The following is a 251,742-nucleotide window of genomic DNA, read 5'->3' as shown; positions in this document are numbered from 1 at the left end:
TGTCGTTGAAGTGATGGAGGCGAAAAGAAAGAGAAGATTAAGGTGGCATTTGTTAAGAGGTTTTCGAAATGGAGAATTGAAATAAATTTCATAATTGTTGTTTAGATTACTAGTATCAAAATTAGGATTTTGGAATCATACTTAAAAATTTGAAATTCTCCAATTCTCTAGCAATTTGGAGGGTTTTGAACAAAGTCTGATTCCGACCTAATTTATCGAAAACTAGGAATGGCAATTAGGACACCCATCACGTGGGGGGCTAATGCGGCGGAGTGGGGGGTGGCGAATTTTTTTTCCCCTGTTTAGAAATAGGGACCTCCCCGCCACCCATTAAAAAAATTAGTATGTAATTATATATAATATACATATTATAATTATAATTATATATTTTATTATAATATTAATAATATTATATAATATATTTATATTTATAATTACTATATACATTAATTAAATATAATTATAATTATATAAACTATATTATAAATATCTTAATATTATACTAATAATTATTATATATTATATAATTATTATTATTATAATTATGGTACATGTGTATGTAATAATATATTATAATTATAATTATAATATATTTATAATTATATTTAATATATAATATATATTATAATTATATAATATATATTATATAATTATAATTATTTATATTTATATTTATATTTATATTATAATATTAGTATAATTATATATGTAATATTTAATTTTATAAGTTGCAAACTTATAATAATGATATTATTGGTTTTATGTATTATATAATGTATATTAGTATATATAATATAATTGATATTATCTATTATACTAATAATTATACATATTTACTAATAAAATAATTAATTAGTTGTACTAAATTTACTAATACATTTAATTAGTGAAAATTTCTTATATCCCATTTCGAAAGAACCAACGAATCAAACATCAATTATAGTAATGATACACATTTCTAATACTGAACCAAACAAATGTATTGGAATGACTGATTTATTTCAAACCCATAATGAATAATTTCAAATCCGAATTTGATTCCACGATGCAAATCAAACGCCACCTAAGGAGGACTGAATTTTTGGTGGTTGTGGAAGGGCTGGGTAGGGTAACCGGAGCTTTGCCGGCTGGGCCTGAGAGGAGATAGGGTGGCGAATAACTTGGGAAGAATTTGGTTCATGTGGAGATCACATTTAGAAGTCAGAATGAGGTACGGTAAGGTGCTGCCACATCACATGATTCGAATGTGTCAGAGATCGGTTGTCAGGATATGAAATTGTTGAATTGAGATTAATTGGGTATATTTCAATGAAAGGTCAAAACGATGTCGTTTGGGTTAGTAGTTAGTTAAAGTAGTTACTTAGCAATTGCAGGTTGTTAAGTTTGTTATAAGTAGGGGGCCCACGCATGAGAGATACAGACTTTGTTTTTGGGTAATCAGATGTATTTCAATTTCTCTTCCTAAATTCTGTTTCTTCCCCATTCTCTCTGATTCTCTTCCTCTCTGCAATCTTCAGCTCATTTCCCAACTTAATTCCCAATCGTAGCTCAGATATAAACAATTACACTTAAGTTCCTGACAAATTGGTATCAGAGCAAGAGATCCTTGGAAATTACCATTAGCAATGGCAGAAGGCACTAGATTCCGGTCATGGAGGAGCAAGTTAAGAAATAAGAAATCAAGCTGCAGGAATTGGTAGAATCTCTCCATACATCACAGTCGGAGCAGCAGCAAATTAAAAAGGAATTGAAACAGGAACTGGAGGAGAGTAGCAAACGGATGGAAGGCCTATTATCAGGTATGGAGCAAAATTTTCTCAAAATTTTGGAGCAAAAGCTGAACAATCTTTTGCTAAGGACTCCTATGAAGGAGAAGACTACTGAAGGGGATGGAAGATTGCCAGTAGATCAGACGCCACTGTTACCAACTCCACCAGCTCACTGCAGGATACAACCTGAAGGCGAAGCTCAGAAACTCTTCAAGAGGGACTGGAGTAAGTTTCAGATTCCAAATCCTCCTAAAATTGATTTACAGCTATTTTCTGGAGAACATCCTAGGGATTGGCTGAGGAAATGTAATAAATACTTTTTGAATTATCAAGTTTCACACGAGCATAAAATTGAAATCATTGAAATGTATCTGGATGGCAAGGCTGACAAATGGTTCCAAGGTGTAAAAATTGAAAAGCCTAGATTAGGATGGGAGGAATTTGAAGATCTGTTATGTAGGAGGTTTAATGATAGATCGTGTAAGGATATAGTGGAAGAATTCAATAAACTGCAACAAGTAGGCAGTATCGAGGACTATCAGGAGAGATTTGAGGAGCTGAAGCCTTTGATGATGATCAAAAATAGAAACCTGGATGAAAACTACTTTATTTCCAGTTTCATAAGTGGACTTAAGAAAGAAATTAAGCCTGTGGTCAGGATGCTGAAACCTGCCACACTATTTGAAGCCTTCGAGCTATCTCAATGGCAAGAGCAAGTCATAAGAATCCAGAATAAAAGCTCCAAGGAAAACACCAGGCCAATGGGAGAAAACAAATTTGGCATAACCAGAAGTGCTAACACTTCTGTTGGAACAAATTCTTACAAGGTCCCTGCCACTAGCAATTTTAAGCACACTAAGTTTAGGAGTTCACCAGGGGATACTAAGGAACCAGCAAAGTTGTCTGCTCAGGAGTTGCAGTATAGGAGGAGTAATGGATTGTGTTTCAGGTGCGGAGAGAAGTATGGAATGGGACATCAGTGTAGAGTGGGTCACTCAAATTGTATGACACTGGAAGAGGAGGAGGATTCTGCATTTGAGGATGCCCTTGGAGAACAAGATGAACAGACTGGGAATCCTGGACAGGCCATGGAAGTGTCACTGCATGCTTTATCTGAGGCTCTTAAGAGAAAAACTATTACACTCTCTGGAATCTTGGATGGGGAGGAAGTACTGATATTGGTGGACACTGGGAGCTCAGACAGCTACATTAGCAGTGAGCTTGTAATTGGGATGGACATAGGCTATCAGTGGGTGGATCAACCATTCTCTGTCATAATGGGGAATGGATCATGTGTCACCAGCAATGCAATATGCAATGGGGTGCAGTGGAGGATTAATCAACACAACTTCAGGTATAACCTCAAGGTAATGGAACTGGGGGGTTGGGACATCATCCTTGGAATGGACTGGATGACACACTTCAGTCCCATCACATTCGACTTCCAACAACTCAGGATATCCCTGCACCATGAAGGAGATGAAATCCATCTACATGACCAAGCCGATAACTGTGACATGGATTTGATCAGGGGCAAGGACTTAAGAACATTTATAGAATACAAGAAACAGATGTGTATGGCTATGTGTGGCCAACAGGAAAAAGACAGACAAGGGAAGTCAGAATCCACACCTCAAGAGGTAGAGGCCCTGCTACAGGACTATAAGGATGTCTTCCAGACTCCTAGCTCATTACCCCCAAGTAGGAGCGTGGACCATGAGATTCCTCTCAAACAGGAGGCTCAGCCATTCAAACTTAAACCTTACAGATATCCTCACTGTCACAAGGAGGAGATAGAGAGACAGGTTACTGAAATGCTGCAGAAAGGTATTGTGAAACACAGTAACAGCCCCTTTGCCTCCCCTGTACTACTAGTCAAGAAGAAGGAAGGCACCTGGAGGTTTTGTGTGGACTACAGGAAGCTGAATGAGATCACTATTAAAGACAGATTTTCAATACCCAATGTAGATGAACTGTTGGATGAGTTATCAGGAGCTGTGTTCAAAACCAAGTTAGATTTGACTGCAGGCTATCACCAAATCAGAGTGAAACCACAGGACACCTTTAAAACAGCCTTCCAAACTCACTGTGGCTATTTTGAATTCTTGGTAATGCCTTTTGGGCTCACAAATGCCCCTGCAACCTTTCAGTCACTCATGAATCAGGTATTTCAACCTTACCTGAGGAAATTTATTTTAGTCTTCTTTGATGATATTTTGATATATAGCCACACACTGGAAGATCATGTTCAACATCTAAGGATTGTACTGGACCTGCTGAGAGAGCATCAACTCTATGTGAAGAAATCCAAGTGTGCGTTTGCTCAGAAACAAGTGGACTACCTGGGGCACACTATCACTGATCAGGGGGTTAGTATGGATGACTCCAAGGTCCATAGCATTTCACAATGGCCAATACCAAGATCTGTCAAGGAACTGAGAGGCTTTTTGGGACTTACTGGCTATTATAGGAGGTTCATTAAACAATATGGACTTGTATGCAAGCCACTGACTGAGTTTCTTAGAAAGGACAATTTTAAGTGGAACACACAGGCACAGGCTGCATTTGATCTCTTGAAGCAACTCATGTGTTCAGCTCCTGTTCTTAAATTACCAGATTTTAAGCAGGCTTTTGTGATAGAGACAGATGCCAGTGGAGGGGGCATTGGAGCAGTTCTGATGCAGGAAAGACATCCCATAGCCTTCCTGAGCAAGGCACTATCCACAAGGAACCTGGGCCTATCAGTTTATGAGAAAGAATTGCTTGCTCTGGTGATGGCAGTTACCAAATGGATGCACTACTTGGTTGGAAATCATTTCATCATCCGCACGGATCATCAGTCATTGAAGTACCTGCTGGATCAGAAGCTGAACACTGTCCTTCAACACAAATGGATGACCAAGCTAATGGGATTGGACTATGAGATACAATACAAGAAGGGTGCTGAGAATCAAGTAGCAGATGCACTATCCAGGCGACCTGATGATGTTCACCACCTTCCACTTAGTTCCTGTCTAGCCATCACTACTGTTAGTCCTGGGTGGATTGAGGAACTGCAGAGGAGCTATGAGGGTGACACTCAGTGCCAAGATATCATAGCTCAGTTACTGTTGGATTCCACCTCACATTCTGACTACACTTGGGTTGATGGAGTACTTAGACATCAAGGTAAGATTTTTGTTGGTAGTGCCAATGAGACCAGGAACAAGGTCATTAGGGTCCTACATGCCTCAGCATTAGAGGGCCACTCTGGTCAAAGGAATTGTTGGCAGAAGGTAAAGAGCCTGTTTTACTGGCCAGGAATGAAGGAAGAAATAGTGTCATTCATAAGGAACTGTGAAGTCTGCCAGAGAAATAAGTCTGAGCATGTTCCTTACCCTGGACTACTGCAACCAATTACCATTCCTAAACAAGCTTGGTCTCACATATCCATGGATTTTATTGAAAAACTGCCAAAATCTCAGGGTTTTGATACCATATTGGTAGTCATTGACAGATTCACCAAGTTTGGCCACTTCATTCTGCTCACTCATCCTTTCACAGCCAAGACAGTAGCTCAAGCCTTCCTAGACAACATCTACAGGATGCATGGTCTGCCAGAATCCATTATTACTGACAGGGATAGGATTTTCACTAGTGGGTTCTGGAGAGAGCTGTTCAAGGTAATGGGAACTGAACTGCATTATACTTCATCCTACCATCCCCAGTCTGATGGACAAAGCGAGCGACTCAACCAGTGCGTGGAAAATTATCTCAGATGCATGACTGGGGAAATGCCTTTCCAGTGGAGTAAGTGGGTGGCAATGGCTGAGTGGTGGTACAACTCTACTTACCATTCCAGTCTTGAAATGACTCCCTTTGAGGCCCTGTTTGGATACAAACCAGTACCCCTGTCCCTGGGTCCTTACTTAGAGTCAGTAGTGCCAGCAGCTGCTGACATGATCCAGGAAAGGACCAGAATTGCCAACTGCATTAAGGATAACTTAGTCAAAGCTCAACAGAGAATGAAGTATTTTGCTGATCAACACAGAACTGAAAGGGAATTTGCTGTGGGAGACTGGGTGTTTCTGAAGTTGCAGCCATACAGACAACAAACTATTGCGGTCAGGAAATGTCTCAAGTTATCTGCTAAATTTTTTGGTCCCTTTCAAGTGGAAGAGAAGATTGGGTCTGTGGCCTATAAACTTAAACTACCTGCAGGCACTAAACTGTACCCTGTGTTTCATGTGTCATTACTCAAAAAGAAGTTGGGGCCATTGCAGAACAGCTCCACCAAACTTCCAGAGTTTGACACTCAGGATCAATGCCCTCTACAACCAGAAGTCATCCTGAAGAGGAGGGCCATTATGCGGGGAGACCAACCTGTTATACAGTTGTTGATCAAATGGGATCAACTGGATTATGAGGAAGCATCATGGGAGGACAAGTCCTTCATTGAGCACCAGTTTCCCACGTTCCAGACTTGAGGACAAGTCTGATCTTAAGAGGCGGAAATTGTCAGGATATGAAATTGTTGAATTGAGATTAATTGGGTATATTTCAATGAAAGGCCAAAACGATGTCGTTTGGGTTAGTAGTTAGTTAAAGTAGTTACTTAGCAATTGCAGGTTGTTAAGTTTGTTATAAGTAGGGGGCCCACGCATGAGAGATACAGACTTTGTTTTTTGGTAATAAGATGTATTTCAATTTCTCTTCCTAAATTCTGTTTCTTCCCCATTCTCTCTGATTCTCTTCCTCTCTGCAATCTTCAGCTCATTTCCCAACTTAATTCCCAATCGTAGCTCAGATATAAACAATTACACTTAAGTTCCTGACATCGGTTTTGTGTATTGACCTTCGCAAAAGTGCACCCTTCAAAGTTCAAATGGCTTCCTCTAAGATTGGAAAACAGTGTTTGGATAACAAAAATATCTCAAATAATATTTCGTTTACATCATAAACACATTTTTTAACTCATATATTTATATTTTCAATTATCTTTTTATCTCACATACATCACATCACAAAAAGTATTACAGTAATTATTTCAAATAATATTCTATCTAAACAACTTATTGGATTAATACAAAAGCTAATACAAAAAGATTAATACGAAATTGGATTAATACAAAAAGTTTGGTGACTTCTACGAAATTGGATTAATACAAAAGCTAATACTTATTTTTTATAACTTAACTCTCGAACGAGATTAATTCCTCCTTAAGAAAACTCTCAAACCTTGCAAAATCTCAAATTTATTTTTGCTCCCTCTTGAGAACAAGATTCAAACTTATTCAAAAATGATTTAAGGAGTGATACAAGTAAAAGCGATCATTTCAGTGACAGCACGAGCAGTGACGGATAACATATTGGATCCTTGATGGTGTTGAGATTCTAATGGAACACAAGGACCACTGATTTTTTTTTTTTTTTGGCAGCTTGGCTCCCTAGCGGAAAAGGTATACATAGGTTTTTTTTTCAGACACAATAAATGTTATTCTACACCTACTTCTACTCTATACTAAAAAGAATGAGTGAATTCAATGGGGTGAATGGGAAGTTAGAGTGGACTGAACCGTCACCAGACCAGACGAATGTAAAATATACATAGGTTTTTTTTCTGGACACAATAAATGTTATTCTATACTAAAGGGAATAGATGGACTCAAAGGAGTGAATGGAGAACCGGAGAGAACTAAATCGTCACCAAATCAGACGAGTGCCTTTGCACCCATTGATAAAATTTTTAAAAAATCCTAGATTAAAATGCAAGCCAAATGAATTCGATCCTTGACTTGTACCAAAGAGAGTTTAAAAACCCTCCTGATGACCAACTATCTATATCTATATGTATTGAGGAAGGGGTTTTTATCAGAGACCCTCTCAATGGCTTCTAAACTTCTCATTCTTTTTTCTAGATTTTTGTATTTATTTTAATACATAAAAAGTAGTGGGTTATAACTAACCCTATCACCAATCAAATTTAAAATTAAAACATTTCCACTATTTACTTCATAAACTGTTTATACTTTCTTATTTATACTTTAAATCTTTTTTACTCCTTAATTAAAGACAAATGCTTATTCGTATGCTATTTTAATACAATGTTACACTTTTATAATTAAAAAATATTTATCCCCAAACTAACCCTATAACCACCCCTACAAATGAGTTTTGCAAATTACAATCACGTTTCAAAAAAATCACAAATGTGCAACTAAATGTAAAGTTGAAGGGTAAAGTGCAGCTAAATATAAAGTTAAGGGGGTGTTGAACTTCAACCCATCGCGTTTCCGATTGCCTTGTGTTATTTATAATTTTACAACAATTAAAACTTCCATAAAACCATAAGAAAAGATAACAAATATAACATCCATTCATGCTTTCTTATTAATTTAAATAAGTAAGATTATTTACACTCCAATTTTGTTATTCACACTCCAATAATCATTTTGATCATATAAGTTTCAATAATTAGACTATATGATAAAACAAATGATGGAATTGCAAATAATAAAAAATTGAGTGCAAATAACATTTTCTTAAGTAAGAAGTGGCTCCAGTGCCTTTCTAATTTAAAAAAGTTGTAGCTCCGCTTATATAAGAATTTGGTTTGAAGTTTATTAGTGGGAGGGTAAATAAAAAGAAAATATTGCCAAATTTAGTAAAAGTAAAAAAGTAAATGATAATATTTTATCTTTAAACTTAGCATTCCTAAGTAAAAGGGCAAAATTAAATAGAAAACAAAAAGGAAATAACGTCGTGGATTTAAAAAATCAAGAATGGTACCATTCATGAAATCTAAATTATGAAATTACTAAATAAAAAACAAAGTACCACTAGCCTTTTAACGTGAAATTTTTTTTAAAATATTCATTTTTGATAAAAAAATAATGATAATAACAACACCAATTCTACCAAAATTTTTTTTAAAAAAGTAATATTTTAATTTAAGAGAAAGATATAGAACATTCAACTCTAAAATACTACTTAATTTGTATATATCTGGCCCAAATTTGACAATAGATTTGAATAAAAGTGCAAAATCCAAACACTAAGGATAACTTGTGGTATCATTAATTATTTTATGTATTCTTATTGCTTTCTTCATATGTAAATATGAATTTGCTATGTTAATATATATATATATATTGATTGTAGTACTTTAGGATATTATAGATATTATCAGTTTTTCATTTCCATTTTTAGATACTAATAATTGCAACCATTGTAATTGATGTTCAATTTTATATTTTCATTATAATAGGTAAAGTTAAATATATTGGGTCGCAGGAATATGAATTTAGCGGTTAGATATAGGGGGAGGAGCGAGGGAAGAAAATTGTGAGATGTTGAAAAGTAGCATGAAAAGTTGAAGAAGAAATATGGGTTACAAGGATGGGCAGAGAAGGGAGAGAAGAAGAAAGGGGACTGTAGGGATACGACAAAGATGACAAAAAATAATAATAATAATAGAGAGGGTGGTAACATGATAGAAAATATGAAAATCGTAGGAGACATTTGATGACTAGCTGGCGTATAAGAGAAGAGAAAAATGATGGTGATTTTTAATAATTTTGATAACGCTAAAAACACATATTATGGAGAATTTGTTTAAAAATATACATTAAAATTTATGAAAAATGCTAATCTAAATGCAGTCAACAATTTTAGGGGCACAAGATAGGAGAAAGATATTTTTTCTAAAAATGGAAGAAAATAAATTGGTTATAATTTATTTTTTTATATTATAAGTTTTGATATATGAGTATAACATAATATGTTTTGTCGGATATTGATAAATTGACTTTTTTTTTTAGAAAACTCTTCTCACCTTACCACCCAACTTAACCCTCTCCTTAAATGCGTTAACAATTCTTTTATCATGTAAATCATTATATATTAAATTTTTTTTCAAGATATTAAGTATATTCTTTAAAATTTTTAGTCTATATATATATTTATTATTTTGTACCACAATATATAAATATATAAAATATTATTTTTATTTGAAATATAACCCCGTGCATAGCACGGGTCAAAATACTAGCGTTATCATATTTGAACTTCAACCCATCACGTTTCCGATTGTCTTGCGTTATTTATGATTCTACAATAATTAAAACTTCTATAAGACCATAAGAAAATATAACAAATATAACATCCATTCATGCTTTCTTATTAATTTAAATAAGTAAGATTATTTACACTCCATTTTTGTTATTCACACTTCAATAATCATTTTGATCATATAATTTTTATTAATTAGACTATATGATAAAACAAATGGTAGAATTGCAAATAATAAAAAAATTGAGTGCAAATAACATTTTCTTAAGAAAGAAGTGGCTCTCATGTCTTTCTAATTTAAAAAAGTAGTGGCTCCGCTTATATAAGAATTTGGTTTGAAGTTTATTACTGGAAGGGTAAATAAAAAAAAATATTGCCAAACTTAGTAAAAGTAAAAAAGTAAATGATAACATTTTATCATTAAACTTAGTAATCCTAAGTAAAAAGACAAAATTAAATAGAAAACAAAAAGGAAATAATGTCATGAATTTAAAAAATCAAGAATGGTGCCATTCATGAAATCCAATTTATGAAATCACTAAATAAAAAACAAAGTACTACTAGCCTTTTAATGTGAAATTTTTTTTTGAAATATTCATTTTTGATAAAAAAAAATAATGATAATAACAACACCAGTTCTACCAAAAAATTTTTAAAAAAAGTAATATTATAGTTTAAGAGAAAGATGTAGAACATTCAACCTTAAAATACTACTTAATTTGTAATTTAACATTAGATTTGAATAAGAGTGTAAAACCCAAACACTAATGATAACTTTTGATATCATTAATTATTTTATGTATTCTTATTGCTGTCTTCATATATAAATATGTATTTGCTATGTTAATATATATATATATATATAATAAGATTGTAAAACCCAAACACTAATGATAACTTTTGATATCATTAATTATTTTATGTTTTCTTATTGCTGTCTTCATATATAAATATGTATTTGCTATGTTAAAACATATATATATATATATATATATATATATATATATATATATATATATATATATATATATATGAATTGATTGTAGTACTTGAGGATATTATAGATATTGTCAGTTTTTCATTTCCATTTTTAGATACTAATAATTGCAACCATTGTAATTAATTTTCAATTTTATATTTTTATTATGATGGGTTAAGTTAAATATATTGGATCGTAGGGATATAAATTTATATGTTAAGTATAGGGGGAGGAGCGAGGGAAGAAAATGGTGAGGTGTTAAAAAGTAGCAGGAAAGGTTGAAGAAAAAATATGGATTACAATGATGGGCGGAGAAGGGAGAGAAGAAGAAAGGGGATTGCAGGAATATGGCAGAGATGACAAAAAAAATAATAATAAAAAGGGTGGTACCATGATAAAAGGTATGAAAGTCGTAGGAGACATTTGATGACTAACTGGCGTATAAGAAAAGAGAGAAATGATAGTGATTTTTAATAATTTTAAGAACACTAAAAACACATAGTACGGAGAATTTTCTTTAAAATATACGTTAAAGGTTATGAAAAATGCTAATCGAAATACATTCAACAAATTTAGGGGCACAGGATAGGAGTAAGATCTTCTTTTTTTTTTCTAAAAATGGAAGAAAATAAATTGGTTATAATTTATTTTTTTGTATTATAAGTTTTGATATATGGGTATAACATAGTAATATATTTTGTTGGATATTGATAAATTGACTTTTTTAGAAAACTCTTTTCACCTTACCACCCGACCTAACTCTCTCCTTAAATGCGTTAACAATTCTTTTATTATGTAAATAATTATAGATTACAATTTTTTTTCAAGATATTAAGCATACACTTCTTTAAAATTTTTATTCTATATATATTTATTATGTTGTAACACAATATATAAATATATAAAATATTATTTTGATTTGAAATATAACCCGTGCATAGCACGGGTGAAGACACTAGTTCCTGAAGTATTGAGGTGGGTAGTCTAGGCGAAAAGTTGGGATCCGCTTTGATAGCGATGGACAGCGAGCCCTCTCTCAGTCTCAAGAGTTACCTCCTCTTTCCACGTGGCTAATAGACACCATCAGGTCTACTAGTTGGATTTTGCACCGGCTTCATCCAAGTTTTTGCCATACGGAAATTAGTTGAAAGCTGCAATTCTTTAATCGGCAGAACGAGCTCTTTTTTAATGAAAAGACGAAATTATCCTTGAGTAAGGAGATCTGTAGGTGCTCAAATTTCTTTGTTCTCCCCCCCGCGTTAGTAGGATGTTCATCGGCCGCTCAACGGTTCGGTTTTTTTTTTTTTTTTTTTTAAAAGATCAATATTCAATCACCGTCTAAAGTCTAAACTTTTTATTTGGATAATTGGATATTGGTAGTTGGATTTCGCCCGAAGAATCGGTATTTCGGTAAAATATGCGAAGGTTTAGATTGGTTTTCTAATAGAGATTAGTTAAGTATATTTGATATGTAATTAACAATATAAAAGTTATTAACATGTTAATTAAAAAGGTCACATATTTGTTTATAAGTATAAATTATAACTTATAACATTTTGACTAATAGATTAATATATTAATATGTAATATTATATATCAGTAGGCATGAAATATCTAAAATATTTAATTAAAATACAAAATTAGATAATTTGGTCACTAATTGAGAATTCGAGAATCGAATTTCAATATCCATTTCCAATTTTTTTTTTTTTACCAAATTTTAATTTTTTTTATCAAAATTTAAGGTTGGATATTATTCAATTTTCTCGAATTCCATTTTACCGACATCCGATCGCCGATCTAAATTAGATCCGCCGGTTATTCTATTTTTTTCCGAAGTGTGAACATCTATCCCTCAGTTAATCACTTATCCATGGTTTGAGGGTTTGGGGATGGGGCGGATGAACGAAATTGGAGCACTATTCATGACACGGCGTCGTCCGTCCAAATTTCTCCCTGATGCCAATTATCTTTTTCATGCACTGGGGTTGGATTTCATTAAAGCAAACAAGATAATATTTTGTCTCGTCCAATGAAGTGCTATAAATAATGGGATAGGAATTTACTTTAGCAATATCAACGGTCGGTCCTATTTATATTCAGGCTGGAAATATTTCTGATGAACTTGAGATCAGATTCATCAAAAGTTTTCAAACCTATTGAATAGCACTTGTGATCTTTGTTACGTGGTTTAGAGAAGAATAAATTATGTTTAATCTTCTTGGCCTCCTGACCTGTATATGTATTGTCTTCCCAATGAGATTTTGCATGCCACTGTAATTTTAGGTTCATATACTAGCATACAGCTTTGAGTAAAATGGCCAGTATGTGTGTGTGTGTGTGTGTGTTTTTTTTTTAAGGTACTATACGTGTTGTTATTAATTAACATGTTCCGAGTTACAACGCAGTTAAACAATGATCACCATACGACTGAATCCATCATTGTGAGTCTTACTAATTCACTCGCAGAATGTTTGAAAACATAAAGACACTGACCATCCAGAAAGATTGGTCAGATTTTTTGGCCTTTACCAAATTTTATTGACAATAAGAAGGCATCATCAATCATGCCAACTGAACACCCAAAGCTCAGAGGTACAATTCTTTGACTTGTGACGTTTCGTGTCCATCCTTGCCCACTGAATATACTAATACACTCGAGAGATTTCTTCTGTATGCTTGAGTCATCTCGTGCAGGGCGGAGTTAAAAATACGGTTTCGCAATTTTTTATATAACTTCCCGTAATTTTAAAATATATACGTAATTTCTCATAGTTTGGACTAACGTATGAAAGTGACGGAAAAAATTCTTCGTAACGGAATCCAAGGAAATATCGAGAATATCTTTGTTTCAAAACTAAGGGCCTATCTCGCAAATAAATTTTTGGCAAAGTTTGTCTGCTACAAGTTTTTTAACAACTTTAATTACAGTAAACTATATATTTCAAAATATCCAAAAATTTACATTCAAAAAACTCATTTGCCACACGAGGCCTAAAATAGTTGAAGTGACCAAAATATATAAACGTAATATGTATGACATTTTAGTGCCTTATGATTTTGTATTTTACTATATAATCCCTTTATCGTTTAGTGCTTTACCACATAACTTCTTATGATTTTTAAAATATATACATAACCCCTTATAATTAATTAATAATTTTCAACTTTAAAGATGAGCACTTTTGACATTTTAGTTGATTCCATTATGAAATGCAAATTCCGTCACTTTAACGCTTTAGTTCAAATTATGAAAAGGTTATATATAGTTTTTCAAATCACAAAAGGATTATGCAAAAAAGTGCTAACCACAGGGGAATAAAGTATATTTTATCCAAAAATAAATTTTAGTGAAGGTGAACTTAACATGTTAAATTATATAGATCACAAAACTATCAAAACGATATAGCATAACCATAAATATGCAAACACTGTACCATTGTTCTTGAAGTGTCTTCATATTCAAATATTCTAATACTATTTTATAACTTTGTAATTTTCAAAATTTTGAAATAATTGCCTAAAAAAACCTTTTGAAATAACTAATCTAGAATTTTTTTAAAATTTTAGTGGAGGAAAAATATATTATCAAGAATTTCTAAATTGGTTTAAAAATAAAGTTGAATCTTTATTGCTTGATTTTGATCGAGTGTGAGAGATTAAATAATTTATTTATTTGTTTTCAAGTGGGTTGACTTGTAGGGAAAAAAAAGTAACAAATAAAGAAGCACATCGGATAAATATTTTGTTAGGAAATAATGCAGAATATTCTAAAAGAGTGGGGGCAAAGTTTAAATTTACATATGTAATTAATAGATTTTAGTTCCCCTTCCCCCCCCCCCCCCCCCAACTGTAGCTCCATCTCTCGGGTCCTATTTTAAATGCCTCCTACGTGGTTGGTCCAAGATGAATCAATTAAGAAAGTTGGTGCAAGTTTAATACATTTGATACATGTAAGTATGCAACTCCTCCTTTCCTTCTTGTAAATTGCTATCGTTTGGTCCTGTAACTCTGCTTGGGCGTGGAAAGAGCCACATCCAGCTTCAGCTTCCCTTTTAAACTATTTTGTTAACTTCTGTGAAACTCCTGTGGCTGTGACTGCGTTCTTATTCTAGTTTGTCTGCTAGAAATAACCCATATTATCGATGCAGATAGCTGCCAAGAGAGAAGCATAAACCAGAAGACACAATATATGCTCTTATGCCCTCGCCGAAAAGCTCATACGACTGTAAACTAAAAAGGTACGTACCTAGACCCGAAACTGACAAAGGTGGGCAAGTAGAGAATACGTAAGAATAAAATATACGAAAGGAATCGATACAAAATTTCATAAATTTGAATAAAAATGTTTCCACGGTTAAGATCAATTTGGTGTCTTTTTTTTTTTTTTTTTTAAACAAATGTGCACTTCCAAAAGCTTTTCGTGTATAAAGGAGCTGGAATGATGTCAAAGTTGATGATTTTAACTTTTACGGCGGAAGACAGTTGGTATGAAATAGTTGTCGTTTCCAATTAAAGCTCTAGAGGTTAAACCTGTCTGTAACTCAATATTTCAGTGAAAATGTTACCTTCCACTGGAAGGAACTTTTCTCAGGTTGGAGACTGCCGTTCAGTTTTTCTGGAATAAAGATATCAATGAGAATTTCTTTCATACAGCCCTTAACATCTACACAGCTCCTCCGAAACAAAGTTGTTGGTCATCTAGTGCAGACTGCAGAGTAATCCACATTACTGATTAACATGATTCAAGTGATCTATTATATGAGAAAAAAGTTGATCCACACAATTTATAAACAAACAACCCCATGGCGAGAAAGTAGTTCAAGTTTAGGGATATTGATGCATAAACTTCGCACTTGAATGGAAGCTAACCAAAGATATGATTTCAAATTTAGTCTGCTTCTGAATGATATCGAAGCAACACCTAAGAATTCTGCAAAGCATAGGGACAACCCTTCATCAGGGACTTGCCTACATCATGACAAAATATGCAAGAAAACTGATATAGCCTTCATGCTAAAATTGAGCTACGTACACAACATGGAAACGTGAGAAGTCCAATGGTACTTCTGCAAATTGATTTCAAGGGCTAATGGTGGAAGTAGCAGCTGGAGGAGGTGGGAAAACTGGACTTGGAAAGTATGGAACAGTTGGATTTCCGGGTTGGATCACCGGGCTTGGGAAGTACGGAATGATTGGATTTCCAGGTTGGATTACTGGGCTTGGAAAGTATGGAATAATTGGATTTCCTGGTGCAGGAATAACTGGACTTGGAAGGTATGGAATAGGGGGAATTCCGGGTGGGATCACTGGACTTGGAAAGTATGGAACAATTGGATTTCCCGGTGAAGTCACTGGATTTGGAAAGTCTGGAAGTATTGGATTTCCGGGCTGGGAAGTGACGGTTCTGGCATGGGACGGACCATGTTCTGTCAAACCCCCTCCCATTAATTTTGGAAAGGGAAATTTTGATCTTCGGGGTGAATCTGAACCTGGAGATGGTGATAACAGAAGGTGACGGTGTGTCAAAGCTTGGCCGCTGCCAGCAACAGATCCAACAACGATAAGGAAGATCACCAACAACTTGTGGTAAGAAGCCATTCTTGGTTAAGAAATTGATGATCAACGAGTTTTCAAATTCAAATTTGTGCTATTGGAAGTAGTATCAGTTGCGACTAACACTACAACTTGGATGGTATTTTGAAGACCTGGTAGTCTATGCTGCATTTATATGGGTAGGGTAGCAAGGCATGTGGAAGTGGAACCATATGATATGAGGCAAAAAGCCAGAGCAGCGGGGTTTGAAAATCAAAGCTGTGCTATTAAAAGTTGCAGTGGGGACTGCGGGACGGATCTACCTTGCATTGGTTATGGTGTTGGGAGGGAACTATGCAAGAAAATGCCTCTTGGCATGAACGGCGACTGTATGGCCACAGTAGCAACTTGTAAAGCGTACCACCCTTAAGAGGTCTGCATGGGTTGGCCTGCTAATCGGGTCAATTACGTAACTAGGTCAAAAACAGAGAGTGAATCAGTAGTTGCAGTTATAATGCCTAAAGGGGTCATGTGTTGTAGTCTCAACTGCTAGCTACTTTGAAGGTTGAGAGCTCAAGACAGCAAATGACTCCCAAAAGGATAGGATCTAAACATCGCAAAGGCATTAGCACACAAGACTGCGAATAAAATTCATCGACAGTGAAAATGTCTCAATTCCGATGAGCAATCCCAACTTCTGCAGTAGTTTAAGAATCCCCTCAATTCTCATTGACTGAGTAATATACTCAAGAAATTTCGTACTTCGAATTAAGTGATGCGAAATGTGGGCTCTGCTGCCGTTGTGGACATTTATAACCTGTTGTCTCCTTTAGAAATAATTCTCTTTTTTATTTTTTCGTTAAATAGTCTTCTGCTTTCTTCATATTTATGGAATGTGAACATTGCGTGTTCTAGTGGGCTCAATGCCGAAATCATTTGATACCAATCATCTTAAAGTTGTTGTTTCCTTCCACTGGTCATCCAGTTTTTGTTTGCTATGTAGCAAGGCACAGAAAATTTCTTATTGCCTATACGCTCAGGCATGTTGCTGTCGATTAGCACATTTTAAGTGACAATGCACTGTCGTTAAATCTTGAATTCGTGAATTCCACAAGCCAAACAACCAGAAAATGGGAATAATATAGGATTCAGAATCCTTTATTACTAAAACTTACACCCTTATGCAAAGGTAATCCATTCAGCAACTGAAACCATAATAAACACTAGAAACATCCAATAAACAACAGTCTACTTATTGTTATTGAAGCACATACAGTCCAGGACTCGCTTCATCATTCTGAAACGTGTGCCAGGCAAATTGGCTTAGTTCTCCTGCTACAAGCTGAGCAAGCAACAGGCACGCAAGATAACATTAAAATGCGACTTTCAAGGGCTGGTACTGCTGCTGGTGGTAGTAGCTGCAGGTGGTAGCAATGGACTTGGAAAGAATGGAGCAATTGGAATTCCGGGGAAGGGAGGGGTAGGGAGCGGAAAAGTTGGTGGTGGTGGGACAGTTGGTGTTGGGAGGAGTGGCGAAACCGGGTAAGTTGGAATTTTTGGAGAACCTGGTGCATTTGGAACTGGTAGTAATAGAAGGCGACGGGATGAAAATGCTTCATTGTAGCCGGGGAACCAGACGACAATGAGAAACATGAACACGAACAACTTGCAAGATGCCATTGCTGGTTGAAAAATGGTGGTATTCTTTTGCTAATCTAAAGTGGTAGTGAATATGTTAGCAACTTGGATTGGGTGATGGCATTGCCTTTGCCCTGTGATGTCCTTATATAGGCATAGTTGCCAGGAAATGATCGAACCAGATATGCTTCACAAATAGAATTCTTCCTCGTGCTTTGATGAAATGCCGTCAATGTGGTTGTTTGCTGAACTATGAATGAAGAAGTAACATGGTATTCGATTTAATATAGGGAAGCATAAAAATGTGTTCAGATACAAAAAAGATAGCAACGGGGAAGCCAAGAAAGAGATCTTCATGAAGACGACTCCATCTGCAATTAGTTGTCCTGCTGCCTCACGGGTTAACGTTTATTTCATCTCTGTCCTGAGATCCATCATGCACAACCATCACATGAAGTTCTTGGGAGTGAAGGGTATGACACTATCTACTGATTCTAGGTGTACATTCATTAATATATATATATATATATATATATATATATATATATATATATATATATAAACCTTCATTCTATATTGTCATGCAACTAAACAACACGGCTTGATTTTGGTCAAAATTTATGTGATAGACCGGATTGTGCCTTCAATTGGCCTCTAAAGTTGAAGGTTCAACCGCACAGTATGTCCTCCCAAGCCCGTAAACTCAATAACATCTTGAATCACGTACAAAAACAATTGAGTAACTTACTTATTTTACATGAGTTGCCAGCCACTAAACAAAGCCCTTTTGTTCAAAATTTTGGGAGTTGGATGGAGGTTCAAACTTTTTTTTTTTTAATTAGACGACAACAGTTAGTTTAACCTATTTCTACTCTACTCTAACCTACAATTGGGAAAGGCCCAACAGATCTTAGAGAAATCAATAGGATTTGAACCACCATCGAACCAGATGAATTTAAACTTATTTGAGTATGTGCATTAGTGCAGCTGTTTAGTTTAGATGTCGGTATAGCACTAAAAGTTACATGAAAATATTGACTGAAATCAAGAAAAAGAAAAGATTGATGTTAGGGGCGGTTCCGTCTTGTGAAGTATTTTAAAGCTACAAAATGAATTTAATGCATTAAAGTACAATTTAAATGCTGCTCTACCCCAATTAAATGTAAGGGACTAATTTCACTTTGTAACACCCAACTTATTCTATTTTTTCACTTTGCATCACAAACTTTAATTTTAGACACTTTGCATCCTAAAATTTTAAATTTCTCTCAACTGATTTCAATTACTGCTACTATTAACAAGATAAAAGACGGTGTAATGCATCATTTTATTTTAATTGCAATCTCTTTACTCCTTTTGAACATTTTTAGTATATTATCATTGATTTGTATGGTTGTATATTTCGTTAATTTTGCTCACAATATTATTGATTGACTCAAATAAAATAAAATAAAAAACTTAAGAGTTGAGGGTGTGAACTGTAAGGTGTTTAAAATATTATAAAAAATAAAAAAGTGATATAAATTTAAGAGTTGCAAAGTAGAATTAGCTTGGTGCATTGAAATCGTTCGGCCGTCACCGACAATAATTAAATCGGGCCCAATTTAACAACGTTTGTCGCACACGACACACACAGTCTCAAGTCTCAACAACCGAAATGGAATGTATGCAGGCAGTCATAACAGATTGGAATCTTTGCAGGAAGTAATTGAACGCAAGCAAGCAATCGAATGCAAACAGGTTTTGGCTTGAAATTTGATCATTAATTAAGAAGCAAGATTTTACATATATTAACTAGTATTTTTACCCCATCTGTACAGATTTTTTTTTTTTAATAGTAGCGAATTTGTCCAAGAATGAATAATTCAAGAAAAAATATCAATAAATTAAAAAATTAATATATTCTAAGTGTTCAATTATCGCATGAATTTTTAAGAAGTTGCATATATTCTGTCATAATATTCATCAAATAAGACAGAGATCGAAAAAATTGACAAATATTCTTTTGGATGATCATAAAAAATAATTTTACAAAAATTATATGCCTAGAAGTACATGGTTGTATTCCGTTACTATATTATAATAGATGCAACAATCTATTTTCACATGAACAAATATTTAGTTTTCAACAACTTTAATAAATTTACCATTGTAACAATTAAAATTACATTAAGTAAGTTACTACATATGAATAAAAAAAGAATAATTGAAATTTATTAAGGAATATAAAAGTTGTTAGAAGAGAGGAAAACTGAAAACATCATTAATTAGAGAAGAGTTGGATACAAAAATAGATAAAACCCAAGTATCCAAAGGTCAATTATGCATGCTGCATAGGAGATAGAAAATGTTTAATTGATTCATGTATACATAGATTTCCATAATCTCAATTTCAAAATGATATTGCTAATTATAGGTTTTCTTTTTTTTTTTTTTTAACTACCATACAGTCGATTCAAATACTAGGTTCATAGCTCAACATTCATGGAGGCCATGATTTTCTGCCCCTTTTTTGGGTAGATTTAGAAAGGAGCGGAGAATGGGCAATGTTCCAAGAAGAGGTTTGAGACCATGGTTCAAAGATGCTGTCGCGATCATGCCTCGGATCGTTCCACACCGGTCTCAATATATTGGTCATCATTTCGGCAAAACGTAATTTTTGAAATATTTAATATTTTAAAAATTGTAAAAAAAATATGATAAACAAAAATAATAATAATTCAAATTGATTCGAGGCGGCTCGATCGTTTCTATCTGTCTTCGAAACATCTCGACCGAGTTCTCTGTGATTCGACTGAGTTCTGGACAATCCATTATCTCGGAATAATTTCGTCTTGATATCGGAATGGAACCATGTAACTGAGAAAGTATTCTGAAAGGAAAATGCCACATAAAAGGCTAAATATGGAGGTTAAGAATTCAAGTCGAGATGGATAATAATCACGTAGACAGAGTACAACCAGGATCATAACAGTCCAATTGCGATGATCACTAGAGAGATAATCAGGGAACATTTAACTAAGGGAATTTTTTTTGTAAAAAAAAAGGTAGCATTACAACCAACATTAAAAATACAGCATGTCTTGGAAGCAGTAGAGACGATGACGACAAGGGTAGCTAGTATATATGTAATCCAAGAAAAGGTAGTTTCAGTTTGGCGGACATGAGGTTGAGTCGTAGTTGATGTGGCTGAGATAGATAGTTAAGGCGAGTTAGGCAGAAAAGGCAAGGTTGGGAGGGTGGCGGGGAATGTGGGAATTGGAAGCGGATTAGTAGGGAACTGAGGCAGTGGAATTGTTGGAATCTGGGGGACTGAGAAAACTATAGGTGTTGATGGTGTCTCAGGATCGGTATCATCGCTATCAGGGGCGCTAGGCGCTTCATCAACTGGAACACCTGGTGCTGTTGCCTCCAAAAGATGGCGTGCATCGGCTAGGATTGATGCCATGTTACTACTTAATGCCAGGGTGATCAGCAGGAAAGAAAATGCTAACAATGGAGATCTGATCACTTGGGCTTCCATCTTTCCTGGCGAATTATGGTTACTGTTTTTTTTGTCTGAGAGTTGAATGTTGGAGCAAGAAGCTAAGAGGTGGATTTTTATAGATAGGAATGCGGGAAATTGGAGGTGTAATTGGCGGAGTCGGTAGGAAGATTGTCTCTTGTTTGTTCAACCCCTCTTCTCATCTGTCTTTACTCGCTCTTTACTACTAAGATGGGCATTAAAGTAGTACCATTTAATGGATTTCCGTTTCCCTTCTTAACATATGTCGTTTAAATCGACTAAGTGCTTGATATATATCTTCTTTCTTTCACTCTTTTAAGTTTATAGCCTGCTTGATTCATCACTTAATGCATTTATCTCTGTGATTCTAATGCTTAGTTTGTGACTAATTAATTAAAGTTAGTAGCAGTAGAGCGCAGACTAGCCTTCAGTTTGTCTCTCAGCTTGTGGAGTCAATTCTAGATCAGTTTTTGAATGCTAATAAACGACGAGCCTAATTTACTGTTCTCGAATTCTCTACCCAAATCATAATACCCGTACAACATAACCAAAAATCAAAGTGAGATTGGCCACAGCATAAAAGAGGAACCTCAGGCCCGAAACTTAAGTCCATTGTCGGCTGATAAATTGAGACTGGTTCTGTATTTCCCAAAAGAAACTAACTTTGTTTTAGTATCAGATATGATATGATATGATGCACATAAACTTTTCTGACATTTGACCTACTGGGCACGCAGCGTTATAAACTTCAATGATGACTTCAAAGGAGTCTGATACTTCCCCATATTATCGGCAATAAGGTCGGAATTTTGGTAAGTTGAATGGTATGGCTTTGCATTCCACAGGATTATCATTCTTTGCCTGGAATTGATCAACAGCCATGACAGGTTGATGTGAGAACTGAGTTTTGGTTTGTGTGGTGAGGAGTTATTCGACTTCTTTAACATTGACTGCATCTTCATTCATAATATATATATATATATATATATATATATATATATCGTTCTTTGTTTGTTTGACGATCTTGAGTCATCTTCAATTTATGTTTTAATGCTATTATTCTTCTGGTTCTTGGAAGTACTGCTTCATTCTATGGTCAATAATTAGGCACAATGGAGTTATGAGACACTATTTTTAACTGAGAAGTACGTAAGAAAGTACAAATATGTAATTCCACTGGAAACAAGAAGTGACACTCCGAAATAACAACAGCTACAGATGAATGAACCGTGACATCACGGTATACACCATGACTGGACTCCAACACACATCAAACGCAATGGAAATATCAATTCAGAAGAAAAGTGCTAATGAATAATAATAATAACTAGTGTATCCAGCTGGGCTACAACAGACTTCATGGAGTGGTGATCTCAGGCTTTTTAGGCACCTCTGGCTTGGGCAAAGTTGGTAGCTCGGGTTTAGGCAATGCTGGAATCTCTGGCTTCGGCACATTTGGCAGCTCAGGTTTTGGCAATTCTGGAATCTCATGCTTTGGAACGGTTGGCAGCTCAGGTTTCGGCAATTCTGGAACCTCAGGCTTTGGCACGGTTGGCAGCTCGGGTTTCGGCAGCGTGGGAATCTCTGGCTTTGGCACGGTTGGCAGCTCAGGTTTAGGCAGTGTTGGTATCTCAGGCATTGGCAAGGTAGGAATCTCAGGCAACCCTGTATCGAGAAGGCGACGCGCTTCAGCTTGGAAACAGTTGCTGCTCATGGATGATACAGCAACAAGCATGGCGAACACAAGAGATGCACGGTGGAAACCAGCCATCCTTGGAAGGGATTAAGCAAATATTATTGATGATTTGGAAGGTAGATCGAACACACAGGTTGAAGAAAGTGCTTTAGGCTTTTTTGTTTTGTTTGCGAGTGCATGGAAGAATCTATCTGTATTGTGCTTTATATAGATGCGAGAAGTGGTTAATCATTTCGCTTTGGTTGGTGGGGAAGTTGTCTCGTTGTCAGTTAGCTCAACTTCTCAACCATAGATACATCTCTAAAAAAGTGTCTTGACGCCTCCAAAGAAAAAACGGATATAGTGGTTCAACCCACAATGTCTAATTGCTCGCTCATAGGCTGGATGGCTGATTAACTACGTACGTGTATTCCAAGTACACCAAAATGTCTTTGACGTATCGTTTGATGACGACTCAGCTCCCCCTCAAATTTAATAATCGATATGGTTCATGCAGGTTGGTGAACCTCACAGAAATGCAGCGCGATCGGTGTGTAGCATGCACCTGGAGATAATTTTTTGTCAAACGTATTTCCCCTCATGAATATGGTTTTCTAATTGAAGGATTTCTCCATTCCTTTGTTAAAAAAAAATATGGATATACATATATATATATATATATATATATATATATACACACACACACACAGACCATCCTTCTTCGACATCTTTATGAATACAAAAATAGGAGCGGTTTTGAGGGAGGAATGGGTTGAGTTGTTCGAATAATTAAATCAAGCAATATTCAGAAGTTTTAAAAATATATATTTTTTTAAATTTGATAATTGGAGTAGAATTGGTGTCATAGTTTGTTTAGGAAATCTAGTTGAATTGTGTTTAGGAATTAGAATTAGAATAGGTCTTATTATTTGGTTTCTCCATCTGAAGTTGTAGATTTGTAGTTGAGGAAAATCAATGGCAGTTTGGTCTCGTCTTCATATTTGTTCAAAGGGAGCCTAGCCTTGCCGTTTTGTCTATTCCTTGTTTAATTACTATGGAAAGTTTCATTTGGGTATCATTGATAAGTTGAGACTTTAATTTTACTTCCACTGCTGCATAATTTTTTGTGCTAAGATGGATGGTATGCGGGAGGAATCATAAGTCTCGGATTCGAAACCTCCCATCTAAAAATAAAATAAAATAAAGATGGTGCTTCATTGCTTAGATACGATACCGAATCGGCGCCAATCATTCATGTTTAAATGATTTGCAATACATACACTCCTAACATTCTAGTTACCATGCATATTGTTGCCGGTTTGTGAGTTCATTTGTGAGTTAGATTCAAGTTGACAGTCACCGATGCGAAAATCTTCATAAATGGGATAAACAAATTGTCACCTTAATGATGTGAAATCTCAACGATTACAGTTGACATTTTCACAATGTTTGGCTCAAGAAAATCTTCTTTGATAGGAAAATGACGCTCAAAACTTCAAGAGATGTCATCACATTTTATTACATCATTCATCATCAACAACAACAACTACAGCTTGCCACATACGAGGAGGAAAAGAAAATACAAAAATTGGACACGTACTACAAGATTGGGCTTAGCACCAAAATTCCCGATCCTTAATGGAATACTCGCCCTCTTCTTTTGACTCGCTACCCTTGTAATTAAGGCTCCATTTCTCAAATGTACAGTCAACGAAATCATAGTAGCCCCCATGAACTGAAAGCTTACCGTTTGCCACCTTTTCTTCTATCCACGGATAAGTGAGCAGGTTCAACAAAGATTGGTTGATAGATACCTAAAATTGGAATACTGATTTCTTTAATATTCAATGACTAAAGTAAATTCATACAACCTAAGAACAAGTAGTTGTTGCAGCCATTTATGCTCAAGGAGGATAACTACACTTGCTGTCCAGAAAACTTGGCAACAAGAGGTTGAATATGCCATATTCATCTTGATGAGGTTAAATACTTCTCCACACTGAGATTTCATGAGAATAAAACTTGAATTGGCACGTAGAAACATACTTGAAGGTAATTCCAAAGTACGTATTTTCTCATCCTTTCGAGAAGTAACTTGCCAAACTTTCAGTAACGTTTGATGAATAGACAAGTATTGATTACCATTAAACTAAACGTGGAAGCAAAAATCTAGAAGATAAAACCATGAAAAAGCTTGATGGTTAAAAGCAAAGGAACAAAGCCAATCAGAAAGGTTGTCTTTTCTCTATAGTTTGGAGTAAAGCTTTGTAGGTATTCATATTCTCCATAGAAATGCATATTTCAGTTATGTGAAATGCAAACATGGATTTGCTTGAACAAGGTGACACACTGAAAAGTGAAAATATATGTGAATAAGAAGTAGCACCTTCTCACAGTGTCTGCACTGCTGATCGAAGTTGAGGTCGGAAGCAGTAGCAGTAGCCTTAGTGCTTATTAATTTTGCAGGCTTTCCAATTCGTACCCAATTTTCTATGAAGCTACTGAAAGAAAAATATGAAATGAATGAGGAGCTTCTGTCATCTACTGCAAACTAGACATATTGACACAACAAAGAGTACCTAGAATTTTTGTTATCCTCCATGCTCATCAAGGCTCGAATGCCTCCACAGCAGCTGTGACCAACAACTAATATATTCTCAACCTGCAGAATTTTATAGAGATTTTAGATTAGTAGACAGAGGAAATAGTATAATTGCACGACTACCTTCTGAGAGATGAAATCTTTAGCTTACTTCAAGAGAATTAACAGAAAATTCAAGGGCAGCATTGGTTTCTGAAGGTCCATTCTGCAGAAGAACAGTTAACACATTGAGAATCTCATGGTATGCAAGGCTCATCCTCATTTCAATTTAGTCATGCTTCTCAGGCAGAAAGTGCAAGGGGCCCAAAAAAGAAGCAAATGTATCATTTATAAGACCTCATACGGAGGAACCAGATTGGCTACATTTCGGACGATAAATGCTTCTCCTGGTTGAAAACCAAGGATGCTTGAAGGACACACTCGTGAATCTGCACAGGCAATCACCATGAACTATTTCCAAATTTGTCAGTTCATAAGAACCTACTCACTGCTCCTGTAACTAAGCAAATTGTGACAAAATATCATATGAATAAGTACCTTAGGTTTTTGAACCTTGGCAAGATTCTGAAAATGTTCCAAGTTCTCCCTGTCCCACAAAAATATAAAGAAATCCTTATCAAGAGTGCAAAACTTTAATCTGCTAAACAGAGTAGGCAGTAATTATAAAGCTTACAGGTATTTATCCTTTTTGAAAGTTAGAAATCGATGCTTCATCTCTTTGAAAAGTTCAGATTCATTGTCCATTATTTGAACACACTTCTGCTCGTTATTAATGATCTCCTGAGTCAGGCCCTGAGATTCCCTCAAGGCCTTCACTTGCAAAGCTGAATTGCCCCTGTAGATGTAGAAGGAGGACGAAAAAGAAGCCTTTCTCAATCACTACCAACCAATTTACAGCTGGTAATGCAGATAATTCAAGGCAAAAAAAAGACATGCTTATCTCTTGGGACCAATTGTCGAATGTGGCATGTCTTTAATCTTAAAGTGTAGGAATTTCCTATATATGAGAGACCAAGCAAGAAACATTAGAAACTTCTTGGGCTGATTTGGACATGATAGATTCATGAATTTAAGCCCTGAGGTTGAAAATCAGATAGCTTTGCAAAGGGAAAGAAGGATACAAGCAATAAATACCGTATCAATAATCAAAACTGATCTTCATGGAAGAAAAATCTTAGAAATAAGATTTTGTCAATAATGGAAAACAAGTTAAGGATCAGTTTCCAAATAAGAAAAAAACAAGGGTGGTAAAAACGAAAGTCCTTCTCTTTGCTTTCTTTTGCCACATATTGACAAAGCCAATTAAACGCTAAAACGGAACAAGATCACGATTGCAAATGGCCCACAATCTAATGGCCTAACCTTTACGAAGTTGTTAAATATTCTAAATTTTATGTCCATTTACGAGTTAGATCATGAACCTCTAACAGTCAAAATTAGAAATCACCAACAAGCCACTCGTCAAATGACACTTGCTACAACCTAATTTGGACTAGGATAGGATCTGAGACGCAGAGCTCACAAAAATTAGCATCTTGATCGGTTAGTAGCAAGTAGCAACTACAATAAAAAAGAACTAAAAAAACAAGAAAAAGAAAAAACTCATTTAGTCTTAAGCAATTCAAGAGAATAAAAATTGGAACTTTGAAGAGACTTACTTGAAAGCATCCATTAATCTCAGATGGGCCTGCTTAGTTTCCGAGAATCTCAACTGGGAACAAGAAATCTGCTTCACAGATTAGAACAAGACAGCAATCAAAGGAAACGAATGAGGACCATATACTGAACAAATAAAAGATACTCATTTACAAATACTAAATCATTTATGCATTAAATCTCAATATACAGAGGAGAGATAGTGATCTACTTTAATTTTTCTTGGAGAAGTGCTGGGGAAGTTGCTGGAGGAGGAAGTAGCAGTAGTCACAGAGGTGGATTGTGGGACGGGTAGAGCCATTAGATCTAGCTCTTTCAGGGGGCTCAAGGGTCTTCTGGCTCTAGTTCTATATTGGGAAATGAAGGAAATGATCAAGGGAATTCTTTCTTGGTCGCTACAATTTTAGCAAATGGGCAGAAGAATGGGTTTAGATGCGTATTTATGGAGGCACTCATACGTTGTGCAGACATGAGAGTCAGTTTGTACTTTGTGTAAAGTTGTCTGGCGGATCGAAGGACACTTGTTCTCTCCAAGAAAGACGGAGAAATCTATGTTGTTTCTTTTCATAGTGACTGCTACAGGCCTGCGTAACTTGGGTTTTTATCTGTCTCTTCATCTTACATGTTTGTGGCAAACCGGACTCTGCTAGACAAGGTACAAGCTCAGAGGCGTACTGTACACGTTGTATCTTTCTTACTAATTATAGAAGCCTCTCCTTAGTCAAAGGGTACCCCTTTTTCTTTTTCTTTTCTTTTTTTTTAAACAGATTGATTTGTTTAAATTGCTAGTATTTTATGTTAGGGATAATTTCAGAAACCTCCCTTGAGGTTTCTTATTATTTCACTTGGTTCCCTTGACGTTTTAAAAATTACACTTACCTCCCTTGATTTGATACTTTGATAACCAAACTTTAGAATAGAGTAAAAAATTTAATGAATATCCTAAAATGCACTTATTTTACAAAGTCCAATTTGTTCTTCAAAACAAAAAGAGTGTCAATTTTTCATGGCAATATTTGTTATTTAATAATCAACTATTGCAATAAATCTTTTGCTAAAATAGGATATTTTTCATAGTGCTTTATTGGGAATATAAATTCTTTTTGAGATAGAAAAAAAGTGCTAATTTGTTTCTTTTAAAGTTTATGGACTATTTTTTTAACAAAAGTTTATGGACTAGTTTATTGATAGAACTATCATAATTTAGTAGTGATTTTGGGTTATTTGTTTTTAATCATTGTTGACTTTTCCTTGATTTTGATACCAAAAAAAAAAAGAGTTACAAAAAAATTGAATGATATTAAAAATGATCAAAAACATATTACTAGTTTAATGTTTAATTTGAATAGATATTATGGACAACATTGCATTGATATTTCTTCTATACTTTTAATGAAATATAAAAGAAATGAAAAAGAAGTAAAAATGTAAAAAAAAATTATGAAATCTGTCCTTTGCATAAATATGGTAGCAAGAGAGTTTTATTAAAAATACTAAGGTTAGTATTGTCATTTTAAATGTATAAAGGAGGTAAGTGTAATTTTTAAAACTTTAGGGAAGCCAAGTGAAATTATTAAAAACCTCAGGGTAGGTTTCCGCAATTATCCGTTATGTTAATCATAAGAATCATGATAGGGGAGTACCTTTACAGGCGGGAATGGATTTTCCGTTGATTGCTGCCAGCTTCCGTGGATAAGTCCAGGAACGACAGAGAGAACAAATTTGTGGGGCACAGTCCATTCCATCTTATGTGGATATCCCTTGCTTCCGAACGATGTTTCTCTTGGGCTTTACCTCCTCTTATTGAAATGGAAATACATGTTTCTGAAAATCAACTTATAATATAATTAACCAAATTGCTCGGTAGAAAATGAATTTCCTATGCTAAATGAAAAGAAGAAATACGTTTTATAATCTCAACAAAAGGCAAGGAGAAAAAACTAGTCTTACGTCCGTGCAGCCTCACAAGTCAGGAGGCAAAAAATATTTTGTCTTGTTTGGACGAGTACCTGGCGCAAAGACGAATTTTTTAATGAATGAAGCAGTGAAAAACAGTACTCTGCAATCATCTCGATATCCCTGAGATAATTATTTTTTCCAGGCTCTGAAGGTCCCAAAATTCATCTCATTTTCTTGGTTCAACCTCTTGTTAGGAGTACCTCACCCCAATTGCTTGAATGTGCCCTTTCACCTCCAACTCAACCATGAACAAAGTAGGCACATCACCATAAATAAAGTCACATTTATGGCGCAAAGATGAAGTTTTGAATGAGTGAGAAGTCTAAACTATTCTGAAGATAATTATAATTTCTAGGTTCCGAAGGTCCTCATTATCAGCTCATTTTCTTAAATGAGCTTAAATGTTCCCTTTCATCTCCAACATCACTCTAGTTGCTTAATTGTTTCCCCTTCATCTCCAACTAAACCATGAATAACATAGGCACATCACCATGCTTAGAAATACAAAACCCTCCTTGGCTGCTTTTGTCTCCGGCAATCAACATGGTTCATGATTTTGCATCCTTCTGCAACAGTTTGGGAATAAATGTTTACCACTTTCTGACTTCGGAATATGCTCCTTCAGCATGAAACACTGATTGACGTATCAAAAGTTTCAACTTTGTCCCCGATTCTTGAGAACGGATAAAACCTAAGTCGTGGAAAATGCCAACGAGAAGATAGCTGTAACCTCTACAGATGGTAGAGTATAAACGAGAGAGAAATTTAGGATCAAAATACTCAAGCACAAGGAAAAGGCAAGGACCGTCTGAGAAGTTGTACTTGCTAATAAGATCACTGACAAATAATTTACTCCATAAATTGTTGTCAAACAGCAGTAGCAAGCTTGTCACCATGCAGTATTAATCCTAAATGGTTCAACAAGTATGCTCCAACCTCCAGATTCCAAATGTGCAGTGTTTCCATAAGAACGAAAGATAGCGGCACGTAAGACATGCTATGTAGTTTGCAGCTCAGCAGTACGAAAATGACAGATTCAACAACAGCTAATAAGAACTCATTTCAATACATGAGAGAAGCAAAAGTAACCATCGAGTTAGCAGATTTCAGATGGCCTATGTCAGGTTTACGATCCAATGCCTTCATGACTATAGCTAGGTGCAGTGGGGGGCTGACAAATTTCACTCTTTGTTTGCCAAAATATGGTTCTCAAATGCAGCAGGGCAAAACATGATGAAAATCAAGCAAAAGAGAGTGGGCTAAGAAAAAGAGGAGAGGAACTCCATTTCCCTTCTCAAATTGGTTTGGTTCTCGCTGCTTCGCTGATAGCTACTGTTTCACAATTTCCTCTACTAAGTTGATTCATGAAAGCAAGAAGAAAATGAAAGTGCAGTTGCAAGAGTAAATCAATCACTGGCATTCATATGAACAGCACGATCAAGTGAAAGAAACTATCTTGTATATGCAAAAATAATTGATATTATACCGCAAAGAAGGTGAAATACCATCTCCATCATACACAAGACCAACAGATCCCTGCAAGAAAACACTCAGAGACAACTACAACAATGATAATATAGTGCCATGCCTTTATCATTCAAATAAACAGAAAAAAGACTAGAGAAGTGCATACCAGCAATAGGCAGACATCTAGACATTTGCAGATAGCAAACCACAGGTTAAAAAGCCCCCCATAAATCCCTTTGGGCTCTGAAGAATGCGTAAAGCAATCTGTTGACCACAAGCCAAATGTAAAGATAGAAAAGAATAAGATTCAGGAAAGCACGTAGTGGAGGAACTTCACCTTATTGCAACATCAACTGCAGAAAAGAGTTTTCATTACAGACAAGGACATTTATCTTCAGCAAAAGAGTGTGTTCGGATAGAGTATTATTTGAAAAGGCCAATTTGCAGGATGGGAAGACATTGTCAAGTCTATAATAATTTCAGTGATGCATACACGAGAATTTCATAGCTAGGTAGACGAGAATAGAACAAACTACCTTTATCTTTTATCATTACATCCTCTCGTTGTTGTGTAGTCCTACGTGACATGCGTCAACCAGAGACCGGAAGCCCTTTGACTGCAAGGTTGAGAATTTTATTCTCTCAAAGGTTTAGGAGATAATATGGGGTCATCTGAAACAAAGAGAGAGTAGGTGCAATATCCATGACAAAAATGAGTTAAGGGGCTTGAGAAATGATTCGCAGATCCTTCCATTCCATTTTCACATCTTAATATCAGAATTCAAGGTGCAAAAGAAAATCAATTAGAACATTTGAAGAACATAACATATTAATATTGCATTTTTGCATATCGAAAACCAAGCACGTAAAATGGCAACTTGCCGAGGCAAAATTTTAAAACTAAGTAAAAACGAAAATAGTTCTTAAACATTAAACAGCTCGATTCTGAAGCTGTAAACCGTACCATAAAAAGCATCCTGCTGCTGAATGTACATTCAATTAGACTACACAAGAAAAATAAAGGAAAATGCCCAAGTTGCTCTACATCATTAAGTTCTACAGGCATTAAAAAAACAAAAAAGTAGCTAAAACTACAACAGGATAGATCCAAATTTCACTAAGCAGCCTTGACCTTATCATCACCTACAACGTTGAGTATTGGAAGAGTGCTTAGGAACTCATCCAGACCCTCAAAAAAACCACTCCCCTCAATGATATCCTCCTCCCCACGGCCTGTTCCATTTCCTTGGACCACCCTTGGTGCAGGCTCTTCAACCTCATTATTAAATTCCACATTCAAGTCTAACTTCCCAAAGTCCTTTGCAACTCTCGCAGAATGCCTCCTTCCACAAGTAGCAGCCACTTTCTTACTTGACTCTGCAGAGGGTGCATTAGGCACTTCAACACCCTCTTGAACAACCAAGCCTTCTCGCACATTCTCACTCTCCCCTTTAGGATTCTTCCCCTTGTCAACCTTTGGTGGTCTGCCTCTGCGACCAGGTGTTCCTGTTCCTTTATTTTTCACAACCTTCATTTTCTTCTCGCCTTTTGCTTTCTTCTTCCTCATTTCAGTTCGCCAATCATCATCAGATTCCTCACTTGGATCCGAATATTCCAAAAACACATCCTCATCATCTACATAAACTCTTGGACCTGAACTCTTCTTTTTACTACCCACATTCCCACTCCTCGGTCCCGCAGCATTATTTTTCCCATTATTCACATTCCAATTCCCAGCATTCCCATTGCTTCCCATCCCTTTTGGACAAGTAAACATAGGCGAAAATGGAGTCCATTTTCCACCCTTCCCCCTGTTCCTCTCCAAAATCTCCATGGAAACCCCCAATGGCATTAATCCCCAACAACAAAAGTATGCATCCTGGCCATCAACAATGGGGGGTGGTGATGGAAGCTCCACCCCTTGAAACGCCTTCCTACAATTCTGACATTTCAAGGTACAATCCGCATAAACACTAGGATACTCGTACATATAATAACAATAAGGACATGCTGTCCAGAAACTCAATGCCCCACCATCTGATGATCCATCCTTTCCCCTCTCCTCGTCTCTTCGATTAACGTCACTATTATTACCAACGTCAACATCATCATCATGAACATTATTGTTATCATTAGTATTACTAGCGTTGCCAATACTACTAGAAAAATCATGGGTTGCATTGTTACCCATCAAATTATCTTTCCTCTGCTGCTGCTGGGGTTGGGGCTGGGGCTGGGGCTGGGGCTGGGGCTGAGGTGGAAGCTGGGCCTGGGGTTGAGGCGGGGGCTGGGGTTGCCTCCCTTGCTCTCTACTCAGATTCTGCTGCGGCAAATTTTGACTGATGGGTTGACGAGTCAGATTTTGCGGGGGTAAAATCTGACTCCGGGTTGGTTCTCTAACCGTCCCATGTTGGGGCTGGGTGGGCTGCATCACTTGTTCTCGATTGCTCATTGCATGCTGAGGCATCACCTGAAAATTTATCTCAAATGGCTGATAGTTAACATGTTCCCTAGGGCTAGCCGGATTAAACCCAGGAGGGACAGGACTCATCGGGTTGACTCTGAGGTGAGCCATCAGCTCGCTATCGTACATGTTCTTTCTAGAGGGGTTAGATAATACTTGCCAGGCATTAACCACAAGTGTGAAGGCTTGATCGGCAAAGGGGAGCTTATTCTTCTGCGGGTTTAAAAGAAGTGCGAGCTTCCGGTACTGACCGGCGATGAGCTCGGCGTCGCGGGACTGCTGAGGGGTGAGCTGCAGCACAGAATACCAGTCGTGGAGGTTGTTGATCCGCTTATCTCCGGAGAGGAGGGTGTCGGCAACGGCGATTATTTGGTCCGCGTACAAAAGGGTCGGGTCGGATTCTCTTGCCCGGGCCGCGAATGATTTGCTACCCACGAGGTCACGTCCAGCTAAAAGCTTCTCGGCTATAGATAACCACCGTAGAGCTTCCGCTCTGGTGGTGGCGCTGCTGCTGCTGCTGGTGGCGGCCGTGGTGGTGAAAAATGGAAGCTCCATTTTTATTGTATTTTATTTTTATTTTTGTTTTGTTTTGTTCTGGGGAAGTGAAGAGCACTACTGATAGACTTCTGCCGAGCATAAAGTGGGTAGTGTGATTTTTCGGGTGGACAAGAAGGTACACGTGTTTTGTAAGGGAAGGATTTTAAAATAATTTTCTTGGGTAGGGATAAAGGGGGAGTTTTGTAATTTGATGAGGGTGTTCAAATGCGTGTAAAATGTGCTTTAATTGCACTTGGGGTGTAGATTCTGACAACGGTAACCGGTACACCCGACATTCAGAGTTATTTTTTGAAGTTTTTTTTTTGTAGAAAATAGATTCAATTGTCGTTTCTCTAACCTCCATGTAACCAAAACATATTGTAATACTTTAATATATACGAGATAAATAATTTTTCTAGTATTTTTGTAGCAAAAAATATATTATAATAATTTGATGTATATAAAATAATCAAAAAATATGTTCATAAAAAAAAATTTTAAGAAAAATTGCGATCTAAACAAACTTAAAGCTCCGAGTCAAAAGTCGAAGGAGGTTTCCAGGTTGATTTTGCCACCCACACTTCAGCCTTGTTTGGCTGTTTATCAACAGGGATGCAGAGAAATTTTTTTCGTTTTTCTTTTGGTAATGGATCGCTTAAAAACTAGTTTCATACTTCCATTGACGAAGAGAAAAGGGATTAATCATGTCATGTCAATTGGCCGACGAGATCAAATTGGCTGTATGTTTGATGATATGACAAGTTAGAACTTACGAATTGAGTATCTATTTTTTGCCAAGGTAGAATTGATGTTGCACCAATTGTTTTGGACTCATTTGTAGTTGTCGAAGGCAAGTTCACAACATATGGTGTCTGTTAAGTGTAGTTTAACTACGTAATTTGCTGGATAACCATTTTTAAACCCCAAGAAAGAATATAAGTATTCTTTTTTCAAGATGAGCTCTTGGATATTTGTGAGTTCGAGGCATGAGAAATTAGCAATAATGTATTTGCACTTTGCTTTGCCCGTCTCGTTACGAGTAAAGTTGATGGTATATTTTCTAGTTTCCTTTGAGTTCAAATAGAGAACTTTTTGGTGATAATATTTTCCTCTTATACCCAATTGTTTCATTATAAGAGGGGAAAAAAACCAACATTTTGTTACTAGATGAATCCTTCTTTATATTGAAAGTTTATAAACTCGGAAATTTAGATATATAACACATGTGTAAATTTTGAATTTTAATTCTAAATTTTGCACATATGACATAACTTTAGATTCATCGGGTATACATTGTCAATGTATAAAAGTTTATCTTTTGCTAATTCCATTTCCATTTTTTTCATCCTCCAATGATAAACTCCCAAATGAAGCTTGCCACCACCCGTTTGGTTGGTACTTCGTAATGGTAATGGCAATGAGTATTAAGAGAGCCTTCAATCGCAATGGGTTTTGGCCAAACCTTTTGTCGGTGCAATGAAAATCTAATGAATTTTTTGTTATTATTTTTAATATGTAAAATCAATTTTTTTACTTCACCATAATTCTTGTTTTTACTTCCTAATGGATCTACAACAGTCAGCCGCCACCAACAGCTACTAACATATCATCAATTTATTCTTTGCCTAGTTCGAAATATTTTCAATCTCCAATTCATCTCCACCTATTAGTTTTCAATGAAAGCATAAAATCTTTTAAAATTTTCATAATCTAAAAAACTACTGCGATCAACATCAACTTCTACCAACAAATTTGATTTTCCATGAATAGTTAATTTTTTTCTACCATCAATTGAAGGTTTTAAAATCAATCACTCCCAACACCAGCAGAAAAATATACCCCAACCATCTTTCTACCTCTTGTTGTTTCATATGAGAGAGAAGGTGGGTTAGCGCGTAATGTAAAACTACAAGAGTTGAGAATCTGGTAGACAAAATTGAATGAAGTTCGCAGAGGGAATGGGGAGAGAAATAGATGAGAAAGAGAGAGACATTATTGAGTCAAATGAGATGACGATGAAGAAAGAGAGAAATCCTTTTTTTGTGGAATAATCGGTACTTTTTTTTTCAGAGATGGTAAATCTAATCTATTCTACATTAAGGGGAAGAGGTTCAGGAATAATCCGGAAGGAACTGAATCACCACTGCACCACCAGACGGGTGCACTGTGCACAGCCCCGGATTTTTTTTAGAAACCAGCCACTTAAATGTGGAACAATCGGTAATCGGGAATGGTTTTTTTTTATTTTATTTTGTTGGTACCAAAAGTGTCCCATTTACTCAGAAATGGGGTGATAGAAAAGTTTTACTAGGTTTTTCACTGTCATTGATTCATCGCCATAGTAGGGTACCAAATGCCATCAATAAGTATCATTAATGGTTATTCCCATTGGGTACCCTCATAACCAATGAACCAAACGGCTTGTCGGTATTCATATTGGATCACGAATGAGATTGCTGCAATCGGTTGGTTACTGCTCTCAAAGTCTCCTAGGTATTGAAGCCTCGCGGGGAGTTGGGGGACTAACTGAGTGGGCAGGTCCCCTGCCTCACATACCTTTGCAGAAACTAGCCCAATACATTTGGTCTATCACCACCCAAAGAGTTGAGAAGATTTACTAAAAATATGACAATGTAGTACTTATGAGAAACTTTTTACTAATGAATCTTTTGTATAAGAGAAAGAAAATGCATGCTCAACAGCGTAAAGGTGATTATAATGATTTAAAAATAGATTAAATTTTTATGTATCAATAGTATATATATTAGCATCATTAGATACAAAATAATTAATTTGAATTTAAATTTAAAATTCAATTTATATGTATATACATATATCGTGTATATATATATATATACTTTCAGTATATGTAAAATTAATTTTAATAATAATAATAATTGTAGTCGGATTACGAACTAATAGGGCCATTTTAATTATGCACGAAAGTCTTAAATGGATACATGATCCTATAGTAATTCATCGGTTAAAGAGATGCACAGATCTTATAATAAGCGGCCAGCCATGGATTCACCTGGATTCTAAATTTATAATCTCAAGACAAAATAATAATAATACTCTCTCCGTCCTACTGAAAGTGTCATGCTTCCCATTTTAGAGGTGCTCCAAAACATTTATCATGTTAAAAAAAGTCAAGACACTTTTTAGTTTTTCTTTCCAATATAGCCATTCTTTCTAATAATCTTCGTATTATCATTCAAATTTAAAATTTGAATTTATAGAAATAAAATTGAAAAAAAAATATAAACATCACAATTAAATCACTATTTTTAAAAAATTAAATTCATGAAACATTACTAAATAAATTAGGATGGAGGGAGAAATAAATAATCAATGATTATTGGAGACTTGGGAGTTGATATCTGGACGATCATGTCTACATAATGATGCTTTAGATATTTTTAATCCCATTCGAAGACTTGAGCCACCGAACAATGAGTATACTTCCCAATGTTCGCACAGCAGTGGCCGTGCGGTGGGCACCAGTCATTCACTCACGTCACTGAGTCTGAAAGGCAGAAGTAGTCACTTCTGCCGCTTCATTGGTTCAGCAGCCTTTCACCTGTAAGTGGCCAACAGATATTGGGGGAGTAACCTTTATAAGGAAACTGCTAATGTTTATGCAGCAACGTAAGTTGGTTCATTTGATAATTGCAAGCCATTTTTGGTTATGGGGGACATGAACGCTTTGTTTGGATTGGGCTTTATTTCTCAAAATTTATTTGCTTATATCATCATTACAATTTCCAATGCACATTTTTACCTTCCCAATTACCTTTTTATCTCACATACATCACATCACAAAAAGTGCTACAGTAAAAATATCTCTAATAATTCACAATCCAAACAGACCATTCAGTGTGTTTGGAATGTATATATTATTTACATCTTATTTATATATATTGACTTACTTGGATCATCAACAAATTTTTTAATCACATTTTTATCTCATATATATTATATAAAAAAAATATTATAGTATTTTTTTCATAAAATTATTTCAAATAATTTACTATCCAAACACACTCATGATTTGACAGTAACTGGGTTCGAACTCATCAATTTTCTTTTATTTTATATCAGTATAAAAAAAATTGCTAATGTCTTCAACAAGAAATAAAATGCTTTTATATATATACGTAACGTGTAGAAAAATAGTAGTTTGTTTTGCAGCACAAACGAAATGTACATCCTGCGGACTATCGTTCCACCGTGCCGTAACAAAGCACCTCAGCGACCGACACATTTGCCTGCCTAGATTACCTTACTACGTCTTTTTTTATTCTTTTGGTGAAAAGTACTGTACGTGTAGATTGTGACAACTCAAAATTTTTAAATTTTAGACAATGCACAGCTAAGATCCTATGATTAGTGGGGGGCGACAATCACTTGGGCCAATAAAAATTGACTTAAGTTTTAATTGTTGTTATAGAAAAGGAAAAAAAAAAGAGATAAAGGTTATATTAATCTTGTTGTGCTTAGTTTTTTTTTAAAAAAAAAAAATTTCAATTTCTTCTTTGTTCAATAGGTATTTTTTTCCTTTCAACTGGGACAGTGAAAAACTTCAGTATTTCCAGGGCGCAATATGACAGTAAAATAAAATTTTATAAAATGTAGGTGTATAAATATAAATGTAATTGAAAATAATTATAGAAACTTGTTAACGTATAATTTCTGATTTTTGAACCACTTGGGTCTGCCCCTGATTTTAACATCACAACAAATCCTCTCATTCATACACGAGTAAATATACAAATATATACTATATAGAGAGAGCATAACCAAAAGATAGTCTACAATTTTCATCGAAACCTATTTTAGAAGAATAAAAAATATTTAAACCTGTTAGTATAAAAAAAAAATCGTCTTTAACGACGCATAAGAGATTTAAAATCCAATCAAATGGAGCCTAAAAACTACTCCAATTTTTGCACTATTATAGTGTCTGGTTCCAACTTAAATTACAGTAGTATTTGGTTCGTGATTGAATTAGGAATGGCCTTGGCTTTGGGAAACAATAGTAATTTTCCTAGAATTGATAAGGGCAAGACAACTGCATTCCGTGGCCTAAAAATATCAACATCCTACATATTGGACCACCTAGGCAACTTGGATGTTAACGTAACCAGTCACAAGACTCACAAATACATGTAGTTTGACACTTAACCACACGATTAAATCATTAAAGTTTAATATTTTGACCACTAAATTTTTGTTAGATTCTTTACTTTTAAAACTGATGTAATATTGACAGTTTACTTACTTACTCTTTTTTTTTTTTTTTGGGGAAAGGGGTGGGGGGGGGGGGGTTTAAATCTTGTTGTCTTGACAGTTTGTTTTTTCTTTCTTTCTTGGTTAAATGTACCGAGGGACAATTAAATCAACTTGTTAATTAACAGAAATTGTATTTTTCTCTCAAATTAGTGGAGTAGTTTGCTTCTAGCTAGATTTCCCTTTTAACTTAAGCACAAAACAAATAGAGCTTTAAACCTCCTCCCTTCTATACTCAAGCACTCAAATTGATGCCTTCTAGTGCTTTAGATGAAGACGTCCAAAATTCATGTTGTATATAATTGAGCCTTACACCGTGAATAATTTGCCTCGAAAATACGTGCAGATTAGGAAGGCTATTGTTGTCGTTAGGTGCTTTAGTGGAGAGATGGTGACAAGGGAATAGGGCCGATGGAGTATTTCCAGCTAATCTGGAAAGATTCACATGATTTAGAAGTTTAAGTGGATTAATTGGAGTTTAAAAATAACAAATGGTATACTGCGAATGAAATGAAGGATGATTCAGTCATTTAATGAAATAAACAGCGGTAAGGTTCTATCGGTTAGGAGTTTGTACTAGATATTGGCTTCATTCGGCAAATGAATTTTTTTGATGTTTGTCTAAAATTTTATTGTAACTTACTGTAGAAGTTGTAGAATTTTTTTTTAAAAATGTATAAATTTTTATATATTTTGAAATATATAGTTTAAAATTTTTGAGATGTTCTTTAAAATTTATATAGTTAAAGTTGTCATAAACTTACAACGGACAAACTTAGCCCAAAATTTGTTTACCAAACAGGCTCATCATTCTCCTAAGAATTTTAATGGCTAAAAGTAGTATAAGATGTTTTTAGTTCATTGTCCATATAAGTTTGAGGAATTGAGCAAATGGTTATTAAACTATTCAGACATGTTTTGATCATTCATCACTTTGTTTAGTCAAAGTGACCGCTCAACTAATGCATACATATGTTTTTTACCAAAATGTGTACTTTTTTTTTTATAAATTATACGAGCTATGAAACATTGCATGTTTCTTACTATAGTTGAGTCGCCCAAATGTTTTTTTTTTTTTTTAGTCAAACGACCATTTTTCACTAATAAAACAAATAGTGCCCGAAAACAGAAAACTTCTTTCGAGTCATTTTGTCTGAAATTCGTATTGGACAATTCGCTGAGAGCAAGAAATGCTTGGCTGTAATTACGCAACGGATCCTCTATGCCACACCCTGTCTCACATCCTATCCTACTCATTCTAATCTTGCCAAGTGTCCCTTTATAAGCCAAATCCTGAAGCAACCAACTCGGACCATATTTAATTAGTTAACCGATTAATAGAACAGAAAAACTTAATCTCTGTAACCAGTTATCAACTAAAATAAAAATCCAATCACAAAATTAGAGATTAAACAAGGGGAAAAAACCATGAAACCTGAGTCGTCATCTCCACCATACCCTTCGAAACAAAAGAATCAGATATCACTCATTCTCAAAAGCATCTTTCGGGTGAAACTCATCATCTCATCAGATATCACTCACAATTCAACAGGTATAATACAAACACAAAAGCACAAAAATTTTTGAACAAAAAACATCTTAAGCAAATAGATCTTCAATCAACAGAGATTTTAAAAAAGAAATCCCGAAACTTAAAGACTGAAACAAGACGAACCCATCAATCCCTTTGCATAAATTCTTTGAGTTGCCCATTGAGGAAAAGAGTAATTATTTGAAGGAAAATTCACATACTCCCACTGTTCAGTTGAAGACTAGCTTTCGTTTAGCAGAAAAGGTTTTGGAGTGGCAATTTTCTTATGCATTGGTATTTCCCAAATGCCGAAAGTGTTAATTTCTGGCCTGCTGCGTCCAAGATAGTTCTTAATTTCATGGATCCTTTTTATTTTCTCAACGATTTGCTGGATAAAATATGGGTAATTATTATTCAATGAAGAAGCAAAGAATCATCATGAATTTGAATTTCTCAATGAACAGGTGGTGAGTGTCATTCAATTGCCATTCCCGAAACACGCTGATGAGATGATGAGTTTCACCCAAAAGATGCTTTTGAGAAGGAGTGATATCTGATTCTTTTTGTTTCGAAGGGTATGGTGGAGATGACGACTCAGGTTTCGTGGTTTTTTTCCCCTTGTTTAATCTCTAATTTTATGATTGAATTTTTATTTTAGTTGATAACCGGTTACAGAGATTAAGTTTTTTTGCCCGATTAATCGATTAACTAATTAAATATGGTCCGAGTTGATTGCTTCAGAATTTGGTTTATAAAGGGACACTTGACAAGATTAGAAGGAATGGGATAGGATGTGAGACAGAGTGTGGTATAAAGGATCCGTTGCGCTGTAATTAGTTTACTGGGTCGTACAAGTGTCAACAAATGGTGGCAAGCAATGCCTGAGGGGTATTATAATTTAATTCTATAAAAAAAACCATATTAATAACACAACAATATGTCGCCCGCATGAATGGTCCAGCGGCAGCGCCTCTCATCAATGAATCTTGAGGTCACAAGTTCGAGTCTCCGCTCCGCTGGATTCCTCTACGTACTTAACATGTTCGGATCGGGTTAGGGCGCCGGCCCCAAGCCGCAAGGGATTAGTTAGGCCCCGTAAGAATTGATCTGGACACGTCTGTATCGACAAAAAAAAATAATAATAACACAGCAGTATGTCTCCTTCAGGGTGCTGCCATGAATCCTGTGACACGACATGCTCCAGCTTTTGCAGTGTACGGATGGCATGGCACCACCACCATCACTTAACCATTCATGTTTCTCTATTTATTTATTTTTCTAAAAAGGACATCTCGAACTGCCTTTTTAAATATCTCACCACCCTCACAAAGTGCTTAAGTGGAGTATTAGTTAAGGGATTTAGTTGCTAAATAGGTGAGGGTTACGAGTGGCTATCAACTTTTTGGGTAGGTGAAAATAAATTGAAAAAGTGGCTAAGTCAAAGGGATCATAAATGAAACATGTGCATCTAACTGCTAAATTGAATTTAAACTCAGAGGTGTCTAATGAGCGCCTATTGAAAAAAAAATCCTCAATTAAGCAACGGATTCTTTCCATCACTTATATGAAGTTTTTTCGTAAGGATTTTTTTTTATAAATTCTATCTTTAATACATTAGAATCGCATCTAAGTTATCATATAAATACATGCACTAATGTCGTGTTTGATAACCGAATTTAGTACTTAGACTTTATTTAATAACCCAATTCAGTACTTAAATTTAAAGATCTTAACATGTTAATTAACAAAAAAAAATAAAAATTTTGAATTAATTAAATGACACTGAATTTTCTAGACAAAATTTACTCAAAAAAAAGTAATAAGTTATTCACATATCACTTAAAGTGATATGTACTCAAATGTATCGTATTTAGTACGTAACAATTTAGTCACTTAACGGTTTCAAATTTTAGATTTTAGTTTTATGAAACACACCTTTAAATTTAATGAACTTAAATTTTAACATATTTAAAAGTGTTTCATAACTAAAAAAATAGAATATATGAATTAATTAAGTGACATTAAATTTTATAAATCAAATTTACTCCAAATAATAAGTGATAATTTATTCATTTATCATAATGTGATTTGCATTTAAATATATCAGATTTAGTGTTTAACAATTTAGTAACTTAATGCATATAACTAGGGTTTGCTTCATCTGACTCTTCCCCTACTTGAACAGGATGAACAAGTTTCCAATATTTTATTCTCAAGACCTTCAATGACTTTTGGGATGATTTCTTAACTTTGAACACCACCACGAACCAGTCTTTGAAAGCTCATCACGCAACCTCTTCGTTCGAGCTCTTGCGACTGGTCCAATTGGAACTTTAACTTGTTCCACGTGCTCTTGACCTTTGCCTTCATCATTTATTTTTTTTCAAACACAATTGTCATTGGCATACGATGCAAATCAATGATTTCTTTGAAGAACAAATTAGCAACATGAGATGCATGATCTATTTTATGGCAATGAATAAAATGTGTCATTATGAAAAATCTATCAACCACAACAAAATTACTATCATTTCTCCTCTTAGATCAGAATAAAGTTCATAAAAATAGCGGTCCAAGGTTTTTTAGGAATAGGTAAACATGTATGGAGACCATAGGATTGAATTTTGAACATATTTAAGGCATATTTGAGGTAAATGTGTATCATTTAGCTTTGAGACAAACGATGCCCTTGGCCACGACTCTCTCCACGCAATTCATATTTCAATTTTCGCATCAAAGTTATCATTTAAATACAATTTATTGCACTCTTGCATTCCATTCTCGTATTTTTTTTTGAAACAACTACACTTTTAATGAGAGCCCAAAGGAAACACGGGAATATAAACTCTTCTCAGATTGTTTTTGTAAAGTCTATTACATGCCATAACTGTGACTTTAAATTGTTGTACAATGAATAGTAAGACGTCAAGAAAAGCATTCACCAACGATTTGATTTCAAAAGGTCAATAAAATGGGCATTTTTTCTGAAAGAATGAAATATAATTTGTAAGATCTGAATTATTTCTTTATTATTTTATTTTATATTGTATAAAAGTACGGTGAGGGTTGCTATATGCTCTCGATTTGGGTAACAACTTAGCTAAAGTTCTTGACCTCACTTCTCATACTTTCTGTTTTTTTTTTTTTTTTTTTTTATATTCTGTTGGTGACTTAGAATTGCATTATTGCTTGTGCATATAGTTTCACAAAAAATAATCTTGTATCTTGAAAATGATACAGCATACATCTTAATTATTTATAAAAGGTACGCTTGCAAACAAGAAATACATCAATAGCTTTATTCCATTTTTTTTTCTCTATAAAACATTTTTTCTTGACTCCAACAAAATTAGTATTGATGGTAGACCTCCAAATAAAGAATGGTTCTTTTAGCAGACGACTTTGACTCCAACATCCTGGAAAAATTACATTAAAAAATAGATAAAATTGACAGTTTGTTTGGCCAAAAGTGGAATACCGGAATCCTCTCAAGGGTCTGTCCAGTTGAGTTAAGCTTCAGACATCAGATTGACAAGGAAAAAAAAGAAAGTAGAAGGCAGTACTCCATTCCTCATCATATTTAGTTTTACTTGTACTAGTTCTCTCTTCTTGTCTTCTCTCACTCTGTCCGCCATTAGTGGAGCTGTATCTGGTGGTGTGGATCCTCCAAAAGCACCACAACCAATATCCTAGAAAGGTAATTTCAAGGAGAATTTTTTTATCCCCATAGCTTTCATGTTTCCACTTCTGTAATTTGGAACATTTTGGGTCTTTTTCATGCTTTCTTGGCCTTTATTCCAAATCTAGTTGGTCTTCTCATATTCCTGCTGCTCCTCCTCCTCTCATCCTCCTTTTTCTCTCTAATCTCTTATCTCTTCCTAGGAGGAAGCTTTGGGGTTGATCTTGATTGGCATTCTTTCTGCAGGTTGGTTTTTTTTCCTTCCTTCCTGCCTAATCTAATTAAAATTGGTTTTTAGTCTATTTGGCATCTTCCTCGATTCGAATCCGCATGATTTCATCAACAACTTGTACTTGATAAAAATAGAGTGTATTTCTGTTGATCTTAGTGAGAAGGGGGGATTGGTTGAAGATACTGTTTTGTACTTCCAAGATTTTCTCTTTCTCTATTTTGACTGACATTTATGCAGCCGGAAACCCATAGGTGATCGGACTAGTACGTGTCTTTTTTCCCGTCTTCCTCCTCTCTTCTTGTTGAGTACTTCTTAACAGTTTGTACTAGCTACTACTCACCACTGATGGCTTTTTTATGTGCAGGGTTGACGTCCGATCTTTCATCTGAGTCGAGAAAAATGGTCAGGCAAAGAATTCAGATCAAGAGGATTGATAACTTGACAGCTAGACAAGTGACTTTTTCAAAGAGAAGAAGAGGGCTTTTCAAGAAAGCTCAGGAGCTCTCCACACTTTGTGATGCTGAGATAGCCCTCATAGTCTTCTCAGCAACAGGCAAGCTCTTCGAGTATTGTAGCTCAAGGTCTTTTTCCTTTCTCCTCCTCATAACTTCTCACCTTTCTCCAACTTGTTACCATTTCCTTCTAGTACTTTATAAATAGTTTGTAAATAACCCAAAAATTTTCAGTTCTTGAGGTTACTTTTCCACTTCTAAGCAACTTCAATATGAATCATATGAACCAAATTGCTAGCAAGAATTCACTGGGAGAGGGGATCGAGCATTCGAACTATTTTTTAGGATGGTCTGGTCTGCTGCATGTGGGAGATGGGTAGAAAACAATACGGGAAGCAGTCAACGAAAAGTGTTGTCATTGACTGGTAACTGGTTGGATAATGATCAGAAGAATATATATAACACATACATGTAGGTTTCATAGTTAGCCGGTTCTCAGAATCTTCCGATACATTGGGGTTCCGTGTGCAAATTGTGCGAAAGAGAAGATTCGCATCTAGTACTAGGGACATGCATACATGTGTATATATGTATATATATATATATATATATATATATATATGTCAATATATGTATATATATATATATGTGTGCCTGCATAGATGTATCTACATATATATATATGTATATATGTATATATGCGGCATGTCAGAGGCTATAAAATTAGACAAAATTATCGACTGGACATGAAGTTCAACTTGTCACATTTGATTCCCTAGTTCCATCATCAATGTTCCATTGAAGCTCTACTCTTTGAGTCATCGATAGGTAAATAAAAACTAGTAATGAACTCTTGATAGCGAATATGTCGGTTGTACTAAATTGATTTTTCTTTTTTTTTAGTAATATTTGTTTTGAACTTTGCGTAAGAAACCCGTATCTCATCTGTATAATAATACACGCAGATAGCTATTAAGTAGTATTTGAATTCATTTCGGTTTGGACATAGTTCTTTACCTTAGACACATTTTAGCTTCGATTTAAGCGTATGTAAAATTCATAGATCAGTTTCTGAATTTAGTGGCTGAGACCTAGATTGCTCATTGACATGTCGAACATGTTCGTGGCTGACTCATTTTGGCTCATTCGAGTTTGAGAAATGTTTGATTGTATAAAGAACAAATTGAGTTCAAATAAAAATTAGGAACAAACACAAACATAATTTGAAAAATAAGGAAATGTAAATATGAACACTTATATATACCTTGTGTTTTACTCTAAAAAATAAGTATATATAAAATTAGTGTTATTTATTTTCTCAAAAAAACTAACATGTTTACATTCTAAACTATGTATTACTCAAATTTTCGTTTGACTCGTTAAGTTTAAATTGCTGAACTTGAATTCAATATAACAAGTCAAACTCATTCATATATGCATAAATTAAAGAATCGAATTCAAACTATACTTTAAGTTAGTGTAGCAAACAACATTTGTCTTGATTTGATTCGTTAAAAACTCTAGACATATCTAGATGTGATTGTAATTTCCGATGGTCCTTATAAGGACCTTGTTTGGCACCTACTAACCCTTGTTTTCTTGTCTTGAAATATAGGACCGAGCATATAAAAAACAGAAAGCAAGCTCAACTATCATATTTCATCTTAGAATAACAATTTCTATTAATCTTGACGATGGGAATTTAAGGTCCATCTCTACCTTTGCTAACAAATGCAAATGCTATCCAAAACTAAAGGAAAACGATTAGGATAGTTACGGAAGTGTTGCCCTTCACGAATCTATTGAATGATTCGTGCTCGGGATACATAGGTTATAAAGCTTAAATATCCAAAACTTGATGGATTGGCATGTAAGTCACATGTTACACACTGTCATAACTAAACGGACTTGTGGAAAACGAAGGCAAACAAAATGGAGGAGAATAACATGCAACTTCTTTCCCATCTTTTCCTAGTAAAAAAGATCATCAAGAGTTCTTGAACCTATGTCATTAATGAGGATCCATGGCTCTTCTAAGCTTTTAACTAACTCCTTCCTTTTCGTTAGGTTGCTAGAATACTTATTACCATGAGTACTGGATTACAAACTCCGTGATGCAAAAATGAAATCTATAAGAATGCTTCTGAAGAGGATATATAGATAGAGAACTTACATGATAGTCTGATTATCTTCAAGCGTGCATAGTGTACTGGACACTAATTTGTATATTTTAAGTTTTTGCTTCACAAAAAAAAAAAGGAAGAACAAGAAGAAGAAGAAAAGGAAAGAGAATAAGAAAAATATGATTCTGTACATGTAGTTCAGCATTTAGAAGCAAAGTCTCATGCTGTATGTGTAGTTTAAGGGTTAATTCTACTTTATACTCTTTAACTATATTTGCATTTTCACTTTGGTCATTCAATTTTAAAATGGGACACTTTAAATCTATACAATATAAAATTTGTCTCACTTAAATGAAATCATTGACGGAAGGGAGATAAATTTTATATTTTAGGGATTAGAATGAGACAAATTTTATGTTTTGGGAACTAAAGTGGGACAAGTTTAATATTTCAAGTACTAAAGTGAAACACATTTTATACTTTAAGATCTAAAACATTTCACTTTAATATTAGGGATCAACGAGAGAATTTAAATATAATTGAATGGTGTAAAATGAAATTAATTGGTAGTTCAATATATAAGAAGTTCAAGAAAGGGTGAAAAGAATAGGGTTAACACAGGCCCATGCATACAATGACTTTGTATGTCCGGCGTCTGGACAAAGATTCTAAGCGTTATAAAGCACCAAGAAATGAAATCAGTGACAAAATCGATGAATAGAGTGGATAGTGAAAAATCAGGTAAACTATTGTTTCTGGTGCTAGTTTGTATTGTTGAAGAAGTCAGTAAATATGCACATTAAAGCACGCTAGTTCTAGTCATTTCTGGATTAGGAAATGAAATTTTTAAATGTGCACTATAGTGATTAGCTACTTTTGTCTTTTTTCTTTTTCTTTTTTTTTTGGAGGGGGTTCATTCTTGATCGTGAGCACATCTCCTAGAAACCTATTCGACAAAATTTATGTTTTGGTGACAAATAATCGGAAAATATGTAGTTTTTGTACTATAGTATTTATAGTGTTAGACTATTGGTTGCACCAAACATTTTTAGCTTCTATTTCCCTTCTTTTCTTTTAAACTTTGTTTTTCCTTAGCAAGTATATGCAAGCATATATGCATTTGACCATAAAGTTTATCTTATTAGAGAGTTTGGTTATGTAGAATAACGTATTGAATTTAAACTTATGATTCATAACTAGGGTATCATGTTTCATCTCAAGATCTAGGCAAAGTTATCGAGTTTCAACTTATGATTCAAAATTGGGACTCAGAGAAATAGATTATGGACGACCTTTAAATGTGATACTAAATTCTAATTTATTTAAAACTATTTTCTTAGCTTTGTCAAAAGACATTTTTTGGGCATATTTATATGGCTCTATGAAGCTCAACTTACAATGAACTTTGGACTAATAATTAACATGATATTTAAAAACACACCTTTTACCTGGTTGAGAAGGAGTGACTAAGGTTGAAATTGCAAAAATTAGAGGTTTTAGGTTCAATTCTTTCCTTCCTCATTCTCCAGCTTAATTTTTTTCCATTTTTTTTTGGAGGGAGGGAAAGGGAAGAACTTACAAACCCCTCAAAAGAAAAGCAAATTTTTTTTTTTTTTTGGTGTCATCTGGAAGACAAAAGGAGATGTTATTTCAATAAATCTAACTCATCCTGAAATGTCTAACTCTTATATGTCAATTGTCTAGACTTCAAGTGTAATCCAATATATGGGAAGATGAATATGTTTCTATGAGAAACCGACCATAAAGCTAACAAATTGTACAACTCCTTTTCTGGATTCTCAAAGTATCAAATTGTACAATTCCATTCATGTTTTTATTCTTCTCATTAAGTTTTTTAACTTCACGAGTGAAGCTGTGGAATTTTTTTAATTTCAGGCAAAAGTGATGGAACTTTATCACTAACAAAAGCTGTGAAAAGTATCTAAATTATACTTAACTTACTATATGAATACACACAATTATAATTATTGCATACCCTATATTTCGATACTTTCTCAAATTAATACATCTTTTTAAAAAAATTAAAACTTGATCTCTCTCTTAATGGGTGGTTATTGGTTACCCGTTAGCCAAACTAGAATATAATCAACATTGGTAGAAGAGAAAAACCCATATGTCACCTTGATGATGTATTACTGCCTTTCATTGTATGGGAAATATTTACGAAAACCAGCTGGATGCAGATTGCAAGGTTGTACTCTATAAAGAGAGGCGATACATCATTGCTGGTGATAAATATCAAGATTCGTATAACATCAACCTCCTAGATATGACTCTTTGACCCTTTTTGTAGGCTTCTTGTAAAGCATCACGAGACATATACAACAACCTGATGACATGTTTGCATTTACTTTAACTTTGTCTAAGTTTGCACACTTTTGTTGATCTTTCTCAATGTTTGGGGAGCGGTGTCAGTTAATTCACAGACTTTGGCATACCTAACATGGCTAGTATTCCAATTTATTGACAAAAAAGAGGATGAACTATTGCATAAAGTTGACAAGGAAATTAAGTTCCAGTTATGTCTCTTTTTATTTCCTTGTAAGTTGGTGATTTAGTATTTTAAAAATGAAACTGAACATGCTAAACTGATGCAAAGCTACGCGTCTAGTTTTTTTGAAATTTGGTAGTTTAATTATATTATAACCTATCATAAGGAATTATTTCATTCTTATTGTTAGTTTAAGCTTAGTGCCCAGAACTCATTATAAGCTTATTTTTTCTCTTCTGAAGTATGATGCAAGTTATTGAAAGGCACCGCCTATGTTCCGAGGACATTGGGAGGCAAGACAAGCATCCACCTCATCACACGCAGGTATTAAGTTCTCTAGTATTTTTGTCTAGAAATTAGCCTCTCGTAAGATTTTCAAGAGCGCTCTGGAAATCTACAAACAACAACAGAAGTTCTTGGTTTTTCCAATAATGTTAAATAGCTTCGAGTAAAGACATATAAGAATTCTGCCATCTCTAATTGAACATAACTCAGTTTTAACTGCTAATAATATGTGAAAATTAAATGAAAACCAACTAAAAAGGAGTTGAGAAAATACAAGCGAAGGAGAGAAACAAATGAGATATGATAGCATAATTATCATAATTCTCTTCTCAGCTGCATATATTTTTGCTTTAATTCTAATTGGAAAGGACATCTATGTTTCCTTTGTTAGCGGGAGAATCATACCCATGCCATGCTTGCTGAGGAAATCAAGGAGAAAACCGCAGAACTGAGGTACAATATTCTGCCATCAGATACCTTGTAGAGGATGGTTCGTTGTTTTGTGATACTTATGATGCGATCCCACGTGTAACAGACATCTCAAAGGTGAAGAGCTAGTAGGACTGAGCATGGAAGACTTGGTTAAACTCGAAAAGTTGGTTGAAGCAGGGTTAAGTCGTATTGCCAAAACCAAGGTTCTTGTCATGTTTTGTCTTCTTTCAAGGTCTTTCAATTGTTGCATAGTGTTGATGTACTATGTTTTTTGGATTTCAGGGTGACAAATTCATGAAAGAAATTGGTATTCTCAAGAAAAAGGCGGGTGACAAATTACCCTCACCAGCTGTTTCTATTTGGTTATCTATCAATCATTTTCTGTTATTCTGCATTTAATCGCATAACAATATGGGAAATCTTCAATTTGAGAATCTGGAGATAAAAAAGTGTTATTGGGCTTTCATAGTTTTGAAGATCATCTGTAACCGACAATAATGCTGTAGGAGCAATTTACTTAAGATTCCAATGGAATATAATTTGGTTGACTGCATTGAAATGTGTGTTCTTGGTTGCTCACTTATCTTCGCAAAATGAATTGTAGGAAGCATTATTAAAGGAAGAGAATGCAAAGTTGAGACAAAAAGTGCGTGACGTGAAAGTTTCCCTTTTCCTTTATTTCTTTGTTTCGCCCCTCTGCATGAGCATGCTGCAATCTTTGCTTTTCTGACTGATAATTGCAGGTAGCAGGCACATCGGAAGACGAAACACCTCTGCTGGAACAAGGGATTTCATCCGAATCAGTGACCCGCTTAAGCGACCAAGCCGGAAGTTGTCCTCGGGACCTCAACAATTCGGACACATTTCTCCAGCTGGGGTATGTTTGTTTCAAGTCAAATATGGATCGGATAATTTGTTACAAGAATAAAACGAATCACATATGTGGAATATAATATGTGAAATCCATCCAACATTTGGATCTTGTATCTGGATGACATGCTGCATATCAGCTAAATGGGGGGCATCTCATTCTGTGTGATTTTGTCACAACAGATTGCTAGTATTTAAGCAAGAAGAACAAAACGAAACTAAAGTAAGATTTCATTTTCAGAATGCATGATTCAAGGCCATGTGATCGTCTAGCAATGACGTGAAAAGAAAAGTGAAACAGCTAGTAAGCTTTCACAAGGCACTCTTTTTAATGCTCCTGGATTGAAGTTTTTCTTTAGTAGCATGGCAACTGCTAGCTATGTTGTGAGATTAGAGTCAGACAAATTGGAATGCACAAATTATTGTATGTGGAAAAAAGGGGAGGTTTGGAGAATTGTTGTTTGTTGGGCGTTAATGATACGTTGTATGAATAGGTGTTTGCGGTTGCATAAAACAGCGCTAGCATGCATGTAAGTACCTTGGCAAGCATTTCACAGAGAAACCTGTTTAACTTGGGGTTGAATTTTTGCAGCTTACCATGTCCCAACTGAATTGCAGGGAGGATGAGATTGCGGTCGCAGAAGATCGAATATATAATTTGAGCATAGCTGGCTCTATGATGCCCAGAAATTGTAGTTTATGTTGCATTATTTTTTTAAAAAAAATAACATGCATGTATGTCAGGCATGCGGTTCTCTGAGTACGTAGAGGCCTCCATGCTCTGAAATTTTCTTTGACGAATAAAAATGGCTCTATTAAACATTTCCAGATTATGTGTGTGTGTGTGTGTGTATATATTTATATAGATACAGATGAGGGATGTAATTTATGTTGAATTGCTTTGCAGCTTAAATAGTTTTCTGACAGCGTGATTAATGAAAGAAAAGTACATGTTTTTACATTTGCACTTAATTACCACGAAGAAATAAAGGAGGATGAGTATTAAAAAGAAAAGTTTGTTTATTTATAGATAAAAGGAAAGTTACTGGTTCGTCCATCACAATAATCGTAAAACACGAATGCTCCTCCTGTTGTAATGCATCGTTTGAAAGCTCGCTAAGCACTTCATCGTGTAACTTAGCAGATTTTTTTTTTTTTTTTTTTTTTAACGAGAGTCAATAGTGTAGAGAAATGCTTAATTCAATGATTTTTTTTTTCGAGAGAGTACGCAGCTTAATGAAAAATTTCTCGGATTCAGGGTCTCTTATTTACAATTTCTTTCGTCTTATCACTTAACTCGATCCTTCGATTGACTTACGTGTGTAACAGTGGTTTCCTATTTTGTGAGATAATTTTGGTTCAAATAATTATATACTATTTCTTTAAAAAAAAAAAAAGATTTCTTACTATATTGGCTTTCAGAATTGTTTAAATAAGAACACACTTCCAATTTTCTAATCAAAATTCAATATGATATCAACTTCTAACAACAGAAACAATTGAAAAGTGTCAATATGTATACTTGGTTGTCCGAACATCTATCAAATGAAGTGGTGACTTGTAGCGAAAAGGCAGGAATGGTCACAGTGCCAATTCCTTTGACCGGCCTGGCTTCTAGGATTATTAGTTACAGTTTTAAGATCTCTTATTCTGACTCCTTGTGATTGGTGTTGTGGATTCTTCTGATAATTATATTTAATGGCTCTATGGCTATAAAGATGATTAGAAGAAAATATGATAATAATTTTACAGCCAGAAAAAACTAAAGAAAATGAATATAAAAGCAAAATAAGAGCTTTATTGCATTATAAGCTGACAAGGAAAGGAAAAGCTAATAAAATTTCTATAAAAAATGAAAAATGTTTTGACTTTTCTCATCAAACCAATCCTTTCTTTTTTATATTTTTTTGGTGCACGGCTTAAATCGATTCAGAACCATCGGATTCAATTTTGGATTTGATTTTTAATGCATCTGAATCGAAGTCTTTTTTTGCCTTCTGAACCCGATTCCGGTTGCTCGGTTTAGTTTCGGTTTGGGCAAAATCTCCGGTTAAGTACCGGTTCAAACTTGAAACGTGGCCATGTCTGCATGAAGGTGCAAGTACGGGAAATCAGTGGCAGACCAGCAGATGAATACTCTGCATTCTAGTTAGGCTCCAGCTAAAGACCCGTTCCATCTCTCCCTCTCGATCAGTACTCCCGCGCTCTTCGTTACTTATTACTACCATTATTCTTCTCTACGACATTTCACCCCATCTTTTCAGCTTTCTCACACTAACAATCCCCTCATTCCTGTCTCTCTTGATCCATCTCCCTCCTGCATTAGTCTTTTAATCTTGCCATTAGTAATTGATCCGAAATCAACTTTCCTCTGATCAATCAAGATGGACGAAGAGTATGATGTGATTGTTCTGGGCACCGGCCTCAAAGAATGCATTCTTAGTGGACTTCTCTCTGTTGATGGGCTCAAAGTACGTGCATTACTACTCCCTCTTAGGACAAACATCGTCTATAATTTACCCAAGACAATGCATGCCAGTTCTAGTTCTGGTTGCTCACTAATTAATGCGTTATACAGCCAAAATAGAACTGTCAGGACAAAAATATATGTTGGACGCATTTTTAGATGGTTCTAGGATTGAATCTCTATTTCGTGATCTTTTTAATCTATAAATCTGTCAGATCTTAATATTTTCGGATGATTTACACCATTGCTTACATTATTTGTTGTCCCATTTTGGTCTTCTACTCTTCTGTAAGAAAAGATGAGGTGATTTTCCAGTAAGTTTAGAAGTATTATTTGTTTATGCATGTTTGAGTAAGGCCTTAATTGTGCCAATGATATATTAAAGGGAAACGCAAATTTCCTCCTCTTCTTCCTTCTGGGGTGGGAATAAAGGCGGTTAATCAAGAATGAAACTTTTTATTTCCATAAACATCTCATTTTATGTAGTTCAAGGATACATGTTCTGGAGAATGTTCTTTTCCCATACTTTAGCATGGGAGAAAATAAAAAAAGGGTCTTTTCTGTATTAAGTTGCTTCAAAAACTGCAAATGGAATGTCTATTCTCAAGCCAGAAGCTAAGAATAGTGCGCTAGCCAGTAGTTTTAGGAGGTCTTCAAGGTATAACTCTCAATTCAGTATTACGCTTTGACCCCCTTAGCATTACATTTCACTGAAAATGGTAATCTCTGATTTTTAGCTATGCACATTCCAAACAGGTGTTACACATGGACAAAAATGACTATTATGGAGGAGAGTCCAGCTCCCTTAATTTGAATCAGGTAAAATGGAAGTTGTGTTGAAATTCGTATGCCTGCCTCTAGTGTCTCTCATATTAGCTCCCATATTTCAATGTCAAGTTGAATTGTGATCTTGCTGCACATATAATATCCATCTGATGTACCCTAACTTCTTCTGTTTAATAGCTTTGGAAGCGTTTTAGGGGTGATGAACAGCCTCCAGAAAAATTAGGCACAAGCAAGGAGTACAATGTTGATATGATTCCTAAGGTATACACTGTTCAATTGTCCCACCGACTCTCTTATATATGAATACAGCTTCAGGCTTCGAACAATATGCTGTCCCTGTTTGTCTTCATTCTGCAAAGGGTTTTGATTGATCAAAGAGAAGAATCTGAAAAACAAAACACATCTTGACCTCCAAAAGCTTTTTCCTTCCCCCAACTGAAGCCAAAAGCAACGAGAAATATTCTACAACTTGAGATTTGAGGATGGGTCCATATATTGAATATTTTTGTAAGCATTTCAGTTTTTAATATCAGGCAGACAGGGCCTACATGATTTGAGAAAGACATGTTGAAGCAGAAATAATATGTCATCAATTGTAGATTTCCCAGTCCTACTGGCTACTGGCAATTTTCCGCGTTGTTTTCCATGTTTTGCTTGTTTGACATGCAACTGATGAAAGTTCTTCCTGTGTCCTTTGGTAGTTCATGATGGCTAATGGAGCTCTTGTTCGCGTACTCATCCATACTAATGTTACCAAATATCTAAACTTTAAAGCTGTAGATGGTAGCTTTGTGTACAACAAGGGAAAGGTATGCAACTCATAACAGCTTGTTTAGCCATAGCACTTATCTGATTGTTTACAAAGGTCTTATTCTAGTAATTAAACTTGGATGTCAAAACATTTTTGATCTTTAGATTTATAAAGTGCCAGCAACTGATGTGGAAGCATTGAAGTCTTCGCTGATGGGACTCTTTGAGAAACGTAGACTTCGGAAGTTCTTTATTTTTGTCCAAGACTTTGAGGAGAGTAATCCAAAAACTCATGAAGGGATGGATTTGAACAAAATCACAGCAAGGGAACTTATCTCGTAAATTTCAATCCTTATTTGCTATTTTCTTGATTTTAGCTACTGGCTTAAGCTCATTAGCAAGAATTGCACCATCTCTACATTTTAATGTACATTGATCTTCAACTTTCTTTGCATTATCTGTGACAAATTTTCAGGTCATTTGATGAAGTATAGGAATTTAAGACTCTGTAGGTTTAGTTGCCCGTTGCAAAGCTTTGCTTTGGTAATTTAGTTACCGCAGCAAAAAAAAAAAAAAAAGTACCATCTTTTTTTTAAACTATCAAATGCAACTAACTTCCACATCATATATTGCTACAAAGTAATTGTCACGGAACAATGTGGAAGCAAAACATTCTTATTGTACTACCTCATTGATTTTTTATTCTATAAGATCAAAGGAGTTGTTTTTGACCATTCTGTGTCTTCAAACATAATGAAAAAGGTTCATAACTGCTTTTGCCATTAGGATACCTTTTTTTATCAACTGGTCCTACATACACCCAGTGGCTGTGCTTTTCACATTGATGTGCGAATTGAACATTTGATGAACACTTGGGGTAGGGGATTTCCAACTGAAAAGGAAGGCATGTATATTGTAACGAATTTGGTGTTGAAGTAATGGAAAATGATTTCTAGCCTCCCCATGTTGATTGACTTTAAGGGATAAGGCTGTGTCTTCCCTTCTTACACATTTTAGTGATGTATAGCAAAGCAGAATGCTTTTGAGTTTCATCTCACTAAATGCTTTACCAACAAACTTCTGAGCATAAAACATATTGCAACTTCAGATATGTATTTTTGCTCACACTGTTGATGCAGGAAATATGAACTTGAAGATGATACAATTGATTTTATTGGTCATGCCTTGGCACTTCAAATTGATGATGCTTATTTGGACCAGCCAGCCATGGCTTTTGTCAAGAGAGTGAAGGTATGAATCTGCATTCAATCTTTAGCCTTTCTCTCCATGCTCTTTGACATGCTTGAGTGTAACCTGGTGAATCATAATCCTTTGTAAAAGATACATTGCTTTTACGCTTATTATTTGCTTTGTAACCACATAAGAGAGTTGCATTCACCCACAGAAATAAGGGAGTAATATACAAGAACAATGAAAAATGCCAATTGAACTGTTTTTGGTCTTGTAACTTGTACACTGTTGAAGTTGAGAAGTAGTTTTATGTTATTTAACCAACAAACTAAGTGCATGTGAAACTTTTGTCAAGAACGATGCACAACACAGTGATATTATGTTTCCCTAACACGATGAGGAAAGTATAGGAAAGTAGCTTATATCAGTATCACAGTTTCGCCTAGTATAACACAGATAATTGTAGATATTTTTCTCTTGTTGAAAAGTGCAAGATAGGAAGCCTAACTCTGGCCTTCAATCTCATAGGATCTATAAGTTTCAGGTTTTCAACCTCCTTAGAACACTAGTAGTTTTTTGCAGTTGGCCTTTTGAATCTGGTGACGTAGTTACATTTCTTTTGAATGAAATCTAATTGCAGAGTTACAAGAATAGACAGATGCTTGGTGTGATTCTTTTAATAACAACCTTTTTTCCTTTCAAAAGCTATATGCAGAGTCTCTGGCCCGTTTTCAAGCAGGATCTCCTTACATCTATCCTATGTATGGACTGGGAGAGTTGCCTCAGGTTTGTCCTAACTCATAAGTTGAGAACCTTCTCCATTCTGTTAGCCTTTCTGATACATGCATCAAAATTTGCAGGCATTTGCACGTCTGAGTGCAGTTTATGGTGGGACGTACATGCTTAACAAGCCACAGTGTAAGGTATTTATCCAGATCTTTTGTGTATCCTGAAACCCTTCCTATCTATCAAATTTTGTACTGTAATATTTTGGGGTCAAGATTTTTATATATGCTATTGAGTATATGAATGCCTCTTCAAAGAGAAATTAGAGTAGATGTCATCTCGTCTTGGTACTTTTCAGTGCAGTACTTCTTTCCTCCGACAAGAAGGTAGGTCTCTATCTTGGAAATCAACTTGCTCAAATTTGAGACCTTTTACACCTGCATCTTGTATACTTAGTGTGGTCTCTGGATTGCAGGTAGAGTTTGATGCAAATGGAAAAGCTTATGGTGTGACCTCAGAAGGAGAAACTGCTAAGTGCAAGAAAGTTGTTTGTGATCCATCTTATCTAAGTGAAAAGGTAACCTCAAACAGCAACTTATTTTTCTGCCCGTGTATTTTTGGTTTGTGTCTCAGAATCCAAGTGTGCAAATGTCTGACTCCAATGATAAATACCTTTCATATTTCTGCATCATTATTTTGTGGCACTGAGCTGCTTTGGAAGCGAATGCAAATAACAGGTAAAGAAGGTTGGAAAAGTTGCGCGTGCTATATGCATAATGAGCCACCCCATTCCGGACACAAATGATTCTCACTCATGTCAGGTCATTCTGCCACAGAAGCAACTTGGTCGTAAATCAGATATGTATGTTTTTTCCTTCTTTTCTCTTTCTGTTATTCAAATGCAAATCACACACGTAGATGACAAGCACCTCCTATTCTACTTCACTTGTTATCATACCCTAGGAGTATGTACTTCCAATCCTGTTCCTTGCCACATTTCTAGTCTTTCAGAAATAACAGCCTATTCTTCTTTGGAAGACGCACTGAGACAGGAACTTTTATTAGTTTCACGATTTAGCAAATATTTTGTGACCAAAAGGCATTTCCAGTTTCTCAAGTATATTTTCTTCTCATTCAATCTTAGCTTTGAATCAGAGCTTGTCAAGGTTTCAACAACTTCTTCGAGTGACTATAGGAGAGAGAGCCTCAAACTTCTAGCCATCGCGGCATTCTCCTCACTAATAAGTTATTGAGCATCAGTTTATGATGCTTTTCATAAAATACGAAGAATTGGATATCTTCCACAGAAAAAATGTAACAAAAATAGCAGAAACAACCAAGAAGGTAGAATATAAGAACAACATGAGATATTCATTTCCTTAGATATTCTGAACAATTACTTCTCCAGGTATCTGTTTTGTTGCTCATATGCTCACAATGTTGCTCCAAATGGGAAATACATTGCATTTGTTGCAACTGAAGCTGAGACAGATGATCCACAAGCTGAATTGAAGCCTGGCGTTGACCTGCTTGGACCTGTAGACGAGATATTTTATGAAACTTATGATAGATTTGAACCTACAAACTGCCCTGATGCTGATGGTTGTTTCATATCCAGCGTAAGTGAAAAGTCATTTGCCTTTCGTCATTAGACAGACATATGATTGATATACATATTTTATTACCACTCTTCTTGCAAGAAGCTTAGACATCTGATGCTAAGCTGCAACCTGTGTCCATGTTTCGGGATGTAAGCTTTCACGGGGGATGTATATCTTTTGTGCTTCTGCATTGCTCAGAAAGCAAACTCTCATTATTTTTTCCTTTTCGTTTAGTTGTGAATTGAGAAAATATTGGTTACATTGGCGCTGAAAATAACTTGAATTCGTTTAGTCGATAGGGCGGATTTTGCATCCACTATCTGGCCTACGACTTTTGTGCTTCCTTGAGGCTTACTGTCACTGATCAGAGAAGCTACGCTTAATTCTTGCAGAGCTACGACGGAACAACGCATTTTGAATCTACGGTTGTGGATGTAATATCCATGTACAGCAAAATAACTGGAAAGGTGAGTTCTTGGCACACAACTGAACCCTTTCATCTTTTTTCACGAATCAAGAGTTTTGCCAGAGTCACTAGAGCACAGTTAGGATGCATATTATTATTATTGCTGACAATAGCAAGTTAAGGTACTCATGATTCGAATGTAGTAGTTCAACATTCGATGAAGCAAATGATCATTTTTCAGAGAAGATTGCACAGAAATCTTCTGCTTTGAAACATCTTGTTCATTGCACAGAAATGTAACGTAGTATTCTCTATGAAGAGGTAGGCATACAAGTTAAACTTCATTATTGATATCCTTATCTGATCGTTGCTGTAGGCTCTCGACCTGTCTGTGGACCTCAGTGCTGCAAGTGCTGCTGCTGCTGCTGCTGAAGAATGAGCATTTATTGTCCAAATCAGCAGAGAACTCTTATCCCTCATTTAAGCAATACCTTGGAATTTCATTTGGCTCCTGCCCTTCATTAACGTCATGTCATGGTTTCTGCCACCATAGAAATACCGCTTAATTAGGCTCCCACGTGAAGGATTTTGCTAAGACGAGTAACAGCCTTTTTGGGGCTTCTTTTTTTTTTTTGAGAGTTTCAACTTTTTACTGATCTGTCTTTAAAGAGTAGGGGAAACAAAAAAAAACTTTTAGCTATGAATTTAGCTTTTGCTATGAATTTGTTTCTACTTCATCTCCAATTCCGTGATAATGCCTCTTGAGTTGTATATGTCGATCCCTCCTTTTTTTTAAGCTTTTTTAGGCCTTGTTTGGATTGCTGTTTTTCGTCGAAAAATTACATAATTTTCATAATCACATTTTCCTATAATATTTTTTCTCACATATATCAAATCGTTACAGTAATTTTTCCATGAAAAATCATGAAAAATGCAATCCAAACACAATCTTAATTTCTTGGATAATGCGGGCCAAAAAAAAGATTGATTAGTAGTGGTTTTGCGGGGATATATGAACTAACTTTAGTGCTCATTTATGGATTTAGTATTTCGAGGATGAAACAAGGAAAAATACATACTATGTGTATCAATCTTCTAATGGAAGCAAATGGACGACATCCGTATATCCATTTGAATTGTTTCTTTCATAAATATAATCAATCTTCTACATAATATTTTTTTTAAAAATAAAATATTTCAAATAATTTACTATCCGAACATTAAAACCCTCGTTCAATTTCTAACGACCCAAACTTAAAGCCCTCGTTCACCTTGCTATTTTCTAACGTCCCAAAAGGAAGCGGAAAAAAGAAAAAATCTACTCTCCTCGGCAGTGATCACTTCTCCAATGGTGAAGCCGAGCAAGAGCAGCAGCAACAAAAGCAACAACAATTCAATCAACAAGAATAAATTATCGGTCTATGATTTCGACTGCGAAGACCATCAGGTCGAGAAGGATTCCCAAAAAATTCTGTCAAAATTCAAAACAAAAATCCCTAACTCCAACCAAAATAAATTCTCCTATTCTCCTGTCGATAAACACTGCTTCCTCCGATCCTGTACGTTCCCGGCCTAGACCATTGCCTTTTTTGGGTCATATATTTTATGATATATATCAATGTTTTCTGAAGAATTTTTTCTTTTGGAATTCGGATGTGGAGACATTATTGTTTTGATTCTTATCTGATTTTCTTTTCTTTCTTTCTTTTTTTTTTTTGGTGTTGACTTGTGTGGTAATATTTTGGTATACAATTTTGCTTGTGTCTAATGTAGTTACTGGAAAGCTCGTAAAAGGCTGGGCTCAGTAAAGCCCAAACTCACACGGGGGGTTTTTTCAGTGCAAATAAGTTTTTTAATTCATTTGCATTTCTCTGAACTTCGGGGAGGGGATTATTACTGGCAATTTTGAGGACAGCACGATGAGTCTATTTAAGCAATTAAATGCCATCAAGGATGATGTTATTATGCAGAAACTATTGGTGGAATTCATGTTAATGCCCTTTTTCTACAAATTAGGAGTGTATTCCCTTGGAGGTTCCAATCAAATCCCGAATCACGTAAGAGCATTTCCGTTACTCATCTCTAACCAAATTTTGATGCAACTCTATCACAACTAAACGTGCTTTGTTTGTATTCAATCGTGATGAAATGGAGTGAAGATGGACCATCTAGGAAATACAACAATGAGCTCTTCAAAGTATTGAAGCTCTCTATGGGAGAGACTAGAATGCTATTTTAGACTGTTGCTTATTAGTGTAGCTGTGAATGGTGTATTTTGTTGTATTTCCATGTTATGACATTGACTGACCAATATCATCTTAGAACAGCATCCGCGCATTTTCACCTTAAGTACTGAACCCACCAGCATGCTTTACGTGTCATAAGGGTTCATTATGAATCTAGAAAAGGGTTAATGTGGATTTAAGCTGTTCTAAGTACATAAAATAGTGCTTACCGGATCCGTGGTTAACTTGGACAAGAGTTATTAATTGGCTGCTTGATCAACTTAGACAAGGTTCGGAATGAAATGTTGTCATTCACAATTCTGTGATGTGAGATTACTTTTTGGTAAATTTTGAAGCTATATGCCACTGAGAATTTAATTAGCTAATAACTAAGGATCTAGGTGATGTAGAGAAGATTTTAGGGCTTGTGGTACATAAATGTTGGTTGTATACAAAACTCAGCATTTATCTTTTATTTTTGTAAACGCAAAATACTGAATGTGAGACTGTTCTTGATTTTTTTATCTTTTGCAAACATCAACTTTTTATTCAATTGCTTTGTCATTTTGTCTCTGTCTTTCCTCTAGTTTTAGCTCTAAAATCTCTGATTGTTTTTTTTTTTCTCTTTAATCTTTGAACTTATATGTATCAATGAATTGAACTCATTTCCTTACAATTTTGCTGTAGTTACCCAAGGAACTAAGACTATTGAAGAGAATTTTGAAATTAAGCCGGTGGATATTGACAGTTGCTTTGATGCCATGGGAGAGAGAATTTGTAAGGTGGATACATCTGTATCTGGTCGTTCAGATTATCAACTATTGGTTCATTCCAAGTGTGCTTTTCCTGGTGAAAGATACTGCACTTGGAAAGACAGAAAACCTGGAGTAAGAGTCAATGATAACAAACTTAAAAAATTTTCTCCCCGTCAAATTCTAGCTCATTGTATCTGTCTAAGTTATTTGGTTATTTGCACCGGAGCAATATTTCGACTAGATGTACATAACGCTCAGTTTATGACTCCTGCAGAATATACCACTTTTTGTAGATTCAGAGGATGAGCAAGGTAGTGATGAGGTTCTGCGTAATGAGCCTATCTGTCTAGATTCAGATGATGATCTCGGAAATAAATGTGTGTCATCAATTTCTTCCTCAGATTCTGCAGGAGATGAAGGTTTTGTTTCTTGAACTTTGGCATCTTCATGTTACTGCCTTTCAAACTCTTTTCTCAACTCAGAAACTAATTTTGCTTGTCTGCTACATGATTTTCCATGTGTTTATCCTATTGCAGGTTCATGTGAAGAGCAGCCACTGAATCATGACAGTGTAGGTTTCCTTTGATCCAACAAGAGAAAGTAAAATTCTGCTCCATTTAGTTTTACAAGAAGAAACTAAATTTGAAAAAGATTCACTACTTAGAATCTTTGGGTCGAGAAACAGTTGTTTTTCGAAAGCGGTGTTTTCTCCTTTGTGGAATAGGTTCTTATTGGCTAGCTTGCAACACTACTTTGTGGCTAAATCGATTATTATGATTGTTAGACGGTGCGTTTGAACGAGGTCAGTTAAGATGATCATCACGCTTGAATTGACTTTTGAATCTGTTGCTTGACGTGTCCAATTGGACCCCCTAATATTAGGTTCATAAAGCAGCCTTAATTACCCAAAGACTACTATATTCAAGTTTTTAAATTTTAATGAGTGTGAAAATTGTATTTTTGTTTTGACTTGATTATTTTTGAGCCTGAGTACAGATGGGATGAGGCTTCTATGATCTAAGGCAGAGAGTCAACCATGGTTTATCCTGATTCTATTACACGTAAATTTCAGGTTGAGCTAGACTTAGTTTGATTACCTACGCTGCAATCTCATATGAGCTTTTACAAAGCCAAATTCTTGAGTACGTAATAGCTTTCTTAGTGTTTCACCCCTGCCGAATAGTTCTCTTGAAATTGAGTTGAGTATGGAATGCATCAATTATGATATCTTTGACTTAACTCTATCATCTAGCAAGTTAATTGTAATATTCATCTATGTAAGAGCTTTTTCCTGGGCTAAGAAAAACTTTCTCCCTTTTTTCTTTTTTGCCAAGGTAACTAAATTGTTTAATCATATGAGTTTTACGCAATTTGTAACAGACGAGGGGTTTACTATGTAAAAGTTCTGAGAGAGTACTGACAGTACATAGTTTTTATTTAATGTGAATCCTTCATAACTTTGCAAATTGGTGATTGAGGCTGATAGGAATTACTTTTCTAGCATTACATTCATTTGCTCTTGTGCCCTTTGCAATTGTAGTTATGGTACATTGGAATTCACTTGATTTATGTTGTTGCCTCTTTTTTTATATTGTTTATTGCTGTGACCCCGTTTTCTCTTCTGATATTATCTACTTTTCAATTTTTTTTCCTTTATTTGCAGGAAGCAGCTGTCATTGTTAAACCTGATTGCATTATCTGGGGGCATATGCACTCTACTACTTCTCAGTTGACATTTTCTAGCAGATCCATTAAGCTAGAAGGGTCAACTCTTTTTGGAACAAAGAGATCTTTTCATTTTAACTGGTCGATTAATCATCTTGTAAAAATCAGTTCGCTCTGGTGTAGAGAAGTGAGTTGTAAATGGCCTTCCATTAAATGCAGTTTTGCTTTCTGTAAATCTGGAATTAAGAATCAGAAGGTCCTATCCTGTTTATCTCAGCTGTTTTTCTTTTTCAAATTTAGGTTGAAACTGCTATATTGGACCTCTATGTAAAATGTGAGGATGAAAATGCAGCTGAAATTGACAGCAGATTTCCAGGTTTTTGCCTTTTTATGAATTGCTTGCCTATTGATCATCTTTATTCTGTTTAGATGGTTGGCCTTCAGATTACAAGTTTATGATTATTTGATACAAAGTCATTCTTGCTTCGCTTTAAGAACTTCTGCTTATTCTGCTCCTTGTCTGTCTGTTTGATAAAATACGAGGTTAAATTGGATCAATTAAGCACAGTATATCTAGTTGTAAAAGGGCTTTGTTCCTTCTTTGTCAGAACTAAGAAAAGGGGGACTAAGATGTTTTCCACCCCCTTACCACTGCTTTTTGACTCATTTTTCCACGGGTTAGTGCATCCTCTGGGTCAGATATTCTCCATACATTTAGAAGTAAGTCCTTATTTCAAAAGATGAAAAATGAGCCTTTTGCAAGCACTCTGAAAATTTCAATCATCTCTATGCCTGCTTGCTGTACCTGTTTCTTTTTGTATTATGCGCTTAATGAGTGAGCTTACCGTGTATATTGAGGTGGAGTGGGTTTTAACAGTATTTGTTAATTTGAAATTAAGATTGTACTACTCAATTTGCATCCTTCAAACATCAAGAATTTTGGTTCTGTGTCTTTTCCCCTCTTGTGGTGGTCTAGAGAGCCCTGCTTCATCCTGCTGCTTGCTTTTTGCTGCTAAAGTTTTTCCTTTTAAGCAGAAATAATGAGGATGTCCATTTTGAAAGTTTATAGCTGGTACTTTGGAGAATGATTGGCATGTTGCATAGCAAAATGCTTGTCTGAGCATTTTGATTTCTATTTGTCCCTCATGTTCTATTCAATAATCATATTTGATATCTGCAAATTTTTTGGATGGTATTTCACTTGTTCATGATAATCTGTATTTTCCACGTCTGCAATTAAACAGGCATTGTGAAGTTAAAATTTGCTGTCAATGACCCTCAGTGGTCTGAGAAACAACAAACAATTGAATCTCTGGATGTGATATACAAGGCTTCTTGGTGTACTGTTGTAGAGTAAGTATGCTATGTTTGCCAGTTTATTCCTACAGTCATTTCCAGATTTTTGTTGGTTGCTGGGAGCTTTTGGTCTCTTTGCTTTAAGAAAAGGTCAAATTCTACTTACCTTTTAAGCACCCGTCTTCCTGGGCAAACTGGCTAAACTATAATGGTTTGCATTGGCATTTCTGAGCATATAGCTAGCTAGTTGCATCTTATTATTGAATTCAGCTTTAAATCATCTTCTCCCAACCCTGAGAATTGCACTAGGAGTTTGATGTAGGATTGTAATGGTTCTCAAAGCACATCTTCTGTCATGTGGTCTTGGCCTTTATATTGAATATGAGACAAGAAGTGCTTCCACGAATTAGTTGAAACATGACTTCCTTTAAGAAACTTTCTTACAAAAACATTATGCCTCTTTCTTTAGTGCCAACATAGTCACTGTTCGACACCTGGCTTCGTTTTTCCATTAATTTCACGTCTGTTCATCTTCAGGTCATATTCAAGGAATGTAGTTCAGTTGTACTGTATTGTCATTCATTTTATTCTTGTCATTCTGGAGTTCATGGATTCTCTAGGATATTGTTACTATGTTTACAGGATTCATTATTTTTAATTTTAAATCTGACACATGTTTCTTCCCCCCTCCCCCCCCCCCTCCTTTCAAACCCCCAGTATTGATCCTCTGCAGAATGAATTTCCTTGTCTTGAGCAGAAGTCGATGTCTTTTTCAAGGGATTGTTTTCCTAAGTAAGAGCCTATTTTCATCTTTAAATTGTTAATATATCTTACATCTCTTATTGATGAACAAAAACTTCTACCTGTTTTCTGTTCTATTAATTTAGATTTTAGTATTCTCGACTATTCTCATATAGTTGTGATGCTTTTAGTTTGTTCCATCTGATTGAATTGGTAGTTGATCACTATGCTATCCTAGTTTTAGATCATTTTAGAGGAATAAAATTCCCTGGTCCTCCGTTTGGTCTTTCAGTAGTTGTGAACTGCTTTAAGATGTCAGCATAACTTGGGGAAATAGACTGCGCTTCCCTTTATTGACTTTTCTGGATAGTTTCTCTTAGGTTAGTTTAGTAAACATCGGAAGCGTGCTCTTAAACTTGTCCTGTTGAGTGCTTAGCATCAAAGATTTTAGTAGAGTGTGCATAGTCAGAGCTTTACAAATGAGTGATCAGACATTTTGTGGCATCTGTTTTGAATTGATTGGTACTTTAGATTATGAAAGTAGAACTAAAGTCACATAAGAACTATATTTTTTATTTTGTTGCGCACAATCAAAAGCATGGCTTGATATACCATCCATGTTTTTTTCCCCTTCGTGTGAACTGTACTCCTACGTATTGGAATATATTTAGCATCTGTTTTTCTCTCTTGAGTTGTATGATACTAGTGGAAACTTATCAAGTGGATGATAATCAATTAGAAGCCATCTTTTTCTCAAATTTGTGTTTAATGTCTATTTCCCTTTGCAACTTAAGTTGCTCAGCTGTGTGCATTTTTGCGTTGGAATGTGCGAGAACCCTATGCATTCAACTAACATGGTTTTCTTATGGTAGTCAGTAGTGTGACTTCCTTATTCTTGTGGAAAATTTGGGATGAAACTTAAAATGGTCTTACCTGGTCTTTGATTAATTTTGGTTGTTGTTCATCAATTTGCTACATGACCTTTAGCATTAGATATGTTGGCGAAAGTTTTCCATTAAGATGCATCTGATACCAGTTAATATCTTTCATATGCATGTCAGCTATATATCAATTTGCTGTATTTTCTTTGGCACTGAAATTAAAGGTTTCACTCTGCTTATTATGTGTTGCTTGAATTTTTGTGGCTGCAACTCTAGTGACTTCTTTGAAGATATTATCTATCCACAAGGGGATCCAGATGCCGTTTTAATTAGCAAAAAAGATATTGACCTATTGCAGCCAGCTACTTTCATCAATGACACTATTATCGACTTTTATGTCAAGTAAGTTTTGAGTGAAAACTTCAATTTGGTTGTTCAATCTCCCCTTATCTATATGTATTTGGTTTTCTTTACTCATTTTTAGCACTGAGATTGATATCTAGGAATTCATGAATAACGTGGCTTGTTACTTGACAATGTCACACAACATTTTTTAGTGCTTATTATTGGGAAAAATATCAAACAGTTGGTAAAATAATTGGAAATGAATTTACAGATTAAAGCTTTTTGGAAAAACTAGTTGTTTATATCAATATAAAACAATAATTTCCAGTAATAAGGTAGTAACGTTTGGATATGTATTATGGACATTTTCACTGCTTAACTTTAATTTCTATAAGCTGTTGCTTGTCAGGATTTTCATAATATTTTTGGTTTGCCGACTAGCATATTTCTGAATCTATTTAGTCGCGTTAGAAGTTTCTTTTAAAGTAAAATCAGTTGCGTTTTGCTTACTGATTTAAGTCAAAAGTTGAATTGCTTTGGGAAATTAAGCTTTTTGAAAAGTTTTTGTTGGTAATGTGATTGATATGAGGGATTTGGTAGCAAGTATATGTTTGCTGAACTGTCTTGAGGCTAAGATGCATGTCAGGAAAACCAAGGCCTTAAAAGAGTTCTTTTGGACAAAGTCTGAAACAATCAATCTCTCAATTTGACAAAAACTGATAGTCATGCAATAGTGCAGCAGAATCTTAAATTGAGCACCTCTAACGGCAAAAGTGCGACCCTGGGCATGCGTAGAGAATGTACTCTCGTATTATAAGTGAGCGTCAGGCAGACTGCTAGGATGTTGCTGCAAAACTACGACTTGTATGACTATTTCCTTTTTCTCCCTGAGCTGATTTACTTGTACGAGGCTTTCATTTTTCAACATGACTGTGTTGCCTATAAACTTTATTGGAATGTTAGATGTCGATTACCTCGTAGAATTACCAGTATGTGCCGAGAACTTATGTTTCTTAATTTTGACGCTAATGATTATGTTTCTTAATTTTGACACTGATGACATCGACCATTCTACTAGTTGGTTGCATACAGTGATTGACAATATGATAAACAATTGGACTTTACTTCCTGTTTCGATGTTTTTGGAGAAGCAGAACCTGTAAAATATGACTTATTGGCAGATACCTTGAGCAGAAGATTGAACCAGAAGAGAAGCATAGATTCCATTTTTTCAACAGTTTTTTCTTTAGAAAGCTGGCTGATCTAGACAAAGACCGATCTACAGCTTGTGAAGGAAGAGCAGCGTTTCAACGTGTTCATAAGTGGACAAGAAAAGTGAATCTATTTGAAAAAGATTACTTATTTATTCCTGTAAACTTCAGGTCAGAAAGTAGTTATCAAACAATTTCAATGTTTATTATGTTAATGGTTTCTAAAACACATAACTTACCTTCATAGCAGTCTACATTGGAGTTTGATTGTTGTCTGTCACCCTGGCGAAGCGGCTTACTATAAAGGTACATTTCCTTTTCCCCCCTTCTTTTGGTTTGTGTTAATGCAGTTATCTCTAAGTCGATCGTTGAAAACTTTTATAGGTGAAGTGGTGGATAAGTCATCCAAAGTTCCATGTATTTTACACATGGACTCTATCAGAGGAATCCATAGAGGCCTCAAGAATCTTTTCCAAACGTAAGTTGGTTATAGTTATTGGGGAGCAATGACATGGTGTTGTTGATGTAAATGGACGGTCCCTCTGAGTGTGTAATGCATTATTGCGCATTCCAGATGTCCATTTTTATGCAATGCTCTAGGTCTCTAACTCAAGACTCCATCTTGCAGATTGTGGACACTGTTTTCCATTTAGGCTTCATGGTTGGGTTCATTTTCATTGTTCCCATCGTGATCTCCTTTTCTCTATCTGAGCAATGAATTACTCATTTTCACAAGAAGGAAGTTCCATATGTAAAATATTTTCAGCTAAAATTGTGATGAAAAAATAATTGGTTAATTAGCTGGCACTGAATACCCTCCAGTAGCCAAATGCCTATTTTTCTTCTTATTGCTTTTTTCGCCAGACTACCAACAGCCTGCTTTAATTATCAAATTTTGATGTGTAACAGGATCATGTACAAACCACCTGTGTGTATTGTTTAAATTGCAAAAGTCATTGTATTAACTAAATGACAATGCAATAAGTATCTGGTATGTTGCTTTATTAGGAATTTGGTCACTAAATTGGCAATAAGTATCTGGTAATAACTAAATGACAATGCAATAAGTATCTGTGTGTATTGTTTAAATTGCAAAAGTCATTGTAATAACTAAATGACAATGCAATGAGTATCTGGTTTGTTGCTTTATTAGGAATTTGGTCACTAAATTGGCAATGGGTATCTTTTTGACAGGAGAAGAGAAAAAGGAATTAGCCCACAGTTTTCATATTTTAAACTTCCAACAAGAAAATATGTCGAATATTTTAGAGATCAATGAAATCTTTGTATGGTTAAAGTTCTTCTGTCATGTTTGTGTAAACTATTTGGTTTACGTTCTGCCCCTATTTGTTTGTTTTAGATCGCTTTTGTGGTTGCATGTGTATGTCTGAGACTAAAGATTCGCAATTTTAATTTTTGTTCTCTTCAATGAAATTACAGTTACTTGTTGGAAGAGTGGAGAGAGAGGCACGTTGAGCTATCTGAAGAAGTTCCAACCAATTTTTTGAACTTACCATTTATCAGTCTGAAGGTTCTCTCTCTCTCTCTCTCTCTCGCACATTCTCTCATGTGCAGATACCTTCCTTTAGATTATATCATTAAATCCACAAAGAGGAATGAGAATCAGGATGATTGGGTGTACAGCCTGATTCTTATATTTCTTCTTCCTGATTACATAAGAAATTTGAAAGTCTTTCTTGAAAGTATCTTTTAGATGAAACTGAATTATTTTTCTTCTGAAGTATCTTTCTTGCATATTGTCTTTAATTAGAATTTTGTAACAGAAACGGCAAGTGAAGACTGTTTTTATGCTACATGCATATAGCTAAACATAATAGTGAATATGTCTGTGCTTGCACGTGCAAATGTGTGTGCCTATTTTTGATTATTCTTATAAGCATGTGTTTGCTGTTGATCTTGTTTGTTTCCTTGCTCCCACACCAATATTTATTATGTCCTTCCACCCTCACCAATATTTATTATCTCCTTGCACCCCACCAATTTTTATTACCTCCAGTAGCCAAAAACAACTGGATTTTTTCCTAAGTTTTCCTTTCTAGTTTGACTGCTCATGCATCTTTAGCTCTTCAATTCAGGTAAGGCGTTGGATGGATAAATTTCCTGATTATGGAATAACTTTTATCATGTAATGGGATGACTCAATGGTTTGTGATCTTTCTTATGCCTGCTCTTTGTGGACAGAAGGTCCTAGTCTTTGGCAATGATCAAAGATAAAGTCAAAGTCGCATGTCATTTCTTACTTTATGCTATAAACTTATCCAATGCTGAAAATTCAAAGAATATGGCTAAGAAAATTTATTACTCTGCCCTCCATGATGACTGTCTTGCTTTCTTTCTTACTCCAATTAGATAGTGATTACTTTCCTTTCTGGGAGTCTTTAATCTATAATATACTGCTTGCTTTTAGAAATTTTGTATAAAAACATCTCTTGATCTGAACTTATCCATAGAACTTGTGTTGAATTGAAATAAGTCATCTGATGTGTGAGGCAGGGAGTTTAGGATTTGTGAAATTGGAGTGCAATGGGGAAAGAAAGTGCACATAATTCAATTGGGTCAATTTTGTGTAGATTTTTGGTCAACTTTTTAACATTGTTTGCTAGAGTAGACATGTCTGGCTTGCCTTGAGGTTTCTCTTTTGGAATTTATTTTTGTTTTTCTTTTTGTTTTTCCTTGTTCCTTCCACATATTTTGTAGAGCATGTATCCTAGACAAAATTCTCATGGTGTTTTGGTTCAGCTGCCACAGCAGGAAAACTCATTTGATTGTGGTCTTTTCCTCCTTTATTATGTGGAACGCTTTCTGCAGCAAGCTCCAGTAAACTTCAATCCTAACACTGAAGCTTCTAACTTTGTGAGTTGTCCCTTTTTAAATATTTGATGCTGAATTTATGCCTCCCTTGTCTAAAATCAAATTGAAATGGGACCCTCAGTTTATTTTTTGAATTTTGTCATTTTGGTTGTTGTAATACTTAAGTTTATTCTTTGAACGGTGGATATTGCAGAAGTTGCTCAAATGGCCTCCATAGCCATTAATGACGTAAGAAATCAATTTGTACTTTCCAGTTGGAAGGGAAGAAACTGTATCAGTACCTTTAGTTGTTTCTGTACTCATTCTACTTCAAAAATTACTTTCTCTTTCTACAAAAACTCTTTCCTGATAATCAGTAATGGTGGATAACATCAAGCTAATTCTAATCTCTTCAAGTCTTTGGTGCGGTACCTGAGGAATTCTGTCTGTTACATTGAGTAACTTTTAAAAATTATGAGTATAATTCAAGGCATCAGGTAACTATTCTTCTAGCAGCAAGTCTATTTGATATGGAGCCACTGTTTAATAGTTAATCAGTTTTGTTGGCCTGACAAAATCTGATTACTGCTATTTTTAACTTCCAAGTATCGTCAGGTACATACCTGCGGACATATCATCAGTTTCCTCTAATTCTGTCTTCTGGTTCAACCGATTCTTTCAAAATGTGATGTCATAAGCTGTGGTCTCAGATTTCTTGTTTCTAAATTACCTTGTTTTAACATTACCTGCACAGTTGAGATTGTTCGCCGTTTTAAATTCGGTTACAGGTCCAGCGCTGCTGCATGTACATGAGCCTGTTTCTTTATTGTTTATATTCATATTAACTAGAGTGGCGTTGTTAGTCCTCTTGGCTATATAGAATTTGAAGTCAACAGATATATGAGTGCAACACTTCAGATTTTGGGTTCAGTTACACCCTTGCAAATTTAAAGAAGTGGTTAATGTTTTCAAGATCCCTTAATTCCCTTGCTGCCTTATCCTTAATTTTTCTGTTTTAGCAGTTAAATCTATTTCCAAAAATTCTTAATCTGTTTCTTTGATCTGGAGAGTTATTTTATCTGTTCATTTTTTCAGCTCAACAAGGAATGGTTCCATCCTGCAGAAGCTTCTAGCAGACGTGATTACATCAAAAAACTAATCTACAAAGTTTCCAATGACAATGCTCATAAAAATTCTGCAGTTGCCAATGAACCTCAATATTCTTCACATTATATGGTTGAGGGAGAAGTTAGTGATGAATCTCTTCTGGAAACGTGTGATGGGAAAGAAGCATGCAGGGGTGGTTACTCTGCTCCACATGCTGATGAAGAGACTCCTGAAACATCACAGGCAGCAAATCCTATGGAATATCTGCAGCCTTTAGGTCGACCAAATTTTATTCGTGGGGATATTTTGGGTGAAGGACATACAGCAGGGTCTGTTGCAAAGCAAACTCATCAATTTCATGGGAAATCAGAACCACATGATCAGATCTGCAATAACATGTCACCGATAGAGGTAAATGATTTTAGTTATGATAACGTGCATTTCTTCTACTTAAAAAAGGACGAGCTCTGCATGCTGCAAAATGAAGCTTTAAAACTGCGAGGCGGTTACACAAATTGATGCTTGATAAACTCATTAAAAGACAATACAGCTGGGCTGTTGTGCGTGATTTAAGAAAAGAATGGTGTAAATGATTTTGGCTTGATTCAATGCATACTAGACTGAAGAATGGTCTTGTATATAGGGTAGGTTTTAGTATCGTAGTTGAAAATTGGATTAACAACCGAAAAGCGCCTAGTTTGCGGTTGGTTTTTTATAACTGATTTTTCTATTATGTGAACCAAACACATCTTTTTTGGCTGTAAATTAGTCCCTTAAAAGCATATGCTAAGGCTTGGTTGATATTGTATCCTTTTCTATCATGTTCTTTCGTTGTTTTATTCCCCTTTTGTAATTTAGAGGATAGGCAAGAGGCCACTGACGGGCTCTGTCATTTTCATTTGTCCCGCCTGCTGGGGTGGTGGTGGTGAGATGGAGAGAAATGGATTATGTGCCTTGAATGATTAAGATTAACCGGGTCAATCACAAGTTCATTAATGTGCTGCTGCCATAGCCAGAGGGCAAGCAAGTAGTTTGTTCAAGTTGACTGGTTGAGGACCTGGTCATAATCTTATGCATATAACCTTGACACCATGTCGCAACTAAGAAATACTGCAGTGCCAACTTTCAGTCTCTTAGCATTCTTATTTTGGAAGCAGGAAGAGGAAGCACCTTGGGAGCAAACAGCATCAGTGGACAGGCAAGCAGTTGCCAGTGTCAAGCAAATTTCTATGCATCTTGATTACGAGGATGTGGAAATTTTGGATGTCAAGTCCCTAAATTCATTAGAGATGCAGGACGAAGAAGCTGTTGTCCCGAGGGTGCTACATGTTCTAGATTCTGAAGCTAGGGACAAAAAGAATGATACTTCTTCAATGTCAAGAGAGGAACTTGATTGCTGTGTTGTTGAAGATTCTGTGGAGGAAAATGGGAGGTTTGATACCAATGATAACGAAAATCCTCTTTCCTGTGAAGCCACAACTGTGGCCTTTTACGATCTGGAGGTAGAATCTCCCAGTAATACAAACATCAAAGCTAATCCCAGCAAGGCGGTTGCTGCATCAGAAGAAGAGCGGGACATAGAAAGTGTGAATGTTCTTACGAGTAGTTATAGAAGACGCGGAAGAATTCTGTCAAAATATTCACATTGTTGAAATGCAATCTAAGTATTTTGGTGGCCCGAGTATTCTTGGTTTACCCGGTTTTGAAAGGCTAAGTAGGCTTACCTGCGGTCTCGTCCTGAATTCAGAAGAATGGTCATATCATATCATAAGAGGTTTATCGTCGCTATAGTTTTTGACAAACTTCTTGCTTTAGCTTTTTGGGATATGAGCCATTGTTTTGAGCTGTATATATGTGTAAATACATGGATATCTCAATTATCAAATGGTGAGATCTGTAGTGTGCATTGGTTTATATGCATCCTATAAATCTACAAGCATTAACCTCAAATTAGGTCAAATTTAGATGAGTGCTCGGTTCATATTAGGTCAAGCACAAAATCTGGAAAATTGGCTAGGGGACAGAATGTTAGACTCCCTGGTGACAAATTAGGTCAAATCTGAATCCTGCTTGTTTAATCTGGGGCATGTGAAACATTGCATTAATTTGAGCTAGAGGTGGGGTTTGATTCCTTTTAGCTCTCGTTCGAAAATAAAATCTAATTAGGTCCTATTTATAAGTAGGGTAAAAGTACTATTAGTGCTATTAAATATTGTTAGTGCTATTGTTGAAAAAAAACAGGAAGGAAATTAAATTCTGAATACCAAACCTATGCAATGCTGTAGAACCCTGTCTCATTGTACCAAAGTCCTAGAAACCTACAAATTAGAGGTGGCAATTTGGATTGAGATCCATTTATCCATTCATATAATCCATAATTAAATGGATTTGGATTATCCATTTATAGTATTGGTTTTAAATGGTTGATCAAAATAAAATCATTAAATTAAATGGATTTATATGAATTATCCACAAAAACATATATCCATTTATTTAATAATCATGTTTCAGTCTTGTGCTATTGTGGCATGCATTTAAGGAAATGCTTTCATGATGAAAGTTTCATCTGATGTTGAGATCCGAGAGGGATCACCCTTGCTGTTAGGCCAAGTGCTGTACCTGATCTGACTGGCAAGGCGCTGGACTCCCCTTAAGCAGGGTCTCGGGTTCAAGTCTTGTGAATGGAGAAACAGGTGCTGGGAGAGCTTACGCCTCTTATGGGGTGCAACTTGGCTCAACTCTAGATTAGTCAGGGCCCAAAGTGGCTATTGCATACCGAGGGATCTAATAAAAAAAAAATTACCAAAATATTTAAATGAATTATAAATGGATAATTGATTTTTATTTAATCCATTTAGATCCATCCATCTAGATCCATTTATTAAATGGATCGGATAAATTTCATTCACCATCTATTAAGTCAAAATCAATTATATCTATATTGCCACCTCTACTACAACTGCAAAACTCTAATATCCTAAAACCTGAATCTCATCTGTCTTCTGTAATATATTATGCTTCATCTCATGATACCAGCTTATCTCATCCTAATTATCCTGGCATTCAATAGCAATAACAAAAGTATGTTTTGACTTATTATGTTAGTTTTGAATCTACCATATCCCAAAAACTAGCGTATATACAGGTGTGTGCATGTCTCTGCTGTGCATCTGTTTTGATGCCTTGGCGTGCGCGGCTGGTAGGAACAGGGATAGCATTTCATGTCCTGATTGATGCGGTCTGAATTGCGTCGGTGAGCTTAATTATCTTTTTTTTTTTTGGTGTGTTTTTGATCCGTGGGAAAATTGTTTACCTACTGCATCTACCATTTAGGGTCTCAAAAAATTTGTCTGCTTTGATCATAGAAGACATCGGGCCGTTTGTTTGTTTCCCAGAAACACGATCGCTCGCCCATACTCATTGGAAAGTTTTATCCAGAAGCCTGCATAATCAGAAACATCTTCATCGCGGACATGTCTAACAGATTGATTACTGTGCACAATAAATCTGTGGATTGCAAATGTTGTATGCCAGCCAGCTATATATCCCCACAGTTCCCTATTTGGTTTTATAGTGTATTTTTTTTTGTCAGAAGTGACAAGAATAATTTCTAACCTTAAACCCACAGTAATACCAAAAGCCGGTAACTTCTGGTACCACTGAGGAGACTATAAACTACACTCACACACTCAACTCAAACGATGTGGGATACGGGGAAGGGAATAAGGGGACTAACCCACTCACTCTGTTTTTTAACTCTATCACTGATCTTGGTTCTTTTTTATCAGAAGTGACAAGAAATTTCTAACTTTAAACCCACAGTAATCCCAAAAGCCAGTAACTTCTGGTACCACTGAGGAGATTATAAACTACACTCACACACCCAACTCAAACGATGTGGGACACGGGGAAGGGTGGTTTTATAGTGTATTCATTTTGCTCTTTTGGGGGAACCGACATAGACAATCAAGTGGACCAAAAACTCTAGTACGCTTAACAAAATCGTATCTGGTGTCACTAACATGAATCCAAGTTTATTTATAAACAAAAGTCTTGTTGGTTGTTGTATTGATGCCAGTGGGATGTAAAGGGGATACTCCTGAAACATGTGTTTTTTTTTTTTTTGGGGGTAAGAGAATCATGTGTTTTCAGGAATCAATTCAGGGCCAAAGAACACATACAAACCTGAAAGAACACATACAATGATACAAACATGAAAGACGAGTTGATTGCAGATATTTTTTTTCAACAAAGCATGAGCAATCGTCAAAATAATATATGGTTTGTTTCATTAAACAAATTTAATGCAATGCAGTACTGGTTACCAATTTGTTTTTCTATTTAGACTTTATTATCGAACTTTACTAGCCATTCCTAGCTGGCATAAACAATCAAGGATGACAAATGCAAAATTTTTTGTCCTCTATCTGATATTTTTGGTTAATTATCCCTTTATTTCATAACTGGCAGTTGGTGCTGAGCATGGTTGGCAATATCGGCTGATACCATGGTTGGCAATATCGGCTGATACCGATACGTATCAGCCGAGTCGTAACCAAAACGGAGGAGATCAGTACGATACTGATCTTTGAATCGCGGACATTATCATATCCGTAGCGACTCACTCTAACTCAGACGATATTGGCCAATTCGAATTCATAATATATGGTATCGGCCGATATATCCGAATCCACTCGGAGTCGACACGGATATTTTTTCAAATTATTCATTTTTTGGTATTTTTTTAATTTTAGTAATTTTTTCAGATTTTTTGAAAACTTTCATTTGCTATGATGTGCGTATTATCCAATATTCAACTGATATGTCGCAACGGATGTGGAATAACCAAGACCGCGATATGATCGCGATCCACGACAGTGAACCATGGTGCTGAGAAAAAATTCTTTTAACTTTTCCCCTCCTTCAAGAGAGTCTCTAATTCTTACCTTGCGAAAGGAGGAATTGAGAAGGTTTACATAGTGGAATTAGAAGCTCTATAAGTAATTATTTGGTTAATGTCGCTGCCAAGAATATGCAAAAACTTTAAAATTAGACAGCTAACATTTGGCTACATAATTTTATGGACCAGTTCGGTTGCAACTTTAATTACGACTACCTCTCGGTTGTGCTCAAAATAAATATCTTTACAAATAAGGTTGAATATTTTTCTAATCTATTCGGAAGCTCCATTTTTGCAGCATTTCTAGCGATCTTGTTCATGTAAAAGAAATGCCGACTGCCAAAAAAAAAAAAAAAAAAGAATTTAAGAAGCCCTTTGAGTTCCAAAATCTTAAGAGGGAGGGAGAGTTATGGTGTGCGTTAGAAAAGCTTTCGAGTACGCAATTAGAAGTTTCTTCTGAACCTTTCCCAAGGAATAGCTGGGGTGGTTTAAACTTTAAAAGACTGAAACCTATAAAAACTTGTTTGGCTTACCAATCTAAGCAGAACATCCATTCAGCAGTAAGCTTGTTGTCGCTTTTGTCACAATTATAAATAGGTAGTCCATCTGCCATGTACCAATACCACACGTAACTAGTGTGATTAATGTGTTACTGGTAGGGCTGCAAACAAGTCGAGTTGAGTTTTGAGCTAATCGATTTGAGCCTCGACTAAGTTTTACCAAACTCAAGTTTGAGCTGGAGCTCGACGAGCTGGTAATTTTCAAGCTCGAGCTCGAAAAAAATAAAAAAAATAATTATTTTATTTTTTTAAAAATAAATAAAATAATATATTTTTCTTAATAAATAATAAAATATTAAGAATATATACGTAATTTTACTATGAAAATAAAAAATAAAAAAATATATATAATATACGTAATTTTATTATTAAATAAAAAAATATATATATATACTTAAACTCGCGAGTCTAACGAGTTTAATATTCTGACGCTCGAGCTTGACTCGAGCCGCTCGCGAGCGACTCGATTCGTTTGCAGCCCTAGTTACTGGGATCATTACTAGCGTAGAAAATTCAATGGCGATCATCAACTTGCCGGTTCCCACCAATTCTTCCACCCGTCTTTGGGAAGTTAATAAACATAACCATCTCAGGTCCTGTCTCCCTTCCGGGCGAGCTACGTTCACTACTCTTAGTGCTGCAGCCATGAGAAGTGCAAATATGGCAGCGGCTAACGTCCGAGAGCAAAGTGGTCAGAAGCAGCAGCTCATTAATAGACGCTCAGGGAACTAGGAAGCTCCACTCTGGGAATTCGATTACATTCAGTCATTGAAAAATGAATATGCGGTACTGATCATCTTTCCATTAATTATATCTATATATATTGCTCGTAACTTGTGAACAGAATTTTGGTTGTTGAAACAATAATATATGTGAAATGAAGGGTGATATTTACGTCAGTCGGGCTAATGAGTTGAAGGAGCAAGTGAAGATGATGCTTGACGAGGGAGATATGAAGCTGCTGGATTGCATGGAGCTTGTCGACGGGTTGGAAAGGCTAGGACTGGCTTATCACTTTGAGGGTCGAATCAACAGACTATTAATCAGCGCGTACAAAGCTATTCATGAAGGCAATCATCAAAGAAACAAAGAGGATTTGTATGCGGCTGCTCTTGAATTTAGAATCTTCAGGCAAAATGGTTTTAACGTCCCTCAAGGTCCTTGAATATATATCATATGTTATTTGTTAGTTATTTCTTGTCCGTGTCTCTTTCTCTCTTTTTTTTTTCCTCTGTATTGTATTTATTATATATCTTAATAAATGGTCGCAGATATATTCAATGATTTCATAACTGAGGATGGTGAATTTGATGAAAGCCTTTCTGAGGATATAATGGGAATGCTAAGTTTGTATGAAGCATCTTTCCTGTCGTTGGAAGGTGAAGGCACCCTGGATTTGGCAAGGGAATTCACAACTAAGCACCTCAATAATTATCTAGGCAAGGAAAATACTGATCAAAATCTCAGGATTTTAGTGTACCATGCACTAGAGCTTCCCCTGAGGTGGAGAGTGCCGAGGATAGAAGCTAGGTGGTACATCGATGCATACGAGAGAAGTCCCAACATGAATCCTACTCTACTTGAGCTTGCAAAAATAGACTTCAACATTGTTCAAGCAATACATCAGCAGGACCTAAAACATGTGTCCTGGTAATTGGGGTTCGATTTTATAAATATTAGTGCTTGCATAGATTTATGATGGCATCTTGAGCTGAGTACGTATTATTTTGTGTATGTGTGTAACTCATCCAGTTTAATTTCTTGTTGCGTGTAAAAAGGTGGTGGAATAACATACGAATCGCGGAAAAGTTGACATTTATCAGGGACAGGATAGTGGAGAATTTCTTTTGGACAATAGGAGTTGTCTTCGAGCCTCAGTACGGAAGTTGTCGAAGAATGCTGGCCAAGGCCCTTGTTTTGATTACAATGATAGATGACATATATGATGTTTATGGAACTTTGGATGAATTGGAACTCTTTACTGATGCAGTTGATAGGTAAGCAAATTAATAATAGCCAAGTACTTATTATAAAAAAAAAAACTAGCCATACTTTTCATCAATGTTCAGGTGGGATGTCAAAGCCATAGATCAACTTCCAGACTACATGAGAGTTGGATATCTTGGGTTTTTCAATTCCATCAACGAGATGGCCTATGACGCTCTCAAAGAGCAAGGCGTACATATAGTGGAATACCTAAGAAAAGTGGTGCCTATCTGAAAAATTGTGTGTTTAATTTGCTCGTAATTACGGGAAAAATTAAAAATTGTGGTTTCTCTTTAAATGTTGCTAATTAAGTTTATTCGTCTCATGTTTATCACTTCAATTGTCCTTAATTACCAGTGGGCAGATGTGTGTAAAGCATACTTACGAGAGGCAAAATGGTACTACGCTGGATACACACCAACAGTGGAGGAATACCTGGAAAATGCATGGGTTTCAATATCGGTTCCGGTAATGTTAATGCATGCTTATGCAGGGGTTACCAATCCCATGAATAAGGAAGCCATGGATCTCCTTGACACCCACGATATCGTTCGCTGGTCTTCATATCTTCTACGACTTGCAGATGATTTAGGCACATCACCAGTGAGTCTTGAGATTCTCTGCATGTCGTATATAATCAAGGAATATTCTAGTAGCTAGCGTACAGTAATGCTTAATTACATATGTATAACATTCTTGTTTTCCTATGTTTAATTACCTCCTCAAAACCTGGCTAGCATTATCACTTGAAATAGAATTAGCGAAGATTTTGGTTTTTCATTTGTTGGACTCATTGTACGTCCGTTGAACTAGGGGGAGATGAAAAGAGGTGATGTCCCGAAATTGGTGCAATGCTACATGAAGGAAGCAGGTTGTTCAGAAGAAGAGTCGAGGGAACATGTGTGGTTTTTGCTGAGGGAGACGTGGAAGAAGATGAACAAGGATAGTGAATGGGCTGAATCGCCTTTTTCCAAGACTTTTGTTACAGCTGCAAAGAACTTTGGAAGAGTGGCCCTGGTGATGTACCAATACGGAGATGGGCATGGCCTTAATTCCAATCCTGAGGCTAAGGATCGCATCTTGGCATCACTCTTCTCCCCACTTCCACCTGCATAGAGAATGGGCTGAATCACGTACCCTGTTGATGATCATGAATTTGGAAGTAAATGGTTAAACCTTTGTTTCTCTCCCAGATATCTATCTGTATTGAAGAAGAATCAATTCTATATTTGGATTCTATATTTGGATAAAGTTTGTCCGCATAATAATCGGAGTGTTTTCTTGTTGTACCTGAAATTCTGTATTATTGAGCTTAAGTTACACTAGTATATGCTATGAATGGACCAGGTGCGTTTCATCGCTAGTGTCATTTCAAAATTATTTTCAGGCCCAGGCACCCAACATCGATGTTAATGAGTGGAGCTGATGAGTGTCAAGCCACCATAAATAAAATTATTAAAGGGGTGTTTGTGGTGGTGGGGGGGGGGGGTTGGAAAATTAAAATTTTAAAAATCATTTTAACTAAATAAAATCAAACGAAAGAAAATTTAAATTAATTCAATAATAAGCAAACTCTAACCAAGGACAAAACTCCGACAGTGGTTCGTACAACTGTTCATTAATGCAATAATAGTCTCATTTATTCGTTAATAAACATGTAATAATTACCAAATATGCGATCACAATATGCGAAATAAAAAGATAATTGAAAAATATATTTACAAAAAACGTAGACATTTTTCTACCAAAAATCACAATTCCTAAATTTGCTAATTACAAAAACTGGACTTGATTGGGTTGGAGGTGGGGTGCATGGTGTAGGGGTTCAGGTGCACTTAGCATGAGTTACATTGACACATGCATGCAGGAATACTTCCTGTGAGTAACTCCTGTCCCGGCGGTTAGATTTTCTTTATGCTAGTGTTGACAAATGCCGTACAAGTTGCACTTGGGATTCTCAATGACATGTTTTCTATGCCAATTTAATGTCATCTATAGTATTGTGCCAAGTATCGTGTTATTATTTACACTTGTGTTAAACCAAATCAAGTTGAATTATTAGAAAATTAAAGTGTAAATAATAACAAGATACTTGACGCAATACTATAGGTGACATTAGGTTGGCATAGAAAACATACCATCGAGGCTCTCAAGCGTACAAGTTGGTATGTTGAGAGAAAACCCGAACAGCAGTAGCTGTATGTCACTTTTAAGATAAATGATATTCCTCCGAGAATTTCGTTAGTTGAATCCATGGAACTTTCTAATATCTCATGTCTATAGGCCATATAAGAAAAACTTAATTGGCCACGTAATTCCAAATACGGGTTTACTTTACAGATTGAAGAAAACAATTTTATCCTCCTGCAAAAAAAAAAAAAAAAAAATGATGGTCAACAAGAATGCAACATTTACAGATTACTTGCAAAATCCCATCAATGCAAACCTATCGAGTGGGCCCCAGCAAAACGACCCAGTCAATCCCAAAGCCCGATTAACCATATGGTGCACTGAAATGGTGGGATGCATGAAAGTATTTAGGATTGCAAACCAACTGAGTGGTTCGTAACCGGCTTTTAAGTTTTAAGTTGAACTATTGACTCGTTGAAGCCCGGAAAGTGTCTGGTAGTAGAACAATTGATTAAACATAAGGTCAATTAAACTTCAATAAATTGTAAATGAGATGATAGGCTTCAGTGACTTGCAAACTGGATTAGGGCTGCAAACGAGTCGAGTCGAGTCGAGTCGAGTTTTGAGCTAATCGAGCTGAGTCTCGAGCTCGACGAGCCGGCAAATTTCGAACTCGAACTTGACTCGAATCAAGTCGAGCCAAGTTCGAACTCGAAAAAAATAAAAAATAATTATTTTATTTTTAAAAAAATAAGTAAAATAATATTTTTTTCTTAATAAATAATAAAATATTAAGGATATATACATAATTTTACTATGAAAATAAAAAATAAAATATATATAATATATGTAATTTTATTATTAAATAAAAATAAAAATTAAAATATATATATATATATATATATATATATATATACTCAAATTCGCGAGCCGGCTCGCAAGCTAACGAGCTTAATATTCTGAGCTCGAACTTGACTCGAGCGAAATAAATTAAAGTGAATCGATTCGTTTGCAGCCCTATTGGATACAATTACTAATTTTCCTATTCACTTTAATTTATTTATAATGAAGTGGACAGGAAAAGGACATGCCGGCGGCACAGTGAGTGAGGAGCATTAACTGTTAAAAGTTTGGACAAAAAGTATCTATCAGTGTTTGAGACGAAAGGAATCTATTCTAGACAGTAGGCATGGACTTCTAAAATAACCGGTCCTGATTGAATAATGCAGTGTAAAGAGCAATATAACCGGTATAGATACAATTACATAGTGCAGCGTAAAGAGCAATATAACAACAGATACAGCTTATTGCAATTAAGCTTCTTCTCAATAAACACAATTTTCCAATTTAAGATTTCATTTAATACTACTATTTAGTTTGGCTTCATTCATGTTCAACCACGTCAAGCCCCTCCAAAAAAAGAAGGAAAAATCCCTTTCATCCTCGACAATTTCCTATAAGTGCACCAATTATTTTGCCACTTCCTCCCAATAGGAGAGACCAACCGATGATGATGATGCAAGTTAAGGTTCTCTCTAGGAAGCTCATTCAACCATCAACTCCTACTCCCCATGACCTTAGAAACTTCCGTATAGCTTTCACTGATGAAATGTCTCCAACAGCGAACGTCCCACTGATTCTCTACTATGTCAACAAGAGCAGCAAAGCTGACGACAAGACTGGGATCAAACAGTTGCTGGAGACCTCGTTAGCTCAGGTATTACCCCAGTTCTACCCTCTGGCAGGAAGGTACGTCCAGGAAAGTCGCCTCATTGATTGTAGAGATCAAGGTGTTCATTATGCAGAAGCACAGGTCCTGAACTGCCATCTGCATCAACTTCTTGGACCGGAGATGAAACCTGAGCAGCTCAACGATCTCCTTCCGTGCCCGCTTTACGCCGCTGATGGAGTCACGGATCCACTGTTGTCAATTCAGGTTAGCACGTTTGAATGTGGTGGTATGGCGATCGGCGTGTGCATTTCCCACAGGATTGCAGATGCAGCCACCCTGGGCACATTTCTCTGTGCCTGGGCTGATGCATGCAGTCTAGAAGAAGGCAGAGAAAACGTCTGCCCGGTTTTCAATTCCTCCCATTACTTCCCTGGAAGAAACTTGCCTAAGCTTGAGCTTCGAATCCCACAAACCAATGGCCAGGGTGTCCCTAAGATATTGACGAGGAGGTTTGTGTTTGATGGAAGGGCGATAAGCAAAATTCGGTCCAAAGTCTTGATGAACTGCGAAAATGGCACAACCAAGCATCGGTATACAAGAGTGCAATTGGTTTCCGGCCTCTTTATAAGGGCTCTTCTTGGAGTTGATCGAGCAAAATATGGACGTTCAAGAGCTTCACTCATTACGCATACAGTAAATTTGAGGAACAAAACTTCTCCACCTATTCCAAAACATTCTTGTGGGAACTTCTGTACTTTCGCGGTAGCCAATTGCGCCGCGGAGCAAGCCAAAAGCCCAGGGCTTCAAGACACTGTAAATCTTGTTGGGGATGCAGTCAGGAAAACCGCAGCAGATTGCGCGAGAATTCTCAACTCTGGGGAGGATGGAAACATGGTGATCATCGATTCCTTTAAACATGTCACTGAAATTATATGCAACAGTGGTGGAGATCTGAATGTTATTATGTTTACTAGCTGGTGCCGGTTTCCACTCTACGAAGTTGATTTTGGGTGGGGAAAACCGATTTGGATAAGCCCTGCTAGCATACCTGCACCGAATTCTTGTGTGATTATGGACACCAAAGATGGCGATGGCATCGAAGCATGGTTGAGTTTGGACGAGAAAGATATGTATATGCTCCAACAGGATCACGACATCACAACTTTTACGGCCGCCTGAATGGGCTGAAAGTTTGCATTATTGGCACAATCGTACGCCCTTTTTTTTTGTACTTTGGTTTCTATATTTCATGATTCATCAAGGATGAGGACATGACTAAGTCCAAAACCTGATGTGTCAAACCAATGAATGAGTTGCTGATTAATTACTAAGAACTTTGATTAAATATTAGGGTACGTAGCTAAAATTGACGTTTGCTTTGATTGCTGCTACTATTAATTAAGTTGCACCGCCCTTTTCCAGGTCAACTATGCAGGTTGTAGAAAAAAATTTCAAAGTCAACTATGCAGATTGTTTTTCTTGTTTTTTGGTTACAGAAGATTACTATAAACCACAATGGGGTCACATAATCAACCAATTAACCACAAATGGTAGAAATTACAATTCGATAATATTACAAATAAACCTAAATAATAGGAAAAGAAACTAGATCACATATACTAAGACTTGGAGCCGCTAATATTCTCTTTCATGATGAATTAATTGAGTTAGACAACTTGAATCCAAGATTCTTTAATTTACTCTTAAAAAGGCTTCGAGAAGTAGAAGGTACTGTCAGTGCAAGTCTATATCCATGGACAGTTATGTAGAAAAACCTTTTCTACTTACAATATACAGTAAAAATGACATTGGACTTTAGGAGTTAGTGTAGTGCTGATTTAAACGAAAGTCTGAGAACGACCCATATTGCAGTAGGGGTACGAATCGGAATCGAAGTCAGTAATTCGAAATTTTAAAATCAAAATTTTTTGAAATTTTGGTATCAGAATTTCCGATCGAATTTGATTTCGAATTCATCAACTTCGAATTCGAATTCAATTTGAAATTTGGTAAATTCCGATTTCACCGAATTCAGGAATATAAAAATTAATATTATAATATAAATGTTATATTACATATATATATATATATATATATATATATGAAGAACGAATTTGAAATCGAAATAAGAATTTCGAATTTCGATTTCGAATTGTGAATTGTGAATTCGAAATAAAAAATTCGAAATTTGAAATTTCGATTTGAAAAATCCCATTACAAAATTCACATAATTAAAAATAGAAAACCTCAATTTCAGTTCCGAATTCTGAATTGCCGATTTCGAAAATTCTGAATTCAATTCAGCCGGTAAAGCAGAATTTTTCGATTTTGCACACTTCTATATCGTAGGATATAAAAAAAATAGATTTCCCAGAGAAAAATATTTTAAAAATTAGGAAGATCTCCAAAGGATATTAAAAAAAAGAACTACAAATATGCTCACCTATACATAAAACGTAGATAGATGAAGTTATTATGGAAAACATTGAATAGAAATAGTGTTGTTAAATGAAACGAGTAACTTGAAAGTTCGAATGGGCTCTACTCGATAATGCTCGAACTCGGCTCGTTAATTTCATTAAACGAGTCGACTTCAATTTAGAAATATACTCGATTAATTAACGAGTCAAGTCAACTCAAATAGTTTGTTATTTGATTAGCTCGTTTGAGTTTGACAAGAAATGACATATATGTCATTCCATAAAACTTGTCTGATTGAATTGTGGCATTTGTATGAATATCAACAAAATTGACAATGACAGTTGTTTGAGATTTCGAGCTCAGCTCGTATGTAATAAACAAGTCGAATTAGAGCTCAAGTTCAAGTCACAAGTCCCATTTGTCGAGCTAATTTCAAACACACTTCAAGACTTGTCCACTTAATCGAGTGAGCTTAAACCTGACTCGATAAAGGCACGAGTCGATTAGCAGCACTAAATAGAAATAACTACTAACAAATCGTGCTTGGTTAATGCTTATGTATGGACTTATAAAGCAAGGATGGGGCAAGTACAATTAGTATTATATACAATTGGTACGATTGTTATACATATATTTTTAATAATTTGACGTACACTCACACAATTTATTGTATTTTATGATTTGATGTATGTTTTGTATAACTTTTATTAAACGTTATAAAATATAATAAAATTACATAATTGGATACCAAATCATTAATAAAATAAAACTACCACACCAATCACACCTATTGCTAACCATATCTACCCCCAAACCCTTTATGTAGATGAGTGCAAATAGAATAAAATAATTTAAAACCACCATTACCTAATAAGCCATGGTTGGTGAAGTGTAGAAATTCTCTTTCAGCATAACTTGTAAGGAAAAAATTTGGGCCCTTATTTTAAAGGCCAGAGTCAGAAAAACTATGGTGAGCAATACCTCGGCCCTCTTTTGGGTACCGTTCATTGAAGGGTATTGCATCTTTGGGCTAGCTCCGTCCATGGGCTGCAAATGTTAACAGCTGGTCGAACAATTCTGCTCACCCAGAAAGGCAGAAACTAGAATACCATAATAAAGAAGAAAATTTGTGCGGAAAGAAACAGAGAGGGAGTGAAGGTCAGAGAATCAAAAAATCAAAAGATGGGAGACGAGAAGGTGAAGAATGAAGCAATGGAGATAATGGGACTATTTCAAGTGCTCCCTCGCCTTATTGTCTTCGATCTTGATTACACCATCTGGCCTTTCTACTGGTTAGCCATTTTTTATTATTTCCTCTATTTGTCTTGAGATTTCTGTCAATTGTTTGTTGCTTGTGATTCTTGGATTAAACCTTCACTTTTTCCCGTTTCTGTTTCTTTGGTGAATCCCATCTAAGTTTGTACATGGATTTTGAAACTTTGGGTTTTGCTGGATGGTCAATATATGACTGTTTCGAGGAATGCAAATGTAATTCAGCCTTTCTTGGCTTTAGTTAACCGAATCAGATGTTATGGTCCTTACGGAGTTCCCGTTTTGTACTTTCTGTCAATCTAATGTACTTGGACAGCATAAGAGCTCATAAATAAATGCAGATTACCCACTAAAGTATATTTGTCATGTTTAGTGAAACTTGGCTTATTTTTAAGGGCTAATCAGTGTTTATGATAAAATGTGGTCACTAGACAACTTATCACGCTTTTTATCTATGGTTTACGTTATGATTCATTAGCGATGAGGCTCAGTACTGGTGATTTCGTACGGATGATCCAAAACGGTTTTGGACAATAAGTTTGTATCTATCTGCACACCCACTAAATTATGTGATCTTTCAGGGAATTTTTCTTTCCAAATATAGTTATGCTATGTCTCTTGTCACAATAATGGAGAAAAGTGGACAATTTCTGCTGATCATATCCTTTTCTGTCTGTTTGAGTGTTTATTTTTCTCCTTGGAAACTCTTATTTGTTTATTTTCCAGTGAGTGTCGCTCCAAACGTGAAATGCCATCGCTCTACTCTCATGCCAGAGGCATATTATATGCACTCAAGGACAAGGGCGTTGATGTTGCTGTTGCCTCGAGATCACCAACAGCAGATATAGCAAACACATATCTTGACAAATTGGGGATAAAGTCAATGTTTGTTGCTAAGGTGATCCAGTATTTATTTTAGTAATTTATGTATTATTTTATTTTATTTCATTGCTACTGCTGACTTGAGGTCATCAATTTGATAGTCTTCACAAGTATAAGAGTACGCAATGAAATCTTGTCTTGATAGTGGATGTCACGGAGAAACAGGAACGCATGACATGAGTGAAGTGGCAACATTTCCTAACTTCTTGAAATGGTTAGAAGTCTAGGCAGTGATGTTGCAGCCCCTAATTAGAGTTCTGGAGTAAATAATTGGAACTCGTTTTATTAAATTAGTGTTGGGCAAGCATCTGATTGTGTATTCTTACATCTATGAATGTTCTTTCTGTTATTTTGGTAAGCAATCCCTATGAACCTTTAGAATTTTTACATTGTCATACTTTCCTGTGATTGCAGTATCCAAACTGTGATCTTATGTAGCGCCGATAGGTTACTAAAGTCGAATTTTGTGAAAATCTTTCATCAACTACAAACTTCTTTCGTGCACCATATTTGTGCTATTCAGAAGTCTGGTTTAAGGGTGTGTCAACTTGATATTTGCACATGCCTATTTCATTGTGGGGATTCATTTAACAACTGAATTTTGCTTACTAATATATGGTGTTAACCAAAATGAGAAAAAAAAAGTGATGTTTTATTTTCTTGATTTATGGCCTTCAAGTGCCTGGTTACGCGTAAACAAAATTTTGATATTCATTGATATGGTGTTTTTGCATCATTGTAGGGAGCGCCCCCCCCCCCGGGGGGGAGAGGAAGGGAAGGGGGGGTGTAGATGTTGTCAACAAGAGCTGTTGTCTTACATTTGCTTACATCAATCGACTCTAACCCTTTGATAAGTTGTGACCTGAGTAGTTACTAAAACCGAGTGCAAACTCTCTCTGTTACAAAACAGTTCTTAGATGTTTTGCAAAGTTTTAGATAGGATACCATGTATACAGTGACTTATCACTATATTGCTTGTTTTGGCTGCAACACTGAATATTTGTCATATTCCAGGAAATATTTTCCAGTTGGACTCATAAAACAGATCATTTTCAGAGAATAAACCAGAGGACTGGTGTGCCCTATAATGCAATGCTCTTTTTTGATGATGAAGATCGGAATATAAAAGCGGTACCGTCTCCTTCCTGGTCCTGGTAGTTTGATTTGATTATCGAACTTATTGTCTGTGATTATTGTACCTGTGGTTCCTTGCTGAGCGAGTGCATGCCTTAGGTTTGAGCAATAGTGTGAGTTTTCTTATCCTGCAAATCCAGTAATTTGAACATGTTATATTTCAGGTGTCAAAAATGGGCGTGACAAGCATATTGGTGCGCAATGGGGTAAACCTTGCTGCTTTGAGAGAAGGACTTTCAAAGTTTTCTCAAAATTTAGCTAAAATTGATAGGAACAAGCAAAAGTGGCTGAAATTTTCGCAAAAACCAGGTTCATCAGAAAGGGACAAGGAATGATTTCATTTTTGTTGGGAAGTATGATATTCCTAGTCGTTTAATTGGGAGAAGATCATATTGGTTTCTATGCTCGTGGAGCGCATGGACATGACATATTGTTGTAATGACACTTCATAGCAGTGGACACATACTTCTGTAGCAACACTTATTTATGGATGTAAGAGTTTCGTTTTTCGGTTCATGAGTTGAGCTTGTCTAATTAGTTTTCCTCCGGCAAGATGGCTATTCTCCTATCCTTTTCTTCAAGCAGTCAATGCAAGAGAATTTGTGGCGCATTGGACTTTTTCCGTACATGATAGCTCAAGTTGGTCAATCCTGCATACAATTGTCTACAATTTCGACTAAATGGTAGAGAAAAGAAAGAAATGGAACATCATCTCCAATTGTCCCAAGTAAATTATAAATGTTATTGACTTGCATAAGTTGTTGGATCTAATGATATTTACTTGCCTGGGATAGTGATGATACATGCTGTGAAAGAAGGGACGCTGTCCCTTTGGGGACGTCCGATAAAAAAGAAAGAAGAGACTCTAGTTTATTAGCCAAGAAGCCTTACCATTAAACTTTGAAGAGTCACAATGGAATTCGCCAAGCTTTCAAAATCAGCAGTGTAGGTTGATACATGCTCGTGAGGAAAGCCATCAGTTGTAGAAAAAAGGAAATATAATTATAGTTCCCTAACTGCCCTGGGGGTGATCTGAATATTGGAGTCATTACCCTTAAAAGAGTTTTTTTTTTTCCCTAAAAGTTGATGTTTTACAATTTATCCCTTGTTAAATAGTAGTTCTGACAGCTGTTTTCTTATATAAAAGTAATTTAAAAAATTGAGCAAAAATTCACATACCTTGAAACATGAGTTTACAAAATTTTCGTGGAAGTACTGGAGCTATCAACAAAGATTCGAAACAATATCTTGCACCAGTACGGAAACAATCCAAAGTGGAAAGGTCCCTTTGTATGCATAGAGGCAACAGCCCCGACACGAAACTGACCAGCAGGGGTGGATTGGCGAGTTGTCTCAGGTGCAAGTGAAATGCAAACGTTAGACTTAACTGTACAAATAGGCTACTTCAAGCGTCGCTACAGTGTACACCTAAGAAAATGTGTGGTCCAACTCAAAAGAATAAAACCAGAAAAGAATTTATGATTATGGTCTCTGATTCCCAGCATCAAAAGCTTCCATTCTAGGTCGAGCAGCAGAATGCTCCTGAGCTGCCAGACTCTGCACTTAAAGTCTTCTCAAGCCCTATCTTCAACAAGCAACGCCTCAAGTTCCTCTCTACGACGTTCCAACTCCTACAATAAGCGTTAAAAAAGAAAAAGAAAAGAAAAAGCATGAAAAGACTACGTCAAGGATTTGAGTTGACACTATATAAATTTCTCAAATTCTGAAAACAATGTGTAACAACTTGCAAATATTTTCCCAAACCTAACAAATCCACTAAATGTCTTTCACAGCAAATATCTTACAATACACAATGAAGGTATGAAGGTAAAAACGGCCATAATGGCATGCAATTCTTTTTTATTCGTTGTCAGCTTGCAAATTTAATCATTTTAAACGGGTCAACTAGCATGTTTTCTTCAACGTGCATGCAGTGGTTTATTTGCAAATTCATCAAGCTTCGAACTAACTTATTTAATGCATTCTATTGCCGAGCAGCTCATTTGTGTTGTGTAAAAAATGGCCACCCGTGCACCCGATGGTATGCAAACTATTCAATGTGATACATTTTACCTCTAAATCCTTAACAGCTTGATCCCTGGAAACTTCTTTCTTCTGACGAGCACGTTTTAATGCACCAATGCATAGTATGCCCTGAAAGTTGACAAGATGAAGTATCACAATTACATCTTAGATTAGAAATCAATGAATATTCGAATTGCAGATGGGGATAGTCAATAAGGACAGATTCTCTCTCTTGTAAAAGTAAACTCCTGGAAATTAGGTGAATTACATTCTCTTAGACTAGAGAGTTCAAAGAATTAATGACAGGTTTATCCTTCTCCTTAGCAGATATTGTGCTTATATTACTTACTGATACAATATAAATCAGCCCACAGGATAGAAGCAGGTAACATGCTATCTTCTGAAGAAGCACAAGCTCTTGTCTTTCACCAGAATATTCTGGGAAAGCTCTTGTCATCACAGCAACACTGAAACAAACTAGAAGATATTAATAAAAGAAACATGTTTAACAAAAATGAGTTGATTATAACATCCACAGCTTCTCTAACTGCTCAAATTATTGCAAAGAGGGTTCAGCCTGTGGTTCTCTTACTGATACCAAATGGTACAAACTCATCCTTAGCCAGTTAGTTTAGGGGTGGCAAAGAGACGGGCTGACAAAGATTCTTAAGTGATCCAAAAGCTAGGTAGAAATTGGCATTTTATGGTACGAGCAAATGGTTTTGGACAAGAATTGGACTGGTCTTATTAAGTGCTTCTGTTGGACACTCAACATCAACACTTGCACAAGTGTTCCGAAAAATGGATCTACACTTCCCTTAAAAGGTATAACAATATAGCAGTAGGATATCCTGCAACCAAGTTTCTCATACTTCACAGATGGTTATCGACCAAACAGAAAACCTTACTCTGATAGTTGCAACACAAAGATACTGCAAGACCGGGATGGGAAATCGTTGAGAAAACCATATTTTGCAAACTAGAGGTTAAAATGTCAAATGCTTTACAACTTTTAGGTGGCAACAAGAGATCTTTACGGGATCAATAGATTGACAAGACGTTACATATGCTACACCTATTAATCATTCACTTCCATTACCAATTAGAGACTTTGAAATGCTTCCAAATTAACCACAAACAAGAATATGGAAGCGAAACATTCAACAAACAATGTATGGTTCTACCAACATTAACTGAAAATCTCAGGAATTTGAGATAGGAAGCCTAATCCCAACCATTTCTGCAATTTAGGCCCTTAATAAGTTTGTGAAACAATAAGAAATCTTAAGTAGCTATACTACTTGGCAAGGTCCCTTAAACCTTTTTCAATAAACGACTATACCTTTCAATTCATAATTTTCACACAGCTGATGAAAGCAACATTTCATCCATGTAAAATCACACAGAATAAGAGAATTTTAGTATACTAAGCTCATATTTTGAAAGCAATGCATCATTTATTTCACGTGAATCAATCCTCAGACTTACAAGATCTGCAGCATACCCCTGCCAGCCCAATACTCCAAGACCTGAGTTAAGTTGGTGAAGACTGTTAGACAAATCAAGCTGTTTTAAAAACAAATATTGAAAATGCTGAGCATGGTAATACCAGCAAAACGAATCATCAATTTATTCCTTTCACAAAATGTTGTGCAAACTAGTTCAGTTTCTTTTTCTTCTTAATTGTAACGTGGCTTAGCATAGTACATAGAAAGGCCATGAACAAATCATTCACATCCTTTTTAATGGCCTTAAGAATTCAGTATATGAAGCATCAACAAGGTAATAATTCTTGACAGGCAGCACAAGTAGCAATGGATGATAAATTCAGAATCAGTAAGACCAAAGTTAAAGCATTTAGACGGACCTTATGCTGCCTGTAGGATGGATCAAAATCCAAGGCATTTCTGATATCATGTTAAACCGTTAAGCCATGAGGTCATTTTTATCCAAAACCAATTGACTGTGAGCGAAGAAGCATCCTATTCAATACCTCATTAGCAATTTTTACAAACTCTCAAGGATACAAATAAGTCCTTCAAGAAGGACTACCATAATATTTTTCCCTTTATCTCTCATAACACGATTATAATTTACGATCAAGTATTTACCACACAAAAATATGACAATGATACAGCTTTTGAAACGACATGGTATTACAAGAGCACATACACAGAACTGCAAATTTTAGTACAAGAGAAACTGAACACTTTAGGACAACGAAATTTCGTCATAGTTAATCGGAAAAAAAAAAGAAAATAAAAATAAACATTGAACCTTCCAAAACTTGAAAATGAATCCCCATTCCATCTCAGCTAACACTGCAAAAATCGCAATTACGACAGCGTAGCACCTGAATATTCCATCAAATACCTACAAGAGAAAAAAATTTCCCGCCAAAATAACCAGAGAGTCCTCATTTTACCAATTTTAGGAACATTGCCCATATAATTCAATAAACAATACATAATACAATATTCTGTACTACTATCAACCCACTCACCCACCCACCCCCCGGTCGCCCCGCCCCCCCCCCCCCCCCAACCCCCAATAAAAAAAAGAAAAAATGATATAAAGATTGAAATTACGTCTGATCCGTTCTTGAAGGATCGGATGGCTGAGAGGATGTTGACGGCAATGCAAAGTAAAGCAGCAAAGGCTGTAATGAAACTGAAGCATCTACAGACCACTAAGAAGGGGTCGGTTCCGGCCCGGACTGTCCGGGTTGCAGAGGAGGTTGATGAGCTCCCGCTGTTACTGCCTCTGCGTGGCGCAGGATGCTCTCCCTCGTGGACGTTCGTCGCCATTGATTTTCACTTCCTTCAGGCTTCAGCTTAGCATAATCTTCACTAGCTCAAACAACAATAGAAGAAAATTAATTATTTGGCTTTAAATTTAGGGATTCCCTCTTCCTTTTTTGTTTTTTAATGTTACATTTTCCCTTTTTTGTTTCTTTAACAGGCTTTGTTTAGGTATGTTTTCTGTAGGAGGTTCTTTCCCCTACCGGTCAAGGAAACCGTGGGCCGTGGCGGGCAGTTGCCAGTTAGTTGAGGGCCTGTTTGGATTACTATTTTATGAGGTTTTAGAAAAGAGGTACCGTAGCGATTTGTAATTTGATCCAGAGAAAAGTAAAAAATTTTTGGAAAAAAATTACTTTCTAATTAAACATGCACGTGTCTCAATTTTCACAGTTTTCAAGCTTTTATTGCCAACTTATTGTTACAAAACAAAACTCAACTATGGTTACATTGGCAACAGATTCTAGAAATTATTTCGACCTTGGTGTCATTTCTCTAATGGATGTCTATCAGCACTCATTAAGTTTAAACGTTTGATTTTTTTAAAGGTAAAATTAATTAGGGACAGTGTATAAAATGCAAGAGATAATAGTAATTATAAGTGTATATACACACACAATAAATTGGATGAAATTTAGGTGTGTAAATGGGAATCTAGTGAATTATTTCTATTGGGTTAGTAGGAGTCATTCTTTTGTTTTTTCGGAAAGAAAGCAATAGCCTTTTTTGAAAAAATAAAAAATGAATGCTCATTTTTCTACCCTTAAGAATAACTGGTACTCAATTACGTAGGCGGACTCGTCATGGGATACATTAACTTACCCTCTTATACAGAGAGGGAGTAAAATAGACGAATACCAGTTCTACCTGTAAAGTATACTTTTGAAAGGCATGCAGTAAATTTGAGGATAAGAGGGTATTTAGAATTAAAGATACTCCCGAACATTTGCAGGAAAATATTTTTAAAAAATATTCAAATAAAATTTCATGAATAATGCAATCCAAACAATAACTCTTCTTTTTTTTCTCCATTTTCCAAAATTAACGAATTGTTTGTATACATTTACTCTTTTTTTGCATGGATGCAGTAGAAGTATGGAAAATGGCTCCAGTAAGATGGGGTGGTCTAAAGGACAAACAGCATAATCTATGGCTTTGGTGGGAGAAAACTACTCAGTCTGTATCAAAGGATCATGGACCAGATAGAGTTAACCTCACCATCAATATTTTTTGACAAATCTGAAAAGCAAAAAACAAAAAAGTTTTCGAAAATGGATGCTAGGATCCACACAAATTTGTCATGAAAGCTCAAGAGGATTGGATGGAGTATGAGCAGGCAAAGGAAGACGAACAAGACACCAGTTCACCCCCAAAAACAGTGAGCACCAGAGCAGAAGAGAAACAACAAGGGAAGACAAGATTTGTCTATTCACAGATGCTACGATATCAGAAAAAATGATAAGGACGGGCCAAGGAATTGTGGCAAGAAACTGGAAAGGAATGATCATGAGAGCAAAAGGAATAGTCAATCAATACAAGGGTGTACCAAGCAAAGAAGAAGCTCTGGCAATCAAGAATGCAATGCTGATGGCTAAACATGTAGGATGGACGAAAATAATAGTCCATTCTGATAGCAAATCAGTGATAAACCAGATAAATAGAAGCAATGACTATGAATACAGCATTGCAACTATTTTGGAAGATGTGCAAGAACTTAGAACACATTTTGAAACTTGTAGGTTTGTGTTTATACCTAAATTAAAAAATGAAATCAGCCATACTCTAGCTCAATTTGCTGTCAAGCTAGTGTATGATCTTGAATGGGAACAAGACTTCCCAATTTGGCTGATGGACTTAGTGAGAAAGGAAATGAGGGTAGTAACCCTTTTTTATAATTAAATATTGTATTATCAAATGGTTTCATATATATATATATATATATGTTAACGTTTGCAGGAAAAAAAAAAGAATTGTTTTTATACATAGTTACATACATAGACTGTAGAGCCATAGTTCTTATTGTTCTTTGAAATGCCTTTTAACTTTATTAAGAGGCAAAGCTTTCCCCTCGAACATTCTTAGCAATGAATAAATAAAATAGAAAAGAAAAAATGTAGGGACCTTAATTTGGATAATGACTCAGTACAATTATATTTTGTGCCATTTTGTGCAGTCATTGTACATATTTAAATTTTGTGTATATAAATATTTTATAATGTTATAGTAAATGTGTATTAAATATTTTATTTATGTACATAATTGTTTACTCTAAATAATATAATGTAATTATATATCTAGTAATATAACAAGTAGAAAATCCAATCGAAACCGTACCAGACCTCAACCGAGCTGGCCCTTCTCCCCTTTTATAGGATTCAAGCCACCTCCTCCGTATTTAAAAGCATACAAGGTAGTGTGGTTAAGATTGTCAATCGACCTTGTGAGTTGAAAAATAAAAAATTAAACTAAACTCGTAAAAAATCAACTTTTGAACAAATACTTTAGGAGTTTGGTCTATATTGGGTTCATTCCAAGTTTATAATTAAATATGTAGTTATATATAATATATTTCTAAGTTTTATCTATTCTTATATAATTATATAAAGTATGAATTTGTTAAATTATAATATGTTAATTATAGATTATATGCATTATGATCTCGTGGTTAATCTTGGAAAGGATCCAACGAGAAAGTATCTCAGAATATCTCTTCAAATCTAATTAGTCATTTTATATTCGTAGCAACAAAACTTGAGGTCTTAACAATCCAAGAATTAGAAATTACATGGAGCTATTTATGAACGTTATTTGACATATTATTTGGGTAAGCCATTTTCTTTTCCATATCTTATGATTTGCTACTAAACTAGTTTATCTGGAAACTCAGTTAAATTATTGAAGTCGTTATATATTTATAATGAAATTTTTTTTAAGTCAATAACAAAAGCAATTTATTCTAATGTTTTTTTTTAAAGAGAAACTTATACGATAGAGGAATATATATCATCTAACTTCATTATTTGAACAAAATTTATACATTTTTTTCATAATTTCATATTTTTCATATGAAATTATCTGGCAGACAAAGGAGATAGAATTATGACACAAAATGTTCTAATAATAATTTTGTAAACATAATTAATATGAGACGTTTATTAAATTCTTTAAATTGTCCTTTGTATCCTTTATATTTTGTTTATTGACCAATGAAGCGATGATATTGGAGTGGGAGGAATGGGTTGGGTCAGAGAAGCGAGAAGGGGCACGTAAGATGAGATGATTAGTTTCGTTACATTCTTCCCTTGTTCTGTTCCTGTTTACTTAGCTCACCTCGCACTCCTCGGTCCTATAATCCTATTCCAGTTTATACATAAAACACAAATATTCTCGAATCTCATCATCAGTCAACCTTACAAAAAATGGAGAGCAACGGAGAAAAAGCAGTTGTATCATCATCAGAAAATGGTAAATCCGAGACAGAAACGGCGGAGAGCAGCTCCAAGGACGGTTCCATATGTGGGTTCGATTCCCTCCATCACCTCCTCCAGGAGTCCCTTAGCCCTCCGCTTTTCCAGGTTACCACCAGTTTTGCTTGCATCAACTTCGTCTCCCCGTTTGCCCTACTCAAGTCAGCACAATTTCAATTTCACCGCCATTTTCTTTTTCTTTAGCAAATTTTAACCCCCGTTTATTGAGATTGGATACTTATTAATCTGTTTCCTAAGTTGCTGATTATAATCTTTTCCATTACAGCCCGCTGGATTCTGTTCGAAATGATTTAACCAAGCTGAAAGAGTTGTCTGGATATAGTTTAGATTTTTAATCAGATGGTGTTTTTGATCGAATAGGTCTGGATGTAGTTTATGATTTTTTTAATCATGTGGCGCTTTTTAATCGAATAGGTTTGTGTTATAGGTTCTTTTTTGTTCGCAATTTTAGTATCCAACGCTGACCTTTGGTGGATAGGATCTTCTTCACTAAGCTTGCTAAATGGGTCTTTCCAATTGTCACATTCTAATAGCTAATGTTTTTTCATATCAGTAATCATATCAGCAATAATCTGTGTATAGAACTTTGTGAAGGCTCGGTCTTAGAGATGTAATACACGCGTCACATCAGATTTGCAGCCTACTGTTTTATTCTATCTTTTTTCTACTTTATATGATGGGATGCTATGTTGATCTCATATCTGTATATTATAGGAGGTGAGTCGTCTGCTTCTCGGTCTGAATTGTGGAAAATCACTTGAAACCATTGCTCTCCCGGAGCCTGCAGGAGCTCTTTCTTCAAAACATGATTTTGATCTCCAGGTAATTGTTTATAGGGTCTGATGTTGATTTTATCTAGATTTATACTTGCTACCCTTAAGTTTCTTTACTGTTTTGTGTTTTTTGAGTGTTGCTTAAGCTTCTCAAAAGTGGGGTTTTTCATCCATATTAGGGGTAATGTAGGAGACATCTGTATTTTTCCCCTCCGGGATTCTTATTCGAGTTGAGATTATGATCCAGGATGCTCATACGAGAGAGACTACTCGTTATGCTAACTCGGCCATAGATTTTGTGAAAGCTCAACCTTTTTGGGGATTGGATCTGAGAAGTAACACATTTTTGCTTTTTCTCCTTAGATGTTTATCTGATGATGTTTTGAACTTCTTGTTGTTGTGATGTTGAACTGATTTTAATACTTACTTTTTAATAAAGCTGCAAAAAGAAGTGCAGCAAATATGACCCAGGACACATAGTATGTGCACAAATTCTTCCCCAAGGGTATGTTGGAAATAAATGAAACTGAAAATTCACTTTCTCAATTCTCCACTTTGTGTAGTCAGATTGATTTTCATAACTCTCATAGCGAATTGCTTGGCTAAGGATAAAATTTTTCTTTTTTCCATGATGCATGAAATGATTCGTCAGCTTGCGACTGCAGAAACGTACAAAGCTTAAACTTTCTATTGCTTGATGCAGGCATATTCTTTTCGTGCTGACAAGGAGTCACTCAGAGGACCTCGATTAGTAAGGGTTGGTCTTGTTCAAAATGGTATTGCTCTGCCGACAACTGCACCCTTCTCAGACCAGAAGAGGGCTATTTTTCAGAAATTGACACCCATCATTGAGGCTGCAGGTGCTTCAGGGGTTAACATAATATGTTTGCAAGTGAGTCTAGTTATTCTAGATTAGCAGTTTCTTGTCTACAACCTTTGGCGTTTCAAGTATAACCAACAAGCATGACTTCTTTAGGAGGCATGGATGATGCCCTTTGCCTTTTGTACTCGTGAGAAGAGATGGTGCGAATTTGCTGAGCCAATTGATGGGGAATCAACAGAATTTCTTCAGGAATTTGCGCGTAAATATAACATGGTCATAATAAATCCAATTCTTGAGAGGGATATAAAACATGGGGAGACCCTTTGGAACACTGCTGTGATAATTGGAAATCATGGTAACATAATTGGGAAGCATCGGAAGGTAAGTGTTGGAATCAACTAGCATTTCTTCTTCTTAGTCTCTTAGTCTTGTTACATGTGCTTGAATCTGAAATGCCTTTTAATTGTATTTGCAGAATCATATACCTAGAGTAGGGGACTTCAATGAGAGTACATATTACATGGAAGGAAACACTGGACATCCTGTTTTTGAGACAGCTTATGGAAAGATTGCTGTTAATATTTGTTATGGAAGGCACCATCCACTTAATTGGTTAGCTTTTGGCTTAAATGGGGCAGAGATTGTCTTCAATCCATCTGCTACTGTGGGTGAACTCAGTGAACCTATGTGGCCTATTGAGGTACCAATGTTTTTGGATTTCTAAAATGGGAATTGTTTTCTCCTGCAGAATAATTTCTCTGTTTTCAATTATCCTGCAAAATGGAATGTTCTTACCAACATTGACTAGTGTTCAAGATATCTGACACAATTGAGGATCGGATTTCCGATATCTGTGCAAGTAGTATCTGGAGAAATTTTGGTCATCATGGTTCTTAGTTGGCTGATTGGCAAGAATTTTATTATGGCCTTCTATAACTCGTATTGATGCCATTGTTTTGCAGGCTCGTAATGCAGCAATAGCAAATAGTTACTTTGTGGGTTCAATTAATCGTGTTGGAACTGAGGTCTTCCCCAATCCGTTCACATCGGGAGATGGAAAGCCACAACATGCAGATTTCGGGCATTTTTATGGTTCCAGTCATTTTTCCGCTCCAGATGCTTCGTGTACGCCTTCTTTATCACGCTACAAGGATGGGTTGATGGTATCAGACTTGGATCTGAACTTGTGTAGACAACTGAAGGACAAGTGGGGATTCCGTATGACTGCTCGATATGAAATGTATTCTTATTTACTTGCTCGTTATGTGAAGCCAGATTTTGAGCCCCAAGTCATTTCTGATCCCTTGCTGCGTAGGAGCACATGATACATTGTGACATTGCATCTTAATTTAAGTGCAGCGAGAGAGAGCTCTTTCCTTCTTTTAGTTGTATGCATTGAACCAAATTCCTACACCCCGGAAAACAAACACTTCGTCTTTGCTAACGATTGTGCATATTATTATATCATCAGGATGCGGGAACTTGGTGTCTGATCATGTTCATGGCATTAAATTATTTATTTCATCGTCGAGTACTGAGTTTCAAGTTGTTGAACCCAATCTCCGAGTTTTCATTTCCTTATAAAGCGGGCACAGCGTGGCCATGGTTCAAAGTTGCCGTTCACGTCAGTTTCGACATATTGGTTACTTGGCAAGATGCAAATTTTTGAAATATTTAATATTCTAAAAATTGTAAAAAAGTATGACAAATAAAGATAATAAAAAATCGAATTGATTCGTGGTGATTCGGCCATTTTTACCTGTCTGGGAGACGTTTCGATCAAATTCTCGTTAATTCGACCGAATTTTCGATGATCCATTATTTCGGAGTCATTTCGTTCTGATATCAAAACGAAAAGCTCCGTTCTGATGCGACCGAGTCGTCACGGCCTGAGCCGAGTCTCTGAATCATTGGTGTAACTAGGTAGAGCTGTAGTGACGGGTGTCTTTGCAATTGGTTACATCTTAAACTCCAGTCAGCAAGTCATAATTTTGTTGATCATAAGCCTAGGCTCTTCTGATTAGTAATCTCGTAGATGTTTGATGATAGCCCTTCGAATTTGATAACCCAGTACCTGTGTTTGCCCATGTTATTCATTTTATTTATGAAAAATGTGCAAATATAGTGATAAGTAATTGTTGGCAAAAAATAGAAAATGGCAAAGAATTGCTGAACAAAACCGAAGAATGAAGTGAAGATAATTTTTTTTTCTCATATTATTGTTTGTAGACAAGCAGCATAAGAAGGATGATAATAGCCAGAACCTATTTTGAGGTCGTTGGATTGGGAATAATATGCTATTTTGCTCGACCACAAAATCAATTGGACAAATCAGAAACATCCACCATGAACATTTAGGCCCCTCAATTGAAAAAAAAAAAAATAAAATACAATGAAATAGATGAGCAAATGATGGAAGGAAACCCATCCCAAAAAAAAAAAAGAAAAAGAAATAACACTTGCGAGAGAGAGCGTGTCTGTATATATATATATATATACAGAGAGAGAGAATCGTTTACCTTTCCTCAAATGAATTTTTTTATCTTTTATTTTTTTATATTCATCATTTATTTTTAAAATATTAATTTTATATCTCTTCTAAATTTAAATTGACAAATTTTGGTCACAATTTGTTTGGATAGAGAATTATTAGCCAAAATTTATTTGCTTACATCATCATTACAATTTCCAACGCACCTTTTATCTTCCCAATTACCTTTTTATCTCACATACATCACATCACAAAAAGTGCTACAGTAAAAATATCTCAAATAATTTACAATCCAAACAAGTTTCGAATCACCTTTAAATTTGAAATCACCACATGACTCATATATAATTGTTTTGTAGGTATAAAAAGGTTGGATCTCACTTGTTTATAGGAAAAAATGAATATAGATTAAGTCAAATCATACCTTTTAGGGTTTGAGTTAAATTTCACTTTTTTAGAACAATAATTGAATATGCACCGAATCATTAGTTTAACCACAAATGGTATCAAATCTTTTTGTTTCTAAACAATGATCACGTATGAATCATATGATGAATTCATGGTTAAAAAATAACCAAAACTTAAATTGGGACCAAATTTTGTAGATTTTAATTAATGAGAAATGTGAAATTAATATTTTAAAAGTGAAGAGACAAAATAATTTAAATTATTTGATGTGAGAAATGATTTGAACAATATTTTGTATACACGCGTGTGCGTACGACGAAGAAAACAAATTCCTTATCCACTTTTACTGCCTATGCACTGTTCAGCTTAATCCTCTCCTCCTTCAGATAGCCTCTTTTCCCCTTTTCTCTCGTCTAGCATCAACAAGCTTGTACGATTGCTGTAGTAGCTTCTGTACCTAACGACGTCGTTCTTATCATCCTCACCTTTGCTATCTGATTCTAGTTATTATTATTTTACATGGCGTCGATAGCACCGCCAACTTTTCCTTCCCCGTCGACTAGAACCGATCCGAACCCGCACAGGCTCAATTTCTCAAACTCTGTATTCTCGTCATCATCTCGACTAAAACGCGCCTCCTCCAACTTTAACTCGCACCATCATTCTCTCTCTAGGGTTTCACGTTCTGATTCTGTGCTCTGCCGCTGCAACAAAAGTGGCATTCCGGATAATCCGTCCGGGGGTGATGACTCGTTGGTTCGGGGATGGGACTCGGCGATTCAGGACGTGTTTCGGAAAACGATGAAGAGGTTCGATGATTATGTGAATTCATTCTGGAATCAGGATGAGAGAGTTGGTAGTGAGGTGAAAGGAGGTATAGATTATGGTGGAGTCGAGCTCGAAGACTGGGATTGGGAGCGGTGGAGAAAGCATTTCAGTGATGTTGATGAGCAAGAGCGGATTGTTTCCGTTCTCAAGGTTCGTCTGTGAAATTTTACCCTTTTTTTGGGTCGAAATAGTTGATATTTGCAGTACGTGTTCGATTTTGTTTGTATGGTGCTATTTGCTAGTTAGAAACGGGTTAAATAGAGGTAAAATATCTATAAGGTATTGGACTTGTAGTTCATCCAAAAAAGGTAGGGCATGACTGAATGGGAAAAAGAAGACACTGGGAGTGGGATATGAAGCCTACGCCGAGTAGTTGGCAAAGTGGGAATACCAGTAAAATAAGTGGACGCTGAGCTGCAACTTGTATGACAAGTTAGAGGCTGCATGAGATATACGGTAAAAGGAGTGGCATGCAGATGTGTTTGGGTGATTACAAGGAAAAGATCAGTTCATAACGGGATAATGTGAGTTTCCATGGTGGAGTGTGAAAAGGAACTGGATTTAAGCATCGCTTACTAGCTGACTGATTTAGCTTTTTGTATTGCCTGGTTGGCTGTAGAGGCAGATGCGGTATGGGCGGGGGATATAACTGATGGTTTTGTTTTTATTAAACAAAATTTTGGGGGTCAACCTTATATTAAGCAAATAATAATATAGCTGATGAAGATATATCTTCTTTGTTGGTGGAATTTTCTTGTCATTAAAGGAGCTCCATAGTAGCTTGATCAATAGATTCTGTAAACATTTTAACATTAAAAGCACTGGCTTATAGATATTAGTAGGTATGGAACCCTTGTGGTGGCTAGCATAGTAAAGTGTGGGAGATTCTTTATTACCAATATCTGAAAGTAGAAATTAGTAAGACTTGGGTGAGCAGCCTGAGGCTAGGTCCCTAGTTCATCGGGCTGACTTCTTTCAAATCTTGATTATTTGCATCCTTTTTGGGTGCAACAGAATAGCATAAAATTTCTCCCTGAAGATTACTATGAATTCGAAACAAATTTGAGGGGAAAAGTAGAAGAATAAATACTGATTGAAGTAAATTGTCTTGGTTGTTAGCACGTAGGTGATTGGATTACCATTATGTAATTCAAATTGTAAATGCTTATACCTGAATACTCTTGAAGTGTATGCTCTTACTCGTTCATGCCTTTTCAATATTATCCTACTTTAAATGAGAAGCTTGCATTTCAGACTTACAAGGGTTCTTTCCGGAAGATCTTTATAACCTTAAGTTTTCGTCCTTGGGGAACACTGATTTTCTTCATCTGCTTACTGCTCTTGATTGGCAGGATCATGAAATCTTAACATATCCAACTTTGGGAGGCTTCATGGTTTTCTAGGGTGTATGTTGATTATCCATGATTGATTAGGATTCATCATTTTAAGCTGCTTTTACGCTTTCAGTGTCAGTGGGGAATGCTTTCTTAGTCATTGTACTAATGTTATAAGCTTACAAGTAATGACTTGTTCTTGAGAGGTTAGCTGTTTTTTTTTTTTGGGGGGGGGGGGGATTTGATTGACGGTATTCACTTGACTTGTCCGGGAATGGAGCTTTAAAAGTACAATATTTGTGAGCAAGACTTTGCCAAATGCATGGGCTGTTATCATTGTGTTACTACGTATAATCTTGTACATGTAGACCAATAAAAGCCACAAACCAAGTCATTTAAGCAGCAGCTCATTTCAGCATTTCAAAAGTCCTTGAAGCCTAAATACACTTTCTTTTTCTTTCAAAGGGAAATAATGTTGGGACAGCAGATAATGTTGGCTGACTGGGGGCCCTTTCATTGATGTTATGCTGCTTGATTTGTCTGGGAGTGTAGCTTTAAAAATAGAATTTCGTGACTGAGGTTTTGTTGAAGGAATGGGCTGCTATTATTGTGTTACTAATAAAAGCCACAGACCATGTCATCTACTCAACAGCTCATTTCTGCATTTCCAAAGCCCATGATACCTCAATACACTTTATTTTTCTTACTGTGGGAAATAATGTTGGGATGGGACATCCCTAACTACTCTACTGGGTTGTGACATGTGTGGCCCCTGATTTTTGAGAACCTGGAGCTAGAAGTACGCAACTGTTAGCTGCAATTAGCCATAGCTAGACTGCAACACCACCAAACATTTAGTAACATCAGAGGGGGTTGTCTTTGATTTAACCTTGATTATAATCCTTTCAGGTGTCAAGTAAATTTTAACAGGTCATCTCATCCCACAAAACTTCAAGGCTTGGGGGTTAGAGAATACTTAAAGCAGCAAAATAAATTTTTACATTCTATATTTGATCTAAAATTTGAACTTTGCCATATAATCAACACTTTTTTGGGATTTAAGTTTTTCCTTTTTCTAAACTTTTCCATACACTCTTGTATTTGAGTGAAGATGTTGTCTTTGTCGTCCTTGAAATGGCTGTGGGATTCCGAAGGATGTTTTTATGGTAATTTTAAGATGGATTATAACTTAGTTGGTAAAATTTTCCCAATTAGAGCAGAGACTTTCAGCATTTAAACATCATGCTGATTATTTCTGCAATCATTTATGCTTTGTCAGTCATTTTGTCTGTCTATGTGGCAATTTTGAAGGCTATTTTGGTTAACCATGGTATGCTTGCTAATGATGACACCAATTAATCTGCACAGTCTCAGCTAGCTAGTGCTGTCAATAGAGAGGATTACGAGGATGCTGCCAGGCTTAAGGTGGCAATTGCAGCTGCAGCTACAAGTGATACAATTGCCAAAGTGATGTCACACCTGAATGTAGGAATTTTTTTGCTGTTGCTTTTTGTCCAAGTGTCATTTATTTTGTATGTTGGTTCATCTATGTCTCGTTTTTTCAGTTTTTGCCTTCACGACAATAAGTTATCACTATCTCTCTTTGATTTGTGGAGCATGATGCAGAGAGCTGTGCAGGAAGAGCGCTATGGAGATGCAGCTCTTCTACGTGATTATGCTGGTGCTGGATTGGTAAGTTAGAGTAGCACTTGGGAGTATTAGAACTGTAATTTGTTGAGTCTGTTGTCCATATTATATGCAATCTACAATCCTATTTAAAAGGTTTTTCAGTGGGTTAGTCTATGCTGCATTTTGCCTATTCCCAAACCAGTTCTGCAGCTTACATATCAAGATGTTGACCAATTCACCTAAGCAGTGAATATGGTGGACCCATCATGGACCTAACTGAACCTTGCTCGCACATGTCATGTATGTTGGACAATTGTCCTATGTTTGTGCATACACTTGTACACTGGTAAATATACTCTCTTTCATACAGAAATATATGGAAGCTGATTTTATAAAAAGGTCTTTATCCACCTTGAGATTTAGGTCAGCGAGCAGCATATTCATGCCAATTTTAGTAGAGGGTGTGGATCTTGGCAAGTAGATGGGCTTGTATTAAGAGCCAATCACTTGAAACATCCAGATCCGGAATCAAGTCTGGTCTTGTCCTGAGTTGCTGCAGACCTAATATTGGAAGTTTCTAGGTAAGGAAATACCATGAAGAAAGAAACGAAAAATCTGAAAATAGGTTATTAGTAGAACATCATCAGCCAAGTGTCCTTTTTGTCACATTGATAACAATCTCTCGGGTATGAACAATGGTGTCTCATATGGAGTTGAATTCACTCATGAATATATGTGTTTCAGGCTGTTTCTTACATGACTGATAACCCTAGCAAATGTGAGTTCTTAGCGATGTTGCTTCTTGTTAATAGTGCATGCTATATTTGTCCTGCATATGTATTGCTTTCTGTCCTTTGTAATGTGGTTTGACTGGACCTGCTATTTCAGGTGGGGTGGTGGGCTGGTATTTCAGAAGATACTCATGATCCTTATGGTTGTATTATTCACATAAGTGCAGAGCATGGGCGATATGTTGCTAGAAGTTATAGTCCACGGTAAACCACCTTTAGAGTTGAAGTTTGCAATTTTATGCCTAGACATTCTTATTAGTTTAGATCTCTGTTTGATTGGCTATTTTATGTGGACGAGGCTAATGGAGTAGTCAATAATGTACAAGTAAAAACCTGCTCCCCCCTCCCCCCAAAAAAACCCCAAACCCCCAAAAAAAATGGAAATAATAGTAACCCAAAACTAATCTAATTGTCTAAAATGTATTGAGAGCAGCCTGGTATTTGGCTAAGTTAAACCAGTAGAATCCTTTTTTCCAGAGGGATGTCCAAAGTAGTTCACATCCATATAATGGACTTTTTTGGTAGAGCATAGAGTCCATTGTCTGATTGAGGCTGGCAATTCTAAGGATGTTAAGAGTGGTTGATGCAGGATCCCTGTCTGACCATTCCTCTTTAAGGCACATTTTTTCATTGTTATCTACTCTGATCTCAGTAAGCAGTCAGTATGCACTCTTTCTCCAGCCTTTGAGCTGCAGGAAGCAATCTAATGGTGATATAGTTTTCTGTTTAATCCCTTTTTTGGATCGTGGGTTCTGTTGATCACTGTCCTATTAACCACTCTTCTATTAAGCTTGCTTTAGCTTATTTCACTCATTGAGTATGAGAATGTTGATGGGATCATGTTTTCTACTGTCAGGCAGCTTGCTACAGCCAAGGATGGCGCCCCATTATTTGAGATTTTCTTTACCATGAATAAGAAGGGTGAATACAAACAGCAGGTACCTTTCTTTACCAGCTAAAATTTGGTGAATGAAATGTGTTCATGGAGTTATCAGCATGCATGACACATGCAGGGAGGAAGATAAAATTTTGTTTTACTTCCATGTTAGCTTATTGTTTACACAATGATACTCATCGAGTATTGTGGTTGTTTTAAACCTGAATGTTATTTGCTTGGAGTGTGGTTCTGACAGATGATGTGATCTTTTTCCACTGAATAATAGGAAACCGGCAACTATGCATTCTATGCCTAAATCTACTCCACTAAGTGGATAACTAGGGCAAGTTTGGTAGCATTTGATATCAATGCTTCATCAAAGGCTGGAGAACAGTAGTTTAGTTTTCTTGTGTCTGTTTGAGAAACATGCATGCAGTCGAAGAGGATGCCATACCTTTTTCCTTTCTCTTCACTTGATATTCAGCTTCTTAGCCATTGTTCAGTTCAATAAACACGTTCCTGAAGCATGTAGATAGATTTGGGTCTTCTGTAAATTTGATAGTGAGATATCTTGTTTCTTTCACATGTAATTTTGGGAATTTAATTTGCATGTCAGGCTGTTTACTTGAAACGGAGGAAAGCTCCGTTGGATTTTCCTATTCCTCCTTTCAAAACATCAACTGGTACCAGTAACTTTGATTCTCTTGGTTCAACTGAGGACAGAAGTGGCCTGTTGGAAGAAAATGCTGAGGATTCAACGGATAGTGATGAGAGGGATGATGACTCTAGTCTTGAGAATACCCTGCGAGACCTGATCCCTGGTGTGAAGGTCAAAGTTCTGAAAGTAACTGCACCAGGGAAGGTTGACAGGGATCTTATATCTAAGGTCGTTGAACAAATAATTGAGGAAGAAGATGAAGAACAGGACATTGAGCTAGAAAGTACTGATGCTGATGATGAAGTTAAAGATGAAAATGATGATGAGGAGGACAATATTGTATTGAATGCTGATAATGGAATTCCTTATGGCGAAGAGCAGAGTCAAATTGCAGTTAAGGTAGTTGTTGGAAGCTTGGTGTCAAAATTTTCCCCTGGTTCCCAACCAAAGGACCTGCTTCGGGTCCCAGCAAAGCTAGAGAAACGGGGCCGCTTGTCATTTACCTTTACTGTAGAGGAGGAAGATGACAACAAACGCATAGCTGGTGGTGACGGAAATACGTCACCTAACAAAAAGGCTAAGCTTCAAGGTCTGCGCGGCGTGGACCATGTGATGCTTGATCTTGCAAAGTTCATTGGCAAGGGGCGGATACCTATGAAGGTCAGGCTACAAACTGTTATCCATCTATTGCTTGTGAATCTTTGAAGCTTTCTGAATGACAAACTGAGCAGTTAAGGATTGTCTCAATGAGCAGGTGCTAAAGGATGTTGGTGAATTGATAAATCTCACACTTAATCAGGCTCGAAATCATCAACCACTGTCTGGATCAACAACATTTAGTCGCATTGATATCCCTGGAAATCAGGATCCATTGAATGGTAACTTAGTCTGGATAGTGTTGCTGTTTAAAATACTAATTTTCCATTATTTGTTGCTCTGCTCTTCTCAGCACATCATTTTAGCCACATTCTGGACAAGTTCAGAAAGCATGTTGTACATTTCTCAGGACTATATATAGGTGCCCATGGGCTCTATACTTCGGAGGTTATCCATTTGAGGCGCAAATTTGGTCAGTGGAAAGAAGATGGCCGAAAGGAGGAGCCTCCCAATGTTGGGTTCTATGAATATGTCGAGGCAGTAAAACTGACAGGGGATCCTTATGTGCCAGCTGGCCAGGTAATTTTCTATTTTTGATATCAGTTATCTGTCTGACATTGTTTGGCTCAGGTTTTGAGCTCTGTGTGAATGTGTGTGCGTGTCTATTTGGTGATGAGGGCTTTGGGCTATCCTGCTCACCCCCATGTGGAAGAGCTCTAATCAGCCAAGGATGCCCTGTGATGTAAAACTCATTTGCTGCTTAACTTGCTTGTGGATTTTCATTACTTATTCAACATGCTAGGATTGTGTTTTATTTAGTTGAAAAAAATTGTGGCATCCTAATTTTTCTGTTTATCATATACTCGTTGCAGATAGCCTTCCGTGCCAAAGTTGGAAACAGATATCAGCTCCCTCACAAAGGGATAATTCCAGAAGAATTTGGGGTGGTATGTTGCTTTTTAGAAAATCAATTTGTTTACTATCTTTCTTTTTGTACTTGATTTTTCTTTTCCATCAATTGTACAATACTTATACACTAGTAACCAGATTATATGGTGCATCGATTCTTATTTTCTATTGCATCTTAACCCCAAAAGAATATTTAAAAAAAAAACTCTAATTTTACATGTTTAAGTTATTCGTACCTGTACTGTTGATGTAGGTTGCTCGTTATAGGGGACAAGGCAGGCTGGCTGAGCCTGGGTTTCGCAACCCTCGATGGGTTGATGGTGAACTTGTCATTTTGGATGGAAAGGTTCTCGTTGCCTATCAACTTCTGCAGTTGCATTTGCTTTATTTTCCATCTTTCCATAAAATGTATCTTTCCTCAGCTGTTGGACCTATGAAATGTTCCTTTAACAAATCCTTGCAGTACATTAAAGGGGGGCCTGTGGTTGGGTTCGTGTATTGGGCCCCTGAATTCCATTTTTTGGTGTTTTTCAATCGGCTGAGGCTGCACCGGTGAAGTCTGCTTGTACATAGTTTTGACGCTGTTCACGCTTTTGCAGTCTTATTACTAGTCTGATGGGTAGGTTCATTCAACTGAGCATCACACGAGGTTTTTTTTTTTTTTTTTTTTTTTTTTTGTAACTTCCACATATGCACTTGATAGCCAATGGGTTCCTCTGACAGATGATGCAAAGAAGACTTTTAATATATCTGTGTGTGTATATATATATATATTTGTTTTGCAGTTTAGATGATCTTTACTGTTATGAAGTCCTTCGAGTATCACTGCAGAAAGAAAGCTGGATGGTTTCAACTAATTGGCAAGACTTGGATGAATACATCTGACGCTCATGAGACAGAGAAATATCATGAAACTAACTACCGAACTTTTGACTAGAGGTTCGAGGAGTCCCCAAATTTTCTGGTGCGGCAATTTCTTAGGGCTTTGCCGCTCTGGTTTTTGGTTAGCTTCCATGCTGGAAATGTACATAGGATGTGAATATCTATTTGAAAATGGAATTTGGCTGGAGTTTTAGTAAATAGGAATCTGCAATTTTAATGTTTATCCTTCATCTTTATGACATTCAAAGTGCTAAAAAAATGTATGCTGTTGCAATCTACCATCTTTCAGGTTAAACTAACTTGACATTCTCACCTTTTTGTTCATTTGGTCTTGGGTTCTGTAATGCAAAACACGATCTCGTGTGGCTCGAGAGATTTCTATCATGAGATGATTGCAGATCTAGGGCCTTGTGGAAATAAGCTTTTTACGGTAGAGGATTTATTCTAAGCCATTATTCGTACTTCCAACCCAGAAAAACGAGTCATAAATGGCTCAAATCAGACCATGCTCTGGAACTTTCCCAGGGTACAAGAGCTGGTTATTAGCATGCATGTCTTGTTAATATCCAACAAGAAAATGGTTCTCATTCATAGCCGACAAGAAGCTTAAATGGTGCAACACGCGCAGTCTATGGGCGTACACGCTTTTCGAGGAGCTTAGCCCATGGGCGGTATCAATGATAGCCAAACAAAAGCAATTAGGAGTAGCGGCGCCTTGGTAGGCAGTACAAGGGTTGCCGGTGGTGAGTCACGCATTCTTGACTGCACCAATTGACACTTCTCTTGCTATCTTGGCTCCCCTTCCCTTGGCCATGTAAAGGCCAACGTGGTGCATCAGCTCCTGCCATGGAAGAAAACGGTCAAGCTTATATATATTCCTTGGAAGCTCCGGGAGCTGAAGAGGTAAGTTCGTTCACGGATATTTTCTAGAGTAGTAAGAAAAGCTGCTAAGGAACGGATTGGTCAGCATAAAAGTGTCAGGTATAAGTGGGGCAGGCAGGTATAAGTGTCAAAGAGACGAGAAATTCAACAATAATATCTGCTGAAATTCTTAGGAATAATTTAGAGTGAGAATATCAAGAATAAAGCGTTAGTGCTATAATTGTTATCCGAGAGGGGTCATATGGAGTATGCTTTTGAATAAAAGACTACCTGAGGGTGAGCAAGCACGTCTTTGGCCATGGAAGCTGGAAAGTCAAAGGTGGCGCATCCCCGAGAGTACACCACCACCTCCTCCAAAGGCGCAAGAAGACCTCGGGTTTTAGCTGATAAAGTCGAGCAAACAAAATCCAGCACGCAAATATCTGTGCATATCCCTATAACCAATAGCTGGGCACAAATCATATCAGTCAGATTAAATTCATTATGTCTTGAGTAGCAAAACGGGTGATGAGAAATCCTTCCAAACTTTCAATTGGGATATTACGCTTACAACTTGTATGTTGTTTTTCTTAACCCAATCGACGAACACATTCGAACCATCTTCCTGAAATGAGCCTATATAACCATCGTAGCAATCCTTACGCCTGATTATTACATTTGGTTCTTTCTCTAGCCATCGTAAAGCTGCATGCAAATGACATCATGGGCCACAGAGACAACTAGTTTGAAATTGAAGTTGTTTCGGTAGTATTTCTCAGATTCAGCTTCGATTTAATATTTTGAATATTGATATCAAACAGAAAGGGGAATTATACCAGGAACCAAATTGGACTCATCTGTACCGCTGATGCAGTGAGGGGGGTAAGGGTGCTCGAGCCTGTCAGGATGGTGCGAGTCAAGAAAGGCCAGAAGTGGCCACTTGTTGTCACAGAAGACTCTAGCTAGCCTTGCTGATTCATCGATCATTTGAGAAATCTGCCGGTTAGCCTCCCTTGGGGCCTGAACAAAACACGCACAAACAAGATAGGAATACGTACAACTATGAATGAGTACTATGAGCCCCGAAATCTGGATCACTGAACAACGAAGAGAAGTTCCTTTTTTTTTTTTGTAAAAAAAAATCCTGGTAAAGGAAAAAAAAAAAAAAAAAACAGAAGAAGAGAAGTGTCTACAGGAGTACAAGGACTGGTGATCAATAGGTACCAGATTGCCAGCTCCGACAGTGCAGAAGCCATTGATGATGTCCACAAGAACTAAACCAGCGTTAGTATCTTCACTTATAACCACTGATTCTTCCTCTATTGGAATTTCATTCTTTACAATGTCTAATGTCTGCAGTACCATCTTAACACTGAAAATACCCCACAAACTCAGACTAGGCTTTATGAAGATAAGGTTTCAAAGGTTCAAGTATATTTGCTTATATATAGACTAGAGAGAGAGAGGGAGAGATGGATCCAATCATTTAGCATTCTATACCTACTTTTTGACTTTTGGAGCAAAACGTTGGCTAAAGCTGAAATGAAAATTTGACACGGAAGAACAGGTTTGGTGCATCTTCACCGTTTTTCTTTTTCCCTTATCTTTTGGGGGAAGGACCATAGTCGGCAAGTGATTAAAATGTACCAGGTTACACCAAGATAAGTTTACTTGTCAATGTTAGATTTCAGGACTCCTTCAAAGTGAAAACCAACAGAAGAAAATTCTGTCCATTTGGTCCTGTCACAAAGTGACTAATGTAGCTCATGACTAATGCCTTTTTTTTTTTTAACTGGTCAGCTCAGTTCACTTCATTACAAGGTTGAATCATATTTAACAGCAAAACTAAAGAGCATAGTAGGCTACTAGCATCTCCTTTTGCCGGATTGGACTGGATAAAACTTCAGAAGAAAATTTTCCTTTTCCAGTTATGTGATTTTGTATTGTTCACGTTTCGCAAAGACGAGCAAACAACAGAGACAAGATCAGAACCTGAAAATTGAGTCTGTGTTACCGTGCGCGTTCAATGATACTTTCTTGGTGGTCAGACGCAGTGATGGAAAACCATTAACTTTTTAAACACAGTTGCTGATATCGGTCAACGGTTAATTTGTCTGTTTTCCTGCTCTCAGTAAATTGCATAAGAACCCAGTTTCAGTTGGAGCTCTGCCGGCATTCATGCTTTTAGCTTTCTGCTACCTATATCACTGAACCTTTTCGATCACAATCCAAAGCAACTGTTCTACGAGGCATATTAATCTCGATGACTTGAAAAGGCACGCAAGCTAACTCAAGTCCATATGGCAACACAACTACGAAGATAAACAATACCAAGGATATTTTAAATAGTAAATCATAGATAGTAGCAGTAATACTCGAACAACATAAAAGTTGAAGAATTTTAGGCTCTTTTTTCTTTTTTTCACTCGTTGAAGAACAAGCCAAGATGTCATTAATGAGGAATTGGCAGCTGTTACAAGACTGATGCTAGCGTAGGTTGTCTGCTTGGATACAAAAAAAAAAAAAAAATGTAAAGGTAATGAGGTCCAAGCTTCTTTCAATGCATTTAAGCATGTTAGTTAAATGAACTCTTTTATCACTATTTTTACTCCGAAAATAATGTCCTCATTGCTGGTGAAAACCAAAGGTTATCCCTCCGCTGCAGCCATCTACCAAGAAGATGAGCAATAATATTTGTTTAACAGGCCAGTTACATAATTATGCCTTGGTTCCTTTGCTCTTTCTCGGCTTCTTGTTCTTAACCTCGCCTTTTCCATCATCGTCTTCCCCTCCCTGGCCACCTACAGAGGTTTAGTGATGAAATCTGTTATAGGACTACTGTTGCTGCAATCACGTTTATTGAGTTGATTCCCAAAGAAAGACTGCTTCTACTTCCACATCTTCTATCACGACCTCTATTTTTCTTTTCACGACTTCTTTGCTGAAATCACGTCTTCAACTTACTTCTTCTGCTTGAATTCCTGCTTCATGACATCTACACAAAGTGAAATTTAACCTAGTGCGGTTGATGGCGAAGTATCTAAACAGCTCATTCGTCTTTCCTTATTATGTTGGTAAGTTTCCTTTTCTCTTTTTATCAGTATTAAGTAGGATTAGGAAGATTCCTGTTTTCTTTCAATCGAATTCGAATTGGGAAGCTTAAAAATTCTGATTGGACTCTCGTTTTTCAGGAAGGTCCAACTACAAGAAGCTATCTTTTTTTTTTTTTGGTCCGTTATCACCAAGTATATCTACTCCCACTCCTAATCCTATGTTAGGATGATGATCCAACAGAATCACGAGAAATTGACAGGAATTGAATCAATATCGGATCATACGACTGTATTAAACACTCATATAAATGTAAGAGAAATCATATTAAGTGACAACTTTTGATGAAAGTTAAGATTTGAACTCTTGACTTGCCATCCTGCGAGACGTAATAGCCAACTTAACGAAAAGCTATCGCATATGGATTTGCATGCTGCATTGTTGCTTACCCAAGTAACGAGTAAGGGTCAGATTATTATTATTTTGGAAATCGGTTTTTCTCTTTTTATTGTTTGGATTTTTTTCCCCTTTTCTGTGGCTTTGTACCAGAAAGTCAGAAACCGAAAACTGGATTTAACCAAAGTTGGGCAGTTATCGACCGCATATTCCTATCCGTCCAAACTTCGGTCCGAAGACGCCTTTTTTTTCCCAGTTTCACCAGCAACTGCTACAGGACATGCTATCTTCCACGATATCCTTGAAACCCAACTCCAATTTCTCCCCAAGAATCCATCTTTTCCCGCCAAAATTCGATATTGCTCAACCCAAAAGCAGAATGGCCTCCCTTCCATCTTTTCTTGGCGGGTTGAACTTGAGCAGGGTCGCTGCAAATATGGGTGTTGATGCTTCTTCTGCTGCAGCTTCTTCTGATCAGAGTAGTGAGTTTTGTACATTGATGGAGTATGTTGGTAAAGGAGGGATTGATGTGGGTGATGGCTTGGTGGTTTTGCTTGGTCATCTGGAATATGCTTCCAAGAAAATTGCTGCTCTGGTGGCTTCCCCTTTCAACTCTAGCCTTGGAAAAAATGTGACAATTGCCAGTACCCCTTCCGAAAGAGATGAGCCTAAGCCTCTTGATATCGTCTCGGTATAATTTCTCAACTTCTTCATTAGTATATCAATAAAAAGAATTTTTTCCCCTTTGGTAGTCATTTGTTATTATTAATTTAGCGATGTGAACGTCTTGAAACTTGGATGAGCAATTTTCGAATAAAGTACTTGTGTTGTTTTTTCCTCTAATCTTAATGCAGTAGTACGTTAAAAGGTATTACTAATTTTTTCTGCTGTTTCATTTGTGCAAAGTTTTCTGTCGTGGTAGAATTTGCTTTGTTTACGCTGTAGTATGATGCTGCTACTAGCCAACCATAATTACCATTTTCATTCGACTGTACGAGGAGCTCTTCTACATTTTTAAGTACAATTTCAATGGTTTGGCACTTCAATCACAGATTCTTCTCTCCAACTTTCTGATTTCATCTCTTTAGTATCTTGGTGTCTTCCCGACTCTGTCATCAATTGGAATGACAGTTGTAATGATTGGTAATAATTCCTCGGGTGCAGAATGAGATTATTTTGTCTGCTCTACGCCATTCTGGTAAAGTTTCAGTCATGGCCTCAGAAGAAGATGATTTGCCAGTTTGGATAAATGATGATGGCCCATATGTGGTGGTCACGGATCCTCTAGATGGCTCCCGAAATATTGATGCCTCCATACCCACAGGAACAATCTTTGGGGTTTACAAACGTCTTGTGGAACTTGATCATCTGCCAGTGGAGGAAAAGGCAATTCTGAATTCCCTACAAAGTGGAACTAGGCTTGTCGCTGCTGGCTATGTCCTCTACTCATCAGCTACCATTCTCTGCGCCAGCTTTGGTTCTGGAACACATGCATTTACTCTGGATCACTCTACTGGAGACTTCATTCTCACACATCCAAATATTAAAATTCCCCCTAGAGGTGACTGATTTGCCTTTATACAACTGAAGTGGCTTTCCAAGAAAATAAAATATTTGCAAATGTTGATTCATGGGGGTTGCTGTTGTACATAATTATCAATTATGTCTTGTTCCTGCTCTTTCTTGCCAGGGCAAATATATTCTGTGAATGATGCACGGTATTTTGACTGGCCTCAAGGTTTGAGGCAATATATTGACACCATCAGACAAGGCAAGGGGAAATATCCTAAGAAGTACTCAGCCCGTTATATATGTTCTCTTGTTGCTGATTTTCATCGTACTCTCTTATATGGGGGTGTGGCAATGAATCCAAGGGACCATCTGCGTCTTGTTTATGAAGCAAACCCACTAAGTTTTATTGCAGAGCAGGCTGGGGGTAAAGGAAGTGATGGTAAAAGTAGAATTTTGTCTCTTCAACCTGTGAAGCTACACCAGAGACTTCCTTTGTTTTTGGGGAGTCCAGAAGATATAGATGAATTAGAGAGTTATGGAGATGTTCAACAGAAAGTAAATCCTGGTTATGAAGTCTAATAATATGGTGCTCTTTTATTTACCTCTTGCATTGATGTCAAGACATCTCATTCTGCAAGTGAGCGAAGCCAAGATAATTTGTAAATGCGCTCTTTCTTTTGATCATTTCTGGTGTGCTTAACAAGGAAAGATTTACTGGAAATGTGAAGGAAAATGTAGATACACTAATAATTTTTTCAGAGTTTTATTGTCTGATCTGTGAAATATCCAGATATACAATTTTGAAGAATCTCTTGCTTTTGAAAGCTATTTGAACTCTTTGATTACTACCTTCTATTTTTTTAGTCAATAGCTTTCCATTTGTCTTCCTAAAATTTCCTGGTCTATATATTAATCCCTCAGAAGATCTTATGTGGTTCAACGTGACCTCAAGCATATTGAGGTTCAATTACCTTGATTTGGCAAATCAGTGCTTCATTGTGTAATCTTTCTCTTGCTTTATTTTCCCCACTTGCATAGTTTATAAAGGTTGTAGGAATTGATGTGTGCTAGTTGATGTCATTACATCTGCAAAAAATAACCAATTTTAGGCATCAAACATGGAGACACTGCAGAACTTTTGTAATCTCAGCTAGGCTTGCTTCTTCTTGGCCAATGGAGCAAGATAGGACAAATGTTCTGGCTTGAGCATTCAATGAGGCTGGATGGGAGCTTGAGCAGGACTGCAAGGTTCCACACTTTTGGGGATGCTTCTTGAGCTTCTTTGTCAGGTTGATCAGGCATTCCTTATTGAAGAATGACTAGACGTATCATAAGCATGTTAGCATCATTCTTATGAAGGTATGTAAGTTTCACAAGTCTATTCTTAGGTTTGTGAAGCCAATCCACTTCAGAAACCACTAGCTCATTTTGAAAGAGAAGCTGCAGCCTGGCATACTGTTAGGATAAACAGGTTTTCTTCTGTATTGCAGAGAATTATACGTCCTTGAATGGTATCAATAGCTTTTCCTAAGAATTTTTTTTTTTTTTTGGGCATCCTTTACCTTGCATCATCAGCCATCACACAAATGACCTGGCCATCTTTTGGTAAAGCTAGAGGGTTAAGCAATAAAACTGGAAAGTGACCAATTCTAGAGAAGAATACGAAAGGTTGAGCTTCACTAGAAAGGACAAATATAATGATGATTTAGAGTTACATTTAGCTTTTTATTGAAGTATTCTCAGTATTATTAAACCAACTGCAACGTGACCAATAAATTTGTATCTAAATGAAGAGAACAAATAAAAGACAGTGTGTACTGGTATTGTTGTCAAAGAAAGATCCTGTAAGTGGTATACAAAAAGGAAACATACTTTTTGGTCAAGTGCTGTAAATTTTAATTCCTCTGCTTGTGGTTGGAAAGCTTTCTCTTTCTGTAGTATAATAAGCTAATCAGTTTCTCTTTTTCTGTTGAAACTGCAGTGCTCAAATGCATGTGCATATTCAACGTGTGTTTTTTTGTTGTGTTGGCAATGCTCTGTAACTCTGCACGTGCAGCTATTTATGCTTCTTATGAGCTTGAATGGCTTATACTTGGTTTTTGAACCTTTCAAGATGTTGAATGAATTTGTTTATGTAGTTATCATGAAGATCCTGATTGCCAAAAACATTTTTCATCTGAGCAGCTTTGACCCTTATCTGCTCTCCCTCCGCTTCCACCATGACCCGTCTAATTGATGCAGCAACGCATTCCCGGCTGAAAGAGCCATCAATGTCTCTTGGAACTTCATAGCCTACTTCTTTCTCTGCTAATAATTTAGCATTCAGTGTCTGGTCATATACCATTGGCATGAGAATCAGTGGGTGTCCAAATCCAAGGCACTCAATTATTGATCCCCAACCAGAGTGGAAGAGGCATCCTCCTATGGCTGGGTGGGCAAGTATTTCTATTTGAGGTACCCAGCCTAGACAAACAATGCCCTGGTTTGAGGTGCGATCAAGAAAACCAGGGGGCAGTAAATTTACAGTGTCTGCTAGTGGCTTCCTGAGAATCCATATAAAAGCTAGCCCTGAAAGCTCGACTGCGAAAGCCAACTCATGGATTTGCTCAATTGGCATCTTGTATTCACTTCCAAAGCCCACAAACACTACGGACTTTGGTTTCTGTTTATCCAGCCACTGAAAGGTTGTAGACCAGCTCGAATCATTGTCACTGTGGCTCTCTTGTATGGTCTCTGGGGGTGGAGGGAGTACACCTATAGGCAAAACAGGCCTTTGATAGAGTTCCTCGACAAGATTTATGTATTCTCCTTCAAACTCTTTACAGCTTTTCACAGCAACAAAGCTGCATCCTCGTACAACTTTAGCAATACGTTGGCCACTGGATAGACCTGATAAGTCAGGAATGTGCAAATTCTTGAACGCTGTAGGTGCATAATGAGGCCTGTGGGCTACCAGAGAAGGGAAGGTGAACCAATCTGGTGGCCTTGTGAAATGCTCTGCAGTTTTACGTAGAGTTCCAGATATCAGTTCACCTGGTGGTCCCAAGAATGCTAAAGTTGCAGCTGTATAAGCACTGAAAAAGGCCACAGATATGCCAAATTTAGCGGCAGTTTCTGGAATCCAACCTGCAGCGAAGTCCACAAGGATCAAGTCTGGCGATTCCTGCTGCAGGAGCTTCTCCATGGGTTCAGCTAATCTGTCGTATGCCTTCTTCAAGAACTGCGTTTGCTCTGGTTGAACGTCGATGGTGGCCTCACAGTTCTCTGGTAAGCCATCAACCAATGGCAGGGGGACTGCCAGCAGCTTTATTCTGTCTGATAAGTCTGCAGGAATGGGGGGCAATCGGCATAGGTTTTTTGGCGTGGAAACAAAGGAAATCTTGACACCTTTTGTAGCTAATTTTTTGGAGAACTCCAGAAATGGTAGCAGGTGGCCAAATGCTAGCCATGGGAACATCATGAGATGATGCTGTTGAGCAGCCATGGGTGGTACTCGACTCCTTACAAGCAGCTGCTAATTTGATGCATTTTGTTAAACCCAATAAATAGAAGTTTGCAGCTTCCTCTACGCCCATGTCACAATCCTTCTGTGATAGCTGTTCTCGTTCTACACGACTAGAAAAATGCTCATCACGTTAGTTAGCTGATAGTTTCTTTTCTTTTCTCTTGTAAAGGTTTTCTTAGGGTGATATGGAATCCAAAAAAGAAATAATAAAAAAAAAGGACCAGAAGAAAACCGTCCTGGTTCTCATGCATCCCAAATGCATTGCGTTTCAGTACTTGTGAATCAACTACTTCACTTTCTATTAACAAGAGATTTTGTGATTTAAAGAAAGCCAAATGTGTTATGGTTCCTATCCAAAAACAAAAATTGCTTTTGTGCTCATGGAGTTGACAGCTTTTGCCACCATCATCTTAGAAGCCCAATCATTAAAGCTCGAATAGGTTTGTTTTCACACGTTACTTTGGAGTGGGAGATGAAGGCGCGATGACTTGGAAAACTCATTAGTCAAACTCTAGTCAACATCTTATCCGCAATATGTTTCGATAAAAGGCTTTTTTTTTGTTAAGATAATTTTTTTTTTTAAGTACGAGTAAGGGTTCGAATGTAATGTATGTGAAATAAAAATATAATAAAATTTGTGCAGAAGAAATATTTATGAAAAATATAAAATTTTTTCTCTAAAAAATCACAATCCAATCAATGTTCACAATTGCTTAAATCGACATGCTCAACAATCTAATTATTTTTTGTTCTTATCGAATTAACATATTATTACTACGTACCGGGAATCTAGGACCAGTGGAATTTGGAATATTAATTACTCTCTTGTTGTTATAGAATTAGTTTTAAGATTCTTTTCTTTATTTAGCATTAAATCCTTTTGTCTCCTTTTGGCATATATATATATGGGTTAATTACATTTACCTCCCCTGAGGTTTGATCATATTATCAATCAATCCCTATAATTTGTCCAAATAACGGTCTTACCCTTTGAATGATCAAACATTTAACAAAAACCCCCTTAATGCCGAAAATGCCCTTTTTGAGGCCATATTGCATTAAAAAAAGAACATATTTTTATTTATTAACCTTCAAATAATCCAATAAAATCATCAAAAAGTTTTTGCTTATTATTTTATAAAAATCATATCTTTGCTTCCATAAATAGTTTTGAATCAATAATTATTTTAAATCTCAAAAATGAATATTAAAAATTAGATAAATTGAAAGAAAAATAAAAAAGAAGCAATTATTTTAAATCCTCAAGTATGGTTCGAATTTGTGGTTCAAGGCATGTTGCGGAGAGCACAAGGCATGTTTTCCTCAATTTGAACCATACTTCAGGAATTAAAATAATTTCTTCTTTTTTTATTTTTCTTTCAATTTATCTAATTTTTAATATTCATTTTTAAGATTTAAAATAATTATTGATTCAAAACTATTTATGGAAGCAAATATATGATTTTTATAAAATAATAAGTAAAAACTTTTTTCTATTTTTTTGGATTGTTTCAGGGTTAATAAAATAAAAATATGTTCTTTTTTTAATGCAACATGGCCTCAATAAGGGCATTTTCGGCATTAAAGGGGTTTTTGTTAAATGTTTGATCATTCAAAGGGTGATACCGTTATTTGGACAAATTACAGGGATTGATTGGTAATATGGTCAAATCTCAGGGGAGGTAAATGTAATTAACCCTATATATATATATATATATATATATATGAGTTTGTTTATCAGGAGTGTTCAGTGAGTGCTTGTTGAGATGTCATTTTGGTGTTAATATTTTGAAATTTTATAATTAAATAAGAAAAGCTTATAAATATAAAAATAAATTAATAATTATTAGTATATACATTCATATGATGGTTGATATTTCAATCCAATCCCCCTGCAAAACGGAAAAGAAAACATGAGTAAGCCATCGCATGACACACCTTAAATCTCTAATGATTTCCCCTTATGGATGTCAAATTACATCAACAACACTGGACCAAATAGTAGTAGTATATGATGTATGGAACCTTCTTTAGCTTCTATTTTCTTTTTATCAAATGAATTTATGGAATCTTCTATTTGCCTAAAAAATGAGCATATTCTACAGGGGAAAGAAAATCTACCAACTTACTTGAGTCGTGATGCGAAGAAATTAATGGTACTCAGTAGCAACAAAAATCTATAAAGCCCTCTCCTTCTCAAAACTCAATCTCACTGACGAGCAGTACTTTCTAGTAGCAGTACTTAGTAGAATGCAAGAAGCCAATTACAACCACCACTCCGCCACCGGCACTGCGACTGGTTTTCTCGCCGTCAACGGTGGTGGGCCATCTCCCAAACGCTTAAACAAGCCCCAGTTACCCCCGCTCACGGTCCCACCAGGACACGTTTGCTTCCGACTCCTCTGCCACGCGTCTCGGGTGGGCGGAATCATCGGCAAGGCCGGCTCAATCATCCGGCAACTTCAGCAAGAAACCTCCGCTAAGATCCGAGTCGAAGACTCGCTCCCCAACTCGGATGACCACCGAGTCATTGTTATTATAGGCAGGACATCACTTGTTAGGAGAATTAGTTTCAATGCCAACAGGGAAGGAGACAGTGCTAGTGGTGGTTGTGATTGTGATGATGGTGATGACGAAGTCTTTGTTTCAGCAGCGCAGGAGGCGGTGGTCAGGGTGTTTGGGAGGGTGATAGAGGTGGCGGCGGAGAGCTGCGGTAATGGGTTCGCAGCGAGTGGGGGACTGGTGTCGTGTAGGCTGCTGGCGGAGACGAGTCAAGTTGGGGCAGTGATAGGGAAGGGCGGGAAAGTGGTTGAGAAGATTAGGAAGGATACTGGTTGTAAAATCAAAGTTTTGACTTCGGAAAAGTTACTGACAGATGAAATGGTTGAGGTAATTGAATCCTGGCTGTAGAAAATCTCCTACCTTACAACTTCGATATGCATTGAAGTCTGTATTAGATACAGGGTCAGTTAATGGAGTAGTATTGGAGTGCTTACAGTTCTGGATTGCTTTTTATGTGTTGGAATTCTTTGCTGTGCCATGATGTGTTGACACTGCACTTTCCGTGGTTAAGTAAATGCATGATATCGTAGGACTACCATATAGTGGTTGAGTTTTTCGTTTTACTGAGTTTGTGTGAGTTTGATATGTATTGAAAGTAATTCAGGTATAAAGTCAGTCCATGTGGAGTGTATAGAAGTAATATTAATTGAGAATGATTGAGCTCTGATTGAATTAATGTCAAAGATTGAATCTCGATTTTCTTTATGATAACTAGCTTATTCAAAAAGATGGCTTCTTGGTATTCTTGGATTTTCTGTTGAAAATAATTGTTTATGACTGATAAGCTTGCTAAAATTAGCTTTTCGCTGGTCTAGTCTACAAAGTTTTTTATCCCCATAAAAGCATCTAACATGGGTAAGTCTGTGGACAGATTGAAGGTGATATCGTGGCTGTTAAGAGAGCGCTTGTTGCTGTAACTCGTCGACTGCAAGACTGTCTACTAGCTGTTGAGAAAGCAAGGATGATGGCAAGCAGGCCATTTGAAGCCATACATCAAGAGAGCTTACCTGATTTACGTATGGACCTACCTATTCATAGAGTTTTAGTTCCACAATCTACAGAATCAAGCTCCTCCGGTTATTCCTCAGGGGACTATCCATTGTCAGTAGAGGCTGACAGGGTTCCAGTTATGGAATTAAAACCACCTCAGCAAGAAGTTGTCTTTAAAATTCTCTGCTTAAATGATAGAGTAGGGGGCATGATTGGTAAAGGAGGTTCAATTGTAAGGGCTCTTCAAGCAGAGACAAGTGCTTCTATTAGTGTTGGGCCTACTATTGCTGAATGTGATGAACGATTGATAACGATTGCTGCAATGGAGGTTTGATTAGATTTTAGCTGTGTTTTAGTCTGAATGGATTATAGTGACTGATTGTGGATTAACACTTTATATCGTTTTGGTCCCTTCTGTTTAGAATCCAGATTCACGACAGTCACCTGCACAAAATGCTGTAGTACTAGTTTTTAGCCAGTGTGTAGAGGCTGACTCTGACAAGGGGCTGGATTCTGGCTTGAAGGGCCCACCTGTTTGTGCAAGACTTGTAGTACCATCAAGTCAAGTTGGTTGTTTGTTGGGTAAAGGAGGAGCAATAGTTTCAGAGATGAGAAAGGCGACTGGTGCAGCCATTAGAATTTTTGCGGGTGAGCATGTACCAAGATGCGCTTTGGAAAGTGATGAAGTTGTACAGGTATGCATATTTGAAACTTATCATCTAATAAAGAATATTTCAAATCATTTATTCTAACCATTTCAGTTAACTTATGCAGGGAGTTTTATTTATTAGCTTACAAAAAGTAGAAGTATCAGCTAAAATTATCATTTACATCTCAGAAGAATTGTCCTGACCATATCAATTAAGACATATTGTGTGCTGCAACATGTGTTTTTTTGCCTTTTTCTGTCAACTTTCTTTTTCCCGCGGGACAGTAGAAGACATTTATGTATCAATAGGTGGTTGTGCCTGTGATAGATCTGACAATCTTGGTGGAAAAGTTGATGTCAATAAAGTTAGTTTGGTTACCCTTGCAGAGCATGATGTCAGGTTTGAAATTAGATCACAAAAAGTGTAGGATAGGCAGCAGTTCATGTCTCTGGGACTGGAAGTGAATGGAATGTCAAATATGAGGTTCCTGTAATTTTTAAGATCTGCTTCAAAATCTTATTGTATTTGTTTTATGGATAAGTGATTTCATCTGTTATATATAGTTGATCTTTTCTTATGCATCCCTTTTGGTGCTTTGTCTTTTATTCTCTTGAACACTGTGAAAAGTTTTTGATGTATCTTTCTTGAAAGCGGAAATGTTCTATTTATTTTCATTGTAAGTTGGTCAAAGTTTATATTTCTTGTTGAATTGTTTTGGAATTTTACCACTCTGCTTTGACACGATGGATTTTCACTCTTTTGACAGATTACTGGTGAGCTTGTGAATGTACAAGATGCATTGTATCATGTCACTGGTAGGCTGCGATATAATCTCTTTGCAACTAGAATGCTGAATAGTGCCGGAAATAGGAGCAGTTCCTCTTGTGTTACTGAAACAGGTCCCTTGGGGAGAGCAAGGGATCAGCCTTTGCCTGGATTTCTTCCTTCTGTTGGTATCTCTCAGAGTCAGCACTTGACGAGAAGTATGGAGAATCTTGCTCTTTCACAAAGCGTAAATCGTCCCCCGTCACCAGGGCTATGGACATCGCAGGTGAAAGAAAGTAGTAACTTTTTCTTGTTAGCATCGCTAGCTTTAGTCTTCTGCTGCTTCTATTATGTTGCTATTACTATTTGTGTCCTTTCTTTATGTTGAAGGTTAAGGTGTAATCATATTCTTTTTGTATTGTTTATTACATCAACTTCCCACCATTTGGGGTGCTCAATTGCAGACAGTGCCAGGAGTCGATCAAAGGAGTCAACTTGATGGCAGAGGATTGACTTCAACTAAAGGTGGTGTTGAACTTGGCAGGTTTGTACTAGCTTGCCTGGAGAAAACTCAATTTTTTATATGCTTGTTATAAAACATTTTATGAGATTGGATGCTGCCTACCAAAATAATAGTAATAATAATATATACACAGAGATTAAGCTAGGGAGAGAAATGATGATGAAGAAAGCTGGATTCAGTGCAAAGAAACCTTTGCTTAGAGGAAGGAGCTTAGAATTATTAAATTCTAGTGAATTGAATTGTTTCCTCAAGTTCTTTAACTTCCCTTGTAAATTTGGAAATTTGATGTATTAACAAATACAAATTCTAAAGTAAACTTGCTTTTTGCCTTGATTATTTCATGTCACTTGTAATGTTTCTACAGGACTTATTGTGTGGTGGTATTTTGAGACATTAGTTGCCCTCTATAAACATTTCAAGTATCTTGTAGCCTGCTAATTGAATGTCTTCCCTCCGGTCTTCGACCTACGCATCTTAGCATCTGATGTTCTTTCTGCTGTTTATGCTAACATTGATATTGTATTCCTTCTTGTAACTTAATTGTGTGAATAATATTAAGGTGCTCTTAGTGTAATCTTTTGAGTAACCTTATAACACCTGCTTTACTTTCTTAAATGCTTTTCTGCGATTGATACCAAAATGTATATTTGAGAGTATACTGGTTATGTGATAATATCAGATGGGCTGCTCTTTCTAAATGAACTTACCGGATGGCACGCGAATTAGATATGTGAAGCTAATGAACATGATGAACTATCTAGAGGAAGTATTCAACCGGGCCAGAAATGCAGCATGTGAAAATGTCTAAATTGTTGCTAAATGCATTTTGTTGGCACTTATCAGCTATTTATTCTTTTTGCGCATTTGCAGCGGTGACAGATCTGCCATTGTGACAAATACCACTGTGGAGATTGTAGTTCCTGAAAATGTTATTGGCTCAGTTTATGGAGATAATGGTAGCAATTTGGTTCGTCTAAGACAGGTGGGTAGTACTTTCTACGTGCTTAAAGACTAATGAAAGCTCTGAAGTTAGGGGCTATGCATCTCAACTCCATATTCCTGATCTTTTGTACTTTCTGGTGTTTGTTACATAATTCCTGTGTCAGTATGTCTAACGTGGGTTTCCTGGCGAAGAATTAGTATAATGTACCTCATCTGAAGTTTTACCTCAAATATCCATCCTATAGGTCATTTTAAGTCTGTGGACCTATTGGTGTTTGATCTTAGATCTTACCTGATAGCTGAATGAGCAAATACTTTGAAAGGTAGTTTTTAGTCTTACCAGCTCTAAGAAAGGCAATTCATGTACTACTCACTACTAGTGGCCGCTTTATATATATATATATATATATATATATTTTATAGTGAGTTGGGAAACATGAATGTGGGAGACTAAGTAGAATCCTGTGTGCACTGATGATATGTTGTGTCTTGACGGAGAACGTTATCCTTGAAAGGTGTTATTGCTGTATGAAGATTGATACTATGTGATGTGAGCCTCAGTTTAGTTGATTTGGCTTCTAGAGGATACAAAATTTATGGAATAATTTATAAGCAGAAGCTACAGATTTGGTGTGTTTCTTAGCAGTACACAAGCTTTCATACCCATATCATGCAACAAAGAAAAATTCTTGTTTATCTCTAGTTTTATTACTCGAATGAACAGAGATTTGTTGGTCATCGAATTGATACTCTCATTCTTCTGGTGCCTTTTCGTTTAGATTTCTGGCGCCAAAGTTGTAGTGCATGAGCCACGCCCTGGAACATCTGACAGGATGGTTGTCATATCTGGATCTCCTGATGAAACACAAGCAGCGCAAAGCCTCCTCCATGCGTTCATACTCACAGGGTCATCAGGACGAGATGAATCTTTCTGCTAACAGATTGCCTTTTTGTTTTTTTGGGGCATATAACATCAGAGCTTCCGTTTTAAGCTCCAGCTTTGTACATTCCTCCAATTTCTTTGATGCCCTTTATTCTTGAAAAGGAAAGGAAACGCCCTATTAATTCCAAGAAATTAGTTTGGGGCATCATAGTTCAATTTTGTTGGCCATGTATTTTGCAAGCCAACTAGAATGGTCATGTACTAATAAGCTTGATATTTTGTGATTAAACTGAAGGGTGAAAACCCCTGTTTTTAATTGAAATTGGAGTAACATGTGTTAGTAGAAAGCTTTAACAGCCAACTGCTTATGCAAAACATATGGTCGTGCTATCTGTTTTCAGGTACATTGCCATGTTCCCTGAAGTCTTTTTCCCCCGCAACAAGAAAGCTAGGCTGTCCTTACGAGCTGGTCAATTCTGAGGACATGCATACATTCGAGAATAGGATCTTCCATCGTGTCTCATCCACTCATGATAGGAAACTGGTACCTGCCAAATTTTGCCAAAATACGAAACTAAATGTAAACCTTACGCGGTCCTCTTGGCTATCCCATTTTAAGTTTTATGTTGCAACAACCTTGTTCCAATTTTAATCATCAGCGTCATGTTAAGGAGAGTGCTGAGACCGTTTCAACGCATGGCAGGTTGAAGTATTTATTTATGCGAGTCAAAATGCACTTCAGCCATACGCCCTTGCATCATGAATTGAATTGGAAAACCATTAGCTGCACTAAAATTGAAATGCATATTATTGGCACACTTGTGTCACTAGCTCCTTGGCCAAACAACATTAACGACTGACATTGAAGTGATGTACAGAAACATGGGACACTTAAGTAATACCTTGCACATAAACCAAAACACCAGCCTTGTTATGTAATCAGCTCTTCGTGACAGCTTCAGCCGATGTTGCTGTTGGCGTTGGTTTGAGAAGTATTTCCACGTTGTCATGAACCCCTTGCAGCAGTAACTCACCATCATATGTCAAAACCTTGCGTTTCTTAGCCGCCCTCAGTGTTCCAACAAGGGCTTCAAAGATGTTTGCACATCTATCGTCATTGAACAGCACGCCAAATGTGACCTTCAAGATAAAATAACAACATATATTGAGAATATCCAGATAAAAGAACTCATCTAAAAGGTAAAAAAAGATCAGTTGTCAGAAGATTTTGACCCCACAAAACCATGCAAGTCCAACTTCTTATCCACATAAATCACATTAAGATGGGTGAAAATGATTGCAACTCTTTAAATATTTGGAAGCAGTAGCGTATTCATAATAACATGCTACAAAGCCAAAGGTAAATATTAAAATTTTCTCAAGCATTCAAACGACTTATAAACTTAAGATTGGGCATACAAGATAATCTAATAAGTACAAACTTTACTCCTGTAACTTTGACGATAAGGACGGTGAGAGTGTGTCAAATGGCACCTTTGAGTTGAAGTAAATTGTCAAGAAAAAGAAAAACCAAGGGGGAAGTAGAGCTAGAGATCACAAAACCACACCAGGCAACAGCTGAATGGTTTTGGCAAGATGAAGCAAAGAAGAGAAAAGGAAAGAAAAAGATAGCTTGAAGAAGAACTTCCATTCCTTGATAACTCTGTCTCCTTTTCCTCCCTCCCTTTTCTGACCTTCATCTTGCTGAAAATGTAGTTCCTGCTTGAAGCAGTCTCGGCCTGGTGGGAGGGCAGTTCTTGAGAAGAACAAGGTGACATGCAAGTCCTGGAGGATTCATTGTTTTGATATTCATATTCTTCAAATGCTTCAGTTCAGAACCTAACTATTTCACAGCTACAAAACTTTCCATGAACTGCTAACATCCCAGATAACAAATTTTACCATGAAATTTTCATGCTAGATTCTTTACAATCATATAAGTTACCATAATCTGCCATTAGATTCCTGAATGAGGGCTTTCTCAGCTTTTCCAGCCACCACTAGTTTTCAGAAAGCTCATGATTATGTTGTTGTAGTTATTACCAGAAAGTGTCCCAACACTTGTCCTACACGCTGAGCATCAACGAAATATGTAGATTTATAAGTTTACATCTAAGCATAACCGCTATATCCGTATGTAAAGTATCTAAATGAAATATATGAAGACCAAAAGGTAAAACATTCTTGCATTACCCTCTGGCAACTACAATAGTTACATACACAAGTCCTTTCAGCACTAGTAGAGAGCCCAAATTCTGTTCTAATCTATGGAAAACAATTCATTCTGCTGTTGTTCTGTACCTTCATGTGCTTGATAAAACCAAATTCGCACGCAAATACCAGGTGATATTAATTTCCGAACTTTAGGCTGCAGCATCAATAGGTGTGACTGGACCAAATTGATATGTAGAGCATGAGGCTTTGAACAATTAATTAACAAAAGAAGCCTTTTTTTGCCTGTTCTAGATTTATTAAGATACCCTTAACACTACAAAAGGATGTCTATTTCACGGCAAAGGTGATGAAGCTAAAAATTCAGAAATGAGAGAACATTATTTGCAATGAAAAGGTATTAACAGAATGCCAGAATAAAGAAAGTCCACCATGCTAAATTTCAGTCCTAGAGCCAATGACCAGCAAGGTCAGTTAACATCTGATGCTATACTGCTCAATGCAAAAGCAATTTGCATCATCAGCTCAAATTTTCCTCAGCCAGAAACAGAGATCACTCAAGGTCAGATTGTAGCAAGAAAATTTTCAGATTTACACCACAGCCCAGTTGATAAAAGATCAAAATAATCTGCTCTAACATGCGATCGGGAAAATTTTCGAGTACTTGATCTGGATTGCTTCTATAGTTTGCATTGCACAGAAGAACAGTATTGATGGTCAGGTAGGGAGAGGAAGATGAGATTACCTTGTATGACCCATCATCTTGGGGTTTGCCCAGCCTTTTGATTTCCTCTTTGAGTCTTTCAACCTCCTCTTCAACATTCATTTTGTCTTCGGTTGGATTGTAATCACACGTATACTTCAGAATTTGGGAAGCTTATGTATATTCTTCTTAGATATTTTTCCTCCCTGAATTTGGATTTTCCTCTAACAAGGGATGAGGAGAGATAAATAGGGAAGAGAGATGGTCCCCGGGCAATGTAATATTTGATAATTCTATCCTATTAAAAGAAATTATTACGAGTATTTTTTGTCCAAGGTTTGTGTGACACTGGGATTTTAAAAGTTGATTTTTTTAATAAAAAGTGAATTGACCTATTTTTTTTTAAAAAAATCAAATATAATGTTACAATAATACACAAACAAAAATAATTCAAAAAAACATTACATCCATGTAATATATCAAATATTTATAATAAAAATTTTTCATATATATTAATATAGTAAAATATTTTCAAAAATAATTAATTCAAACGAAGACGTATTATATTTTTTACAACAAAATGTGTACCTATAATAGTACCATAATTTTGAATCACAAGGACCTTTTGTGGGTAAGGTTTAGTATTATCAAAATTTTATGATCTTTTCTTCTATGTTCCTCTATCATTTACTCAAAAAGAACAACTTTTCATATTAATTCATCATAGATCATAAAAGTAGTGGGAAAAAAACTTTTTAAGGTGCACATTTTGGCATAAATAGACGCTTTAATAAATGAAATCAAGTTAGCCCTTTTATTTTAGTTTATATTTTTTATTTGAGAGAGAAATGATCATTTCATTTTACTTTTGTTTATATATGTTTTATATGTCAAAAATTATTTTGATCTTATTCTATACATATTTTTTCCAACTATTTTTTGATCTTTTTAATTATTTTTATCACTTTTTTTAATTTTATATACATCACATATTATAAAAAAAATGTTGCAATATTTTTTAAAAAATTGGTCCAAATAACACCATGTGGCTATTTATTATCCATCTGAGGTTTAGGATTATTATTAGTAAGTAGTACTAATTGAGAAAATACAGAAGGCGGAGAGATAAATCGGGTGTGCTTTCTTTGTACGGAAACGCAGCAGAGATCATGAACAACGTGCAACGCCAACACCACCCTCATCATCATCATCATCATCAGCAGCAGCAGCAAAGACAGCCCGGGCCCCACCACCCCCACAACCACCTGGAAGATGAAGAAGACGACGACGACGTTTCTGCTGGAGGTGGTGGCGGAGAAGAGTCCATAGACAACCCTCATCCTCACTCCCATGACCCTCACTCTCAGATCCGCTATGACGCTCCTTCCCATTCCCACGCGCTTCACAACGGCGGGGGTGTTACCAACATGGATTCCGCCCTCAATGGCGTTGAGGGCGTCGGCCCCCATGGTTTGTATGTGCCCGGCTCCGAAATTGCTCCCGCTCTAGCTGCTGGAGCGGGGTCCGACCAGCTTACGCTGTCGTTTCAGGGAGAGGTCTATGTTTTCGACTCTGTTTCTCCTGAAAAGGTACTCGTTTCCTTCGTTTACTTATTGCATTTGATGGGTTTTTGAAGGAAGATGAAAATTCTCAATATTGATGGATAGATTTCTTTGAATTATGCAACACGCTAGCTTTCCCTAGAAAAAGAGAAAAAGGGTTCTTCTTCTACCTAGTAATGTTTCTGCGATTTTGTCTGAGGGCTGAAAAAGTGCTTTTCTTGCGGAAAAATGGGCTTGATTTTAGTGGATTATTGACCTTAGGATGGAAAAAATTAAGTTCTGGTGGATAGATATTAATCAAGAAAGCTGGTCTCTCTCTTTCTTTTTTCCGAAGTTTGGGAATGTAGCAGAAAAGGGAGAGGGATTCTTTTTTTTCGACCTGGTAATATTTCTGTTCAGCAAAAATTTTATTTTTTTGTGGCTTAAAAGTGCTTGTCTTGCTTGTGAGTGGGCTTGAACCTTAGTGGATTTGTGACTTAGAATGGTGGTTTTTTTTTTTAACGGTTTTCATGTGTACTTACTGGATTGATTGGGTCATGCGTTCTTGATTGGGTAGAGGCAAGTTCTTGCTAGTGTGAAGGCATGCAGTTCTTTCAGTGTCTTGACGCTGACTTCTTTTTAATCGGTTATGTAAATTCTCTAATTTGGTGTGGGTTTTCTCGTGCTAGACGCGAAGTTTCCATGGTGCATTTGTCTGTTCGATTTTTGATGCTTTATAGTATTTCATAAGGTAGTGAGTATGTGAACTAGTTTTAGGGTACGTATTATGGAAAAAGGATGATGACATGGGATTTAACTTTTCTTCTTGATTCACTTTCAGGTTCAAGCAGTGTTATTACTGTTGGGGGGATATGAAGTACCCACTGGCATTCCTGCTGTTGGCATGGCTTCCCAGAATCCTAGGGTAGTGGATATGTAGTTTGTGAAATGCCCTTCCCTTTTATTTTTTCCCCTCCAGGTATGGCTTTAGTTTATGTAAGTTCTTACTGTCTCTCTTCATCTTATGTAGAATTTAAGTGACTTACCAGGGAGATCAAGTCAACCCCAAAGAGCTGCTTCCTTGAATCGGTTTAGAGAAAAAAGAAAAGAGCGATGTTTTGATAAGAAGATTCGTTATACTGTGCGGAAGGAAGTTGCACTAAGGTATTGTACATATCTTTTTGAATATATTTCTCAAAGGCAACTTGAAATATAAAATGGAGAACTGATGGATGATACGTGATTTTAATCTTTACCTTATAGAATTGGGAAAATGAATATGATCATGTAAAGTGTCTGTGAACTATCATGCTTCCTAATCTAAGTATCTGCCGTCATAGGACTGGATAGATATAAATTATGATGACCAAAAAGATTCAGTTTATCAAATTTGAAATATACATGCTCAGGAAATAGTGATCAGTATTATGTGCATGCGTGTAATGTATTGAGATATCTCCAGAATGCCAGTTATGTTATGAGGAAATGTGTAATCTTTAGCAGGAGCAACAATGTGCTTGAGGTTCGTAAAGTCGCTCTCATTGTTCTTCTACTTTTCCCACCATTGAAGGAAAAGAGTTCTATTCTCTTTGATGTTGCTTTAGTTAATGAAATGCTACGTCATATATTGGGAAATACAGAGAGATAATTAGGGTTTAGAAAGAGTTGGCAAAACCTTGTCCTGATTCTTTACTAGAATAGAGGTCCTACTGTGTATTTCTGCATGGTGAGTTCCAACTGACTAAATATCAGGCAGGTGATTTATTTGATAAATAGGTGTTTGATGAAGTGCGGAAGCAAATATTTTTAGTAGAGTTTTTCCTTAAAAGCAATTCTTGGCATCATATCGTGCCTGCTGGTAAGAATGAGGGTCATTGTTGCACTACCTCTTGAACTCGCTTTCTATGTCAGGATGCAGAGAAAGAAGGGTCAGTTTACATCTTCAAAGTCAGTTTCAGAGGAAGTTGGATCATCTTCTTCAGATTACAACCCAATGTCAGGACAAGAAGAGCAGGAAACATCGTGAGTATTGCATCTCTTTCTCTCTTTCTTCTAAATGTGTTTGTGTGTGTGTGTGTCTCTGTATTATATGCACTCTATGAATCTTTTATCTGCTTTTTTTTGGTTTCACATATAATTCTTAGCCTGATTACAAATTATCACTTTGTTGTTTTGGAATATTACTGAGCTATCACTTTTGTCTTTGAACTCTTTTAAGTTGAAATCTAACATTCAGTTCCTTGACTCAACAGATGTAGACATTGTGGGATTAGCTCCAAATCCACTCCTATGATGCGCCGTGGACCAGCCGGCCCAAGGACACTATGCAATGCATGTGGACTCAAGTGGGCCAACAAGGTCTGCAAACTCTTGAATCATCACTTGTTAAAGTTTGGTTTTTTGCTTGTGGGAAGCACTACTTGCTCTCTTATCTTTCTTCATTTTGTAAATAGTGATACTTTGTGTTTTTAAGAGCCACTAGCTGCTCTGTTTCATTCCTTTTTGGGTTTAGCCACAAGGAACTTGTCATCATTTATGTGTTTCATAGGTTGTCTTATTGTGATGTTGATTCTATCACATGACACTGGTGCTAGGATATCATGCTTGTCCTTGCCATCTTAGTCTAACCATGTGAATCTGTTAAGAAAGAACTTGGTAATAATGGGGCTTAGTGTAGATTTCTGAGCAATAACGAGAGGTACAGCTATCCCATGGCTAGGAGCATGTGGCATTAATCTCATAAACTTTCAACTTGAAGTAATTGGTGGGTAATCTTTAGAGAACGGCACCTCATTGTGAGCTTTTGGATGCAAGTCATCTTGTGTATCGAGATATATGGTTGGAGGCAATATTTTATACTTTTATCGCATGTAAAAGCTAACCTGGGGTATATTAGCGTGTAGATTTGGTTCTGTAGATCAATTTCTCTTAGTTACTCTTTTTTCTCAATAGGCCTTGCATCTTATGAAAGTTTCCTGCCATTGATTTTTTTTTTTTTTTCTGTTCTTTGGTTCTACTTTCATTTCTCTCCTTATCGGCTTTGAGATTGATATTTTTCAAACTTTTGCAATATGCTTTTTCATATTCCCTCCGCGGCAAACAAGTCAGAAGCTCTTCTGGAGTTCAAACCGCTAGCAATTTTTGGTATTTGTCAAAATGCAACTATTTATCAAAACTTGCTTCATGAGCAAACTACTCGGATCATATTCTTAGAAGACCTCATTATGAGCTTGGAGTATCCTTGCATTATTGTGATCCATATACATTTCCCCTGTACCACATTATTTTTCAAAAACCTGCAGTAAGTAATCAGGAATACTGCTTTGAGGAATCTCACAGCATAGCTTGTGTTATGCAGGGCATTCTAAGGGACCTCTCTAAAGTTCCTGCCGCTGGAATCCATGATGTGATCGTGAAGGCTAGTGAGCAGGTTGGTGGCCTCCTACCCATGCCGTTAAAAGCTAGTCAATCTCCTTTAATTTGATTACACATTTCCTTTTTCTCATCATCTAGAAAAGAGTGGTATTTTCCTTGAGAAGGTTCGTTCAACTGGTATGCTTAATTTTTTCCCCTGATTGCAGAGCAATGGTGAAGCCAATGACTCTGATGGAGTGACTGCTGCTGTTGATATAATCACTTCATGAAATGGTGACAGCTCTGCTTTGACTGCTGAACAGTGAGCATTGTTGCAGTCACTGGAAAGTCAAACGTACCAATTGCAACTGAATCAAGGCGTGTAATAATGAAGAAAGTTACCACGGAATAGCTAAATATACTGAGGAGAAACATATTGAATGTTTCCTTTTTTTTTTTTTTAAGTTTTTTTGGGGTGCCTCCTTTTAGGTCCCCATTACGTGTAGATAGTGTTAGGCTTTCCCCTTGCTAACTGTGTATGAGAACCGATTGTAACAGCGGTAATATGTATTAGGATTTCATACAGCAGCACCTACTTTGGTAAGCATAACAAATCTTGACATCCTGTTTCTTTTGGTATTGTCTTATCCTTATTGTTTGATGATTAGGAAGAAAATTGCAATTATAGAAGCTGCATAGTGGAATATTCTTGTTGTGCATCCCTGTTATCATCAACATTTCAACAAACAATATAGAGCTGTCGTTCTTTAGTAGTACTAGATATTATTATGATGGAGATTCAGCTAATGTCTGGAAGAGTGACTCGGGATTGATGATTCTTTGTTTTTTTTTTTTTTTTAAAAAAAAAAGATATATTTATCTGTATCATAAACACCTTTTTTTAATCATTTTTTTAAATTTTTATGATCACCTTATTGTCTCACATATATTAACTCACAAAAAGTGCTAAAGTGCTATTTTAAATTAATGTTGTTACTAGCTAAACTAAGAAACTCACTAGCTAAATTTGGGGGGTCTTTGTACCTCTTAGTCGTGATTTAATGTAAACTTTGACTAGAACACTTCCTTAGTCAATTCAATTGATCTCCATCGAAGTGAGAGAAATCATTAATGAGATATATTAGTACTGAACTATGCTTTAGGGAAAATGGCCAATTTAGTTCCCAAATTTTTTTTATTGTCAATTTGATACCTACTTAATTTTTTTGGCCAATTTAATCCCTATACTTACTTATTGTTTCCAATTGAGGAACACCGTGGCGGCGCCACCTTGTAATTTCGATCAAGCTTCTAATTGAACACTTCAGTAGGGGTATTTTGGGTACTTCACTTTGTAATTTCGATCAAACTTCCATTGTTGGCATAAACACTTGTCTCACAGCCAGAATAACTATTTCTCCTCTTCCCAGCAAGTGAGCTGTTATCCCTCGAGTACCTCCCGCAACAATAGGCTATCAGGAAGGAAGCATTTGGTCGCTGTCTAATTAACTTCTCATATACCTGGTTCAGAAAAACAAGGAGCAAATGCTTGAAGTTAACTGCAGTGACAGGCGTTCTGGCCTCGTTGGTATGATCTGTGCTTCTGCACTTATATTAGCCAGTTGTTTTGTGAACTTCCATTTTTTTTTCTTTTTCTTTCTGGGTCTTGCATCTTAGTTTAAACTTTCCTGTTGATTTAAATCAATTCATTGTTTGTTTAAAATTGGCAAGTCAGCCCGGTAGCCTGCATTTTGTTAAAAAAAAAAAATTGCAAAGGCTGCAATAAAAAAGGGAATTAGCTCCAATATTCCTTGTGAGGAAAAGATATGCCTTTTCTGCTAAACCAATGAGATTTTAAATTTGACTCAACCGGAGAAACAACTTACTACAAATAGAAATGAAAAAATTGCTTAAAAACAATTTGCTTAAAAACAAAAAAAAAAGGCGGACAATAAAGAAAAGAAAAGGAAAGTACAAAAATTTTTGTTTTGAGATAACCTTGATTGTTTCAAACTGGGATACTTTATTAATATAAACATGTTATTAGATATTTTACATATAATATTTTAAATTTTAAATAAATTTTATTCATGACATCATCCGGTTCAACCTCTATCGAATTCGATTGAACCCATTGACCTCTGACCCCTGAGATTGACCGAGTCGATATCCGGTCCGGTTTTGAAAACATAGTTTCAAACATGAAGTCTTTGTTTTTTCAAACCATATTTTGCCCCATCATATTTAAATCTTCATGCCTTGTACTAAAAAATAAGACAACAAAAGAACAAGATTGAGTTGAGATTATACTCTCTCTCTCGAGATATGCTTTTTTAATGTTATATTTTGAAGCATGTTGCAAATGTTATAAAAAGTTTAAAGTGAACGAAACTTTTTAATGTTATATTTTGAAGCATGTTGCAAATGTTATAAAAAGTTTAAAGTGAACGAAACACACGTACGTGGTAGCTTTCAAATTTCAAGAGTGACAAGTAGGGATGTTAGTGAGCCGAGCGTCAACAACTCGACTCGAACTCGGTCAACCCGAGTTCGAGTCGAGTTTCGAGTAGCTCGACTCCACATCGAGTCGAGTTTCGAGTCGCATTTTTCGGGCTCGTGGCTAGCCGTGTTAAATATTTATAATTTAAATAATATATATTTATTATAATTATAAAATGACCATTATGGGTATAAGTTTTATAGAATTTACAATATACCCTTCTTTATAATAAAATCATATAATGGCAAAAAAGTAATAACATAATTGTAAAAAACACTAAAAAGAAAAAATGTCTACAAAAAAAAAGGAAGAAAAGACTTTCTTCCTTCTCTGTGCGACTTTCTTCTCCGTTCGAAGAAAGCCTAGCAAAAAAATTCACTTTACCAGCCAGCAGCCACTGACTCTGACTGATTTAGATCTACACCCTCACTCCGTTCGTCGCCGACGCCGTTGCTCGCCGCATCTGTGAGACTCCATCGCCATCGCCATCGCCATCGCCATCGCCTTAACAAGTCCCAAGTCCCAAGTCCCAAATCGAAGCTGCTCTCTGCCTCTCCGGCCTCCGCCAGTCCGCCGCGCTCTACGTCTCCTGTTGGCTGTGTCCTGCCGTGCTGGTTCATTGCTGCCGAGTGTCGAACCAAGATCTCACTAGTTCATCGCTGGTTCATCACTGCTCATCTCTGGCTCACTTAGGTAAGTGCTCCTCTGTTTTTGGCTCTGTGTCTCTGGCATTAAAATGGGCCAAGATCGACTAGGAAACTTGTTATCCTGAATTGATAAGGGGACGAAATCTCTCAGAGACCCAGAGATTTCAATCCATCTGCCATTATCCTATTACTCTCGGCCAAAAAATAATAATAATAAAAAAAAGAACCGACGGGAAACAGAGGAGGAGCAGCCGCCACTGCTGGGTCGTCGGAGTTTGCCCATACCGCCACGGTTATCCAATTCTTCATTTAAAACGCCCCGTGAGCTATTCTTTGCTTTCCAACTTGAATTTCAATTTGATATTTTCTGGAACCATCTTTTGCTAGTTTCTTCTTGAATTTTTTTAATCTGGAGTTATTTACAATTTTCATGGCTGAGTATACTCTTTGGCCTTTGTTGGACCGAAATCGTATTTTGATTACAAGTTTTGGGTCTTTCTTTCGTTGGAATTTGATGGGATCTTTAGAATTTTCGTATGCCCTTCTACTGTTTGAAGAAATGCCTAAACGAGAACTTGAAATAAAGAGACAAATCTCTTGTATCTGTGCTCGTGGGGAGCAGCTCCTATCAGCGTTGCGCTGATAGGAGCCCGTGAGTTCGGCGGAAATCCATCAAAGACCCAGCCTTATCGAGTCGAGTCGAGTCTCGAGCCTAAATGAAATTCTTCGAGTCGATCTTCGAGTATCGATTTTCGGGCTCGATCGAGCTCGAGTCGAGCTCGAGCTTCTGTGTGTATGAGTCGAGTCGAGCTCGAGTATAGTGATACTCGAGCTCGACTTGGCTCGATTACGTCCCTAATTATAGTGATATTGGCAAGTGATATTGGCTCGACTTGGCTCGATTACATCCCTAATTACTGGCAAGTGATATTGTCGAAAATTTGCAGGAATTTTGTGTTCACACTTCACGTTGTCATGCACTACAAATCTCGCAGAAAATGGCTGGGACGATGTTTGAACAAACAAGTGTTCAATAACAATTACCCGCTGTTGGACGCGGGCATGGTCCTGCGCCACTCATTATTGATGAGTTGAATTGAGGATTATGCAAGGAAAAGATAAAAAAAAAAAAAAAAGAAATGGAAACGATCAACATCAACTTCTTGTGATTATCTGGACTTAATTACATATGATCGAACAATTTCATTTGACAGGGTAATAATAAAGGAAATGTATGAGTCCGGGTCCTAAAACAACCATAGTCATGTTTCACAATTAATTTCATCCATTTAAATTCAAGCTACCTTTGGTAATTGGACGACCAAATCAAGAAGATGCTCCCATACAGAACTTATTAATAAAAAGGCCTGTCTAACAAGTGTCCATAAGATAGAGTTTAAGTGTTAATATTTTTTTAAAAAAATAATGTCATAAGTGTATATTAATTGGTGGATTAGATGGTAAATTAAGTACGACATAAGCGTATTAGCGAGTGTCTAATGAATTACGAAGTACTCTTAAGAATTTAACCATATTAGTTGGTGGATTATTGTAACCAAAACATCATGAGTTCATAATTGCCACGGGAGTATTCCCGCTTCAGCTTTCATTCAGCCTTTAAAAATAAAAAAAATAGGACAAACGTCAAAAGAATATTCAATTCATTCTTCGTTCTTTTTGATCTCCTATCAACGATTAAAATTTTTTTAAAAATAGACAAATGAATATGGCTACTAAAATACCGGAAAAATCCATGATCATAAAAACTCTTGGAATCCCTACATGATAGAGTACACCTAAAATTCCACAAAGGTCGATTTCAATAGGAAATGCAGGGGACAGCCGCATTTTCTTGGTTAATGTGAGAATTTATATAGATGTTCATATCATTTGATAATGCACCAAAATTTTGACAACATAATATGCTTGTGCTTCATCCGACTTTACTACCGGCCGTCAAGTTCATTGAATTTGCTGCATTGAGAAGAGGGGCAAATTGATAACAATTATTTGGGCTGTCAACTTAGAAAATACATACGGGCCTCCACATCATTCCTCCCTTGAGCTCTCGGCATTTTAAATCCACTAAACAAATGATGGGTCTCAAAGGATTGGGTCCAAGCCTAGCGGCATAGGTTTCGGACCCATACTAGCCCGGTAACGTGAATGTGCGATGCGGGTATTATTATTTTTTACCTTCTTTAAAAAAAAATTTTTTTTTTTTGGTTAGCAAATTTTTATTTTTAGGAGCGATGGAATGAGTTCCCCCTTTCGTATTTTCCTTGCAATAACTGGAGCTATTTGTAGTTGGGCAGAACGTAGAAAGAACAATAGAAAACGAATTCTGGGTTCGGCTTCTTTTTGTGAGTTCACAGATCTCTGTTGTAATTTTTTTCCTTTTCTTCTTCTCTCTCTCTCTCTTTTTGTTACTCTTTTTTTTTTTGGGGGGGGCTAAGCATTGAAGCTTTGCTTGTTGATTTGATTGATAATAGCCTCTCTATTTTAGCATCTGCTGTTTGTTTCCGATTCTGTTGACTTTTCCTTTTTCTTTTAAGTTTTTGGCCTTAGATTACTACAAGAACATAGCGAAAAGAGAAAAAATCAGCTATATATGTGGAAAAATAACAGAAGAAAAGAGAAGTTTTTCTTTGAAAAAGAAGCAGGGAAAAGATTTCCCTGATTTTATTGCCTCTGCAATAATTATGCTTATGTCTGACTATATATATATATATATATATATATATATATATGTGCTTGGGGGATAAGCAGTTATAAGCTACTGCTGATACTAAATTCACTAGGACCTAGCCTTCTTGAGCACTGGATAATCTCCAATTTTCAGTACAACGAAAGGCACTTTTTGTGGGGTTTGTTTATTAGCCAGGTCCGGGCATATTGACTTGGTCTTTGCCTGTTGGAGTGAGATTTACATGTTGTTTGTTAATTTCCATTGGACAGATATGAAGGTCTGGAGGCCTTGATTCATCTTTTTGGATATCGTTGTCTTTCATATATATAAGTTTTATAATGAGGTTGCGGCTTGTTGTGGGTTGTGTTCTGTATGAATAGTGGTGTCGTCTGGTGAGTGCTTGTTTAATAGTTGAACGGCCTGAAAAGGGGAGATTACAGAGGGGAAAAAAAAAGGCAAGATGAGAGAAATCCCACAATTGTATGGCTTGGTGAGGGTTTCATATATCAGCTGATGGTTATCTGATGGTGTGGTGAAGGCGAAAGGGAGGGGATAGTCTTTTATAATAAATTATCCGAGTCATTTTTGCTGATCTGTTAATTGCATCTTGTAATTTCAAACATGTTGTTTAACCAGAAATCTTCTACATATGCATTACGAACTTCATGTTTTGTAATTTTAGGAAATAATGCAGTGGACTATTTCCCCCTTTATGTTGTGACAATGATACGATGTGATTGAAGTGATGTTAAACACGGCACCTTGTAGGTGTTTGATGGACAATCATGTGGACTCCCTGAACAATGCCTATGAAGAATTTGTTGCTGCAGCTGCCAATGTACTTGAAGCTAAGGAAAGTTCTGAGGGTCAAAAAACGGCGGCCACTGATGCAGCATTGGAAAATTTTAAACAGCGATGGGAATTGTTTAGAGTAGCTTGTGATCAAGCAGAGGAGTTTGTGGAGTCTGTGAAACAAAGAATAGGTTCTGAGTGTCTCGTAGATGAGGCCACTGGCTCGGTTGCAAGGAAGCCAGGGCAGGCTGCCACAAGTGGTCTTCCACCCATAAGTGCAGTTCGCCTGGAGCAGATGAGTAAAGCTGTTAGATGGCTAGTTATTGAACTGCAGCATGGTGGAACTGCTGGTGGTTCTTCACATTCCCATTCATCAGCTCCATTTGATGCAAGATTTTCTGAAGATGCAGCTCAATAGGTAAGCATGGGCTTTTTGTTGTTGAGTTGTTTATATTTGTGTAAACGAATTTACTTGTCATACAATGTGATCATGTTGAATTGCTGAGTAATTGTTGAGAAAATTTAGGTGAATATCAGTTGTCTTGTACCTCGGATGCTCTCATTGTCACACATGGCTGGCATATGTATTCTCCAAAATGAAGTCATTCAGATTGTTAGCTGATTTTTGTGCAGTAACATCTAGGATTTTTTTTTTTTTTTTTAAATGTGAGTTTCACATGCTGAGACTTATTTCTTTTAACACCATTTGAGCTTTAGTCAAGTGTTGCATAATGACGTTTGGGTGGGTACCTTCAATATTAATATGTTCATCTCTAGTGTGCTTAATCACGTGCATTGGTTGGATGGGCAATCTGTGGTTTGATCTTTATTAGTTCTGTTGAAATTGTTTTATCGCTTCAGATTTGGAGCTCATCTTCTTTGCTTTTTCATTCGTGTCAAGGTTAAACTTTCATTCTTATGCATCACATGTCCTGCCCAAGTATTCTTGAGTTATTAGAACATATTGTAGATTGGCCAAGTTTCTCTGCCTAAGAAGTTAAGTTGGTGATATAACTAAAAGTCACCCTACTATTCGCTTGAGAATGCTTGTTCATTAGCCTACATCCGTAAGAAGTTTCACTGGAATGATGGTTTTGATTTCCAGGATATCCTGGAATACAGAGAGAGTGTTTTATTAGGGCAAGCAATCATTTGTCAGGAAAATGTCAGGCTATGCATTATCTCAGTACTCATCATCCGAATTCTTAATCTTTGCCACCGCACAAGCCCAAGATCTAGTTCGGTTATGTGTAAAATGACTCATATCGATTAGTTTTGTGACAATCCCACCTCACCCTAAGGCGAACCAAAGGGTTCGGCGGATCGCCTACTCAACTCTCGTCAAGACTACGGACTCTATTCACACAAACCAAGCATAGTACGCGCGATAGGACCCAAAAAAATTGAACAATCGGAAACTACTAAGGTGAGAACATGCCTACCAAACCATAAAATCACAGTTTCAACGGAATACATTTAATCGACAAGGTTAAACACTTATACATATATTTACATTGAAGTCTCGAACAAATTAACATAAAGTGCGATCCAAGGTACTCATACTACACAAAATACAATTAGGACTTCGTTTTTAAAGAGTTTAACAACATGACATATATACTAGCTTGATCCTTTTCTTTCAAAACCGTGATTTTCCAAGTTTGTCCCCTGTAAGGAAAACAAAGGCAACAGAAAGGGTATGAACTTACGCTCAATGAGGTACCAAACATGTAGAGGTAAAATCATGGCCTTTCAAGTTTAATCAATCAAATACACATACCAAATATCAAGAAAAGCATTTAGACACAATGATTCAAAGGGAAAAGATACAAGTGGCTCTCAGGAGCCAGATTTCCATTTGCAGTACTTGATCCGAACCCGTTGACTCTCCGTCAACGTAAATAGAACCAACATATTCGTAGACCCCACTTTACACCAAATTTCGTCCACCAAACATACCCCTACCGGGCCCGAACTCCATTCAAGAACAGTAAAGGTAATACTTGAGTATACCGGAATCAAGAGTTTCAATACCCAAAGATTCCCAAAACAGACTACCGTGGTTCGTTATCTAATCGACCAGACTCTTGCCGGCTCGACTTGAGTAACTAGCCACAGGTGTTGAGTTCAGAGGTCACAGAAAGGTCGTTGGATACCAGCCTCCAAACGACGTCCGAACAGACTCAGATACAATTAACAGATTATACACAGTAAATAGGCATATGGACAGACAAGAGAATGAGTGTGATAAAGTACACCCTCGTCTCAAACAGAATAAACAGATAGTGCAATCATTTAAATCGCAGATTGCAGGGACAGAAACCAAGTTAACTAGCAAATGAGAGGAATGGTACACTCACCGGTTCAAGTACAGATACTTCAAAAGTTTTCACTTCAAACTGGCTTTAATCGCCAATAAACCCTAAAATCATCAAAGTAAAACAATTGAAGATTTCACATCCAAAATCGAGTAAACGGAATGCACAAGTGAAACTCGACTACATGTACGCCTTTCCAGGTTAAGTACTAGTACAAAAGAATAAACTATGACTTTTGAGCAAAAAGATAACAGTTGGTCCTAGGGTTACAAACAACCCTCAAAACCCCTCATTTGTACTAAGATCAACTCAATTGAAGGAATCGTGTAGTCCTAAAATTTTGGGCAGCATGCTCTCTGTATTTATCCAATGAAGTTTTGATTTGCCGAGTTGTTGAGCCCAAGAGATGTGTCAAAGCCCTTTCTCCTGCTTATTGCCTGAGTGGTAATATTTTTTCAAGATACATGGTCTCTGTAGCCAGTCCAATTATTTGGATTGAAGAGTGAAATATTAACTTGTAATGGTGGACTGAAGGATAATAAAGGTGTTAGGAAACATGAAAGGAAGCAACAGGATATGATTATTTAAATGGAATAGCTAAGTAACGCCTTTCCAAGTATGGCTTTAGTGGGGGAAAAAGTGTTGATATAGCCAATGTCATAGGTTTGATGCAAAGCTCTAGTTGAATTTTGATAAACTTGAAAGAAAGATGGTGCATAATAGACTTGGATTGTGATTTCTTGCAGGAGGCTGCTGTTAATGGTCGGCTTGTTACCCGCAGAAATCTGACTTTGGAGTTTGTTTCATTTGAGGATGGAAAAGAAGCAGTTGCCAAAGCAGCTAATTATCTCTTTGTAAAGCACTATGCAAATGGTACTAAGGAAAAGTCAGATTTTACAGAGCCTCAAATGGCTGAAGCTTTAGGAGCCATTGGTATCCTGTCTTGCCTCTTTTTGGCTTCCCAGATTTTCCGAACATTTAGCAGATATTTTTCTAGCATTGTCTGTGCAAGTTTATATTATTCTTGTTAGTATTGTCTTAACAGGTTCTGGAGGAGCTGATCCTGATCTGCTACTAATTTATGGATCCACAAGATGCCATCTTGGGTTTCCAGCATGGAGACTTCGGTACACTGAAATAGTGTAAGTAAATTAGTAAAGTGCTACGATGTTATTTTTATAGGAGTTTGGTCGTGATAAAATGTGAGCACCTAATTGTTGTTTCCAACTGGGAAGTGATCTTTGCAAGAAACGAGCATTCATCTTCCGATTATTTTCAACATTTTCCGTTTTTACATGTCCTCTCACTTTAGGTTAAAAGTTGCAGGCCCATCCCACCGGCAAAGGCAAAAGGCAGCAGCAGATGGGTCGCGGCAAAAGCACGAGGGAAATTACCGAATATTAATATTTTTCTTTTTGGGTTTTTTCTTTCTGTTGATGGGATTTCGCCGGAGATGTCGTTGCTGGAGAGATAGAGGAGCTTGAGGTTGAGGCAGCGGGTGAGAGGGCTGATGGTGCTGTTAAGACGGTTGTTGTAGAGGTTGAGGAGGTGAAGCTGGTCAAGGGAAGAGGGGGAGTTAATGGGGCCTCGGAGTTACCATTAGAAATACCCGAAATACCCCTACTTAAGTGCTTAATTAAAAACTTGATTGAAATTACAAGGTGGCGCCGCCGCGGTATTCCTCAATTGGAACCAATAAGTAAGTATAGGGATTAAATTGGCCCAAAAAATTAAGTAGGGATCAAATTGACAGTAAAAAAAAATTTGGGGACTAAATTGGCCATTTTCCCTATACTTTATACAGTATCTGATTCATCGAACACAATCCATCACCAAAGTGATCATCAATCCTCTGACATGAAAACACAATTCATTCAAGCACGTTGGATCTCTAATTTGACCAACCACTAAATTTTGGCTCAATGGTCACAAAAAACGGATTAAATTTCTTTTTAGGTTATAGATCGGGGGATTCAAACTTTATCTATGTCAGAACATCCATTTAGTCTAATCAAATTCTTATACTTGTTACTCCCTTATACACAATTTCTTTATATTCTCTTATAATTGCCAGAAAATAAAATATTTAATTTGACCCGCTGATCAGTCATTAATCCTACTACACTGCCGTTTTAGCCTTCTATTCCTTCTAGATTAGGACATATTTTAATAACCTGCTACTTCCTTATACACAACTAGTTTTGTTCCCGTTCGTTTAACGGAAATTTTCGAAAATAATAAACTATTTAATTAATTTTATAAAAATTGTCGATATGAAATACAAACTTAATATATATTTTATTATAATCTTTTTTAAATATATTACTATATGCGCATTGTAGTATAAAGTATTCTTATAATATAAATTTGAACATCTAATTCAATAAATAATAATTTAAAAATGAAAAAAATAACATTTGACAATACCATAACAATAAAAAATTTGAAAATAAATAAAAAGTGCAGTAAATAGTATCAAATAATATTCTACTCTTCAAAAACTCGTTTTTGTTTTTATTCTGTTTGAACATTCTCCTCGATTTGTTTGTGCAAATCAGCATTTATTGATTTTTCATTATCACTGCATGATAGCAAAGCAGAATAACTAAGTATAAAAAGATAAATGATTTATCGCATTCAAAGTTATGTATAACAATACGTAAATATTATAATTTAAGAAAGTAAAATAGTATATTAAATCTACCTTCTCATGCAAATCTTTTTATGAGAATTCCCTTCCTCTGTGATTTTTGTTGAACCTTCTGATGAATGATTCATATGAAGTGTATTGAAATGTGTTGATTAGAATAATCTATTATACTAATTGAGATATGCGAAGAAGATGTTTTAGGTTGGTATTGGTTGTCGGTTTCACCAATCTGATAATGATTTATCAAAATTAAAGGCAAAAATATTATGTGAGATATAATATGTGAAATATAAGAGAAATTTATTACTAATTCAAGATATATTACTAATCCTCTGTGTTCATAAAAAAACAAACAGAAAATAAAAAAAAATTCAAGATATGTTACTAAACTTTTACAATTGAAGATCAACATGCCTTTTTTTAAAAAAAAAATATATGTAATGAAAGAAGATATACCTGATAATCAAAAGGAGTGAAAACCCAAAATCGATACTTTAATGTGCCAACTGCTTGCATTGAAAATACCTAATCATGAATTTGATACTTGAAATTAATATATTAAAGGCTATATGTAGTGTAGGCATAAGAAATAAGAATTGATAAGAACATTAAAAATAGGTTTATCTTGATTTAAATTGTTTAAAATACATAACTTTGGATAGAAAATAAGAATCTTATAATATTAAGAATTCTTATAGAAAATAAAAGTGCGTTTTCAAGACAGATTTTACCTATTTTGAAAGACCACCTCAACTATATCGAGTCCTTTAAGTGCATGGATTCCTATGGTGTGGGTCCACAAACTAAATACTCCACACCATCTGAGCAGAGATGTATTGTGAATCATATAACTTAGCAATGAGTATAACCTGCATGTTTTGATTAATATCGAACAGGTTTATAGGAATTTACAAATCCGTGCTCAAATGGGAATTTATTTTTGACTGTGCGGGTCAAATACATATAGTTAATTAGATTCAATTAACTTTTTCTTTTCCATAAATTTCGTGCTATGCACTATGCCTTGATAACGCACTTAATAATAAAATTTATTAAGGATCCTATTTGCAACATCATATATTGACTTCTGTTATTAATGGTTTCTTTTGAAATTAATTACTTTTCAACTTTTTATAGTGATAACAATTCTTATTTACTTCGGTTCCTTATGCAGTACACAAATTATTGGCATGAATTTGGAGATATATCTAATAGAAATATTTATATCTCTTTTATTTATATCGCATTACTTTCTAGTTCCTTTTTTGGGTAGAAAATAAGAATTATATATTATTAAGAATTCTTATAGGAAATAAGAATTGATATATATCTAAACAAAAAAAGGGCAAGTCACGTAGGAAAGTACTTGCCGTCTCGTTAAGTCACGTAGGAAAGAAAAAACATGAAAGGATAAGAATGAAAATACGACTTTATTATATATATATATATATATGATTTCTTTAGATTCTCTTATAATTGCCGGAAAATAAAATATTTAATTTGATCTGCTGATCAGCCATTAATCCTACTACACAGCCCTTTTAGCCTTCTACTTCTTCTAGATTAGGATAGATTTTAATAACTTGTTACTCCCTTACTCTCCTATAATTGTCGGAAAATAAAATATCTAATTTGATCCACTGATCAACCGTTAATCCTACTGCACAGCCCATTTAGCCTTGCTATCCTTATAGATTAGGATAGATTTATGTTATAAAAATATTATCATTGTCGTAAAAAGAAAATCTTTAATTTGACCGGCTGATCAGCCATTAATCATACTACCTGGATGATGTGCCCGGCCAATCACGTGACTCCTCTCTCACCTGTCACGTGATTTATCTCCCCATTTGGGTCTGGGACCCTACCATTAAATGAAATTGAAAATGCATACTCATTAAATTATTTCTCCCCCCCTCCCTTCCAAACAACTCCAAGTCTACCCCTTTTCAGGCAAAAACGTGAAAGTAATTATGAAATCAACGCTATTTTCTCCTTCCTAATCAAGTTTATTAATCACAGTTGGAGTAGAGCAATTCGGATTATCTGGTGGTAATCTGCAGTGGACTTACTCGCCCGAGCTGCTGAGCTGGGCTCGGGGGTTAGGGTTTTTGGATCGTTGCATGTGATGGTGGAGAAATGGCGTCGACGATGAACGGAAGACGACGTCATAAACGGCCGTACAAGGATCGATACGTGAACGTGCCATTTCAAGTTGACGAAGACGGCTCCGCCGGCGGCTTTGACGCCGACGACATCGGCGCCGTTGACGAACGGATCAATAGCGGCGCTCGGGAGATGCGAGCTGTCAACTCCATGCCAATAGCGACTATACTAACTAGCCCCGGCGGAGCTCCCATGGCATCACGGACTAGTGAGCTCACCATCTCTTTCGAAGGCGAAGTCTATGTTTTCCCTGCTGTTCCTCCCGAAAAGGTTCAATTATAATTGGCAAATGAGATTTTTAGCATTTTTCCTCCTGTGTTGCTTCCATTTATTTGGTTTAATTTTCTGTGTTTCTTCTTTTAATTGTTATTTGAACATGTGTTGTGGTGTAATTTTTCTATTTTTTTGGTGAGAAATGATTACAATACTTTTGTTGTTCCGGTATTTGGTAAGGAAATAATTTTTTTTTTCCGTTTAATTGCATAAAGAAGCAAGGGATGTTTATATCGTTGGAATTACTCTATATAGGTGCAGGCGGTACTTTTGCTATTGGGAGGGCGTGATGTACCACGTAGTATACGTAGTTCTGAATTTCTGTTGCAACAAAATTGTAAGGTACTTTTTGCAAATACTTCTTTTTTTCTAGTTCTGTTCATCTGCAAAGTTTGATGCTACCGTTTGAATAATGCTCTAGACTACAGATGATGGTTCCAGTCAACCAAATGTGTCTAGACGAATTGCGTCATTGGTTAGATTTCGTGAGAAGAGGAAAGAGAGATGCTTTGAGAAGAAGATTCGGTACACTTGCAGAAAAGAAGTTGCACAGAGGTGCGGTTCAAAGATCATATTCTTTTGCTAGTTGTTGCAGTGTTCCTTAACTTTCGTATGCTATGAGACTTGATTCTAAATTATGGGATTTGGTTTTTCTGGGTTACAATTTTGAATGATCATGACCCTGAGCTTAAAGCAGGTCTAGGATGGCTGGTGAGTGGTGACTGTAGTTCTAATAAGATTGAGTAAAGATAATAGAACACAAGAACATGATTGTAGAGGACGGCATGCAATTCAATGGTTTAGATCATCGTCCATGACTCTCTATACAATATTCTGCTCAGTAGATGCTTTATATTTATTTCTGACACTTGTGATATTGCAAACTGCTTGTTGTGTTGTGTGTGGTATAAAATTGAGAGAGATTCTCTTTCTGGTTCTATTTTGGATTAGGATGCATCGGAAAAATGGACAATTTGCCTCTTTAAAAGATGCAGGAAAAGCTGCTGAAAATTGGGAGTCAGGCGAAGTCACTCCTCATCAAGAACATGTGTAAGTGCTCTAAAATCTTCTCCGATAATTGGTACTTCCAGAGGTTTTTTCTTTTGCTTGTTTGATACAATTCATATTTGCATTGTTTTTTGGAACAGAAGTGAACGAGTTATGTTGGAGCTTTTTCTCATTTTTGAGTTATTCTATTAAGCTATCATTTACTCGTGTAAACGCATCCTTTCTGTTCTACATGTGGTTGTTTAACTATCCATGTATTCACTAGTTCACGCAGGTGTCAACATTGTGGGGTTAGTGAAAAATCAACTCCAGCAATGCGACGGGGGCCAGGAGGTCCAAGAACTCTCTGCAATGCTTGTGGATTAATGTGGGCTAACAAGGTAGAAGCTTGTCTGACGTGTTGTGTAATTTATCTTTTCTGTTTTTAATTAATCATTTGTTGTTCTGGGCGGATTAGCCTTCATCTACATTTTGTTTTAATCAATGAAAACATTTTATGAGCTAGGCTGGTTATGGGACTAGAAGGGCTAAATTGGTAGAATTATTTTGCTTTTGGTCAGTGAACATATGGCCTATGTAAAATGAATTGCAAAGTAATTTTGTGTTAGTCTTAAATTTCTCCTTCATATAGTTGTGAACTGCTTTGGAAATCAGTTGGCATTTTTTATTTATGACTTTTAGTGTGGAAGATCATTGGGCTGTTGCATTCTTTAATGCATCGTGCTTTGGTAGCCTTCATGGATTATAATAATGACAGCTTTGTGCCAGAATACCTCATTGTCTACTACAATGTGTTTGTGACTTGTAAGACTATGGGTATTTGAATTTCTGATTAATGTTATAGTGCTGTTTGTGTTGCCTGATATTATTCTGGTTGGAGTTCGCCTTTGACTGACAATTTCTGTCTCTTGTCAAGGGAACTTTGCGGGATCTTACTAAGGGAGGACGAAGTGCATACTTCGACCAAAGCGATCCGGTAAATAGTTTCTCTCTCATTATATATAAACAGTAATAAGATGTTGACCTTTAGCCATGGTGTTATACTCCATTATGATCATATACAAACATGTTTCTGCTTTATGGACCTCATGGTGTTCATGCAATCACCAGGAAACTCCAGAGATGAAGGCTTCTAGCATGGAACCTGAAAATTCATATCATAACCAGGATGAAGAGGTATTTTATCTGTGGGTAACTTGAGTTGAATCAATTCTTTAAAATTTGGTTGTTTTGCTTTTGCATCAGATATTCAGAATGATAGGGAATTTTCACTTTGAGACAATAGATGACATTTGAATATCTCCTTAGGAATTTTTGTTGATGATGGGATTTGGATTAGTGATCTCCTGAATAAGAGATAGATTCTGAAATATACTTATGTACTAGATATCACTTTTATGTATCTGGTAATATAGTTAATCTTTCACCCTTGATGCCTTATTGTGGGTACTTTTTTTCTTTTTTTGATTAATTTGGCTGAAATTGCTCTGAAATAAGTGGCAACTGGACATACACCGTCAGTTGGTACTGAATTTTCTTTTTTTTTTTTTTGACTTGTACAGGGAAGTTCAGAAGATGCAAAACCCATGTTTGTGGAGTCTGGTTGCCCTTCACTTGGACCAAATGCGCAGGTAGCTGTAGATTCTTTTGCAATGAAACTCTTTTAAGAAACTCCCTCTCACCAGTGCAAGGTTCTCAAGAATTCTACTCTTCTACTAAATGAACTATAAGTGCTCTACTTCTCAAGATTTTCATTTCTTTGACTCATCATGACACCATAACTTAGCTTTTCCCTCTTAAGTGGTATAGGCTGCATAGCATTGTGGGATAAAAAGGAGGAGAAAAGAAAAACAGAAGAAGATAAAAGCTAGGATAGTAGTTTGTATCTTACTTGAGAACATATTTGAGAGTTGCAAATGTGTACATCAAAAAAGCACTTTTACATTTGAAATCTGCTAGTACTACTAAATTTCATTAGGAAAAAAGGACTTTTATTAGGTTAGATAACTTGAGTTGAAATTACTCTCTTGTTGCTGCTTGCTATAATTTAAGTGGCTTTCCTTAAGCAATTATGAAGCAACTCTGTGTTGCACAGTTCTACATATCATATCTTGGTTAACTCCAACTACAGTATGAATGAGTTTTATTATGAATCACTTATGACGATATTTGGTAGTTGGTTTTGCTTGCACTTTTTGTGAACTTACTGCAATTTGTTTTAGTAAGTTTTTCCTGCAAATCAAACTTTACTTTTCCTTGATGGTTCCAATTGCATTCAATTTCTGGATGTATCTAATTTACCTGTCATTTTCAGGATTTGCTGGAAACTGCTCAAGGACTTAGTGGTGATTCTCCTGTTGGATTAGGAAATTCATCAATTAACCTGGATGAACAGGTAAAAATTTCCTAATTTTCAAGATCTTTAAGGTTTTTGATAACACTTGTGACTCTTGAAAATTCATTTGTTCATTTTTCATTGTTGTATAAATATTATAGAGTTTTCCACTTATATCCAGGTATATATGCTCCATTTTACCATTTGTGGGTTTGAGGAGAGTGGGTGAGGTTGGGGTTTTCAGTGGATCATGTTGTTGCTCCTTGGAACACCTCATCAAGGGTAGCTTTGGTTTTGATTGATATACATTATGTACAGTTCCAAAATTAGATGCTCTGTGTTTTAGTGGAAGAGAGACTATATACGTCCATGGTGACAAGCTTCCTGACTTGATACTAGTAGTTCATCTATTGACTAACTCAGGGGGCCATGATGCTTCCATACTTATTCTAACATTTGGCTAGCAGAGACTATTGGCTCTTTTTTTCTTGCAACTATTAGCTTAGATGAACTTTGTTAAAGGCTTGCAATTCTGGACTTATTACTAGCATGCAAATATTAATTCCCTAACTATTTTTTCCCTCGTCTCTTTGCATGAAGAAACCAGTTGTGATAGTTGAATTGTAAAGTTAATTTCATTTTCGTTTTTTGAAAGCAAAAAAAAAAAAAGAGGGGGGGAAAAAATTTGGCTGTGCTGAACTGTTGGAAGTTCCCTTTATTTCTGATAACTATCTTTATATAGATTTCCTTCAAATTTACAGGAATGCTTTTTCTTGGCCTAGTTCTGTAGTTTGACATCTCCAATTCTAAACTTAATTTTGTGCTGTTGTTTTCCCTTAAATTTGGAAATTGTTCTTTTAACCTGATATGTGAATTCACTGCTATTAATATGTTCACAAAGTTTACACAGTTATATGTTTGGTGACGTTGTATTAGCAGGAGACTTTAGATGAACTTGCTAATGCTTCGGGGACGGAATTCGAGATTCCTTCGAATTTTGATGAGCAGGTTTGGCTTTCTAGCAACGCAGATCTTGAGTAGATGGGTAGCGGAGCATGTGCCGTCCAAAGGTGGTGAATTAGTTTAGCTAATCATGTACAGTTTTGATCAAAGATGGTGAATGACTAATTGGATACATGAGCGGTGGCTTTTTCTTGATCTATAGGGAGGAATGAGCTGGCCTCTAACTTGTACAGACGCTTCTGTCCATAATACTAAAAGCGTATGCATGTATCGGAGGAGTTGCTGAACATTTTATAGAATATAATTGATGATTGTCTGAGTGACCAAGATTCTTTCTTCCTTTCTCGCTGAGGAATGCCTATTTACGCTGCTTGTATACGACATGAAGATTGCTGCTGTCACCCAGCCAAGTGGTTGGTTTAATTGCGTTAGAGTTTGTTATGTTTTAGGGATTCTAGTTTCCTGCCTTCATGACAATCAATCTGACATGCTACCACAGAACACAGAGGGAGCAAAAAGGAGAGATGGGGAAAGCTTGGGCAGGGCAAGGGACAGTGTTGTTTGGCATTTACTTCACTCACCTATATCTGCTTTACCAGAGAACAATTTAGAGATCGCGAAACATGTACGCCACATTTTCATCGATGAAACTTCTAGCATGGCTAGGCCTTAAAAAATGAACTAGGAGATGGAAAGAGCTTCCAGTTTAGCCAGTCTAAGAGTGCACTGTTGGCCTTCCTATTCCACATAATTCAGAATTGGACGTTCTGTGAAATTTTGCGGTTTGAATGGATGACTAGAAAAATATAATACGGATGGCACTTTCCCCTCTTTTCTTGACTACTAACATAGGCAGGCCCCGGCATATGGTTTAAAATTTATTTATTCCCGCAATATAGGCAAACATGATACTACTAAAATACTCTCTCCATGCTAATAGAGACATAGTAAAGTCGTGGGGATCCAACTTTTAATGGAGATACAGCAATCATTATGTTTAGATGATGTGATATCAATGAATTTACACATGTATACTTTGACTTTAAACTATTTTCTAGTTAAATGCACATTAAAATTTTAAAAAGTTACTGTTTCAAACAACAGGAATAAAAAACATGTATCCAATTTGAAATGATAACTCTTATTTTAAAACATCAATAAAGTGAAAACACAACATTAACAATAGAACACAGGGGGCACAAAATTCCAGGGGTCTCCCCTGGATGCCTATATTGGGCTTGTCCACGTTTCATTCAATTACTCTTGAGCAAATTTAAAACAGATGCCAAGGACATGGTTGTACTGCCCCGGTGCAAGATCTTAAAGCTCATTTAGGCCAAGTATTTGTCTTTCAAACATTTTAGGGCATTCAACCAAGCACTCTTTTCTGATAAAGGTTTACCGGATTCATACTTGTACCACCTCAAGAAGAAACAATTACATCAAGAAATTCTCGATATGAAAGGCTTTAACAGTATGCCATACATGAACAGGAGGAATACTACCGTGTCAAAATATGAATTAATATCGAGTTAGAGATACATTTGTTCTCCCAGTAGAAAAAGCAAAACTTTATATGCTGTACACAAACCTCCAAAACATGGTTGAAATCACATCCGAGAACTTGCTCAGTCATGATCGTGAAGAACACGAGAGCAGGACCAACAAAATTGCATAACCTCGGTAAAGAAACTAAATACACTTCCATAAATTTAGGCATATTGTCAGCAACGAAAAGGTCACCACTGCTAGCAAAGATGGAAGCAATGGCTCCTTTATTTAAGACCTTTTATGCTGGAGCTTGTGATAACCACTTAAAACAAACTATATATGGGAAGGAAATGAAAAAATAGATGGGTAGGCAAAATAATGGTCAACCTTACTATCAACTTTTTCTTCATAAAAGAATACTAGCTCTCCACCAGATCCGAAAGCCATGATCCTAGATGTCCTCCAATCTGCTGGACAGTGATCAAATGTCTTTCCATCCACCATGTCAGCAATCAGCCTATACATCAACTGCAGGATAAAGATAATTTCGCCCCCCTCCATTAGAGTCAGCATTGCCATAAAATGGAGAATGGAGCTCTCCAGAATGAGATGACTTGCGGGATTTGAGATTTTTTGGAGCAGTGTAGGAATCAGTTGAACCACTGCTGGTGGTGTAGAAGGATGATGATGGCAGCCCATGGATCTTTGGGAGACCAGTTGTGTCTGTACTTAAGCTGTAGCCCCTCTCTACTGTATCAGCTTCAAGAGGCAACTCATCCAAAACCTAGATAAAAAGGATAACAAAACATTGCCTTCAATTGCACAAGTTCCATTCAAATTTTTTCAAGGAGGTTTACCATCTGCAATTGGTTAGCTTAATCACCTAGCAACACAAAAAACTCCACTCGCAACCAAAAATTAGAAAATTTGTTATAAAAAAAAAGGAAGGAGTAAAAGGGAAAAGGAAAACAAACGATAACAAGATCCAATCAGAACAAACTATAGATGAGAATGGGAAGGGCATGAACTTTGGAGCTTTAGCAATCCATAGAGACAGGATATTGTTCTGGTAGAAGGCCTTTGCCCGAAAAGATCACAAGACGACAACCACAAAACCCAAAGAGTCTATACTTAGCCTGATCGACAAAATTGACATGCTAACAGCATTCATGCATGAAATTGAAACATAGCAATAAACCTCCAAACTGTAGAATGAATAGACTCAAACTTGAAATGTTCATTTAGCTACAGACAATCACAAGGATCCAAGCACTCACTCGGAAAGCTTGTTGAAGAACACGAAGTGTCTCTCGAGCACGTTTCCTCTTCAAGGCTATCTCATCCGGTTCCTGCAACATCTCTTCGAATAAATTGTCTCTGATACAAGTTACCATTATCCCAGTCAATATAACTGATGAATAATTAAGCAGACACAGAACTTGAAGGTCAGAGTCCACCAGAAGACCAGAGGTACCTAGTGTATGACGCTTTCAAAAAAAAAGTTGACATTAAAACACCATTATGACAAGATTAGCTACATATATATTACCTGTAAAGCTTTTTGATGAACACATTGTGCAGCTCTCGTTTGGTGTGGTTTACCTGGGTCAATCATTTATTGCAAAAAACTTACATTAATCAGTTGTACTTCATCCTTTTTAAACAGCAAACTTGAAGAAAAGTAAAACCAGAACTGTTTCTACTGTTTTTGGGACAGAAGACCTCAGCTGCAAGCAAACAGAACTATTTAACATAGCAGCAACAGTTCCACAATTGAGAATCCAAGGTCTTCCCAGTCATAAGCTGACATTTACTTGATACCATTCTTCCAAACTAATAAATGATAGTTCGTCATTCTTCATCAAAAATTCATACTGATAAATGACAATTCGTCATTCGTTGTCAAAAAACTAGAACATTCTTTGTTTTAATTTACCAAGTTACCAGTGATATCTTACAGTTCAATTGATGACAAAGCAATAACATGAACTGCCAAAACAAAAGGAGACCTCAGTGCAGGGATTCCCATATTGGCACGCACACAGACATACGAACCGACAGACAACTATGGAGGGAGAAAGAGTGACTTTATAAATTAGAAGTGTATGATGACATTCATTTTGTGCTTCACTTATTTATTCCTGCCCCGGGGGTGGGGGTGGGGGTGGGGGAAGGTCGTGGTGTTTGCTTGAGACCTCATAAAATAACCTGTCTCACAGCATCAGAAGATATCTCAGGGTGCTGGTGGCCCAAAAGTTGCATAAAACATATACTTGGAACAAATTGCATGGAATTGGTTCTCCAAGAGCATAATATGTTACGAAGCCAACCACCCACATAATCACAAAGTCACGCCATAACCAAGAAAAAACAGCTACAAAATTGAATATTTTAAATTTCTGATACTGAAGAATAGCAGTGAAAACCCCATGAGGAAAAAATTGCAATACCAATAAGAATATTCTTATTTGCTTGTAGTCAGCAACAATTAAACACTGCATGTACAGAAGTATCAATGTAAATAGTGGATTAACATTCTAGGTTAATATCCACAATATTAAAATCAGAGAAAAAAAAGTATGTTCGAACAAACAGAAAGATCAGAAGAAGAAAGGTATCAATGAGTATGACAGCAGTAACTGCCAATTCAAAATCAATGCCAATTTATCAGGAAATGTATGCCACACTCAAAAGTTTCTCCCAGCCATGAAACCTTAGGTTATAAATACTACAGGCAGTGATAATGGGAAACTGATGCGACAAAAGAAATATAGAGTAATAAACAACCAAAAGAGGTGCAATCCCAAGAAGAATTATTGTTTACCAGAAAATGCATGATTGCTTTGGGTACAGAATCTTCAATATTCTTTCTAACAATATCATAGTAGGACCTCAGCAACAGCTTTGTTACTGTAATCTCAATTGCCTCCTGATCTGAATGGGTTTCAGATGGCCTTAGCACTGTTGGTGGCTGTAAGAAAATTTCTCAGAAAATTATAACAAAATCATGCGCCAGACCAAAAGAAAGCTTAGTAAGCTATCCACAAGAGACTGGGAATAAGAGTGCATGCAAAAACCTCTCTTAGATGAATCATTGAAAAGGCATGGTCAAAGGCATGGTCCATGCTCTGAACAGGTTCATTAAAGTGCTTGTTGGCGTTCTCTTTAGCAGATGAGCGATTGTCAGATCCACCAAAAATAGAGGATATTCCCCAGCTTGAACCTGTTGTAGTAGGTCCTGCAATATAGCAGAATGCAAATAATTATATTAATTTTCATTCTCATCCTTAAATGCATCTGGAAACAAGACATAAGATTTGTATCCTGGCCTTGACTTGGATTTTTCAAATCACCGTATAAGAAGAGTAATTAGCATATCTTATAGGTCAATTCACACAGAACTGTTGAACATTTAATGCTTTCCCATAGTAAATATGATATGGATAATATCACCAATGAGATGGCAATACCAGAATTTCCAGTTTTCTCGACATCTGCAGCAGAGCGAACACTCTATATCCCATGCAAAAAGATGAAAAGTTATCAGGTAGATATACAAAAAGTCAAAACCAAGAGCATGGCCCCACAGAATCCACTGGGATTAACATAGACGGATAAAAGGCCTACCTGTTCGGGTACAAATCCATTCACCGGCCTAGCAAGAATAGCACGTGATTTTAGACTTCTTTCTGATGTTGGTGCTTTCTCTGAATCTACAACATCCTGTTGATGTTATGTAAATCAGAAACAGCAAATATAACAGCTAAGCTTGATTGTGAAACTAAGGAGTGGAAAGGCAAAATGTAAAATAAAATAAACAAAATTTACCTTCTGTCTTGGATTAGGGGCAGATATCCTAGAGGACTTTATCTGTTGCAATGCTGTTTCCACAGCTTTACTACCACCAATAAAATTTGGATGGGATGTATTTATGTAATCCATCTGCAGAACTTATTAGTTATTATGCCAGGATTATATCATTCTTGAACAAGGACAATTACAACCTGTGCAAAGAGGACCCTGGTGGACATCTAAATTAAAGATCCAGACTTGCGCAATATCCATAACAACAATTTTGAATCAAACGTATTTTCTTGCTTGGGCAAAGTCTTCTTATTTAGAAGAAGAGTTTTCATTGTAGAAGATGTGCCAAAAACAGATCTCCTTATCATACGCATCATTTTCAGGTAAGTCATCCCAATGTCATAATCAGCACACAGGTCTTTGCTTCACTTATAATTTTAATCCTACACGCCTCAACATTCCTAAAATGCTTGGATTTGGCAATTTTAATACTATACCCCTCAACACTACTATTTCACCATTGTTCATCATTAGATAAAACATCTGACATCTCCTATCAAAGAATCTGATTATACTGCTAGAGTGCAGAACACACCACCAAACCACACAACCAGTAGCACCGCACCCCCCCCCCCAAAAAAACAAAAGGCGCGCAGGCAAGAACCCAAAAAAGGTTAAAGTTGGAAATACAAAATAAGAAAAACACTAACAGCAGAACCTGAGGACTAACCAAAGGCATTCACATCATAGTAAAATAGGGCTAGTGAGGATAAATGCAAGGGGAAAAAAAGGACTTTCATTCGTATAAGCTATAAGTTCCGACTCTATATGCAACAAATAAAAGGAAAATAAAGAAGCTACCGAGAAACCAAATTCATGAATTGATTTTCATTTGTTGTGGGTTCACTAAGTATATAACATGCTGAACTATTTTATATTCAACAAGAGCCATGATGTATTGCTTACAATCACCTAAACTAAAAGTTTTTCTTACACTAAAAGATGGGATCAGTTGTTATATTTTGCTTCTAGCTTAATTAAGCTAAAAAATCAAATTCTGAGATGCATTTGAGAACAGCTTCTCAATTTAAAATTTTTTTTCTCACTTTAAAAACTTCTAACCATAATGCACGCTTCCGGTCTTTTTAATGATCCTTCAAGAATCACTTCTTGTCAAGTAACCCTCTTAAAAACAAACGAATAAACAAAACAAGCTGCATATTTCCTGGGAAAGTAAAATAATTAATCCATCTGTACAAAATCCAAAAAGAGGAAAAAGGCTATTGTGAGTTTTTTTCAATGTCACAGGCCTATTCTACAAGTATAGGTGAAAGGAAATGGCATACAGGAAACATACTTCAGGCCAAGAAACGAGGAAAACATCCAAATACCATACCTCCATCTCAATGATGTGACCAATCATTGTTTCAGAGGGTTCAAGGCCTTCCCGTAAAAAGTTCCCTGTGACCTCATCCATACGCTTTCTAAGAACAGGAAAGCGTTGCAATTCATGGATTATGCAGCGGTGGCTCATCTGAAGAGAGAAAATAACCAGAATTAGTCTCCAGATATGGTTAAGACTTCTCATGTCCAGAAAATATAAGCAGCGCACCTTTATCAGCTCATCATAAATGAATCTAGCACACTGAAGACTAGGGTCCAATAAACGAGCTATCTGTCTACGAACTAGAACTTCAAATGGCACCTAAAGGATGCAGTTCCCCAAGAAACAAAGATACAACAAACAAACTGTCAATTAAGTAAGAAATTTTTGCATTAACTCATACATTTCAGATAGCAATGAATAGGCGATAATTTGATAAAAGACCCACTTCTGGTACAAATAATGCAGACTTAGGACCAGTTGCATTTTGAATGGCAGTTCGAATGTCATCATCAGTCAAATCTTCACAAGGATCCACTTCCTGTGAGATGTAACAATCTCGGTCAAGTTTGTTAGCAGCAATTTAACTAAGCCAGCACTGGAAATTTAAACTGGATATATATACTATGATTTGGACGAAGCAAACGAACAAATAATTTACCAGCCAATATGGCAGACAAATCAGTGGATGCTCCAACATTTTCTCTTAAAAAAAGACTTGGAAAAAGAATTGTAAAAAAAAGTGTATCTGATAAAGCACACCCATGGCTTTTACTTGCAAATGAGTAGGGGAACTAAAACCAAACAAGTAAGCATTATAACAACAAAATGCTTTTACACTCAATTGAAGTGTGTTTTGTTCTTGCTTCCTTTTTTGTTTCCTCTTTTTTCTCTCTCACTAACCCAATAATGGTCAATTTTGCTTTTTCAGGAAAACAAAGAGACGGTCATAACATTTAGTACAAACATGCTAGTTCCTAATTATGTGCAAACTCATATCCTATGGAAAAATTTCAAAGGTTGACCATGAAAAGATCAACGAAAAATAAAGAGACCAAATATTGCAGAGCTTCAAAAATTTACAACTGACAGCATAAATCCATATCAACATTATATACCTCCAAACTCTTCACATATATGTTCTGGAAGATGTAATGGATTCTTGCTCCTCCAGAGAGCTCAGAAGTAGACATTTCTTCATTCTTTCCCTCTATCATTGAAGAATAAGCTGTTTAAGAAAGAAAAGGTAATGTCATCAATGACCTATGACATCCCAGTAGTGGTCCCCCCACCAAAAGGAGCTGGCAGCTAAAGCAAAATACTGCGTGTGTTTGGATTGAGAAGATTTGAAATAAAATAATTTGCTTCACAAATTCCAATTACTTTTTTATCTCACATACATCACATCACAAAAAAGTGCTACAGTAATTATCTCAAATAAATCATCCAAATAAGCTCTTATCCAAACAAACTCACTGTTAAACACTTTTCATATTTTACATCGAACACTTCTCAGACACACAACACTCACAAAGAAACAAAATGCATGGCAGCATTACCTTCACAGTACTTCGAAAGAATATTAAGCAGTAGTGCCCCCTGACCGGCCTATGGTTAGAGAGTACAACAAAGAATTAGTTACACTGTTAGGAAGCGTATTATAACAGTCAACAAATATAAACTCGCACGGAAAACCCTAAAAGATCAGACCACATTCAGTTGATGACAGGTTAATCAACCAAAAGAACATCGTATAGCTACAGCTTTCCAATTCAAATTATATGAAGAAGAAAGTTCTAATCGGACTCAAAATGATCTGCAAACAGACAACACTTTCATATAAAATTGCATTACAGACTATACCTTTGATTCAGTTACTTCTCCATAGCTAGCGTGTTCTTTTGCAACACTAACCAGACTAGAATTGATGCGTGCCTTCAATCCTGGAAGAACAGCCTTGATATGTTGTATCAAAAGCTGCAAAAAGACAAGCCAGCTCCATCATGATTGATTTACAGAACAGCAGAATACCGTAAAAAACATCATGGAGATAACAAATTAAGAGGATATCATTTCTAAATGATAAGACAAAACTGGAATTTATGAACAGAGAAGAGCATGGCAAGTATAGTTTCTTGTTACTCCACTTCTAAGTACGCATCTCCTAGAAAAAATGCATGACATTATCAAATTGACACGTCAAGGGCAATATACCTAAGCAATAAAAATGACTCAGCGTTTAATATAATACTCTATAGCAAAAAGAGTTGCATGAGAATGTTGTGAGTCAGAAATCCATAAATACCTGGTTCAACTTCTTTGCCAACTGAGGTACGCCACAGCGATCGGCAAGGTCACTGTACACCTACATTAAAACAGCAAGGAAAATGAAGTAGGGTAAACCAGAGCAACATATGAACTAAAAAGTAAAAAAAAAGTCAGAAGTCATACTGGGCGACTACGGAAAAATTTCTCCTCAGCGATAAGTGCATCCTTAATACTCCGATTCATCATTATGTCCTGTTAAAGGGCCAAGTAAGCGGATCACAAAAGGACTTTCTTCAAAAAAAAATAATAAGGCCTCACTAACCCATACTTATCTTACAGCATCTCTATGCAAGTCAAAATTTATGTACACTAGATGGTAGTTCCATTATCTTTCCAGATGCTGAAATAAAGAAGTGCTTTAAAAAAACACTACAGGCATATAAAACCCAGACTATAGAAAACACCACAGGCATATCTGTTTAGTTGAACTACATTTCATGATTGACAAGAAAAGAATGATACCTCTTGACTACGGTTCACAACTCCAAGATAGCCAAGTTTAAGCGGAATTATTTTTCCAAGCAAAAAGTTGCGGGCATCAGTACCCCTGTCCATAATATCCAACTGAAGCAGCAGACAGGTACAAAGAATTCATAAACAGAATATTCAACTTAATATAGGAAACCTTAAAACCCAGATGTATATCATTATGTATTTTATCTAAGGAGAAAAAATGGGGCTTACCTTGGTTATCACACCAATTGTTCGCAGCCCTGCCAATAGAAACTTGTGTTAAACTCGAGAATTGACAAATTTCAAATAAACTAGCAGCTTTCACACATTTAACTGCTTTCAACAAGAGAAATAAAGACACCAGAACCTACCATCAGGATCAGCAGCTCCAGCAATTTGAAGAGCATCTGAATTTGCCAAGTCAGCATTCGCTGGTGTAACAGCTAGTATTAGGCAGGTAGGACGTTTGATATAAGACATTATCATTGTTCTGATACGTGCTTCAATATCAGAAGGCTGATCACCCACAGGGACCTTTGTAATACCCGGCAAATCCACAAGGGTAATATCAAGAACGTTTGGTGAAAAAATCTTTAGACGAATCTGCTTGTCTGAAACACCTTTATTTAATCCTGCTTCTCTCACTGTCTCCGCCTAAAGAACAGATTGAATTTCAGTTTTATGAAACACAAAAGATGACCTTTGATCTAAAAGCACATTTTCTTTTTTTTTTTTTAATGAGCAGTTCATCACATAACAAAAATACTATTGTTTTCACAAATGTGATGTCCAAACAAGAAACCTTTACTGAATGCATAAGTTTTATACCTGGACAGCAAACTGATGCTAAACCTGCTAGACGGTACCATTATTTTTACTTATAATGAGTAGTTAATTATACAAATTTCTGCAATTGTCCCTCAGATATTATCATAAATGGTTCCAATCTTCATTTGATCAGAATTAGCATGGTTACAACTGAAGCATCACAGGGAACTGTAGTGAGAAACCACAACATGGTATGGCAATTCATGTGCCAAAACAAATTGACTAGTGCATTGTCATGAGAGTACATATAATAGGGAACATCATTTTAATGGCTCAATTGTATACCACCCAGCCTTATTCAGAAAAAAATTCCATGTAATGGGTCTCAAATTCCCATAATTCCTGCTTACTTCTTAAGGTCAAATAAAAACAATCAGATCAGTAAGGAGGTATTAGTAATGGATAGTAAGGACATCATATGCGGACAGACAAAGTTGCAGCCAAAAAATTGTAAGGGTAGCAGTTGTCTCACCTCAGTATATAAGTAATATTTTACGTAGAAGGACATAAAATGGTATTAACATGAAAATGTATCTTTTCTAGTGCAACAATTAACAAAAATTTTGCATAGGAGGCCTAGCACAGTAGCCTACAAAGTAGCAAGTGTTGCGGTACATGAATTATATATGACTCGCTGAACCAATAACAGCTCGAGAACATGAAACAAAAGCGTTACATTCCACAAAATCCAAATAACCAAATAGAAAAATGATACAATCACCACAATCATTAACCTTTGTACAGATACTTTCACTCATGCACCTAAATCTGCAACACACCTACATATTTAAAGCTTTTAATTCATGAAATTGTAACGATTCAAATTTAGGATAATGAAAAACAATTGCGGAATACAAATGCTTTCACAATTTTTTAAAGACTTAAAATAACAAATGCAAAAATAGGCACATAAATGCAGAGTTAGACCCTAGCAATTCACCTCAATCTCCTTCCTAATTTCATTGAAGTTGTAGAATCTCTTTCCAGGAAGATGCAAAAACTCTCCCCACTCTTCATCGGTGCCATCAGGCTTTCGTCTAGTCTGCACGAGCTGAAGAACGAGAGGTCGTCGAGTACAAATATCCGAACCTCTGGGCAAGAAATCTCTTCCGACTAGTGCCTCCAGAACACTGGATTTTCCACTGCTCTGGCTGCCGACGACCGCCACTTGCGGCAGTTCAATTGTAGACTGACTGGAGAGCTGCGCGAATATGTCCTGGAGCTTGTTGACGATCGGAATGACCGAGCTCCCCAACAGCACAACACTACTATTGGATTGACTGGCCGGAGACGGAGAAGCAACGGCGTCGTTTACTGGTTCCTCAGCCATAGATGGACTGTCGTCGGCTGAGAATTGAGACCAATCAAATCAACTGTGCGTTAGCTACCGTGTTCTACTGTGTGCGGAAGAGATCGAGAGAGGGGAGTACTGAAACCCTAGCGTTGCGCGAGTTTTGAGTCTTTTGACTCGTAAGGCGGAAGGAGAAAGTAGAAAGCGGAAAGGGGGAGAGTTTTGAAAACCTGCTTTATTTTTTGGGGAGAGAGAAAGGGCGTGAGATTTCGTGATTTCTTCTCGTACCGCCCAAGAAAGGGGTCTGATTTTCTTGCATGGGGATTCAGGTTAGGGTTGCCAATTGGATCGGATTAACCCGGGTTTAGCCGGTGGGAAGTAGCGGATTATTGCCCATGTGCGCTGTCCTTCATACAATTATTGCGTAGTATCTTCATTTTCTTAACCAAAAAGAATATATATATATATATATGTATATGTATATGTATGTATGTATGTATGTACATAGGGTGGTCCTCTCGGTCTAAAAATTATATTTCAATTAATTAAAATTTGATATTAACTTTTTAAACATATTTTCGTTGTCTTCTAAATTTATATTTCAATCAACTTTAAAATGCAACATATCAAAATAATAAAAATATTTTCTTAATATAATTAAAAAGTCTCTCATCTCCTCTTACATGATAAAAATAGATAAAAACATTCTCTCTACCACATAAGAGGGAAAAATGCCATCAAAGTGAATAAAAAAAATATCAGAAATTTTAATACCATTCATAATGTTGTAAATTTTAAATCCAAATTAGTACCATCTATTTTCCCCAAAAAAAAGATTAATTTTTTAGTGAAAAAGTTTCTACCAAGCTGCAAAAATGCTATGGGCTTTTTGGTCAACTTGGTCATAAAGGTGTAGATTTAAATTGTGAATTGTGAATATATACATATAAATACACATACACATGTATGGGTGTATATATACACACACACATATATCATGTGCTACGATACTAAAATATCGTGTATTTATGTAAGGACCAATTAATGTGAAACCAACTCCAACTCATTTTAGTAGTTTAGATATTCTCGATTGATTAATAAAATATAATGTGTATTTTCAACAAGATTTTTTTTCTATTTTCTTTTGAAAAAATGGCAAAGAATAATTTTCTATTATAGACAAATAATTTCATGAGAATTTAATGATACCCTTTAACGAGAAATTAATACATTAGGTGGGTTTACTACTATTTTACTCATAATTGAGCTTTACACACGCTGATAGTTGCTTGACCATTCCAACTCATTTAAAGAACCAAATGTTACCTTTCTTATTCAAAAGCACTACTCAAAGTAGCACATACTTAATCTACAATCACCAAAGAAAAGAAAAAAAAGTAAACGTAGACAAAATGAAGGATTTGTGCAATGGGTTATGAGTGACATTTATTAAGATATATTTCAAGTATTAGAATTTTTTGAAAGGTCGGATTAATTAAGAAAGGTATATAAATATAAAGAAAGGTAATGATTGTTAATACATGTATATGTAATAGATTAAATGGAATTTATGTGTGTCAAGGAATGCGTAATGAACATCCAGTAGGAAAACCTAAAAAATGAGATCACCTAAGTGTTTGTGTTTATCCTTTAGAGTTCATTGCATGAAATTCGTCCCATAAATCTTAACACTTATCCTTATGAATTCCGGGTACAGTTCGTTCCTCCTTGGCTGATGCTCCTATTTTGCTTGTTAATGAAATAAAATAAATAAATAAATAAAAAGAATGTTTGCAATTTTATATGTCCACGTGAAAGAAATTGTTCAATTAAAAATAATACAATTTTAGCTTTATTTAAGAAAAAATCATTCAAAATGTCTATCATGTTTCACTAATTGAATTTTTTTCGTCATTTACTTTTAAAACATAACAAGATCAAAATTGAAGTAAAAAAACCTAGGAACCCTTAAAATTGGAGTAAAAAAACCTAAGGAACCCGTAAACTATCATCGTTCTCCACTTTTGACCCCTAATCAATTTTTTTGTCTCCAACTGGCCCTTGAACAATTAAAAGTGCATAATTTAAGGACTTCTAGCCATTTTAAACATAAATTCAAACAGAATTGAAGGGCATTTTTGTCCAAAATTAATCAAAAGTATCGAGAGCAGGAGTAGAAGTTTTGAGAAAAGAAAATCCTTCATTTTGGTTAAACACTTCATTAAAATTTTCCATAAAATTTCCAAATTTATTGATTTCATACTTGAGAGGGACATGAAAAATCTAATGAAACTTTGGGCATTCGAGTATAAAAATCAATGAATTTAAAAATTTTGTAGAGAAATTTGATGAAGAATTCAAGAAAAATGAAGAGTTTTCCCTTTTCAATACTTTTACTTGTACTCTCAATAATTTTGATCATAGTTTGGACAAAAATGCCCTTGGTTTCGAGTAGAATTTATTTTTAAAATGGTCAAAAGCCCTTAAACTCTACACTTTGAATTGTTCAAGAGCTAGTTGGAGACAAAAATAAATCAAGGACCAAAAGTGGATAATAATGATGGTTTAGAGGCTTCCCAGGTTTTTCACTCTAAAAATTGCTTCATTTTATTATTTTCTCCCAAATCGGGATATTTGAGACAATTATAAAAGAAGGGAATCGATCGCTTTATATAGAACTAAGCGATCGCTTTATATAGAACTAAGCTTCAGTTTATCTCAAATTCAAATAAAGAAATTTGATCCCAATTAGGATTGCAAACGAATCAACTCCTCACAAGTGCTCGTGAGTTGGTTCAGTCAAATTTGGATTCGAGTTTGGTCAAATATCAAGCTCAAGTTTGAGCATAAAGAAACTCAACTTGTTAGCTCATGAGCCACTCAACTATACATATATATATGTATCTATGTATTATTTTTTTTTATTTTAATAGTGAAATTATATATATTTCTAATATTTTATTATTTGATTAAAGAAAAATTACTATTTTATTCTTTTTTAAAAAAAATAAAATAATTATTTCTTTTAAGTTTGAGCAGGTTCGAACTCGAATTCGACTTGACTCAAATTTGAGATCAAATTTGAATTCAAACTTTACATTGAGAGCTCATCAAATTCAAGTTTGCGTTCGAATTTGGTAAAATTGAATCAAAATTAACTCGATTCAACTAGGTCAAAACTCGACTTGACTCAACTTCTTTGCAATCCTAATCTCATCTCAATACAAGCTTTAATTGAGTCCTTGAGTGTGAAATAAGGTAATCTTGAAATCGAAATAGAGGCTTTTTTGGTCCTTTCATTTTTTGCCAGAGACATTGGAAGGTGGCCCAAGCAAAAAAGTCACCCATACAAATCATCTACCATCTTACATGCTATACACTTTCCATGATATAAGGAGAAGGAACTTTCAGTGTCGACACATTAGGTCATCTTTTCCTAAGGAAAAATTGCACACATTGTACCTCACATATTAACAATGTGAAAATTTAGTCTCTCAGAACGAAAACAAGCATTTTTAGTCTATTACAATAAAAAAAAAAAGGATCAATTTTGGTCCCTGTTAGCTTTTCCATGTAAATTCTTGACAGACCCAGTCACGGAAACATCACGTGACCAACTTTTGAGGGACAAAAAGGGCAAATCACTCAGATCTTGACCAAAATGTAGAGGACCAGTATCACTAGGAAGATGATGGATTTATTGATAGTGATTATCAATTTAGTGATAAGGAGTACATAATGCAACAAGTCAGACAAAGAAAAGCCGAGTGGGATAAAGTTGTGAGGAACAGTGGATCCACTAAGGGGACAAGCAGTCAACCTGAAATGGTGGGAGCTGAATTTGATGAAGATGCTACTGAATCAGAAAATTTTGACAGTGCTTGCGATTTAGAAGAAGAGAAAATGCAGTCGAGGAAGAGGGTCAAGTATCCAAGATTCAATCGTAATGCGGGACATGCAAGACCACAAATTTCAGGTTGGTCAAGAACTGGTCCTCTACATTTTGGTCAAGATCTGAGTGACTTGCCCTTTTTGTCTCTCAAAAATTGGTCACGTGATGTTCCCGTGACCGGGTCCGTCAAGAATTCACACAGAAAAGCTAACAGGGACCAAAATTGATCCTTTTTTTTTTATTGTAATAGGCTAAAAATGCTCATTTTCGTTCTGAGAGACTAAATTTTCACATCGTTAATATGTGAGGGGCGATTTGTGCAATTTCCCTTTTCCTAATTATCTTATCCACTGCCAATATGGTATTCTTTTTTTTTTTTTTGACTGAAATATCATTCACATCAACATGTAATTACATATGTATGTAAAAGACTGAGCACACATACATGAGCACATTATAAATTAGGAGTAGTATTATGTTATTGTTGAAGTATTTTTAATTTAACTTTAAATTGTTAGTAAGTACCAATCATGGTTATGGGTAATATTACACACATAACATGATGCATCAAAAATTAGGAGTATCATGTTATTAGTTAAGTTTTTTTTTTTTTTAATTTTAACTTAAAAATTTTGTAAGTAAATACCAATCATGGTTTTTGGGCATGCAATAAGCAAACAAAAATGGATCTACACACTTTTTATTTGATTAGATTAGATTTCAAAATTTCTACTACTAGTAAAGTGTAAATCAATTATCATGAAATGAATTCAAGAAATATACTCATTCTACAAACACAAGTTTTTATGTTATTCATACTTTGGTGCAATTTCAGTAGTGCACCCCTAATGTGTAGTACAATCAGTAGTTCCCATCCTCTCTCTCACCAACACAGAGGATAGAACACCACAGTTCCCATTATTCTGAGCTGTCTCCCCACCCCGCCAGTTTTGCCTCTCCACGCCCGCGACGATAAATTTCAGCCGAAGATAATTGAAGAAGCATCGAGCTATGGTAGATTAACTTCGAGCAATCAAGGAAAGGAAGTCAAGGAATCAGTTACTTGGACTCGGTCCCATGCCCTGCATGCTATTCGAGTACTAATGATGTCGTGTTCCCTCTGTTCTTCATTTTACTGATAACTTTTTTTCGTAAAATCCGTCAGGACATACCATTTTGAATACGCTCAGAATCAGCCCTGTGTTTATATTTCTTGCCCATTGTTTTCGACTTGTGTGATTAACCACAGTTTGCAGACACCCCATTCATGTCTAATCGGTGTGCATGCCTGCAGAATATTGCTCAATAATGAATTCTCTATCGTGCTATGGATAAAAGACCCAAGCTGGCTGAGACTTTCATGGTTCATATCACGGTAAAGGAATTGAATTGCCTTGGGAATATCGGCAGCTCATATTGTGGTTGATAAGGTTTGTACGTCTCCAAATTGTCCCTCTTGATGAATTTGTTTACTCTTGTCATTAGTTTTAGAGATGTGTAAATTTTCTCTAACATTGCAACACTGTTTTACACTGCATCAGTTACATTTTAATAGATTTTCTGGTCATGTTTTTCTTTAAGGAGTATAATCCAGTGGTACTCGACTTTGGAATGATAGTGGGTGGCTTTTTTGGCACCCAAAACGGAAATTATATGGAGTTCATGGCTACGAGGATTGGCATGCATATACTTACCCATGGTAAGCTAATTCTTCACCCCTGCATCCTGCACAAAGATGAAAACCAATATGATTTTAGCTTTTTAATGGTGACATAACATTCAGGAACATTTGTATGATGGAACATTTTCATGGGGAACGGGTCCACCATAACCATGACTCAAGTGTTGCAGCACATTAACTGTATTTGGCTTTTTCCACATGCAAATATATTTTCACAAGCTGGTTGGATTATTTATACATGATTTTGCCATCTGTATTCTGCTGTTATTCCATGTTGTTTTTATGAAGTAAAACAGTGATTCAAACTTCCAAAATATACAAATATTTTCTGTCAAATTTTGCCCTTCCCTGTGGTTGATCTCGTTATTGAATATTGTTATTAAGCGGAAGGCTCCTTGGATGCTTTTGTGAGACAGCCTTAGTATATATATGCATGTTAGTGGCCGGGGTATCACAATCACATATCCAGTTGTTTTCAGATGATGACGGACGAGCAGCAGCATCATCCTTCCAGTTCCTTTGTTGGCATAGAATAGAAGCCTTGGCTAAGAACGATGATCAGAAATGATGATATATATGTGTAATTGAACCCATGATGAAATTTCAAACGACAGACAGATTTCATTTCATGGGTTTAATTAACGTTGCGTGGGTGGGAAGATCAAATATATAACATAACACATGCTTGATAAGTTGTTTGCTTTTAATCTCTTAATTATTGCTTAGTAACTACTACTAGCTAGTACTTAAAAATACAAAAAAAAAACGTCTGCCATTAATTAGAGCTCTACGTGTGCCGTAAGGTAGTATTAATTAGCACACTATATTAACTTTACAGAATATATATATATATATATATATATATATCTCTAATAGTATGCTGTATGCTAGTAGTATCAAATAGATAGATAGTTCATGAAACATATGTTTTAAAGATGTTCGAAACATTAATTCTACTAAATTATTAAAGAAAAATTAATAATTTTAAAATGATAAATTTCCATGCATGACTAAATACTAATATTTTAAAATTAATTATTAGAGAAATTTTCTTATAGAATAGTTTTAAAAATTAATAAATGCAGTGGATATTTGTTGTCTGTCATTATATAACAATTATTATGTGTATCAATATGTAATTATGCCATATATACCCACCATGTTAAGTTACTTTATACTATTATTATTAAAAAAAAGTAACATAAATGAAGGGATAAAAGTTTTTACAAGAGATATTTATTACTTTTAATTAGTTAGTTGGAAAAAAAAAGGAAGATTTGAATGTCAAAATTGGGCAACCAATTAAAGAAATGACCTACTAATTCTCTTCACTTCAATATGCCACATAGGACAAAGATAATCATCTAATTGAAAGCTTTTTTTAAAAAAAATATATTTTTTCTAGCACGAATTTAAGAAGCGAGGAGAAAGAAAAATGATAATCCAGACCCTAAGTTTCAAATTTTGAACTTTAACTAATAAACCGAAGCCTCCTTGACTATCTAAATCAACACCCATTTAATGGAATTCGTTTAATTTCAATCCTAGGATGATTTTGAGCCCATTTAACGCAAGATTTCAGAAATTCTTCTACCATGTCCCCCTTAAATATTTGTAGCTGTTTCATACACACACACACACACACTTTATATATAAGATTTTTAAATTCATTTTTAATCCTTTGAAATTCTAAAAGTTTTCATTTATACCCTTGTGAACATTAATTATACTACTACTACTACTACTTCATTCGCTAATATATATATATATATATATATTACAAAAATATAAGAATACCCCTTTAATTATATACATGTACATAAATCTTGCCCTCTAAATCCCAAACTCTGGTCCGGCAGTGTGTAGAGTGGTTCAAAAATGAAATAGGGTGGAGTCCCAGCCCCAGGTGAGTTGGGTAGGAGAATCGCGCGCGAGTGGTCGTGGAATCAACAACCGGAGCATGCAGCGTATTTGGTGATGTTTGCAAAGTTTGGAGGAAATTACCACCCCATTATGCAATATGCATCCATCTCCTCAAATTAATTAATTACACAATTATCTCTTACTACTACTACATTCTTAAGCTTCTTCATATTGTCGATCGGCAAGTTCGAGGAGTACTAGAAGCATCTATAGAACCCTATTACGCATTGCTCCGGCCGCCGTCCACAAACACACTAATAGTACTGAATTAAAGTTGCAAAGTAACCATGTTGTGATTATCACCACCATCATCATTCTCCTATTTCTTATAGCTGGACTGAGACACTCACTACTTACTCGGATAATCATCAATTCATTCTTGCAATTTGTGTGTTACGTTCACTGCACTAACATGTTTCTCAATCATTTATTTATATTGTTAATAATTCTTCTTCTTTTTTTTTTTATCTCACATATAATACACCATAAAAAAATATTACAATATTATTATATTGATAAATTTTTTTTTTTTTTTACAAAAAAACAATCTTCAATACAGACAGACTTATTAACGTGCTTAGACAGATTACTTTGTAGTAGGAAAAAACGTACGTCAAACCTACGTTGGAGCTAGTTACTTACGCTATAAGTATGATCATGATACATACGTTTTCCATACCCCCCCCCCCCTCCTCTCTTCTTGGTCGAGAGCATATTTCGAAAACATTGAAGAGAGGTAGATAAGTTTGTTGAAGTGTATGTATATATATATTATTGCATTGTCCGATGCGTACTTTTGCTGGAAGACGCATGCTATACTGTTGTATGTATTATCGATCGGTAACAGTAGATTAATTTGGGGCACCCAGTAGGACAGACAGTGCGTGAACGAACCAGCTCACATATCTTGTCAGGTCACCACTGCGGATTGAATTTGATTTATTAATTCTCTGTTACATTGGATTCTGGGATGCCCTAAAATTATGGCAATACTATAATCACCAGTAAGGGATATTCAATAATGAAGTTTCAGAAACATGTCTGTTTTTTTTGAAGAAGAACAACCCAACATCATTATTACTCATTACTACATCAAAAGAAAGCTGCAGCATTCATTACTATTACAATTTACATCATTCATACTGTCGAGATTCAAAAAAAAAAAAAAAAAAACGATGAATGAAGTCAATTCACAAGTCATCCTTGTTGCAGCATTAATCACTAGTACCATTTCCTTTAACTTCCGATGGAATGAAGCAATGAGTTACAGGGTTGATCTCGTGTTTGCTCATAGATGAGCTTGCTGTTGCAAGCAGAAAACTTCCGGTTCTACTCTACCACGGTGCTTGTAATTGCAAACTTGTATCACATGTCATGGACAAGTCGTACAATATTCAAAAAAGAGAAAAAAAAAAAAAGATAAAGGACTATGAGCATTCGATCAGAGGATAATATATACTAGTGTTACGTTCTTTATGCTGGTGTCTTTCCAAGCCAGACTTGAAGTCAATTTGTGCTGATAAATGAGAGAGTACAGGCTAAATTCAAAGGTTCATGAGAGGATGTCGTGATATATATAATTCACTTGAGCAGGAGGTTGCCACATTTCTTTCTTTTTTCTCAGAAAATGACGAGAGGGGGATAATAAGCTATAAAGGAGGTTGTCGACTGATTTGAGAAGCTTTCGTTTTACCAAGAACCCATATGAAACCTACAAGGAAAATTTTGCATCTGCCAAGAATGATACCCTTCGAACATTTTAAGCTCGATCTCATTATTTGCTTCCTTTTTTTTTTTGCTTAAATCTTATTCCAACTCAGAATTTCCATTTTGGTAAATTACCACATCCCGCAAGTCCACCTCAACCAACCTTGGCATTTTGCTTAATCCGTTAAACTTGTTTATACATTATGATAATGGTCGGTCATGAAAAGAATAGAAGTAAGAAAGTAGTCCAACTTTAATTGGTTTGAGCAGAAATCTCAGTCCCATCTTTTCTTTTCTTTTTTTTTTCCTCTATTTTTGGTCAACTAAGGAAGAGGGATCAATAAATAAATAAATACATAAAATTATAGTACGTGCATGGTGACGGCTAGAATTAGGTGCGTGGGGTATGTGAAATGTGGCGTGTCGTCCGTCCATACGATTTGACGACGACAGCAAACCGAAGTTAGTCTGATTCAGGCACCTCCTCGTATAAGTAACCTTTTGTATTTTGTTTTTACTACCATTTTGTCACCTCCGTCTTCAAAAGAAACACCGGAAAAGCAAACCATTTTCTATTTTTCCAAGATACTGACTAACACCCCGTTATACAGTACAAATTTGGCCGGTCATATTCATCTGGAAGAAGATAGAATAAATGTTGAGTGCTAAGACCTGAAGCCAGCAATTAAACATCTGAGAGAGAAAAAATGAACGGTTTTTGTGTGTTATAAGCTGAGAAAGCACGGTATAGCTCTTCTCCTACATACAGTGATACCACTGCATGATCACATGGCTGATCAGACTTTCCGATGCCAAATGAAAAAGAAAAATGGTTCTTTGTGTTGTTAATTAGCTGAGAAAGAATAATGCATTTTACATAGCTCAGGAGATTCTCCCGCATGCGTACTCAACCAGATGATGGTCACATGGTTGATCGGACTCCCCAGTTGATTCCGAATTGGCCAGGCAAAGGCTAGTTGAAATCCTTGAGGATGAAATGAAACCTGGTCAAAACAAGAATTATGAAATCAATGTTGTAATAGCACTAGCGCCGAATGATCACCTAAAGCAAAGCAGCACGAAATGATTTTTGGTGCATGCTCGCGCTGTGAAAACAACAGCGTTTTATTGACGTGTATTGAAAGTGTTTGACTATTTGGAATGATTTTTTTGGAAAAAAAAATACTGTAACACTTTTTTTACATAGTATATATGAAATAAAAAAAATGATCGAAAAATATATTGATGATACAAGCATTAAATAATCATCCTCCTCACGATCCTTTTATTCTTCTTGATGTTCAAGTCTAACCCTATTCATACCATTTCATTAACTTAGAAAACAAATACTACAAGTAAAAATACAAGTTGTTAATGCCACGACAAAAATCTTTTTCTGTTCAATTATTGGACAAAATATCAAATTTACCCTCCTCAACTCTACTTGCAATTTAGACATGAAAGAATTAGTTCTAGGCTCAATTCATCACCCTCCGGGAAAACCGTAAATGGGCCACACACGCCACGTATTTTTCTCCTGTCCTGCTTGCCAAGGTTTGCACGTGATCCATGCTTTCGTTAGAATGTCACATGACATGACCACTTCCACGTAATTGTGCTGTCAGCTGCTACTAAATCCACGAAAAAGAGGGGATGATTTCAGAAACCTTCCTTGAAATTTCTAATTATCTCACTTACCTCCCTTCAAATTTTAAAAATTACACTTATCTCCCTTCAAATTTATTATCTTGCAACATTTGGATCTAACCAACAGTTGAAAAGTGATATTAGAAGAAAGAAGATAATGTGATTTCATCATTACCCCTCATCTACTAAATTGTTTAATTAATCCAATACCAACCCAAACATTAAAGAAAATACTAGAATTTACTGTTTATCATTAGGGATTAAATCACGTATGCCATCAAAAATAGTATATCATTCTATATATTTCACTTAATGTGAGATTCAAATTGTTCTTTTCAGTTACAAACCTATTGTCAAACATGACCAGTAACAAATAATTAAAAAAAATCTGTAACCAAAATATTACAAAGACTAAACTTTAATACCATAAAAATCTCGGCAACTAACATTAATATGTTGACAAGAATATTTATGATATTAAAGTTTGTTCTTTTGAAATATTTTGGTTGAAAATTTTTTGATTATTTGTTATTGACTATATATGTTTGACAATGGGTACGTAACCAAAAAGAGTAATTCAGATTTTAAATTGAACGAAAATTATAAAATGATACTATTTGTGATTTGATTCCTAATAATAAATAAAAAAATTTAGTGTTCTTATTTAATGTGCAGGTTGGTATTAAATTAATTAAATAATATAGCAGATGAGGGGTAATAATGGAATCATATTATCTTTTTTTCTCCTAAAACCACTTTTTAATTATTGATTGGACTTAAATGTTACAAGATAATTAACCTTAGGGGAGGTCAGTATAATTTTGAAAATATTAAGGAGGCCAATGAAATAATCAGAAACCTTAGAAGAGGTTTGCGAAACAATCCCCAAAATTGAATGGTACCACATTAGTGGTGCGTATCTTTATTGCAACCTTTGAGGATCCTAAACATTGTGGTGCATAACTGAAGATTCATGATGACTTTTGTTACGGGAAATCCAAAGGAATTTAAAGAGCCTACTACTAATCTACACTAATATTGAAGCGTAGCCTTGCATTGAGCTAATACTACTCGATCGAGTCTTTTTAATATGCATCAAGATTCAATGCATCGACAGTGATTTCATTGTTCAAGTAGTTTTCACTTTTTAGGTGCCTGCAAGCCATATTTTAGAGGGGCGGAGTATTTTTATCCACCATGTAATGGAAAGTCATGCTCAGCATAACCTAATCAAGAAAATTGGGAAACTTGGAAATGGTGGTGTTAGGTATTCCCTTTCACCACTAGTCAACGTCAAATTGGGAATTAAATAAGGGCCAAAAACCTTGACGTCGAATTGAAGCAAATGCTGTATAAAATTGAAATCCAGATCATCCCAATTGGCCAATTCCCCGCCCTATGTATGGGGTGAAACGGACCGGACCACTTTATCTTTGAAATTTTGTTGGTCCCCTTCTTGCTTGACTTAAGCCTGTTCCGTTTTACGAGCCTCCGACTAGGACCAAAAAGGAAAGCGAAAGAAATAATCCCCCCTCCCCTCGCCTCCCCTGCCCCCAACGATGAGAACAGTTCGTAATGATGTCTAGATTCATTGAATCTCGGTCGAAATTTTTTTCAAAGAACAGCAGCAGTAGTAACTAACGCGCCTTGTTTTGGTTATTAAGGTCCTTGATCCCTAATTAAGAATAATGCGGTTGAACTCAAGTTCAACTTATAGAATCTGCCCGCAAAAATTGACTTACCATGTGTGAAACGATTACATAATCAGAATATTTTGGTTTAAGGAAACCAAATAATATTCATCAACCTTTAATTAGGTCTGAATCACAAAATGAATTGAGAGAGATCCTTGTAATGGAAAAAAAAAAAAAATCAAAAAATCATATCAAATCAAAAGGGGTACCGAATCAACTTCAGAAAGCAACTTTGCACACAGCTGAGAATGTATATATATACGGTCTGCTTTCCTTTTCTTGCTCATTCTTTACCGCAGAATCATTTTTTTCGGGGCAGCAGAATACTCAAGCATTCACATTTAGCAGTTTTCTTCAGAAAGAAAAAAATGACATTCCGTAGAATGTCAAATGCGTATCAATGTTGGAAGTTGCCGGTTGGGGAGTTCACAGAAATCAAGGGATTCGGACGTAAATTACGGCAGCTAGGAAATCAAGGGGGCGGGCAACAGAAGAAAAAACAGGGAAATCAATTCAAGAGGGACAAAATCGTAAATTCGAACACCTAGAAGGAGAGCACGACATTTCCCCTTTTCCCTGTGCTGTGCTCCCATCAGCTTATTATATAAACACAAAAACAAACGACGACTCAGCATCCTGTCTTCACATCATCCTCCCACCGGCCCCGACCACGAGGCCAAGATCACGAGCTCCTTCCATCCCACTTCAGCTCTCCCCTCAATCTCGTCCCTCTCCTTTTTCTCTCTCTCTCTCTCTCTCTCAAGAATTCGTTGGTAGCAGAGAGAGAAAATATAAGAATGGGTGGCAAGAAGTTTGGGGTTCTGCTGTGTGCAGATGATCCCGAGTACGTGAAGAAGATTTATGGAGGGTACTTTGGAGTTTTCGTGAGAATGCTGGGGGAAGAAGGTGAAACCTGGAAGGTGTTTCGTGTGGCCAATGGTGAGTTCCCTGATGACGAAGAGATTAAAGAGTTTGATGGGTTTGTCATCAGTGGAAGTTGCAGTGATGCTCATGGGACTGATGGCTGGATCTGCAGGCTTCTCAATCTGCTCAAACAATTGGATTCCATGAAGAAGAAAGTTCTGGGCATATGCTTCGGTCACCAGGTATATATATATATATATATATATATATATATATATATATATATATATATATTCATATACATACATATACATACATACATACATATATGTTAGCAAAACAATTACTGCAAAAATCAAATCTCGTTGCTTCCAAGGCTATTCTTTCATTTATGGACTAACTAACCTTGACGAGTGAGATAAGAAGCGGTAAGCAGGAGTAAATTAATGAGCATCACGTACGGGTTAAGTTATTTTTATACCTAGCACAAGGCTTTTTATTTTAAATTAACAGTGGATGAAAAAGATTAACCTTTTCGTTCATCTTAGATTGTCCTCACCTCCATTAAAAGCTAAAAGCAGAAGTAGTTTGTTCTGCAATATGCAGGTGGTGGAGTTAGGTGAAAATTTGCTGTTGTTTTCCTGAGAAAATGCGCAGTACAGTACAGTACAGTACTGACGACTGAGCATGTTTCTTACAGCTGTCGGTGCTCTCGAGTTTGAGGGCTTTGCTAGTTGTCGTAAATTGGTAGGGCGTCTTTTCTAAGTTCTAAAAGGTGTTATTATTGGAGACATGCTGATTCGAAGAATTTGGTAGTTCAACCCATGACTATAACGCCCGTACTTAGCTTTTAAACCATGCTTATGTGCAACATAGATATATTATTAATTGTTGTTTAGTTAGATTTTCTTAGGGGAAACAAAAAAGACTACTAAGTCGCTGAAATCATTTCAGTGGTTGGAACTTGCACATTCTCTCTGTACTTGGTCTTCAAAGTCACGCGTTGAAAAATGGTTTATTAGTCTCATTAACCAAAGTTGACAAATTGTGGCCATTTTGTCAGCTGTTCAACTTCATTCCTGTTTTCTTTCTAAAAGGTTCTTTAGACATGTGAATTTAATGTCAACACTGAGTTGGATAGCCGTGTTGAGATGTTATTATTATTATGGTGCGATTAGGACAGCATCATAAAAAATTAATTGTTTTGTTAGATTTGCTTGCTGTTGCTGCTGGAAACAAAAGACTAAGTCGCACTTTTTCAGTGGGGCTATGGCAGCACGTCTCTTCCTTTTCTTCCGTACTCGGTCCACTGACTCGTCTGTTTGGAACTGCAAATTAATTAACGTCTCAGGTCATTGACTATAATCATGGATGATTAAATCATACTACTGGGAGATGAGAAAAAAAAAAATTTTTTCTCTGATGAAGGAGATGAGAAATCTCTTTTAGTTAGGAGAAAGTTGTTCAAATATAGAGGGAACACTTGGCATCGGATTCCTGGTCAATTGAAATTTCTTTAATAGAACCGTCAACCAGCTGCCAATTCGTGACCTGTTTGGGCAGTGCAATATTATAATGCTCGTGGACTAAAACATTTAGCTAACTTCATAAATTTGATGGAACCTCGCTTTGGGACCGGGGGGATTGAGAGAGAAGTGGAAGGAGTGGAGCCAGTCAAGTGGATTCCACTGCCTCTTTGCCTCCATGGGATGGGATGGGATGGGATGGGACGGCGGATACCAAATGCAGAGGCTGTTAATTTGTGGTCCGAATCTGTTTGCTGCTGGGATAGGCAGTTTTGTGAAAATGGTGGTACGTCGGCTATTATTTAGTGCAGTTTTGAAACAAACCCCTTTGGTCCCCTCCTCTGCTAGTGCTGGCCTCTACCTGGGGTGGTGCAATCTGTATCTGGTTGGCAGTGGCCCAAAAGCTTTTGCTTTTTCGTACCTGATATGCAATCTGACTTATTCCAACCTTAGATTAGATCGAGAGCTGGTTGAATTATTGAATACTCCTATCATTTTGTGGGCTGGCTAGCTTTCTATTTTCCTGCGCCCTTTCTCTAATCCACATCATGCAGTTGTCTTGATTCAATTTGGTACTGACCATTTGTTTCCTCTCGGATCGGATCGGATCGAGAAGGCATTAGAAAGATAAAAAAAAAAAAACACCAGCAGTAATTTCAATTTGTGTTCAAATTCCTATGCGATGTGATGTCTGCCGCTCGTAATTAGAAGCCATTGTGCTCCACAAATTTAAAGGCATTGTACTGAAGAAAGTTTCAATCAAAGTTACATTTAGCCTGAAGGTTGCGTCGGACAGGAGGACTTAAATTGATTGATGTGACATACCACCACCTGATTTCCTCGTAGTGGTCCAGGCGTGCGATGTTTCTGTCTTTGTATTGTATTTTTTCCATCTCTCTACTATGGTATGGTTAGATACCTTGGTTTCTCGATTATTGATCAATAGAGACGGTGACAAGGTATCTTCTTGTCAACAAAAAACAAGATGTTGTGGATCAACACGTGTGGCACCTTGCCTTTTTGCTACTCACTTAGCATGACAATTGTTTTGTGTGTGTGTGTGTGTGTGTGTGTGTGTGAGAAGACATACGGATTGATTGGCTTTTATGGCCAACATTTTTTTTTATATATACGTAAAAGGGTTTTTTCATGTAACTATAGATACTGGGACGTGCACTGGGTGGAAAGACCGGTCGAGCAACAGCAGGGTGGGACATTGGAGTCACAAATGTTCAGCTATCATCGTCGAAGCTCTTCACATCTTTGAAAATGCCTGCTTATCTCTCTGTTATTGAATGCCACCGTGATGAGGTTTGGTTTCGTTCCCACGCTTTCTTCATTCTTCAAGCGAATGGAACGGGTTAAAACATGTTTACTTACACAAATTCTGTAAAAACTTATCTGAACAAGCCAGGTGAGGGAACTTCCACCAAAAGCTGAAGTACTGGCCTGGTCTGGTAGAACAGGGGTAGAGATGTTCAGGTATGGTGATCACATCATGGGCATTCAGGGTCATCCTGAGTATACCAAGGACATTCTTCTGCACTTGATTGACCGTCTTCTTCAACGCAATCTCATCGAGGTTTACTGATTTTTCTTCCTGGATTTGATAGATAGTGTAAATCGAACAAAAGTTCTCTGGTGCTGACATATACAACCTTTTTTCTTAAACGTGTCTGCTGCGTTTATTCAGGAGTCGTGTGCTGATGAGGCTAAGTCTGACTTGGACGCTCGCGAACCTGATAGGGAGGCATGGAAGAAGTTGTGCATCAGCTTCCTCAAGGGTAGTAGATTGTGATGATGAGGTTTCAATTCAGCGTAGGCGAATTTGGGGAAGCTGTAGATAAGAAGATCCACTGTCCTCCAGGATTTGATTAGGGAAATTTCTATGTGCACATTTTCCTTAAAAACCCTGCAAAAAGACCATATGGAGCAGGCAATTACGGAGAAAGAGTTAGTCGTTTTGACATCATTACATGTCATTACTGTCGAAATAGACTGGACTCTCGAGGTCAAATGAACCTGTTTTGATTTAACTTCAAGGCCTTTGATTTGATTTTTCTTCTCTATCCCTTGTCTTTTAGTAATTGATTTCCGGGGTGACCATACGGTGGTTGACACAGATTTACGATCCTCCGTCGGCCTAGAAAACAACCTCAAGTTTCCGACTCAAGTCCCAACGCTCATATATATGAATTAAAATTAATGTATTACCTCATCACTATTTTTTGAGAACAAAAAATGGATGATATTGTTGTGGTTAGGATACCAAAGCACATAGGATTTAAAAAAAAAAATTACCCAAAGGGAGGGGAAGAGCAAAAAAATGGATGATATGGTTGTGATTAGGATATTGAAGCAGCTAGGATTAAGAAAAATACCAACTAAATAGGAAAAGGATAAACTAGTAAAAACTTCGAACTTCTTAAATAATTCCCGTCAACATTCTTTTTAGAATTTCCTAGGTTGCCAAATCGGAGTTTCTTGCGCCACTCAGTAAATAAAAATAATCTTTAATTTAATTTTTTGATCAGCGCAGAGCAGGAGTGGGCGCGGGTCGGGTTCCCGCCTCATTTACCATTTGACTGACCCGATCCGCACCTTGCGGGTTAGCCATTTTTTTACCCTTACCCGCCCCGCATATCAGCGGGTATTATAGGGTACCCGCTGAGATAGGGTCGAGTCAGCGAGTACCCGGCCCGCCTCATTTATCATTTACTTTTTAAAAAAAAATAATTTATACCAATTTAATTTTATATTTTACACATTCATCTAAGATTTAATAATTTTTTTTTCTAAAAAAAGGTTTCCCACCAAGAAACAAGCATATGAAGAGAATATAAGATAAAAGAAAAAAATTAAAAGAATTCAAAATCAATAAAAGTTTGAAATAAGTAGCACAATTTTTAATAGATATGTTCCACATTAATTAAACTTTTTTCTATAAAACATAAGATCATGACCTCTACAAATGAATCTTGTAAATAAACTATAGTCTCTCATATTTGTAATGTAATTTGTTTAATAAAATTACTTATTTAGTTCTAAATTATTATTTTATAGTGTGTATAAAAATAAAAAATAAAAAAAAAATATATATGCGGGGTGGATCAGATACTTACGAGTTTTTAATTATGTGACCATAATCCGCCCCGCATCTTAGCGGGTATCCAACCCTCTTTTGCCCCAATCAAATAATCAAAATCCAATATCCTAATTTTCAGATTGAATCGGATCGAATATGACAGATTTTCGAATTAGCGGATAATTTTACCCACCTCCAACGCCGAGTCATTTTTACTTTTATTTTTTGTTTTCAGAATTTTTTGATGCAATTGTCTTGAGTCCTCGCGTATACCAGAGCTAGAACTAGAAGCATCATTGTAAATTCCAAAGCAAAAAAAATTTTTTTTTCCCAAAATGATAAATGTTGGACTTTTCCAAACTGGCGTTGGCCTCTGATTAATAAAAGGTACAATTGACATTTTACAAGAAGAGAACTACGGTTGCACATCGTTTATCCACCAAATAAACAAGGGACCGGGGGTTCTCTTCAAACTTGAAACAAGCGAAGTTACGAGGAACAAACGTCACTTGTAACACTCAGCTGATTATATTATACTCGATTTATTTCCTTGCCCGTCTGGCTGTCTCGTAACCAGCAATTTAGCTGCTAGCTTTAACACAAATCTTAAAATCCAATTAAGTTCAAAACCAGTCACAATAAATCACGGATAAGCAAAACGAACTCACAAAACTAACAGAAAATAGACTGATATAAGGCGTTAAAAGATGATAATAATCCGCATTCGACAATCGCTCAAGATCTGCGAAGAGAAGCATCAATAGATAGTACCGTGACGCGTAGCTGATTAATCGAAAGTTTACATCAAATTCATGTTTTCAGAACATTATTCAAGAACTTAAATTCCATAGGTATACGTGCAGCAGTCATAGGAATCCCATCTAATGAATCTTTCATTTCACATGCAACAAGCTCAAGAACTCATCATAGACCCAGAGGTCCTCCTGCATTCGGACAACATATCCATGTAAAACTGACACTTGCTGATGTCATTGCCATAGCCATTCAAGCACTGCAAAAGAAACAGATAAAGCCACAAAATGAGAAACTCCTACATATTAGAGACAGTAAATTCTAATACTGCACAAACGGGAAACTACATCTAATGAAAACCCTAACGTAGACCATGTACAAACTAATCTTTCCAAAAAGGAGGACAGATGTAGTTTGGTAGGACAAATTCGCCCGAGGCTCAGTGCTAATGAGAAACACTTGCACGCCACAGATGTGGCATCTAAAAAACTACAAAGACCAAAATAATGTTTCATCCATTAACCCCAATATACTTGCATGTCAGGCATTCACATCTCCTCTATTCCTGCCTCTTCTCTGATGTCTCTTTCTTTAAAGGTATAGACATGTTTAAAAATTAACATCATCATAAAAACACCACCAACAGCATCAAAGAAAAAGCAGAGACAAAAATCTTCACCGACACAATTTAGTAAACAAGGTACTAATGTACTTTAGTTTATCACTGACAAATACATCAATGAATATAATATTCTGACGCAATTAATTCTTCAATAAAGAAGCCTGTGCAGATAAATTAGTCATGAGGACTCAGGTACCCACTTTCTCCTCTCACACAACGCCCCGGGTGCCCCCCAATAAAAAAAAAAAAGAGAAAGAAATAGAGGAAAAATGAAAGAAGAAAAGCAAACGACTAATTCAGCAGTCTGGTTCAGAGATTAGTCAAGAAAAGTGAACATACATCTTGGAATGCCTTAGCATGCACACTGCAAGCATCAGAACCACCCATGCTGTTTGTGGTTGGTGCAGGAGCAGCAGCTGCTTCAGAGCCAACAGTTTCATGTTGAATGGTCCGTGGACCCATGACAGCATCAGCAGCCCTGTGAGCCATTGCACTTCCAGTACCAAAAGCCATGCCTACAACAAAAGAAAGGGGCAGTTAAAACTAGTGCCTCTATGGAAATGTTACACATTTTGCAAAACTAATAATCATTATAGGGCCAGTAGACGGAGAAAAGTCGGTCAACAAGCCGAAGAAAAAATTTTCATGGAAATTAATCGACACGATCACAAGTATTCTTACCATTCTTCTCCAAGTTCAGTTTGTAACTAAAAAAATACTGATTAACTTCGACATATCAAGTAGTCTCTTTGGCACAGATTATTAGGATTGTTGCAAGAGTTATAAAGAGTAAGAACTCTTTAGGTACCTTGCGCTATGGTTGAACCGATGTTTCCAAGCAAGGATCCACCACCACTAGCTTGAACAGGAGCAGGAGGAGGTGCATGATTCACTGCATCACAGAGATAGTAAAACTTCAGATGCAGAAACATAATGGGTCATCTAAAGGATTCATCAGAAAAACACAGAAAAGAACATGTAATTGACATGATCATTGAGAATTCATATACTTGTTCTGAAAATGAAAAGGTTGCAATAAGCTAGAAAGCAAGCAGCTGATGCAGGAAAATTTTCAACACAATTCATACTTGTTTTCCCAATGCCTTTATGCTAAATCATACCAGGTTGAGGAGGATTGCGGGCTGGTGCGGGACGAGCAGCTGGCCGTGGTGCAGGTCTTCCTGCGCACAGATTTTAGAAATGGAAAAAGTTCATCATTGCCAACTGGAACTTCGTGGAACACATGGAAAAAGATATGGAACAACGCCAATTTTGTTTGAAAATCATAAGCAACAGGAATTAATTTTGACAATAATGTCTGAAAGAAGTATATTGCAGACATCCAAGATACCAGGATGGCACAAAAAGTTTCATGTGCAAGATTGGATAGAACAAATAGTAATTCCCAAGGCACGAAGTTGAAAAACAACCACAAAGATTAGCTACCCCCTAGAGTACTCGGAATAAAAGATAAAACCCACATTTTTTAAGGAAATCAAATTATACACCACACGCCCCACAAGTATAATTGAACAAGCAATTAAAGTCTAGCCCAGAAAAAGTACAAATGTATTAGTTCCAAGAGAAGGAGAAAATTACATAGTCCAGATGCTCAACCTTGTTCAAGTCAATCAGAAAATGCATCCAGTCTGTCTAAAACCTAGGTCATTAGATTCTTTCTTTCCCGCAAAATATACCATTACTGACCAATTCAAACCAGTTTAGGACTCGAGATTATCCGCTAATTAGCAAACTTAACAAGTAACTAAATACAGCAATTTTACAGTAGCCATTTAGACCTAAACATCCAACCTTTCCTCCCCTTGACAAATTCCAAAAGCAAGGAAACAACCAGTCAAACACAGAAAAGCAAATAGAAACAGAAAACAATAGTATCATAAACTAACCTAAGCTCAAGCTATAAAATGCCATCTTAAAAGCTTCATCAAGCAATAGGCTCAAGAAAATAAGAGTAATCTAAACATATCTACAAAAACCCTAGCAGACAGAGATGAGAGGGTATCACAGATCTACAAGTCCAGGAAAAATAAAAAGGTAACCAGGGGTAGATCGGGAAGGAATTTTACCCCCTGTGCTTCGGCGAGGCATGATTCAGAGTTGAGGCGGCGGTGGAACCTAGAGATAGAAATGAAGACGCAGCGAGTTGAGCTTATAGTTTTATCATCCAAATAAAACGAGTTCGTGAACCATCACATGGAGATAGGAATATATACTAGGAAATTTTTATCAGGTGTACCGTGGTGCACATAAGCTTATGACGTGTCAGAATAGTTGTGGTTGGTGGCTGCTCAAACACGTGGTTTTCCGATAGCATGAGAAATCAATCCAAAAAATCTGCCTTTCTAATTAATTTTTCATCTTCATCTATTTTTAGAGATGAATATTGTCAAGATAAAGATATGGTAGTATTCATTCACTCAATTAAGTGTGCGTGTGTAAATTGCTCCCAAATAAAAAAAAGTGTATCTGTATTTATGTGTGTGCGTGTGTATATATACACAGATAGTAATTAGAAAAAAAAAGTAGTCAAAATACCTGAAAAACTGTTTTCTTTATTTTTTTTCCTTTTGGTTTAAATGATTTCCAATTAATTTCATGCACAATAAATTAGGTACCTACAACTACAAGTAGGTATGTAATCGGGCCGAGTCGAACTCAAGTATTGCTATACTCGAGCTCGACTCGACCTATAAATAACTTGGCTCGAGTTCGATCGAATCGAAAAATCTCAAACTCGAGCTTAATTCGAGAAAATCTTTAAAAGCTCGAGACTCAACTCGATAAGGCTCGACCTTTAGTCAAGCCTTATCGAGTCAAATAATCAAGTTTTTTGACTCGATACCTTACTTGTAAATTCAGTATAAATTATACCCATAATAGTCATTTTATAATTATAATACATATATATTATTTAAATTATATGGCTTGACGAGCTACTCGACGAGCCACGAGTTGCAAAATTTTGACTCTAACTCGACTCAAATGTGTACTCGAGTAGCTCGAGACTCGGCTCGAACTCGGTTTGATCGAGTTCAAGCCAAACCATTGACCAAGCTACTCGCGAGTAGTTCGGCTCGCTAACATCCCCACCTATAAGCAAAGCACACAAGCGATTTTTTTTAAGAAAAAAGTGAGAATAGGTAGCAGAATAATGTTGAAACCAAAATTAAGAGTGTGTTTAGATAGTGGATTATTTAAATAATTTTTTTAAAAAAATTATAACACATTTTTTATGTGATATATATGGAATAAAAAGATAGTTGAAAGGCGACCTTGCTATGTACAACAAATTCATAATCCATGCTTTTTGTTGTATGTGAATATATGATGCACATTTCACATACGTGTATCTACGATGAACATAAATAAAAATTCAGTAGTATATTTATAAGTTCAAATAGAGAGGAGGATAATTTTATTTTCTTTTCTGGTGTTCGGGGTGGAATTTGCGGTTAATTGCCTAAAACGTAAGAGTTAATCTCATATTCTGTTGGTGTATATTTTATCATGGTTGATATATATGCAAAATTTAGATTTTAAATTTAAATTAAGATTAATTATCTATACTATATATAAAGCTTGAGAAGGGGATTTGGAATAATATGGAATTAACATTTATCATCACTTTATGAACAACCTTTTATACCCTTATAAAACTACTTTTAGTTTAACTACCTATAATTACCCATAACTATTTTTACTTTTAATTATTTAAGTATATGTTTTCAACATAATTACCCGTAAACATTATAACTACCAATATAAACTTATTTTATGAAAAATATTTAAAAGATTAAAGTTTGTTTCAGTAATAAAATTTTTATTTAAAATATATGACCATAAATATTATATATTTTTTGATTATACACACATTGGGTGTGCATTGAGCACTAGTTACTATTATTGATGAACCAGTTAACGACATACACTGCATTCTGAAATGCAAAACTTACTTTCTAGTTAAACGTTATCGTTGTTATCAAGTCATGAATTTATGATGGGACGGAATTGCAATGTACTACTTATATCGTAAAGACCAAAAAAGTTTTTATGCATTATATCTCACAAATAGAATAGGACCTGCTTCTTAATTGTGTTTAGACTTTAGACTATTAAAATGTGACAAGAACCTAATACAACTAACCTAGAGTTTCCAGCATAACAACTATTTCTTATAATCTTTTTCATATATAACCTAGAGTTTTCATATAATCTTTTTCATAACAACTAACCTAATATAACTAATTATAAGAAAAGAGATACTTGGACGATTATAAGAAATAGCTATGAAAAAGCTTATATATGATTAGCTTATAAGAAAAGAGATACTTGGACGATTATAAGAAATAGCTATGAAAAAGCTTATATATGATTAGCTTATAAGAAAAGAGATACTTGGACGATTATATTTGATTAGCTTATATTTTATAAGCTATGAAATCTAATTATAACCTAATACAACTAATTATAAGAAAAAGCTATGAAATCGTCCAAGTATCCATCCTAGCTGCACCGGAGTTTGTGACACTTTCATTACATCGCAAATATGTGATGGGTAGCATGAGCACAAGAGAATCAAAAGAGAGTTCCTAACAATTCTTTTTTGGTACACAAAAGGAAATGACCCAGGCATCATAGGGTGCAGATTTTCATTAGGTAAGGAATGAAAACAAGTTTAAAAATTTAAATGCTATTAAATGATCTAAATACCAGTTAAAACCTCTAGTTTTCCTCAATTTTACCATCGTGCCAATTTGCTATTCTGCTACGTGCCCAAATTCATCATCAATGCATTCCCGGCATTTAAAAAAAAGTCAAGAAAAGGTAAATAATGGTAGCAGAACAAAGTAATGACATTCTAAAAATTAGCAAAACTAAAGTAAATAATTCCACCAGTTCATAAAAATTCGTTAGTGCATGTGCAATAATCTAATGTAATATTAAATTGTCATTCTATGCTAGAGAAATTTTATAACAGTAGTGGCAAGAGTTACACATATTGACTAAGACGAACAAGTTGGAAGATTTCATACGTGATCTGCTGATACTTGGACGATTTCATAGCTTTTTCTTTTTCTTGATATCCAGATTTAATTTATATGAAAATTTGATACTAACAAGTTGCATCAAATAATTTTAATTAAAAATTGAACTTTAGGAATTGAAATAATCAAATCCAACTCTCAAGAATATAGTTAACCATCGTCTTCTTCTTTTTTCTTCCTTTTTCTCCACATTTTTACTTCCTAAATTGAGATTAAAACTATCAATCTAAACTAATTTTCTGTCTCTGCAAAGCAATCATTAGCAGCATTGGCTGTTCTGATGGCTAATGCCCATAATGAACACTTAAAGTTAAGAACAACTATTAAAATTAATATTTCAATTTCTGTAGCACCAAATCTAGTATTATGTTAAGCATTTTCTTGCGATAATGATGGCTAGTGTTAGATATTGATGGATAGTGATAGAGATAGCAGGAAAGAATGGAAAGGCAAGGTTATTATGTAGAAATTTGGGTTCTAGTTGTATAAATCGTAGGGTAGACAAGAGTGAACAAATTGTAGGGACAGACAAGAGTGAAAATAAAAAAAATATCAACTCGAATGTCAATTTAGCTTCTAGACATATAAATAGTAGGGCATATAAGAGTGAATAAATGGTAAGGGCAGAGAATTCACTTAGAAATATCGACTAAACAAAACATGAAAACTAGAAATATCACAGAAATTTGATTCAGCTAATAGTCTAACATATACTGAAACCTAAAATCTTGAGGACATCTATAAGTCGACATAGGCCACAATGAATAAATGGTAGTACTCGAGCCTTTGTTGTTTCAACTCAGTATATTTGAATTTTACACCTAATAAACATCTAGTAATAATGAACTGCGATTGTGGTTGAAATTCCGTTAATAGCCTAACATATACTAAAACCTAAAATCTTGAGGACATTTATAAGTATATCTGAATACATCTGAATTTTACACCTAATAATGAATATATCTGAATATTACACCTAATAATAATCTGCGATCATGGCTGAATTCTCAGGATATTTCAAAACATTTCTGCGAAGGATGTTGAATTCTTAGGATATTTCAAAACAACATTTTTTAGCACCGCACCTTCAATCTATAGTAATTTTGTCAATGCTAAACACACATCACATCCCAACAAGTATAACATTATTTATTCTCAAAAAATTTTCAAATAATGATTTTCAATTCAATTTCAGTTGGTCAAGGCACTCAAGTTGATTACCTCAACACGCTCAACATCACCAAGAGCCGTATTAAGCTAACAGCAGAGAACATGACTTGCTTTCCACTTCGATGTGGGGGGGGGGGGGGTGTTCAGTTCCGTAAACTGGCTTGTTTGGCTATAATCACTCGTTGATTATTAGTCCTTGCTAGTTCGTGCATCTTAATTGTCCCTCTCTTTTCTTGAAGTCAAAATGCATCCCATAACTACTCCCATCGAAGTGTGAATATGCAAGTAGTTATTAAAGTAACCACAAGTTTGTCTGAATATACAAGAAGTAACCACAGGAAACAATAACGAGAGAAGTCTTCTACTGTTCTATTGCATCCTCCCTGTTAAGTGCTAAGGTGACTCGAAGAAGATTTGGAAAATGCCGCTTGAAGTCTTTCACAGTCCACCAGATATGCAAAACCATAAGCCATATTCTTCAACGTAGCGTCATGCAAGTCGGGTGACGATGTTGCAGTTGCATCTGTTGAGAAAAAGACTTTGAATCCTCTAATAAACGCTTCTCTAGCTGTGGTCTCGCAGCATAAGTTGGTCATTACACCTGTCACCATAACCTCCTTCACACCACCCATATTTACCAGTTCTTCTTCCAAGTTTGTACCTGAACACAACGCATTGCAAGGAAGGTTAAAGTGTCAAGATAGCGCTAATTGATAAAGCCAAAAAGAACAAAAGAAATAACTACTAGTGATACTTTGTTTCCACATTTAATATCCTTCTTTACTACTACTTCTTATGTACACTGACATTGTATGCACTATCACCATTTGATTCATGATACGTGTAAAAGTTAAATTTCAAATTTAAATTTTATATAATTGTCATTCATTCGACGCTGACAGTGTAAAAAAGATTAATCCTTTTTGTTATACTACATATTTGGAGATTGCTCACCATGAAAACTTGGAAACTTTCAAAGATAAAAGATCATAATTGAACTTGGACTTATTCAATCTAATCTATAGAAGTGAGAAAATAAACGTCAATTTTTGTACCTTCCCCAAAAGAAGAAAAAAAAATCAATTTTTGTGAGCACACACAGAGCTATGCCTCGCAAGTTGCAACACTCCAAAAATCCTATCAAATTAAACCCAAAATATTTTCCTCACTAAATAACTTCCTTTTGCCACTGAACTAGTGTTCTCAAGTAACCACAACAAAAATCAAAATCTTGTAGGGAGGAGGGAAGATTCTTAATAGAACTTTGGAATATTAGTGGACAAAGCCAAACTAATATAAAGATCACAAACCCATAGAATTGAACTAAAAAAACTACCTAGTAGCACTTGTTAGCCATGCCGAATCCCAATGCCAGAGTTTCAATTATTCAATCAATTTACTAATACCAGAAATTAGAAGTCTAATTGCTGCAACTAGCTAGTATCGTATCAATTTATTTTATGCTAGTACTTAGGATGTTGAAGAGGTATTACCCCTGAATGCACTGTACGTGTTCTTCTCGACAACTAAATCATCCTCCCCTCTATCCAAGTCGGGTATGAGCTCTGCCTCAGGTGTGCCATCCATGATGAGATCACCATTCCACCACTCCCATAGCATTCCATAGTCTTGAGGGGACTTATGGCGGTGGCGAGTGAATATGATGGGAATCGAAGCATCCCTGCACAGCTCAATAGTGGTGTTAATGGCAGGTAAAATTGGCTTGGCCATGGAGTAAAAGTAATTCTGCATATCAATCACTAGCAAAACTGAGGATTTGGGGTCAGGGTTTCTCTTCCTGATTTCGTATTTCTTGTATGATGAAGAAGATGACATCGTGAGGAAGATTTTGATGAAGGTTTTGGAACTCTCTAGCGAGTGAATTCGGTAGCAAACAGGATCAGACAAGGCATGAATCAATCATGATGCTATTTAATCGTGATGGATGAGATAAGATTGGGCAAGTGTGAATTATTGCAGGACATGGGCTTTTCCTTACGCGAGTCGTTTTGGGAGTCCAGATTGACCCCCAAAGGGCCTTGAAGATCCCAATAGTACTGATCTTTTCTTTTTCCTTTTTTCCTTCTAATTCAACACAAGTATTCTACTTATTTTCTTTGTAATAACATGCGATTGCAAATCCAAACTCAACTCTACCAGAAGACTACAACAAGAATTACCTTCTGCTGGTAACGACACAGGGCGCGTTGTTATCTCCCCAGTTTTCCACACCAAGTTGAAAAACGTCTGATTAACAGTGCAGGTGTTGTCTGGTTGGAACTCTTAGTTGAAAAATAAAATCAAATTGAACATGTCCAAATCTCAGATCCCGCGCTAAATAAGCGCACCGGCCAAATGTCCATATAATTTAGCTGCCTAGCCAGAGAGACAATCATGCCGTATGTGTTTGTTGCGAATCTCATTAATAGATGCCATCCATCATTTGTGATTCTATACAAGTCCCCAAATGGGTTTCATTGTCAGACTAGTCGCCAGCCAGTCCATCCTTTTTTAAATTTAACAGCCCAAATTCACTCACGACCCGAATTTGTTCTGAAGCTTTATCTTTGCCGGATTGCGGGTTCTGGACTCTTAGATCTGACTCATAGACAATCTTGGCGGTTGAGGTGGACTGGGCTAGAAGGGAACATTCAGCAGCGGCTTCCATAGCACAGAAAATTTTAATGAAGCCGGTTACAAGTTGCAAGTGATGGATGCATCATCATCAACTTCGGCCTTTCGCTCGAAGCTGCTGGAGTTAGGAGCCTGTTTGGAGTGACGGCACTTCTGCTAAACAAAAAATATTTTAAAAATGTTTACTGAATATCATTCTTCAAATTTAGAGGTAGAAACCATTTTATTATAAATTTTGAACTAACTGAAGAAATACATATATTTTAAAATTGTCTTTTTTTTAAGTGAAAATGTTTCCCGTTACCACTTCCGTCACAATCTAAATATTTTTATTTAAACCATATCAACAACAACGAGAGAGCGCGAAAGAGAGCGAGAGCTCCAAAAGAGCCGGTCTGAAATAGCGAATTTCACAACAAAGCTCTAGACGCATAATTTGCTTTTCACGACTTCTGCGAAGTTGGCATTGCGAGGGATATTCCAGCACCACTAGGCAAGTCCCTCCACTGTTGAGTCACCGTCTTGATCTGTGTGTAAAACTGAACCCCAGCCTTGCCTGCAGTTTAACATACGAAGTCAGGCAATAGACATGACGGGAAAATTGAAGATCGTACATCAGAATCTAACATGGTTCACAAAAGAACAACTAATCTTTCCTCAGAGAGAGAGAGAGAGAGTTTACCATAGAAATTGAGATCTCCTGCAAAAGATGCCTTGGACCCAGTAAATGAGAAGAAGGGCAAAGGAACTGGAATAGGTACATTGATGCCAACCTAGGACAGACCAGCAAGTGTTGAGAATCAAAAATTAAAAATTTCAAACAAGAAGAAAAATCTTTAAAGCAGTCAATTGCAGTTCTGACCCCGATTAAAGGACTAAATGTACAGTGCATTTAGAATTATAGAAAAAATTTTCATATGCTCAATTCAGAAGGGAGGCTAAGGTGAGATTAAATTCAATAATAAAAATGTCCCTTTGTTATGATTATAGACACATCAGTAACAAGGCAACCCTCCCTCAACCTAAACCCAATCTAGTTCTCAGTGCATATGCTGCAATATTGTATTGAATGATGTATGTGCTTACCTGGCCTGCCTCAATCTCAGTCTGGAATTTCCTTGCAGCAGCACCAGATGTAGTGAAAATAGCAGCACCATTTCCATATCTGTAGGATAGAAAAACATACTTCGCATGAATTACCAGCTTACATATTATCCATCCAGTTTGTGAAAAATAAGAAAGAGGAATTACTTGTTTCTGTTAACAAGATTTATTGCCTCATCCAAGCTATCAGCCTAAAGAGAAACAAGAGAAATGTCAGCTGAAAATCTCTCTGCAATAAGCTAGAGCAACTCAATGGTGATAAGATAACTGATTCCTAAACATCAGCAGACCTGCATGCAAATGAGAACAGGGCCAAATATCTCCTCCTGCAGAGCAAGACATCCATTGGTAAGTAATTACACAAGAAGAGGGGGAGAGGGGGGGGGGGGAGAAGGAAGCGAGGAAGAGAGGAAGACAAGCAAAAAAATAGGTCAACCTGCCTCTTATAGTTGAGCAAGGGATTCAAGTTGCCGAAGGGATGTGTTTGTGTGTGCCAGGGTGGTGCGGTTGGGGGAAGAGGAGGGGGAGAGGAACGGGTAGAAAGAGAAAATAAGTAAAGACCAAAAGTACCTTGTAGCATTCCATATCAGCAGTGACATCAGACAAAATGGTAGGACCAACAAAGTTTCCTTTTTCATAACCTGGGACCTGTTAGTCATCAGGGACTGGAGCATTTTAGTCTAAAATATTCACATGTTGGTCAAAACCATAAGCAATGAAAAAAAAATTGTAATTCCTAGAACACCTCTGATGTAGCCATTTAATTAATGTATACTGAGCATGGGGTCTCTACCACTTGTAAGTTCCACCCCAAGAATTAACAGGAAGCAAGCAGATGTCATTCCTACACTAGAGGTCCAATAATATAGATCATCTTTGTAACAAGGTAGTACGGGTGAAAACTTAGATACTTTGACAATTGTTTAGCAGAATTACAAAAGAATATCCCCCCAGAAGACACATGATCAATAATGCATCATATGACAAATTCATCATGATCAGTGCAATTACTCAATTAATCAAGCACCAGATCGGATCATCGTAAAAGATGTAAAACAGAGGTTGCCAATTTGGTTACAATCAGCCTCCTGAAGTTCTATGTAGAAAATAATTTCCCTTTTCCATGCCTGTTTCAGGTATTCTCCTTCAAGAGTAATTAAGTTGTAAGTTACATCCATATGATACTGCAGGCATTTCATTCACACAGGAACTTTAGCAATTAGTACCTTAGTCCCTTATTGATCAATGTTCCTAATGTTGTTGGACAATGTTGATACATCATATGGAGATATTTAAAAAGGTATGAGAAGTGGATTCTAAAGGTCAGGCATAATGGGGGAAATGCATGCCTAACAATAGGAAAATTACCACATGTAGCATAGTAAGGCATAAACAATGTGTAAGCATAACCAAAGAAGCTTAGCCTAATAGACTAAAAACAATCGAATACGGGCAGAACTTTAAGTCGAAGAAAGCGCAAAGGCACACCACTATATTTCTTCCATCAAGCAGTAGTCTGGCACCACTCTCCCTGCCACTTTGAATCAAATTGCATATTCTTTCTTTTGCCTGTTGCATGGAAATTGTTTCTCCAAATATTAAAATGATGAAGATCAAAACAATGACAGATTATAGGTGAAATGTTATATATGACAGAATAACAGGTAATGTGAAAATAAAGTTCCAAATACAAATCCTTTCCCAATACTAACATCACAACATGCACGCACCTGCTTACTAATGACTGGACCAAGGTCAGCATCAGGATCTGTTCCAGCATTTACCTTAAGGGACTTGGCGTGTTCCACTAACTTTTCTTCCCTGTGAAGGGTAAAGTTTAAGAGACAGTTCATGCTATTACATCTAAAAAACATACAGGTACTTGTACCGTCAGGAAATTTCTTAATCAACAATAGTCAAATCCTAAATGAAAAGTCTAAATTCTAAGAGCAATTGTTAAGAAAAAACAGTGTATATACTTGACGCGACACAGAAGAAAAACAACGAAATCAACCGAACGCACCGAAACCTGATTAGATTCATTTATTATGGAAAAAATGAGGAAAAAGCAGGATTTTATATCCAGCAGGTAAGAAGAAAGATACCATGATTTTGAGTCTCCAATAAAAACCACTGTGCTCAGTGCCATACACCGTTGTCCTGCAGCACCAAAACCAGCTGCAACTAAAGCATTTAGTGTAGCATCAACATTGGCGTCAGGCATGACGATTCCATGGTTCTTGGCTCCCATATTTGACTGAAGCCCAAAGTCAATAAGCAACAAATGCTTCAATCATTCCAAAAAGACAGAAAGTTTTAACATTTTAAGAGCACTGACCTGAACACGCTTTCCTTTTGCTGCTGCCCTAGCATAGATATGCATTCCAGCCTAAAAAAAAAATTGAGAAATCGCATGAGCACTAAATCTAATTCCGGCTTTGGAACACCAATGCAGAGACGGTGAAAGGATCAACAATAAAACGAAAGGAAGAGCTAAAAGACGAACATTGCATGAGAGAGTAAACTCAGAAAAGTAATCATGCAACTTCAAATCTAATGTATGGACATTAACAGAGTAGAACAAAATCCAAAAACAGAGTAACATAAAATATAAAGTGCATCTTCAGTCATGAATAAGCATCAGTCAAAGGTGTGCTAGTAATTCCAATCAAAGGGCTCAAGCTTAATGTCCAATAAGCTTTATGGGATCAAAATTAGAACAGGACAAAACAAGAACCGCTACTAACCACCCTTAGTTTCATGATAACTACAGAGACCTTCTCTAAGTTTTCAAAATCATACTAAATTCTGCTATACAGGTTAACATGGGGAAACATTTCAAAGCTTGTTAACTTTCAGGTTATAATTAAAATTGCGCCCCCCCTTTTCTCTTTCTCTCTCTAGTGACTTTCACTGCTTAAGATAGGTTATGAAATAATGTTAACTTTATATCTGCTAATGACAGATATTGATCACTCTGAGCTACACGGACATTAACACAGATTAGCTCATTTTGACTTTGATAACTAGGCCAAGATTGAATCCCTGACTCTTATCATGGTTATTGCCAAAATTCAAAAAGCAGTTCCATTTACCTATCATCGTGAAAAGCTTGTTTAGTAACACTTGACCATGGTATAAACCCTATTAATTAAATCCCCACTTGAAAATGACAAATGAAGTCCAGGAAAGCATTAAAGAAAAAAAGGTAGACATGGAGGAAATAATACCAACCTAAATGCCGCATTAAGCAAGTCAGACAACTAGGCTAGATAGGGGTAAATCACATTCAGACTCTACTGTATCATGCCAGCACATGTCATTTAGTTTAGAAAATTGTCAAAATGAGCAAAGAAAATAAAATAATGTTTTCAGGACAAACATAACTGCATCTATAACTATACATAGTGAAGTTACTCACTGTGTTTGAACCAACAAAAGAGATGGCTCGTATATCGTCATCATCACATATAGCATTCACTATGTCCTGCAATAAGTTCAAGAAATTGAAATTAATAGGCGGGGAATGAAGTCAGCATACTTTGAATTTTATTTAGTAGAATATAGTGATGTAACAGATTAGATATTCTGAAGCAAAATAAGAGATTGCAAGCAATTTCAATTGAGGCCTACATGAGTTCCATGGACAATGTTTAGAACACCATCTGGCAAGCCAGCCTCCATTGCCAGCTCCGCCAGTATCATTGAAGCCCCTAATAAAGGACAGCAAAGATTCAGTAACATAACAGAGCATAGATCATCACAAAGAAAAAAGGATGCAATAGATTTCGAGTTTTGTCAGATTAAAGAAAAACAGGTATCTGATTATATAGCATATAAGTTCGAGATACACAGTTACCTGGATCTTTCTCTGACGGCTTAAGAATGAAGGTATTCCCACATGTGACTGCAACAGGAAACATCTGCATCAATTAGCATATACATTAGAGAACTTCAATAGACAAAAAAGAAATATACATAAACTCAAATCGATGGCCTCCACCCTCCATGTCATACATCTCTCTCACAATCTCTCTCGTTAACTCTTACAGGCTCTATATGCTACAACACTCTCATTCCAAACAAAATCGAGCAAGGGCAGAAAACTATGGGAAGTTGAAGGCTAGACGTGAACGGAAACAGAATCTGAAAGCATTTGAAAGAATATGAGAATCAAACACTAACCCACAAGGGAATCATTGCTGGAAAGTTGAAGGGACAAATCCCAGCACAAACACCGAGAGGTTCCCTGATGCTGTAGGTATCAATTCCATGTGACACATTGGAAACATACTCTCCCATCTGCAAAGTTGCCATTCCACATGCATGTTCCACCACCTCTTCATAATCGTATACCAAGAAATTGAAGAGCTCAACCGTCAGCAGAATATGTTCTTAGAAAACAGAAGATAGAATATATACCAACCTAACCCACGAAAAACATCCCCTTGTGCATCTTTCAGTGTCTTCCCCTGCTCTGTAGTTATGCTGAGTGCAAGCTTGTCCTGGAACAATAATAGCTTTATCACTTTTCTGTCTATGCCAGTAAAAAAGACGTATATTGAAGAATTTACAAATCTTGCCATATTTTTTCGGATAAGATCTTGAAGTTTGAACATAATCCGTTGTCGAGTTGTAATTGGGGTATTACGCCATGAAGGAAAGGTCTCTTTGGCTGCTGCTACAGCTGATTTAAACTCCTCTCTTGTAGTTAATGGTATTTGAGAAACCACTTCTTGGGTTGCCTATGACGACAGCACAGAGAAAATAAATGACTGCCCCATATATTTAAAAGAAGAAATGAAACTGCTGTTCCAAGGACTCACGGGGTTCATGACATCAACTGATTCTGACGCTTGTGAATCTACAAAACTGCCACCAATCAAGTTCGGAATCCTCTGGTACACTCAAAACAAGTTTATTCACAATGAGCACAATTTATTGCACGCATGCAAATCTACATCTACTTTCGCGCAGAAAACAAAGACATAAACTTAAGTGCAGAAGAAGAAAGTGACTTACGAGAGATAATAAGGAACATGGTTAAAAGAAAAAGAAAAATGAAACTCAAACTTCCACTCCTTAATGTTCGATTCAAGTTTCTTTAAAACCAAATTTTGCTACAGGCTAAAATGAATAATAACAGAGATGATAAAAAAAGATGCTCCAATGTTGAGCTACAGGTTTATTATTTACTCCAAGAAAGCTATTACAACAGACCAGAATATTTTTTTAGAAGTATGCAAACTCGTTAAACACGATATATGTAGAAGAAGTTATCTTAGTCATATTTTAACGATCACGGAGCTGATTCCCAATCATTTCAGGAATTAGAACTACTCAAAATTTAACTAATATTACCAGTGAGCTACTTTTAATCCAAAAAAAAAAAAAACAAAGAGATAATTGTGCAGAAATACTAATATATAATAGTCCTTAGTATCTGTGAAATCTCACAAGCGAAGTCCGATGCCTCCAAGATGGCTCGGCGGCGGTGGAGAAGTGAGAACTCGCAATACCGAGTATCCGGAAACTCAACAACCTCATGTTCCTCCCTGCAAAACACCAATACACAATCCAATTCGCATGAACTAGGTTATTTTCTGCAACTCAATCAGTCATAACTTAAAATAAAACGCTATGATTGCTTCGTACTATCATCAAAATGCAATCATCATCGTCAAAAACCAAAAAATTAAAATCACCTCGGTGAAGTGAAAACTGCAACATGACTAGAATTTTAAGTCTGATTTGAGCAAGTCGTCTCCAACTCTCTCCCCAATCAAACAAAAGAGTCAGTGAGTTCAGCACTCACTTCACTAAGCAAATTTATACTACTACCGCCAGTTGCGTTTATTGCCAACCGTTGGATGGAGACCGGTAGTTTCAAAGTTGCAAGACGATGTAGCAGAATATTTCTCCAGTAGGTAGTTTGAGTCAAAACTCTTAAATAAATTGATCTTGTTCGGTTTCGATAATGATGAGCCACGTCAGAGCGGATTCAAGTTTTCTTTTTTTTTTTTCAGAGAAAATTTCCTAAAAATATTTCTTGACTTCCTTATAACTGTCCACAAAATTTTTCAAAACCTCAATTATTCACCAAAATCCTTTTAAGTAGTTAACTTTGATTAGATTTAATTTATCCACAGTCTTTATTGTCCCACCACGATCTCGATATAGAGAAATATGGACCATTATTAGATATCAATTTGTTTTTTATCAAACCTCAGGGGAACTAAGTGATATTATAAAAAGCCTCAAAGGAGGTTTCTGAAATTATCTCTTTTAATTATTAGTAATTGTATCAATTTCAAAATTTAAAATGCAAACTGCTATTATTATGAGAAATACAAGTTCAAAGAATGATTTTCAAGAGGAATTATAGAAATTTCCTATATGATGATTTAATATATCATCTTGTAGATTAGGAGACTAAGCACCGTGGAACGTACGGATCTAGGGCTAACTGATGTATACTGCAATTCATTAGGCTTGGATTTCCCCTAATTCGGACGTTAGTCATTTTTTTTTTCAAATAAAATAATATTTTTCTCTTCTGAAAATGATGGCAGGAAAAGAACTCAAAAGTTGTCTCAAAACCTCTCCATTTTGGGCTAATTCCTTAAAATATATGTAAAAAAAAAAAAAACAATCTGCCAAATGCACATTTGACAAGGAAGGTTTCTCATTTTATACGTGACGTGCTGAATCAGCACGGCCGCATAATTAAAATCCCTTCTCCCGGCCAACCACACTAACAGACGTCTGCAAAATTTTCAGTGAGTAGAAGGTCAGTCGCAGCCGTGCTGACTGGGCACAGCTGCAGCTGACACAAAGCCTATTCATGTCTGCCGCAGCCGTGCCCAGTCGGCGTGGCTGCGACTGACCTCCTACCCGTCGCCAGGGTGGAAACATGGCATAAGAAAATTGAAGTGCGTGTTCCCAAAGAAACAAAGGAAAATGGAAAAATAAAAGAGAAGAAAATTTTAATCGAAAATACAGGTATATCATTTTTCTAGAATAATTTTGGAACATGAACCATCATAATCTGTTGATTGTGAAATCAATGAACATTAAGACTTTAATTTCTTGTGTAGATTTCCCTTTCCTACAATTCTTGTATATAACCTTATACAAGCTTTCCATTACTGTTTATTGAAATACTTCAACTGCAGGAGTTTCTTCATAATTTTCATTTGTACTAGATAGCATACGCCAAAAGTACAAGGTGCTAAAGACCGGAATGCTCACACTTTGATCCAATTTAGTTCGGAAGTCAATATCTATAAAACTGAATTCAGAAATTCAATTTTAAAATTTGGTAAGTTTGGAAATGGATATTGAAATTTGATTTCCAATTACCGATCGAATTACCAAATTTGATATTTTAATTAAATAATTTATAAGTTATAATTTATGCGAATGGACAAATGTATATGATGTTAGTTAGTGACATATTAACACATTAATAACTTCTATATTATTAATTACATATTACATATACTTAACTAATATATATTAGAAAACTCCAATTGCCAATATTCAATTACCAAATAAAAATTTGGACGGTAAATGGATGTTGACCTGCTGAATAAAAAATTAAATTTTCTTTTATCGAATAACACCAATCATAGACCTCACTGCTAAACAAGTGGTTTAAATGACTATCTGCCAATAAGAGAATACAATGGCCCTTCACCAATAACAGAGGCTCTTTATTATTTTTATTATTTTTTATACAGCAGGAATTTAACATTCCAATTACACTGGTGTATCCCTACCAATGTACAGGACACAAAAGAACAGTTACCAACTAGAGCTGGCAATTTGTCCCAAGTCCCAATGGGCTACCCATGCCCAAAGGAACTTTGGGCGGGATGGGTATTATAACTTGATATTGGGTTTAAGTTGGGACACATCCCAACTATACCCATTAATGAATGGGAAAGGGTGGGAAATACTTGGGTACCCATTGGGTTCAAATAGCAAGGGCTCCGTTTGGATTAGCTGTTTTTAGGGGGTATTTTTGAAATATTTTATTGTAACAGTGTATATGAAAAATATTTACTATAAATTTTTTTTTGAAATATTTGATATACTAATATGGATGGGATGTTTCTTGAGTTATTGTATATTACTGTAACATTGTATTTGAAAAACTTATTTTTTGGAAAAATAGTCAATCCAAACGGAGTCTTAGATTCAAAAATCATCTTTAACAATTTTTATAGTCATACCAGCGAATATAATCTAGTAGTCTTCCTAGTCATTATCTACAAGAATTTCTAGCATTTCAGTCAGTTTAGATCTGTCATCCTTGGACAATGATCAGGATAAATATTCAACATCCTAAGGACCTTGGTCATCTTGATATATGTTAGAATATAGCTGTATATCTATCTTTTCTTTTATTTGTTAATCTAATTTTTGGTGGGAATCTTGAGTATAAAGCACTTGCATATTTATTTAATGAAACTAAAAAAAATTTAATAAATCAAAAATATTAAAATTATATAAAAAATAAAAAATGAATTAAAGGAAAAAAAATATGTAGGAAATGGATTTGGGTATTGGGCGGGATCAATCTAAACCCATCCCAAAATGATCCCGCCCAAGTTAGTCCCAAAACACATATGGGTAAGGTTTGGCCCAAACCCATATGACTCGGTTCCATCTCAAACCCAAGCAAATCCCGCCCATCCCGCCCATTTTGCCACCTCTATTACCAACTAAAGCGATATAAGTCCGAAACCAGTTGCCAATTCAACTTAGTGCCTCTTGACCTTTTCTAACAAAAGTTAGAAATTCGACTTTTATAAACTTAGATTCTAGAAGAAACCTCAAAAGCTCACAACTTTTGAGATCCTCCCAGGAACTTATAAACCCAAACCCAATCCCGCCCGAACCGATGTGGGATGGCAACCCCAATTCAACTTATTGCGAGGGATTCTTTTCCAACAGGCTTTGTGCCAGCGGCAGCCCTGCCCAGTCAACACGGCTACGACTGAGCTCTTTCTGCAGACATCTGTCTTTTTTTGCAGACATTTGCCAGTGTGGTTGGCCGGGTGAGGGATTTTAATTATGCGGTCGTGCTGAATCAGCACGGCACGTATAAAATGAAAAACATCCCGTGTCAGAGGTCCATTTGGCGGATTGTTTTTTTTTTTTACATATATTTTAAGGAATTAGCCTCCATTTTGACACCAGTGGAGCATTGCAGCACGGAACTGTTTCAGACAACGTAAAAATCTCAGGCAACAAGTTACTTATCCGACTTGGAAAGTGTCCTGCCCAGACTTAAGTTCAAATTTTGAAGTTGGAACTAAAGATAAAAGTCAACAGTACCTCAGTTTTTATTTCTTTCCTTTTATTTTAAATCAAGAAAAGGACCTAAATTTAGCAGAAAATATACTTCCACAACTATGAAAATGAAGTACACGCTCAGAATTAGAAATGAAGAACAATGACGGTGCTAAAAATTGAGAGTCCAGTTTAGTCCATTCGATGGTGACACTGTTGGGGAAATTCCGTCACCACTGTTGGGTATAACATCCTTTGAATGTTTTTCTGGCAGTGATTCCCCATCACTACTCGAAAATTCTCCGTCATTCAACCCCAGAGATGCTCCATCACCATTTGAGAAATCCCTTGAATTTAATCCCAAAGATACTGTGTCATTACTTGGAAAATCTGGTGGTTGCATTGTTGGTGTCAACCCTAGGAGATCCTGTGACGGAAATTCTGCAGATGCCCCATCGCCATTAAGAAAATCCTTCCACTGCTGAGTCACAGTTTTGATCTGTGTGTAGAAGTGAACTCCTGCTTTGCCTGTAAGTTGAAAAGGCTTTCTTTACCGGTGGCCCAGAACCAAGACCCTCCAACCTAGCATGTAAAAGCTATTATATCAAACTGTAAAAGAAGATATGATGGTTTACCATAGAAATTCAGATCTCCGGCAAAAGAACCCTTGGACCCAGTGAACGAAACAAATGGCAATGGAGCAGGAACCGCAACATTTATGCCAACCTGAGTCAATTGATGATAACTTAAAATCAACACAAAGAAATTTCCTACCTGAGTCAAGTGATGGTATATGTAAACTTTAAGGGAAAGGAAATTTCACTGATGGCCAGGGATATGCTTTTAGTGTTAAAATTTCACAACTACTTCAATAATTTGACTTGACTTCAGTTAATTGAGAGTCAAATGTTTTGCAAATTGAAGATAAATTTCCACTTGAGATTGTAATGAAAGAGCAAACTATCTTCACAAATTTGGAGCTTCCTCAGGCCTCAAATTCTACTTATATTTTCAAGCTCCCAGAGTCCCAAGAGTCAACATCTAAAAAGGCAAACACATGTACCTGCCCAGACTCGATTTCAGCCTGGAATTTCCTTGCAGCTGCACCAGATGCAGTAAATATAGAAGCTCCAACGCCATATCTGCTCCAATAAAGAGTCTCAAATAAGACAGGAAGAATGCACTAAGGAACGCAATAGACATATTCGTAGCAAGACCTGAAGAATTGAAACTATTAGTCGAAAAAGAGAAACTATTAAAAAAAAATTACTTATTTCTGTTGATAATGTTAATGGCCTCGTCTAAGCTATTGGCCTGCAGAAAAAAGCCAAGGGAGGGATACAAATGTTAACAGAATTGCATTTTTTTAATGAAACTTTAGCCACAAAAACAAAAATAAAAACTTCAAATAGGAGTATAAGAGCAATGATAGACGAACCTGCATACACAGGAGAACTGGACCAGACACTCCCTCCTGCATAGGCCAAGATAAATTATTAGCTTATTTTTTCTTTCTTTTTCTTTACACTAAAAACAAACAAAGACTGATGGACCAATTAAAGTGGTGGAATCATGCAATATTACACCTTATAGATTTCCATGTCCTCTGTGACATCAAACAAGACTGATGGACCAATAAAATTGCCCAGCTCAAATTGTGGAACCTGTTTGTCATCCATGGAAAAGGTAAACATAAGTAAACCAACATAGATCTGAAAATAGAGGGGAAGAAAAGAACTGCACAATAAAATGTCTTAACACATAAAAAGTTGGCTTGCTAAAACAAATATTTTCCCCCAATTACCTATCAAATTGAGGCAATAACAACAATAATATTGTCTCGAGGAATGCTAGCCCCAATTTGTATGCTTCTACATATCTAACAATCATGCCTGTTCTTATAAGCTCAGATGTTTTAACTTTCTTCATATTCAGAACACACACACACACCCTGCAAAACTTCATGTAATCAGTTTGCTCTTGATAATTTGATAGAAACTATTGAAGAATTACTGAACACTATGCTACTCGGATCTTGCTCTTTCATATTGGTTCTTTGAAATTACAGACAAAGGTACAACTGAGACTCTCTATGACGATCTGCATTCCTACATCTCTGGGCAAAATTTCATGTCATTAGTTTGCCTTTTTGAAGAATAAAAGGAAACAATAGAAGCATTATCGAGCACTATATTACTCAGATGCCCTCTTACTCTTTTCATATTGGTTCCTTGAAATTAAGAAAAAGAAAGCTACTGTGCTTCCAAAAGTTAATACCCGTGTTCCATTCGGCAAGGATTTATTCTCCTAATTGACACTGGATTTCTAAAATGCAGATTCCAGAAACTTGTAGAAGAAAAACATGATACAAAAAGGTAAATTTCTATGCTCGAGAGACACCAGATGAGCCACCTATCCTCAAGGTTCAAAGATCCTTGATAAGCAGATGTTCTGTTCATTTTCTAATTCAGATTTTCAATTGGAGACTGTTTTCAGCCTTCAGCATATGCACAGTACATTGTTGTGCAAACATTCTGGTGCTAATCAAGTACATAAGCAAATGATACACACGTACCACAATTTGTCTCCCATCAAGAACTAATCTGGCTCCATCATCAACACCAGCTTGGATCAATTTGCATATCCGTTCCTTGACCTATAGATATTTGGCAGTTCTTGCAAATAAGCACAACTCAGTCAAAAAGAGTAGTAATAAGATAGCTCAAAGCCCACATAAATGGATTACAGAAAACTTGCTTGTGCCAGGAAAACAGCACATCAATGTGAAGGAAAAGAAAGCCATAAGTCAATTCCAAGTCTTCAATTTAACCCAATTTCTATTTTCTTCAAAATTCATGGAGGAGGAAATTATGCAATGGACAACATATGAGCTCACCGGCTTGCAAATCACTGGGCCAACATCTGCATCAGGTTCAGTTCCTGCATTTACTTTAAGTGCTTTGGCCCTCTCCACCAGTTTGTCTTCCCTGAGAAGTGCCATCACATTGTCCATCATAATTATGCACCAATATCCACCATGAAGATCCTTCCACAGCCATGAAGTTGATATATTCAACTTTAGAAGCATTAGAAGTCCAAAGAAATTTCAATAGCCATGGAAAGAGTTTGTGCTATGGAGTACCTAAATTACATATACTATACATGTAAGCCAAGTTTTATCCACTGAAAATTCAGCCAACTACAGCGGGTCCCCTCAGGTGGAAAACACGAAAAGCAAGAGCAAACAAAATTCTCTAAGTTCAATAGGCTTTAAATTTTAAGCAACGGCAGAACAAAGATCTTTACTTTAGGAGAACAATGATAACATGTACAAGTTCTAAAAAATTTAAGCAGCAATATAAAATAAAAACAAAAGAACAAGAACAGTGGCATCTCCTGGGATATAGCTCTTTCAAGAATAAACGATACATCAACTGTATCTTCTACAAGTACATGGCCTAAAGGTTTTAGTCCATTACTCTTCACCAGACATTTGATTTTAAGTTCAAAAAAGAACACCTTTCGAAGTGCAAATACTAATTGTAGGCTATTCCATTGGTTTTCCACATTTCAGTTCAGGCCAAAGTTGTTACCCAGATCAAATATGTAGATAGTTTTTGGGCAATAGAAGAACTTAAACACAAACCAAGTAATTTGCCTTCATCTTATCAAACCAGCCAAATGTAATAGAACTAAGTATTTTATACATCTTGAGCACTGTATGCTGCACGGTTGGACCTACATAAAGGAGGATTCATGACTTGTGATGCACTTAGATATTATCTTTTTTAAGTCTTTACCTTCATTGTCTGCATAAGCTAGATGCATTGCCCAACTAAAAGCTAGTGATAGTGACCTGATAGCCATACCTCACAGCGTACAGTCATCCATTCATGGTCAAAGAAAGGGGGGGGGGTGGGGCTGATTCAAGGTCACTTCAAGGGGACTTACATGAACAATTTCCCAAAAATATGGTTCTACTCAACTTTCAGACTTGTCATGACAAGTGTCAGTCTTAAGTACAAGAATTAAGGTTGTTATTGTATCTTATTTGACCCTCCAAATGAATTGACAGCTCTGCAATTCTAACTTAGGTTCAGCTTATGATCCTCGAATAGAAAAGATATGAGACAGGAAAGCATTCTGCCATTCTTTTACAGATTGAGTCGGACCAAAACCCTCTATACCTGCATAATTCGGTAAAACGGGAGGCTGGATAAGAGCAAGAATATTTTTCTTTGGTACACGTAGGCAACTGGAGGGAGGAGGCATTTGAAACCCCTATACACAAGCCTGTCAGCCTTCTAACATTCTACCAGCAGTTACTGGGCTAGCCCTAGTGGTTATGAGAGTGGATTTATGATGAACTCCAAATAAGATGCAAAGCCAATTATTTAGATCAGACGGCAATGAGGATGAATCATGTAAACATAAAAATGAACATAGAAGGGAAGAAAGCAAGAGCCAATAATACCATAACTTTGACCTTCCAACAAAAATCACCGTGCTAACTGCCGTACACCTTTGTCCAGCAGCTCCAAAACCAGCAGCAACTAAAGCATTCAGAGTAGCATCCACATTTGCATCAGGCATGACAACTGCAAAATTCTTGGCTCCAATGTTGGCCTATAAAGAATTATCGACTAACCAAAGGATTACAACTTCAACACTTTTCCGCGACTGGAGTAAAACAGTCACTGGCATAAAAAAAGACCCACTTACTTGAATGCGTTTACCACTAGCTGATGCTCTTTCATGAACGTACCTCCCAGCCTTGAAATACAGATACAACAGATAGATCAGGGTAATAATTTAAAACCTCACAGCCACATTCATAGAAAATGGCCATAACTAGGCAAATAATTCACTAAGCAGCTGAAGGTGAGGAAAACATTGGTAAAAGCAAACCAATGTCATGTAACAGGAATGCAGCCATAGTTGTAGCAGATTAGAATATGTAAAACGGGAAGAATTTTTGAATAAAATCTGAAGCTAAAGAACTTAGTGCAACATTTTTACATCGAATATGGAGGTAGCCATCTAAGAAGTACTGGGAGGAAACTCACGGCATCTGAACCAACAAAAGATACAGCTTTTATATTCTCGTCATCACAGATGGCATTGACAATATCCTGCACAGAAAGAGAAGTATGATGTATTGCAGAAACATAATGGTCATGAATCATGACTACAGAAACTATCAACCTGGACATAAGCAAATGGGGCAATGTAAATAAAGTTATGGGGATTGCAGAAAAGGAAAATGGCATAACCACAATAATTCACTTGTAGTAGCTGTAAACAAAAGCATCTTAGATAAAACAAGTGGAATTAGAATACAAAACAGAATATCTCCACTGCTGTGTAAAATAGAAGCAAATAATCTTTTTTCACTCTTTTTAGATTTTGATGAAACCAAGAAACAACCAACACAGCCTGCTAACAAAATAGTCAATCTTACATTTGTGCCATGAACCATATTGAGGACACCATTAGGCAAACCAGCTTCCATTGCTAGTTCGGAAAGTAGCATACAAGCCCCTGCAGTATTGAAAAATGAGAAAATGTAAATTTTATGACCAAGCACAGCTAGAAAAAATCAATAATGCATTCAAACAGGAAAGGGAAATCAGAAAACAGATGTGAAAACAATGCAAATGCAATCAATGAGTATTGGGACAAACACTTCAGAATCAGCTTGAAACTGGAAAGTGGTAGCTAATATCATATAGGGAGGTCTTTAACAAATGGATCCAGCATTTCCACTTAAAGCTTTAAGTTGTTAGTTATAAAAGGTTTCCTCTATATTGCTGCAGCTATGATGTTTATGCAATAAAACATAATTACCTGGAGCTTTCTCTGATGGTTTCAATATGAAGGTGTTGCCACATGTAACTGCAATTGGAATCATCTGCAGCAAGTTTGAAAACCACAAGAACAGAATCACTGTAAAAGACAGATAATACAAAATCATGGATTAACAATGGAATTGCAATACACTGAAAACAATAGTTGAAGCAGTCAACCAACATACAAACATAGGAAACACTGTCCATCTCAAATAGGCTTTCTCACATTTTTGCAGGATATAGTCAACAGTAAACAACAGAAACAGTCATAAATCCATAGTTCACAAACAATTGAACAGTGTAAGCAAGAAGATGTAGGTTACACAGGCAAAATTCAAGAGACATGAAAAGCTTACCCATAATGGAATCATTGCGGGAAAGTTGTGAGGCGAAATCCCAGCACAAACACCCAGAGGCTCTCTAATACTGTAAGAATCAATCCCGTTAGATATATTAGATGCAAAGTCGCCCATCTGCAGAGTTGCCATTCCACAAGCATGTTCCACCACCTCTACAGAAGAAAATTCAAACTTTATGGTGCAAACAGCTCACTGTTCAAATAAGAATATTGTTTATCTGAACACCAATCTGAAGAAAAACCTTTCAGCTAAAGAAATCCAGCAAATAAAAGTAAATAAAAACTTTCTACCCGTTCCACTTTAACACCTGGTATATATCACAAAAGGTGAATGGAATCAATTATTTTCTATTTTCTTTTGAGAAAAGTTAATGAAGCCAAAAGATAAAACAATATCTTAAATATTAGATATACTGCAAAGAAATCCAACCATCTTTGGAGTGATCTCAATGGTAGAAATTCAAGGTCTACTAAACCCAACTTTCCTCAAAATTTATTACCCTAAACAACGGAACTGCAAATTCCACTCAAGTCCAACAGTCTCCTGAGTCAAGATCTAAATGAAGAACCAAGGACAGAAAATGCACTTACCAAGCCCACGATCCACATCATTATATGCATCCTTCAACGCCTTTCCCTGCTCGGTCGTAATATTAAGGGCAATCTTCTCCTAAAGGACATACGTTCCTCAGTTAGCGAAAAATTATGATGTAACTGATAGTATCCAAAAGAATCAAGCAAACATACGACATCTCTTCGGATGAGTTCTTGAAGCTTGAACATAATGCGTTGACGTGTTGTGACAGGTGTGTTCCGCCACGAGGGAAAAGCTCTTTTTGCTGCGAAAACAGCAGCCTTAAATTCCTCAGCAGTTGTCAAAGGGACTTGTGATACCACTTGCTGTGTTGCCTGTCAACACTTCATAGATAAATAACACTATAAAAAATAAGAAAGGCAACAAACTAACTTGGTAAATATGATAGGTAAAATTCAATTTGAGGCTATAAATTTATTGGGCCAAATGGACAACATCAGCAATCTGCATTAACTGTGTATCTTAGTAAGACAATTTCTAATCCTTTTTCCCCAAGACAAGTACTTTTCTTGATGAATTCATTGATTAATCTGAGAGAGAGAGAGAGAGATTAGAGCTATCTGAACTTACAGGGTTTATAACGTCAATGGATATTGATGATTGAGAGTCAACAAACCTACCACCAATCAGATTAGGTACCCTCTGCAGAACATACCAAGAAACAAGCAATCCATCACAACATATATTTTAACCCCACATCATCCTCTACTTTTTCAAAGTAAAGTATATTACATCGCACAACTTATAAACATCCACTTGCACTTCGACAATTGACAGGCAAAGAAAGAACACTTGCAATTCGATAATTGAGACACAAAGAATGAACGAACCAAGAAAAGAAGTATATTATTTTTTTGGACTTGGAATCAGGAAATATAACATTTTCAGAGAGTGAAAGTAAGGAGGCTGCAGAACTGATGGAGCAAGAGATCATCTTCCTTCTGTAGGAAAGGTTCATCTTAAAAGATCCATACGACAATATACCATGACTACAGTTAAACGGAACAATCAATTTGATAGTTAGTCATATTTTGTATCTACAAATTGCTTCATTATGGCATCTGAGAGCGTCCAATTGACTAGTGAAGCTTAATCACGAGTCCAAGCTGACTCACTCAGAAAACAAAGTAGGGGAGAAATAAGTGCTTGCATAGCCCAAAACCCAAAGTCAGTACACCATATCACTCCACATGAAACAAATACTCGTGCAGGTGTTGATTTTTGTGTAATAATTTTTTAGGCTTTTGAAGTCCTTCATCATACAAAAAAGAGATGGCAAAAAGAAACAAAATGTTAGAGCAATCACAAAGCATCAATGGAAAAATTAGTCAGAGTAAATGAACTACCATATACAACTATATAGCTGCTTATTATTTAACAATCAAATTTGGAGGTTGAGTTGGACAGTGTATTCAGAATGTGTTGTAAACTTCATGACGTTTATTCCTACATATACAGTTAGAAAATTATGGTGGGTTGTGGAATGAATTGCCCTACGATCGTACTTTGAACATAAGCGGTTATCAATTTCAAATCTTTCACAATGAAATATACACTTACAAAAGTCATGATGTTCAAAAACTATAGCATTAACAAATATGCATGAAACAATATAGTTCCAAGACATACAAGTTAAAAACACTCACAAACGGGATATGGGAACATCGGAACAGAAAATCTGGACTTCTAATGTCATTCCTGCATAATTTTTGGAGTCTAAATTTGCAATTGATTGCCTAAGTACATTATTCTTGTGTGACCAGCAAATATGTTCATGTTAATATTGCAAAAAACGCTGTGAGACTATGATTCTTGACAAAATGTTAAATTGGACTAGACAAGATCCTGTATTTAGCATAAGCTACAGAAGCAACTTTTTATACCATTCTAGACAAGCATGCAATCCAATGGAACAAATGAATCAGAACTAAACAAACTATCAACTCATTTAGGCCCCAGTTAACTCATTGTAACCAACCTTGACAACAGAACAGTCATAAGCTAAAACTATAACAATTGACACATTTCTCATGCATCCAAAAAGGAAAATCTCAAGGTTGTTGTACAACATTGTTGATTGACTAGTGCAAAGCTTACCGGAGGATATCGTTTCCTCCATGATGGCTCATTAGTTGTTGAAGGCTGAGAGTTACCCTCAACAGATGCTTGAGGTCTTAATGTTTTTAATCTCCTCACTGCAGTATGAAGATAAATAAACCCAAGTTAACTAGGCAGATCTAACTCAACTAGATTACTCCACATGTCAGCCACATCTTGCAATAAAACAAGGGCAACTAACCAAGAAAGGTTTGATATTCTCAACAAAATTCTACAATTGCAGAGCTCAGGATCTCGCAAAGGAGCTTTGCAGATCAAGACAAACAAATGTGCTCAAGTAGAACTTAACATTCAAATGGGCAGGTATAGTGTACGTAATTATCATTATGAATTTTAAAGGATCAAGCAATCTGAAGAGCTGTAGTTCATTCTGTTCACTTGAGCTCATGAGGCTCCAAACTGAAAGGTATGCAGCATGATTAAAGCACAAAGTAGATAACTTTAACTATGCAGAAGTAATTCGGCAATACACAGCATCATTGATTTGAGAAGATAACTCCCTGGACATACATCTTCAGTCTACACCCTATAACTCTAGGTTGTTGACTCGATGATTACTACACACATATACATATGATACTCTTTGCTTTTCCCACCCAAATAAACTTTCGAGTAAACAAGACATGTAGCAGTTTAACCAGAGAGATATCAAACTAATTTCTACTGTAAGCAACAAGTATACAGGTAAGAAAATTACCATGTAACAAAAATGCGAGGGGCGGAGAGAGAGAGAGGAGCACTCGGTGTAATGATCAGTACAACATCCAGAATGAAAAAGAAAATAAAAGAGTCCTAAACGTGAGAAATCGCAAAAGGGTATGACAGGAGGCTCAACCTGTAAGATTTCCTTGTCGCAGCTTGGCTTTGACATTGTAAACATGCTTTGGTGTTGACAAAAGCTCTGGATTGCTTTGTCTTAGTCTCTTTAAAATTTGGCGTGGTTTCAGACCAGCTTCTGTCATCTCCTTAATTAGCATGACTTCTTTTTCTGTGAAGCGACGAGCAGAGGGATGCTCAGATATGTCCTTGAGGGCTTCATGGTTGTGAGAACCATTCTTAACAGTGAGTACCCATAAGCCATCTTCTTTCTTACCCACAAGTTCAAAAGGACAGTTTGTGAGCCGTGAACCAGTTTTTCTTTTGCGAGCAAGTTCACCAGAGGACTCATCAACAGGTTTACGTCTGTTTCTATAAACACCTCCTCTGTCACATCCAAGCACTACCACTTTGTCCTTCTTAGACTGTTTAATAGTAACAACATATCCCTGGGACAAAGCAAACTCCCCAACATGTTGAATAAGTTCTTCACGATCAATGAAGCTCCCGGGTGGAGGTGGAAGCATCTGGAGGGTATCATTTAACTCCATGTAACTAGTCATGACCTATCATTGAAAACAAAAACAAGTTGTAAGTAAAACTGAGACAAGTCATCCAGCAAACTTCAGCATCTGAATATTATAATGCTCTGCCTAATCCCTGTAAAGTATAACAAGGTAACAAATACTCAGAATTTGGAAATGAAGACAATACACACCATTCTCCAATGTAATATTCTGACTAGCTGAAACCAGAATTATTGCTTGCCCCTTCCCCAATTTTTATATAAACAGTAAAAGGTACAGAGCAACTAATTAGTCAGAAGACATCCAGCTGGTGAACCAAGAGCAGGGAAAGATGGGTTAATGCAGTGGAAGTGCTGGAGAGAGCCCAAGTTTCCCCTTGTTCGATGTGAATGGCATCTTCAAATAAGAGTCAAACTTTGGTTCTTTATTCCTCTCACTGTTCTTTTATCTCATACCCATGGTTAGATAATAAAAATTTTAAAAAAAAATTAGATCAGCAGACTCCAAGAAGCTCAAGGATTCATTCGTCAAGTTACCTGATACAGCCTCAAACTTCTATCAGCTTAAAGCCAGTTATAACTTATGAATCTTCTCCATTATTTCTTCAAACCAATTTGAGCTTTACAGGCTGCCATCACTATCAAAGAAACAAAGTCTGGAATCAATCAAGCATAGCACTAACTTCAAAGGTCACTCCTTGATTGGAGAAAAAGAAAGGAAAATGAAAGGGAAAAAAAAGATAATAATTTGTCCGAGTAAATTATCTTTCCAATTAAAACCCCCATTTTCTGTTAATCTGACAACAGGGATGAATATAAAGGAGGGGAAAAAAAAAACAAAAGCAATCCATATGAGCTGTTTGCAGTTACTACGACCCTGGCAGAGATTTAAGCATACACTTTAACCTTATGCGTCAATTTACTTGGAAGAGAAGTATATGCATTTTCCCCTTTTGTCTCATTCCTGAACCACGTCTACCATGCACAATTGATTACTTTTCCTGTAATGAACATATTTTTCTGCCTATTTAAAATGGAAAGAATAAGAAAAACAGACAGGCATGGAACAAACGCACACTTCATGCAATCCGTCCTACCTAAGCCAGAGACCACACTCCTATCTGCCGCCAAATGTCAACATTTTCATTAAGAGAGAAATATTTTTTTTAATATATATGGGATAACAATTCCAATTCTCTAAACGAACCAAAAAACAGCCTAAGTTCCTGTTACAGTGTCAATGAAACTACTGGGAGCTCCATAACTAAAATGAAACCTAAGAGAAGCTGATAATGCTAAAAGTATAACAGTAAGCAGATAAATAAATAATAAGCCCAAAAGCAAAACGAACTTCGCCCAGAAAGTATCTGCAAAAACAACATCAGAACCCTAAAAAATGTAAAAACATAAAATTTCTTTTCACAAAAAACTTCGATTTTCTCAAACCTGAAAAAGCCAGTACTATCTATATTCGAAATTGCACAACCGCAACTTTAAACTCAAAAGTGCAGAAATTTTGGCGGAAAATTCAAGGCTTTACAGGGAAAAAAAAATTCACCACATTTCAATTAAATTTTCCAAATAAAATTTCCTTTGATCATTAAACAACTTCGAAAAATCAGTTTAAAAGATAGGGTACTGCACTTTACCGGCGACGGCAACACGGCCGTGATGAGACGGTGACGACTGACGGCTTTAAGTCTGTTTAATTGTATTTGCTACTGCCTAGTGGTGGCTGTAATGGGAATGAATGAATGTATATGCATTTCTGTTCCTCTGCTTCAATTGTTCGAGTATTGGAATAAATCAGAGTGCCGCTTTTATTTGTATCTTCTTTTTTCCCGTTTTCGATTTTGTGTCGCGGAGCGCGATGTCTAAATTGTGCCTGTATGAAAGCCAAAAAAATGTGTAATGAGGTGATATCGCGCGTTGTACAAAAACGACAGAATTGAGATTTGAGACCAGCGCCGTTAAAACTTAAAAGCACACTAATAGCAAGTTTGGGATGGAAAAGAAAAGAAAAGAAATATCTCTTCACGTTGTCGTTTGGGGGTTTTTGGAGAGAAAATTTTCTTTTATTTGGGAGTAAAGAGAAGTCAGAGGAAAAGAATAATAATTTTGCCCCATTTAAAATGTGAGTTTTTTGAATGTTTATCTAAAATTTTACTGTAATTTACTGTAAAAGTTTTTTAAAAAAATTTTGAAGTGTATTTTTTTAATATTTTAAAGTGTATAGTTTAAAAATTTTGAAAATTTTTTTGAAGTTATTAATCTGTAACTAAAGTTCTTAAAAAACTTATAACAGACAAATTTGATCAAAAACTTGACTTCCAAACAAGGGTCGATTCTATTTTACATAAGTACCCTTAAAGTTTGAAATTCACATAATGTAAGAAAATATTAATATTATATTACAATCTTTATAAGGATAAAATTGATATATTAAAATATTTACTTACTTTCCTCTCTCACGCTTTCCGGGCTAACTGATTTTCGAATGTTGAAAGGGTGTCAATCCCTTCATTTCTTTCCTATTAGAACTTCCAAATGTGGCTAATTTCTTAGATTATACGTAAAAACAAAAACAAAAATCCGCACGGCCGCATTATAAATTAAAATTTTTTTTTGAAAAAGTCAGCAAGGTCAAAAAGTAACAAAGTCCTGTCCGCAGCCGTGCTCAAGGTTTGAAAGTAACAAAGTCCTGTCCGCAGCCGTGAATTTTACGTACAAATATTGATATATTTATCATAAATTAAATGTTTGAAAGTAAAATATCCGTAAAAAATTGATACTTTAAATGAATAATGCGTATTTGCCTATAAAGAGCCGGTAAATATTTAAAGTACCGGTTCTTTAAGTATATTTTACTTTCAAACATTTAATTTAATACAAATATTTACACTCAAATACAGATTTGTATTTACTTTTAAATATTTAATTTTTGTTAAATACAAAACCTACCAATCTCTCTTTCGTAAAAATATTAATATAACACTTTTTCAATTTTAGTTATAAACATTTATGTATTTAACATAAATTAAATGATTTAGAATAAAATGCACATAAAGAGCTAATACTTTACTTGTGTAATGGATGAAAATCATAAAAAATTAATACTTTATGAGCCATTTTTTTAAAAATATTTAATTTATATTAAATAAATAACCTATCAATTTTCTTTTTGCAAGAATATTGCTATAATAATTTTTAAATTTTACTTACAAATATTGATATATTTATCATAAATTAAATATTTGAAAGTAAAATACCCGTAAAGAGCCGGCACTTTAAATGAGTAATGCATGTTTGCCCATAAATTATACTCTTTAAAGTTTATTAATTGTTAATTAATTTATAGTACTTTGTCGTTCATTGGATATGTAGCACAAATGGCAAATCTGGTACAAAATTCTAATTTTGCTCCCTAAAATAATATTTTAATCGTTTGGACTAAATTTGCAAAGGATTAGTAACCTCAGGGGAGGTTTCTGCAATTATCCCTAAAATTTAACCAACTGAAGTATTTGCTGGTTGCGCGCAAATCCCAAACTCAATCACTCTCTCTCTCTCTTCTTCCTCTTTTTTTTTTTTTTCATTCCTCCCTCACCTTAATTAAGAATTTAATCTCTTTTATGTCTACCAATATAAAAGTGCTTATTTCATATTTGTAGTCGTTTTAGAATTCTCACCAATCACATTAACCTTGATATGTTTCCCACGATTCAACAAAAGAGACAAAAGTTTTAGACCTTGTTTGGATTGTCATTTTTCCTCCAAAATTTTATACATTTTTCGCGAACATAATTTCCAATTAATACATTTTTACCTCACATATATCAAATTACTACAGCACGTTTTTGTACAAAAATTTCTGAAAATAGCAACCCAAATGCAGACTTCTAGCACAACATAAAAGTATAATTGATACATAATAGGTGGATGACATTTTTTTTTTTTTTAAAAAATGACATGACCTTTCTAAGTCTGATTTCATTTCAGTAGGAGAGCCCTCAGCCTTATGACATGACATTTAAGTCTGATTTCATTTCATAAAGGAATTGGAACTATGAGTATGATGATTTACAGTCAATTTTTTCCAAGAAATTACCAACATGTATTGTCACCACCATTGCGGAGCCACAAAAATTTTCTAAAACGGAAAATCGTGATAAGTTGGGGGTGTTCTTGCGGACTTCAGAATTTGAACATCGCTTTAGAAACTTATTATTATTAGTTTAAAGTTTAAAGTGGTGATTGTTTGTTAGCTATAGCAAGCAGATAGAGCATAGCGATAATGCCCGTCGTTTTCTTCTTCCATTTTCAGTGGTCTCAGGACAAGGTGCCAAAATACTTGAATCGGAAAAAGAAGAGAGAATATTCCGAAACATAGCCCCCTCGGCCTCGTGGCCTCACTCTTAGAGCCTCTCGTCTCGGTCTAGCCTTCACATCATGTCTGACGTTACATTACAGCACGTCGGACCAACAGTAGTGTGACAGACAGGTGTTTGTGTTTTAGTCCAAATTTGAGAAATTTACGAGAATATATAATCAATAGGTGGGTTCTTTGTGGGTTTACTTAGATTGCTTTATCCGTTAATTTCTGTGTTTGTTTTGATTGAGTGTGTGTGTGTGTGTTATTTTCAGCTTCTGAAAAATACTAGAATATATAAGTGTAGCTTTAAAACAGAGCACAACAAAGAATGTTTTGAAAAAAAAAAGAAAAAGAAAAAGAAATGAATCAGAGAGAGAGAGTACCAAGGGGCGTGTACAGTTGCAGGTGACACGTTGCTTGCAATAATTTCAGGCAGGCAGACAGGAAAAATCATGATAAAAAAAGGCGTTTGAGATGACAGAACCCACCCCACAGAAAGGAATGTGCCAGTGCATCAGTTCAAAAGAGAAACTATATAATCAATCTGTAACAAATGAATTGCAAAAGCAATTCATTCTTTTTCACTCAAGATCATCTAGAACCATGATAGTGTACTAGTACTAGTATTGCTATTCAGCTCAACTTTCCAGAATTCAGTAGCGTCCGTCCTGAGTTTTCAGTTCAAAACACCACAATATCATGTCCTATTTCAGCTTAACATCCTTGAATGATTGTTAGCAGTGGCCATTCCTTTGGCATTAATTTGCAGCATGGTTGGTATTAACTGAGTCTGCTAGTGAGAGTATCAGCCAAGAAATGTTACAGAAAGGGAACTTGCTTTTCCTTTGTTTTCTTCTCCTTTAATTTATGCTCTCTACCAAACCCCCCCACAAAAAACAAAAGGGAAAAAAAAGAGGCATGGCAGGTAGAAATGCTGATAGGCGCATGAACATGAACACGCATGAACATGAACATTTTTAAGTTGGGGAATCTATTAGCTAGCCTCAGGGAGGAGATACATTATTATACATATAGAGAAATCCCGTGATCCTTTGAAGCGGCAGTTGCGTCTTCAGCTTCAACTGTTCCATTCAGTAGCCAGAGAAGAATAACATCTGGATTCCATCCAGTTGGGAAAAATACGACATGAGTTTCTATCATAATGTAGTTTTTTTTTTACCAATGATTATGAGGAGAGGTCTGCCCAATGCTAGAATGAAACACAATCTTCCTTTTGTTTAGCAGAGTTTATTGTTCTGCATAAACCTGAGCTCTACAACAATAAAGCATGATATGGGAGGCAATTTTCCGTCTGTGCAAGAAAAGCCCATAAACATGCCTTCCAATAAATGCCCTCATCTGCCTCAATATCATCATAAAAGAAAGATTACAAAATCACAAAATAAAATCAATCTTCCAATTATCTGACTACAACTGCAGCTGGAAAGCCAAATGCAGGGACACGCAAAAGGAACTACACCCCGGTTGTTTTTGGCGGGGTTGGGGCCTTTTTGGGGGGGGGGGGGGGGGCCTTGCGGGGTGTTGGAAAAGGAAATGTTATAAAACAAGATCTGAAACTTCAAAATCAGAAAATGGAGAGGAAAGGAGAGAAGTATTTTTTGTGCCTCGTGCAGCTAGAGTGCAACTGCAACCTTTAATAAGTCATAAAATGTGAAACCAAGGGTGCCTGAACACATGTTAGGACCACCGACCACAACAATTTCTCCCCATTCATGACAGGATGGATGGCAAGCATTTAACGGGCTCGTTGGTCCAATAATTGTCCATCAATCAATATGCTGACATTAAAGCATTTTCATTTTGTTTCCATCTGCTGACACACACAGTTGCTTCCAAATCCCAAAGAGAAAAAAGGGGAAAATAGAACAGAGATGACGAAGAGCAAGCCGAATCTAAAACATGCAAATGTATTTAAGTGTCAAATGTCTTTACCAAATTGCATATACAATAGCATCATGGATTACATTATAAGAGGTTCCACAATTTTAAACTGCCAGCATGTCCACTTTGTTCTTGAAGTTGCTGTTAGAACCCACCCAGAACAGGCAAGGCTTCAATGTCTGTTGAAAAGCTTACTCTCGCGATGAATCCATGTCAATAGAACTAAACAAATCAAGAGCATCTTCATAAATGTCGCTGGAAGAGCTTACAGATTCCTCAACCTCTTCGAATTCGTCCATTTCATTACTCTTCATGAAAAGCCTTAATTTTTGTTCACATAATCTCAACTGGTCTTCCAACACAGCCCTTTCTGATTCATGCCTCTCTACAAGCCACTGCAATGAGCTAATAACGTTGTCATCATAAAGCAGCTTCTCCTCAGCCAATCTTCTGTACTGCCTAGATTCCATTTCAATTAAACTCTTCTCATTTTGCAGGCGCAAAATCATTGCCATTGATTCCTCAACAGCTGTGGCAGATGACATTCTCTCCTTCTCAAGTTCCAACAGAGCCGAATTTGCTCTGCGCCTTTCAGCCTTGATCAATCTTCTCAGTGCCAATACATCAACTTCCTTATCTTCATCACAATGCTCGTTTTCATCATCATCGCCATCATCATTACCTTTATTACACTCTTCACTACAAACATTGGTGGCCTCATACTGACCATCAGCGTCACAATTCAAAAGCTTGGTTTTTTCCAATTTGTCTATTACAGGGGAACCTGAATCATGCACATGCTTCAGTGGCTTAAATTTGCAAGATGAAATTTTTGAACTGCATTTCACATCGAAACCATGAGTTTCACAAATCCCCTTCCTCAAAGAACCTGACTTTCCACCAGAATCGCATAAAAATCTGAACTTTATTAATTTCAGCCCAAAACCCAATAATAGAAACAGTCCTAATACTTTTAAAATCTGCTTATAACTCCAAAAGATCAAAAACCCACATCCAAACTCTGAATTACAACTCAATTGCTTCAAGTACGAGCTAAGACAAGTAAGAGAATCCATCAAAACAAACCCCAGAAAATACTGCAAAACCCTCTTACGTAATTCAAGAACAGAGCAGAAAGCTAGTAAGAAGCAGAGGTGACTAAGAATCTGCATATAGGTGTTGTGGGATTCTTAAATTAATTCAAATGGAATTTGTAACATGTGCTTAACAAAGCTTCAATTGCTTTAGAAAACAGATTGAGCTACGCAAAAACTGAGAGCGGGCTGCGTGGTAGGAGAAATGGGGAGTGTGCGTCTGTCTGGGGGATGGGAACATGAGAAGAGGGCACAACGATCTAGGAGAAAGGGTAGTTATCAGAGGAGTGCACGAACTCAAACGTTATTTTGTTTCTTGGTTGCTCTGCTGAAAGTGCCGTTCGATATGGATCAGGGGCATATGTGGCATTGGCGGCCGAAGCATCATGGGCAAATTAGGAATATTGAGAGTACCAATTTCATGTTGCCAAGGCTAATTATCTAGGATTTAACACTAAATAATGGCACATTGTACTTAGATACCTTGAAGATTGATACAGTAATGATGTTAGGGAATACAAAAAGTTACTATTTTAGTAGTAACCGAAGAAGGATGGACTGTGGAGTGCATTTGCACAATGTAAGTTAACCTTTAAAAAAAAAATTAAAAACAGAAAAAAAAATAAAAAACAGAGTATGTAATATGTGGTGAAATAAAATAGATTTCAGCACAATAGTGAGATATGGTGAATTAATTGAGGAAGGTTTTTAATTTACCAAAGCAGGCTTGATTAGAGGCTGTCGTTTAGTCAAAATTGCTGGGCCGGCCTCGATTGGTTCAAAGACGTTTTATTTGCTGAAGACCCAATGATGTTGACTCCTTAAGCTAAACAAAAGTCTGTAACGGTGTAAATGACTAAAATTTACACGGATTGGTCGCATATGAAGCAAGCTTTGGCAGTTGAAGCCAGCTTCAACAAAAGCCTAAATGCAATTCCCGGTTTGATTTGACCTTACAAATTGTCTTGTAGCCTTGCAGGGGACTGACTATCTATTTGTAAGGAGCAAAAGAATATGTAGAAGACAAGACAAGATAGTATATGTGGAGAAGGAAGAAGAATTTTCTCATAATTATATCAGAGGAAAAAAAAAAAGGAGAAACTGATAGAAATAAAGAGGCTGAAACAACAAATTAAGAGAAAATATACTTTGGACGAATGCATGCATGTAATTAAAGTCCTGTCCGAATGTTATGGAGCAAAATTTCAAAACATGAGAGCATGAAGCTCTTTTTCTTCATCTTCTTCTTCGCCTTTTTTTTTTCCTTTTGATGGGGCCGATTTTAGGCGGAGAAGATATATATATATATACACACACACATTTTAAAATCTTATTTGCTTCCGTTTGGTTTTGAAGTAATGCTATTGTTTACCGCCCAGATCAGATCAGATGGGATGGGAAAAAAATAGACGTATATATGAGCTTGACGTGAAAGTTGGTGACAATTGGAGTAAAAGTTTTGTTTACTGCATTGGCACTATTATTGTTTTTCTTCAAAGAAAGTTGTGACTGCGTAGCCGATTGGAATGCTTGAAGCAAGAAATTCAGTGCCCTATAGAACACGAGAAAGAGATTCTTTTTAGGTTAGATCCCTGCCCTTACCTTTCACCCAAAGGCTAAAAACTAATTCATTCTTTAAAACAAGCTAAGCTGCTGCTGTGAATTGTGAAATCGCGTAAAATGCATCGATGCGTTCCCCCAAATCCTTAGGCAAAAACTCAACCACTTCAGACAGTCCACAATTCCTGTACCATTAAATAAAAAGTGGAAAAGAACTAAACACAAAAGTTGTTCAAAGTTGTTTTGCCGGCCGCAAGCAGCAGCAGCAGCAGCTGAAGATAGCTGATGAAACACAACAAAATGGTAAACTGAATAACAACAGGAATTGTTTTTGGGCTTTTATGACAAGGATCCAACACTTTTTAGTTAGTGTCGAACTTTTCTACACGGCATATTAATCATTAATGGAGGTGCAACCAGAGTTTCTGACATACCCAATCTATATATGAAGATGTCTATGTCCCTGACCAAAAGAGATGAGTGACATATGGCTACACAGAACACAATTAGTAACATATAACATCTTCCACACTTTCCCCAACCCCCAGGGAGGGCTCAAGGTTCACGAGTTCAATCTGCAGGACGTTTTATTTGCAGCAAAAAGAATTCACAGTCCTATTTTGACATATGGTGAACAAAACCACCACATTTTGAAGACCAATCTAAGCAAGTACCGGTTACAAAATGCCCTTCTGCAGTTCCTTACCTTTACACTCACAAACCTGCAAGGACTCAAGAGCTTCCTTCATTGTTGGAGGACAAAACTCGATGCAATGCATTCCTAACCTCAAAATTCTGTAAGCATCGATCATAAACACGTAATCTGGATCTTCCTTGAAGATTTTGTGCACATGTTTAAGAGATCTTTCTATTTGATGCCATGACATTTCCCATTTGCAGCCATCCTTGGCCCACAATACTACAGATCTATCCTCGTCAGAAATATCGGAAACTTTTTTGGCAATTAAACTCAGGAGTAGAGTGCCAAATGAGAAAACATCAGGTATTACGGAAAAACCACCTCTTCACAAAATCTAAAAATTTCGTGAGGAAATTAGAACTGTCTTATCATCAGAAATGAAAAGGTGGAATCAAGAAGATAAGAACTAAATAAAAAAAAAAAAAAACGATAGAACTTTTCCATGATGAAACAAAGTGCTTGAACAGAAAATTGTCGTAACTTACATATAGAAACTTAGATCATGCATACAACAAAAGTAAATGCTAATATAGATACCCCAGCTTTCTGTTTAGACAACTGTGCTCTAATTAAGGGAAAAGGCCTGGATTTCTTCAGTTTTCTTGATGGGAATTCTACATCAAAAATATTTACATTCATGCATTCCGTATCATTTGGTTATACGGACGGCCTTAATCTATACTCCGTTATAGTGGAAAGAAAAAGAGCATTGAAATTAAATGTCTTATGATTCAAATTGACTAAGCTAGGTGGCCGTCATTGCCTCTGTTTAGTCAAGTTAATTTTGATCTACCAGAATTTAGTTGGTATTTGAGCGTGTTATTCTGATTGGGAGCCCAAAGCCAGTGAACTACTTTGGCTGTTTAGATTTGAACTCTCATTTCCTTGGTATGTATTAGCTACTGCGTTAAGGATTCTTTACCTAAATTACAAAATTGGCGACATCACAGAACTCGTATAGTTTGCCTTATCTAGGTGTCAACTATGAGGAAGCTCCAACTTCGGTTAACTGTTTGCTTCTGATTTGTGCTTATCTTGTACGCAGATGTAATGCAGACGATGAAAGAGCCATACAAGATCAGGAGATTTGATAAATCAGACCTGGAAATACAGCCTGGAGATTGCATCCGCTGGTTGTAGATGAATGTAATGTTGAAGTAGATAATTTGAGCACTTATCCTTTTTTATTAACTTTTCCGTGGCTCTTTTGTTCCCCTGGCTTGTCAAGTCCAGTAGTAATTTTGTTTCCGACATGGATTTACTGTCTCGTTTGAACAAATAGATGTCTCAATTTTCTTTTGGCTGTAACTATTTTAACTGTGGCTTTCGACTACAAGAAATATGGCTTGTTGCGACGCCAAGAATGTGCCACAAAAAGCCCAAAAAGCGCCGCAAAAAAGCATTTGCGGCGCTTTTGTGGCACAAGTCCTTTGTGCCTCAAAAGTAGCCGTTACAAAAGAAAACGACACTTCGTTTAAATGTGTCGCAAGCATTTGCGGCTCAATTAGTGACACATATTAGTGCCACAAAATATGCAAGCTGTGCCGCAAATAATCATGCGGCACAAAAATTGCGTCACAAATATTAAATAGTCTCCTTCAATAAACAGATGCACTGCAGTGATTTACACTTTTTGCATATTTTATGAATTATTTTTCATGCTTGTAGTACATTTCCCTTTCAAGTAAGTAATTCAATTCACTATCTAAATGGAAACAATCACTGCAAATTTCCAAATTCATCATCATAACCTAATTCTAAAAGTCACAAGTAGTTCCTAATTTCAACCAATTTTGCAAAAGTCATCACGTTTCAATATGGCTAGGCCACATTGAAACATTTTTCGTAATAATTGCAACTTCCTTCCAGAAATGGCATGGCAAATGTAAATAATCCACTGAATTCGGCTCCTACAACTTCCTCTACTAGTGCCATATATAACTGGGCTGCGTCATCAAAACTCAATGAACTCGAGACAGCAAAAACCCGAAGAGTAGCGCAAATGGTCCTTACGGAGGAAATGGTGTTCAGATGCCATCTCCTAGTGTTCCTTGAGTACCTTGCTACAACCGCAACTCAATCCTTCTCCTTTCCAGTCTCCAACAGCTTCATCATCTAACGATCCTCCACAGACTTCACTTGGTGGCTTACCGACCAGAATGCACACGAATTCTGCTAGTTCACCGAACATTGCAATGCAGCAGGCAGCACTTTCTAGTGACACAGATGCAAATGATTCCCAGAGTTCTGTTCAAAAAATCATACATGAAACGATGATGTCAAATCAGCTTGGTGGTGGTATCATGCGCATCAATAATGGCGAATGACATGAAATTAATATCAACAAGCAATAATATGGGTCTAACTAGTAATAACTGCATCGTTGGAGATGGGGTAACCAACACACACTGGCATTAGCGGTTCAGGATATGGGAGCATGACCAATGGACTAACGGAATTTGAGCTGCTTTGGGAAGTAACTCTGTGACCATGAATGGCAGAGTAGGCATGACAATGGGTCTATGACAATGAATGGCAGAGTAGCCATTATTTAAATCAAAAAAATCTTTTTTTCTGAAAAATTTCATTCAAAATAAAGTATAAATAGCAAAAAAATGAAGCCAAAATCCATGCGATAATAAATGCATCGTCAAAAGCTAATGATATGAAGTACACTATTGCTGGGAATTAGAAAATTAGTCGAAATCAGAAACTTTGGAATTAAAGTTGAATGCTATTCAAAATTTGATGCTAGATCCCCATTATTTCACCTTAATCACTTTAAATTCCAAAACAACAGAAGGCAAAAACACCATAAAATTCCACATTTAGAACCTATCAACTGCCAACATTGAACAACTTTTAATCATTCTCCATAAATATGATAAAAGGTGCATATAAATAAAAATGAATTGCAGATCATATAAGCTTAATTACCTTGCATCTGGACAACCCAAGCTTATTGAGCACAACCTTCCTACCATTAGTAGTGGTACCCTTATAGATATATTGAGCGCATGAATTGATATAGATCACAGGGTTAAAGGGACATAATTGAAGGAGAAGTTTAGCACTTGTCTTCTACTAAATAGATCCCTAAACTTTCTCGTAAGAAAACAGACCATTTTGCATAAAAACTTCAAAAATTTTGAGTTTATAAGCTTATTTGGGAAGTAGCATGCAAATGAAGACATAAGACAGTGAATTTCCTGTTATAAAACTTCAAAAATTTTGTCAAACCATCTATGAAAAAATAAGCAATAATTTACCAGCCAGTCCAGCCTTCAGTCTGCATCCTGGGTTTATAAGCTTATTTGGGATATAGCCAACTAGAAGCCATTGCATGTATTAATCTGGGCAGAATAACACACACATATAAGAAACTGGAACTCGTAAAAGAATTAACCAAAGTTGCTACAAGTAGTAACACCAAGTTAATAATGAGAGAAGGTGGGCCTAATATTATACCCGTAGAGGCAATCATGCTTAACAATTTTGTGTTACAATATTATCATACCATATCATAGTGTGACGCAAAAATTCTTGCTACCATAAGCAAGTGCATTTTTAAGTAGTTTGTATGCCTTGTAACCATTTTTAAGGATTAAATCAGGAATTACTTGGTCTAAAACAGCAATACTTGATTGCCATTTTCCACTTTCTTGAAATGATTATGCTCCAAAGTTGGGATTTCTCCTAAACTATTTGTGTGTCCCCAGTCTCCAAGAACAGGGAGAGTTGTTTACAGGCATTTATGACAGAATTACAAATAACACCTAATATCAGTAGCATGATAATCGGACAAATATATAAACTAGAGGATGGAGTGCACTAAAGCTTCAAATGTACCTTCTGCCAACGGCTGCTATCTCGTTGTTTCAAGACAACGACTGTATTGAGTTTCTCAGGCGATTCCATTGTCCATCTGCAATATGGGCTGGACTCTTTAAAACGAGAGTAAACTCCTATTATCTCCCCTTAGGTCGCATTAAAAATATTTTAAAGAATTACAAAAAATACATAAAAAATAACCACAAAAGTCTATAAACTCCTGAGCACTAAGGTCATGTAATAAATTCTCTTGATTATACCATAAAATAAATGAATAAAGTGAAAAAATTCGCAAAGGAATTGAGCTTAATTACCTTGCTTTTGAACCAGAATAGCTAGCAAAATTGTTGGGTAAGTTCTCTCAAAGCTAAAATTAGTTCACCGATGATAAAAATTACATGGAGAAGCAAATCCAGCCAGTGAAAACCAATTTATTCACTTTTGGCAAAGTGACCTGAAACTGTTTAACTTCTCAAAATCATGCCAGAAGTCATTAAACCTAAGAACAAACACAAAATTGAGATAATACTATCGTTAGCTATAAATCTCACCATATTCCTTTGAGAATGTGATCGAGTCTTTAGAATTGGAAAGAGACAAAGAAGAAGAGCAACAAAGAGAGATACAACAACAAGGAAGAAACACTGCAATTGGGAATCGACTTCAACTGCTGAGAATTTAAATGGAAGAGGTCCATCTTCCTCGCGTTAAAACCCTAGCTTCAGGCGTCAAAACCAATTAGCAATCAATCTATCTACTCTTCCAGATTTCCTCTGTATCTCAAAGATGAAGGTGGTTGCCGCATATTCGTTGGCCGTATTGGGTGGAAAATGGAGGAGGTGGATTTAGATTTGACCATTTGAGAGAGAGAGAGACAGAAAGCGAGACAAGTTCATTGGGAATTTGGAATCAGAATTTAGAGTTTAGAAGAAAGAAGTGGGGGGTTTTGAAATTAGCGGAGAATGAAGGAGACATTGGAAGTGAAAGGCGTTTTTCCCTTTCTTTTCCCTTTTTCTTTACTTTGGATTTATTAAAACTACGTCATTTTGCCACAAAAATTATGCCCCTTATCAACCTTGCCACACAATTTGAAATGTGCTCTTTATTTGCTGCATTTTCTTCTTGTGCCACAGCGAAAACGTCACAAAAAGCCTATTTTCCTGTAGTGTCGGCTGTGTGCTTGACATGCTTTTCCAGGCTGCTTAGATTGAAACTTTCTCTTGCGTGTCATTTCCTAGGGCACAAGCGCATATTGCCATCTTTAGTGCTCTCTGATGAGAGTTTTGATATCAAGTATTCTTTATCTTTCTTCCGAGGCTCTTTTTTGGCTTCAGTTTTAAGGTTGACTCTGTCCTCTGCCATTTTGTTCTGCATCCAGGATGAACATTTGGCTGTGAAAGCAGCTATACATAATTCATATCAGCATTCGCTATAAGTTACCAAGTTTCCTTGCTTAGTCACAGAGAATGCTTGCATGAGGTAATGCGTCCTTTTAGGATCGTATTTTTGTTAAATGTTGAGTTTTTCCACATTCACTAACATGTTTTCACATACGAATTTCCAATTAATATTGAAACTGTAGCTCGAAGATGATTGCTGCTGGCCCTGTACGGTGAATATATTATATTATTGATGGTTGGAGCAAGATATGTTGGAACTGGCATCTTCGATGGGAGAATTGGCTCTTCAGCTTCAAAGTTTAGTACATGAATAGCTTGCCTAATTGAAGGCCTCCAGATACTGTTAGGAATGAGCACACCAGAGTGCAACAACCATCAATCTCTCCATTTCTTGTTCATCAAAATCTCTGCTTAGTTTCGGATCTATTGCTTCAAATAACATTCCCCTTCCATAGAGGTCCCAGGCCAACCCACTCCACCGTTCTTACTTGATCTTCCTGTATTCTGGCATTGATCGGCCTTCTACGGCATGCTATTTTCAGTGCTATCATTCCAAAGCTAAAAACGTCTGATTCCTTACCAGCCTTCCCTTTGATGACACATTCAGGAGCCATGTGCCCCATTCTTCCTGCCAAAACTGTTGTCTGCGATCCTTTTCCATGATCAACAAGTCTAGCTAACCCGAAATCGCCAAGTTTTGGATTGAAACTGGAATCCAGCATGACGTTACTTGATTTTATGTCCCTATGCACCACGCACTGTCCCCATTCTTTGTGCAAGTATAGCAAAACTGACGCCATACCTTGCGCAATTTCCACTTCAATTGTAAAGTTTCTTTGAAAAGAGGGGAATCCAAGCTGCCATTTGGCATGTACTCGTAAACTAGTAGTAGCTGTTCCTTGTCATGGCACCAACCAGTTAGTTGCACCAAGTTTCTATGCCTTAATTGACTGATGATCTTCACTTCTGAGGCATACTCCTTTAGCCCTTGTTTAGATCCTCTGGAGACTTTTTTGACTGCTTCATACGAATTTTCATCTCCCAAGAAACCTCTGTAAACCGCCCTTCTCCTAGCTTCTCCCCTTCGTCAAAGTTGTTTGTTGCACGTGCCAATTCATTGTATGTGAACTTCTTAGGCCTGCTGCCCTTTTCGAATTCGTTATCCATGAACAGGTCATGGGAATGATCCTGTTTCTTCTTGCTTTTCTTCCACCCAACACAACTAAATAGAGTCAATCCAAGAATTAGAACAGGCGAACGAACACTCAATCCAATGACAAGTGCTGCCTTGCTTTTCTTTTTCCGAGTGAATACTGTATTTGGAATTTGACTGGCGATTGGAGTTGGCTCTTAACGATACATGCCAACTCGCAAACTGGAAATGAATTCCCAAAACTTGACATTGTTCTTCTCAAACAAAGCTCCTGTGGCTGCTGAGAATTGAAGCCAAAAGTAGCCAATTCTGGCAAGTAAACCCTCAAATCAACCACATAGTTTGGGCTGTCTTGTGTGATTTTATTATCATATAAACCAGTGAAAGTAACTGCAAGATTCCTGGAAGTGGCATTCTGACTAATCCATGCATCATTTACCGCTCCTAACGTTATGTTGTTCCACCATATGGTAGTATTAACAGATTTCATGGAGTTGATGTTCATGCCTTCCATGGTTCAAAGTTGCGGTCACGATTGCGGTCGTGGCTTGGACCGTTCCACATCGGTTTTAACATATCGGTCTCGGCGAGACGCGAATTTGTGAAATATTTAATATTTTAAAAATTGTAAAAAATATGATAAACAAAAATAATAAAAAAATTAGTAAAAATAATAAAAATTCAAGTTGACTCGGGAGGACTTAGAGTGACTCGGTGTGATTCGGCCGTTTCAACCCTCATGGTGACGTCTCGCCCTGTCACGTATCTCGAAAATGTTTCGTCGCAGTCTCGTCTCGGACTCGGCCGAGTCGGAGTCTTTGAACCAATTGCCTACATGGGTGATGGAACGGTCCCAATAATTTGGAAAAGTATCGAATTCCACAGCAACGAACGGGTCAGCAGTGTTATTTTCCGCCATATTACCATTTACCACCAGCTCTAAGCCCAGGCCACTACCTTCTGTAGCTACAGCTGGAATTAACAGGAGCCAAGAAGAAGGCAAGTCCATCAGCATAGCTGCTGCTACCTTCTGAGTCGATGGTAAAGGTGAAATAAGTGATGAAATCTGTTAAAATTCCTGAAGCCTTGTCCCACAAATGCGGAGGCTTAACATAGGTGGCTCTTCCTGATTTATTGCCCAACACGTCATGGAGTGACTTGGATGCCTTGGTTTGAGATATAAGCATCTCCTGTAGCATTTATGAAGCGATTTGTATGATATTGACTGATTGCAAAAAGGTTGAAGTACAATGCAAATGCATCACGAAATCTGAGAAGAAAGAAGAAAAAGATCTTCAGAAGAATGACCACAGCCATGGGTTGGTCAAGTCTGGGGGTTGCTCTGTCTAATTAAACTGTAAATATATACCTGAGAAACAATCTTAGTAGGTCATATACTTCGTGTGTTCAAGTAGTCCTCCAAGACTTTTCAACAAAATAATTGGTCTTTCTTGAATTGATAACCTTTGTATTGTTCAAAGCTATAATTTTCTAGTTACGAATGGCTAACTTCTAAATCTATGCAAAGGTTCTTCTATTTCTACTGGTGATCAGGGTCAATGCTGTGGCTGCAACAGAGTTCCAACATCTCTTTTTCTTCATGAACGTGGAAGGTCTTAGCCTGTCCAACTCCTCTGCAATGCTTATGCTGTTCGATCACTGTACTGTTTCTAAAATGATTTGGTCCTGGGAAATTATTATCGCTGTCACACTACGATAAAATTGAAAAAAATACGAGTGATTTGCAGGTCCTTGAACACGGTTTTACGCAACTGCAAACCAGTCTAACCAGTAATAAAAATTGATGCCTGAGGTGAATATGGTTCGACACTTGAAGTCAACTGTGAAGAGTTGGCGTAATGAGGTATAGGATGACAATTGGATTTGGCTGCTGTCAGAAATATCTGCATGCTGCGGATATATTGTGGTGTTCTTGGCAATGAGATGGGGTGCACTGTGTTGGGACTTGGGACAGGGACACCAGATGGAAGAATTGGCAGTGGAGCTTCAAAATGAAGCACAGAGTCAATTTGATAACTCAAGGCCGGATATTATGAGCACACATCAAAGGCCAACAATCATACATCAAGTGTTCCATTTCCTCCCCAGTGAATTCTAAATGGAGTTTCTGGTGCCGCAGATGCAACAGGATTTGCCATTCCACAAGGGCCAAAACCCGTTCAACCATGTTTTCTTGACTTTCGTTCCTTTGTCATTTCCCCAAGCACTTTCCAATGCTACATACAACTCCAATGCTCTGGATCATCAGTTTCTCTACCGGATTTGCCTGTGATGGCACGTTCAGGAACCATGTAGCCCATACTAGCAGCGTCAACTGTTGTTTGGGATTTCTTTTCATAGCTAACAAGACTTGCCAAAGCCAAAGTCCTCATGTTTTGCTCTGAAACAGGAATCTAGCAAAATATTACCAGACTTTTTGAGCGCAACGGATCTTCTGTCCCACACTCTGTGCCACTCTCCGTCCCACTTTTTATTATATTGCTATTTTTCCTTCACAAACATCATGTTTTAATTCCTTTTTATTTCCTTATGATCCAATAACCATTAATTGAGTAATACACAAAATTTAACAAACTCAAAAAATCAAAATGCATAAAAAATGAGATTTTTTATGAATTTTCTGCTGTATTTTTTAATTTTCTATTATATATTAACTTTTTGAAACTGTTGTATTTATTTTTTACTCAATTAATAGTTATTGGATCATAAGGAAATAAAAAGGAATTAAAACATGATGTTTGTGAAAGAGAAATAGCAATATAATAAAAAATGGGACAGAGAGTGGTACAGAGTGTGGGACAGAAGATCCGTTGCGCTTCTGTCCCACACTCTGTGCCACTCTCCGTCCCACTTTTTATTATATTGCTATTTTTCCTTCACAAACATCATGTTTTAATTCCTTTTTATTTCCTTATGATCCAATAACCATTAATTGAGTAATACACAAAATTGAGGCTAAGTCTTGATTAATACTACTGTAACTTATATTCCGTGTTAGTAAGCTTTTCTCCTTTGCTCCTCAAAAAAAAAAAAAAAAAAAAACCTTTTCTCCTTTGAAAAGATGGGAGTCCAAGCCCAAGCCGCCATTGGCCATGAATTCACACTAGCGGACGACGGACATTAATCTTCCTAAAGTTAAAAGTGGATGGGATTAATTAAGGGATAATTTTAGAAACCTTCCTTGAGGTTTTTGACAATTTCACTACCCTCGCCTGAGGTTTTAAAAATTTTACTTACATCCCTTGTCAGTCAAAACCCAATGCTTACATCACTAATGGCTAAATGACTTTATTGCCCTTATCATTTAGGATAATTACACATACTATATGTGAAGGAAAAGAGTTAAAATTTTGCTAACTACATTAACCATAATTTGGATTGTAAAAAGTTAATTAATTTGCCATCTAAACGTAGAGTCAATATTAGGTGTAAATTTTTTAATTTTTATATACTTGACAAATAAAAAAAATCAGATGTAATGCAGTTGATAAATTAAATGATTTAGTCATGAGAAACAATTATACAGTGTACAAACTAAATTGACCATAATTTGAAATTTTAAAAAAAAATCTAATTTGGCATCTAAAAGAGAATCCAATATTAGGCATCCTCTTTTTTCCAATTTATGCACTGGATAAATAAAAGGAATACAAAAATAAAGAGATTTCAATTGAGTTAATTTTTCTTATAATTATGGTGATAGCAAGAATCTTAAGGTATGGGAAAAAAATGTTTTGTTAAATTTTGGAAGTTGTTATTTTTTGTTATGGATAATGGACATTTTTTATTCACCACGTATGGTAATGGCCCCATAAGTAAATTAACTAGTTAGATCAAATATTTAATCTAACTAATATAATAGTTGAGGGGCACTTTTGACATAAACAAATCTTTTCACATCTAAATTTTTTTTATTGTTAGCTTTTTTTAATTGGACTAAATTGTTACAAGAAAATTGGTTTCGAAAGAGGTTTTAAACAGTCAAAAATCTTAGGGGAACTGAGGTATTTGAAATTATCCCATTAATTAACGTAAGCAATTACTAGAATTTTACCTATGCCTTAGCATGGTCTTTTTTTATTTATTTATTGTGAATTTATACAAATATGAATAATTTAAATACTAAAATTAACAACAATCCTACATGTTCATTCATATTAACTTTAAAAAATTAATGTATTCTAAATGCTCAATTATTTACTAATTTTAAATAATTTGCTTACATACTTTCACTATAATATAATATTATATTTATACATCAAAGAATGTATTTCGTATCAAAAACTTGATAGATATTATTTTTTATAAATATTCTTTTAGATAATTTAAATTTTTATAATGACCATAAGCCTAGAAGCATATATTCATATTTAATTAAATAGAAAAGATCCAGTAATATGCTTTTTTCATCAATAAATCAACAATATTGGTAAATCTGTCGATGTAACAGTTAATTTTTTTTTACTAAGTTAATTCAAAATTAAGAGAAGATATGATGAACAATTTGAACACCAATCAATGATATGGTGGTAAAAGTAAGTAATTTATGGAATATGTAAGATTTTAATAATTGTGATTTGAAAAAGGTTTTAGTATAGTTCAATGTAATAATTTGATAGAAAACATATATTATTAACATAAGATTAGTTATTTTTTAAAGTTATTTTGGATATCATTAAGATAAGATTAGTTATTTTTTAAAATTATTTTAAAATTAGAGATAATTTTTAAACATACAATATAATATTCAATATGGGTAAAATCCAAATGACCCATTACCCATTAATTTTCTTCAATTAGACATGTCATATATGAGTAAGAGACAACTCTAATTAAAATAACTATTTTCATATATATATATATATATATATCCCCCCCCCCCCCTCTCCCCCAAAAAAAAAACCCACCAAAAAGAAGGGAAAAAAAATAAAAAACAATGACAATGTGGTTTCAGCCATTCACATTTACCCACGAAAAAAAAAGAGGAAAAAGGGGTTTAACAGACATACGAGTTTCAATATCTAATGCTAATATGCTAACTTGAAACCTTCTTCAAGAAGGATCACATGCAGCCTTCACCAGGAGAAGATAATCGCCCTACGGTTATGAACAATCGCCATTTCTTTGGAAGATTGAGCTCAAAACATTTTATCCAGATGACCGACCTCAAGAATTCAGACAAGTAACTTCAATTTCAATTTTGATCACAATCTAAGACGCGTTCATAACTACAACATAAAATGCATGTATTGCGAATTTTTTTAGTAGACATTGTAGTTATTATGCTCAGTTTAAAACAGCATGTAAACCCGAATTTAATATCCTCTTAAAACCGGCCAATGGAGAGCTTTATCGAATAATTAGGACAGGCCCGTCACCTGGAAATTCCCAGAAAAAGTAATTTAAAAAATTGAACAAAAACCATTTCATGTTTTGTTTCTTTCTTTTGGACTGAAAACGACGTTGTTGAAGTACCCTCAAATCTTTTTCTTTTTTGGCCTTTTTCCCTCTCTCTCTCTCTCTGTTTTTGGGCCATTGTTAACTCTTCCCAGGAAAACCAAGAACTTCGCCACACAGATCTCCCAAGTCCCAACTCTCCTTCAAATCTCGGTCCGTACACCCACAATCCCACGTCCGTTCAGTCAATGCTCAACCACCTCCACCCCTCCCCATTAGGTGACGGAGTAAAGGATCCCAGGAGCTGCTTTAATGACTCAAGCCCACTGGATTGTCAATTTTTTCAAGCTTTAATTCACTAAAAAAGCACATGCAGAAAGGTATTACGGTCTCTAGCCCACCAGTCGACCACCCCTATCCTCACATTTCCTTTACTGCTGTATCTGTTTGTTACTGGCATTTTCTTTGTGGGAAGCTTTCTGAATCACGTTTACTGTGCTGGAAGCTTTCTGAGAATATATTTCCATTGCTTGCCTTGGAAATAATTAGAAAGAAGGCATGGGTTTTAGCTACTTGTGGGGGTACCTTTTTTGCTTTATGTTTTCAAGAAAAGTGAGTAAATGTGAGTGAGCTTGATTTCTGATTTCTAAGTTTTGCTTTTTTTTTTTTTTGTATCTCTTAAAAATTCTCGATTATTTTTGAAGAATGTATCTTTTTTTTTTATGTCTCAAATTGATTTGATGCAACTATTGAATAGCTTATTTTAGACTTGATTAGATTTGAGATACACATGTAAGAAGAGCTGTTACCTTTAAAATTTAAATTTTATGTTGGTTTGCAAGTAGAACAGAAAGTGAGTTTGTTTTTTATATTCTTCGGCTCATCATTTTTAGGGGTCTAATTTGCAGAAAGTGTGAAAACAAAAAGACAGAAAAAGTATTTCCAAATGTCCATTCAATTTTTTTACTGAAAAAATTCTGTTCTTATTATTTTTCTGTGCGTGTTCTAAAATTTTTCTTTTAAATTCTTACATGTCTATGCTTACGCCATGATACTGATGCCATCAGGCTTTTAGTTCCAGTTCTACTGGCTGGACTGACTGACCCCTGATCCGGTAGCTTGTCCAAAAGCCATGGCTGCAGCTTTAGAATGCTGGACTAGTCGAGCTAGTGCAGATGAGGACATGGTGGAGCAAGTTTTGATGAGAACCCAGGACAGATCCGAAGCTCCTCCAGGAAACTCCAATCCTGCAACCTCCAGTGGAGGAGCTTTTAGAGACTCTTCCACAATGCAGAAGCGACTGCAGAGGCTGAGCCGCAATGTGTCTGAGGCTATTGCCTCTTTCAAGAACTCCCTTAACCTTGACTTGGTCCGTGATCTGCCCTCGTCGACACAGATTAGTCGTGGTGAAAATGGCCGAAAGCACGTTTGGGCCACTGTTGTACGGAGCTTAACTCAGCTTTATCCTGGTAGTCAACTCCCTGAAAAGCTTGTTTCCAACATTCGCAAGCATTATGATTCTCTACCAGACAGGTTCAGAACCTAAAGTTAAATATCCTGCTCCTATGTTTACATTTCTTTTGTTTTGACAATTATGTTTCTTATGCAATTTTAATAGCTATGCACAAGCTGGATTTGAAATGAAGGATGTGTTTCTGCATATGAAATTGGTAGAGCAATCAATAACGGAGGACCAGCCAGCTTTAATGACACAAGAGGTGTCTGATGATGAGGCTAATGGGTCAGTAGTCAAGCTGACATTTGCATGTAACTCTTCACTTTCATGGCCAGCAATGTCGGGTGCGCTTGATAGTGCTTCCATTTGTTGCAAGAAAGTTCAGATCTTTGAGAGGAAGGGATTGACATTGGGAATTGTCATGCTATTGGTTCAATCTGGGCAAGAAAAATTGTTCAAAACCCAGATTGAAAGTGCACTTAAAGTAGCTCTGAAGAAGCCAAAAAGTACCTCCATGAAGCTGTCCTTTGGGCTTTGCGGCTGTCAGGAGGATAATGCAAGGGGTAGAGAGTTTGGAGAGCCGGATGAAGATTGTGTGGAGCAGAGTTATAGAAATGGGATTGAGAATGGCAGTCCTAAGGTTCAGTTACGAGTGCCTTTACCAACTACTTCCATTGTAGTTTCGGTTGATGAATGGCAGACAGTGCAATCAGGAGGCAATGAGATCAGGAAGTGGTTACTAAGTACTGATAATCTTGAGTTTATTGATCAGATTGGGGCTACTACATTTAAGGGGGTTTATAAGGGCAAAAGAGTTGGGATTGAGACGCTCAAGGGATGTGATAAGGGGAATGCATATGACTTCGAGCTTCGAGAGGATATATTGGAGTTAATGACTTGTGGGCACAAGAACATTTTGCATTTTTATGGTGTTTGTATTGATGAAAATCACGGGTTATGTGTTGTGACTAAGTTGATGGAAGGCGGATCAGTTCAGGATTTGATGTCAAAGAACAAGAAGCTTCATACTAGAGAAATTATGAGGATCGCTGCTGATGTAGCAGAGGGAATCAAGTTCATGAATGATCATGGTGTAGCATATAGGGACCTCAATACCCAGCGGATTTTGTTAGACAAACATGGAAATTCTTGTTTGGGGGATATGGGAATAGTGGCAGCTTGCAAAAGTACTGGTGAGGCTATGGAGTATGAAACTGATGGTTACAGGTGGCTAGCTCCTGAGGTTTGTATGGTATTAACTTTCTTTTTTTCTATTTTTTCTTTTCTCCAACACATGCATATAAATAGACAAGTTAATTGTTGATTCATGTTGTAATCAAATTATTAACAGGTCTTGAGAAATTTGTGGAAGATGGGAATCATCCTACAAATCTAGATTGTCCAACTGTCGTGTTATAAGAGAAATGGTAAAACAGAAACATAAATATGAAAAAGTAAAATAATGTTTTTGTTAGTAACCACAAAGGACTTTATGCATATTTGCAGACCCTTATAACCCACTGTATACTGTAGATACTTTTCATTATTTGTTCTCCTGAAGCAAGAGAATTCCATTGATTGTTGGGTATCCTCAAAAGGCCAGCTACTTATTTGATGGTTTGATTAGGTATTCAGTTTCTGGTTCAAGTACGATAGTGCAGAAATTCTAAAGCAAATAAGTAGTTTCAAGTAAGGATGAGGACCAAACTTTCCTTTTGATCCTATGCCGAACTGTTGTTGAACTGTGACTTAGTGGTGCCAGATTAGCTGATCTTCTCTAATTTATTGATATGTAGCTTACTTCACTATTTGATTGACCGTTTGAAAATGTTAGTTTATTAGTGAAAGCACAAACTAGCCTACAAAATGAAGTATGCTTTCTTTACAGAAAATCTTGCCCTTCATAGTACCTAAAGCTGAACATTACCTTGGAAAACTTGCAGCAACCAAAATTCTTCATGTAAAGGAAGGATTTCTACCATGGAAACTTTTTGTTCTCAAGTGTTGCTCTTTCAAGAATATAGTTATACTCAGTGTATGTTAGGCTTTTGCGGTTCTGTCCACTTAATGAGAACTTTATGTCAATTATCCCTTCATTATTGTTTTGTGCATGCGTAACATGTTTTCATGATAATTTTGCTTTCCACGTTAAGAGGTTGTTTGCCTTTAAGACTTTAGCTAAGCAGAAGTAAAGTAGCTTTAATCTAGCTTTACTCTCTCTCATCATTGGTGGAGGCTGGGAGTGTTGGGCAATAATCTCCCCTAGTGTTTATTAGATTCCATCCTACCATGCTGGTAACCTACTTTGGACCCTGAAACTTTTGATTTTAGGCCTTTGACATCCTCGCCTCATTAAACTGAAATAAATGATTAACTAAATTTCATGAACCTGCAGTTCATATCCTTGAACAAAATGTTTGCAAAGTAGAATTTGTTTCCCGATACTTGTTAACGTTTCATTGCTCTTGGGCCTGGGAAAGAGGAAGGTGATTGGTTTGTTGGGGACAAAACTCTTCTTCTTCCAATCTTAGTCAAGCTAAGAGTTTCTAGAAAAACACTTTTGAATCGATTTGCTGCCTACATGTATAACTGCTGAATTAAACATAGCTTCCTACTCAACAGCTTGGGCTTTAGATCCTCGAGATCACCTGACTAATTTAATCTAAAAGTAAGCTTTTCTAAAGGCATCTTTCTTGACATGAAATTTCCCAAAGAAAATTGAATGGGGACCTATAGAGAAAAGAAAACCAAGAAGAGAATGGAGTTGCACTCGTTTCTTGTCAATATTATAATGGAAGTCATGTTGATGATGTTACTTAATTTGCAATTCGACATCACAGATCATTTCAGGTGATCCAGAGGGTGTCACAGAGACATCAATGAGTAACGTGTATAGCTTTGGGATGGTATTATGGGAAATGGTTACCGGTGAGATTGCCTATTCTGCTTATTCGCCCGTGCAAGCCGCCGTTGGAATAGCTGCATGTGGGCTTAGACCTGATATCCCGAAGGACTGCCCCCAAATACTTAGGGCTCTGATGATGAAGTGCTGGAATAACTGTCCGGAAAAGCGTCCTCAGTTCTCAGACATTCTATCAACATTGAGACGTCCTCCTATTAACAGTTGCCATGACGTCGCTAGGTGATAAATCTCTTTCATCTTCATGCAACCTGAGCTAGGAGGATACTGAAAGTCTGTATAAATTGCAGCAAGCAAATGCTGAAATGCCTGATATACATATGCGAAGTCACCTTTTGGATTTTCATTAGAATCAAAGTATAGATATTAGATACTCCCGTTTCTACTTTTCCTGCAATAACTATTTTTTTTCTAAGAAGGGATAAGGGTAGGGATTCTTGTTACATTCTTTTTGTTTTCCTAATTTTTTTTTTTTTTTTTTTGCAGTTTTTGGGATATAATAAATCAGCGTTTCTTGTTGTATGCAATGTACATTTTTTTTTTAAAACACTGTTTGGGATGCGTGGTTCCCACATTTTAGAAAGAAAAACCAAATGCATCTTTTACAGCACGCAACTCAACTTACACCTGCTTGTTCAATAATATGTTTTTCTAGAGCTTTCCCCTTTTTGTTCCATGGTGGCTGCTTGGGGCCTGGTGTTGCCCTTTTTTTTTTTTTTTTGTTCTTTCTTTCTTTGTTTTTTTCTTTGGGGTATGCGCACTAAGTAAGCCTCAGTGGAGTTCTCCGGAGGCTGGACAATATATATAGTTTGTCAATTTGGCATGAAGTTTGTCACTTTATTCTCTTTTGTTGAAAAGAAGAACGATTAGGATGTTCTTTTGACACATTAGGACAAGACCCACAAACATGATTCCCACCAAAGAGAGAAATGTCTATAGGTTTGATCAATGTGAGGTGGTGTTGTTGTGGGAAAGGTCATCTGTTGGGGCCCCAAGTGATTGGAGGGGAGAGAACATGAAAAGGAATGACGGGAATATCTTTCCTCGTTTGTCTGGCTAATGGATCCCCGGACACATATGCCCCAACAAAACTAATTTGCTTCCCCTTTTCTCTCCCGCAAATTCATGTCAATGAAGTCTTCTTTCTTCTGTCTTCACTTTTTTTTGTTGGGTGCGTGGTGGTGGTGGTGGTGGTGGTGGGGGGAGAAGAGTCGTCACTCTTCACTCTTGTTTTTTGGTGGATTATCCTCTAGACCAGATAACTTAATCAGAACTCTGAAATCCTCGTACATTAGCGCAATCAATCATCTCGGCATAGTTTTGGTTTGTATTCCTCCTTTTATTTCCCCTTTACTTGGGTTGGGTTATTATTAAATTGAACCAAGGCGATTAAAACGTTTGATATAGCTAGTGATATATAGCTCACGTTCAAAGCACGTGAATACGTTTTTCTAAGATACAAAACCTTCAGTATACTACTAATAAAAATTTCTGTGTAAAACTTTGATTATTGGCATAAATATAAACTAAGAAACCCTATAATGAATAAAGTTAAGAGTGACTAGTAGCTGTATAAAACGTTTATTGTATGCAAAGCATTAAAAGTTTATTGTGGATTCTACTGTTATAAAAACTTTGAGAATAGAAAAGGGTATCATATTTTTATTGTATGCAAAGCAATTAAAGATTCAATGTGTATTCTACGGTTATAAAAATTTTGAAAATGGAAGATTATCATATTTAAACTAAATTGTTGGTATAATATTGACTAAGAAACCATATAATAAACAAAATTAAGTAATTGCTAGTTGTACAAAACCTTTTTTATATACACAAGAATTAAAAGTTTATTGTGCATTTTACATATATATTTGGGCACGTGTTAACAATTCATTGACCAATTTGTATTCAAAATTCTCATATATATGTTTTCAATTAATTTTTAAAATTTTTATTTAAAAGAAAAAAAACTTGAAATAAAAACTCATGCTTATTTTACTTTTACAACAATAGTTAAACTTGTTCAACATCTATAATAATTTATTATGTCTTTTAAGAGCATATTATTTTCCTCCCTTTTTTGTCTTTTTTTGTTGTTGTTGTTCTCCGGTTGTTACTTGTTTCTATTTGTTAATATTTTGCGTACCTAGAATAGAGTTTTAAATTTGTACTAATTCCATTGTTTTACTTTTCTCTAAGTTGTTTTATTTCATTGTTCATAACTCCTCATCAATATTATAATACAATAAATTATATGTCTCTTAATTATATTTTCAAGCATGATATAATATAGCATTCAATAATTTAAATACATAGAATATTACAACTTACAATAAAGTAGATATGAATAGTAAGTGTTAAATAAGTTCTGACAAAAATAAGTTGCAATCAATTAGTAGTATTAAAAAGTATAAAGTAAACATTTTTTTTGGTTAATCTATTTAAGTGTACAATTTATTATCTAAAATTCGCAATACAAGCAATATAAAATATTATTCTATTTATGATGTTTTTCCAAGGAATTTAAAAAGTGAGTGCGTGTGAAAGTGTGTTCATGTGTGAAAAAATCTTTATTTATGTGAAAATACGTTTATGTATGTGAAAAAAATCTTTTTGTGTATGTAAATATATAAGAGAGAGTTTATGTATCACAATGTATTAATTAATATATTGGGTCATGAATTTGAGATGAACCCAATCAACCTAATCTAAAGTTGGGCGGATTGAGTATAATTCATTCAAATGAAAACCCAATATCAACTCATCCAAAACCCGTCCAACCTGCTCAATTGCTAGGTATAAGGAATGATAATGATAAAACTAAGTTCACAAAACCTCTTAATTGTTTTTTCCTTTCGAGAAACCAAATTAAACATATATTGCCTAAAACCAGCCCCAACCCAAATATTTCATGCTCAGAATCCTCTCCTTCCAAATGAAGAAAATTTAACATTTTCAGTTGCAGCAAACCGAGCTAATTCATTGGCTCCCTCTCCCCACACAGAAACGATGGGATGTGAATTCAAAAAAGTGTATTATGACACTGAGAATTCAACCATTCCTCGTCATAAAGTATGGCAAAAGCATAATTGCTAATCATTCTGATCCTATTTCATTATTTTCATTAGTTGGCGAACAAAATGAGCACGTAGCAAACAAAGAGCTTAATAAGCTGTAGATATTCTCCAGCTGAGTTGTTCATGTTATGTCCCTGGTCTACTTGGATCTTATCTGCTTCAGTGGCTGCTGGTTTGGTCATAAAAAGAACTCACCACTGCTTTCTCCATTTGTAAATGAATGTTTACCCGTACAAACAGCCATAATTCGGCATGTTCGAATTGACCATTATAGAAAATGACCGTGAATCATTTGATATTTCTAATTTGTAGTTTCAACTTTCATTCAGAAAGACGGGAAAAAATGGCATTGGCTCTTTTTCAAGTGCAACGATTGCATTATGTTCAAAGCCATCACTAAGAGAGAAGTTGAATACATCTCTGCCATCACATACCTCCCTAGTAAGAGGAAGCAAGCAAATGTCTTGAAAAAGGTTGACTACTTTTCTGCCACCATATTCTTCAAATATAGCAGCATCTTGCATTTCAAAAGCTAAAAGTCTTTTGGAAAGGAGATGAATAAAACCACATCTAGATCAAGAAATCTGTAATCTGAAAACTGACTTCAGAATCAAGGAATATTTCACTGTCACCGGTATGCATTATCTTTGTAAAGATTTTAGCATGCTGTTAAAACAAAACTAGTACACTACCAGTGCCTTGGGGCTCAACTGAACACAAGTATTCGCCGGTTAATCTTTATTTTTGTTTACAATTTCATCATGCATTTCTGTAAACTTTCAAAAACATGTTTTATTTTGCAAGTGCCGACTTTCAAGTTGTGGGCAACCCAATTAATAAAAGCGGTGTTTGGGACTCGTAGCTTGCTGGATCTGTCATCTGGCCGTTGTCAGGGCTTTGGGTGTGTTAAAGAGATCGAAACCGAGTGATTTATGAAAGGTTGGAGCGGGCCTTTTGCAATCCAAATAATTAAAACTTTAAGCACTTGCACTCTGCCTTCCGAGGAAGCAATCAAGAATACCATAAAGGGCTCTGATTTTGGGTAAACAGGAGTTTTCTAAAATTTGCTCATGAAACGCAACATTCCGAAATTAGCATCTCTCTCATTGAAATATTAGGCACTTTAGTTTTGGCTTCAAATCCTCGTCCCGGAAGTTTTAGGTCCCAATTCGGTCGTCTATATAAGCTACTGTCACGTGGATTTCACTAACTCAATTCGCATGTAAAATAAAAAAAATTGTCACATGACGAGAGTAGTGAATTTAACATGGAAGGGTCTTTTAATTTACATCCGTGACGAGGATTTGGAGCCCTTTTGATGATGAGAAAAAGAATGCAAATTAGGCAATTTAAATATGTCATTTTTTTTTTTTTTTTGCTTTTTGGGTTGAAGTTTGAAATACTTGCTTACGTACGGAAGAAATTAAAGTTTAGCCCCTCAATTCTAAACTCTTCAATCCATTTTATCTTATTTAAAGGCGAGTTAATAATACCCAAAAAGGAGTTTGAAATTGATACCAAAGAAGAGAAATCAATTAAACGAGTTCGCCTAAAACAAATCGGCCACAAAGCAAAGCATAAAACAAAATTATTCTGACAATTGTTAACCTTTGTATCTCCCTCCATCCAGCCCCATTGGCTACTGATCAAGTCCTCCCCTAATCTAGAGCAATAGTAGTGTTTGGAATCTTTTTCTTGGAATTTTTGTTCCCAAGCAACAACGGGCCATGCGGCAGGTGTCATGTTGTTTTTCGTGGCAAGCGAAGGAAATGAAGCCAAAGCCATATTAGTGAGGTGATGACCAGCATACACATGCATTATTGTTTGATTAGTCGCTAATATGGGTAGCAGTTGCCAGAAACAGCAATGAAGACGAGGTTCTTTTGTACTGTTTCTCCATAAAATAAACGGCACCATATTTAATTTATTCTCTCAGTTAAAAAGATAATTTATTTAATCATATTGCTTAATTGATAATCATGTTCATCGCTAGTGGTCAGCTGATCATGTTTCGCTTTATAGATCCGCTCTTCCTCCTAATTGTGCTTCGATATTTAATATTAGAAATCTTTAATGTTACAACTTTTTGGTACACAAGACTCGGACACTCACGAACGTGGAACAGTTTAATTACCAGCAGAAAACATGCAATTGCATGTATATGGCCATACTACCATACCTTGTTCCTCTTTTTTTTTCTTCTTCTTCTTCTTGTCTTCTGTTTCGAGCGATGCACCTATAATTACACAAATATGCATATAAAAAATTTCATTAGCGTAAACTTGCAATATTCATTGGTTGAAAAATGAGTTTGTATCCCATTGCTCGCTAGCAATATAATCAAGGATGTTGGCCAAGAGTAACAACTTTAAGCAGGCAGCTGCGCGCAGTGGGTCAGCAGCTAGTGCTTATTTTCTTAATGGTCTACCTAGTACCTCGTACTACAATCAAAGCATGATTTCTGGGCGTCCGTCCGTTTGTAATTGGCAAGCAACAATATACAACACATATCAAGGCAAATAAGAAACAAAAAAAAAGTGAAGTCATTAGCTGCCACCATCGATGCATTTGCGAGACAATTAATGTTGTAGTGCCAAGGACAATTAGTTTGGTATTGTGTTGGCAATTAATAAAAGATTTCAATCAATAAAAGATAATAGTGAACTCAATTTTGTAACAATCCAACAAGAGTTTCCTGTTCAAACTTCTTAATCCATCAGATTTCTACCAAATGACCTTAAATAATAGGTGCACTGGCTGAATGCTGGGGGGGGGGGTGCTGGAGCCTCAGTTCTAGCTGTCAAGGGAGACCTGCACCGGTACGTGCCCCTTCAACTTTGTCCTTCCTATATAGGTTACTTTTTTTCCCACAATTAATGCTTAATTAGCACCACAGGGCTTCAAGTGTACCTACCCACCATGGGGTAGTGGTTTAATTAATTTGTCCCTGCTTCCAACCAATGTCCTCCCTCGACCTCCTAGTGCCATGATGCCATCTTTTGGCGTTGTCATCAAGCAAGCACTTGCTATTGATTCGCTACGAGGGGTTGTGACTGATTAGATTATTACCAAGAGTTAGATTTGTTCTTCAAACAAAATAAAAATAAAATAACCACAATTCTGAGGATAAGATTAAACCTAAAGTCAGCTTCATTGGTTGGAGCGGAAAGCTGGTGCAATTGAAATCTCAACCGCATTGCATATTAAAAAAAAAAAAAAAAAATATATGGGCTATGGAGCTAGGACTAAGACATATGGTTCTTTTAATTTGACAGGTCTACTAGGTGGGAGTACTAAAGATTTGGACAGTCTTTGTTCTTCCCAATATATTAGTCAATGTTTATACACCTCGTTTCGATCATTGACACCTGGAAATGCAGCTCCAGAAAGCAAGAAATGGGCATGTTACTGTTTCAATTAGTTATTTGTTTTTCGAGTGGTGTAATTAATCTAGGACGGATCGAGCAAAAAGAAGAAGAAGAAGAAGAAGAATCCATCGATGCGGGCAATTTTGCAGCCCGTGCTTTACATCATAACACAATCATATTTTATTGCAAAACCCACAGCTTGTCACATTAAATATACATCACTGTCTATTCAAATCACTCCAACTGGAATACATACTGAGAACCGTCTCTTACTCACGTATTCTAATATTTAGGATTTTCCAAGAGTTTTTATGTTGCTTTATAAGAAATCTATTTACGTACTTTAGGGTCCAAAAAGTATAAAAAAAAAAGGAACCTATCTATGTATTTTTATCTTGATCAAGCTTAAAGTGCGGTAGAAAAGACAGCAGCTTTTAACTTTGTCTCGGTACATGATGCATCAGTTAATATGTAGCAAATCAGGCCACGGTTGGCTGGCCATACGAGCAGGAGTAAGAAACTAGCATGAATTCTAATGTGTTATATATACCTAATTTAATTATCTTTTTATACATCATATACATGTATGTATGTATGTGTGCGCGTGAGTGATGGCACATGTATGTGTGTAACATATACATGTATACATATATATATATATATATATATATATACATGTATATATGCACATTATATTGTCTCTTTGGTTTGTCTGATCTCTATTAAATGCATTCCCAATTTCTAAAACGATATAAAAATGAAAAGGACTGTGTTTTTAACATTTGGAAGTTGGTTCCTGTAACGTGCTTACTCCACCACAGTCCACACTGGTGGAGTCACATTCAAGTGAGAAGCTTTGAAGAACTTTTAAAATTGATTAGGAAAATTTTTAATCTTATCCTCTAATTTGTGCCCTTTTGAATTCTTAAAATTTTTCCCTTGACATTAAGCCTAAGGTTCTGAAGTTTATACTATTATTGCTTAATAGCTTACATTATCGCCTATTATATATATATATATAGTGAAGGTACTTGCAAAATGAAAGCCAAGCACTAGTTGAAGAAAAAGAAAGAATTTTAAAACTTTTGGTACATAAAAAAAAAAAAAAAAGAACGTATAATTTTTTGTTAATTTCACTATAGTTATTTACTAGATAAAAAAACTAATTTTCATATTAGTGTTTATTGTTATTATTCCAAAACTCTTTATAGTTTTGGCAAGATCGATACAATCCAATCCATCATCGTGTAGTCATTTTTCATACATTAATAAAATTCTTTCCTTCAATTCGCTCATAATTTTTTATGCACCAAAGCACATCTTCCCTATGTACGTAGGGTCCTAACTCGATCCGTCATTAATTAATACTCCATGCATAAGCATCTTTTGTGAAATTTCTCTGCAGGACTATCTTTCCCTTGAGCTGTACGTGCTCGCACTAGAAGCAGGGGGGAAATAAGAAAAGGAGGTAAAATGGCGTTCTTCAAATCGGCCATAATTCAGACATGTTTTATGGGGACCCTAAGGCAACATGCGTGTGTGGGAGTGCGCTAGCTCAAGTTGGAAGAATCCACCGGACATGCCATGCCCCTACAAGAATCTGTTAAGTGCACACTTGAACTGAGAAACCCATGACACTGTCTTCTGGAAGACGTACAGATTAATTACAGCTTGACAACCGTAATTATATTAAGTACATGCAATCATAATATTTATATATATATATATATATATATATATATATATGTATGTATGTATGTATGCATATTGTATTTGTTCGTCTTGCAGTACAGGCCGGACAGTGGAGATGCTTTCTTTCGTTCACGACATCAAGAATCTGATCCAAATAACAATAATACTCGATTGTTGCAGCTACCCTCCAATCTTTGGCAGGAAGGGGTTGCCATTTAGGTATGAGTTTAGAGGACAGGTTATCGTTTTTTGAACTTACTCTTGCACGCTAACTAGTACGTACTAACTAAGAGTACTTGCCTTTTTTTCTTCTTCTTCTTCTTCTTCTTCGCATATATAACTAATAGTTTCAAGAGTAGTTTTGTGAGTTAATTATCCTACGTTTAAGTACTTGAGTATTAAAATGTAAACTGTGCCGGTAATTAGTGATGAATAAAATTAATTACCAAATAACTAAACACCGTACAAAAAGAATATTAGAAATATTCTTTACAGAATACGTACATTTCATGGTGAAAAACCAATTTTCATGGAAAATGTTTTTTTTTTAAATAATCATAGTTTTGATTACTTGCTCACACATAGAGTGTGTTTTAATACTAGTTTTTTTTTTGGGCATGTTTCAAAACTAGTTGTTAAAGAAATTTTGCAATTTCATTAATTAAGGTACTATATTGTTGGTTTAAACTGTTATATTTTTACAAATGATATGGTGCCTTAATCAAATTGTGAAATTTCTATGTTGCTTAAGTTGGCAAAGCGTTTCACCTGTAATCAGCGGATCGTGAGTTCAAATCATTACGGGGATGAATGGGAACTATCATTATTGATTCTTTTTAATAAAAAAATGATTAAAAAAAATCTCCGCATTGCCCAACCACACAAATCGTTTTGATTGCGACCCTTTGTTAAGCAGATTAAACAAAAAAAAAAAAAGAATTGGTGGGATCCGTACCCTATATTTATTAAACTATTGCTAACTAACATTATTTATATTATTCTAGACTTCGCTTATAAGTGTACCAAAAATTATGTGTCCGAATGCTTTCCCTCATGCATGGAATTGGTTGTTGAGGAATAAAGGTAATGCTCTAAAATATTTTCTCCTTCACTTTCCATGCGCCAAATTTGGTTCCTCACTTTGGATTGCCTTTTTCTTTTTTCCTCAAATAATATGTTTCAGATATGAGAGCAAGATCTGCGGTGAAAGGAATAATTCTTGTTAGATGTTCTCCTAAATTTTTATTAAGAAGCTAAAAAAGAACTGCTAGAAAAAAAAAATTGAACATTCACTACTGCGTTATCTCTTGGCACCATTCTTGTTCTTCTTTCCCATTTACTTTGCTCACTAGCTTGGAAGGTTTGCGAGTTTAATGCTCTGCTGAAACCATCTAATTGCAGTCGGGCATTCAAGGAACATGCACATAAGAAGAGACTCTTTGCATAAGAACTATGCATGCGAACATTAATTCTTCATCTTTCTAGATCAGATCCATTCTGTCCCAAAGAACCCAAAAAATAAAAATAAAAAGGAATGAGTGGACGTATAAATTGACTGAAGGAGTAATTGAGAATTTGAATATGTTTTTCAGCCAAAAGATGGAAAAACAAGATAATGCTTGAATTTGATACCGTGAATTGGCTCCAAACAACTCCTCCCTCAGCCTTACTTGAATGGAGTGGTTTGGAGAGAAAAGATGAGAAAATTGAGGTATCTTTCACTTGGGAGGTTCAAATGGAGAGAAAAAAAAAAAAAAACTAATTAGCTCATGAACTTTTCTCTCCAAATATGGAGAAAAACCCGAAATTGTTCATAGATATTTATAGACGTCTATTTGGTCGAATTACCATCTTCAAATCAGAGGATGACATTTATGAACTCTGTACAAAAAATTTTCTCTTATTTTCTTTATTTGAAATTTACAAAAGTATTGAAGGAACGCCTTAAAAATACTTATTTCTCTCATTCTGACAAAACAACATATGCCACGTGATTATTGACTGTGGCCTCATGTCCTAGACAGTACCCCAATAGCCAATCATTGATTTTCCAAAATATCTTCCAAAATAGTAGGCTGTGTTTACAGAAAATTGAGTTAATACCTATTGGGAATGGCATGGCATTAACTAATTCGTACCCTTTTTTTTAAAATCTTTTTGTTAGAGCTTATTTGCATATGATCTGGATTCCGGTGAGAGGTTGGGGCTTAACAAGTATTATGCAAATGAATATGTTTTTAAAATGAGTATGGCCCAAAGGCACAAGCAAATGATTTTTTTTTTCAGTCCAAGAGGACACTCTAAGTCCCTGCAAGTAAGAAGAGAGAGAGGGAGAGTTTCAAAATTAAATTAGAGATTTTATAATCACTTGACTAATATTTTTACTAGCAAAGTTGGTAGTTTTTAAATTGGAGAAAGAACTTTTAAATTTTTTTGCCCGAAATTTTATATCGGTTATAACCAAGTTAGCACCAACTAGCTAAATTGGTATTTCTTACTAACCAAGTTGGTTTTTTTTTTTTTTAGAAAAAAAAAAACTAGTGGGAAGTCCCACACAAAGCGTAGGTATTGATACCTATAGCGTGGTTAAATAACTTGGTATCACATAATTTGCATCACATAATGACCAGAGGTTGTTGGCATGGTCCCCTATTTTCCTTTTCAATGTCTAGTACAAATAGAAGCCAATGGTGTTATTATATGTATCATTTTTCCCTACATTTAATCTTTCAAACAAAGTTGGGTTATTCAATCACGACCATTGTTTTGGTCAGTTGTTTCCACAGAATGAATTTGTATTTTCTATGTTTTTTCTTTATTTTTCGTTGTTTCTATCATACTTTATCTTTTCCTTTCACTGATAATAATGCATATCTTTTTCTTGCTTTTTGATTTCGAAATTGCTTCTTAGCATTAAGTTTATGGATATTGTTTGTTTGATCCATCTTAAATTTCAACCCATAGGCCTTAAATTTAAACATAGAAAATCTAGATATAACATTTGTTTGTTTAACTACTACAACTGAAAACCATTATTTTGATCAATACATTCATCTACAAATGGGGAAATCAATTTTCCTCGTTACAAACACTAACTTGTATCAAACAATTATCAAGTCTACGAAATTCAATACGAAAATAATAGATGGCAATTTCCATCCATACACAACATCTCAGTCATTTAACTATTGAACCAATAAATTGCATCAACTGCAATGTAATTTTCAAAGTGGAACAATCATTCGCACAGTTGTTCATTTGAGCACACAATTCAAGTGAATCAAGTACAATTGTAATCACATTTAATCAACAAATGACATGCATCAAGTAGGAATATAGAGTTATCATGTACCTTAGCAACAAAATGCAATCTAAGAGCGAGATCTCTCCACACTTCACCTGCCTACAATAGCAAGCACAAAGGTTTATTCATGATTTTGATTGTCGAATAAAGCTATACATCCCATAGACCAGAAAGCAAGAGCAAAATTGAGCATATCTCTACAAACCGAACTCTGATACTGTGCAATGGAGCCATTTGAATCCATAATTTTGTATCTTATTAACAGCCATTATTGTAACATACTTTACAAATTGATGAGCAAATGTTGAAGAAGATGAGAGGTCAACCTTCACCTTAAATGATTCTTCCTCTCTCACACTTTAATGGCCTCATCAATGTGCTTCAGTTACTGATTCAAATAAGTGCCATTTGTTGCAAGAGTTGAATTAATGGTTCTTGAGCTTTAAGAATAAAGAAGGTGAAGCTTTCTATCGTCACAATTCAAACATTCATAATCTTTAGCGTGAGCGCACTAATATTGTCTTAAATGCATTTAATTTGCGTAATCAATTTAGCTGAACATACTTGAGAGGAGTTGATTTCGTTTTCTACCAAAGGGGACAGTAGGTAAACCCTGTGAAATTAAGTAGCAGAAACTTGTGCACTTTGCTTAATCAATGTCGTTACTATATTACCATTTCCAAAACGCCCTACAAACGTCAAATGAAAATCACTCAAGAGTCATAGAATAACATCTTTATATATATATATATATATATATAAA

General features: G+C 36.1%; 29 protein-coding genes, 1 long non-coding RNA gene, 1 other non-coding gene and 2 pseudogenes across 70 annotated transcripts; 17 read left to right on the top strand and 16 right to left on the bottom strand.

The window, feature by feature from the left end:
• The first annotated feature begins 14,671 nt into the window (after window positions 1-14,671).
• Window positions 14,672-17,020, top strand: LOC140035171 (uncharacterized). The gene is made up of 2 exons (XM_072074990.1): window positions 14,672-14,750; window positions 14,949-17,020. The coding sequence occupies exon 2, from the start codon at window positions 15,890-15,892 to the stop codon at window positions 16,313-16,315; it is 426 nt and encodes a 141-aa protein (XP_071931091.1). The 5' UTR covers window positions 14,672-14,750; window positions 14,949-15,889; the 3' UTR covers window positions 16,316-17,020.
• Window positions 17,021-22,625: 5,605 nt separating this feature from the next.
• On the bottom strand, window positions 22,626-23,334 carry LOC140035863 (uncharacterized). Its single transcript, XM_072077248.1, has one exon. It carries the CDS (start codon window positions 23,244-23,246, stop codon window positions 22,833-22,835), a length of 414 nt encoding a protein of 137 aa, XP_071933349.1. The 5' UTR covers window positions 23,247-23,334; the 3' UTR covers window positions 22,626-22,832.
• Window positions 23,335-24,644: 1,310 nt separating this feature from the next.
• On the bottom strand, window positions 24,645-28,045 carry LOC113726594 (beta carbonic anhydrase 5, chloroplastic-like). 4 transcript variants are annotated; one of them, XM_027250400.2, is made up of 10 exons: window positions 27,620-27,701; window positions 27,411-27,478; window positions 26,689-26,749; window positions 26,426-26,587; window positions 26,290-26,338; window positions 26,089-26,202; window positions 25,904-25,957; window positions 25,730-25,812; window positions 25,537-25,651; window positions 24,645-24,964 (listed from the first exon to the last, which is right to left on the bottom strand). In XM_027250400.2, the coding sequence occupies exons 2-10, from the start codon at window positions 27,418-27,420 to the stop codon at window positions 24,764-24,766; spliced, it is 849 nt and encodes a 282-aa protein (XP_027106201.1). In that variant the 5' UTR covers window positions 27,421-27,478; window positions 27,620-27,701; the 3' UTR covers window positions 24,645-24,763. The 4 variants fall into 4 exon arrangements, with proteins under 4 accessions (XP_027106201.1, XP_027106200.1, XP_027106199.1 ...); XM_027250399.2 differs by lacking the exon at window positions 26,689-26,749 and having other exon boundaries at window positions 25,537-25,648; window positions 27,620-28,043; XM_027250398.2 differs by lacking the exon at window positions 26,689-26,749 and having other exon boundaries at window positions 27,620-28,041.
• Window positions 28,046-31,739: 3,694 nt separating this feature from the next.
• On the bottom strand, window positions 31,740-33,961 carry LOC113726592 (uncharacterized). The gene has a single exon (XM_027250397.2). It carries the CDS (start codon window positions 33,851-33,853, stop codon window positions 31,952-31,954), a length of 1,902 nt encoding a protein of 633 aa, XP_027106198.1. The 5' UTR covers window positions 33,854-33,961; the 3' UTR covers window positions 31,740-31,951.
• Window positions 33,962-44,112: 10,151 nt separating this feature from the next.
• On the top strand, window positions 44,113-52,201 carry LOC113726591 (MADS-box protein AGL24). 5 transcript variants are annotated; one of them, XR_011839122.1, is made up of 11 exons: window positions 44,113-44,352; window positions 44,538-44,580; window positions 44,931-45,147; window positions 49,896-49,977; window positions 50,330-50,391; window positions 50,474-50,573; window positions 50,653-50,694; window positions 50,975-51,016; window positions 51,114-51,247; window positions 51,482-51,770; window positions 51,859-52,062. XR_011839122.1 is itself a non-coding variant. In XM_027250394.2 (11 exons), the coding sequence occupies exons 4-11, from the start codon at window positions 44,966-44,968 to the stop codon at window positions 51,998-52,000; spliced, it is 786 nt and encodes a 261-aa protein (XP_027106195.1). In that variant the 5' UTR covers window positions 44,113-44,352; window positions 44,538-44,580; window positions 44,804-44,829; window positions 44,931-44,965; the 3' UTR covers window positions 52,001-52,201. The 5 variants fall into 5 exon arrangements, 4 of the variants coding, with proteins under 4 accessions (XP_027106195.1, XP_027106193.1, XP_027106194.1 ...); XM_027250394.2 differs by lacking the exon at window positions 51,482-51,770 and adding an exon at window positions 44,804-44,829 and having other exon boundaries at window positions 51,859-52,201; XM_027250392.2 differs by lacking the exon at window positions 51,482-51,770 and having other exon boundaries at window positions 44,114-44,352; window positions 51,859-52,201.
• Window positions 52,202-53,424: 1,223 nt separating this feature from the next.
• LOC113722596 (guanosine nucleotide diphosphate dissociation inhibitor At5g09550) lies at window positions 53,425-59,670 on the top strand. The gene is made up of 13 exons (XM_027245876.2): window positions 53,425-53,711; window positions 54,464-54,526; window positions 54,671-54,754; window positions 55,195-55,302; window positions 55,409-55,581; window positions 56,383-56,494; window positions 57,140-57,220; window positions 57,295-57,357; window positions 57,636-57,737; window positions 57,898-58,022; window positions 58,569-58,779; window positions 59,154-59,228; window positions 59,544-59,670. The coding sequence occupies exons 1-13, from the start codon at window positions 53,625-53,627 to the stop codon at window positions 59,604-59,606; spliced, it is 1,347 nt and encodes a 448-aa protein (XP_027101677.1). The 5' UTR covers window positions 53,425-53,624; the 3' UTR covers window positions 59,607-59,670.
• A 709-nt stretch (window positions 59,671-60,379) lies between these two features.
• On the top strand, window positions 60,380-74,118 carry LOC140035170 (probable ubiquitin-like-specific protease 2B). Of its 4 annotated transcripts, none has more exons than XM_072074986.1 (16): window positions 60,380-60,726; window positions 62,080-62,174; window positions 62,422-62,566; window positions 62,684-62,718; window positions 63,811-63,999; window positions 64,113-64,188; window positions 65,057-65,165; window positions 65,826-65,900; window positions 67,007-67,132; window positions 68,257-68,457; window positions 68,537-68,592; window positions 68,671-68,764; window positions 69,727-69,817; window positions 71,047-71,160; window positions 72,193-72,615; window positions 73,362-74,118. In XM_072074986.1, the coding sequence occupies exons 1-16, from the start codon at window positions 60,516-60,518 to the stop codon at window positions 73,854-73,856; spliced, it is 2,535 nt and encodes an 844-aa protein (XP_071931087.1). In that variant the 5' UTR covers window positions 60,380-60,515; the 3' UTR covers window positions 73,857-74,118. The 4 variants fall into 4 exon arrangements, with proteins under 4 accessions (XP_071931087.1, XP_071931086.1, XP_071931088.1 ...); XM_072074985.1 differs by having other exon boundaries at window positions 62,080-62,279; XM_072074987.1 differs by lacking the exon at window positions 60,380-60,726 and adding an exon at window positions 60,794-61,224 and having other exon boundaries at window positions 62,080-62,279.
• A 4,062-nt stretch (window positions 74,119-78,180) lies between these two features.
• On the top strand, window positions 78,181-80,766 carry LOC140035862 (limonene synthase, chloroplastic-like; annotated as a pseudogene).
• Window positions 80,767-83,290: 2,524 nt separating this feature from the next.
• LOC140035545 (pelargonidin 3-O-(6-caffeoylglucoside) 5-O-(6-O-malonylglucoside) 4'''-malonyltransferase-like) lies at window positions 83,291-84,631 on the top strand. Its single transcript, XM_072076807.1, has one exon. It carries the CDS (start codon window positions 83,291-83,293, stop codon window positions 84,629-84,631), a length of 1,341 nt encoding a protein of 446 aa, XP_071932908.1.
• A 2,344-nt stretch (window positions 84,632-86,975) lies between these two features.
• Window positions 86,976-89,677, top strand: LOC140035169 (uncharacterized). Its single transcript, XM_072074984.1, has 4 exons — window positions 86,976-87,165; window positions 87,872-88,043; window positions 89,042-89,158; window positions 89,326-89,677. Exons 1-4 carry the CDS (start codon window positions 87,056-87,058, stop codon window positions 89,494-89,496), a joined length of 570 nt encoding a protein of 189 aa, XP_071931085.1. The 5' UTR covers window positions 86,976-87,055; the 3' UTR covers window positions 89,497-89,677.
• A 634-nt stretch (window positions 89,678-90,311) lies between these two features.
• On the bottom strand, window positions 90,312-94,141 carry LOC113731619 (uncharacterized). The gene is made up of 6 exons (XM_027256986.2): window positions 93,775-94,141; window positions 93,464-93,559; window positions 92,675-92,715; window positions 91,536-91,653; window positions 91,235-91,315; window positions 90,312-90,792 (listed from the first exon to the last, which is right to left on the bottom strand). Exons 1-6 carry the CDS (start codon window positions 93,991-93,993, stop codon window positions 90,736-90,738), a joined length of 612 nt encoding a protein of 203 aa, XP_027112787.2. The 5' UTR covers window positions 93,994-94,141; the 3' UTR covers window positions 90,312-90,735.
• A 3,059-nt stretch (window positions 94,142-97,200) lies between these two features.
• On the top strand, window positions 97,201-100,564 carry LOC140035168 (beta-ureidopropionase-like). 2 transcript variants are annotated; one of them, XM_072074982.1, is made up of 6 exons: window positions 97,201-97,559; window positions 98,187-98,294; window positions 98,949-99,137; window positions 99,222-99,449; window positions 99,544-99,768; window positions 100,031-100,564. In XM_072074982.1, the coding sequence occupies exons 1-6, from the start codon at window positions 97,404-97,406 to the stop codon at window positions 100,391-100,393; spliced, it is 1,269 nt and encodes a 422-aa protein (XP_071931083.1). In that variant the 5' UTR covers window positions 97,201-97,403; the 3' UTR covers window positions 100,394-100,564. The 2 variants fall into 2 exon arrangements, with proteins under 2 accessions (XP_071931083.1, XP_071931084.1); XM_072074983.1 differs by lacking the exon at window positions 99,544-99,768.
• A 1,728-nt stretch (window positions 100,565-102,292) lies between these two features.
• On the top strand, window positions 102,293-110,771 carry LOC113731616 (protein EXECUTER 1, chloroplastic). The gene is made up of 12 exons (XM_027256982.2): window positions 102,293-102,945; window positions 105,498-105,614; window positions 105,756-105,821; window positions 106,647-106,753; window positions 107,406-107,487; window positions 108,043-108,744; window positions 108,839-108,962; window positions 109,091-109,260; window positions 109,554-109,628; window positions 109,844-109,936; window positions 110,054-110,209; window positions 110,376-110,771. Exons 1-11 carry the CDS (start codon window positions 102,487-102,489, stop codon window positions 110,144-110,146), a joined length of 2,088 nt encoding a protein of 695 aa, XP_027112783.2. The 5' UTR covers window positions 102,293-102,486; the 3' UTR covers window positions 110,147-110,209; window positions 110,376-110,771.
• Window positions 110,772-111,028: 257 nt separating this feature from the next.
• Window positions 111,029-112,848, bottom strand: LOC140004203 (nicotinamidase 1-like). 2 transcript variants are annotated; one of them, XM_072074980.1, is made up of 5 exons: window positions 112,558-112,848; window positions 112,170-112,353; window positions 111,899-112,038; window positions 111,625-111,801; window positions 111,029-111,313 (listed from the first exon to the last, which is right to left on the bottom strand). In XM_072074980.1, exons 1-5 carry the CDS (start codon window positions 112,696-112,698, stop codon window positions 111,221-111,223), a joined length of 735 nt encoding a protein of 244 aa, XP_071931081.1. In that variant the 5' UTR covers window positions 112,699-112,848; the 3' UTR covers window positions 111,029-111,220. The 2 variants fall into 2 exon arrangements, with proteins under 2 accessions (XP_071931081.1, XP_071931082.1); XM_072074981.1 differs by having other exon boundaries at window positions 111,905-112,038; window positions 112,558-112,841.
• Window positions 112,849-114,551: 1,703 nt separating this feature from the next.
• On the top strand, window positions 114,552-117,120 carry LOC140035167 (uncharacterized). The gene is made up of 3 exons (XM_072074979.1): window positions 114,552-115,471; window positions 115,945-116,341; window positions 116,471-117,120. The coding sequence occupies exons 1-3, from the start codon at window positions 115,061-115,063 to the stop codon at window positions 116,869-116,871; spliced, it is 1,209 nt and encodes a 402-aa protein (XP_071931080.1). The 5' UTR covers window positions 114,552-115,060; the 3' UTR covers window positions 116,872-117,120.
• A 1,258-nt stretch (window positions 117,121-118,378) lies between these two features.
• Window positions 118,379-119,776, bottom strand: LOC113731614 (putative UDP-rhamnose:rhamnosyltransferase 1). The gene has a single exon (XM_027256979.2). It carries the CDS (start codon window positions 119,774-119,776, stop codon window positions 118,379-118,381), a length of 1,398 nt encoding a protein of 465 aa, XP_027112780.2.
• A 1,965-nt stretch (window positions 119,777-121,741) lies between these two features.
• On the top strand, window positions 121,742-127,459 carry LOC140035165 (KH domain-containing protein HEN4-like). Of its 2 annotated transcripts, XM_072074976.1 has the most exons (7): window positions 121,758-122,686; window positions 123,231-123,677; window positions 123,772-124,044; window positions 124,766-125,050; window positions 125,229-125,308; window positions 126,158-126,269; window positions 127,009-127,459. In XM_072074976.1, exons 1-7 carry the CDS (start codon window positions 122,048-122,050, stop codon window positions 127,165-127,167), a joined length of 1,995 nt encoding a protein of 664 aa, XP_071931077.1. In that variant the 5' UTR covers window positions 121,758-122,047; the 3' UTR covers window positions 127,168-127,459. The 2 variants fall into 2 exon arrangements, with proteins under 2 accessions (XP_071931078.1, XP_071931077.1); XM_072074977.1 differs by lacking the exon at window positions 127,009-127,459 and having other exon boundaries at window positions 121,742-122,686; window positions 125,967-126,214.
• Window positions 127,460-127,897: 438 nt separating this feature from the next.
• LOC140035166 (costars family protein-like) lies at window positions 127,898-130,274 on the bottom strand. Its single transcript, XM_072074978.1, has 2 exons — window positions 130,030-130,274; window positions 127,898-128,252 (listed from the first exon to the last, which is right to left on the bottom strand). Exons 1-2 carry the CDS (start codon window positions 130,108-130,110, stop codon window positions 128,052-128,054), a joined length of 282 nt encoding a protein of 93 aa, XP_071931079.1. The 5' UTR covers window positions 130,111-130,274; the 3' UTR covers window positions 127,898-128,051.
• Window positions 130,275-131,064: 790 nt separating this feature from the next.
• On the top strand, window positions 131,065-135,521 carry LOC140035164 (GATA transcription factor 28-like). The gene is made up of 7 exons (XM_072074975.1): window positions 131,065-131,576; window positions 132,370-132,453; window positions 132,559-132,692; window positions 133,440-133,550; window positions 133,781-133,886; window positions 134,887-134,958; window positions 135,110-135,521. The coding sequence occupies exons 1-7, from the start codon at window positions 131,157-131,159 to the stop codon at window positions 135,170-135,172; spliced, it is 990 nt and encodes a 329-aa protein (XP_071931076.1). The 5' UTR covers window positions 131,065-131,156; the 3' UTR covers window positions 135,173-135,521.
• A 2,165-nt stretch (window positions 135,522-137,686) lies between these two features.
• LOC113726582 (mediator of RNA polymerase II transcription subunit 32) lies at window positions 137,687-144,714 on the top strand. 10 transcript variants are annotated; one of them, XM_072074970.1, is made up of 4 exons: window positions 137,688-138,075; window positions 138,181-140,392; window positions 141,401-141,928; window positions 144,575-144,714. In XM_072074970.1, the coding sequence occupies exon 3, from the start codon at window positions 141,464-141,466 to the stop codon at window positions 141,926-141,928; it is 465 nt and encodes a 154-aa protein (XP_071931071.1). In that variant the 5' UTR covers window positions 137,688-138,075; window positions 138,181-140,392; window positions 141,401-141,463; the 3' UTR covers window positions 144,575-144,714. The 10 variants fall into 10 exon arrangements, with proteins under 10 accessions (XP_071931074.1, XP_071931072.1, XP_071931070.1 ...); XM_072074973.1 differs by having other exon boundaries at window positions 137,687-138,350; window positions 141,487-141,928; XM_072074971.1 differs by having other exon boundaries at window positions 137,687-140,392; window positions 142,616-144,664.
• Window positions 144,293-145,514, top strand: LOC140035544 (uncharacterized). Its single transcript, XM_072076806.1, has 4 exons — window positions 144,293-144,301; window positions 144,575-144,761; window positions 144,874-144,970; window positions 145,155-145,514. Exons 1-4 carry the CDS (start codon window positions 144,293-144,295, stop codon window positions 145,300-145,302), a joined length of 441 nt encoding a protein of 146 aa, XP_071932907.1. The 3' UTR covers window positions 145,303-145,514.
• Window positions 145,515-148,356: 2,842 nt separating this feature from the next.
• LOC113726580 (GATA transcription factor 28) lies at window positions 148,357-153,550 on the top strand. 8 transcript variants are annotated; one of them, XM_072074966.1, is made up of 11 exons: window positions 148,358-148,914; window positions 149,173-149,259; window positions 149,339-149,472; window positions 149,869-149,967; window positions 150,191-150,305; window positions 150,842-150,901; window positions 151,036-151,101; window positions 151,488-151,556; window positions 152,240-152,320; window positions 153,197-153,330; window positions 153,426-153,550. In XM_072074966.1, the coding sequence occupies exons 1-10, from the start codon at window positions 148,618-148,620 to the stop codon at window positions 153,299-153,301; spliced, it is 1,113 nt and encodes a 370-aa protein (XP_071931067.1). In that variant the 5' UTR covers window positions 148,358-148,617; the 3' UTR covers window positions 153,302-153,330; window positions 153,426-153,550. The 8 variants fall into 8 exon arrangements, with proteins under 8 accessions (XP_027106177.1, XP_027106176.1, XP_071931067.1 ...); XM_027250376.2 differs by having other exon boundaries at window positions 148,357-148,914; window positions 149,173-149,254; window positions 149,346-149,472; window positions 153,197-153,550; XM_027250375.2 differs by having other exon boundaries at window positions 148,357-148,914; window positions 150,200-150,305; window positions 153,197-153,550.
• A 1,155-nt stretch (window positions 153,551-154,705) lies between these two features.
• Window positions 154,706-165,095, bottom strand: LOC113726579 (dynamin-related protein 3B). 2 transcript variants are annotated; one of them, XM_027250369.2, is made up of 20 exons: window positions 164,452-165,095; window positions 163,055-163,337; window positions 162,915-162,943; window positions 162,693-162,794; window positions 162,354-162,422; window positions 162,208-162,267; window positions 161,766-161,879; window positions 161,462-161,510; window positions 161,021-161,130; window positions 160,351-160,443; window positions 160,131-160,223; window positions 159,915-160,052; window positions 158,543-158,656; window positions 158,342-158,437; window positions 158,185-158,227; window positions 157,792-157,952; window positions 157,539-157,685; window positions 156,264-156,316; window positions 155,992-156,091; window positions 154,706-155,498 (listed from the first exon to the last, which is right to left on the bottom strand). In XM_027250369.2, the coding sequence occupies exons 1-20, from the start codon at window positions 164,839-164,841 to the stop codon at window positions 155,232-155,234; spliced, it is 2,511 nt and encodes an 836-aa protein (XP_027106170.1). In that variant the 5' UTR covers window positions 164,842-165,095; the 3' UTR covers window positions 154,706-155,231. The 2 variants fall into 2 exon arrangements, with proteins under 2 accessions (XP_027106170.1, XP_027106171.1); XM_027250370.2 differs by having other exon boundaries at window positions 157,792-157,937.
• LOC113728318 (small nucleolar RNA snoR53Y) lies at window positions 163,598-163,680 on the bottom strand. The gene has a single exon (XR_003458046.1). It is a non-coding gene; the product is annotated as a small nucleolar RNA snoR53Y (small nucleolar RNA).
• Window positions 165,096-177,985: 12,890 nt separating the features above from the next.
• On the top strand, window positions 177,986-181,805 carry LOC140035163 (gamma-glutamyl peptidase 5-like). The gene is made up of 4 exons (XM_072074965.1): window positions 177,986-178,452; window positions 180,898-181,047; window positions 181,151-181,318; window positions 181,430-181,805. Exons 1-4 carry the CDS (start codon window positions 178,144-178,146, stop codon window positions 181,532-181,534), a joined length of 732 nt encoding a protein of 243 aa, XP_071931066.1. The 5' UTR covers window positions 177,986-178,143; the 3' UTR covers window positions 181,535-181,805.
• Window positions 181,806-183,562: 1,757 nt separating this feature from the next.
• On the bottom strand, window positions 183,563-186,433 carry LOC113726577 (uncharacterized). Its single transcript, XM_027250366.2, has 5 exons — window positions 186,284-186,433; window positions 185,318-185,377; window positions 185,005-185,088; window positions 184,536-184,711; window positions 183,563-183,833 (listed from the first exon to the last, which is right to left on the bottom strand). Exons 1-5 carry the CDS (start codon window positions 186,303-186,305, stop codon window positions 183,735-183,737), a joined length of 441 nt encoding a protein of 146 aa, XP_027106167.1. The 5' UTR covers window positions 186,306-186,433; the 3' UTR covers window positions 183,563-183,734.
• Window positions 186,434-190,701: 4,268 nt separating this feature from the next.
• LOC113726576 (nicotinamidase 2-like) lies at window positions 190,702-192,524 on the bottom strand. The gene is made up of 2 exons (XM_027250365.2): window positions 191,926-192,524; window positions 190,702-191,093 (listed from the first exon to the last, which is right to left on the bottom strand). Exons 1-2 carry the CDS (start codon window positions 192,266-192,268, stop codon window positions 190,819-190,821), a joined length of 618 nt encoding a protein of 205 aa, XP_027106166.1. The 5' UTR covers window positions 192,269-192,524; the 3' UTR covers window positions 190,702-190,818.
• A 746-nt stretch (window positions 192,525-193,270) lies between these two features.
• LOC113726575 (methylmalonate-semialdehyde dehydrogenase [acylating], mitochondrial-like) lies at window positions 193,271-200,107 on the bottom strand. Its single transcript, XM_027250364.2, has 19 exons — window positions 199,876-200,107; window positions 199,628-199,725; window positions 198,997-199,068; window positions 198,754-198,915; window positions 198,597-198,675; window positions 198,356-198,510; window positions 198,030-198,093; window positions 197,804-197,883; window positions 197,592-197,657; window positions 196,509-196,559; window positions 196,276-196,427; window positions 195,901-195,991; window positions 195,659-195,739; window positions 194,741-194,818; window positions 194,461-194,496; window positions 194,318-194,361; window positions 194,153-194,231; window positions 193,749-193,839; window positions 193,271-193,622 (listed from the first exon to the last, which is right to left on the bottom strand). The coding sequence occupies exons 1-19, from the start codon at window positions 199,898-199,900 to the stop codon at window positions 193,510-193,512; spliced, it is 1,617 nt and encodes a 538-aa protein (XP_027106165.1). The 5' UTR covers window positions 199,901-200,107; the 3' UTR covers window positions 193,271-193,509.
• Window positions 200,108-203,499: 3,392 nt separating this feature from the next.
• LOC113726574 (methylmalonate-semialdehyde dehydrogenase [acylating], mitochondrial) lies at window positions 203,500-215,707 on the bottom strand. Of its 3 annotated transcripts, none has more exons than XM_072074964.1 (21): window positions 215,382-215,707; window positions 214,270-214,388; window positions 213,226-213,772; window positions 212,370-212,467; window positions 210,843-210,914; window positions 210,425-210,586; window positions 210,269-210,347; window positions 209,676-209,830; window positions 209,318-209,381; window positions 208,932-209,011; window positions 208,537-208,602; window positions 208,193-208,243; window positions 207,945-208,096; window positions 206,367-206,457; window positions 206,046-206,126; window positions 205,057-205,134; window positions 204,909-204,944; window positions 204,741-204,784; window positions 204,534-204,612; window positions 204,106-204,196; window positions 203,500-203,998 (listed from the first exon to the last, which is right to left on the bottom strand). In XM_072074964.1, the coding sequence occupies exons 3-21, from the start codon at window positions 213,767-213,769 to the stop codon at window positions 203,643-203,645; spliced, it is 2,379 nt and encodes a 792-aa protein (XP_071931065.1). In that variant the 5' UTR covers window positions 213,770-213,772; window positions 214,270-214,388; window positions 215,382-215,707; the 3' UTR covers window positions 203,500-203,642. The 3 variants fall into 3 exon arrangements, with proteins under 3 accessions (XP_071931065.1, XP_027106163.1, XP_027106164.1); XM_027250362.2 differs by having other exon boundaries at window positions 214,270-214,370; window positions 215,382-215,706; XM_027250363.2 differs by lacking the exon at window positions 214,270-214,388.
• A 4,307-nt stretch (window positions 215,708-220,014) lies between these two features.
• LOC140035162 (uncharacterized) lies at window positions 220,015-221,476 on the bottom strand. The gene has a single exon (XM_072074963.1). The coding sequence runs from the start codon at window positions 221,176-221,178 to the stop codon at window positions 220,198-220,200; it is 981 nt and encodes a 326-aa protein (XP_071931064.1). The 5' UTR covers window positions 221,179-221,476; the 3' UTR covers window positions 220,015-220,197.
• A 3,466-nt stretch (window positions 221,477-224,942) lies between these two features.
• On the bottom strand, window positions 224,943-228,287 carry LOC113726573 (uncharacterized). 5 transcript variants are annotated; one of them, XR_011839121.1, is made up of 4 exons: window positions 227,506-228,287; window positions 227,210-227,285; window positions 226,298-226,713; window positions 224,943-225,607 (listed from the first exon to the last, which is right to left on the bottom strand). It is a non-coding gene; the product is annotated as an uncharacterized lncRNA (long non-coding RNA). The 5 variants fall into 5 exon arrangements; XR_011839119.1 differs by having other exon boundaries at window positions 224,943-226,713; window positions 227,506-227,651; window positions 227,743-228,272; XR_011839118.1 differs by having other exon boundaries at window positions 226,630-226,713; window positions 227,506-228,268.
• Window positions 228,288-228,418: 131 nt separating this feature from the next.
• On the bottom strand, window positions 228,419-230,943 carry LOC113724018 (L-type lectin-domain containing receptor kinase IX.1-like; annotated as a pseudogene).
• Window positions 230,944-235,266: 4,323 nt separating this feature from the next.
• On the top strand, window positions 235,267-239,911 carry LOC113726571 (uncharacterized). 4 transcript variants are annotated; one of them, XM_072074961.1, is made up of 4 exons: window positions 235,267-235,542; window positions 236,238-236,695; window positions 236,781-237,870; window positions 239,459-239,911. In XM_072074961.1, exons 2-4 carry the CDS (start codon window positions 236,295-236,297, stop codon window positions 239,762-239,764), a joined length of 1,797 nt encoding a protein of 598 aa, XP_071931062.1. In that variant the 5' UTR covers window positions 235,267-235,542; window positions 236,238-236,294; the 3' UTR covers window positions 239,765-239,911. The 4 variants fall into 4 exon arrangements, with proteins under 4 accessions (XP_071931062.1, XP_027106162.1, XP_027106160.1 ...); XM_027250361.2 differs by having other exon boundaries at window positions 236,230-236,695; window positions 236,781-237,861; XM_027250359.2 differs by having other exon boundaries at window positions 236,230-236,695.
• Window positions 239,912-251,742: the final 11,831 nt, after the last annotated feature.

Source organism: Coffea arabica, chromosome 2c, assembly GCF_036785885.1.
Source record: "Coffea arabica cultivar ET-39 chromosome 2c, Coffea Arabica ET-39 HiFi, whole genome shotgun sequence".
In the NCBI taxonomy this organism is placed as follows: domain Eukaryota; kingdom Viridiplantae; phylum Streptophyta; class Magnoliopsida; order Gentianales; family Rubiaceae; genus Coffea; species Coffea arabica.
The sequence above is the reverse complement of the archived record's forward strand: the minus strand, read 5'-3'. Positions and strand labels throughout refer to the sequence as shown.

Coding starts and splice junctions, on each gene's coding strand:
- LOC113722596 (XM_027245876.2), top strand. CDS start 53,625: ATGGACGAAGAGTATGATGTGATTGTTCTGGGCACCGGCCTCAAAGAA. Junction 55,582..56,382: donor ACAGCAAGGGAACTTATCTC/GTAAATTTCAAT, acceptor CTGTTGATGCAG/GAAATATGAACTTGAAGATG. Junction 57,221..57,294: donor GACTGGGAGAGTTGCCTCAG/GTTTGTCCTAAC, acceptor CAAAATTTGCAG/GCATTTGCACGTCTGAGTGC.
- LOC140035545 (XM_072076807.1), top strand. CDS start 83,291: ATGATGATGCAAGTTAAGGTTCTCTCTAGGAAGCTCATTCAACCATCA.
- LOC113726579 (XM_027250369.2), bottom strand. CDS start 164,841: ATGGCTGAGGAACCAGTAAACGACGCCGTTGCTTCTCCGTCTCCGGCC. Junction 158,657..159,914: donor GTCACATCATTGAGATGGAG/GTATGGTATTTG, acceptor TAAGTTCTGCAG/ATGGATTACATAAATACATC. Junction 157,953..158,184: donor CGAGAAAACTGGAAATTCTG/GTATTGCCATCT, acceptor GCTATATTGCAG/GACCTACTACAACAGGTTCA.
- LOC113726591 (XM_027250394.2), top strand. CDS start 44,966: ATGGTCAGGCAAAGAATTCAGATCAAGAGGATTGATAACTTGACAGCT. Junction 45,148..49,895: donor TTCGAGTATTGTAGCTCAAG/GTCTTTTTCCTT, acceptor TCTCTTCTGAAG/TATGATGCAAGTTATTGAAA. Junction 50,392..50,473: donor GAGAAAACCGCAGAACTGAG/GTACAATATTCT, acceptor CACGTGTAACAG/ACATCTCAAAGGTGAAGAGC.
- LOC113726594 (XM_027250398.2), bottom strand. CDS start 27,709: ATGGCTCTACCCGTCCCACAATCCACCTCTGTGACTACTGCTACTTCC. Junction 27,479..27,619: donor CTTCTCCAAGAAAAATTAAA/GTAGATCACTAT, acceptor TCTGTGAAGCAG/ATTTCTTGTTCCCAGTTGAG. Junction 26,339..26,425: donor TTCAAAAAGGATAAATACCT/GTAAGCTTTATA, acceptor TTTGTGGGACAG/GGAGAACTTGGAACATTTTC.
- LOC140035863 (XM_072077248.1), bottom strand. CDS start 23,246: ATGGCTGGTTTCCACCGTGCATCTCTTGTGTTCGCCATGCTTGTTGCT.
- LOC113731614 (XM_027256979.2), bottom strand. CDS start 119,776: ATGGCTGCTCAACAGCATCATCTCATGATGTTCCCATGGCTAGCATTT.
- LOC113726592 (XM_027250397.2), bottom strand. CDS start 33,853: ATGGAGCTTCCATTTTTCACCACCACGGCCGCCACCAGCAGCAGCAGC.
- LOC140035167 (XM_072074979.1), top strand. CDS start 115,061: ATGCTATCTTCCACGATATCCTTGAAACCCAACTCCAATTTCTCCCCA. Junction 115,472..115,944: donor AGCCTCTTGATATCGTCTCG/GTATAATTTCTC, acceptor CCTCGGGTGCAG/AATGAGATTATTTTGTCTGC. Junction 116,342..116,470: donor TATTAAAATTCCCCCTAGAG/GTGACTGATTTG, acceptor CTTTCTTGCCAG/GGCAAATATATTCTGTGAAT.
- LOC113726571 (XM_072074961.1), top strand. CDS start 236,295: ATGGCTGCAGCTTTAGAATGCTGGACTAGTCGAGCTAGTGCAGATGAG. Junction 236,696..236,780: donor TATGATTCTCTACCAGACAG/GTTCAGAACCTA, acceptor CAATTTTAATAG/CTATGCACAAGCTGGATTTG. Junction 237,871..239,458: donor TAGCTCCTGAGGTTTGTATG/GTATTAACTTTC, acceptor TCGACATCACAG/ATCATTTCAGGTGATCCAGA.
- LOC113726576 (XM_027250365.2), bottom strand. CDS start 192,268: ATGTCATCTTCTTCATCATACAAGAAATACGAAATCAGGAAGAGAAAC. Junction 191,094..191,925: donor CACGTACAGTGCATTCAGGG/GTAATACCTCTT, acceptor CGTTGTGTTCAG/GTACAAACTTGGAAGAAGAA.
- LOC140035170 (XM_072074985.1), top strand. CDS start 60,516: ATGGTGAAGCCGAGCAAGAGCAGCAGCAACAAAAGCAACAACAATTCA. Junction 62,567..62,683: donor AGATTCTGCAGGAGATGAAG/GTTTTGTTTCTT, acceptor ATCCTATTGCAG/GTTCATGTGAAGAGCAGCCA. Junction 69,818..71,046: donor TACCATTTATCAGTCTGAAG/GTTCTCTCTCTC, acceptor GTTTTGGTTCAG/CTGCCACAGCAGGAAAACTC.
- LOC140035162 (XM_072074963.1), bottom strand. CDS start 221,178: ATGCAGATTCTTAGTCACCTCTGCTTCTTACTAGCTTTCTGCTCTGTT.
- LOC140035163 (XM_072074965.1), top strand. CDS start 178,144: ATGGGTGGCAAGAAGTTTGGGGTTCTGCTGTGTGCAGATGATCCCGAG. Junction 178,453..180,897: donor GCATATGCTTCGGTCACCAG/GTATATATATAT, acceptor ATGTAACTATAG/ATACTGGGACGTGCACTGGG. Junction 181,048..181,150: donor TTGAATGCCACCGTGATGAG/GTTTGGTTTCGT, acceptor TGAACAAGCCAG/GTGAGGGAACTTCCACCAAA.
- LOC140035168 (XM_072074982.1), top strand. CDS start 97,404: ATGGAGAGCAACGGAGAAAAAGCAGTTGTATCATCATCAGAAAATGGT. Junction 97,560..98,186: donor TTAGCCCTCCGCTTTTCCAG/GTTACCACCAGT, acceptor TGTATATTATAG/GAGGTGAGTCGTCTGCTTCT. Junction 99,138..99,221: donor TTAACATAATATGTTTGCAA/GTGAGTCTAGTT, acceptor TGACTTCTTTAG/GAGGCATGGATGATGCCCTT.
- LOC140035169 (XM_072074984.1), top strand. CDS start 87,056: ATGGGAGACGAGAAGGTGAAGAATGAAGCAATGGAGATAATGGGACTA. Junction 87,166..87,871: donor ACCATCTGGCCTTTCTACTG/GTTAGCCATTTT, acceptor TTTATTTTCCAG/TGAGTGTCGCTCCAAACGTG. Junction 88,044..89,041: donor AGTCAATGTTTGTTGCTAAG/GTGATCCAGTAT, acceptor GTCATATTCCAG/GAAATATTTTCCAGTTGGAC.
- LOC140004203 (XM_072074980.1), bottom strand. CDS start 112,698: ATGGTACTGCAGACATTAGACATTGTAAAGAATGAAATTCCAATAGAG. Junction 112,354..112,557: donor CTGTCGGAGCTGGCAATCTG/GTACCTATTGAT, acceptor TGTTTTGTTCAG/GCCCCAAGGGAGGCTAACCG. Junction 112,039..112,169: donor TGAGTCCAATTTGGTTCCTG/GTATAATTCCCC, acceptor ATTTGCATGCAG/CTTTACGATGGCTAGAGAAA.
- LOC113726575 (XM_027250364.2), bottom strand. CDS start 199,900: ATGTTGCAGTTTTCACTTCACCGAG. Junction 198,676..198,753: donor ATCTTATCCGAAAAAATATG/GCAAGATTTGTA, acceptor TTATTGTTCCAG/GACAAGCTTGCACTCAGCAT. Junction 197,884..198,029: donor GCCGTCAGAGAAAGATCCAG/GTAACTGTGTAT, acceptor GTCCTTTATTAG/GGGCTTCAATGATACTGGCG.
- LOC140035544 (XM_072076806.1), top strand. Junction 144,762..144,873: donor TGAAGCTTTAGGAGCCATTG/GTATCCTGTCTT, acceptor TTGTCTTAACAG/GTTCTGGAGGAGCTGATCCT. Junction 144,971..145,154: donor CTTCGGTACACTGAAATAGT/GTAAGTAAATTA, acceptor TAAAAGTTGCAG/GCCCATCCCACCGGCAAAGG.
- LOC113731616 (XM_027256982.2), top strand. CDS start 102,487: ATGGCGTCGATAGCACCGCCAACTTTTCCTTCCCCGTCGACTAGAACC. Junction 105,615..105,755: donor AAGTGATGTCACACCTGAAT/GTAGGAATTTTT, acceptor AGCATGATGCAG/AGAGCTGTGCAGGAAGAGCG. Junction 105,822..106,646: donor ATTATGCTGGTGCTGGATTG/GTAAGTTAGAGT, acceptor CTGCTATTTCAG/GTGGGGTGGTGGGCTGGTAT.
- LOC113731619 (XM_027256986.2), bottom strand. CDS start 93,993: ATGGCGACGAACGTCCACGAGGGAGAGCATCCTGCGCCACGCAGAGGC. Junction 93,560..93,774: donor CCTTCAAGAACGGATCAGAC/GTAATTTCAATC, acceptor TTTCTCTTGTAG/GTATTTGATGGAATATTCAG. Junction 92,716..93,463: donor TCATTTTCAAGTTTTGGAAG/GTTCAATGTTTA, acceptor AACTTAACTCAG/GTCTTGGAGTATTGGGCTGG.
- LOC140035165 (XM_072074976.1), top strand. CDS start 122,048: ATGCAAGAAGCCAATTACAACCACCACTCCGCCACCGGCACTGCGACT. Junction 123,678..123,771: donor TAACGATTGCTGCAATGGAG/GTTTGATTAGAT, acceptor CCTTCTGTTTAG/AATCCAGATTCACGACAGTC. Junction 125,309..126,157: donor GGTGGTGTTGAACTTGGCAG/GTTTGTACTAGC, acceptor GCGCATTTGCAG/CGGTGACAGATCTGCCATTG.
- LOC113726574 (XM_072074964.1), bottom strand. CDS start 213,769: ATGACTAGTTACATGGAGTTAAATGATACCCTCCAGATGCTTCCACCT. Junction 208,244..208,536: donor CTTTTGTTGGTTCAGATGCC/GTGAGTTTCCTC, acceptor CTGTATTTCAAG/GCTGGGAGGTACGTTCATGA. Junction 204,785..204,908: donor CAGTTCTCCTGTGTATGCAG/GTTCGTCTATCA, acceptor TTTTTTCTGCAG/GCCAATAGCTTAGACGAGGC.
- LOC140035164 (XM_072074975.1), top strand. CDS start 131,157: ATGAACAACGTGCAACGCCAACACCACCCTCATCATCATCATCATCAT. Junction 131,577..132,369: donor ACTCTGTTTCTCCTGAAAAG/GTACTCGTTTCC, acceptor ATTCACTTTCAG/GTTCAAGCAGTGTTATTACT. Junction 132,454..132,558: donor TGGCTTCCCAGAATCCTAGG/GTAGTGGATATG, acceptor CATCTTATGTAG/AATTTAAGTGACTTACCAGG.
- LOC140035171 (XM_072074990.1), top strand. CDS start 15,890: ATGGTGGAAGTAGCAGCTGGAGGAGGTGGGAAAACTGGACTTGGAAAG.
- LOC113726577 (XM_027250366.2), bottom strand. CDS start 186,305: ATGCCTCGCCGAAGCACAGGGG. Junction 185,089..185,317: donor CCGCAATCCTCCTCAACCTG/GTATGATTTAGC, acceptor TCTGTGATGCAG/TGAATCATGCACCTCCTCCT. Junction 184,712..185,004: donor CGGTTCAACCATAGCGCAAG/GTACCTAAAGAG, acceptor CTTTTGTTGTAG/GCATGGCTTTTGGTACTGGA.
- LOC113726580 (XM_072074966.1), top strand. CDS start 148,618: ATGGCGTCGACGATGAACGGAAGACGACGTCATAAACGGCCGTACAAG. Junction 149,260..149,338: donor TGTTGCAACAAAATTGTAAG/GTACTTTTTGCA, acceptor ATAATGCTCTAG/ACTACAGATGATGGTTCCAG. Junction 150,902..151,035: donor ACTTCGACCAAAGCGATCCG/GTAAATAGTTTC, acceptor TGCAATCACCAG/GAAACTCCAGAGATGAAGGC.
- LOC113726582 (XM_072074972.1), top strand. CDS start 141,464: ATGTTAAACACGGCACCTTGTAGGTGTTTGATGGACAATCATGTGGAC.
- LOC140035166 (XM_072074978.1), bottom strand. CDS start 130,110: ATGAATGTTGAAGAGGAGGTTGAAAGACTCAAAGAGGAAATCAAAAGG. Junction 128,253..130,029: donor AAGATGATGGGTCATACAAG/GTAATCTCATCT, acceptor TTTATCTTGAAG/GTCACATTTGGCGTGCTGTT.